We start from the raw sequence: 246,615 nt of genomic DNA on the forward strand, positions 1-246,615 counted from the left end.
CAATGTAACCTACTTCAAAATGTAAGAATTTCAAATGAAAATATTTGAAACAAATCGAATGAGGTATAATGTACAATATTTGTCATTGTAACATTGATGAGTGGGGAAACGGAAACTGAAGAGATCTTGATTTTACTCAACACTGGTATAAGGAAGATAAAGGAAAATTTAACAAGTATATAGATTGAGTCAAAATATAAATATCTACCACCATGAATTTAATAAAGGTGGATTTTTCAAAGCTATAGAAAATATTGTGAAAGAAGAAAAAATAATAATAAAATTTAGAAATCCGCATGAAATATTTATATGAATCGATGGTACGGTCCATATAAAGTAATACTTTAAGATTATTTCATGCAAATGCTTATCACGTTTGGAAAAAATTTTCCCAAAAAGCTACCAAAAAAAAAAAAAATTTTTGCAACATTTTATTTCCATAGAAAATTTTGTCAAAATTGAATTTATAGAGAAAATTTTGTTAAAATTTTATTTCTAGAGAAAATTTTGTCAAAATTTTATTTCTATAGACAATTTTCTCAAAAATTTTATTTCTATAGAAAATTTTTGCCAAAATTTTATTTCTATAACAATTTTGTCAAAATTTTATTTCTATAACAATTTTGTCAAAATTTCATTTATATAGTAAATGTTGTCGAAATTGTTGTTTCTATAGAACATTTCACTGCTGTAGAAAATTTTATTTCTATAGAAAGTTTAATTTATACAGAAATAAAATTTTTGGTTGATAGTTTTGCTGCAAGTAGAGGATGCTGATGAGGAATGTGGTAATTCCGAAACGTGCGTCCATCCAACCATGCAACCATCTTGCAGTCTATAGGTCTTTGCCCAAATAAATTTGACAAACATTCTTTTCCTCTGTTGGTTAAGCTACACTTATAGTTTAGTCAATGTATGGTTTTAAGCTGAAATCAAAAAAAACAAGAACAATGATTAAAGAACAAAAACCAACAATAACAAAACAAAACGAATGAAAAAATTGTATTTCTTTAGAAAATTTTGTCAAAATTTTATTTCTTTAGAAAATTTTGTCAACATTTTATTTCTATAGACAAGTGTGTCAAACTTTTATTTCTATTAAAAATTTTGTCAAATTTTTTTTATTGAAAATTTTGTCAATATTTTATTCCTATAGAAAATTTTGTCAAAATTTTCTTTCTATAGAAAATTCTGTCAAAATTGTATTTTTATAGAAAATGTTGTCAAGATTTTATTTCTATAGAAAATTTTGTCAAAATTTTATTTCCATAGACAATTCTGTCAACATTTTATTTCTATTAAAATTTTTTTCAGTATTTTATTTCTATAGAAAAGTTTTGTCAAAATTTTATTTCTATAGAAAATTTTGTCAATATTTTATTTCTATAGAAAATTTTGTCAAAATTTTAGAAAATTTTGTCAAAATTTTAGAAAATTTTGTCAAAATTTTAGAAAATTTTGTCAATATTTAATTCTATAGAAAATTTTGTCAAATTTTATTTCTATAGAAAATTTTGTAAAAATTTTATTTCTATTAAAAATTTTGTCTATAGGAAATTTTGTCAAAATTTTATTTCCATAGACAATTCGTCAACATTTTATTTCTATTAAAATTTTTTTCAGTATTTTATTTCTATAGAAAAGTTTTGTCAAAATTTTATTTCTATAGAAAATTTTGTCAATATTTTATTTCTATAGAAAATTTTGTCAAAATTTTAGAAAATTTTGTTAAAATTTCAGAAAATTTTGTCAATATTTTATTTCTATAGAAAATTTTGTCAAATTTTATTTCTATAGAAAATTTTGTCAAAATTTTATTTCTATTAAAAATTTTGTCTATAGAAAATTTTGTCAAAATTTTATTTTTATAGAAAATTCCGACAGAATTTTATTTCTATTAAATTTTTTTTCAGTATTTTATTTCTATAGAAAATTTTGTCAAAATTTTATTTCTATACAAAATTTTGTCAAAATTTTATTTCTATTAAAAATTTTGTCAAGATTTTATTTTTATAGAAAATTCCGACAGAATTTTATTTCTATTAAAAATTTTGTCTATAGAAAATTTTGTCAAAATTTTATTTCTATAAAAAATTTTGTCAACATTTTATTTCTATTGAACATTTTGTCAATATTTTATTTCTATAGAAAATGTTATCAAAATTTTATGTCTATAGACAATTTTGTCAAAAGTTTATTTGTATAGACAATTTTGTCAAAAATTTATTTCTATAGAGAATTTTGTCAAAATTTTATTTCTATAACAAATTTTGTCAACATTTTGTAAATATAGACAATTTTGTCAACATTTTATATCTTTAGACAATTTTCTCAAAAATTTTATTTCAATTGAAAATTTTGTCAAAATTTTATTTCATGCGTTTTGTTTGTTATTGTTGGTTTATTGTGAATTACCCGAATTTATTCTGATAATTGGTAGATGGTTTTGCTGCAAGTAGAAGATGATGATGACGAATGTAGTAATTCCGAAACAGCTGTACATACAACCATTTTGCAGTCTATAGGGCTTTACCTAAATAAATTTGACAAGTATACTCTTCCTCTGTTGGTTAAGCTATACTTGTAGTTTAGTCAATGCATTTCTTTAAGCTGAGATCAAAAACAACAATAAAAAATTTATTTTTTTTGTCAAAATTTAATTTCTATAGAAAATTTTGTCAAAATTTAATTTCTATAGAAAATTTTGGTAAAATTTTATTTCTATAGAAAATTTTTATTTTTATAAAAAATTTTGTCAACATTTTATTTCTATAGAAAATTTTGTCAAAATTTTATTTCTATAGAAAATTTTTTCAACATTTGATTTCTATAGAAAATTTTGCCAAAATTTTTATTTCTATAGAAAATTTTGCCAAAATTTTTATTTCTATTGAAAATTTTGTCAAAATTTTACTTCAATAGAAAATTTGGTCTAAATTTTTTTTACTATCGAAAATTTTGTCAAAATATTATTTCTATATAAAATTTCTCAAAATTTTATTTCTGTAGAAAATTTTATCAAAAGTTTTATTTTTATTGTAAATTTTGCCAAATTTTATTTCTATAGAAAATTTTGTTGAAATTTTATTTCTATAGAAAATTTTGTCAAAATTTTATTTCTATAAAAAATTTTGTCAAAATTTTAATCCTTTAGAAAATTTTGTTAAAATTTTATTTCTATAAAAATTTTTGTCAAAATTTTATTTCTATAGAAAATTTTGTCAAAACTTTATTACTATAGAACATTTTGTCAACATTTTACTTCTATAGAAAATTTTGTCAAAATGTTATTTCTATTCAAAATTTTGTCAACATTTTATTTCTATTGAAATTTTTGTCAAAATGTTATTTCTGTAGAAAAAAATGTTTTCAAATTTAATTTATATAATAGTTTTGTCAAAATTTTATTTCTATAGAAAAAAATTTTTTCAATTTTAATTTATATAGAAAATTTTGTCGAAATTTCATATCTATAGAAAATTTTGTCGAAATTTCATATCAATAGAAAATTTGTCAAAATTTTATTTCTATCGAAAATTTTGTCAACATTTTATTTCTATTGAAAATTTTGTCAAAATTTTAGTTCTATAGAAAATTTTGTCAAAATTTTAGTTCTATAGAAATTTTTGTCAAAATTTTATTTCTGTAGAAAAAAATGTTTTCAAATTTAATTTATATAATAGTTTTGTCAAAATTTTATTTCTGTAGAAAAAAATTTTTTCAAATTTAATTTATATAGAAAATTTTGTCGAAATTTCATATCTATAGAAAATTTTGTCGAAATTTCATATCAATAGAAAATGTTGTCAACATTTTATTTCTATCGAAAATTTTGTCAAAATTTTATTTCTATCGAAAATTTTGTCAAAATTTTATTTCTGTAGGAAATTTTGTCAAAATTGTATTTCTATAGAAAATTTTGTCAAAATTGTATTTCTATAGAATATTTTGTCAATTTTTTTTCTATAGAAAATTATTTCAAAAGTCGTAGAAACCACGCTCCTGAGCTGAACATATTGAAAATTAAGCTTAAACTAAAACCTTAGAAACTCCGAAAAGTACAAGAGCTCACCGATGCACAAAAAAAAACAGGGTGGAAAGAGACAAGGAGATGCTTCGTTCTTTCGAAGGTGGCCATTTACCGAATTTAGTTTGTTTTTCCAACTTAAAAATCATGAGATCGAAAAAAATGATCGAGTTTACTTACCATAGAGGCCGGCTGAAAATATACACCTTCGATTGGTCACCAGAACTCACAGCATCACCTACGATGGTAATGGTGTGGGCCGCCGTATCGGCCGATGGCTGGTCCCCGTCCGTATTCATCGATCATGGGTCAAAATAAATATTCTGAAAATGCCCTAAACACAGTACTGAACGTTTGTGCAGGCAAAGATTTGGACTGCACACCATGGACTGGTCGTTTACCGATTCTAGTGTTGGTCTAGGTTGGATTATTATGCCCCATCATCATAATTCCATGGTGTTGGATATAATAAATTAATATTTTCATTTTGCCAACAAATTCATCTTACTTCTTGCTCTTAGTGTTTAGTACATGTTTCTTCAATCACCTCAATCTTTGCCACCACTTAATAAATTTATCCTATAAAATTCTTGGAATTTGTAACTGCTTCATAGAATGACACTCACTATAATCTAAAAGGAACCACAGCTTACGGATTCATGTTACTCATTGACTATTGATAAAATGCATTTGTCTTGGAAATGGCTTTTCAAGATACCATGGAAAATGCTTTTGTCGATATACATGGAAATGTCATTTGTGGTTATATCCAATGTCTCTGCTGCTTTCACTTCACCAAGCAAATATTTGTGGCAACTGAAATTTTATTTCAAAGTGAAGTGTTGAGCTGAGAGAAATAGGGATTTTATGTTTTTGCAATTGAGAGATAGAGAGAGAGCAAATGATTTTCTATGGAAAATGTTTTCATTTCAAAGAATAAGTGGAAACTTCAACAATTTAAATTTTCAATAAAGGTGGTTAGGTGGTTTTCTCTGTTAGTAGACCAACAAATGGAGTGTTGGTGAAAATCTCACTTAACAATTACCATTGTAGCAGATTTTAATTAAAATAATTCTTATTAATTTGATCTTTTTTATTTGTATTTTTTTTTTAATTTTTTGAGGATTTTCAAAGAAATTTTCAAAGTGAAAATAAATTCTGTTTTCTTTTTTTTCTACATACACTTTCTTCAAAAAATCCCATTTTCCCTATTATAAGATAGATAAAAATTTTAAACCTTTTTTGTATGCTTCTCAAACCTAAAATTATTATTTGGATAATGGCACAGTCTATTATCATTGATTTGTGTGGATGATTTCTGACAATGGCCATTAGTCCCAAAGTTATTCTAAAAAAAAAATCAAAAAATACTTAAAACAAATAATCATTCATTGAATGATGTCTAGCATATGATTTCGTCTAAAATTGAAATCGTATAAATGGAAATAATATTCTCGAGGGACTTAATCAATTTATTATTAATAGAAACACGCCTACACTGTAGCAAAGAACTACGTTTTTGTCGCAAACACTCTCAAGTTCGTGGGATTTTATTGAGTAGACGAATTCATAGAAAATTAATTTACTCGATAGATAGATAGGCCGACTGACATCATAACGAAATTGTACAAAATATTTAATATGACCTAAAAATTTTCATTGTGTTTTGGTACGATTTAGAAAAAAGTATGAAGACGATTTAAAAATTTTTTAACATAAATATTAACCCAGCAAAAAAGCGTAGCCAAAAAAAAAAAAATAGTGAATTTTTCAGCAGTTTTTATACCCTCCACCATAGGATGGGGGTATATTAACTTTGTCATTCCGTTTGTTACACATCGAAATATTGCTCTAAGACCCCATAAAGTATATATATTCTGGAAAACATTTAAATATGAAGCATATATGGAAAACATTTAAATCTGAAGCAATTTTAAGGAAACTTCGCAAAAGTTTATTTATAATTTATCACTCGATATATATGTAATAGAAGTTTAGGAAAATAAGAGTCATTTTTACAACTTTTCGACAAAGGAGTGGCGATTTTACAAGAAAAATGTTGGTATTTTGACCATTTTTGTCAAAATCGGAAAAACATATATATGGGAGCTATATCTAAATATGAACCGATTTCAACCAAATTTGGCACGCATAGCAACAATGCTAATTCTGCTCCGTGTGCAAAATTTCAACTAAATCGGAGTTAAAAATTGGCCTCTGTGGTCATATGAGTGTACATCGGGCGAAAGCTATATATGGGAGATATATCTAAATCTGAACCGATTTCAACCAAATTTGGCACACTTGACTACACTACTAATTGTACTCCTAGTGCAAACTTTCAACCAAATTGGGGTAAAACTCCGGCTTCTGGGATCGGGCGAAAGATATATATGGGAGCTATATATAAATCTGAACCGATTTGGCTGATATTTTGCAAGTTTTTCGAGACTCATAAAATATTCGGTTGTACGGAATTTTAGGAAGATCGGTTGATATACACGCCAATTATGGCCAGATCGGTGAAAAATATATATGGCAGCTATATCTAAATCTGAACCGATTCAACCAAAATCAATAGGGATCGTCTTTGAGCCGAAACAGGACCCTATACCAAATTTTAGGACAATCGGACTAAAACTGCGAGCTGTACTTTGTACACAAAAATACATCAACAGACAGACAGACGGACAGACAGACAGACAGACGCGCTAAATCGACTCAGAATTTAATTCTAAGACGATCGGTATACTAAACGATGGGTCTCAGACTTTTCCTTCTTGGCGTTACATACAAATGCACAAACTTATTATACCCTGTACCACAGTAGTGGTGAAGGGTATAAAAATTTTCTATGGAAATATAATTTTCTATAGAAATAAAATTTTGACAAAATTTTCTATAGAAATAAATTTTTGACAAAATTATCATAAAAAATTGACAATTTTGACAAAATTGTCTATAGAAATAAAATTTTGACAAAATTGCCTGTAGAAATAAAATTTTGACAAAATTTTCTACAGAAATCTAATTTTGACAAAATTTTCTACAGAAATCTAATTTTGACAAAATATCATAAAAAATTGACAATTTTGACAAAATTGTCTATAGAAATAAAATTTTGACAAAATTGCCTATAGAAATAAAATTTTGATAATTTGATAATTTTGGCAAAGTTTTCAATAGAAATAAAATGTTGACAAAATTTTTTATAGAAATAAACTTTTGAAAAAATTTTCTATGGAAATCTAATTTTGACAAAATTATCATAAAAATTTGACAATTTTGGCAAAGTTTTCAATAGAAATAAAATGTTGACAAAATTTTCTATAGAAATAAAATTTTGACAAAATTGTCATAAAAAATTGACAATTTTGACAAAATTGTCGTTAGAAAAAAAAATTTGCCAAATTATCTATGGAAATAAATATTTGACAAAATTGTCTGTAGAAACAAAATTTTGACAAAATTTTCTATAGAAATAAAATTTTGACAAAATTATCATAAAAAATCGACAATTTTGACAAAATTGTCTATAGAAATAAAATTTTGCCAAAATTGTCTAAAGAAATAAATTTTTGACAAAATTTTCTATACAAATAAAATTTTGACAAAATTGTCAATAGAAATACACTTTTGAAAAAAATTGTCTATGGAAATAAAATGTTGACAAAATTTTCGATGGAAATAAATTTTTGATAAAATTGTCATAAAAATTTGACAATTTTTACAAAATTTTCTATAGAAATACAATTTTGACAGAATTATCATACAAATTTGACAATTTTGACAAATTTTTCTATAGAAATACAATTTGGCAAAATTGTCTATAGAAATAAAATTTTGACAAAATTGTCTATGGAAATAAAATTTTGACAAAATTTTGACTAAATTTTCTATAGAAATAAAATTTTGACAAAATTTTCTATAGAAATAAAATTTTGACAAAAATTTCTATAGAAATAAAATTTTGACAAAAGTGTCTATAGAAAAAAAATGTTCACAAAATTTGCTATAGAAATACAATTTTGACAGAATTATCATACAAATTTGACAATTTTGACAAATTTTTCTATAGAAATACAATTTGGCAAAATTGTCTATAGAAATACAATTTTGACAAAATTGTCTATAGAAATAAATTTTTGACAAAATTGTCTATGGAAATAAAATTTTGAAAAAATTATCATAAAAATTTGAAAATTTTGAAATTTTCTATAGAAATAAAATTTTTACAAAATTTTCTATAGAAATAAAATTTTGACAAAAATTTCTATAGAAATAAAATGTTGACAAAATTTTATATAGAAATAAAATTTTGACAAAATTTTCTATAGAAATAAAATGTTGACAACATTTTCTATAGGAATAAAATTTTGACAAAATTGTCTATAGGAATAAAATTTTAACAAAATTGTCTCTAGAAATAAAATTTTGACAAAATTGTCTATAGAAATAAAATTTTGACAAAATTTCCTATAGAAATAAAATATTGACAAAATTTTCTATAGAAATAAAATTTTGACAACATTTTCTATAGAAATAAAATTTTGACAAAATTTTCTATAGAAATAAAATTTTGACAAAATTGTCTATAGAAATAAAATTTTGACAAAGTTGTCTATAGAAATAAAATTTTCACAAAATTTTCTATAGAAATAAAATTTTCACAAAATTTTCTATAGAAATAAAATTTTGACAAAATTGTCTATAGAAATACAATTTTGACAAAGTTGTCTATAGAAATAAAATTTTCACAAAATTTTCTATAGAAATAAAATTTTGACCAAATTTTCTATAGAAATAAAATTTTGACAAAATTATCATAAACAAATTTGACAATTTTGCAAAGTTTTCTATAGAAATAAAATTTTGACAAAATTTTCTGTAGGAATAAAGTTTTGACATAAAAACTAATATAAACTTTAATCGGTTAAAGAAATTGTCGTTGCCCAAAAAAATGACATTATTTTAATGAAGCTACATCTTTGGCTCGAAATCGATACCTAATTCATTAGGTGAGGTCCAAAATCTTTGTATGCAAGGCAACTTTTATTTAAATGTATTAATGTATCAATATCTCATATTTATATATGATTTATTCATAATGCTTGTGAACTTTCCATTTTGAATTTATGTTTGTTTAAGCAATAGCATTGAATACATCGACACATTTAAGTTTCACTTATGATTTTGAAATTTTTCAAATACTGATACAAGAGGAATTTATGAATAATTAATACAATAGATGAAAGGATTCTAAACAATTCTCTGTATCACTAATAATAATTCATTCAAATTACATTCAAAGAATAAACATTTTATAAACATATCAAGAGAAAACGGAAAATTCCACATTGTAATTGAAATTTTTTAGAACGTAGATTTAAAAAAGAAGCCACTCAGGTCAAAATATTGTATTTTGTTTTTAGTGCCGCACACTGTGTATATAAATGTCTCATATACGAAATTCTTGTCACGAACACTGACGTAGATGGGGAATATGTTAGATGTTATGCTCAACATTTGATTAGTAGGATAATTTATATTGCTGTCAAAATGATTGTTTCTTTTGTTTGTTGTATTCGGCTACAAGTGTTGTTGAGAGAAGTACCTTAACAGGTTTTATGACAAATGAAATCATTTTACTGGCGTTGATATCTTCAAGTTGGCCGTGAGTGTTGAAAAGCTTTGTCTCAAAAAGAAATTTTGCCATAACATAAGTGGGAAATGGATTTTTGTAAATGACAAATATTTATGCGTGAGATGATATGTGAGAAAATGAGTAATGTTTATGATATATGTGAAATTTTTCTCTGCACATATGGAGCAATATATTTTCTTATTAAAATTATTATGTTTGTAATTTATATAGAAAAAGATAATTTTAATGTTGTAATTGAGAATATTACGAATGTGTGAAAAGTTGCAGATGAAATTCATTCCAAATAATGTTGAAAATCACCAAAGTGAATTACGAACCCGGTTGCCACAGAACTTTACCAAACATGGTAGATTTTTTAACTGAAATAAAATTTTGACAAAATTTTCTATAGAAATAAAACGTCCACAAAATTTTCTATCGAAATAAAAGTTTGACAACATTTTTATAGAAATAACAGATAGCCAAATCTTCTATAGAAATAAAATTTTGGCAAAATTTTCTATAGCAATAAAATTTTGACAAAATTTTCTATATAAATAAAATTTCGACAAAATTTTCCATAGAAATAAAATTTTGACAAAATTTCCTATAGAATAAAATTTTGACAAAATTTCCTATAGAAATAAAATTTTCTATAGAAATAAAATTTTGACAAAATTTTCTATAGATATAAAATTTTGACAACATTTTCTATAGGAATAAAATTTTTTGTTTTGTAGTTTTTTTGGTAAAAGTTTCTCCAAATTTTGCTAGATTATTTTTGACTCGGTTGGCAACCGTGATCACGGTTTTTAAATTGATCGAGTTTTATTGGAGAAAATTGCATTTTTCTAAAATGATTGACGTTGTTGTGGTGGTTGTGCTAGTTTGAGAGTAGCTGTGTTTGGTTGGTTGTGGCTTGTGTGTGGTGTGCTTGGTTTTTGTTATGCTGGTATGGGGACGTATGTTTGAGAGTCACTTGTTTAGCATTGATAGAGAAGAGAGTAACCTAAAGCAATGAGAATAACAGGAATGTATTTTCTATAGGCAAGAGATTGTAATTAATCGAGAAGGTAGGGGGCTGTAATCTGTGGTTAAAATGATCATTTAGCCACAGTGATGTCATATTAGGGGATTTTTCTCCAAACTTTGGATTTTTCTCTTGATTGGGGATATTTTCTTATTTGAGGGATCTGAAGATACGGCTGGGGATAAAGCCGTGGTTTGGGGATATTTCTACCATTAATTCGATAGTGTTAAATTTGTTATAGAACGTGTTAAAGCGAAGTACAATAAAACTTAGACATCAATTTTTACGAATTCATTTAGTTTGGGCTGAGCCGCGTTCCTGTTTACCATCACAGCTTCATATTTTTGTAGGGACGTAGGGGCACAATGTAGGAATTTTTCACTCAACACAATTTTTAATAATTTTTACATTTTGGTGGCTCTAGAAGAGGAAATTAGAAGCTTTCAAGGCGTGATCTTTAGCCGTTGTAACCACGGTTACCACTCGTGAAAAAAAAATTACCGAAATTTGAAGAAAATCTTACCACAAATCTATCAAACAAACATTTCTATAGATAATTTTGTCAAAATTTTATTTCCAAAAAATTTTTTTTTCAAAATTTATTTCTATAGAAAAATTTCTCAAAATTTTATAGAAAGTTTTCTCAACATCTTATTTCTATAGAAAAATTTCTCAAAATTCTATTTAATAATCAATTAATTTTTTAGTTAAAAAATGTTCAATCATTGACTTAAGTTAAGTTTAAATAAAAATTTTCAAATCATTCGAAATTTTCTATATGAATAGTATTTCTATAAATTGAAGCTACAATAACCATTGATTTTAAATTATTAAAGTATCTACACATTCACTTACAAGGTTTCAAATTCATTATAAATTCAATGGCTTATTTTCATTGCATGGATTTCCCCACCGCCAATGCTTTGAAAACATATACACACATGTCTACCATTTAAGGGAAAATTATTCTTTTTAACATATAATTGGCCAATGGTTTAAACCGTGATTATCTAACAATGCCATGGGAATACCGGACGTGAAAAACAACGCAGAACAACACACCACAAGAACACAGCCATAAAGCATTCAATGAAGTTGTTAAGCACGTTGCCCATAACCACCATAAAGTCTCAAGACTACTTGGCCTTGCCTCCAAAAAGGATAATATACAAACGAGCGCGTTGTTTTTCATTCATTTTTGTGTTGTTGGTTGGGTTTTTTTTTTTGGATTTCCCTTTATTTAGGCCACATGATGTGATCGTTGTTGTGCCATACCATATTCTTGGGTGCTTTAAAAATGTTTCTTCACACTGGTGAAAACTGCAATATAGAAGGGAGGAAAGATATACTTACCAATGCAAGTAAAACAAAAAAAAAAAAACTTACACACATTACAAAGGGATAACATTGTGGGGTTGTGAGTGTGTCTCTGTGTGTGCATTTGTTGGTCTATGAGAGGACATGCTAGTATATGCGTCTCTCTACTAGATGTGTGTTAATGGCTGTGTTCATATGACTCCTATGTGAGCTTGTTGTTGCCATAGAGAGTTGTAGGTACAGCGAGAGAGGGAGAGAGTGTACTCTATGAAGCATTTCCCGGAAGTTACAAATAAATATTTATTGCGGAAACTTTAGTATAAAGTGGAATTAAAGCTTTGTAAATAAATTGTATATAATTTTTTTGTATTATTAACGTATGAAATATAAAAATAAAGAACAGCACCCTTTGGTTCCCACATTCACTCAGACAAGGGCTGTAGATATTCATTATCCCTAATGGAGCATTTGTTGAAGTTCAAGGTCAGTTTAGAATTCACCGTAAAAGCTATGATTATTTTTATGAAAAATTCTTGGAAGCAAGAAATTTAATAGAACTTCAACCTACTTATTTTTCAAACTATTCGTAGTCCTTAAGCTAGCAGTGCACCATAGCTGAAATCGCGATTTTAGCGGCAAAAAGTCAAATTTTCAACTTTAAATTTTTAATTTTTTCTAGATGGGGTTTACTAACGAACATATTGATAGTAAACAAGTATGGAAAGTCCAAAGTCGGGCGGGGCCGACTATATTATATCCTTCACCACACTATGTATACCAACATTTAAACACCTTCAAATTTGTTAGGAGCTCTATAAAGGTTTATTCCCCATATAAAAATATTTCAATATGAACCTATTTGGACAATTTTTTTTTTTAAATTTTCACTAAATGTCTAGACTCAAACTTTAAATTGGTTAATGACCGGGACGAACCACAATGTTAGTAAAAAAATATTGGAAATATTTAAATTGCATAAAATTTTGCAAATGTTCATTTATCATCTATAGGTGTATATACACGAATTAGTGTAAAGGTAAATTTGAATAATTTTTTCGAGTTTATACTTAACAGTGACGATTTTACAAGGAACATGTGAGTATTTTGGCCATATTTGCTAAAATTGGAAGAACATATATATGGGGGCTTTGTCTAATTCTGAGCCGATTTTGATAAAATTTGCCACACATTGCTAAAATTTTGAATTGAACTCTCATTGCAAAACATCAACATTTTTATACCCTTCACCACTACTGTGGTACAGGGTATAATAAGTTTTTGCCAACCTTTTAGTACACTGAAAAAACAGTGAACCCTTTTCCATTGCAAAATGAACTAAACTGTAGTAATATTGACCATGATTTAGCCCTTAAGATTTTTTTCAACTTGTCTAGTTTATAATTCTCTTAAATTTTAGTTAATCTATAACATTGTATTTTAGTTCATTTTTACAACACCATAAGATTTATATACCCCTACCAAGTTAAAAAGTCAGTATTATTTTGGTTTACCTGCTTATTTTTTGGGAAACCCGATAATAAAAAGTGGTTAACAGTCTCCTTAAAATGTAGACGACTAAACTATTTTTAAATCAATAATTTTAAAGTACAGAGAAATTAAATAATTAAAGGAACAACAACCCGTTTTACTATTATGAAAATTTTCATACATTCAAATTCAACTTTCTTTAAGCAAAAGTACTTTATTATAAAAACTTATGATGAGAGTTCTTAATACAATGTTTTTGTGAATAAAAATTATGACCACGTGGAACAAGAAAGTAGTTTATTTTAACTCGCTATTTGGACATTTTGACTTTTCCTTAGTTTATTATTCATCGTTAGTATATTCACATATCTTGCTGAAAAAAATGGAAGGAATAATGAAAATTGTTAAAAATTAACATGTAATAAAATATAATTTTTAATCTCTTTAAATTAGCTTAGAACTTACCATATTTGGGGGCATTTTATTAAATGGTGTAAGGAATTCAACTTTTCTTAGATAAACGTACCTCATAAAGGTTGTACCTGAAACAATTAGAGAAATAATGAATTATGTAATATATCTCATAAAACTGTGTTGTTATCGATGTGAAGGACATAATACAATAAATATTCTTGTCAAAAGAAAGCCAAAGTTTTAATATAAAACTTACCAATTCTCTATTAAATTGTACGCTGAGGTTAAAAAGTTATCGGATACTCTGAAATTAAATATTTATTTTTTACATTAAATAGAAAACATTAAATTGGTTTCCAAAAAATCTAATTAAAGAAATAATATGCATAAGAAAAACTAAATATTCTGGTTAAAATAATGTTAAAGAAAGCTTACCAATTCATAAAAATGTTTCCAAATTGTTATTCTGAAATTTAATATTTGTTTTTTACAATAAAAATATTAAATTTGTTTCCAAAAATATTTGATTATTGTAATACTAAAATAAGGTATTAAAAACATGTAATTTTGATAATAAAAATGTCATAAAAATTTAAATATTCTAGTGAAAAGAAAGCCAATTTTTAAAAGAAAACTTACCACTTCTCTATTAAATTATACGCTGAGGAGAAATATAAAAATTTGCCCGAATTCATCTGGGGTTGCTCTTAACTTAGATATTTTTTTACAACAAAGAAAAACATGAAACTTGTTAAAAAGAAAATAATAATAATAATTAGCAAATAATAATATACATAAAGAATATTATTTTTTAAAAGAAAACCACATTGAAAAAGAACTCTTACCTATTTATCATTAAACTATACGCTGAGGTGTATCAAACAATTTTCCAAATTCATCTGGAGTTACTCTGAAATTGAATATATATTTTTTACTTTGAATAATAAAAATTAAATTAGATAAAACAATTTCAATATACTTTCCATTTCAGCATTTTTTTCCTAAATATTGAACATTCTTAATAACTTTTTTCTAAGCTACCGATCATCACTTCGCCATCGTACATCTATGTCATCGCTAAAATATTAATAACTTTCATTTCAAAGTTTTAATAAACAAACACCAATTTATGTCTAAAAAAACCAAAATATTCCATACCTTTATATTCCCTCGTTACATACTTGCTAAAAAGATGCAACAGCCCACGCCAACGCCAACTATATAACTGAAGCATGCCAAACAAAACCAAGCAAAACCAAAACATTCCTACAACAACAAAAACACATGTGCCTTCATTGAAAACAACACCTCATCCAGACAAATAAACCATTCGCCAATAATAAACACACACACAAACCACTGAAAGAACAAAAACAACCCCACGCTCAGTATACACAACATCCCCATCACTCGCTACCATTTCTCATTATTGCATTGCATGCTCTCACTCTCAAAAAAATTCAAGTAACATCATCTTTACATTAAACATATTCCACTTTGACGAGAAAGATCTCTGTACTATGCATTAGTTCATCGCATCTGTCCACAATTTACTCTAAAAACAATACTCTTAAATGCATATCAGTATAAGAACGATGAAACGTTTAACTTAAAATTAGCAAAAACTTCATGAAATGATATCTACCCATTTTTGACGAAAATGTCTATAAATTTAATTACATGTGAACTAAAAATATTTCATTGGGAAAATTTTTACCAACAATTATTAACCATAGGAATTGTCAGTAAGAAATTGCTATCCATGTTTCAAGTTCATTTTTCGTAAAAAAATATTTTCTCATAAAAAAAATCTTATGGTAAATTGCACTTATTATTTAGAAAATACTTTACATTTCACAAGTAGTTTTATGGCATGACAAACGAATTTTTAACTACCAGTTAAGAAATTTTTTAAGGAACTTTCCATCGTATTTTGTAGGCCATGAACTAAACAATTGCTACTTAGAATTTGTAAAATTTCCTTTCGAGTAGTTAATTTTCGTTGAAGATACGAAAAATTAACTAAAATTCTGGAAAATTCTTGTAATAAATTATTGTAAAAATCTTCTTAAATTTACGAGACACTTTTTTTCTGTGTATACGGTTCGGCTTAGAATTAAATTCTGAGTCGATGTAGCGATGTCCGTCTGTCTGTCCGTCTGTCTGTTGGTGTATTTTTGTGTGCAAAGTACAGCTCGCAGTTTTAGTCCGATTGTCCTAAAATTTGGTATAGGGTTCTGTTTCGGCTCAAAGACGATCCCTATTAATTGTGGAAAAAATCTGGTCAGATTTAGATATAGCTGCCATATATATTTTTCACCGATCTGGTCATAATTGGCGTATATATCAACCGATCTTTCTCAAATTCCGTACATCCGAATATTTTATGAGTCTCGAAAAATTGCAAAATATCAGCCAAATCGGTTCAGATTTACACTCATTTGCCCACAGAGGCCAATTTTTTGCTCCGATTTAGTTGAAATTTTGCATAGGGAGTAGAATTAGCATTGTAACTATGCGTGCCAAATTTGGTTGAAATCGGTTCAGATTGCGATATATCTCCCATATATAGCTTTCGCCCGATTTACACTCATATGAACACAGAGGCCAATTTTTAACTCAGATTTAGTTGCAACTTTGCACAGGGGGTAGAATTAGCATTGTAGCTATGCGTGTCAAATTTTGTTGAAATCGGTTCAGCTTTAGATATATCTCCCATATATAGCTTTCGCCCGATTTACCCTCATATGACCACAGAGGCCAATTTTTTGCTCCGATTTAGTTGAAATTTTGCACAGGGAGTAGAATTAGCATTGTAGCTATGTGTGTCAAATTTGGTTGAAATCGGTTCAGATTTAGATACATCTCCCATATATAGCTTTCGCCAGATTTACACTCATATGACCACAGAGGCCAATTTTTTGCTCCGATTTAGTTGAAATTTTGCACAGAGAGAAGAATTAGCATTGTTGCTATGCTTACCAAATTTGGTTGAAATCGGTTCAGATTTAGATATAGCTCCCATATATATGCTTTTCTGATTTCGACAAAAATGGTCAAAATACCAACATTTTTCTTTTTAAATCGTCACTGCTTCTTCGAAAAGTTGTAAAAATGACTCTAATTTTCCTAAATTTCTAATACATATATATCGAGCGATGAATCATAAATAAACTTTAGCGAAGTTTCCTTAAAATTGCTTCAGATTTAAATTTTTCCCATATTTTTTTTTTTACTAAAATTGTGTTCCACACTATATGTATTTGGGACAAACCTTTATATATAGCACCCAACACAGTTGACGGATATGATATGGTATCGAAAATTTAGATCTACAAAGTGGTGCAGGGTATAATATAGTCGGCCCCGCCCGACTTTAGACTTTCCTTACTTTTTTTATCTAGCATAGACTCCATATGGAGAAGTTAGAAGACAATTATAACATGTTTTGAGGTACCTTGCCATTGGCAACTCTTACCACAGCCCAAGTAATTCGTTAGTAGACGAAAGTTAGTATAGCTTTGTACGTAATCCATTGTGAAGGGTACATACAATTTAGTCTGGCCGAACAGTTGACTTTATATACTTGTTATAGGGGTGTATTTAGTTTGACGTTCGTTTTGTAGCACATCGAAATATCGATTTCCGTTTCCTTTCTGGTCAGGAAGAAATTCTAGGATGACCTAATGATGTCCGTGGGTTTAATAGCTTAACGTCGATGAAACTCGCACAGAAAACAATATCACCAAAAGTTGATTGATGTTTAAACTGTTTTCAATTAACAAATTAACAAATGTTTAAACTGTTTTCAATTAACAAATTAACAAATGTTTAAACTGGTTTCAATTAACAAAATTTTAATCACCATAGAAACATTAAGTTAATTAAGTCAATGGGTGAAAATTTTTAAATTTTTAATTAAAAAATTTGTATCAATTAATTTTTTAATTAAAAATTTAAAATTTTTTAAAACTTTTTAACTAATCTTCAAATTCTAACCGCTATTTTCATCTCGCTCTTTTAGACTGTAACTCCCAGTTAACATAAAGTAATATGGAAATACTTTTCTCTTGTTTACTTAAAATCGGTAGCAGTTATCACTTATAGTGTTCATCGAATGTAATTTTTTCCAAAAAAAAAACTCTTCATTTTAAAAATTGGAGTATTTTATGTTTTACCAAAAAAAAAGTACGAATTATTTTTTGTTACGTTTGAAATGAAATTTAAGTTTTCTCAACATATCATAGAACTGGAGTCTAATGTATAGACAAATATTTATTTTCGTTTCTGTTGAGAAACCCATTCATATTTATCTAAAACAAAAAAAAAAAAACGAAAAAGATGTTGAAGGCAATCACTTCTTGTAACACAATGTCAGAGTTCTGAGAAAATCAACATTAAAACAAATTTTCCCCAGTTGCGTATAAAACTTTTAAGATATACACACATCAGTAAATGTTTACATACACTTATGTAGCCACAAAAGTATATTAGTGTGGATCGCTATAATTTAACTCTACGTATCTACAGTCATTTCTTCTTGTATCCACCACCATAGAATGATGCTACAGTTGGTAGAATTCTACCAAACATGGTAGATTTTCTACTGTTTAGTAGCTTTTGCAAAATATTCCTCTCCAATTAAGATTACTCCACATATTTCCTTTACGAATAAAAATTTTGTCAAAATTTTCTATAGAAATACAATTTCGACAATTTTGGTTCGAGTGTGGTTCACTTTGGGTTTGGTGAACTACCCGAATTTTTTTCTGATAATTGGTTGTTAGTTTTGCTGCAAGTATAGGATGCTGATGAGGAATGTTGTAATTCCGAAACGTGCGTCCATTCAACCATCTTGCGGTCTATAGGGCTTTGCCCAATTAAATTTTACAAAAATTCTTTTCCTCTGTTGATTAAACTACTCTTGTAATTTAGTCAACGCAATGGTTTTAAAGCTGAGATCAAAACAACAAATATGACTGAAGTACAACCCAACAATAAAACAAGTATATACAGCACTAAGTTCGGCCGGTCCGAATCCTAAATACCCACCACCATGAACCAAATATTAGGATTTCCTTTGAAATTTCAGGAGAGCTTGAGGACTTGAGAACACTTCCCGAAGATAAATTTAAAGATTTCTCCTATGAGGACTATATCAGATTCTGGATTTATAAGAACCATTTTTGTTTGAGTTTTAGAGGAATCATTAACATCTCCTGTAAGTGTGCAAGAAAATTATAAAACAAGTATATACAGCACTAAGTTCGGCCGGGCCGAATTTTAAATACCCACCACCATGAACCAAATATTAGGGTTTCCTTTGAAATTTCAGGAGGGCTTGAGGACTTGAGGACACTTCCCGAAGATAAAATTAAAGATTTTACCTATGACGACTGTATCAGATTCTGGATTTTTAAGAACCATTTTTGTTTGAGTTTTAGAGGAATCATTAACGTATCTTGTAAGTGTGCAAGAAAATTATAAAATAACGTCTTAATTTGAAATCTTAAATCTGTGGAAGTAAAATCTGAAAATTTTACATTGAGTTTCAAGCAATTTTCATGATCAGTGCGCCTTCTACACCGTCAAGAAGTGAAGTCGGTCTATATTGAGGCATTATCAAATGGACCGATAAAAACATAATCCGATACACGTTTTTGTTGAGCTTAAAATATCAGAATATTTACAAATTCAGGCAAATCAGATAAAAACTAGAGTTTCTAGAAACCCAAGGAGATATATCGGGAGATCGTTGTTATGGGGGCTATACTAAAATATGGACCGATACTCACCGTTTTCGGCACACCTCTTTATGACCCGAAAATACCACTAGATTTCCAATTTCAGGCAAATAGGATAAAAACTTCGGATTCTAGAAGCCCAAGAAGTAAAATCGGGAAATCGGTCTATATGGGGGATATACCAAAATATGGACCGATACTCACCATTTTCAGCACACCTCTTTATGGTCCTAAAATACCTCTAGATTTCCAATTTCAGACAAATTGGATAAAAACTACGGTTTCTATAAGCCCAAGACCACAAATCGGGAGGTCGTTATATATGGGGACCATATCAAAACATGGAACGATACTCACAATTTTCGGCACACGTATTTGTGGTCCTACAATACCTCTAGATTTCCAATTTCAGGTAAATTGAATAAAAACTGCGGTTTCTAAAAGCCCAAGAAGTAAAATCGGGAGATCGGTCTATATGGGGGCTATACCAAAACATAGGCCGATACTCACTATTTTTGGCACACCTCTTTATGGTCATTAAATACCTCTAGATTTCAAATTTCAAGCAAATTGGATAAAAACTACGATTTCTATAAGCCCAAGACCCCAAATCGGGAGGTCGGTTTATATTGGGACTATATCAAAACCTGGACCGATATAGCCCATCTTCGAACTTGACCTGCCTGCAGACAAAAGACGAGTTTGTGCAAAATTTCAGCACGATTGCTCCATTATTGAAGACTGTGGCGTGATTACAACAGACAGACAGACAGACAGACGGACAGACGGACATCGTTATATCGTCTTAGAATTTCTCCCTGATCAAGAATATATATACTTTATAATGTCGGAAATCGATATTTCGATGTGTTACAAACGGAATGACAAACTTATTATACCTCCGTCACCATTCTATGGTGGTGGGTATAACAAGTATATACAGCACTAAGTTCGGCCGGTCCGAATCCTAAATACCCACCACCATGAACCAAATATTTGAACCAAATATTTCCTTTGAAATTTCAGGAGAGCTTGAGGACACTTCCCGAAGATAAATTTAAAGATTTCACCTATGAGGACTATATCAGATTCTGGATTTATAAGAACCATTTTTGTTTGAGTTTTAGATGAATCATTAACATCTCCTGTAAGTGTGCAAGAAAATTATACCAAAACATGGACCGATACTCACCATTTTTGGCACACCTCTTTATGGTCATAAAACACCTTTAGATTTCAAATTTCAGGCAAATTTGATAAAAACTACGATTTCTATAAGCCCAAGACCCCAAATCGGTAGGTCGGTTTATATGGGGACTGTATCAAAACCTGGACCGATATAGCCCATCTTCGAACTTGACCTGCCTGCAGACAAAAGACGAGCTTGTGCAAAATTTCAGCACGATTGCTTTATTATTGAAGACTGTAGCGTGATTACAACAGACAGACAGACAGACGGACATCGTTATATCGTCTTAGAATTTCTCCCAGATCAAGAATATATATACTTTATATAGTCGGAAATCGATATTTCGATGTGTTACAAACGGAATGACAAACTTATTATACCCCCGTCACCATTCTATGGTGGTGGGTATAATAAAATGTTGACGAAATGTTCTATGGAAATAAAATTTGGACACAATTTTCTTTAGAAATAAAATTTCGAAAAAGTTTTCAATAGGAATAAAATTTTGACAAAATTTTCTTTAGAACTAAACTTTTGGCAAAATTTTCTATAGAAATCAAATTTTGAATAAAAATTAAAGACAAATAAATTCTAATTCTAAAAATTTTCTATAGAAAAAAAAATTTTGACAAAATTTTCTACAGAAATAAAATTTCGATAAGGTTTTCTATAGGAATAAAATTTTGACAAAATGTTCTGTCTAACTAAAATGTCTATACATTTTGACAAAATTTTCTGTAGAAATAAAATTTAAAAAAAAAATTTTCTAAAAAAAATAAAATTTCGAAAACATTTTTTGTATAAATAAAATTTTTACAACATTTTCTAAAGAAATAAAATTTTGAGAAAATTTTCTAAAGATATAAAATTTAGACAAAATACATAAATAAATAAAATTTTGGCAAAATATTCTATAGAAATAAATTTGTGAGAGAAGTTTCTATAGAAATAAAATTTCGACAAAAGTTTCAATAAAAATACAATTTGTTGTGGTTTTCTATAGAAATAAAATTTTGACAAAATTTTCTATAGAAATAAAATTTTGACAAAATTTTCTATAGAAATAAAATTTGGACAAAATTTTCTATAAAAATAAAATTTCGTGAAATTTTGAAAAAATTTCAAAAAAAAAAAATCGACAACATTTTTTATGGAATAAAATTTTGACAACATTTTCTAAAGAAATTAATTTTTAGAAAATTGTTTAAAGAAATAAAAAAAATAAAACATTGACAAAATTTTTTATAAAAATAAAATTTTGAAAAAATTTTCTATAGAAATAAAATTTTAATTATATTTGTTTAGTTCGACTTGAGGTCATATGAATAAAAACAGATGTTGAGTTGTATTTTTATTTAAAATTATCCAATAATTTGTATTATCCAATAATACAAATTATTGGATAATTTTAAAAATTTCCCTGAAGACGAACATCGCAGATGTTTCCAAAATTTGGATAATTTTTAATGAAAATACAACTCAAAAAAAAAAAAAAAACAAAAACTTCTGTTTTTATTCATATGACCTCAAGCCGAACTAAACAAATATAATTAACAGATTAAAGATCAACTATCAAACAACAACAGAAATAAAATTTTGATAAAATTTTCTATAAATTCCAAATTTTTTCTAATTTTCATGTTAGGTCCTACTATCAAAGTCCATTGTGAGTAAGTTCTCCTATTTGGTACAAGTAGTAACTGAAATAATTAAATTAAAACATTTCTTTCGAAGAAAAAACATTGTTATACCTTCCACCATAGGATGGGGGTATATTAACTTTGTCATTCCGTTTGTAACACATCGAAATATTGCTCTAAGACCCCATAAAGTATATATATTCTGGGTCGTGGTGAAATTCTGAGTCGATATGACCGTCTGTCTGTTGAAATCACGCTAACTTCCGAACGAAACAAACTATCGACTTGAAACTTGGCACAAGTAGTTGTTATTGATGTAGGTCGGATGGTATTGCAAATGGGCCATATCGGTCCACTTCTACGTATAGCCCCTATATAAAAGGACCCTTAAATTTCGCTTGCGAGGCCTCTAAGAGAAGCAAATTTCATCCGATCCGGCATGGTACATGGTGATAGTATATGGTATCTAATAACCATGCAGAAATTGGTCCATATCAGTCCATAACTATATATAGCCCCCATATAAACCGATCCCCAGATTTGGCTTGCGGTGCCTCTAAGAGAAGCAAATTTCATCCGATCCGGTCGAAATTTGGAACATGATGTTAGTACATGGTCTCTAACAACCGTGCCAGAATTGGTCCACATCGGTCCATAACTATATATAGCCCCCAAATAAACCGTTCTCCAGATTTGAACTCCGGAGCCTCTTGGAGGAGCAAAATTCATCCGATCCGATTCAAGTGTGGAACGTGGTGTTAGTATATGGTCTCTAACATCCATGCAAAAATTGGTCCACATCACTTCACAATTATATATAGCCCCCATATAAACCAATCCCCAGATTTGGCTTGCGGAGCCTCTAAGAGAAGCAAATTTCATCCGATCCGGTTGAAATTTGGAACATGATGTTAGTACATGGTCTCTAACAACCGTGCCTGGATTGGTCCATATCGGTCCATAATTATATATAGCCCCCCATATAAACCGTTCTCCAGAGCCGTTCTCCTCCGGAGCCTCTTGGAGGAGCAAAAAATATCCGATCAAAATTGGCCCATATCGGTCAATAGTTATATATAGCCGATCCCCAATCACACAAAAATTGGTACATATCTGTTTATAATCAAGGTTGCCACTCGAGCCAAAAATAATCTACCAATATTTTATTTCTATAAAAAATTTTGTAGAATTTGTATTTCCATAGAAAATTTTGTTAAAATTTTATTTCTATAGAAAATTTTGGTAAAATTTCATTTCTCTAGAATATTTTGTCAAAACTTCATTTCTATAGAAAATTTTGTCAAAATTTTTTTTCATTGTTGTTGTTTTTTTGTTTCCAGCTTAAAACCATGCATTGACTAAACTACAAGTGTGGCTTAACCAACAGAGGAAAAGAACGTTTTTAAAAATTTTTTGGGTAAAGCCCTATATACTGCAAGATGGTTGGATTGACGCACGTTTCGGAATTACCACATTCCTCATCAGCATCCTCTAGTTGCAGTAAAACTATCAATCAATTATCAGAAAAAATTCGGGTAGTTCACCAAACCCAAAGTGAACCACACTCGAACCGAAATTGTCGCAATTTTATTTCTATAGAAAATGTTGACGAAATTTTTATTCGTAAAGGAAATATGTGTAGTACTCTCAATTAGAGAGGAATATTTTGCAAAAGCTACTAAGCAGTAGAAAATCTACTATTTTTGCCTGTAGAACTTCTTCCAAATATTTATTTACCGGGTATCTTTTCGATACTCCCTTATAAATTTGAGCATAGAAAAACACATTGTAATACAATGGAAACAATTTTATGGAAAAACCAAAACAATAACCATTATTTTCTTCTTATGGTTATGTTAACAGAAACGCTAGAAAAACAGAATGGAATCTTAAAACAAAAGAAAATTCATATGAAACCAAATAAAGTCAAGTGCGTATGTGAGCGCGAGAGAGTATCTGTGTTCAATGGTCTTACCATCGTCTCTGATACGCAACACGAAAAGATGGCATATGCTTTCAATTGTAAACGCGATTCCATGGCTCATAACCCTGAATTAGTTAACATTATAATGTGATGATAGGAAAGAAAAAGGAAAAACATATTCTGTGCTACCATAAGTGAAGAGTATTTTTCCATTAAAATGTTTTAAGAAAATTCCAAGGAGAAACAAGTTCTTTAAACTCATGTATATATTGCTGCTGACAAAAACCAATAAATATATAAAAAAACAGATCTTCGAATACTTTTTAAGAGGATACATTTCATAGAGCTCTATAATACTTTGGTGATGATGATGATGTTATTCTTAAACAAGTATATACGGCCGTAAGTTCGGCCAGGCCGAAGCTTATGTACCCTCCATCATGGATTGCGTAGAAACTTCTTCTAAACACTGCCATCCAGAATCGAATTACTTAAGTTGCGGTAACGCTTGCCGATGGCAAGGTATCTCAAAACCTCCTAACACCATCTTCTAAATTGTATGTAAGTCCATACGTGGTATATATCAAATCAAAAAAGATCGATCCAATACGTATATAATTCAGTTTGACAAAGTAGACATAAAATTTTGACAACATTTTCTATAGAAATAAAATTTTCTATAGAAATAAAAATTTTGACAAAATTTTCTATAGAAAGAAAATTTTGACAAAAATTTCTACAGAAATAAAATTTTAACAAAATTTTCTATAGAAATAAACTTTTGACAAAATTTTCTATAGAAATAAAATCTTGGTAGATTATTTTTGGCTCGAGTGGCAACCATGATTAAGAACCGAATAAAATTTGAACAAAATCTTCTATAGAAATACAATTTTGACAAAATTTTCTATAGAAATAAAATTTTGACAATGATGAAAATTTTATTATGAACCGAATAAAATTTTAACAAAATTTTCTATAGGAATAAAATTTTGGCAAAATTTTCTATAGAAATAAAATTTTGGTAGATTATTTGTGGCTCTAGTGGCAACCATGATTATGAACCGATATGGACCAATTTTGTGTGATTGGACCCATTTTGCTATGGTTGTTAGCGACCATATACTAACACCACGTTCCTAATTTGAACCGTATCGGATGAATTTTGCTCCTCCAAGAGGCTCCGGAGGTCAAATCTGGAGAACGTTTTAAATGGGGGCTATATATAATTATGGACCGATATGGACCAATTCTGCCACGGTTGTTAAAGATCATATACTAACACCATGTTCCAAATTACAACCGGATTGGATGAAATTTGCTTCTCTTGGAGACTTCGCAAGCCAAATCTGGGGATCGGTTTATATGGGGGCTATATATAATTATGAACCGATGTGGACCAATTTTTGCATGGTTGTTTGAGACCATATACCAAATTTCAGGCGGATCGGATGAAATTTGCTTCTCTTTGAGGCTCCGCAACCCAAATCTGGGGATCGGTTTATTTGGGCGCTATATATAATTATGGACCGATGTGGACCAATTTTGGTACGGTTGTTAGAGACCATATACCAATACCATGTACCAAATTTCAGCCGGATCGGATGCAATTTGCTTCTCTTTGAGGCTTCGCAAGCCAAATCTGGAGATCGGTTTATATGGGGTCTATATATAATTATGGACCGATGTGGACCAATTTTTGCATGGTTGTTAGAGACCATATACCAACATCATGTACCAAATTTCAGCCAAATCGGATGAAATTTGCTTCTCTTTGAGACTCCGCAAGCTAAATCAGGGGATCGGTTTATATGGGGGCTATATATAATTATGAACCGATGTGGACCAATTTTTGCATGATTGTTAGAGACCATATACCAACACCATGTACCAACAGACGGACGGACATGCTTAGATCGACTCAGAATTTCACCACGACCCAGAATATATATACTTTATGGGGACTTAGAGCAATATTTCGATGTGTTACAAACGGAATGACAAAGTTAATATACCCCCATCCTATGATGGAGGGTATAAAAAAAATTTGCATAAATATTGGATATTGTCTGAACTCTAAAAATATATTTTTTTCTACACTTATATTTTTATCTGCGGCGAAAAATTATTTATAACAAATGGAAAATATTAATGCTCATATCTTTAAAATTCCTTATTTATTCGGGAAAATCGAATTTATTCCAATTATTGCTACAATTTCTAAAGTAAATTTCTGGAGTAGATGGTAATGCTCGTAGTTATTCAAGTTTAATGTCTTCAATTGAATCAATACGATTTCGAAAGAGCGTTCATGTGATTTTGCTGGAAGATTCCAGGAATTTTAATATATTTCACTCCCGTTTTTCTGGGAATTAAGTACGGAACCTCCAGGGGTTTTTTATACCCTGCCCCATACTATGGAATATATTATTATAAGTTAGCGCATATGTTCATCAAGGTAGTGACATACGCGGATGACATTGTGATAATGGTATGGGGAAATTTCCTTTATTCTATTTCGAATGTGCTGAGCGGGTTTTTTCAGTATCTTTCGGAGTGGACACGAGGATGCGGTTTAAGGGTGAACCCTGGAAAGACGGAGTTGATACTGTTGACCAGAAGGAGAAAGCTTAATGGTTACAAGTCTCCTGAATTCCACGACACAAAGTTGAGCCTCTCGAAATCAGCAAGGTACTTGGGAGTTCTTTTGGATTCCAAACTGAACTGGATGGAGAATATTGCGGATCGCATAAAGAGGGACTATGCAGCATTATACTCGTGTCAGAAATTGGTCGGCCAAAGATGGGGAATGGGATGGCCTTCTCTTTTTGACTGGTTTTATACCGCGGTTGTATATTTTATAACGTGGTTTTGTCGTAGGCTGAGATATACCAGTAGTTGTCCAGGATTACCTTTAAGGATCCACAAACCTTAAAATTAAAACACACGATTTATGCCTTAATAGGTTGAACAGTACAGGTTTTATTGATGGTTATTTTATCGTACAATAATAATTCGTTTTATAAACTTGGAATTCAGGGATGTTGTAGGTATTCGTTGCTGAAGCTCACTGTTGATTTGACGACCATGAAGACGAGCTAGGTTCGTTGATTTGGGTTATATTGTTGTCGATTCGTTTAAAGGTTGTCGGCCACCGTTCGGTGACTCGGGCTTTTTGTTAACGATCTGTTCGGCTACCGTTAACGATCCACTGAACCGGCGTTCGTGGACGATGCTTTGGTATTGGTAAGTCGGGATTGTCGTAGATATTTCGGCGTCGTTGACTAGACGGTTGTTGATTAGGTTTTTGTGGTTCGTGATGGTCGTTGGTTCGGGTATCGTGGTTGACGATTCGTGAATTCGAGTCTGTCGTTAACGATCCATTGACACAGCGTTCGGTAGTTCAGGATTGTCGTTGACTGTTCGGTTGATAAATCGGTTCGGTGATGAAGGCTTGTCTTCAACGATTTGTTTCGGTAGTTCAGGTTTGTCGTTTACGATTCGTGCTTGATTGTTGATTTGGTAACTCAGGGTTGTCGGTAATTCGGGGTTGTTGTTGACGATGTATTGATAGGGTGGTCGTTGATAGGTTGATTTCGTGATCGTTGCTTTCTCGATGATGAGATGCTGGTGGTTCGTTGATTGTTCGTTGATTGTTGTTCGTTTATTGTAGTTCGCCGATCCGGTGCTCGTTGACTGCTCGGTGATTCGTTGAAGCTTCGTTGTTCGGTTAGTAAACTAATACTAAGGGAAGATACACGAACGTAGAAGCAAGCTAATGGCCGAAGCGATCAGTGCGGAAGCAAGCGAATGCTGAAGCAAGCTAATTGCCGAAACAATTAGTGCGGAAGCAAGCAATTAGTGCGGAAGCAAGCGAATGAGGAAGCAAGCTGATTGCCGAAACAATTAGTGCGGAAGCAAGCTAAACTCCGAAGCAATTAGTGCGGAAGCAAGCTAATTGCCGAAACAATTAGTGCGGAAGCAAGCTAATTGCCGAAACAATTAGTGTGGAAGCAATCTAAACGCCGAAGCAATTAGTGCGGAAGCAAGCTAATTGCCGAAACAATTAGTGCGGAAGCAAGCTAAAAGCCGAAACAATTAGTGCGGAAGCAAGCTAATTGCCGAAACAATTAGTGCGGAAGCAAGCTAAAAGCCGAAACAATTAGTGCGGAAGCAAGCGAATTCGGAAGCAAGCTAATTGTCGAAACAATTAGTGCGGAAGCAAGCTAAACGCCGAAGCAATTAGTGCGGAAGCAAGCGAATGCGGAAGCAAGCTAATTGCCGAAACAATTAGTGCGGAAGCAAGCTAAAAGCCGAAACATTTAGTGCGGTAGCAAGCTAATTGCCGAAACAATTAGTGCGGAAGCAAGCGAATGCGGAAGTAAGCTAATTGCCGAAACAATTAGTGCGGAAGCAAGCTAAACGCCAAAGCAATTAGTGCGGAAGCAAGCTAATTTCCGAAACAATTAGTGCGGAAGCAAGCTAAACGCCGAAGCAATTAGTGCGGAAGCAAGCTAATTGCCGAAACAATTAGTGCGGAAGCAAGCTAAAAGCCGAAACAATTAGTGCGGAAGCAAGCGAATTCGGAAGCAAGCTAATTGTCGAAACAATTAGTGCGGAAGCAAGCTAAACGCCGAAGCAATTAGTGCGGAAGCAAGCGAATGCGGAAGCAAGCTAATTGCCGAAACAATTAGTGCGGAAGCAAGCTAAAAGCCGAAACATTTAGTGCGGTAGCAAGCTAATTGCCGAAACAATTAGTGCGGAAGCAAGCGAATGCGGAAGTAAGCTAATTGCCGAAACAATTAGTGCGGAAACAAGCTAAAAGCCGAAGCAATTAGTGCGGAAGCAAGCGAATGCGTAAGGGGGTGAACTCCTTTCGATTAGACGGATCTATGCCAATTGACTTGTCCGTCTGTTGGAATTCTCCCTACCCAGTAAAAAGGCTGCCCATATAAGTGGGGGTTAAAATGAATTGAATGAGAATTATCTCCATAGCGACCAAAAAAATAATAAAAAATATTGTAGTCAGAAGTCATGTTACAATGTAACTGGCATCACTCGGTAGTGAAAACATAATCGGCATTGAGTGAAAATGGGCTATAGTGGTAGGCACAGTGGCTCACAGTAAGTATATGTAGAGGTGTAAACGATTATAAGTAATGGTACGAATAAACGTATTTTTTTAATATCATGTGGTAGTGGGAGATAGTATGTACGGGCGAAATATATTTCGAACCGTTACAACTTGTGGCCCCATATGGTTGTCATGTTTGGTGGACAATCGTGAGACACCAAAATCATATGCCGAGAATAAATAGGACATCACATATGAGAGAAGCTATGAGGACCAAAGCCACTACCGCTTTGGAGGTACTGATGCGAGTTATCCCATATAAAGAAGACAGCAGAGCTGACACTTAAGAACTTGAACACGCTGGAGAGGACAGGTATACTTAAATTCTTGCCCGGCTGTATAGAGAGACGGACCATATGGCCATGGGGCATGTTTATCATCACAAACCGACACACATTATACCAAGTATAGAGGAGTGGGAAGAAAGGAGGATACCCTTCGGAACCCTGAACATGTATACGGACGGATCAAAGATGGAGGAAGGAATGGGCAGCAGAATCTATTGTAGTGAACTGGGGATAAGGGAGTCTTACACGCTGGATAGTGATCGGGACATATGGCCACCGAGCATATGGTCCGACATACATTATACCAAGTATAGAGGAGTGGGAAGAAAGGAGAATACCCTTCCGAACCCTGTACATGTATACGGACGGATCAAAGATGGAGGAAGGAAAGGGCAGCGGAATCTGTTTTAGTGAACTGGGGATAAGGGAGTCTTACACGCTGTATAGTGATTACAGTATTTTTCAGGCTGAGATTTGTGCGATCACAAAGACTGCTGAGTCGCTATTGGTGAGGCCATTATTCAGAAGCAATATCAGCTTCTTCATCGACATAAGGTCTAAGGTAGTCAGCCGCTGTCGTAGAGAACTCAAGGGTTTCAATGAACAGCATAATATAACTCCCCAGCAAAAAAGAAAAAAAACTTCAGAATCATTATTGCCACCGATTCGTGCATCCACACTGCATAAATCGGTGGCAATAACGTAAACGAATAATCAAACTAGTTTATGATCATTCGTTTACGTTATTGCAATGCAGTATAGATACATGAAAGGTAGTGCTATTTTCCTTCACGCCAACAATGCTATACTCAAGAATATAAAGGGTGATACGGTCAAAATTTGGTCAATATAAACTTGACGTATTTCTTTCAATTTTGCATTTAAAAAACCTGAACACCCCTCATTTTGAAGGTGTGTGTGTGTAGAATGTTGCTCCTATTTTGATTTTGGAATTCACTCTTCAGTTGTCAAAATGCCGTCCAAGCAAAAAGAGCAGCGTATCAAAATTTTCCTCGCGCATCGCGAAAATCCGAGCTACTCGCACGCAAAGCTGGAAAAATCGCTAAAAGTTGTCAAATCAACCGTTACAAATGTAATTGAAGTGTTTGGGGAACGTTTGTCGACAGCCAGGAAGTCTGGATCGGGGGAAAATCGAAAACCGGAAGCCGCTGAGACGACAAAGAGAGTTGCCGGTAGTTTCAAGCGAAACCCTAACCTCTCTCTCCGAGATGCCGCAAATAAGCTGGGTGTATCGTCTACAACCGTGCATCGAGCCAAAAAACGAGCCGGACTATCGACTTGCAAGAAGGTAGTGACTCCAAATCGCGATGATAAACAAAATACGACGGCCAAAGCGCGATCCCGGAGGCTGTCCACGACGATGTTGACGAAGTTTGACTGCGTGGTAATGGACGACGAAACCTACGTGAAAGCCGACTACAAGCAGCTTCCGGGACAGGAGTTTTATACGGCAAAAGGATGGGGAAAGGTAGCAGATATTTTCAAGCACATAAAACTGTCAAAGTTCGCAAAGAAATATCTGGTTTGGCAAGCCATCTGTACCTGTGGCTTGAAAAGCAGCATTTTCATAGCTTCCGGGATTGTCAACCAAGAAATTTACGTGAAAGAGTGTTTGAATAAACGTCTGCTGCCTTTCCTGAAGAAACACGGTTGTTCCGTACTGTTTTGGCCGGATTTGGCATCTTGCCATTACGGTAAAAAGGCCATGGAGTGGTACGCCGCCAACAACGTGCAGGTGGTTCCCAAGGACAAGAACCCTCCCAACACGCCAGAGCTCCGCCCAATTGAGAAATACTGGGTTATTGTCAAGCGGAACCTAAAGAAGACCAAAAAAACTGCTAAGGACGAGCAGCAGTTCAAGACAAACTGGCTTTCTGCAGCGAAGAAGGTGGACAAGGTGGCTGTACAAAATCTGATGGCAGGTGTCAAGCGTGAGGCCCGGCAATTCGGATTTGGAAAAGCGAAAGCCTAACTAAAATATTTTTCCTGAATTTTATACTAATTGAACTTGAAAAAGAAATTTAATTTGATTTTTTAAATAAACGATTTCACCGATTTACACGCGTTTTCCCTTGACCAAATTTTGACCGTATCACCATTTTTGTTGTGAACTGGACATAAGGGATTCTTATACGCTGTATAGTGATTGCAGTATTTTTCAGGCTGAGATTTCTGCGATCACAAAGACTGCTGTGTCGCTATTGATGAGGACATTATTCAGAAGCAATATCAGCTTCTTCATCGACATACGGTCTAAGGTAGTCAGCCGCTGTCGTAGAGAACTCAAGGTTTTCAATGAACAGCATAATATAACTCCCCAGCAAAAAAAAAAAAAACTTCAGCAGGGCGCTCCTCATCAGCATCCTCTACTTGCAGCAAAACTATCAACCAATTATCATAATAAATTCAGGCAGTTTATTAAACCCAACAAAAACCACACTTGAACCCTCCGAAAAAAGGTTTTACATTGATAGCCGGCTTATGCCGAAATAAATTCGAAACAATTCGAATTCTGATAATTGGTTGATAGTTTTGCTGCAAGTAGAGGATGCTGATGAGGAATGTGGTAATTCCGAAACGTGCGTCCATCCAACCATCTTGCAGTCTATAGGGCTTTGCCCAAATAAATTTGACAAACATTATTTTCCTCTGTTGGTTAAGCTACACTTGTAGTTTAGTCAATGTATGGTTTTAAGCTGCAATAAAAAACAACAACAATGATTAAAGAACAAAACCAACAATAACAAAACAAAACAAATGGAAAATTCTATTTCTATAGAAAAATTTGTCAAAATTTTATTTCTATACAAAAATGTGGTCAAAATTTTATTTCTATAGAAAATTTGGTCAAAATGTTATTTCTATACAAAAATTTTATTTTTTATAGAAAATTTTGTCAAAAGTTTATTTTTATAGAAAATTTTGTCGAAAATTTTATTTCTATAGAAAATTTCGTGAACATTTTATTTCTATAGAAAATGTTGTAAAAGTTTATTTCTATACAAAAATTTTGTCTACAATTTTATTTCTATAGAAAATTTTTCAAATTTTTTTTCTATAGAAAATTTTGTGAAAATTCTATTTTTATAGAAAAACTTTGCCAAAATTTTATTTCTATAGAAAATTTTCTCAAAAGTTTATTTCTATACAAAAATTTTGTCAAACTTTATTTCTATACAAAAATGTTGTCAAAATTTTGGTTTTAAAGAAAATTTTGTCACAATTTTATTTCTATGGAAAATTTTTCAAATTTTTTTTTCTATAAAAAATTTTGTGAAAATTCTATTTTTATAGAAAAACTTTGCCAAAACTTTATTTCTATAGAAAATTTTCTCAAAAGTTTATTTCTATACAAAAATTTTGTCAAAATTTTATTTATATACAAAAATGTTTGCAAAAATTTTATTTATATACAAAAATGTTTGCAAAAATTTCTATAGAAAATTTTGTCAAAATTTTATTTCTATAGAAAATTTTCTCAAAAGTTTATTTCTATACAAAAATTTTGTCAAAATTTTATTTCTATAGAAAAATTTGTCAAAATTTTATTTCTATATGAAAATTTAAAAATGTCTTTATTTTAAAGAAGTCGTATTTTTCCCTCGGAATTTATATTAAAATCCTTAATGGAAAATTATTTAAAAAATTATTATATATTTTTTGTTATTAATTCTAGACATTGAGTGGACTAAGGTTTTTGTCAAATCTACGGGAATTGAGCTCCACACGTCCATAAGGGCGTTTTTGAGAGTTTCTTTGCTAGAAACGTTGAATACCTTTTGATTTGGTTTCAAAAGTCGAATCACGTGGTGGTAGTATTAGGACAAAACGACATCATTGAAAAATTTATCGACTTTTGGACAAGGAAAATTCTTTATATCAGAAAAATGCGTCTTCATGCTAAGCAAAATTCGTTTTCGGATTTTTTCCGTACACTTCTGTGTTCAACAGTAAGTGCAATATTTCGGTTTTGTAAATCTTCTCTTGTATCTCTATTCGCCAGATCAACCTTAAAACGTAAATAAATTAAATGTGAACTCATCAGTAAACATAACTGTGTATTGCACTGCTTCGATCGATATATAAAATAATTATATATTTTTTCAAGCATTTTAAATAATATCTTCATTTAATGTACAACTTTTCCTGACTGTATCCATCCATGCAGGGAATAACACAAGGTAAACCAATCTTAATTTTGCACTGAAATAAATATTTCAACATAGTCTCATTTTAAATTCTTTCCATATTGTGTGACATTGTTTGACATCACAAAAGTTATGAAATGTTATTTTCCAAACAGTACAATTTATATAACAATTATAAAAAAGGTATTATAAAATTGCAGATGTTATGGATGAATATGACGAGAATTGAAAAACGGTATTGCATAATTACCAACGGTTGGTTGGTTTAAGTGTTATTATGACATAAATCATAGCAATCCAATATATATATATATATACTTGTATTGAACAAATAGGATTTTTGCATATGATGTATGTGTATACGGTTGTACATAATTGAAATTTTTTAATTAATTTGAATTTAAAAGATGATGCATATTGTGAAGTACAAGCTTCCGTCATCATTTCCAATGTGAAACAACAATGGATTTTAAAATTTTCAATATTGAGTTGAATAATAAGGCTATTCGTTCAGATAATATGATGGCTGTCCAGAAAAAAATGAGAATAAAGTTATAACCTGCTGTCAATTTAAATGGATTTATTTAAAGAAATTTTTTCATAACATTGTTTAACTTGTGCTTTCTAAAATTTAGGTCTCAAAATTTGTTTGTCAATATTTTATTTCTATAGAAAATTTTGTCAAGATTTTATATCTATAGGAAATTTTGACAAAATTTTATTTTTATAGAAAATTTTGTGCAAATTTTATTTCTATAGAAACTTTGTCAATATTTTATTTTATAGAAAATTTTGCCAATCATTTTTTCCATAGAAAAAAATTTTATTTTTATATGGAAAATTTTGTGCATATTTTATTTCTATGGAAAATTTTCTCCAAATTATACTTCTATAGAAAATTTTGTCAAAATTTTATTTCTATAGAATATTTTGTCAAAATTGTATTTCTATAAAAAATTTTTTCAAAAGTTTATTTCTATTGAAAATTTTGTCAAAATTTTATTTCCATAGAAAATTTTGTCAACAATTTACTTCTAGAGAAAACTTTGTCAAATTTTTTTTATTTTTTATTTTTATACCCTGCGCCACACTGTGGAACAGGGTATTATAAGTTAGTGCATATGTTTGTAACACCCAGAAGGAGACGAGATAGACACATGGTGTCTTTGGCAATAATGCTCAGGGTGGGTCCCTGAGTCGATATAGCCATGTCCGTCTGTCCGTCCGTCCGTCTGTCTGTGAACACATTTTTGTGATCAAAGTCTAGGTCGCAATTTAAGTCCAATCGCCTTCAAATTTGGCATATGTTCTTAATTTGGGTCAGAATAGAACCCTATTGATTTTGGAAGAAATCGGTTCAGATTTAGATATAGCTCCCATATATATCTTTCGCCCGATATGGACTTATATGGCCCCAGAAGCCAGATTTTTGGCCGAATTTGGTTGAAATTTTGCACTAGGAGTACAAATAGTAGTATAGTCAAGTGTGCAAAAGTTGATTGAAATCGGTTCAGATTTAGATATAGCTCCCATATATATCTTTCGCCCGATATGGACTAATATGGTCCTAAAAGCCAGAATTTTGGCCCAATTTGGTTGAAATTTTGCACAAGGAGTAGATTTAGCATTGTAGCTATGCGCGCTAAATTTGGTTGAAATCGATTCAGATTTAGATATAGCTCCCATATATATCTTTCGCCCGATATGGACTAATATGGTCCTAGAAGCCAGAGTTTTGGCCAATTTTTTTGAAATTTTGCACTAGGAGTACAATTAGTAGTGCAGTTAAGTGTGCATCGTTCAGTTTGAGTGAAATCGGTTCAGATTTAGATATAGCTCCCATATATATCTTTCGCCCGATATGGACTAATATGGTCCCAGAAGCCAGAGTTTTACCCCAATTTGATTGAAATTTTGCACTAGTAGTACACTTAGTAGTGTAGTCAAGTGTGCAGAATTTTATTGAAATCGGTTCAGATTTAGATATAGCTCCCATATATATGTTTTTCTGATTTCGACAAAAATGGTAAAAATACCAACATTTTCCTTGTAAAATCGCCACTGCTTAGTCGAAAAGTTGTAAACAGACTCTAATTTTCCTAAACTTCTAATACATATATATCGAGCTATAAATCATAAATAAACTTTTGCGAAGTTTCCTTAAAATTGCTTCAGATTTAAATGTTTCCCATACATACAACATTGTGTTCCACCGTAGTGCATTAGGGTAGGTTAGGTGGCAGCCCGAAGTATCAGGCTCACTTAGACTATTCAGTCCATTGTGATACCACATTGGTGAACTTCTCTCTTATCACTGAGTGATGCCCGATTCGATGTTAAGCTCAATTACAAGGGACCTCCTTTTTATAGCCGAGTCCGAACGGCGTTCCACATTGCAGTGAAACCACTTAGAGAAGCTTTGAAACCCTCAGAAATGTCACCAGCATTACTGAAGTGGGATAATCCACCGCTGAAAACTTGTTGGTGTTCGGTCGAAACAGGAATCGAAGCAGGAACCATTGTACCACGGTGTCTCCCCATTAGCCGACTTAAATTTTGAGTCTATAGATTTTGTAGAAGTCTATCAAATTCTGTCCAGATCGAGTGATATTTAAATGTATGTATTTGGGACAAACCTTTATATAGCCCCCAACACATTTGACGGATGTGATATGGTATCGAAAATTTAGATCTACAAAGTTGCGCAGGGTATAATATAGTCGGCCCCGCCCGACTTTAGACTTTCCTTACTTGTTATTGATTTTTTTTGTCAAAAATTTGCTTCTACAGACAACTTTGTCAAAATTTTATTTTTTTGAAAACGTTGTCAAAATTGTAGTTCTGTAGAACATTTTGTCAAAGTTGTATTTTTATTGAAATTTTTTTTTGTCAAAATTGTACTACTACAGACAACTTTGTCAAAATTTTATTTTTATAGAAAACGTTGCCAAAGTTTTATTTCTATAGAAAATTTTGTCAAAATTTTATTTCTGTAGAAAATTTTATTCAACATATTATTTCTATAGAAAATTTTGTCAAAATTTTATTTCTACAGAAAATGTTGTCAACATTTTATTTCTATAGAAAATTTTGTCAATTTTTTTTTTTCAATAAAAGATTTTGTCAAAATTTTATTTTTGTAGAGAATTTGGTCAAAATTTTATTTTTATAGAAAATGTTGTCAAAATTTTATTTTTGTAGAAAATTTTGTTAAAATTTTATTTTTGTAGAAAATTTTGTTAAAAATTTATTTCTATAGAAAATTAGAGTAAGCAAACTGTGAGTTAGATCGATTGCTAAATAATGGGTTTTATGGGAAAACGGGCGATACATACACTGAAAAAAGCATGCCCATTTCCAAAGATTTTGTCTTAACCTTAAAAATTTTGGTATTGGTTCCGAACCAAAGAAGCGGAGAATACAAGTAAGGATACTTTTAAGACACAATTCTCTTTGAAATTTGGGTTTTATTTACTTGCTTCTAGGAAGCAAATATTAATTTTTCGCTTTTTCAGCTTTTTTTCTTCATATGCTATCAAAGTCCTTTAAAAACGAGTTAACGACAACTTTATTTTCCAAATTAAGACTCGACTTCCAGCAGAAATTATGCTATGTTTCAAGTAAAATCGTCTTTAAAACAAAGTTTTGAAAAACATGTCCTATATTTGAAAAATTTTTTGCTTTGTAGTCAAGATGCAAAAACACCAATATTGCTGGTAGGCACATTTTTGGCAGATCAAAGTTATTCTACCCTGAGCACTATGTGGTTTAACGTATAAAAATTAAAAAAATATATATAGCATTTTACTTTGTTGCATTACATATTAGCCACCCTGTCATAACTAAATTACATACATTTTTTAACCCCAAAATTAAAAGGCATTTCTCTTGTGCAAAGATGCTATAAAAACTGAAGTAAATTGAGCTGAATCGCCATTCAGATGCCCAGCAAAAAAAGCGTCGCCAAAAAAGTAGTGAAAATGTTCTTTTTGGATCCGTAAGTGGTGCAAAATTGGCGCAGAAGCGATGAATTTAACATGGGCTTGTCATAGGATGGATGTCCACCATTTCAACAGCCGCTGAACTGGATTTGCATCACTTCTTAAGGTGTGATCCCAATTCAGTGTTTTGGATGAGAATTAGGAAATTTTGTGATATTTTGACAAATAAATAATATTTAATTTTTTTATGATTTATAATGTATTATAACGCGTGTCTGGAATGTTTAAGATCAAATGTTTTCAAAAATTTTCTAGAAAGTATTTAGCATTTTTTTCGGCAAAATTTTAATAATTTGTACCATTTTCTTAATTCTGAATCTGTTTTTTACCTATTTGAAATAAAAACAAGTATATACAGCACTAAGTTCGGCCGGGCCGAATCTTAAATACCCACCACCATGAACCAAATATTAGGGTTTCGTTTGAAATTTCAGGAGGGCTTGAGGACTTGAGGACACTTCCCGAAGATAAATTTAAAGATTTCACCTATGAGGACTATATCAGATTCTGGATTTATAAGAACCATTTTTGCTTGAGTTTTAGAGGAATCATTAACATCTCTTGTAAGTGTGCAAGAAAATTATAAAATAACGTCTTGATTTGAAATCTTAAATCTGTAGAAGTAAAATCTGGAAATTTTACATTGAGTTTCAAGCAATTTTAATGATCAGTGCGCCTTCCACACCCTCAAGAAGTGAAGTCGGTCTATATGGAGGCATTACCAATTGGACCGATAAAAACTTAATCCGATGCACGTTTTTGTGAGCCTAAAATACCAGAATATTTACAATTTCAGGCAAATCAGATAAGAACTACGGTTTCTAGAAACCCAAGGAGTTAAATCGGGAGATCGTTCCTATGGGGGCTACACTAAAATATTGACCGATACTCACCATTTTTGGGACACCTCTTTATGGTCATAAAATACCTGTAGATTTCAAATTTCAGGCAAATTGGATAAAAACTACGATTTCTATAAGCCCAAGACCCCAAATCGGGAGGTCGTTTTATATGGGGACCATTCCAAAACATGGACCGATACTCACAATTTTTGGCACACGTATTTGTGGTCCTACAATATCTCTAGATTTCCAATTTCAGGTAAATTGAATAAAAACTGCGGTTTCTATAAGCCCAAGAAGTAAAACCGGGAGATCGGTCTATATGGGGGCTATACCAAAACATGGACCGATACTCACCATTTTTGGGATACCTCTTTATGGTCATAAAATACCTCTAGATTTCAAATTTCAGGCAAATTGGATAAAAACTACGATTTCTATAAGCCCAAGACCCCAAATCGGGAGATCGGTTTATATGGGGACTATATCAAAACCTGGACCGATATAGCCCATCTTCGAACTTGACCTGCCTGCAGACAAAAGACGAGTTTGTGCAAAATTTTAGCACGATTGCTTCATTATTGAAGACTGTAGCGTGATTACAACAGATAGACAGACAGACAGACGGACAGACGGACATCGTTATATCGTCTTAGAATTTCTCCCTGATCAAGAATATATATACTTTATATAGTCGGAAATCGATATTTCGATGTGTTACAAACGGAATGACAAACGTATTATACCCCCGTCACCATTCTATGGTGGTGGGTATAACAAGTCTATACGGCCGTAAGTTCGGCCAGGCCGAATCTTATGTTCCCTCCACCATGGATTGCGTAGAAACTTCTACGAAAGACTGTCATCCACAAATTTCAACTCACATGGTTGTTAAATATCATATACTACCACCACGTACCAAATTTCAACCAGATCGGATGAATTTTGCTTCTCCAAAAGGCACCTGAGGTCAAATCTGGGGATCGGTTTATATGGGAGCTATATATTATTATGGACTGATAGGAATCAATTCATACATGGTTGTTGGATACCCTATACTAACATCACGTACCAAATTTCAACCGAATGGGAAGAATTTTGCTCTTCCAAGGTGCTCCGGAGGTCAAATCTGGGGTTCGGTTTATATGGGGGCTATATATAATTATGGACCGATATCGACCAATTTTTGCATGGGTGTTTGAGGCAATATATTAACATCACGTACCAAATTTCAACTGAATCAGATGAATTTTGGTCTTCCAAGAGGCTCCGGAGGTCAAATCTGGTGATCGGTTTATATGGGGGCTATATATAATTATGGACCGATATGGACCAATTTTTGCATGGTTGTTAGAGACCATATACTCACACCATGTACCAATTTTCAGCCGGATCGGATGAAATTTGCTTCTCTTAGAGACTCCGCAAGCCAAATCGGGGGATCGGTTTATATGGGGTCTATATATAATTATGGACCGATATGGACCGATTTTTGCATGGTTGTTAGAGACCATATACTAACACCATGTACCAAATTTCAGCCAGATCGGATGAAAGTTGTTTCTCTTAGAGGCTCCGCAAGCTAAATCGGGGGATCGGTTTATATGGGGGCTATATGTAATTATGGACCGATATGGACCAATTTTTGCATGGTTGTTAGAGACCATATACTAACACCATGTACCAAATTTCAGCCAGACGGGATGAAATTTGCTTCTCTTAGAGCAATCGCAAGCCAAATTTGGGGATCCGTTTATATGGGGGCTATACGTAAAAGTGGACCGATATGGACCAATTTTTGCATGGTTGTTAAAGACCATATAATAACACCATGTACCAAATTTCAGTCGGATCGGATGAAATTTGCTTCTCTTAAAGGCCTCGCAAGCCAAATTTGGGGGTCCGTTTATATGGGGGCTATACGTAAAAGTGGACCGATATGGCCCATTTGCAATACCATCTGACCTAGATCAATAGCAACTACTTGTGCCAAGTTTCAAGTCGATAGCTTGTTTCGTTCGGAAGTTAGCGTGATTTCAACAGACGGACGGGCGGACGGACATGTTCAGATCGACTCAGAATTTCACCATGACCCAGAATATATATACTTTATGGGGTCTTAGAGCAATATTTCGATGTGTTACAAACGGAATGACAAAGTTAATATACCCCCCATCCTATGGTGGAGGGTATAAAAATTAATTATTGTTATTAAAAATATTGAAAAAGCGCTTTATAAAAAATTGACTCAATTGTACTTCCTCTGCAGTTAAAATAAAGAACATCTTCGGGAGGACATTTTTGGAAGTGCTTTTAAAGTTGTGCCTTTAGAAGAACTTCCATTTTTTTTGCTGGGTGGATAATCAGCCGCAGATCATTAAACGGTTTATTTTTCTAGTTGTCACTATTTCCATGAAATCAGAGGCACACTCAAAGAAAGTTTACTTTGGATTCAAAGATTTTTACCTTCCTATAAGGATTTTGGTATTGATTCCGAACCAAAGATGGGATATTGTCCTTCAGATCTAGGCTCTAAAAAATTCGGTAGCAAAGATACAAACTCATAAAAAATATGTCTTAGCCTGTATCAGTTAATTCGAAATTCGTGTCCTAAATTTAAAATAGTAAAATTTCTTTAGATTGTACCAAAATTTAGGTTATTCTGATCCAAGGGTTAATTTTTGTTTAAGCTCACATTATTATCTAAATCATATTCAAACTACCCACGGGTTTGAAATTTTATTCTGCAAAAACAAAAAAAAAATACAAACAAATTACAGCCACATTAAGTAAATTCTTAATTTGCTTGTTTTACATAAATGCTACAAAAATTATTTACCCTACGGCTTAATGCACTCTTCATTATCAACTAGTTAAAAAAAGGAACTTCTAAAGAGCGACATCCTCAAGCAAACTTAGTTTCCGACCTTAGGGTCTTCAGGAAACAGGGCATAAAGAATGTGGCAAGTAAAAAAAACGAAACATTAGACGGTGCAGTCACAAGCATATTCATGGGACTAGAAAAAGTTTTATTTAATTTTTTTTCTTATATATTTTTTTGTTTGATGTTCTAATGAAGAAAAAAATAATAATACTATGAAACCAACGAAGTCACCATACCACACAGCAAGAGTGCATTGTTGCAATGCCTTATGAACAACAGGCATTCGCTAACTAAAACTCCATTCTCCATACCCTCTCCCTCTTCTCTCCCTCTCTCACTCTCTCTCACTCATCTCTACATATTAAACGAAAAGTTTCGTCTACTGTTGGCTTAGGAAAAAAGCCCACAAATGAACATTTTGTAGAGAAGACTAGTTTAGAGAAGAATGTTTGTGTGTGCGTGTACGTGTGTGTTTGGGAGTTTTGTTATTTTGCACTCTTTTTGCCACCAGAGAATGTAAAATAGACTTTGTGCAAGGCCTTAGGCAAAGAAACTTTATATTTCCCTTGAGTTAGTAGTGCATATGTATGCATGTTTTTCTGTCTCTGATAGCCTTTGTTGATTTTTCATATGTATGTATGTGAGTGAATGAGTGTGAGTATGTGTGTACATATGTCTATGCCGCATAAAGGTTCATTAAACTTTTGTCCAAATCCACTGCAATTGAAGCCAACTGCAACTAACATTTCCACCATAATAAACCCCATCTACAATCACACACGGGCCCGATATATGAACCTTTGAATGAATGAACTATGTGTGAGAGTCTCGGGATATATGAATGCATCCCTATGGTAACAGACAAGATATGAACTGCAGACAAATAACATAGGAGGTAGGTCTAATGTGAATTGGGTAAAATAACAGATGAAATTTTGACTACAATGAAGCATATAAGCATCTGCTACATTGATCTCCCATAAGTTTTAAAGACGTGATGCTTTTTTAAGTATTTAGGATTTCATTTGAAAAAAAAAATTAAAAATGAAACTTTATATATTTTTATATTTATATTTTTTAAATATTTATTGGTATGCACAGGGTGGTTCAAATGCCAAAATGTCGAAAATGACATCAAACTCAGTTTAGATTTGTTCGAGCTGGTTACCTTTGGCACTACCCATGAAAAAAATCTTCGCCCTGAAAGTGAAAAGGTCCCATTTTTGGATCCGGAAGTGTTTAACATGGAATTGTCATAGTACGGATGTCCACCACTTCAACAGCCGTTGCACTGAATTTGCATCACTCCTTAAGGTGTGATCCGAATTCAATGTTTTGGATGTGAATTAACAAATTTTGTGATATTTTGCAAATTAAATATTTTTTTATGATTTTAATGCATTCTAACGCTTGTCTAGAGCGTTTGACAGCAAATACTTACAAATTTTCTAGAATGGATTTAGCTTTGGTTTCCTCATTAAATCTACAATTGTTATGCAGATAAAACTTTTAAGTTTATTGTTTAAAACAGTTTAAAATTGTTCTACCACACCCAGAGAAGGAATATGATCACCTCAAACATGTTTTAAGAGCAAAATGCTATTTTTGGGTGGTGACCATGTAACATGGTTTTCGCAACCATGTTATTTTCTCGGAAATCATGTATCTGATTTCGGCAAGCAGGTTATATTTGACGAGAAAATAACATTTTAGTGACAAACATGTTACATGGCCACCATACAAAAATAACATTTTGTTCTTGAAACATGTTTGAGGTGATCATATTCCTTCTCTGTGTGCAGGTAATGGAGATTTTTGAATAATTTCGTCCTTAATCTGCCTAAGGGTGTGCCCACATGGCACACCCCTTTTTTCTAAAAAGTGTCAGTTTTTTTATTTAAATCTTTTTTTTTTAGTCCGGTAGTTTCATTTTGGACTTCTATGGGTTAATATGTTTTTAACTTATTTGAAACAAAAAAATTTTAATTTCCCATTAAAAATATGAAAAAAGCGAGTTTTCAAAATCTGAGTTAAAAGAACTTTCTGTGTAGTTAAAATAAAGAATATCTTTGGGAGGACATTTTGGGAAGTGCTTTTAAAGTTGTGGTTTGGAAGAACTTCCAAATTTTTTGGAAGATTTTATTTCGCAGTCGCAGGGGAAGGAGTTTGACTGACGAAAATTAAATTTCATTGGCGAAGGAGTTTCTTCGCAGGCAAGAGGCGATGATCCTCTTCAGAAGTTTAGCTAATTTTACTTGATGCTGAGATTTACCCGGCTCCCACTAAAATTATGCTTTACATCCTTTGCAATCACCAACCAACCGCCCAGCTACTCCTTTCATAGCTGTAGTCGCCCACACACGTATACCACTCGAACTAAAAATAATCTACCAAAATTTTGAGAAAATTTTACCAAAAAAAAAAAAAAAACTACCTAACAAAAAATCTTATTTTGCAACATTTTATTCCCACAGAAAATTCTGTCACAATTTTATTTCTATAAAAAATTGGTCAACATTTTATGCCTTTAGAAAAATTTGTTAAAATTTTATTTCTATCGAATTTATTCTTTTCTAATATTTATTTCAATAGGAAATTTTGTCACAAAATTTTTTTCTATAGAAAATTTTGTCAAAATTTTATTTCTAATGATTTTTTTTTAAATATTTATTTCAAAAAAAAATTTTGTCAAAGGTTTATTTCAATAGATAATTTTGTCAAAATTTTATTTCAATAGATAATTTTGTCAAAATTTAAATTTTGTCAAAATTTTAAATTTTGTCAAAATTTTATTTCTATAGAAAATTTTGTCAAAATTTTATTTCCACAGAAAATTTTGTTACAATTTTATTTCTATAAAAAATTGGTCAAAATTTTATGCCTTTAGAAAATTATGTTCAAATTTTATTTCTATAGAAAATTTTTTAAAAATTTTATTTCTATCGATTTTTTTCAAATATTTATGTTATTTCAATAGGAAATTTTGTCAAAAAATTATTTGTAGAAAATTTTACCAAAAAAAACTACGAAACAAAAAATCTTAATTTGCAGCATTTTATTTCCACAGTCACAAAATTGTCACAATTTTATTTCTATAAAAAATTGGTCAACATTTTATGCCTTTAGGAAATTTTGTCAACATTTTATTTCAATAGAAAATATTGTCAAAATTTTATTTCTATAGAATTTTTTTCAAATATTTATTTCAATAAAAAATTTTGTCAAAATTTTATTTGCAAAATTTTTCTATTGTAATAAAATTTTGTTAAAATTTTATTTCAATAGATAATTTTGTCAACATTTTGTTTCTATAAAAAATTTTGTCAAAATTTTATTTCTACAGAAAATTATGCATTACCTCCTTTGCAATCACCAACCAACCACCCAGCTACTTCTTTCATAGCTGTAGTCGCCCACACGTATCACAAACACGGTTTCCACACGAGCTATAAATAATTTACCAAAATTTGGAGAAAATTTTACCAAAAAAAAAAAAACTACCAAACAAAAAATCTTATTTTGCAACATTTTATTCCCACAGAAAATTCTGTCACAATTTTATTTCTATAAAAAATTGGTCAAAATTTTATGCCTTTAGAAAATTTTGTAAAAATTTTATTTCTATAAAAAATTTTTAAAAAATCTTACTTCTGTCGAATTTATTCTTTTCAAATATTTTTTTCAATAGGAAATTTTGTCAAAAAATTATTTATAGAAAAGTTTACCAAAAAAAACTACCAAACAAAAAATCTTATTTTGCAACATTTTATTCCTACAGAAAATTCTGTCACAATTTTATTTCTATAAAATTGGTCAAAATTTTATGCCTTTAGAAAATTTTGTAAAAATTTTATTTCTATAGAAAATTTTTAAAAATTTTTTTCTATTGATTTTTTTTTTCAAATATTTATTTCAATAGGAAATAATTTTGTCAAATAATTATTTATAGAAAATTTTACCACAAAAAAAAAAAAATCTTAATTTGCAACATTTTATTTCCACAGAAAATTTTGTCACAATTTTATTTCTATAAAAAATTGGTCAAAAGTTTATGCCTTTAGAACATTTTGTTAAAATCTTATTTCTATAGAAAATTTTTGTCAAAATTTTATTTCCATCGTATTTATTCTTTTCAAATATTTATTTCAATAGGAAATTTTGTAAAAAATTTTTTTCTATAGAAAATTTTGTCAACATTTTATTTCTATTGATTTGTTTTTTATATTTATTTCAAGAAAATTTTTTGTCAAAACTTTATTTCAATAGATAATTATCTCAAGATTTTATTTCAATGGATAATTTTGTCAAAATTTTAAATTTTGTCAAAATTTTATTTCAATAGATAATTTTGTCAAAATTTTATTTCAATGGATAATTTTGTCAAAATTTTAAATTTTGTCAAAATTTTATTTCTATAGAAAATTTTGTCAACATTTTATTTCTACAGAAAATTTTGTCAAAATTTTATTTCTATAGAAAATGTTGACCATGTTTTATTTCTATAGAACATTTTGTACATGTTTCATTTCTATAAAAAATTTTGTCAAACTTTTATTTCTATAGAAAATTTGTGAAGTACATCGTAATTGGAGGGGAATATTTTGCGAAATCTACCAAAACATCAAATAAAAAATCGATCATTTTTAAATAAAACATGGTCAAAATTTTCTATAGAAATAAAATGTTGACAACATTTTCTGTAGAAATAAAATTTTGACAAAATTTTCTATAGAATAAAATTTTGGCAAAATTTAAAATATTGACAAAATTATCTATTCAAATACAATTTTGTGAAAATTTTATTTCTATTGCATTTTTTTTTCAAATATTTATTTCAATACCAATTTTTGTCAAAATTTTATTTACACAGAAAATTTTGTCAAAATTTTAAATTTTGCCAAAATGTTATTTCTATAGAAAATTTTGTCAAAATTTTATTTCTACAGAAAATTTTGTCGAAATTTTATTTCTACAGAAAATTTTGTCAAAATTTTATTTCTATAAACTATTTTGTACATTTTTCAATTCTATAAAAAATGTTGTCAAACTTTTATTTCTTTAGAAAATTTGTAAAGTACCTCTTGGAGGTGAATACTTTGCAAAATCCACCAAAACATCAAGTAAAAAATCTACCCTTTTTGGTAGAATACTGTAGCCAACCGTAATCACAAACCTGCTGCCGTAAACAGCTAACACCCCAACTGGTCATTATCTCTCAATTCCAGTAAATGGCGCTACACTGTCTTCCTTTCCGTTACTTTTAAAATTTAGCTTTGAAGGATCCATTATGCCATTGTCTTTTATTTTAATTAAAACTAAACTATAGTGTAGTAGGACAACTAAAACAAAATCTTCTTCAATAATATTATTTGCAAATGAGTAATATATACTTTAATTTTTTCCATGACTTTTGTGGGTATAAACGAGTTGTCTAGCGACTTTTGCCATCACAAGTACAATGGTGGTGCTGAATCCTGTTGGAATGTCCATGATCTGCAGTCAAAATGTTTGTCCGCCGAGGGCTTCATTACTGTCGTTTGGACATTTCCTAAATAATGTTCGGGATTTCGAAGAATGCAAGCCTGTTGCTTCATTGTTTTTTAAAATCGAAGCACTTTTGCCACTCTGGTTGCATTCTGAATGTATCAATCGCTTTTTCATGTATCGATAAACGTTGACTTGTCATTTTACTTTTTGCGTACGGAAATGGAAAGGAATCGTTGGGTGCCAAGTCCGGACTACAGGATGGATGACTCATCAAATCGATGTTTTGAGTGCTCAAAAATGCACTTGTTTCAACCGATCTAGAAGAACTCATATTGTCTTGACCTTCATTTTTGTAATTGATTTTATTTCAATTAAAAAATATTTGAATCAATTAAATGTTTGACTAATTTTTTCTAATTTCAAATGTATTCTTAATAAAATATTTTTTTATTTTTAAGTATTTTTTCATAATTTGTATGTAAATTCTTACATAAATTTATTTGTTAATATATTAATAATATTTGTATATATTAAATAAAAAATTATTGTCTCTGCACTCAAACTTAATAAAGGGTGATTTGTTAAGAGCTTGATAACTTTTTTTTAAAAAAAACGCATAAAATTTGCAAAATCTCATCGGTTCTTTATTTGAAACGTTAGATTGGTCCATGACATTTACTTTTTGAAGATAATTTCATTTAAATGTTGACCGCGGCTGCGTCTTAGGTGGTCCATTCGGAAAGTCCAATTTTGGGCAACTTTTTCGAGCATTTCGGCCGGAATATCCCGAATTTCTTCGGAAATGTTGTCTTCCAAAGCTGGAATAGTTGCTGGCTTATTTCTGTAGACTTTAGACTTGACGTAGCCCCACAAAAAATAGTCTAAAGGCGTCAAATCGCATGATCTTGGTGGCCAACTTACCGGTCCATTTCTTGAGATGAATTGTTCTCCGAAGTTTTCCCTCAAAATGGCCATAGAATCGCGAGCTGTGTGGCATGTAGCGCCATCTTGTTGAAACCACATGTCAACCAAGTTCAGTTCTTCCATTTTTGGCAACAAAAAGTTTGTTAGCATCGAACGATAGCGATCGCCATTCACCGTAACGTTGCGTCCAACATCATCTTTGAAAAAATACGGTCCAATGATTCCACCAGCGTACAAACCACACCAAACAGTGCATTTTTCGGGATGCATGGGCAGTTCTTGAACGGCTTCTGGTTGCTCTTCACTCCAAATGCGGCAATTTTGCTTATTTACGTAGCCATTCAACCAGAAATGAGCCTCATCGCTGAACAAAATTTGTCGATAAAAAAGCGGATTTTCTGCCAACTTTTCTAGGGCCCATTCACTGAAAATTCGACGTTGTGGCAGATCGTAAGTCTATTCATGATGAAATGTCAAAGCATACTGAGCATCTTTCTCTTTGACACCATGTCTGAAATCCCACGTGATCTGTCAAATACTAATGCATGAAAATCCTAACCTCAAAACAATCACCCTTTATAACTACCCATGATTGTCTCACATGACTGCCCTAGAATATGAACTGCAAAAGGCATTGTACGTCTTCTGCAAATATGTATATTCAGTCATTCAGACACATGTAGTCACTTACAGAGGCAAACATACACACACACACATACTCGCAAACAAAGGGAGGTGAATTTCTGGGTATTTGCTTGCCACTGATAAGAAGGGCCAACAGACAAGCGACATACTGTTAAATGCTTACATACACATGTTGATGGAGAGCCAAATAATTGCACCCACTCTCAGAGAGACATATACGCAAACACGAGAACATTACAGTACTCTTACTAAACCCACACATAAATGAAAATAAAAGAAATACGACAAACAAATTAAACATCGTAAATTGAACGGAAATGGTCGCTTGGGGCGAAAATATCACCTAAAATTTCATGTATGGATGTTTCCTGCTATTTTCAGGGAATTTCCACTATACAAAGACACTAAGCGACAACACCAACAAAATCATATAACTCACCAGGAATATATGAGAGAGAAATAATAGAGACTCAAGAGAAAATTTTTTGTTACCGATGAGGTTGAAATGAGGCCATTGAAGACACACATTTGAAACGAAAAATGTCCAAAGGGATCCATTCTATGGTTTCATAGTATCCAAAGCATCACCATTGACGTTGTTGTTGTCATCGTCTTTTACTATGATGGACTTTAGCTGATGCTGGCCGTGGGCACATATGTAGAATAACTGGGCCAAAAACATTTTTTGGCTATGTTGCCAAAATATTTATTTCGTTCTTTGTGTGCCATGAAGCGCTCGAGGTTCAAAGTTGATGTATGGTCAGGAATGTGGGTAGGGGTCAATGACCGAATTAAATGTATGATGGTAATATTTTTAATTTTTTGCTCAAAAGGAAAGCAATGAGTTTTTAAATTTTAATATTTTTTGAAGGATGTATTTTAGTAGTTATTGAGATGCCAAGCTTCAGGGCAAATAATTCTAATACTTGCTGTATTCCAGAACTCGACAAACTGTATAAATTAAATGAGTGTGACGGCCTAAAATTTAAGGGTGATACGGTCAATATAAACTTGACGTGTTTCTTTCAATTTTGCATTTAAAAAACCTGAACACCCCTCATTTTGAAGGTGTGTGTGTGTAGAATGTTGCTCCTATTTTGATTTTGGAATTCACTCTTCAGTTGTCAAAATGCCGTCCAAGCAAGAAGAGCAGCGTGTCAAAATTTTGCTCGCGCATCGCGAAAATCCGAGCTACTCGCACGCAAAGCTGCAAAATCGCTAAAAGTTGCCAAATCAACCGTTACAAATGTAATTGAAGTGTTTGGGGAACGTTTGTCGACAGCCAGGAAGTCTGGATCGGGGGGAAATCGAAAACCGGAAGCCGCTGAGACGACAAAGAGAGTTGCCGGTAGTTTCAAGCGAAACCCTAACCTCTCTCTCCGAGATGCCGCAAATAAGCTGGGTGTATCGTCTACAACCGTGCATCGAGCCAAAAAAAGAGCCGGACTATCGACTTACAAGAAGGTAGTGACTCCAAATCGCGATGATAAACAAAATACGACGGCCAAAGCGCGATCCCGGAGGCTGTGCACGACGATGCTGACGAAGTTTGACTGCGTGGTAATGGACGACGAAACCTACGTCAAAGCCGACTACAAGCAGCTTCCGGGACAGGAGTTTTTTACGGCAAAAGGAAGGGGAAAGGTAGCAGATATTTTCAAACACATAAAACTGTCAAAGTTCGCAAAGAAATATCTGGTTTGGCAAGCCATCGTACCTGTGGCTTGAAAAGCAGCATTTTCATAGCTTCCGGGACTGTCAACCAAGAAATTTACGTGAAGGAGTGTTTGAATAAACGTCTGCTGCCTTTCCTGAAGAAACACGTTCCGTACTGTTTTGGCCGGATTTGGCATCTTGCCATTACGGTAAAAAGGCCATGGAGTGGTACACCGCCAAAAACGTGCAGGTGGTTCCCAAGGACAAGAACCATCCCAACACGCCAGAGCTCCGCCCAATTGAGAAATACTAGGCTATTGTCAAGCGGAACCTAAAGAAGACCAAAAAAAACTGCTAAGGACGAGTTCAAGGCAAACTGGCTTTCTGCGGCGAAGAAGGTGGACAAGGTGGCTGTACAAAATCTGATGGCAGGTATCAAGCGTGAGGCCCGGTAATTCGGATTTGGAAAAGCGAAAGCCTAACTGAATATTTTTCCTGAATTTTATACTAATTGAACTTGAAAAAGAAATTTAATTTGATTTTTTAAATAAACGATTTCACCGATTTACACGCGTTTTCCCTTGACCAAATTTTGACCGTATCACCCTTTAATGGTAGGGTTCAATGACCGAATTAAATGTATGATGATACGAGGGATGCTTTCTATATACCGGCATGGGGCTAGTGTTGCAATCTGCCAACTGACCACTCTGTCGTAAACCTTGACATTTTTGAGGTTATACGTACTCAACGTTTTGGCATACGAGACCTATTTGAAATGAAGTTAAATCGTGAACAGTTTTTGTGCGATCATTTTCTACAACTTAACTCAACATGTAGTACATCGATGATCTTAGTTAAATTTTTGGCAATGAAGCATCGTCAAGGAACTGTGTTTATTGATGCTTTGGAGAATTTATTTGAGGTCGTAGTTCACTGTAGGATGAATTTCGTGATGGTCGTCCAAAATCAGTTGTTGCTCCGGAAACAATTGATGTTGTGCGCCAACTGATATTGCACGATCGTCATATGATCTTTCGTAAGATTGAGACAAGCTTAGGCTTTAGTGTGACCACCATACATTCAATATTGCATGATTGTTTGCGTTGGATTCCACGTAATTTGTCGAACGTTCAAAAATAGGCTCGTATCAATTGAAAGAAATGCTCCAAAAATATGATCACGGTGCTTCGAAACACGTCTATGACAATGTGAATAGTGATGAATGGTGGATTTACGCCTATGAGTCTGAAAGTAAAGAGCTGTCGACTGTATGGGTGTTTTTTCAAGATAAGCCAAATCCAACAAAAGTTACTCGCATACGAATCACTTCCAAGGAAATAATGGCGTGTTTTATTTTCAGAAAATCTGGACATTTAGAAGTCCTATCACAAGAACAATGCAGAACAATCAATTCTGATTGGTAAACAATGATTGGTTTGCCAGTTATCTTCCAAGAAATCAGAAATACCAAATCAGAATACCACTTTTCATCACGTCAATGCGACCTCTCACATTGGCTCAAACAATTGCATTTTCGAGCACTCAAAACACCTCTATGAATATGGGCCACGGTTGCCACAGTTGGTAGAATTCTAACAAAAATTGTTTTGATTTTTTACTATAGAAATAAAATTTTGACAAAATTTTCTATAGAAATAAAATTTAGACAAAATTTTTATAGATATAAAATCTTGAAAAATTTTTCTATAGAAATAAAATCTTGGCAAAATTTTCTATAGAAATAAAATTTTGGCAAAATTAACTATAGAAATAAAATTTTGGCAAATTTTCTATAGAAATAAAATCTTGGCAAAATTTTCTATAGAAATAAAATTTTGGCAAAATTTTCTATAGAAATAAAATTTTGGCAAAATTTTCTATAAAAATAAACTTTTGGCAAAATTTTCTATAGAAATAAAATTTTGTTACAATTTTCAATAGAAATAAAAACTTTGACAAAATTTTCTATAAATATAAAATGTTGGCAACATTTTTGATAGATATAAAATTTTGTCTAAATTTTATATCTATAAAAAATGTTAAAAGTTTATTTCTATAGAAAATTTTGTCAAAATTTCTATAGAAAATTTTGTCAAAATTTTCGATAGCAATAAAATTTTGAAAAAAAAAATGTTTAAATTTTCTATAAAAACAAATTTGACAAAATTGTCTACAGAAATAAAATTTTTTGTTTGGTAGTTTTTTGGTACAATTTTTCTCCAAAAACCGAAAAATTATAAGGAACAGCTCAACACAAAATTTTTAGGTTTTTTGGGGAGTAATTTCTTATAATTTTTGGAGCACGTTTGTATTCCTTAAATAAACCCTAATATTTCAAATAAAAATAGCCTAATTTACTCTTTGGGATTGTACTTCGTTTCAAGGGGGCCCTATTTACCCCCTTTTGTTACAATTTTCAATAGAAATAAAAACTTTGACAAAATTTTCTATAAATATAAAATGTTGGCAACGTCACCATGTTAAAAGTTTATTTCTATAGAAAATTTTGTCAAAATTTCCATAGAAATAAAATTGTGACAAAATTTGTATAGAAATTAAAACTTTGACAAAATTTTCTATAGAAATAAAATTTTGGCAAAATTTTCTATAAAAATAAAATTTTGGCAAAATTTTCTATAGAAATAAAATTTTGGCAAAATAATCTATATAAGAAAAATTTTGGGAAAATTTTCTATAGAAATAAAATTTTCTATAGAAATAACATTTTGGCAAAACTTTCTATAGAAATAAAATTTTCAAAAATTATTCTTTAGAAATAAAATTTTGAAAAAATTTCTATAAAAATAAAATTTTTAAAAAAATTATCTATAGAAATAAAATTTAGACAAAATTTTCCATAGAAATAACATTTTGACAAATTTTTCTATAAAAATAAAATTTTTAAAAATTTTTCTATAAAAATAAAATTTGGACAAAATTTTCTATAGAAATAAAATTTTGACAAAATTGTCGATAGCAATAAAATTTTGAAAAAAAATGTTTAAATTTTTTATTAAAAAAAATTGACAAAATTGTCTATAGAAATAAAATTTGTTGTTTGGTATTTTTTTGGTACAATTTTCCTCCAAAAACCGAAAAATTATAAGGAACAGCTCAACACAAAATATTTAGGTTTTTTGGGGAGTAATTTCTTATAATTTTTGGAGCACGTTTGTATTTCTTAAATAAACCCTAATATTTCAAATAAAAATAGCCTAATTTACACTTTAGGATTGTACTTCGTTTCAAGGGGCCCTATTTGCATATTCTTGGATTTGACAATGGTGATAATTTTACGCACTTTTGTTGTTCTGACCAGCATTGTATCGCACCAGATTTGCGATACAACTAATAGTTTCCATCAGCTTGGGTCAATTTTCATACGGTATTTTTAATGTTTTGTTTTATTTGGGTTTTGGGGTTCATTTTCTCGGGGTCCACTCAAAACATCGATTAGATGGGCCATCCGCCGTATAGTCCTGACTTGGCACCGAAAGACTCCTTTTTATTATCGCACGTAAAAAAAATTGAGAAGTTACCATTTTACGACACCTGAAAAAGCGGTCGATGAGATCAGTATGACAAAGTGCTTCGACATATTCTTAAAACGCATGCAAATGTGTGTAGATTTTAATGGGGATTCGTTTGAAAACAGATAAAGCGCTTTTCAATTATTAATATTTGTTTTTTTTTTCTCTATTGTCTTGAAAGAAAAGCAATGATTTCCTAATTTCTTTTAATTTGAAAGGCCGTATTTAAATAATTACTGTTGACATTTCTACTTGGAAAACATTAAAATTCCTTTATTCCCGGAATCGTCAAACTGTACATATCAACTAAAGATTGTGGCTTTAAAATATTTTTAATTTTAAATTTAAATTTGTCTGTTTTGTTTTTCTCGATTGCAATTTTAATATAATTTCCTGGAATGTGTGATGCGTGTGATTTCATTGCTGATGTAAATCGCTATTATTTCATGATTAAATTGCAATTAATTAAAATCATTATAATGCATAGCTTCTGGTGTTTATGTTTCCTGTTAAAATCACCTTTAAATTCATTACAAAGTATTTAATTTAATATAAATCAAACATCGTACTGTTGATAATGAGCAACAATTTTTTATATTAGCAATTTGCACTATCGTAAATTTAAATTGAATACACCCAGAAAAAAGTGATCCCTTCCTTAAGTTAAAATGAACTCATTGTGAAGAAAGTTGAACTTCGTATAGCGCCAAAGACATTTTTATTTGTTTGAATGATGTGATTTTCGTAGAAATTAGGTAGAATGCATTCCATATATTAGTTAACATTTTTCTATATTTATGTACCACTATACTACAGAATGAAAAAATTGAACTGAATTGAATTCATATATGGAATGATTTTATTGAACTTTTTTCATTCATTTGGACAATCTTACATATTTGTGGTAAACCTTTTACTTCAAATTTAAATCTGCTTACCTTCGCTTTTAAATACAATTTTATGTATTTAAAGGGTGATTCTTTTGAAGTTAGGATTTTCATGCATTAGTATTTGACAGATCACGTGGGATTTCAGACATGGTGTCAAAGAGAAAGATGCTCAGTATGCTTTGACATTTCATCATGAATAGACTTACTAACGAGCAACGCTTGCAAATCATTGAATTTTATTACCAAAATCAGTGGCAGAAAATCCGCTTTTTTATCGACAAATTTTGTTCAGCGATGAGGCTCATTTCTGGTTGAATGGCTACGTAAATAAGCAAAATTGCCGCATTTGGAGTGAAGAGCAACCAGAAGCCGTTCAAGAACTGCCCATGCATCCCGAAAAATGCACTGTTTGGTGTGGTTTGTACGCTGGTGGAATCATTGGACCGTATTTTTTCAAAGATGCTGTTGGACGCAACGTTACGGTGAATGGCGATCGCTATCGTTCGATGCTAACAAACTTTTTGTTGCCAAAAATGGAAGAACTGAACTTGGTTGACATGTGGTTTCAACAAGATGGCGCTACATGCCACACAGCTCGCGATTCTATGGCCATTTTGAGGGAAAACTTCGGAGAACAATTCATCTCAAGAAATGGACCGGTAAGTTGGCCACCAAGATCATGCGATTTGACGCCTTTAGACTATTTTTTGTGGGGCTACGTCAAGTCTAAAGTCTACAGAAATAAGCCAGCAACTATTCCAGCTTTGGATGACAACATTTCCGAAGAAATTCGGGCTATTCCGGCCGAAATGCTCGAAAAAGTTGCCCAAAATTGGACTTTCCGAATGGACCACCTAAGACGCAGCCGCGGTCAACATTTAAATGAAATTATCTTCAAAAAGTAAATGTCATGGACCAATCTAACGTTTCAAATAAAGAACCGATGAGATTTTGCAAATTTTATGCGTTTTTTTAAAAAAAAAAAGTTATCAAGCTCTTAACAAATCACCCTTTATATAAGCAATTTTTTCTTCAATAAAAGACATATTTTATTAATATATTAAATACATTTATATAGAATCAACAGCATCGACTGGCCTTGAAATATTAAAACACATTTTTTTCTTATCTAGTACTTTTCACTTTGAATAGTTTGCTGCCTAGCAATTTTGTCCACCTTTTACAATTTCAATACCTACAAATATAAACAAAAAATCCAAAACCATTTTTTTCACAAAAGGTTAGCGTCACTGAATATTACCTGATAATTGAAGATTCCAAAATGAAGTCGAATGAAGGGGTTGTTATTCTGCTGGTGGTTTCTTTTTTATAAAAAAACGAATATTTTTCTCACTAATTTAAAATAACAAATATTTTATATATTTTATTTGTTTTATAATATTATTTTACTATATTATTTTTTAACAATCTCTCCGTATACCATAACAACGCGATTCCAACTAAAAAACCAACCCACGCGCAAACACATCGATTACATCGATGACAGGTATCGATTACAGGTAGATAAAAGAAATGTAGGAAATTTTCCTATATTCTAACAAGTGTGAACTAAAATATTTTTCTATGCCAAGTGTTATTGGTATGTATGATAAGCTTTCTATAATAAAGGAAGTCAGAATTATCATTTTATAAGAAATCTTACTAAATTTGAGGAAACTTGGTTTTAGTTCGGTTTTTGTTTATTTTTACGAATGCTTTGTTATCAGTGAATAAAATGTTCTTTTCCAGTAGTAAATTCTTATACCCAGCGAAGAAAACAGTATTAGTAAAATACCATGCTTTATTCTAGTTAATGAACTATTCCTAACTGATTTCGGTTTAGGATTTTTTTACTGAAACAAGTAAATTTTATTATTTCACACAAAAATTTAACTGAATGGAAATAAAATGGCTAAACTAAATTGATGAACATTTTTTCCTTTAGTTTCGAAGACACTTTTTTCTGGGTGTACGTAAATAATTTTTTTTTCAGTAAGTTATAGTTTTGTGTCAAAAAAAAAAAAAAAAATTGAAGACGTCAAGTCAGGTTGGACTGTTAACTATGCTTTAGAAGGACTTAAAAAAACAATTCTAAAATTAATAATTAAAAATTAATTTGATTAATTAATATTTTATTAATATAATTTATTACGTTAATCTATTGTATGGCAAAATGCAGCCCCTCAAAATAGTTGATATTTCAAGAGCCCTAAATTTTAAAACTTAAATTTAGCCGGTGTATATGGCAACAACAGAGCATCCAGTTTTATTCTTCTGACATTTTCATTTTAATGAAATTCTGAAATAGCCAACATCATCCACCGTAGGGGATTACTTGAAAATATATAGAATTTTAGATGGATTTGATGACAGATACTCTCCCAAGGAAACATATTATGAACAAAAAACGGTTTTTAATTCCAGACAAATCGGTAAAAGACTTATAAAGAAGTCAAATCAGGACATTGATTTATATGGGGGCTAGATTAAAACATAGGCCGATAAACACCATATTCGGCGCATTTATGTATGGGTCTAAAATACATACAGATTTCCAATTGCAAGCAAATGGGATAAAAATTACGGTGGCTATAAGCCTCTAGGCTGTAGAGTGATTACAATGACAGATGGACGGACAAACAGACATATCATCTGTAAATTTATATTTCAATGTATAACAAACGGAATGACAAAATCTTTATACCCTCATCAGCATTCTGTAGTGGTGGGTAAATGGGCTTGGACTAAAGCAATTGAAGTTATAGTACAAAAGCTCATCGACCCACAAAAAAAATTGCCTGGAAAGAGCTAAGGAGTTGCATAGTTTGCACGACAGTGACAAATTTTCTAACAAATTAAAATGTTGACCAAATTTACTGAAAAATAAAATTTTAAGAAAATTTTCTAAAGAAATAAAATTTTGAAAAAATTTCTATAGAAATAAAATTTTGACAAAATTTTCAAAAAAAAAAACACTGGAAAGAGCTAAGGAGTTGCACAGCTTGCACGGAAGTGCCAAACGTTGACCAAATTTTCTGTAGAAATAAAAATTTTGAGAAAATTTTCTGTAGAAATAAAATTTTGGCAAAATTTTCTATAGAAATAAAATTTTGAGAACATTTTCTATGGAAATAAAATTTTGACAACATTTTATATAGAAATAAAATTTTGACAACATTTTCTATAGAAATAAAATTTTGACAAACTATTCTATAGAATTAAAGTTTTGACAAAATTTTCTATAGAAATAAAATTTTGACAAAATTTTCTATAGAAATAAAATTTTGACAAACTATTCTATAGAATTAAAGTTTTGACAAAATTTTCTATAGAAATAAAATTTTGACAAAATTTTCCATAGAAATACAATTTTGACACAATTTCTTAAAGAAATAAAATTTTGACAAAATTTTCCATAGAAATACAATTTTGACACAATTTCTTATAGAAATAAAATTTTGACAAAATTTTCTACAGAAATAAAATATTGAGAAAATTTTCTTTAGAGATAGAATTTTGACAAAATTTTCTATAGAAACTAAATTTTTAAAACAATTTCTATGTTATAGAAATAAAATTTTGACACAATTTTCTATACAAACTAAATTTTGACAAAATGTTCTATAGAAATAAGATTTTGACAAAATTTTCTATAGAAATAAAATTTTGAGAAAATTTTCTGTAGAAATAAAATATTGACAAAATTTTCTACAAAAATAAAATTTCGACAAATGTTTCTATAGAAATAAAATTTTGACAAGATTTTCTATAGAAACTAAATTTTGACAAAATTTTCTACAAAAATAAAATTTTGATAAAATTTTCTATAGAAATAACATTTTGACAAAATTTTCTACCGAAATAAAATTTTGATAAAATATTCTATAGAAATAAAATTTTGACAAAATTTTCTATAGAAATAAAATTTTTACAAAATTTTCTATAGAAATAAAATTTTGACAAAATTTTCTACAGGAATACAATTTTGACAAATTTTCTACAGAAATAAAATTTTGACAAAATTTTCAATAGAAATAAAATTTTGACAAAATTTTCTTAGAAATAAAATTTTGACAAAATTTTCTATAGAAATAAAATTTTGACAAAATTTTCTACAGGAATACAATTTTGACAAAATTTTCTATAGAAATAAAATTTTGACAAAATTTTCTATAGAAACTAAATTTTGACAAAATTTTCTACAAAAATAAAATTTTGATTAAATTTTCTATAGAAATAAAATTTTGACAAAATTTTCTACCGAAATAAAATTTTGATAAAATATTCTGTAGAAATAAAATTTTGACAAAATTTTCTATAGAAATAAAATTTTGAAAAAATATTCTATAGAAATACAATTTTGACAAAATTTTCTACAGGAACACAATTTTGACAAAATTTTCTATAGAAATAAAATTTTGACAAAATTTTCTATAGAAACTAAATTTTGACAAAATTTTCTACAAAAATAAAATTTTGATAAAATTTTCTATAGAAATAAAATTTTGATAAAATTTTCTGTAGAAATAAAATATTGAAAAAACTGAAATTGAAATTCTATAGAAATAAAATTTTGAAACAATTTTATATAGAAATAAAATTTTGAAACAATTTTATATAGAAATAAAATTTTGACAAAATTTTCTGTAGAAATAGAATATTGAAAAAACTGAAATTGAAATTCTATAGAAATAAAATTTTGACAAAATTTTCTATAGAAATAACATTTTGACAAAATTTTCTATAGGAACTAAATTTTGACCAAATGTTCTATAGATATAAAATTTTGAGAACATTTTCTGTAGAAACAAAATATTTATAAAATTTTCTGTAGAAATAAAATTTAAAAAAAAATCTATAGAAATAAAATTTTGACAATATTTCCTGTAGAAATAAAATTTTGAATAAATTTTCTAGAGAAATAAAATTTTGACAAAATTTTCTATAGAAATAAAATTTTGACAAAAATTTTCTATATAAATAAAGTTTTGACAAAATTTTCTATAGAAATAAAATTTTGACAAAATTTTCTGTAGAAATATAATATTGAGAAAATATTCTATAGTAATAAAATTTTGACAAAATTTTCTGTAGAAATAAAATATTGACAAAATTTTCTGTAGAAATGAAATATTGACAAAATTTTCTATAGAAGTAAAACTTTATTAAAATTTACTATGGAAATAAAATATTGCGAAATTTTTCTTTGGAAATAAAATTTTGACAAAACTTTCATTAAATTGAATAATTTTAAAAGCTTCAATTTTCCTACTATCAAAGTCAATTGTGAGTACGTCCTCCCTTTTGGTAGAAGTAATAACTTAAAGAACTAAAATAAAATACAACATTTCTTTCGAAAAACAAAAATAGTTTTCATACTAATTTTGACAAAATTGTTTTATAAAAACTAAATTTTGACAAAACTTTCTATAAAAGCTAAATTTTGACAAAATTTTCTAGGTTAGGTTAGGTTAGGTACACAAATAAAATTTTGACAAAATTTTCTATAGAAATAACATTTTGCCAAAATTTTCTATAGAAATAAAATTTTGACGAAATTTTCTATAGAAATAAAATATTGACAAAATGTTCAATAGAAATTAAATTTTGACAAAATTTTTTTATAGAGATAAAATTTGAGAAATTTTTCTTTAGAAATAAAATTTTTATAAAATTTTCTATAGAAATAAAATTTTGACACAATTTTCTATATTTTATTTATAGAAATAAAATTTTGACAAAATTTTCTATAGAAATAAAATGTTTACAAAATTTTCTGTAGAAATAAAATATTGAGAAAATTGAAATTGAAAATCTAAAGAAATAAAATTTGACAAAATTTTCTATAGAAACTAAATTTTGAAACTAAATGTTGACAAAATTTTCTATAGAAATAAAATTTTGACACAATTTTCTATAGAAATAAAATATTGACAACATTTTCTATAGAAATAAAATATTGACAACATTTTCTATAGAAACTAAATTTTGACAAAATGTGCTATAAAAATAAAATTTCGACAAGATTTTCTAGAGAAATAAAATTTTGACGAAAATTTCTGTAGAAAAAAAAATATTGACAAAATTTTCTGTAGAAATAAAATATTGACAAGATTTTCTATAGAAATAAAACTTTAAAAAATTTTCTGTGAAAATAAAATTTGTGAAATTTTTCTTTAGAAATAAAATTTTGGCAAAACTTTCATTAACTTCAATATTTTTAAAAGTTTTAATTTTCCTACTATCAAAGTCCATTGTGAGTAAGTCCTCCCTTTTTGTAGAAGTAATAACTTAAAGAACTAAAATAAAATAAAACATTTCTTTCGAAAAGCAAAAAAGGGTTTCTACTAATTTTGACAAAATTTTCTATAGAATCTAAATTTTGACAATATGTTCTATAGAAATAAAATTTTGACAACATTTTCTATAGAAACTAAATTTTGACAAAATGTTCTATAGAAATAAATTGTTGACCAAAATTTTCTATAGAAATAAAATATTGAGAAAATTTTCTTTATAGATAAAAGTTGGCAAAATTTTTTGTAGAAATAAAATTTTGAATAAATTTTCTATAGAAATAATAAACCCAGCCATGTGAATTCAAATCGATGATTTGACAGTGGCATAGGAAAAGAGATATGTTTGTTTCGAATTTATTTCGGCATAAGCCGGCTATCAATGTAAAACCTTTTTTCGGAGGGTTCAAGTGTGGTTTTTGTTGGGTTTAATAAACTGCCTGAATTTATTCTGATAATTGGTTGATAGTTTTGCTGCAAGTAGAGGATGCTGATGAGGAATGTGGTAATTCCGAAACGTGCGTCCATCCAACCATCTTGCAGTCTATAGGGCTTTGCCCAAATAAATTTGACAAACATTCTTTTCCTCTGTTGGTTAAGCTACTCTTGTAGTTTAGTCAATGTATGGTTTTAAGCTGAAATAAAAAAATGACAACAATGCTTAAAGAACAAAACCAACAATAACAAAACAAAAACAAATGGAGAAATAAAATTTTGACAAAATTTTCTATAGAAATAAAATTTTGACAAAATTTTCCTTAGAAATAAATTTTTGACAAAATTTTCTATAGAAATAAAATTTTGACAAAATTTTCTATAGAGATAAAAGTTTGACAAAATTTTCTATAGAAACTAAATTTTGACAAACTTTTCTACAGCAAAACAACTTTTGAAAAAATTTTTCTAAGGAAATAAAATTGTGACAAAATTTTCGATAGAGATAAAAGTTTGAGATTTTTTTTTAGAAATAAAATGTTCTATTGAAATAAAATTTGCAAAATTTTTCTTTAGAAATAAAATTTTGACACCATTTTCTAGAGAAATAAAATTTTGCGAAATTTTTCTTTAAAATTTTCACAATAATTTCTATAGAAATAACATTTTGACAAAACTTTCTTTAAATTCTATATTTTTAAAGTTTTAATTTTCCTACTATTTCTTTCGAAAATCTTTATCAAAACAAAATTTTTATCAAAACAAGGAATTTTGCATTTGGTAGATTTTTGGTAAGGTGTTCTTAAAAATCGTGGTAGATTATATTTGGCATGAGTGGTAACCGTGCTCCCTACATTGCTTTTTGTCAAAACATGGACCGGTACAAGTCATATGTGGAGCACATACTGCCTCTGAATTGAGGGCAAAGCGAATATAAATTGTGATGTCTAGAAGCCCAAGAACTCAAAACGTGAAATTTATCTATATGGGGGCTATACATAACCATGGACCGATATAGGCCATCGTCGAATTTGACCTGCTTGTGGACGAACAACGAATATGAGCCAAATTTCAGAACAATAGCTGCATTATTGAAGTGGTGTGGCGAGAATACGACAGACGGACGAGATCCTCTTAGAGTTTCTCCCTATAGATATATTTTAGATATTTCGACATATTGTTGGAGAGAAATGACAAACTTGTTATATTCCCATCACTATACTATGGTGGCTAGAAAAAAAAAAAAAAAACAAACAAACAAAAAAGATAAATTTGGTCTTTGGTCTTGGATAGTAGAAATGTGTCAGTTGCTAGGATATAAAGCATAAAACGAGACTGCCACCAAGAGTGTTGCTAACAACGACATTCGTTTTTAGCTCCACCATGAATAATGTGAATGTGCGTGACAATGATGGTTATGATGATGCGGATGTTGATGGTGGTCTTGACAAGAATTCCGGACACATAAGGATCCATCCGTCAGCAAACAAAACATTGTAAAACAATGTTTGTAAAATTTTGCTTTTTTATGATTTTGATGTTTCATTTTTTTTTTTTGCGTGTGTTGTTTTTTAACAAGTGTCTACTATGTTACAAAGTTCTCCTATAAGGCAGTTAGTCAAGAAAATGGCGAAATATGCGAAAAGAGCACTACAATTTAGAAGTGATATACAGTGTCTATTGGGTTAATGGATTGCATTCAGTGGAATAGGAAATGTTGATAAGATATTACACTAAGGGAAAAATTAAAATGAAAATATTTGTCGTAATAGTTCTGTAATTGATATCGTCCCAACGAAGCCTTCTTTGTGAGGGAAATTTTAAGAACAATCTAACCCACATCCAAATAATCGCAACAATAATAAACGTTACCCAGCAAAAAATAATTATAAAGTTGGAAGCACCCAAATTATAGTGTTCATACTACATGCACTACTATTCTGCGCAACGTTATAAGTGCAGAATTCAGCGCTACTTCTTCTAAAGGTGTAAGTAAGTTCTTCGTATATAGCGGGCGACGCACATAAAAACTTTTTTATTGAACGCCCGACAAATATTTGTTAAAATAGGGTAGTGCTGAAATTAACGCAATTTCGTTGCACTAGGGTAAGCGGGTGCTTCCTCCTTCGCTTACTGAGTTGCACTTCTGTAAGCGAGAGCTTTTTGTGTGTTTTTTTTTTATCACAACGTCTTACGAACGAACGATTTTGTGCGAAGACATATTAGTAAAAATAAATCAGTTGATGTATTGTGTTTGAAGGATGAAGACGTGTTTTGGGGACGATTAAATTCTTTTTGCCTTCTTTTGTTTTTTGTCTTGTTGAATTTAATTCAAGGTAACAATAACACTTGCGGCCAGCAACGCGGACCAGGCCCAGCTACTATAATTATAAAAAAGGAAGTCTGTTACAAATGTGTGTTCATTTACTAATTTTTAAAGAAATTATATTACCACTATCTGGTTGTACTTTAGCGCTATAATGGTTCCATTATAAGTGCAGAATTCAGCGCTACTTCTTCTAAAGGTGTAAGTAAGTTCTTCGTATATAGCGGGCGACGCACATAAAAAATTTTTTATTGAACGCCCGACAAATATTTGTTAAAATAGGGTAGTGCTGAAATTAACGCAATTTCGTTGCACTAGGGTAAGCGGGTGCTTCCTCCTTCGCTTACTGAGTTGCACTTCTGTAAGCGAGAGCTTTTTGTGTTTTTTTTTTATCACAACGTCTTACGAACGAACGATTTTGTGCGAAGACATATTAGTAAAAATAAATCAGTTGATGTATTGTGTTTGAAGGATGAAGACGTGTTTTGGGGACGATTAAATTCTTTTTGCCTTCTTTTGTTTTTTGTCTTGTTGAATTTAATTCAAGGTAACAATAACACTTGCGGCCAGCAACGCGGACCAGGCCCAGCTACTATAATTATAAAAAAGGAAGTCTGTTACAAATGTGTGTTCATTTACTAATTTTTAAAGAAATTATATTACCACTATCTGGTTGTACTTTAGCGCTATAATGGTTCCAATATTCGAAATTTTAATGTGCATTCTTAAGCGCACTAAACTTGCAATGATTTCCTTATGTAAATGTACTGTTTCTGAAAGCGCTGAAATTCATACAAAGAAGAAGCGCATTTAAGTGGGACATTTCCTTATAAATTTATCAGTGAATTCCTCGCAGAGGTAAGCGCCGAAAGACTTTGACTTCCCTTACAAATCTGTTGAAAATTCAGCAAGATTTTTGCTGGGTAGAATCCAAGTCATTGAAAAATCATTACTCAATGAACAAGCTGGTTTTCACACACATTGAAGCTGCATAGACCAGACATCTGCACATAAAAGAGAGGAATAGTATGGAACTTCCAACGTAATTTGGAAGATTTAGGTTATGTGGCAGCCCGATATCAGGCTCACTTAGACTATTCAGTCCATTGTGATACCACATTGGTGAACTTCTCTCTTATCACTGAGTGCTGTCCGATTCCATGTTAAGCTCAATGACAAGGGACCTCCTTTTTATAGCCGAGTCCGAACGGCGTTCCACATTGCAGTGAAACCACTTAGAGAAGCTTTGAAATGTCACCAGCATTACTGAGGTGGGATAATCCACCGCTGAAAAACTTTTTGGTGTTCGGTCGAAGCATGAATCGAACCCACGACCTTGTGTATGCAAGGCGGGCATGGTAACCATTGCACCACGGTTGCTCCAAGAAAGATTTGGGCTGTGCTCACGACATTTGCCTCATGTCATACAAGTTCTTCGACATGCAAGATAAATTAAACGACCTCGTACTCCGAGCAAAAGAAGTAGGACTTGAAATAAATATAAAAATACGTAAAATCTTTCTGCTACCTAGGGTGCTTCATGGGTGCAGATGGATTAATAGAAGATGATGTTAAGAATAGACTGAACAAAGCCAGGTCCGCATTTGGCCGTATGAATAAAGCATGGATATAGCGCATTTATCTCTCCGAACGAAACTAAATTTATATACGGAAGTGCTATGAAATCACTACTGATACCTTCGGACCTAAAGTTCTATCGCTGTGAGAGGTCTTTGGTCCGAGATTTATAGTTCTCTCACTGAGACCTTCAGATCTACAGTTTTATCACAGAGACTTTCGGGCATACGGTTACGGTCCTACATGCCTGACTGACACCTTCTTGCCGACAGCACCATTGTTGGAATCCTCGCATCAACCGTTCCAACAATGAGATCCTCGTGTATATAATTGCCCAACGGAGATTTCTGGCGCTGAAAATCTCGGATCTATAGTTCCCTAAATGATACCTTCGGATTTACACCATTTACAGTCTTGAAATTACAATTCCGCTACGGAAGCCTGTGAGCTTACAATTCCATCACATACATTTTTTGATCTACAGTTCTCCCACTAAGGGCTTCGGACGGATAGTCTTCGGACCGATAGTCTTCGGATCAACAGTTCTCCCACTGAGACCTTCGGCATACACCACAGAGACCATCAGGCCGACAGTTCCATAACTAAGACTTTCGAGCCTACAGTTCCACTACTGCCATTCTCGGATTTACAGTTGCACCACTAAGTCCTTCCGCATACATGACAGTTCCATCGCTGAGATGCTTGGATTTACAGTTCTCGCACTGAGGATTTAAGATCTATTGTTCTCCTGCTGTGCTCACAGTTCAACCAAGGAAACCTTTGGATCTAGATTTCCATTGCTGGCATTGAGGGATCTATAGTACTCCCACTGAGTCCTTCTCATCTATAGTTCTCTCACTGCCTACAGTCTCTAATTTTGAATTTCTCCACGGAAACCTTTGGGCATATAATTCTATCAGTGAGATTTTAGGACCTACAGTTCTCCGATTGAGACTTTCGGATCTACAGATCCACCACTGAGACCTTTGCACTTTAATTCACCCATTGCCTTCAGTCTCGAGTCTAAAGTTCTACCGCACAAACTTTAGGACCTACATTTCCATCACTAACATTTTCGGATCTATTGGTCATCCACTGAGACCTTCGAACCATCACTGCGATCTCTACAGTTCGCATCTACAGTTTCCCTGCACGGACCATCGGCCCGAGATTTATAGTTCTCCCCTGAGACCTTCAGATCTATAATTCCATCAATGAGATCTTCGTATCTACAGTTCCATCACAGAGACTTGCAGGCATACGATTTTCTTCCTAAGATTTTGGCGCCAACATTCCTGACTGACAACATTCCGGACTGACACCGACAAGTCCATCGTTGAAATCCTCGAATCAGCAATCAGCAATATGGATCCACCGGAGGTTCGCACTGACAGGTTCTGGCTTCTCGACGAATCTAAAGTTCTCCCACTGATGCTTTCGGATCTACAGATCAATCACCGAAACCTTCGCTTCTATAGTCCCCCCGTTGCCTTCAGCTTCCAATTTATAGTTCCACCACCAAACCTTTGGACCTACATTTCGACCACTAAGACATTCGGGGCGATAGTTTCCCCTTTGAAATCTTCGGATCTTTTGTTCTTCCACTGAGACCTTCGGGCCTACAGTTCCATCACTGAGATTTTCGCATCTACAGTTTCCCTACAGAGACCTTTGAGTAGAGATTTACAGCTCTGTCCCGGAGAACTTCATCATCAGTTCCATCTCACAGACTTATGGTTTTTTCCTGAGATTTTGGCTCCAACATTCCGCACTGACACCTTCTGGCCGACAGGTTCATCGTTGAAATCTTCGAATCAACAGTTCCACCATTGAGACCTTTGGAAATATGGTTCCTCCGATGGTCGGGACTAATAAATTCTGGCCGACAGCTCCATTGTTGAGATCCTCTAATCTTAAGTTCTCCCACTGAGACCTTCGGATCTACAGATCCACAACTGAGACCTTCGAATCTATAGTCGCCACTCAAAACTTTGGACCTACATTTCGAACACTAAGGCCTTCGGGGCGATAGTTTCACCATTGAGATCTTCGAATCTATTGTTCATCCACTGAGACATTTGGGCCTACAGTTCCATCACTTAGAACTTCGGATCTACAGTTTCCCTGAAGAGACCTTCGAGCCGATATCTATACTTCCCTCCCTGAAACCTTCAGATCTACAATTCCACCAATTGGATCTTCGTATCTACAGTTCCATCACAGAGACTTGCGCGGACACGGTTTTCTTTCTGAGATATTTAATGAATATTGATATAACGAATCAACAGTTCCACCATTGAGACCTTTGGAAATATGGTTCCACCGAAGGTCCGGACTAACAGACTCTGGCCGACAGCTCCATTGGTGAGATCCTCTAATCTTAAGTTCTCCCACTGAGACCTTCGGATCTACAGACCCACAACTGAGACCTTCGTATCTATAGTCGCCACGCAAAACTTTGAACCTTCATTTCGACCACGAATCATCCACTGAGATCTTCGGGCCTATAGTTCCATCACGGATCTACAGTTTCCCTGCAGAGACCTTCGGGCCGAGATCTATAGTTCTCTCCCTGAGACCTTCAGATCTACAATTCCACCAATGGGATCTTCGTATCTACCGTTCCATCACAGATACTTGCGCGGGCACGGTTTTCTTTCTGAGATATTCCGGACTGACAACTTCTGGCCGACAGCTCCATCGTTGAGATTCTCGAATCTACGTTTCTCCTATTGAGGCCTTCAGATCTACAGATCCACCTACTGTGATCTTCGCATCGATAGTCCCCTCGCTGCCTTCAGTCTCCAATTTGTGGAACTTCGGATCTACAGTTTCCCTGCAGAGACCTTCGAGCCGAGATCTACAGTTCTCTCCCTGAGACCTTCAGATCAACAATTCCACCAATGGGATCTTCGTATCTACCGTTCCATCACAGAGAATTGCGCGGACATGGTTTTTTCTGAGATATTCAGGCATACATTCTGGACTGGCAACTTCTGGCCGACAGCTCCATCGTTGAGATCCTCGAATCTACGTTTCTCCTATTGAGGCCTTTAGATCTACATATTCAGCCACTGAGATCTTCGCATCGATAGTCCCCCCGCTGCCTTCAGTCACCAATTTGTAGTCACACCACGCAAAACTTTCGACCTACATGTCGACCACTATGACCTTCAGTTCGATAGTTTCACCATCGAGATCTTTTGATCTACTGTTCATCCACTGAGACCTTCGGGTTAACAGTTCAATCACTGAGATTTTCGCATCTACAGTTTCTCTGCAGAGACCTTCTGGCCGAGATCTGTAGTTCTCTCACTGAGACCTTCAGATCTAAAATTCCACCAATGAGATCTTCGTATCTACAGTTACATCACAGAGACTTGCGGGCATACGGCTTTCCTCCTGAGGTTTTCGGGTCTACATTCCGGGCTGACAGCTCCGTCGATGAGATCCTCGAATCTACTGTTCTCCCACTGAGACCTTCAGATCTACAGATCCACCACTGAGACCTTCGCATCTATAGTCCTCCCGTTGCCTCCAGTCTCCAATTTATAGTTCCACCACGCAATCTTTTGCACCTCAATTTCCATCACTGAGATTTTCGGGTCTACCATTCATGCACTGCTATCTTCGGGATGATAGTTTCACCGTTGAGATCTTGGAATCTATTGTTCTTCCATTGACACCTTCGGGCCTACAGTTCGGTCAGTGAGAGAGATTGATAACTTAAGCCTACAGTTCCATCACATAGACCTTCGAGCCCACATTTCCACTACTGACATCTTTAGATCTGCAGTTCCACGTTGAGACCTTCGGGCATATAGTGCAATCACTAATATCTTATAGAATATCTAATAGAATTTTCCGACCAAATTCCCCATCAGCTTCCGCTCAACTTTATTTCAGAAAATATATTCCCAATTATTTGCAAATGGACGACATTTCGAACGTCTGCTCATTGGGTCGATGTTCACTATTCTCCTTATCTCTGTCCTCGGCTACATTCGGACTTGCGACCCTACCTACATATTTTTATGTATACTGAAAAACATGTTGGGGAAGAAGGAGGTCCCCTTCCATAACGTAAATTCATCACCATCGCCTACCTTGTCTGAAAATTTCACTAAAAACGGGGAACCTAAGACGAATGGAGAAAGTCTTCCATATGTTCCATGTACATTCGCTGAAATTGTTAAGCAAATTGGTTTAGCCGTTCTCGGGCTTACCCCAAATGTTGATAATAGCACATTGCTTTGCTCATTCCTATTCTGATTTTCTCAGAATTTTTTTTTTTATCTTCCACCGTAACATTTAAGAAATTATCTTGTAAAACAATACAACCGTTTATCTCAATTTATTTTCCAGAATTTCTTACTCGTCCCATTACATTTGTAACATAAATTAAATGCAATTAAATTTTTAAGTCTTCCCGTTAACGATTTTAATTTAATTACTCATCATCATTTTTGTTTTTTCTCTTTCCCTGGTTTTCATTGCAGATTTCAATGACCACAACTTTAATGCTCAAATTTCACCATCCCATTGACACTTAATCATGACACCTGCATTGTTCGATGAACAAGTAGCAGTAGCAGCAGCAGCAGCAATGAGCCTCACAACAACGACAACCACAGCATCGTCCATCGATGACAACGAATCCTTTGACTATCACGTGGCAGCCAGTACAGGCAATCAGAAAATGAATATGGCCGATGTGGAGGCCAAATATAAAGATGTACCCGATAGATATTTATTACTTATTGCCCATTTCCTTGCGGGTCATATCAATGACACCGATGCCATGGATCGTTTCAATGGACCCATCCTGAAGGCTAGCATCAAAAATGTCTATTGGATATTTTTGATTCAGTATGCTATTTTGGCCATGTTGGGCATTGTAATGAATGTGGCAATTATAGCGTACATTGTCTACCATCGCCTCTATCAGGATGTAACCCATGCGTTCATTATCAATTTGGCATTTTGCCATTTTGTTCAGTGTGCTGTTGTTCTGCCCATATCGTTGATGGTGATGTTAATACAAAACTGGATATTTGGACAATTTTTATGTTTCTTCTTGCCCATGTTGCAGGTGAGTTAATTAAGATGGTCGTTATATGATAAGGCAGAACGGGAAAAATAACAGTCTACGAATATTGGTAGGATTTTTTCTGTTTGTTGATAGTTTTTTTTTCTACGGAATTATGAAGCATATCTTTAGGGACTGAAAGATGTATGATGTAATTCGAAGGATTAATTCGAAATCCATCGCAGCTCAGGGGTAAGTCATATTAATTTCTGGATAGTAGATGGAGTTTTTAATAATAAATAAAATGTTGCATAGTTTTAGGGATTGGAACGAAATCCAACAAGGGTGGTATTTTTCGTTCGATCTATAAATAAAATGTTAGCTACAATTTCGATAGAAATAACATCTTTTGAAAATTTTCATTGAAATACAATTTGGACAAAATTTTCTACAGAAATGAAAATTTAATAAAAATTTTTATCGAAACAAAAGTTTGAAAAAATTTTTTAAATTTTATCTAAATTTTTTATAGAAATAAAATATTGCAAAAATTTTCTATAGAAATAAAATTTTGCAAAAATTTTCTATAGAAATAAAATGTTGCAAAAAATTTCTATAGAAATAAAATGTTGCAAAAATGTTCCATAGAAATAAAATTTTGAAAAGAAAGTTTAGAAATAGAAAAAAATGACAACATTTTTTATAGAAATCAAAATTTTCTATAGAAATTAACTTTTGACAAAATTTTATTTCATTTTGAAAAAATTTTCTATGGAAAATTTTGAAAAATATTCTCAAAAAAATTAAATTTTGACAAATTTTCCTAAGGAAATAAAATTTTGACAAAATTTTCTTTAGAAATAAAATTTTGAAGAATGTTCTATAAAAATAAAGTTTTGACAAATTTTCCTAACGAAATAAAATTTTTACAAAATTTTCCATAGAAAAAAAATTTGATAAAATTTCATATTGAAATAAAATTTTAATAAAATTTTCTTTAAAAATAAAATTTTGTCAAAATTTTCTATAGAAATAAACTTTTTTTAAAAAAATTAATTTCATTTTCAAAAAATTTTCCATAGAAATAAAATTTTGAAATAGAAATAAAATTTTGAAAGAAATAAAATGTTGACAAAATTTTCTTTAGAAATTAAAATTTGACAACATTTCATATTGAAATAAAATTTTAACAAAATTTTCCATAGAAATAAAATTTTGACAAAATTTTCCATAAAAATAAAATTTTAAGAAAAGTTTCTATAGAAATACAAAATTTGACAACATTTTTTATAGAAATCAAAATTTTCTATAGAAATTAACTTTTGACAAAATTTTATTTCATTTTGAAAAAATTTGCCATAGAAATAAAATTTTGAAAAATGTTCTCAAAAAAATAAAATTTTGACAAAATTTTCTTTAGAAATAAAATTTTGAAGAATGTTCTATAAAAATAAAATTTTGACAAATTTTCCTAAAGAAATAAAATTTTTACAAAATTTTCCATAGAAAAAAAATTTGATAAAATTTCATATTGAAATAAAATTTTAATAAAATTTTCTTTAAAAATAAAATTTTGTCAATATTTTCTATAGAAATAAACTGTTTTTAAAAAATTTAATTTCATTTTGAAAAAATTTTCCATAGAAATAAAATTTTGAAATAGAAATAAAATTTTGAAAGAAATAAAATGTTGACAAAATTTTCTTTAGAAATAAAAATTTGACAACATTTCATATTGAAATAAAATTTTCTGTAGAAATAAAATTTTGAAAAAATGTTCCATAGAAACAAAATTTTGACAAAATTTTCCATAGAAATAAAATTTTAAGAAAAGTTTCTATAGAAATACAAAATTTGACAACATTTTTTATAGAAATCAAAATATTCTATAGAAATAAACTTTTGACAAAATTTTATTGCATTTTGACAAAATTTTCCATAGAAAAAAAATTTTGAAAAATGTTCTATAAAAATAAAATTTTGACAACTTTTCCTAATAAAATAAAATTTTGACAAAATTTTCAATAGAAATAAAAATTTGACAAAATTTCATATTGAAATAAAATTTTAATAAAATGTTCTTTAAAAATAAAATTTTGTCAAAATTTTCTATAGAATAAACTTTTGAAAAAATTTTCCATAGAAATAAAATTTTGAAAGAAATAAAATGTTGACAAAATTTTCTTTAGAAATAAAATTTTGACAAAATTTTCCATAGAAATAAAATTTTGACAAAATTTTCCATAGAAATAAAATTTTAAGAAAAGTTTCTATAGAAATACAATTTTGAAAAAGCTTTTTATAGAAATTAAATATTCTATAGAAATAAAACTTTGATATAATTTTCTACAGAAATAAAATTTTGATGAAATTTTCTATAGAAATGAAATTTTACAAAATTTTCTTGTTATAAAAATAGTATAAAAATTTTTGCAAAAATTTTATTTCCATTGAATTTTTTTGGAGAATAAAATCTTAAGTAAGTTTCCCATTGAGTAAAATGTTGACAAATTTTTTGTAGAAATAAAATTTTGAGAAAAGTTTCTATAGAAATAAAAGTTTGAGAAAATTTTCCATGGAAATACAATTTGAATAAAATTTTCTATTGAAATAAAATTTGACAAAATTTTCTACAGAAATAAAATTTGAACAAACTATTCAATTTTCCATAAAATTTAGACAACATTATCTATAGAAACAAACTTTTAACTGAATTTTCTATACAAATAAAATTTTGACAAAATTTTCGTATTTCTTATTTCTTATTTTTATTTATTTATATATTTACAATCATAATGAATTATGAAAATAAACAGGTAACAACATAGGTTTTCGACGTACACAAAATTTTCTATAAAAATACAATTTTGACAAAATTTTCTATAGAAATAAAATTTGACAAAATTTTCTATAAAAATAAAATTTGACAAAATTTTATATACAAATAAAAATTTTTATAGAAATAAAATTTTGACAAAATTTTCTATAGAAATAAAATTTGACAAAATTTTCTATAGAAATAAAATTTGACAAAATTTTCTATTGAAATAAAATTATATGACGAGGTGAGCTGAGTGGTATAGGCACGTGAGGTGAGTGAACCATAGAAGGGAGGGCAAAGTGCGGGAGTAAAAGATCAAGCTCCCACTGTCAAATAGTGTGTTTCATGTTGATAATCGTTTTTTTTTCGTTCTGGTTGATGTGTCATAGTTTCAATTAGTGTTCGTCCCTCCGGGCTAAGGTTGGCGGGTTGGGACCGTCTGAGATTTGTAGCGCCATTATAGGGGGCAAGCAACGGTATTTTCTATAGAATTAAAATTTTGACAAAATTTGCAATAGAAATAAAATTTTGAGAAAAGTTTCTTAGAAATAAAATTTTAAGAAAAGTTTCTATAGAAACACAATTTTGAAAAAAGCTTTCTATAGAAATTAAATATTCTATAGAAATAAAACTTTGATATAATTTTCTACAGAAATAAAATTTTGATGAAATTTTCTATAGAAATGAAATTTGACCAAATTTTCTAGTTATAAAAATAGTATAAAAAATGTTTGCAAAAATTTTATTTCCATAGAAATTTTTTGCAGAATAAAATCTTAAGCAAATTTCCCATTGAATAAAATGTTGACAAAATTTTTTGTAGAAATAAAATTTTGAGAAAAGTTTCTATAGAAATAAAAGTTTGAGAAAATTTTTCATGGAAATAAAATTTGAACAAAATTTTCTATTGAAATAAAATTTGAAAAAATTTTCTACAGAAATAAAATTTGAACAAACTATTTCATTTTCCATAAAATTTTGACAACATTATTTATAGAAGCAAACTTTTAACTTAATTTTCTAAAGAAAAATAAAATTTTGACAAAATTTTCTATAGAAATGAAATTTGACAAAAATTTTCTATAGAAATAAAATTTTGCAAAAATTTTCTATAGAAATAAAATGTGGCAAAATTTTCTATAAAAAGAAAATTTTACAAAATGTTATATAGAAATACAATTTTGACAAAATTTTTTATAGAAACAAAATTTTGACAAAATTTTTTATAGAAATACAATTTTGACAACATTTTCTATAGAAATAAAATTTGACAAAATTTTCAATAGAAATAAAATTTATGACGAGGTGAGCTGAGTGGTATAGGCACGTGAGGTGAGTGTGTGGGATACGGGGTTCTTGCAAAAGTAGAAAATTTAGGACAACAAGAACCATGGAAGGGAGGGCAAAGTGAGGGAGCAAAAGATCAAGCTCCCACCGTCAAATAGTGTGTTTCATATTGATAATCGTTTTTTTTTTTGTTCTGGTTGATGTGTCAAAGTTTCAATTAGTGTTCGTCCCTCTGGGCGGGTTGGGACCGTCTGAGATTTGTGCCGCGAGATGTCGGAAGCCACCTTAGCGCCATTATAGGGGACACGCAACAGTATTTTCTATAGCTTTAAAATTTTGACAAAATTTGCCATAGAAATAAAATTTTGAGAAAAGTTTCTATAGAAATAAAAGTTTGAGAAAATTTTCCATGGAAATACAATTTGAACAAAATTTTCTAAAGAAATAAAATGTTGACAAAATTTTCTACAGAAATAAAATTTGAACAAACTTTTCCATTATCGATAAAATTTTGACAACATTATATATAGAAACAAATTTTTTGCAAAATTTTCTATACAAATAAAATTTCGAAAAAATTTTCTATAGAAATAAAATTTTGACAAAATTTTTTTATAGAAATACAATTTTGAAAAAATTTTATACAGAAATAAAATTTGAACAAACTTTTCCATTTTCCATAAAATTTTGACAACATTATCTATAGAAACAAACTTTTAATTAAATTTTCTATACAAATAAAATTTCGACAAAAATTTTTTATAGAAATAAAATTTTGACAAAATTTTCTATAGAAATAAAATTTGACAGAATTTTATAAAGAAGTAAAATTTTGACAAAAAGTTTTCTATAGAAACAAATTTTTGAAAAAATTTTCTATTGAAATAAAATTTTGACAAAATTTTCTACAGAAATAAAATTTGAACAAACTTTTCCACTTTCCATAAAATTTTGACAACATTATCTATAGAAACAAACTTTTAACTAAATTTTCTATACAAATAAAATTTCGACAAAAATGTTTTATAGAAATAAAATTTTGACAAAATTTTCTATAGAAATAAAATTTGACAGAATTTTATATAGAAATAAAATTTTGACAAAAAAATTTTCTAAGAAACAAATTTTTGAAAAAATGTTCTATAGAAATAAAACTCAAAAATTTGAAGTAACATTTTGACGAAATTTTCTACAGAAATATATTTTTTAAAATATTTTCTATAGAGTTATATTTTTGAAAAAAAAAAAAAATCTGTAGAAATAAAATTTTGAAGTGGTCCATTGCAGTATATAAGTGGCCCATTCCAGTCTTTGTAGGATTTACTTATAGATCTATGTATTTCGTATAGGGGCTAAAAACTTCTTGTCCATCTTAGTTTTGTCTGTGAAATTGACCCGAGGTTTATTTAACATTTGCCAAATGGCCTTGCATGTTTTTAAATTCCATTCATGGGGGGCTACATAAGCTTCTTACTTGCTTTTGTCATAGATTTTATTGTTAAAACATGCCTATTATTTGCTGGACTTTTCACATTGGGATTGTTTTGGAATGATAAAAAGGAAATGCTGTTTTCCCCGACATTGTTCAGGGCTCCAGTGTTTTAATGATTTATATTTGTGTTTGGTTTTACTTCTCTCTCCCTTAGTGGGCGATAAATAAGGCACTTGCATATTATTTATATGAGTTCTACTACTATGGTGGCAGTTGTTATCGCATGAAATGGCAACTTCCAAATTCTTAACTGGGCTCATGAATTATATGTCAAAATTTTTGGCCCAATGATGTGGAAAATTAAAGCTGGTATCTTAAGCCATAAAAATAAATCTCAGAATAATTAAATGTGGGATTTGCCAAATTATGGATATTCAAATGGTGATATTTATAACAAAGTTGTCATATAACATATACTAAGGAATGATAAACCCATGAATTGTTTCTCTAAAAATGAGGAAATTTCAAATTAATGCGGTCGTTTATAAATATTGAATATTGCAAATTGGATGGCAGTTGTTTTTTTTATCAATGGTTTGTCATAATGTTATACAGGATAGGTAAGATTGTAGAGGATAAGAACAATTCTCGAATCAAGTTGATATCTACTTGGACCACTATAGTTGCATTATGATTCCTTGAGGCAATTTTCTCAACTTCTTCTGCGAAGTGGTCTCATTCAAAGTTGCTCAAGAACTACTATTTACGTCTTCCTTAAAGTTACTTAAATAACACAGGGGAACAAAATTGAACTTTTTTGTGTTGATTTGAAATTTATAGCAAATTGGAAAATTGTAAATTGGAAAATTGTAAAACAATGTAAGCACCGCTTAAAGGGAATATTGTTTGGGAGTTTCGGATTTTTTTATACCCACCACCATAAAATGGTGACGGGGGTATAATAAGTTTGTCATTCCGTTTGTAACACATCGAAATATCGATTTCCGACTATATCAAGTATATATATTCTTGATCAGGGAGTAATTCTAAGACGATATAAGCTTGTCCGTCTGTCCGTCTGTCTGTCTGTCTGTCTGTCTGTCTGTCTGTCTGTTGTAATCATGCTACAGCCTTCAATAATGGCGCTATCGTCCCCAAATTTGGCACAGATTAGTTTTTTGTTTGCAGGCAGGTCAAGTTCGAAGATGGGCTATATCGGTCCAGGTTTTGATATAGTCCCCATATAAAACGACCTCCCGATTTGGGGTCTTGGGCCTATGAAAACCGTAGTTTTTATCAGATTTGCCTGAAATTGGAAATCCAGAGGTATTTTTGGACCATGAAGAGGTGTGTCGAAAATGGTCCGTATCAGTCCATGTTTTGGTATAGCCCCCATATAGACCGATCTCCCGATTTTGCTTCTTAGGCGTCTAGAAACAGTATTTTCTATCCGATTTGTCTGAAATTGAAAATCTATAGGTATTTTAGGACCATAAGAAGCTGTGTCGAAAATGGTCCGTATCGGTCCATGTTTTGATATAGCCCCCATATAGACCGATCTCCCGATTTTGCTTCTTGGGCGTCTAGAAACTATATTTACCATCCCATTTACCTCAAATTGGAAATCTAGAGGTATTTTGGGACCATAAAGAGGTGTGTCGAAAATGGTCCGTATCGGTCCATGTTTTGGTATAGCCCCAATATAGACCGATCTCCCGATTTTGCTTCTTAGGGGTCTAGAAACAGTATTTTCTAGCCGATTTGTCTGAAATTGAAAATCTAGAGGTATTTTAGGACCATAAAGAGGTGTGTCGAAAATGGTCCGTATCGGTCCATGTTTTGGTATAGCCCCAATATAGACCGATCTCCCGATTTTGCTTCTTAGGGGTCTAGAAACAGTATTTTCTAGCCGATTTGTCTGAAATTGAAAATCTAGAGGTATTTTAGGACCATAAAGAGGTGTGTCGAAAATGGTCCGTATCGGTCCATGTTTTGGTATAGCCCCCATATAGACCGATATCCCGATTTTGTTTCTAGGGCTTCTAGAAACTATATTTTCTATCCTATTTTCCTGAAATTGAAAATCTACAGTTCTTTTGGGACCACAAAAAGGTGTGCCGAAAATGGTGCCCATTGGTCAATTTTTTGGTATAGCCCCCATATAGACCGATCTCCCGATTTTGCTTCTCGGGCTTCTAGAAACTATATTTACCATCCGCTTTGCCTGAATTTCTTGAGCTTCTATAAACTGTATTTATTACCCGATTTGCCTGAAATTCGAAATCTAGAGGTATTTTTAGACCACAAATAAGTGTGCCGAAATTTAGGTATATCGGTCCATTTTTTGGTATAACCCTCATATAAACTGATCTCTCGATTTTTACTTCTTGGGCGTCTAGAGATTATGTTTTCTAGCCGATTTGTTGGAAATTCTGGAGGTATTTTAAGATAACAAATACGTGAGTAGCAAATGGTACCCACTACGACGAAGAGTTTTCAAAGAAAACTATCATATTTGATTCATGGTGGTGGGTATTTAAAATTCGGCCCGGCCGAATTTACTGCTGTGTATACTTGTTTTTTATTTTTATGGTGTACCATTTCCATGTTATTCCAATATATGTAGCGGTAGTGCCTTAATTTTGAACATAACAGTATGCCTCGAAAAGTCGAGCTGATAGAAAAACCCAAGTCCCGATTTTGATTCAGCATCCCAAATAACTTTAAAACAATATTAAGTTCTTAATCAAGAGAACCATAAAAAAACTAACTTATTACATACAAACACTTACCCATTAGAAAATTTTATTTTTATTCGGAAATCGCTATTTATATCAATTCAGTAAATCGTGAATACAATGAAAAGTTGTGCACAGATTGTAATGAAATAAAGCTCATTTTATTCGAAATATATTTAACTAACAGATACTGGAACAAAAGTGTGATTTTTGACCCATTTTTTATTTTTTTTTTTGGAATTTTTCAAGAACAAAAAAAAATGGTTGAAAATTTTCAAAACTGGAACGATATCTCCAAACCTACTTGGAAAATTGAAAAACAATATAAAGACGGCTTAAAGAGAAATTTGTTAGGGATTTTCTGATTTGTTTTTTTAAATTTATTATGGTGTACCGTTTCCAAATTATTCCAATATATGTAGCGGAAGTGCCTTAATTTTGAACATAACGATATATCTCGAAAAAATGAGCTGATTGAAAAAAACCAAGTACAGATTTGGATTCTGCGTCCCAAATAACCTTAAAAACGATATTCAGTTCGTACTCAAGGGAACCACTGTTCCTCTGTGTAATCCAACCAGAGGCACTGGTGAAGGCGAGTATGTTCGGTGAGAGCCTGAAAGAGAAAGGAGCCTAGTATCTTGTTATACCCTGCGCCACACTGTGGACATGGTATTATAAGTTAGTGCATATGTTTGCAACACCCAGAAGGAGACGAGATAGACACATAGTGTCTTTGGCAAAAATGCTCAGGGTGGGCTCCTGAGTCGATATAGCCATGTCCGTCTGTCCGTGAACACATTTTTGTAATCAAAGTCTAGGTCGCAGTTTTAGTCCAATCGACTTCAAATTTGGCACAAGTATGTGTTTTGGCCCGATATGGACTAATACTGTCCCAGAAGCTAGAGTTTTACCCCAATTTGGTTGAAATTTTGCACTAGGAGTACAATTAGTATTGTAGTCAAGTGTGCCAAATTTTATTGAAATCGGTTCAGATTTAGATATAGCTCCCATATATATCGTTCGACCGATTTACACTCATATGACCACAGTGGCCAATCTTTTACTCCGATTTAATTGAAATTTTGCACAGGGAGTAGAATTAGCATTGTTGCTATGCGTGCCAAATTTGAAATCGGTTGAAATCGGTTCAGATTTATATATAGTTCTCATATATAGCTTTAGGACGATTTACACAAATATGACCACAGAGGCCAATTTTTAACTCCGAGTTAGTTGACATTTTGCACAGGGAGTAGAATTAGCATTGTTGCTATGCGTGCCAAATTTGGTTGAAATCGGTTCAGATTTAAATATAGCTCCCATAAATATGTTTTTCCGATTTCGACAAAAATGGTCAAAAAATCGGCACTGCTTAGTCGAAAAGCTGTAAAAATGACTCTAATTTTCCTAAACTTCTAATACATATATATCCAGCGATAAATCATAAATAAACTTTTGCGAAGTTTCCTTAAAATTGCTTCAGATTTATATGTTTCTCATCTTTTTTTACTAACATTGTGTTCCACCCTAGGTTAGGTTAGGTTAGGTTATGTGGCAGCCCGATGTATCAGGCTCACTTAGACTATTCAGTCCATTGTGATACCACAGTGGTGAACTTCTCTCTTATCACTGAGTGCTGCCCGATTCCATGTTAAGCTCAATGACAAGGGACCTCCTTTTTATAGCCGAGTCCGAACGGCGTTCCACATTCCAGTGAAACCACTTAGAGAAGCTTTGAAATCCTCAGAAATGTCACCAGCATTACTGAGGTGGGATAATCCACCGCTGAAAAACTTTTTGGTGTTCGGTCGTAGCAGGAATCGAACCCACGACCTTGTGTATGCAAGGCGGGCATGCTAACCATTGCACCACGGTGGCTCCACCCTAGTGCATTAGCCGACTTAAATGTTGGGTCTATAGATTTTGTAGAATTCTATCAAATTCTGTCCAGATCGAGTGATATTTAAATGTATGTATTTGGGACAAACCTTTATATATAGCCCCCAACACATTTGACGGATGTGATATGGTATCGAAAATTAAGATCTACAAAGTGGTGCAGGGTATAATATAGTCGGCCCCGCCCGACTTTAGACTTTTCTTACTTGTTTTTTCGAAAGGATAATGCTAGACACTGACATAGGAATTGGTACTAATCTAAGTCCGTGCACCATCTGCAAATGTCATCATCATAATAAGATCTATTTTTACCACACGTTTTTCAAGTGTGTTATGTCCACGGTTCTTTTCGTTTCATATAAACTTGGTTTGCTCGCAAACTACCGAAAAGACCCCACAAATTTACACCTTCCATTGGCTACCAGAACTCCAGATACGCTGAAAATTTTATTTCTATAGAAAATTTTGTCACAATTTTATTCCCATCGAAAATTTGTTAAAATTTTATTTCTAAACAAACTTTGATACAAGTCTTATTTCTTATTTCTTTAGAATATGGAAGTTTGTCGAAATTTTATTTCTATAGAAAATATTGTCCAAATTTTATTTCTGTAGAAAATTTTGTTAAAACTTTATTTCTGTAGAAAATTTTGTCAAAATGTTATTTCAATAGAAAAATTTTTCAAAAATTTATTTCTATAGAAAATTTTGTCAAAATTTTAATTGTATAGAAAATTTTGTTGAAATTTTATTTGTATAGAAAATTTTGTCAAAATCTTATTTCTATAGAATATTTTGTAAAAATTTTATTTCCGTAGAAAATTTCGTCAAATTTTTATTTCCATAGAAAATTTTATCAAAATTTTATTTCTATAGAAAATTTTATCAAAATTTTATTTCTGTAGAAAATTTTGAGAAATTTTTTTATACAAAATTTTATCAAAATTTTATTTCTACAGAAAAATTTTCCCAAAATTTTATTTCTTTAGAAAATTTTTTCAGCATTTCATTTCTATATAAAATTTTGTTAAAATTTCTATAGAAAAGTTTGTCAAAATTGTATTTCTACTGGAAATTTTGTTAAAATTTTATTTATATAGCAAATTTTGTCAAAATTTTATTGCAATACAAAATTTTGTTAAAAATTTATTTCTATAGAAATTTTTGTCAAAATTTTATTTTTACAGGAAATTTTGTTAAAATTGTATTTCTATAGAAATTTTTTTCAAAAATTTATTTCTATAGAAAATTTTGTCAACATTTTATTTCTATAGATAATTTTGTTTAAATTTTATTTGTATAGAAAATTTTGTCAAAATATTATTTCCATAGAAAATTTTATCAAAATTTTATTTCCATAGAAAATTTTATCAAAATTGTATTTCTATAGAAAACTTTATGAAAATGTTATTTCCGTAGAAAATTTTATCAAAATTGTATTTCTATAGAAAACTTTATCAAAATTTTATTTCTGTAGAAAATTTTGTGAACATTTTTTTCCTATATAAAATTGTATCAAATTTTATTTCTATAGAAAATTTTATCAAAATTTTATTTCTGTAGAAAAATTTTGTCAAGATTTAATTTCTCTAAAAAAAATTTGCCAATTTTGTTAAAATTTTATTTCTATAGAAAAGTTTGTCAAAGTTGTGTTTTTACAGGAAATTTTGTTAAAATTTTATTTCTATAGAAAATTTTTTCAAAAATTTATTTCTATAGAAAATGTTGTCAAAATTTTATTTCTACAGATAATTTTGTTGAAATTTTATTTATATAGAAAATTGTGTAAAATTTTATTTCTATAGAAAATTTTGTCAAAATTTTATTTCTGTAGAAAATTTTGTCAAAATTTTATTTCCATAGAAAATTTTATCAAAATTTTATTTCTATAGAAAAGTTTATCAAAATTTTATTTCTGTAGAAAATTTTGTGAAATTTTTTTTCTATATAAAATTTTATCAAAATTTTATTTCTGTAGAAAATTTTATCAAAATTTTATTTTTATAGAAAAATTTTATTTCTATAGAAAATTTTGTCAAAATATTATTTCCATAGAAAATTTTATCAAAATTTTATTTCTGTAGAAAATTTTGTCAAAATTTTATTTCTTTGTTTATTTTGTATAGAATATTTTGCAAAATTTTATTTCTATAGAAAATTTTGTCAAAATATTATTTCCATAGCAAATTTTATCAAAATTTTATATCTGTAGAAAATTTTGTCAAAATTTTATTTCCATAGAAAATTTTATCAAAATTTTATTTCTATAGAAAATTTTATCAAAATTTTATTTCTGTAGAAAATTTTGTGAAAATTTTTTTTCTATATAAAATTGTATCAAAATTTTATTTCTATAGAAAATTTTACCAAAATTTTATTTTTATAGAAAAATTTTGCCAAAATTTTATTTCTTTAGAAAATTTTGTCAAGATTTAATTTCTTTAGAAAATTTTGTCAACATTTCATTTCTATATAAAATTTTGTTAAAATTTTATTTCTATAGAAAATTTAGTCAAAATTTTATTTCTACAGGAAATTTTGTTAAAATTGTGTTTCTATAGAAATTTTTTTCAAAAATTTATTTATATAGAAAATGTTGTCAAAAATTTATTTCTATAGAAAATGTTGTCAAAATTTTTTTTCTATAGATCATTTTGTTGAAATTTTATTTCCATAGAAAATTTTGTCAAAATATTATTTCCATAGAAAATTTTGTCCAAATATTATTTCTATAGAAAATTTTGTCCAAATTTTATTTCTATAGAAAATTTTTTCAAAATTTTATTTCTATAGAAAATGTTTTCAAAAATTTATTTCTTTAGAAAATTTTGTGAAAATCTTATTTCTGTAGGAAATTTTATCAAAATGTTTTTTTTTTAGAAAATTCTGTCAACATTTCATGTCTATATAAAATTTTGTTAAAATTTTTTTTCTATAGAAAAGTTTGCCAAAATTGTATTCCCACACAAAATTTTGTTAAAAGTTTATTTCTATAGAAAATTTTGTCAACATTTTATTTCTATGTTACAGGAAATTTTGTTAAAATTTTATTTATATAGCAAATTTTTTCAAAATATTATTGCTATCCAAAATTTTGTTAAAATTTTATTTATATGGAAAATTTTGTTAAAATTTTATTGCCACACAAAATTTTGTTAAAAGTTTATTTCTATAGAAAATTTGGCAAAATTGTATTTCTATGTTACAGGAAATTTTGTTAAAATTTTATTCCTATAGCAAATTTTGTCAAAATTTTATTGCTATACAAAATTTTGTCAAAAGTTTATTTCTATAGAAAATTTTGTCAAAATTTTATTGCTATACAAAATTTTGTCAAAATTTTATTTCTATAGAAAATTTTGTCAAAATTTTATTTCTTTAGAAAATTTTGTCACGATTTAATTTCTTTAGAAAATATTGTCAACATTTCATTTCTATATAAAATTTTGTTAAAATTTTATTTCTATAGAAAAATTTGTCAAAATTGTATTCCCACACAAAATTTTGTTAAAAGTTTATTTCTATAGAAAATTTTGTCAACATTTTATTTCTATGTTACAGGAAATTTTGTTAAAATTTTATTTCTATAGCAAATTTTGTCAAAATTTTATTGCTATACTAAATTCTGTCATAATTTTATTTCTATAGAAAATTTTGTCAAAATTTTATTTCTATAGAAAATTTTGTCAAAATTGTATTTCTTTAGAAATTTTTATCAAAATTTTATTTCAATAGAAAATTTTTTTCAAAATTTTATTTCTATAGAACATTTTGTTTTCTATAGAAAATTTTGTAAAAATTTTATTTCTTTAGAAATATTGGACCATGGTTCGTTTTCATTACTATCAGCTAAATGACTAGCATCGCGTAATGTCTACTATCTAGAAACGCCAACATCTTTCAAAGAGAAATTTAATGCTGAGAAAGAGGCAGCATTCAATCAACCAGAAGACATAACATTTTTTTATCACAACCACATTAGAATTCATCGGACATTTTATATGGGAAATTTTTTTCAATAAAATTATTGATGCAAACAGTTTTTTCCCCTCCAATTTTTACTTTAACACTGTAGTAAATGTGGACAAGTCGAATGTTATCCATCAGTGTCATGATGGAAGTTTATCTTTTTTCGTGCTTGCCTTTAGAGTAACTGGGAAAAATTCTTCCATACGTTCTTCGTTATCCTTTGTGTTTTTGGTTAGTATGCAATGCATACTAACCATTGAAGAAGCTGACAATGGCTACTCATTGCAATTGCCTTTGTTGCTATTTTTCTCGCTTCCCCTTGGATTTGTTTCTAAGCAACCACACTACTATCCTTGTGTGAATCCTTTGGCAATGGATTTTATTGTCCAATGCGAAAGACCACAGATTGACACATTTTTTTATATTCATGGTAGACGATGTGGTCAGTAATGAAAACAAAGCTGCCCAGAAGAGAAATTTAGAACAAGAAAATAACACTCAGGAAAAAAGTTAAAGGAAGGGAAAATGGCTGGAAATTAGAACAAAGGGGCAAAATTCTTCGGTATCTAAGTGTGTGAGCATTGTGTTGCATTTGCGTCAACCCAAAAAGAGTTATGAGGAAGTCAGCTTTATGGTGCTAGTAAATCAGGCTAACACACAGAAAGAAAAATGCGAAACGCAATTCCTGAAAGTTATTCTGTGGCCAATCTTCGAGAATGAAGGAATTCCTCTCTAAGACCCATACCCAGGCCGAAACAATGGTAGACGATATGGAGAATAGAATGAAATTAATAGTGGATAGGATAAGACTCTTGATGGAATCTGTATCTGTCCCGGAGGAGCGACGGTTACCAAAAGAAGGCGAGGACAGTCAGGTCATTATCATAACAGAAGATATGGTCCTAGCGTCTATAACTAGTTTCTTACTATTTAAGTCAACTAGTGCTGATGGAATATTTCCGAAGAAGGGCGACTATATAGCGCCCCACTTAACCGAACTTTATATGACATGCCTTAGCCCTATACTAGACTTGTGTACTTACCCAGGTCGAAGTTCCCCTAGATCTTCTCGGTACCATTGTCTCTGCCCTACGCTTGACTTGTGTACTTACCCAGGTCGCAGTCACACCAGATCTTTACGATCCATTGACACGCACACTCACGACGGAGAAATCTTATTCACGCACACTCACGCATGATATATTTTGGTAGGACTCACGCTCACGCACGCTCACGAAAATAATTGAATTCGTAAGCATTTTATGTTCGTAAGCGGGATTATTTTCGTGAGCGTGTTTTTCCGAAATTCGTTACTCACGCACACTCACGAAGATACTATTTTCTTGACTCACGCTCACGCACGACATTTGTTTGGTTAATCACGCTCAGGCACACTCACGTCGTTACTATCTGCGTGACTCACGCGTGAGTCACGAAAATTTTCGTGAGTCACGACAATTTCGTGTCACGTGCACACCTCTACTACCAAGGTCACAGTTCCAATTGTCGTCGCATCTATCCACACCGCGGTTTCTTGTCCATAGCGTGCCCCTGGTCACTGTCCGTTCTCCATTTCCAGTCGCTTAATGTTCTTTTAACTCTACTCGTTCTACACAAGATTCCAGAGGACCACCTTAGACTCACCACTGTCTCGTTTTCATATGTCTCACCAGATCTACAGAACGTACTTAGCCAGGTCGCCATGCAACCACCCAGCTTAGCCAGCGCACTTAGCCAGGTCGCCAGGGAGCCAGGGAGCCACCGTGACGCAATGGTTAGTATGGCCGCCTTGCATACACAAGGTCGTGGGTTCGATTCCTGCCTCGACCGAACACCAAAAAGTTTTTCAGCGGTGGATTATCCCACCTCAGTAATGCTGGTGACATTTCTGAGTGTTTCAAAGCTTCTCTAAGTGGTTTCACTGCAATGTGGAACGCCGTTCGAACTCGGCTATAAAAAGGAGGTCCCTTGTCAATGAGCTTAACATGGAATCGGGTAGCACTCAGTGATAAGAGAGAAGTTCACCAATGCGGTATCACAATGTACTGAATAGTCTAAGTGAGCCTGATAGATCGGGCTTCCACCTAACCTAGCCAGGTCGCTGTTCCAGGATCCTGCCTAGACTTACAGAGCGTTCTTAGTTAGGCCGCCATTCAGCTCGCCTATTCCTGTCAGCGAAATACTCGGCCAGCCCAAAATTCTTCAGAGATCAGATCCTAACAGACTCTTCAGAAGGACTGAAAGGGTCCTAAGGATGACATGTAACTGGGAAAAATCCAGGCACTGGGAGAAGAAAGAATTATGGCAATTCATTAGAGGGACTACGAGTACAATTGCCCAATATATCGTAACGAGTGTTTTTGGGCCAGATGATATCAGAATTGCAGAAGAGCGTTGGATTTAAAAAGGGCCTGAATCCAAAGGTGACATACTGCTTCAAGTGTGAGAGCATACTTAGACCAATCCTGACATAATCGTCGATAATGCTTGGACATCAAAAAGTTTTTCAGCAGTGGATTATCGCACCTCAGTAATGCTGGTGACATTTCTGAGTGTTTCAAAGCTTCTCTAAGTGGTTTCACTGCAATGTGGAACGCCGTTCGGACTCGGCTATAAAAAGGAGGTCCCTTGTCATTGAGCTTAACATGGAATCGTGTAGCAGTCAGTGATAAGAGAGAAGTTCACCAATGTGGTATCACAATGTACTGAATAGTCTAAGTGAGTCTGATGCATCGGGCTTCCACCTAACCTAGCCAGGTCGCTGTTCCAGGATCCTGCCTAGACTTACAGAGCGTTCGCCATTCAGCTCGCCTATTCCTGTCATATCATTGATCAGCGAAATACTCGGCCAGCCCAGTCCGATGAGCTTATCCAGGGCACCATCCCAATCCCATCCGGGTCCATCGACTCTGGAATAGAAGGATAATCTGTGGATTGCATGATGTGTCCATAATGGGCAATGTAGAAAAGGGGAAATCCACAGGGAGGCAGCAATGGCCGTTATTGTGGTTAACAACTATACACGGCCAACTAATGAGGGAATTGAACCCGTTCGTAACGTAAACGATGTTTAAAAACTTCTGCAGAGATCAGATCCTAACAGACTCTTCAGGAGGCCTGAAAGAATCCTAAGGATGACATATATGTCAACTGGGAAAATCGAGGCACTGGGAGAAGATAGAATTATGGCAAATCGAACCGAGTGTTTTTGGGCAATATGATATCAGTGTCTTATAAAATAAAGAACTTAACTTCTGCAGAGGTCAGATCCTAACAGACTCTTCAAGAGGCCTGAAAGGGTCCTAAGGATGACATATAACTGGGAAATATCCAGGCACTGGGAAAAGACAGAATTATGACAAATCGAACCGAGTGTTTTTGGGCCATATGATATCAGTGTAACCTTAGACAGGAAACTGAATTGGAAGAAGAGAAACTGAATTGCAGAAGAGCGGTGGATTTAAATAGGGCCTGAATCCAAAGGTGACACACAGATCGTCGATAACGCTTGGACATCGATGGAGAGGAAGTGCAATATGGCAATCTTACAACGAGTTCAACGGACGTGTTGTCTTTGCATAACTGGGGCAATGAAGACCACGTCAACCAGAGCCTTAGAGACATTACTGAACTTCAGACCTCTAGAGGTTCAGATGAAAAGCATAGTCGCAATGCTGCGATGAGTCTGAAGATGTTTGGAGAATGAACGGATGCACGAAGTATGATGAACTATCAAAGAATAATAGGGAAGACGGTGGGTAAATTGGCGCATGCCGCACAATTCCATGATGGTTTACGTGATGTGGCCATAGCTGCCGAGTGTCACATTCTGACACCAGTAAGATGGTCCTGGGAGAATGGGACCGCAAAAAGGATACCATAGAAAAAAAGCTGCTACACCGATCGATAGAAGATGTTGCAGAAGACATGACTGAGCGCATATGTGGACGAACCATACACCATAGATCATATTCCGATTAATCCGGACCATGGCATAATACTGCAGACAGAAGAACTAGCCTTAAGGAAATCTATTAAATGGCTCTGAAATAATACAAGACCATATAACGTGAAGAACTTCACGGATTGCAGGAGGTCGATAAAGGCAAGGCAGACTTTACGGCTAGATTGCGAATATTGTAATGCAAACGAGTGATCAAGGAATAGTCAGAATACTTCAGGATCCGTATCATATTGGTGCCAGCGATAAGAACTAGAAGACATAGAGAAGTGAACCTAGAGCACGCAAAGCCAATAGAGGCAACGCGGGCCAAGTTGGATGAATGGATACAGGAGACACATAAGGCGAGGTGCAACGGTAAAAAAGATTAGAGAAATATTAAAAGAGAATAGGACGAATGTTCGGGGTGTCGTGGGAATAACGACTGGGCACGTAGAACTGAGACTAGAGCTTTGCCAAATAGCAGCACCTGAAGATAGTACATGTTGAGCGAGTTTTTTAAGGATGATACGAAACACATCGACGTAATGTTAGTATATGCCATCTAACAACCAATATATAGCCCTCATAAAAAAATATCCCCAGATTTGTTTCCCGGGCCCTCTTGGAAGAGCAAACTACATCCGATATGGTTGAAATTTGTGCATGATGCATAAAAAATTATTTAACAAAAAAAAAAAAAAAAAGAACAAGTAAGTAAGTTCGGCCAGGCCGAATCTTATGTACTCTCCACCATGGATTGCGTAGAAATTTCTACGAAACACTGTCATCCACAATTGAAGTACTTGGGTTGTGGTATCTTATAACTTCTTAACATCGTTTTCTAAATTGTGAGTTAGTCCGTACAAATAATTTCGAATCGATATGGACTTTTGCACGGTACGTAGAGAGCCAGAATTGAAATATGGGGGTCACTTATATGGGGGCTAAAGGGTGATACGGTCAAAATTTGGTCAAGGGAAAACGCGTGTAAATCGGTGAAATCGTTTATTTAAAAAATCAAATTAAATTTCTTTTTCAAGTTCAATTAGTATAAAATTCAGGAAAAATATTCAGTTAGTCTGCCATCAGATTTTGTACAGCCACCTTGTCCACCTTCTTCGCCGCAGAAAGCCAGTTTGCCTTGAACTGCTGCTTGTCCTTAGCAGTTTTTTTGGTCTTCTTTAGGTTCCGCTTGACAATAGCCCAGTATTTCTCACTTGGGCGGAGCTCTGGCGTGTTGGGAGGGTTCTTGTCCTTGGGAACCACCTGCACGTTGTTGGCGGCGTACCACTCCATGGCCTTTTTACCGTAATGGCAAGATGCCAAATCCGGCCAAAACAGAACGGAACAACCATGTTTCTTCAGGAAGGGCAGCAGACGTTTATTCAAACACTCTTTCACGTAAATTTCTTGGTTGACAGTCCCGGAAGCTATCAAAATGCTGCTTTTCAAGCCACAGGTACAGATGGCTTGCCAAACCAGATATTTCTTTGCGAACTTTGACAGTTTTATGTGCTTGAAAATATCTGCTACCTTTCCCCTTCCTTTTGCCGTATAAAACTCCTGTCCCGGAAGCTGCTTGTAGTCGGCTTTGACATAGGTTTCGTCGTCCATTACCACGCAGTCAAACTTCATCAGCATCGTCGTGTACAGCCTCCAGGATCGCGCTTTGGCCGTCGTATTTTGTTTATCATCGCGATTTGGAGTCACTACCTTCTTGAAAGTCGATAGTCCGACTCGTTTTTTGGCTCGATGCACGGTTGTAGAAGATACACCCAGCTTATTTGCGGCATCTCGGAGAGAGAGGTTAGGGTTTCGCTTGAAACTGCCGGCAACTCTCTTTGTCGTCTCAGCGGCTTCCGGTTTTCGATTTCCCCCCGATCCAGACTTCCTGGCTGTCGACGACCGTTCCCCAAATACTTTAATTACATTAATTAATTATTGTAACGGTTGATTTGGCATTTTTATTATTAATAATTAATGTAACGGTTGATTTGGCAACTTTTAGCGATTTTGCCAGATTTGCGTGCGAGTAGCTCGGATTTTCGCGATGCGCGAGCAAAAATTTTGATACGCTGCTCTTCTTGCTTGGACGGCATTTTGACAACTGAGGAGTGAATTCCAAAATCAAAATAGGAGCAACATTCTACACACACACCTTCAAAATGAGGGGTGTTCAGGTTTTTTAAATACAAAATTCAAAGAAATACGTCAACTTTATATTGACCAAATTTTGACCGTATCACCCTTTATATGCCTTCTTGAATTAAAAATCATAAAAAATTATTTCAAAAAAAAAAATTGACAAAATATCACAAAATTTCTTAATTCACATCCGTGTTAATCACACCTTAAGAATTTATGCACATTCAGTACAAGGGTTGTTGAAATGGTGAACATCCGTCCTATGACAAGCCCATGTTAAATTCATTGCTTTGGCGCCAATTTTGCACTACTTCTGGATTCAAAAATAACATTTACACTACTTTTTTGGCGACGCTTTTTTTTGCTGTATATATATATAAGCCCAAGATTTAACTTGCCCAAGATTTAACTTGAAAGAACAAATTTCATCTGATCCAGTTGAAATTTGGCCATAGCTAATTGTTGCCATAATCCAAGTAATTTGATTATGAATGACAGTTTTTAGTAGAACTTTCTATGCCATCTATGATGGAGAGTACATTGGATTCGACCTGACCAAACTGTCAACCGTTTAAACTTGTTCTATTGTAATATTCCAGTGAGTATATCACATTCTATGTTTGTGGGATGCTGTCATTTGATTTCTTTCAAAATCCGTGGAAAATGTCGAATGAAGCCATTCATATTTGTTGATTCTTTATTTTTATCTCTGCGAAGGGGAAAACAAAATCCCATAAAGTGTTTGAAAATATTGTCTATAATAATGGCCTTGTCTGTTTATTTGCTATGACTTTTGTTTTCCTTCTAACGCATAGCAAAGTCTGAAGCCTATGAATAAAACATTACAATACTTTAAGGCCATACAATATTAAGACGACTTAAAATGTTTTAAAAAGAGATTGTTATCACAGAAAAAAAAATATATATATTTTTTTTTTGATTCAATTATGAAATTATTTGATTGAATTATTTTTTAGTTGAACATTTAAGTCAAACAGCTGCGGAAATTATTGAAGAAATCACCAACGCCAAATTAAAAAATTAATTTGTCCAATTAAAAATTAAATGGATCAACATGATTTCTGTGAATTCTTTGATTAAACAATTAAACTAAATCATATCACACCACCAGATCTACACTAAAGACTAAGGAAATGCGAATTAGTCAGCAATAAAACATATGTAACATATAACCATGCTTGTGTAGATTGGTATCTGGCATTTTCTATTCAATAGCCTAATAGTGTCAATTCCCTTAATCTTCTGTCCAATAAGCTCGAATATACATTAATTAATTAATATTAATTCAATTTAATTCAATTAATTAATTGTTTAATATATATCTTTTTATACCCTCCACCATAGGATGGGGGTATATTAATTTTGGCATTCCGTTTGTAACACATCGAAATATTACTCTAGGACCCCATAAAGTATATATATTCTGGGTCGTGGTGAAATTCTGAGTCGATCTGAGCATGTCCGTCCGTCCGTCCGTCCGTCTGTTGAAATCACGCTAACTTCCGAACGAAACAAGCTATCGACTTGAAACTTGGCATAAATAGTTGATATTGATGTATGTCGGATGGTATTGCAAATGGGCCATATCGGTCCACTTTTACGTATAGCCCCCATATAAACGGACCCCCAAATTTGGCTTGCGATTGCTCTAAGAGAAGCAAATTGCATCCTATCCGGCTGAAATTTGGTACATGGTGTTAGTATATGGTCTCTAACAACCATGCAGAAATTGGTCAATATCGGTCCACTTTTACGTTTAGCCCCCATATAAACGGACCCCCAAATTTGGCTTGCGATTGCTCTAAGAGAAGCAAATTTCATCCGATCCGGCTGCAATTTGGTACATGGTGTTAGTATATGGTCTCTAACAACCATGCAGAAATTGGTCCATATCGGTCCATAATTACATATAGCCCCCATATAAACCGATCCCCCGATTTGGCTTGCGGAGCCTCTAAGAGAACCAAATTTCATCCGATCCGGCTGAAATTTGGTACATGGTGTTAGTATATGGTCTCTAATAACCATGCAGAAATTGGTCCATATCGGTCCATAATTACATATAGCCCCCATATAAACCGATCCCCCGATTTGGCTTGCGGAGCCTCTAAGAGAAGCAAATTTCATCCGATCCGGCTGAAATTTGGTACATGGTGTTAGTATATGGTCTCTAACAACCATGCAAAAATTGGTCCATATCGGCCCATAATTATATATAGCCCCCATATAAACCAATCCCCAGATTTGACCTCCGGAGCCTCTTAGAGGAGCAAAAGTCATCCGATCTGATTGAAATTTGGTCCGTGGTGTTAGTATATTGTCCCTAATAACAATGCCAAAAATTGGTCCATATCGGTCGATAATTATATATAGCCCCCATATAAGACGATCCCCAGATTTGACCTCCGGAGCCTCTTAGAGGAGCAAAATTCATCCGATCCGGTTGAAATTTGCAACGTGGTGTTAGTATAAGGCCGCTAATAACCATGCCGAAATTTGGTCCATATCGGTCTAAAGTTATATATAGGCGATCCCCAATCACACAAAAATTGGTCCTTATCGGTTCATAATCGTGGTTGTCGCTCGAGCCAAAAATAATCTACCAAAATTTTATTTTTGTAGAAAACATTGGCAAAATGTTATTTCTATAGAAAATCTTGTCAGAATTTTATTTCTATTGAAAATTTTATCCAAATTTTATTTCTATAGAAAAATTTTTCCAAATTTTACTTCTATAGAAAAATTTTTCCATATTTTACTTCTATAGAAAATGTTGCCAAAATTTTATTTTGTCAAAATTTTATTTCTATAGAAACTTTAAACTTAATTATATACGTATTTAATCGGTCTTTATACCCTGCTCCACACTGTGGAACAGGGTATTATAAGTTAGTGCATATGTTTATACCCTGCTCCACACTGTGGAACAGGGTATTATAAGTTAGTGCATATGTTTGCAACACCCAGAAGGAGACGAGATAGACACATGGTGTCTTTGGCAAAAATGCTCAGGGTGGGCTCTTGAGTCGATATAGCGATGTGTGTCTGTCCGTGAACACATTTTTGTAATCAAAGTCTAGGTCGCAGTTTTAGTCCAATCGACTTTAAATTTGGAACAAGTATGTGTTTTTGCTCAGAATAGATCCCTATTGATTTTGGAAGAAATCGGTTCAGATTTAGATATAGCTCCCATATATATATTTCGCCCGATATGGACTTATATGGCCCCAGAAGCCAGAGTTTTACCCTAACTTGCTTAAAATTTTGCACAAGAAGAACAATTAGTACTATAGTCAAGTGTGCCAAATTTTTGTAGCTATGCGTGCTAAATTTGGTTGAAATCGTTTCAGATTTAGATATAGCTCCCATATATAGCTTTCGCCCGATTTACACTCATGGGACCACAGAGGCTAATTTTTTGCTCCGATTTAGTTGAAATTTTGCACTAGGAGTACAATTAGCATTGTAGCTATGCGTGCCAAATTTGGTTGAAGTCGGTTCAGATTTAGATATAGCTCCAATATATAGGTTTCGGCCGATTTACACTCATATGACCACAGAGGCCAATTTTTTGCTCCGATTTAGTTGAAATTTTGCACAGGCAGTAGAATTAGCATTGTAGCTACGCGTGCCAAAGAAGTCTATCAAATTTTGTCCAGATCGAGTGATATTTAAATGTATGTATTTGGGACAAACCTTTATATATAGCCCCGAACACATTTTCCGGATGTGATATGGTATCGAAAATTTAGATCTACAAAGTGGTGCAGGGTATAATATAGTCGGCCCAGCCCGACTTTAGACTTTCCTTACTTGTTTTTAGTTTAATATATACCACGTATGGACTATGTGGTATATATTACGGTGTTAGGAAGTTTTAAGATACCTTGCCATCGGCAAGTGTTACCGCAACCCAAGTAATTCGATTGTGGATGACAGTCTTCAGTAGAAGTTTCTACGCAATCCATGGTGGAGGGTACATAAGCTTCGGCCTGGCCGAACTTACGGCCGTATACTTGTTATACCCTGAAGCTATTTGTTTGCAATATAGCCAATATTGCTGTGTATTATTATAGTTTCACAGCCAATATAGTGTACTAAGGCCAGTTTCACACGGCGCGAGTTGTTCACGACAATAGTTTACAGGCAGTCCACGGATGAGGCAGATACATTTCGAAACGAATAAGAAATATTTCGTTTTCAGTTGTAGTTATTTGATATTAAAACAAGCATATACGGCCGTAAGTTCGGCCAGGCCGAATCTTATGCACCCTCCACCATGGATTCCGTAGAAACTTCTACGAAATACTGTCATCCACAATCGAATTAATGGGTTGTGGTATCTTATAACTTCTTAACATCGTTTTCTAAATTGTGAGTTAGTCCATACGTGGTATATATTAGTCAAAAAAGTATGTATAGGTAAGTCTACAAATAATTACGAATTGATATGGACTTTTGTACGGTACGTAGAGAGCCAGAATTGAAATATGGGGGTCGTTTATATGGGGGCTATATAGAATTATGAACTTGATATGGACCAATTTTTGTGTGATTGGAGATCGATTTATTTAAGGGCTATATATAACTACAGACCGATATGGACCTAGTTAGGCATGGTTGTTAACGGCCATATACTAGTACAATGTACCAAATTTCAATTGACTCGGATGAAATTTGCTCAATTAATCGGATGAATTTTGCTCTTCCAAGGGGCTCCGGAGGTCAAATCTGGGGATCGGTTTATATGGAGGCTATATATATAATTATGGACCGATATCGATCAATTTTTGTATTGGTATTTGAGGCCATATATTAACACCACGTACCAAATTTCAACTGAATTAGATGAATTTTGGTCTTCCAAGAGGTTCCGGAGGTCAAATCTGGGGATCGGTTTATATGGGGGCTATATATAACTATGGACCGATGTGGACCAATTTTTGCATGGTTGTTTGAAACCATATACCAACACCATGTACCAAATTTCAGCCGGATCGGATGAAATTTTCTTCTCTTAGAGGCTGCGCAAGGCAAATCGGGGGATCGGTTTATATGGGGGCTATATATAATTATCGACCGATGTGGACCAATTTTTGCACGTTTTTTAGAAACCGTATACCAACACCATGTACCAAATTTCAGCCGGATCGGATGAAATTTGCTTCTCTTAGAGGCTCCGCAAGCCAAATCTGGGGATCGGTTAATATGGGGGCTATATATAATTATGGACCGATGTGGACCAATCTTTGCATGGTTGTTAGAGACCATATACCAACACCATGTACCAAATTTCAGCCGGATCGGATGAAATTTGCTTCTCTTAGAGGATCGGCAAGCCAAATTAGGGGGTCCGTTGATATGGGGGCTATACGTAAAAGTGAAAGTGACCTACATCAATAGCAACTACTTGTGCCAAGTTTCAAGTCGATAGCTTGTTTCGTTCGGAAGTTAGCGTGATTTCAACAGACGGACGGAGGGACACGCTCAGATCGAATCAGAATTTCATCACGACCCAGAATATATATACTTTAAGGAGTCGTAGAGCAATATTTCGATCTGTTACAAACGGAATGACAAAGTTAATATACCCCCATCCTATGGTGGATGGTATAAAAACAAACTATATTTCAACGTCTCTAACAACCATGCAGGAATTGGTTCATATCACTCCATAATTATATATAGCCACCATATAAACCGAACCCCAGATTTGACCCCGGGTGCCTTTTGGAGAAGCAAAGTTCATCCGATCTTGTTGAAATTTGGTACATGGTGGTAGTGTATGATATTTAACAACCATGTCAAAAGTGGTCCATATCAGTCCATAATCATATATAACCCTCATATAAAACGATCCCGAGATTTGGTTATGGAGCCACTTGGGGTAGCACATTTCATCCGAGTCAATTGAAATTTGATACATTGTGTATATGGCCGTTAACAACCATGCCTAACTAGGTCCATATCGGTTTATAGTTATATATAGCCCTTGATCCCCAATCACACAAAAATTGGTCCATATCAAGTTCATAATTCTATATAGCCCCCATATAAACGACCCCCATATTTCAATTCTGGCTCTCTACGTACCGTACAAAAGTCCATATCAATTCGTAATTATTTGTAGACTTACCTATACATACTTTTTTGACTAATATATACCACGTATGGACTAACTCACAATTTAGAAAACGATGTTAAGAAGTTATAAGATACCACAACCCATTAATTCGATTGTGGATGACATGGGACCTCAAATATAAAAATTTTGTCAAAATTTTATTTATATAGAAAATTTTGTTAAAATTTTATCTCTGTAGAAAATTTTTTTAAAAATTTTATTTCTATAGAACATTTTGTCAAAAATTTATTTCTATAGAAAATGTTGTAAAAATTTTATTTCTATAGAAAATTTTGTCAAAATTTTATTTCTATAGAAAATTTTGTCAAAGTTTTATTTATATAGAAAATGTTGTTAAAATTTTATCTCTGTAGAAAATTTTGTCACAATTTTATTTCTATAGAATATTTTGTCAAAATTTTATTTCTATAGAAAATGTTGTCAAAATTTTATTTCTATAGAAAATTTTACAAAATTTTGTTAAAATTTTATTTCTTTAGAAAATTTTGTCAAAAATTTATTTTTATAGAAAATTTTGTCAAAATTTTATTTCTATAGAAAATTTTCTCAAAATTTTATTTCTATAGAAAATTTTCTCAAAATTTTATTTCTATAGAAAATTTTGTCAAAAATGTATTTCTATAGAAAATTTTGTCAAAATTTTATTTCTATAGAAAATTTTGTCAAAATTTTATTTCGATAGAAAATTTTGTCAAAATTTTATTTCTATAGAACATTTTGTCAAAATTTTATTTCTATAGAAAATTTTGTTAAAATTTTATTTCTATAGAAAATTTTGTCAAAATTTTATTTCTATAGAAAATTTTGTTAAAATTTTATCTCTGTAGAAAATTTTGTCACAATTTTATTTCTCTAGAATATTTTGTCAAAATTTTATTTCTATAGAAAATGTTGTCAAAATTTTATTTCTATAGAAAATTTTACAAAATTTTGTCAAAATTTTATTTGTTTAGAAAATTTTATCAAAAATGTATTTCTATAGAAAATTTTGTCAAAAATGTATTTCTATAGAAAATTTTTCAAAATTTTATTTCTATAGAAAATTTTGTCAAAATTTTATTTCGATAGAAAATTTTGTCAAAAATTGTATTTCTATAGAAAATTTTGTCCAATTTTTTTTTCTCAATATAAAATTTTGTCAAAATTGTATTTCTATAGAAAATTTTGTCAAGATTTTATTTCTATAGAAAATTTTGTCAATAATTTATTTCTATAGAAAATTTTGTCCATAATTTATTTTTATAGAAAATTTTGTTAATATTTTATTTTTATAGAAAATTTTGTCAAAATTTTATTTCTATAGAAAATTATGTCAAAATTTTATTTCTATAGAAAATTTTGTAAATTTTTTTGCTATAGAAAATTTTGTAAACATTTTATATCTATAATTTTTTTTTTGTTTTTTTTGGATCCCAAAAAAAATATTTTCACTACTACTTTGGACAAAATTGGTTTTGTTTGCTGGGATATATAGGGTGACTGATATGTAATGTAACAAAGTAAAGCGCTATATATATATATATATATATATATATATATATATATATATATATATATATATATATATATATATATATGTTTATTTTAATTTTCACAAGCAAGAAATGAATCAGAATAAGTCTAGATTTGAATTTTTTGTACAAACCTTACTCCCAAAATACCCCAAGTGAAAAAGTCCAACGGATTGAGTTCCCAAGATTTTGTTGGCCTTTGTGCGGTGGACTTCTGTTTAGGCGGGCTGAGTGCTATTGGAATGCCCACAGTCTGTGGACGAAATATCTATCTGCCCATAACTTCAATATTGTCTTTAGGACATTTTCCGATAATATTCGGCATTAGTGTTCAGCATTTATTTTTACACCACCTCCACACCATTACCATCGACCTATGGTATCTTGGCTCATTCCCGGCGAATCGCCATCTTGAGATGTTTTTGCCCCAGACGCAAAGTCCAACGGATTGAGATCCAGAGGTTTGTGAAGAGAGGAACCTCATTTTTAAGCCATTATTGTTTGGTGCGATGGTGCAGAGTCCTGTAGGTATAATGTGGTCTTCGTATGGCACTAAAGACATGTTTGCAATTTTGAACTCAAACTTTGTCCTTCAAACTACGAAATTTTCTTTAGCATGTAAAAAAATTGATTATGTCTAGTAATTTTTTTATTATTTCGTGGTGGTTTCACGGATTTTTGAGGTAGTAAATTTTCTTTTATTTCGTGATGGTTTCACAGATTTTGGAGGGTGTGTGTGTAAATGGCAAACCCTGATTAAGTGACCGCTTCTTCTCATAGTTCGTTTCGATAGAAAATTTTGTAAAAATTTTATTTCGATAGAAAATTTTGTCAAAATTTTATTTCTATAGAAAATTTTGTCAAAATTTCATTTCTATAGAAAATTTTGTCAAAATTTTATTTCGATAGAAAATTTTGTCAAAAATTTATTTCTATAGAAAATTTTGTCAAAATTTTATTTCTATAGAAAATTTTGTCAATAATTTATTTCTATAGAAAATTTTGTCAATAATTTATTTCTATAGAAAATTTTGTCAAAATTTTATTTCTATAGAAAATTTTGTCTAAAATTTATTTCTACAGAAAATTTTGTCAAAATTTTCTTTCTTTAGAAAATTTTGTCAAAATTTTATTTCTATAGAAAATTTTGTCAAAAATTTGTTTCTATAGAATATTTTGTCAAAATTTTATTTCTATAGAAAATTTTGTCAAAATTTTATTTCTATAGAAAATTTTGTCAAAATTTTATTTCTATAGAAAATTTTGTTAAAATTTAATTTTTATAGAAAATTTTGTCAAAATTTTATTTCTATAGAAAATTTTGTCAAAATTTTATTTCTATATTTTTATAGAAAATTTTGTCAAAATTTTATTTCTATAGAAAATTTTATCAATTTTTATTTCTATAGAAAATTTTGTCAACATTTTATTTCTATAGAAAATTTTGTCAAAAATTCATTATATAGAAAATTTTGTCAAAATTTTATTTCTATGCTTTTATAGAAAATTTTGTCAAAATTTTATTTCTATAGAAAATTTTATCAGATTTTTATTTCTATAGAAAAATTTGACGAAGTTTTATTTCTATAGAAAAATTTGTCAAAATTTATTTCTATAGAAAATTTTGTCAAAATTTTATTTCTATAGAAAATTTTTCACAATTTTATTTCTATAGAAAATTTTGTCTTTTTTCTATGGAAAATTTCTATAGAAATTTTGTCAATAATTTATTTGTATAGAAAATTCTGTCAAAATTTTTTTCTATAGAAAATTTTATTTCTATAGAAAATTTTGTCAAAATTTTATTTCTAATGAAAATTTTGTCAAAATTTTATATCTATAGAAAATTTGGTCAAAATTTTATTTCTATAGAAAATGTTGTTAAAATTTTATTTCTATTGAAAACTTTGTCAAAATTTTATTTCTATATAAAATTTTTTCAAAATTTAATTCTATAGAAAATTTTGTCAAAATTTTATTTCTATAGACAATTTTGTTAAAATTTTATTTTTATAGAAATTTTTGTCAAAATTGTATTTCTGTAGAAAATTTTGTCAAAATTTTATTTCTATAGAAAATTTTGTGAATAATTTATTTCTATAGAAAATTTTGTCAAAATTTTATTTCTATAGAAAATTTTGTCTAAAATTTATTTCTATAGAAAATTTTGTCAAAATTTTCTTTCTTTAGAAAATTTTGTCAAAAATTTGTTTCTATAGAAAATTTTGTCAACATTTTATTTCTATAGAAAATTTTGTCAAATTTTCATTGCTATAGAAAATTTTGTCAAAATTTTATTTCTATAGAAAATTTTGTCAAAATTTTATTTCGATAGAAAATTTTGTCAACATTTTATTTCTGTAGAAAATTTTGTCAAAATTTTATTTCTATAGAAAATTTTGTCAAAATTTTATTTCTATAGAAAATTTTGTTAAAATTTTATTTTTATAGAAACTTTCAATACATTTTCGCTGTCTGTGGACGAAATATTTATCGGCCCATAACTTCAATATTGTCTTTAGGACATTTTCCGATAATATTCGGCATTAGTGTTCAGCATTTATTTTTACACCACGCTCAATGAATATAAAAGTGGAGAGGTCATCGGACGTTATAGCGGCCCACACCATTACCGTTGACCTATGGTATCTTGGCTCATTCCCGGCGAATCGCCGTCTTGAGATGCTTTTGCCCCAGACGCAAAGTCCAACGGATTGAGATCCAGAGATTTATGAAGAGATTAACCTCATTGTTAAGCCATTATTATTTGGTGCGATGGTGCAGAGTCCTGTAGGTATAATCTGGACTTCGTATGGCACTAAAGACATGTTTGCAATTTTGAACTCCAACTTTGTCCTTCAAACTACGAAATTTTCTTTAGCATGTGAAAAATTTGATTATGACTAGTAATTTTTCTTTTATTTCGTGGTGGTTTCATGGATTTTTGAGGGTGTGTGTGTGTAAATGGCAAACCCTGATTAAGTGACCACTTCTTGTCATCGTTCAGTTTATTATCTTGGCCAATGTATTCTCGTTTAATAGATGAATTTTCAAAATCTGTAATTATCATTTCGTCGGTATGAAAAGTAGACAATTGTTATTTTTGATCTTTATTTTTTTTATTTTCACATTTAAAATATGCTACCACATTCTAGGCATAACCAATTATCTGCTTAATTTCCGTGAAAGCAGAAAAATAAAATATTATTGGCTTAAAAACAAATATAAGCTCCATTAAATAATCTTCAATTAATTCTTAACAGCTTTTTAATGCCAGAACGATGGATTCCAAAATATAATTAATGTAATAAAAATTGTATTAAATACCAAAGCTATTACTCGAGCATTTAATACAAAACAAATGGTCACTTTTATTTCAAATAAACATCCAATTATGGCAATCACCTTAGCATTTTCTTTGATGCCAGAATGATTTCTTTTATGAATTTGCTTCTTAAATATTTTGACAGATGGATTCCCTTGGCTTAAAGTCATTTCATACCAGTACAGATTTTATAGGCCTATTATTTGCATTGCTCTTGTTGTTGCTGTTTTTGTTTAGCATTTTCCATAAACATTTATATTTTTTATTCTATAGGGGTTTTTATAGTCATTTTTTTATGGCAGAATCAGAAACAATTTTATCCTTCCACATTTCTTTCTCAGGACGTCCATTCACAACCATAACACAAACATAAATATTTGAGCGCATCTATGTATGTGTTTGTATTCAACATTATTGTGGATTTGGAAAACAAACAAATGGCATCGGAGCCATAGCTTTTTTTATTGTTATTTTATTTTACTTATATTTATGTTAATCCAGTCGTCCTTTGTTTATTTTGTTTTTTTTTCTTTAAAGATGAATTGTTATTTTGTATGGTTATTTTATACAAAGTCATTTAGTAAATCCTCCAGGAAAGGATATGCTAATTTTTAAAGGATTTTCATGCAGGTATAGCATGGGATGTGAATTTGGTATGTAGTTAAAAATATATCTAAAATATATTTTTCATCACCATATAAATCCTTTGGTTATTTCTTCTTGTGAGTGGATCCACAACAAGAAGGGTGACGTACGATTGTATCAGTTATTTTGGTGATTGAAGCCAAAAGGAGAGATTTTCTTTACGGTTTCACGTGGCTACAATTGAACATGCTCATAGAAATAAAATTTTGACAACATTTTCTATACAAAATATTAAGCAAAAACAAGTATATACGGCCGCAAGTTCGGCCAGGCCGAATCTTATGTACCCACCACCATGGATTGCGTAGAAACTTCTACGAAAGACTATCATCGACAATGGAATTACTTGGGTTGTGGTATCTTAAAACTTCTTAACATCGTTTTCTAAATTGTGATTTAGTCCCTACATGGTATATATTAGACAAAAAAAGTTATGTATAGTTAAGTCTACAAATAATTACAAATCGATACGGAATTTTGTACGTAGAGAGCCAGAATTGAAATATGGGGATCGCTTATATGGGGGCTAAATACAATTATGAACTTGATATTGACCAATTTTTGTGTGATTGGGAATCGATTTATCTGAGGGCCATATATAACTATAGACCGATATGGACCTAGTTAGGTATGGTTGTTAACGACCATATACTAGCACAATGTACCAAATTTCAACTCTCTCGGATGAAATTTGCTCCTCCAAGAGGTTCCAAAACCAAATCTCGGGATCGGTTTATATGGGGCTATGTACGATTATGGACTGATATGGACCACTTTTGGCATGGTTGTTAAATATCATATACTACCACCACGTACCAAATTTCAAGCAGATCGGGTGAATTTTGCTTCTCCAAAAGGCACCGGAGGTCAAATCTGGCGATCGATTTATATGGGAGCTATGTATAATTAAGGACTGATAGGAACCAATTCCTGCATGGTTGTTGGATACCATATACTAACATCACGTACCAAATTCCAACCGAATGGGAAGAATTTTGCTCTTCTCTGGAGGTCAAATCTGGGGATCGGTTTATATGGGGGCTACATATAATTATGGACCGATATCGACCAATTTTTGCATGGGAGTTTGAGGCCATATATTAACACCACATACCAAATTTCAACTGAATCAGATGAATTTTGGTCTTCCAAGAGGTTCCGGAGGTCAAATCTGGTGATCGGTTTATATGGGGGCTATATATAATTATGAGCCGATGTGGACCAATTTTTGCATGGTTGTTAGAGACCATATACTAACATCACGTACTAAATTTCAGCCGGATCGGATGAAATTTGCTTCTCTTAGAGGCCTCGCAAGCCAAGTCGGGGGATCGGTTTATATGGGGGCTATATATAATTATGGACCGATGTGGACCAATTTTTGCATGGTTGCTAGAGACCATATACTAACACCATGTACCAAATTTCAGCCGGATCGGATGAAATTTGCTTCTCTTAGAGGCCTCGCAAGCCAAATCGGGGGATCGGTTTATATGGGGGCTATATATAATTATGGACCGATGTCGACCAATTTTTGCATGGTTATTAGAGACCATATACTAACACCATGTACCAAATTTCAGCCGGATCGGATGAAATTTGCTTCTCTTAGAGGCCTCGCAAGCCAAATCGGGGGATCGGTTTATATGGGGGCTATATATAATTATGGACCGATGTGGACCAGTTTTTGCATGGTTGTTAGAGACCATATACTGACACTATGTACCAAATTTCAGCCGGATCGGATGAAATTTGCTTCTCTTAGGGGCCTCGTAAGCCAAATCGGGGGATCGGTTTATATGGGGGCTATATATAATTATGGACCGATGTGGACCAGTTTTTGCATGGTTGTTAGAGACCATATACTGACACCATGTACCAAATATCAGCCGGATCGGATGAAATTTGCTTCTCTTAGAGGCCTCGCAAGCCAAATTTTGGGGTCCGTTTATATGGGGGCTATACGTAAAAGTGGACCGATATGGCCCATTTGCAATACCATCCGACCTACATCAATAACAATTACTTGTGCCAAGTTTCAAGTCGATAACTTGTTTCGTTCGGAAGTTAGCGTGATTTCAACAGACGGACGGACGGACGGACGGACGGACATGCTCAGATCGACTCAGAATTTCACCACGACCCAGAATATATATACTTTATGGGGTCTTAGAGCAATATTTCGATGTGTTACAAACGGAATGACAAAGTTAATATACCCCCCATCCTATGGTGGTGGGTATAAAAATTGATTTCAGTAGAAATAAAATTTTGACTAAACTTTCAATAGAAATAAAATTTGCACAAAGTTTCTATATAAATAAAGTTTCTATATGAAAAAATTTTCAATGGAAATGAAATTTAGAAAGAAAAAAACTCTATTTAAATTAAATCTTGACAAAAATTTCTATAGACATAAAATTATGACAAAGTTTTTTAAAAAAAGTAAAATTTTGACAAAATTTTCTATAGAAATCAAATCTTGACAAAGTTTTCTATAGATATACAATTTGACAAAATATTCTACAGAAATAAAATTGTGACAAATTTTCTATAGAAACAAAATTTTATATGAAAAAATAAATTTGACAAAATGTTGTATCTATAGAAATAAAAAATTCCTATAGAAATAAAAGTTTGACAAAATTTTCTATAGAAATAAAATTTTGAAAAAAATTTCCACAGAAATAAAATTTTGACAAAAAAATCTATAGCAATAAAATTATGACAAAATTTTCTATAGCAATAAAATTATGACAAAATTTTCTATAGAAATAAAATGTTGACAACATTTTCTATAGAAATGACATTTTGACCAAAATTTCATAAAAAAATAAAATATTGACAGAATTGTTAATAGAAATTGTATCGATGGGGTTACCCTATGATGCCTTCCAGACTTGTAACACAAAATGGATTTCATCGATAATATAAATGCCAGTTTGTTCAATAATAACGTATTGAAAATTGTTGTTGTTATTATAACTACTATTTGATGTACACTCAGTAGGCCCATAGATGAGCCAATTAGAGAACCAGCACTGAGAACATGCCTCGCAACCTTAACTGACACTGTTCTGGGACAAAAGTAAGATAGTCACTGCAGCCACCGTGGTGCAATGGTTAGCATGCCCGCCTTGCATACACAAGGTCGTGGGTTCGATTCCAGCTTTGACCGAACACCAAAAAAATTTTCCAGCTGTGGATTATCCCACCTCAGTAATGCTGGTGACATATCTGAGGGTTTCAAAGCTTCTCTGAGTGGTTTCACTGCAAGATGGAACGCCGTTCGGACTCGGCTATAAAAAGGAGGTCCCTTGTCATTGAGCTTAACATGGAATCGGGCAGCACTCAGTGATAAGAGAGAAGTTCACCAATGTGGTATCACAATGGACTGAATGGTCTAAGTGAGCCTGATACATCGGGCTGCCACCTAACCTAACCTAACCTACCTAAACTGACACTATTCTGGGACAAAAGTAAGATAGTAACTACACCGACTAAGCAGACCTTTATCTAATGCCGGTTACTACTTACTCCCTCTAAGCGCACAGCCAACTGACTGATTTTAAAATTATCACAAGCCTTTTATAATAAAAAAACCAGTAAGGAAAGTCTAAAGTCGGGCGGGGCCGACTATATTATACCCTTCACCACAATGTATACCAAAATTGTTGATACCATCTTAACACCTTCAAATTAGTAAAAACTAATAAAAACATGGAATAATTGGTTTCCTCCCAATAAAGAAAGTACTCAGCTCCCCTGCCTCAGCACGGCGTATTCCATAGGGGAGTGTAATACGTTGAAATCATATAGGTTACCATATAATGAAACGTATAGTTCAACATATTACCAAAGTTTGTTAGAATGTAATGAGTTCGTAACATATTGATATAAATTAATATAGCAAATTTACGACCACGTACATACATTGTTATAAATAAGAATTATTCTAATCTTATATAAATTATAATTCTAAGTAGTATTTACGAGCTAGAGTATGGAACCAAATAGTTATGGTTTAGTCAATATTTTTTCTGCTTAAAAATTAGATATGCTTAGGCATATTGCGTCATGATAGCTATGAATTGTTTCATATGTTATAGCGCTTATAAAGCTATAGTCAATATTACTGAAACACCAGTCAATCGTAGACATCCCTTTTGTGGTAGGCATTTCAAGAAATGAGAATAGTCCTTTCTGGTTGAGTCGAATCTCCGTTTCGGGTTTATTTTGCTTTCTGCAAATATTAAAATCGCCAAGAATAACAGTTTTGTTATCCGGAAATTTTATATTGCTGCAAATATTGTCCAACTCATTCCGAAACAATATTTCTGAATAATTTTTATGCCTATATAAAAGAATAAAATTAATATCCTTTAATTTGAAGGTCAAATATTCTAATGGTTTATTTGCAATTATATCTCGTTTGTAATGCATATATGTAACATAATGGGATATATCATCTCTCACAAAAACTATTAATCCCCGTTTACATCTTCGATTAGAACTTTCGCTAGAATCTATTCTCATTTGTGGTAAAATAGTAAAACCAGGGATATTGTAAATTTCCTCTTTTAGAGTCCAAGTTTCAACAAAACATAAAACATGAGCCTGCATAATTAATTTGTCATTTCGGACATCTTCTATATGGGCATGCAAACTTTGAATATTTTGGTACACTATTTTTAGATTTGTGGGCTCAAGCAAATGATCGAAATAAGTCTTCAACAATTTATGCGTGCGAAGATTAACAATTTCCATATGCACGGCGTCATTTTCGGTAAAGGGGCGAGGTGGATTGAATGATCCTATAAGGAACAGCCCATTAGCTCTTGTTGCCCTGCTACATGCAACGTACAATGAGGAACGGTTCATACGGGGTTTTAAATGAACGGCAACCTTTTCATATGTGGCACCCTGACTCTTATGAATTGTAATTGCTTCTGCTGGAACCACCGGGAATTGTTTTCTGTCAACATTAACTTGCTCATTGCGTTTATATTGAAAACTTTTAGTAACAATTTCAATAGGAGTCCAATTTTCTTGAGTACTATGGGGTTTTTTTAAACGAGCCGCATATCCTACCGTTGGTTCAGAAAAATGTATCCAAAGTGTTGTAGGAATTCGCCTATTCGTAGTGGATAATGTAATATCCATAATAGGAATTCGCCTATTCGTAGTGGATAATGTAATATCCATGAGTTGCCCCGTGGCGCCGTTTACCAAACCATCGCTAGTATCGATGTTCACAGTTACCATATATTTTGCCGACACTTTTAGAATTAACCGATATGGAAGTCCTTGGCATTCAGATACTTTAAATAACTTTACAGCTTCCAAAACCTTTTTCTTGTTTTGTTCTGTTAAACCAATGGCTTTTATGCAATCCTCTGCATTTGATATAATCTCTTCAGATTGTATCGAATTTAACTTGGCAGTGTTGTATTGGTCTACTTCATCATTTGAGCAGAAAAGATGAATTGCATCAGTAGGGACCGCTGAGGGAGTAACGATTCGCTGTCGAAGCATTTTAATGTCGTCCTCAGTCATTTGCCCACAAGACATATTATTAAGTGCAACTGCAAAGAGGTTGTCTTCTCTTTGGCGCATTATTTCTGTGAGTTCAAAGTATTTGAACTTCTCCCAAATTGTGGTACCATAGATTGCGCTGTAGGGATCACTGCTTGGTGCTGAAAATATCCAGCGATCGCCAACGGGTGAAAGTTGTTTCAAGTCTCCAAACACTACTACAGATACGCCGCCGAAAATTTCTGTGCTTTTGAAAATTTGTTTCAATCGTGCATCTAAGAAGGAGAACATTCTCGCACCCACCATTGAAATTTCATCAATTATGAGAAGCCTCAAATACATTAGTTTAGAGTACATGGAATTTACTGTATCCGCATTCAACGGTCTTAAGTCCGACGAAGACTGATTCACGGGTAAAGAAAACATTGAATGCAATGTTGCACCCCCAATGCCGAATGCGGCTTTTCCAGTTGGTGCCGTCAATAAAACCTTTATAACGCTCGGATCAGTTCCAGGAATGCTATTAAGCCTCTGGTTAACAGATTGGTAAATTGCTGATATCAACCTACTTTTACCTACTCCAGCACCACCGCCTATAAATTCATGGAATGAATTACCGCATTTGATGTTGTGAAGCAGATGAGATAAATATTGCTTTTGTTTCAAATTAAGCATTTGTACCATTTGCAGCAAATTTGATCCTGAAATTAGTGGAGGAAGTTTAACAGTCCGCAATCGGCCATCAGAAGTTTCTTCCGAAACAGCGCCGCCTGGTGTCTGCAATAAATTCATGTGCGTATCGATTTCCGGGACACCAAGAACTTGGAATTCTGTATCAATTTCTGCCTCATCTTCACCTTGGAGAATCTGATTTGCCACCTCGTCCTCTTCACTCAGACGTTGGAGAATATTTTCAAGTTCACGTTCCTCGAAAACATCATATTTACGTCTGTTGATTTCAATTAATTCTTTTTCAGCAATGCATGTTGCCTCGTTATCATTATGCAGCAGCTCTACTTCTTCGTTTCTCCAGGGTCGATACAGCATCACAAGTTCTCTAAAGTAGTCACTTCTGTGGGTACTTACACTACAATGGCGGTATCGAATTACATGCGGTTTTATACGTTCTATCATATAACCACTTTTATCTTTCTGTTCAAAATATTTTAACTGCCTTAATGGTGCTTGAATATCTAACATAACCTCCAGATCGTCAGTGTGTTCTTGTCCTTGGTCTTCTTCTAGTGGATCTTGATCCATGTATTGAGGGTTTTCCGCGGGATCATTTAAGTCGTGTACAGTGTTTTGACGACGATTTGGTTTGTTTTTAGAAAAGTGGTATTCAGCTGCGAAGTCTGCCAAACACTTATTTTCCAAATCTTCATGACGCTGCATATAATGATTCAGAAGCCCAGGTGCATATATGTTTGTAGAATCAGGATCCAATCGTTCTAACTGATCCCTTGGCTTCAAAATAAATACACGTTCCTCTGGTCGGCCAGTATTTATGTAAATTTCTGCATTACTGCATTCAGATAGCCGCATTCCCAAACAACAATAAGCTGCTTCTTGTGCAGAAATTTCTGTACCTGAAATAAATTTATGACCAATGTGCTGAAGCTTTTGCTTAATGGAGTGATTTCCAAATTTAATTTCCTCAACAGCGTCACGCAGTATTCGTGAAACTCCCCGATTTGATTTATTTATGTAGTTAATTATATAGCTACAACATGCATAGGGATCTAATATATATTGTATATCCATATTGGCTCTATGCAAACCAAGTATTGTGGGATTGTATGCATTGACCATCCTGTCCTCAAATCGCCGTTTAAGCATTATTTTCGGTTTTTTCAGTGCAGAACGCAAGGACAGTATATATTCGTTATAAGAAAGACAAATATTTTCATGACTGAGGAAGTTTTCGAAAACATTCAAATGTTCGAGTTGATCAGCCGACATATTGGCATTTAATAACGATTGGATTTTGCTAAAATTATTCTTGTACTCTAAAACGTTTTCACAATCATCTGGAAGGGGCAGTAAAATTGTTGTTTCTGGCATTGGAGGATACGGCATTCCATATCTACAAATTTTTTCACCCCGGAATTCTCTTGTACACGAGCGATTGTGATTATGCCGTTGATACGGAATAAATTCAGCTAAATTCTCGTCTGCACCATTGGTAGAGACATATCTATCTATAAAAGTAATAACATCGGGAAAAGTAGATGAATCGTTGATGTTAACTTTTGGAGCTTCATGAAGCCAATACATACCATGTACATGTGGGGACCCTCGTTGCTGAAACTCCACCCTCCAGTAATATTTATTAACAAAATGGTCATCGAAAATTCCATTCTTCATTTTAAAGAGGGAAAAAAGTTGCCTAAATCTAAATTCAAAATAACGAGAACAAGTAATTGCATCACTTCGGATCAATCTAGCTTTTTCTCCGAATGGGAGGTTTAGAGCCTCTTCCTCAGATATATTCATATTATCTACAGTTTTTGCCAAAATTACCAGTAGTTCCTGCCACTTAGTTTCAGCAGCCGACAAAGTGATAAAGAATGTTGGAAGACCAAATTGACGAATCATGGCTATAGCCTTTTTCTTTTCCGCCTCCCAATGTGCTGGAGATGATCGAACACCTTTTAAAATTCTAAATCCGTCATCGTGTCGAATAAGGCTATCAATATATTCGTCGTTTAGAGCGTTGGCGGCAGTAACATTTCGCGATCGAGTACGTTTCCGCAATGCGATCGACATAGCATTTCTAATTGTGAGCATTTCAAGTTTTTTATAGCTATATAGCAGCTTGTCAATTCTACAACATCTTCTGTCATATCTTCGCAATTCCGATCGAACGATTTTTGAATAAGTTTCCGTACAGGAACGTTTTTGGCCACAATATATGGAGGCGAATGAGAGCTCTTCAGAGTCCGCATCCAGAATCATATCAATAGGCCGTTGGCCTTCGCCTGGAGCCATTATAACACGTTGTTGAGGGATATTTTCATTTGGAATATTCTCCAATAAAGTTTGTTGACCTCCAGGATTAAAGGCTTCGAGTTCATCCTCCACAGAAGGAACATCATTAATTTCTTCAGAGGAGGTCTGGTTATTAAAAATTGACTGTATTATTTGCTGATCTTCACGATCGGCAACAAAAGGAACAATGACCTGCGAATTGAAGCTTTCAAACCAGGTGTTATCAATTGTGATACCATGTTCAGTGTATAAATTTGTGTTAATCAAATATCTGGCTGCTTCAATTACTTTGGCAGGTCTTATTGTTTCAGTCATATAATTGTGTTGGTATTCTAATCGTCGTTTAAGATGCAACTGAATGACATGAGCCTGATCAAATGTACGTGGGAGAGATGTTACCGTTTCCTGAACTGATATTGGAACATTGACCACGGCTCCACGTATGGCACTTTGCCTTTCAAAACCAAGGGCGGTTATAATCATAAACGGCAATCTAGCTGTTACCAGGCGCTCTTCTACGGGCGTTAAGCCTTTTAGAGCATCAGGGATTTCGGGAAAATCCAAACCATTTGCTAGACAAATATTCGGTATTTTGCCTTTTTTTATCGATCTACTACAAGTTTTGCAGAAAATGTACATATTATTGGAGGAAGGAAATTTTTCGGAGAGATAAAAAATATCATTTATATTGCTTATGACGTACGTACCTTGTTTATCCAATAAATCAATCTGATTACTAAACCACAGACCACCGCAACATGTGCAAATATTTGTTGGTCCTTGCTTAATCGCCCGGTTGTAATTCTCGAATCGTTGATTATTCCTTCGGACAATTATTGACGAAATTTCCTGGCGACGTTCATCGGCTGATAGATTTGCCCTAATTTCTCGTATTCTTTGTGATTGACGAATGTTGCTTCGTACTCTATTTGTAGAATCTCGTCTGTGGCGCGCCACCCTTCCTGCCATTGAGCGATTTGCGTCAGCCTGCATATTTCTTTCCAAAGTTCTCCTCAATTGCCTCTGAGCTGTATTCCTCAAACGATCTGTTATATGGAAAACTTCATTTTCACGATGTTGGGCGTGAGCAATTCTGTCTCTTTGTCGTTCCAGTTGACCATATTCCAAATGTTCGCGTCTGGTCGCATGTGCTAACTTATCTCGTAATTGCTCTCTTGCGCGGTACTCAATATCCATACGTTTTTGTAATCGAGCCTCGGTGTCTCTCTGTTGCTCTTCTGCGCGAAACTCGACATCAATGCGTCTTTGGGACCTTGCATTCGTATTCCGCTCTTGTTCTTCTGCGCGATACTCAACGTCCATGCGCCGTTGTGCTCGAGCATTGCTATCACGTTCCTGTTCTTCCACACGGTATTCAATATCCATACGTCGTTGTGATCGAGCCTCAGTATCTCTCTGTTGCTCTTCTGCGCGAAACTCGACATCAATGCGTCTTTGCGACCTTGCATTCGTATTCCGCTCTTGTTCTTCTGCGCGATACTCAACGTCCTTGCGCCGTTGTGCTCGAGCATTGCTATCACGTTCCTGTTCTTCCACACGGTATTCAATATCCATACGTCGTTGTGATCGAGCCTCAGTATCTCTCTGTTGCTCTTCTGCGCGAAACTCGACATCAATGCGTCTTTGCGACCTTGCATTCGTATCCCGCTCTTGTTCTTCTGCGCGATACTCAACGTCCATGCGCCGTTGTGCTCGAGCATTGGTATCCCGTTCCTGTCCTTCCACACGGTATTCAATATCCATACGTCGTTGTGATCGGGACTCCCTATCTCGCTGGCTTTCTTGAGTACGGTATTGCAAATCTTGACGGCGAAGGGAATGGGCCGCTCTGTCTCGTTCCATTTCCATAGCCCGGGATTCATTGTTGGCACGTTGTTGTGAGTGCGCGATGGCGTCTGCTATCCTTTCGGCATTTCGAAACTGAACATCTTGTCTTCTACGTAACATCCATGCATTGACATAGCTCCTTCGTTGAATTGTTACATTTTCAACATTTCGTATATCACGCATCCGTGTCCTGTTCCGCCGTTGTCGGATCAAAGTACTTTGCTTGTGAGTTCTTGGCATTTTACTTTTATGAATATTGACACTAACAATATGTATTTCGTTGAGATAATAAATATTTCCGTAGCACAACCTAATACTTCTAAAGTGTAGGACATACTAATTTGAATATTACTGCCTAATTTTAGGGGAAATACCCCAGGTATACGGAATAAAAATCTGTATATACAGGTAAACATTACTACATCCGATAGGGATATATATCAATTGTTTACATTTTATTCATTGATGCACAGGTAAATAAGGAAAATTGTCTATCGGTTTGGTATGTTGTACACCTAATCTGTGGGATGTCCACATCCGCAGATTAGGTATTTTGTGTACCTAAGCTGTGGGCAGCCCTCAACCACAAATTAGCTGACTAACAATCTGTATATACAGGTAATTACAAATTACTATAATCCTTGCGGATCAAAACAATTGTTTACATTGTTTTCTTTAATTCACAGGTACCTGACGGACCACAGAAGTGGTATAAATATTAAAATGATACCTTACGTATACATTTTATACGAAGGACGTACGAATTTGATATTTTTGAGATCTACTCACATTATTTGTGATAATATCTTTTATTTGTCGTGTGTATATGGTACACACTACATTGAAAATCCACTACAGAAGAGATATAATAAGGACCAGCCTGTATATATGACATATATCTATATCTCAACGTTAATATTTAAGAATACCATTTTGATCATCTCAATCTTTTAATAAAAGTGGGTAATATCATTATTATGAAATTTAAGAGATATGTGCATGCATAAAACTTGAAATATCTAATGTGATACAATTAGATATGATTCAATTCGAAAAATGGTAAGATCTAATCAAATCTAAATACTATGGGAATAGATGTGGTCAGATCTCAATACTGGTCTAGATCTAATGTCTTGTATATAATTATATCTATTCATATATAGAATTGGGTCAGATGTTAGATTTGGTCTCATATGGAATCATATACATTTATATGTAATTCTATCTAATTACATGAGGTTATATCTGCATCTAATGGGGCCAATTTTGAAATCCAATCATATCTGAGTAGATACCCCACGGGTGACTATACGTCTGTATGAGAGCTATAACTAAATCTCAACCGATGTTGATCAAATTTACCACACTTAGCAAAGGTATCAATGCCACTCTTTTTAGAAAAACATTAATTCATTTGGGCTACAATCTCGTCGATATAGGAATATAGGGTTAAGGGTTATATGAGAGTTATATCTAAATCTGAACCGATGTGTTTCAACCATACTGGGATTGAAAATCAGCTTTTCTTTTTGGCTAAGTGGTCATATGCGTATAAATCGGTCGAATGATACATATGACACCTATATCTTAACCGATTTCAACCAAATTAAGCGCACTTAACAATACTAGCAATTGTACTCTTGGGTCAAAATATTAAGAAAATATATGAAACTTTAACCTCTATGGCACTTAAATCGGAGTTAAACTTGGGTCTCTGTGGTCATAACGACGTAAATCGGCGAAGGATATATATAGGGGAGCTATATCTAAACCTGAACCTATTTCAACCAAATTTGGCACGCATAGCCACAAAGCTAATTCTACTCCCTGTGCAAAAATTCAACTAAATCGGATAAAAAAATTTTACTCTATGATCATATGACTGTAAATCGACGAAAGCTATATATGGGAGCTATAGCTAAATCTTAACCGATTTAAAAAAAAAAATTTGCACACTTGACTAAACTAATAATTGTACTCCTAGTTCAAAATGTCAACCAAATTGGGGCAAAATTCTGGCTTCTAGGGCTTTATAAGTGCATATCGGGCGAAAGATATATATGGGAGCTATATCTAAATCTGAACCGATTTCAATAAAATTTGGCACACTTGACTGTACTACTATTCGTACTCTTAGTGCAAAATTTCAATCAAATTGGTGTACAACTCTGGCTTTTGGGCCTATATAAGTGCATATCGGGCGAAAGATATATATGGGAGCTATATCTAAATCTGAACCGATTTGGCTGATATTTGGCAAGTTTTTCGAGACTTATAAAATATTCGGATGTACGGAATTTGAGAAAGATCGGTTGATATACACGTCAATTATGACCAGATCGGTGAAAAATATATATGGCAGCTATATCTAAATCTGAACCGATTTTTTCCAAAATCAATAGGGATCGTCTTTGAGCCGTAACAGGACCCTACGCCAAATTTTGGGACAATCGGACTAAAACTGCGAGCTGTACTTTGCACACAAAAATACATCAACAGACAGACAGACAGACAGACAGACAGACGGACAGACAGACGGACAGACAGACAGACGGACATCGCTAAATCGACTAAGAATTTAATTCTAAGCCGATCGGTATACTAAAAGATGGGTCTATGACAAATATTTCTTGGCGTTACATACAAATGCACAAACTTATTATACCCTGTACCACAGTAGTGGTGAAGGGTATAACAAGTGAGTAAAGTAAAAAGTCGGACGGGGCCGACTATATCATACCCTAAACCACCCCTACTGAATTAGTAAATATAAGCATTTGTGGGGTATCATTGGTATAGGTTTTGGAGAACATAAAGGGGGGTACATGTTTATGGGTGTCTTGTCACAATCTGAGCAAAAATGTCTAATATTATGAGCTATAGTTTATTTTGCACCAAAAGAGTTAGTATGCCACTAATATTGAGTCCATTATTAAAAAAGAGGAAATCGGTCAATTAGTTGTGGGTAATAAATCCAAATTTCTGCAAATAGGGCAATAGATTTATGTAAGAGCTACATGTAAGTCTAAATACGACCAGCTAGTACATCAAAATTTGCAATTTGAATAACATAGGTTAAGAAATAAGAGTATTATGGCCAAATATGACAAAATCGAGCGATCCATATTATGGGACCTATATCTAAATCTGAACCAATTTGTATAATATTTTGCAGGTATGATTGATACCACAGAGGGTCACTTTGTGTAAAATTTGAGTACGATCAGTTAATAAATGAGGCCCCTATGGTCAAAAATAAGGTTATTAGGGGCAAATTTTTCAAAATCGGGCAATACATATATATGGGAGCTATATCTAAATTTGAACCGATTTCGATGAAATTGCGCACATACAGTTAGAGGTACAGAAGATTATATTTAGCAAACTTTGAGCACTATCGGTTGATAAATAAGGGTTTCATGGCCATATTTGGCAAAATCGGGCGATACATATATATGGGAGCTATATCTAAATCTGAACCGATTTCGATTATTTTTGGCAGATATTGTCAGTACAATAAAAGATTAGAGTAAGCCAAGTTTGAGTAAGATCGCTTAATAAATAAGGTTTTTTTGGCCAAATTTGGGAAAATAGGGCGATACATATATATGGGAGCTATATCTAAATCTGAACCGATTTAAATGAAATTTTGCAGACTTGAAGAACGATGAAAAAGATTACTTTTTGCCAAATTTGGTGACGATCCGTTTGAAAACAAACGCAACGTGACCCCATTTGTCGAAATCGGGCGATACATATATATGGGAGCTATATCTAATTTTGATCCGATTTCTTCCAAATTCAATAGCGTTCGTCCTTGCTCCCAAAACACTCCCTGTATCAAATTTCATCAAAATCGGTTAATAATTGCGACCGGAATCCTGTGAACAACAAATACATGGACAGACGGACGGACGGACGGACACCAAGCGCTAGATCGACTCAGGAGGTGATTCTGAGTCGATCGGTATATATTTTATGGGGTCTAAAATCAATATTTCTGGTAGGCACATTTTTTGGCCGATCAAACTTATTATACCCTGACCACAATGTGATTTAGGGTATAATGTAATCTATTTCGCACAACTTTTGTTATTCTCAACTCTCTTAACTTATAACAAAAACAACATAGGCATACTCTATATACTCTCTCAGCATAATATCAGTATAAAAGAATAAATTCAAACAACATTAGGTTGGTTCTAAATGTAGTATGTAAATCAAAATGAAAATAATTATTTCAAGCTAGCTATCAACTAAATGATAATAAATTAATATAATAAAACAGACAAAAGTTATTATAATTAATAATATCATTAATAGTAAAATAATTAAATAGGCAACAATATAATAAGTAATAAGTAATTCAATAAGTAATAAGTATAAAATTATATATATTCTACTACAAAATCAAATTTCGACAAAATTTTCTATAGAAATAACAAACGAAAAATTTTCTATAAAAATAAAATTTTGCCAAAAGTTTTTATAGAAATAAAAATTTTGACAAATATTTCTATAGAAATAAAATGTTGACAAATTTTTCTATAGAAATAAAATTTGATAAAATTTTCTATAGAAATAAAATTTTGAAAATTTTTTCTATAGAAATAACATTTTTATAAAATTTTCTATAGAAATAAAATTTTGACAAAATTTTCTATATCAAAGAAATTTAAAAAAAAAATCTATAGAAAAAAATTTTGATAAAATTTTTTATAGAAATAAAATTTTGATAAAATTTTTTATAGAAATAAAATTTTGACAAAATTTTCTATAGAAAATAAAATTGTGACAAAATTTTTTATATAAATAAAATTTTGACAAAAATTTCTATAGAAGTAACATTTTGTCACAATTTTGTATATACAAATAAAATTTTGACTACATTTTCTATAGAAATAAAACATTGATACAATATCTTATAGAAAAAAAAAACTTTGATACAATTTCCTTTAGAAATAAAATTTTGACAAAATTTCCGATAGGAATAAAATTGTAACAAAATTTCGTAACAATAAAATTTCGATAAAAATTTCTATAGAAATAAAATTTTTTACAATTATTTCTATAGAAATAAAATGTTGACAAATTTTTTTATAGAAATAAAATTTTATAAAATTTACTTTAGAAAAAAATCTTGATAAAATGTTCTATAGAAATAAAATTCTTATAAAATTTTCTATAGAAATGAAATTTTGATAAAATTTTCTATAGCAATGAGATTTAAAAGAAAAATTTTCTATAGAAATAAAATTTTGACAAAAATTTTTATAGAAATAAAATTTTGACAAAATTTTCTATAGAAAAAAACTGACAAAATTTTTTATATAAATAAAATGTTGACAAAAATTTCTATAGAAATAAAATGTTGTCAAAATTTTGAATATATAAACAAAAAGTACAATATATAAAATAAAAGTACAATTTTCAAATAAAATTTGATAAAATTTTCTATAGAAATAAATATTTGACAAAATTTTCTATAGAAATAAATATTTGACAAAATTTTCTATAGAAATAAAATTTTGATAAAATTTGTATAAAAATAAAATTTTGATAAAGTTTTCTATAGAAATAAAAAATTTTCTATAGAAATAACATTTTGATAAAATTTTCTATGGAAATAAAATGTATATAAAATTTGCTATAGATATAAAATGTTGACAAATTTGTCTATAGAAATAAAACTTGATAAAATTTTCTATGGAAATAAAATTTTGATAAAATTTTCTATAGAAATAAAATTTTTATAAAATTTTCTATAGAAATAAAATTTTTATAAAATTTTCTATAGAAATAAAATTTTTATAAAATTTTCTATAGAAATAGAATTTTCTATATCAATGAAATTTTAAAAAAAATCTATAGAAAAACATTTTGACAAATTTTTTTATAGAAATAAAATAGTGACAAAATTTTCTATAGAAAAAAGTTGTGAAAAAATTGTTTTATGTAAATAAAATTTTGATAAAAATTTCTATAGAAGTAACATTTTGTCAAAATTTTTTATATAGAAATAAAATTTTGACCACATTTTCTATAGAAATACAACATTGATACAATTTGCAAATAAAATTTGATAAAATCTTCTAAGAAATAAAATTTGATAAAATTTTTATAAAATTTTCTATAGGAATGAGATTTAAAAAAAAATCTATAGAAATAAAATTTTGACAAAATTTTCTATAGAAAAAAAAAATTGTGACAAATTTTTTTATATAAATAAAATTTTGACAAAAATTTCTATAAAAGTAATATTTTGTCAAAATCTTGTATATAGAAATAAAATTTTGACCACATTTTCTAAAACACATTATTAAAACATTGATACAATTTCCTATAGACACAATGTCCTATAGAAATAAAATTTTGACAAAATTTCCGATAGAAATCAAATTGAGATTGTAACAAAATTTCCTGTAGAAATAAAATTTTGACAAAATTTTCTATAGATATAAAATGTTGACAAAATTTTCTATAGAAATAAAACATTAATACAATTTCGTATAGACATAAAAAAACATTTCCTATAGAAATAATAGTTTTACAAAAATTCCAATAAAAATTAAATTTTTGGTAATATTTCCAATAGAAATAAATTTTTAACAAAATTTTCTATAGAAATAAAATTTTGACAAAATTTTCTATAGAAATGAAATTCTGACACAATTTCCGATAGAAATAAAATTGTGACGAAATTTCCGATAGAAATAAAATTTTGGTAATATTTCAAATAGAAACAAAGTTATGCTAATATTCCCAATAGAAATAAATTTTTAACAAAATTTTCTATAGAAATAAATTTTTTAACAAAATTTTCTATAGAAATAAAATTATGACAACATTTTCAATAGAAGAAAAATTTTGTCAAAATTTTCTATAGAAATAAAATCTTTACAAAATTTTCAATAGTAATAAAATTTTGGCAAAATTTCCTATACATTAAAAAAACAGTTTACTCGGATCGAAAGATTTTGACCTTCGTTTAAAGATTTTAATATCGATTCCGTGCCAAAGATGGGGCTTCTTTAATATAGAGACTTTTTTAGCGACCTTTGCGGCTTCAAATCTAGGATCAATAAGATTAATATTATGATACAGATCTCTTTTGTCGAATTTTCCTTCTCGTTTCGCGGTATATTTATAAAGTTATTCACGTGCAAACAAATGCCAGTTTAAAATTCCAAATGTTTATCATTAAACTCCTGTTAACAAATGTTTTCTTAGTTCCAAAGTAACTATAAACTAAAGATGCTAAATCCTCAAAAAAGTTCTTAGCGTATATTTGAAGCCTTTTTATTTTAAATCCAAAGATTCAATATTTCAGTTCATTTGAAGACAATTTCTTTAAATCAAAAATGGTTTTAACGAAAAAAGTTAACGAAAAATTGCCTTAGTTCAAAGACATACGAATTTAATGGTGCGTCGCAATATTGAAAAATGTGTGTCCTAAATTTAAAGAATTTTTTTTTTGAAAAATTATAAACTTTTTTAATTAAAATTGAATTATTTTAAAGAAATTTGTCCTTAATATTTTGTAAATTGCGTATCCTAAAATTTAGGTTGCATACTCGTTAATATTACGTAAATATTTGTTTCAATGTAGAAATGATATTTTGAAAAATTTCCTATAGAAATAAAGTTTTAACAAATATTCTATAAAAATAAAATTTTGACAAAATTTCCTATAGAAATAACGTTTTACAAATTTTCTATAAAAATAAAATTTTGACAAAATTGTTTATATAGAAATAAATTTTTGACAAATTTTTCTATAGAAAAAAAAAATGTTGACAAATTTTCTATAGAAATAAAATTTTGACGAGATTTCCTTTAGAAATTTTCATTAAAATAAAATTTTGACAAAATATTCAATAGAATAAAATTTTCACAAAATTTTCTATAGAAATAAAAGTTTGGGAAAATTTTCTATAGAAATAAAATTTTGACAAAATTTTCTATAGAAATTAAATTTTGGGAAGATTTTCAATAGAAATAAAATTTTGACAAAATTTTCTATAGAAATAAAATTTTGACAAAATTTTCTATAGAAATAAAATTTTGACAAAATTTTCTATAAAAATAAAATTTTGACAAAATTTTCTATAGAAATAAAATTTTGACAAAATTTTCTATAAAAATAAAATTTTGACAAAATTTTCTATAGAAATAAAATTTTGGGAAGATTTTCAATAGAAATAAAATTTTGACAAAATTTTCTATAGAAATAAAATTTTGACAAAATTTTCTATAGAAATAAAATTTTTATAAAATTTTCTATAGAAATAAAATTTCGACAAAATTTTCTATAGAAATAAAATTTTGAATTTTTGGTATTTCCGTGACTGTTTCGCTTTTTCCCGCCGACTCTGTGGCGTCTACTAACGTAATATTTTGGGTGTATATATTTAATTAATAATATTCTTTTAGTAAAATTAAATTCATCAAATAAATCTGTGTGTAGGAGTTTTCAAGAAATATTATATCAACTTAGCTCATCGTATGCTCTGTCGTCCAAATTTATAAAGTGAATACTAAATTTCTATCATAATTAAAAGGCACATTATGAAATACGAAAAAAAAAATCTAATTCCATATTGCATTTTGTCTCTTTTTCTTATTTCTTCTTAATATTTTATATACATCTGTCTGTCTGTCGCCATTCATCCACTTGATCTTTTTCCAACTGACTGACTGATTGTGTACGACGACGACACATCCTTGATGGGGCGTTTGGGATGTCAACAGGATATTCCACTTCATGTTGCCATGATAACACATATTTTGATAGCCTGGGACCGTATGCGTTGGCTTGGTAATCCTTTGAAAGGACGCTTTCCAGCATTCGTGTGTTGCTGTGCCACTTGGCTGACGGGTATGGTGATTGCTCTGCCATATCCAATTTACACCATTTACGTGGAAATCGGGGTAAGTACAAAACATTAGTGTCAAACATTAAATAGCAATTACAGTGTGAGCCGGGTGAACAGTGACGAGTTCATCTATAGATCCAATGAGATTTAAATAAAATTCTTCGAATGCAATAAAAAGCACAAAGAGCACAAAGTGTTCAAATGATCCCTGGTGTAGCAGGTTTAAAGTTAATATTTGACTTGGTTAATGTCATTCGTGGAAATAGGTAAGACTATCTGTTGGCTAATAGACCATTTCGTATTAAACTAAATAGGAGCGACATAAGACTGGAAAAAGTAAAATAAATATACTTAACTGTTCTTCTTCACAGAGAAAACATCCCTGAAATATATTCAATTAAAAAGTTGATTGAAGACGATTACTTTCTTTATATATCGCAAGATTAGATGCAACGCATATTGAGCTTGGTTTCGAAGTTCCAAAAAGGTCAATAGCTCACCGATGCACAAAATCGGTAGACTCATATATATAACGTCCGACAAGGTTGCGATAAATCGGTTACCTTTTCACAGTCCAAAAATTAAATTTTGCTCTACGAGATGATCCTATTCTGGGTGTAATAATGTTAGTCGCCGTCACGGCCGATGTTCGCTCCCCGCTCGTATTCATCGACGGCGGGATATAGTTGTCAATCGTGCCAAAAATAATATACAATAACTGGAAGAAAATTTGGCCACAAATCTACCAAATTTAAAAAAAAATTATTTTGTCAAAATTTTATTTCTATAGAAAATACAGTCAAAATTTAATTAATATACAAAACTTTGTCAAAATTTAATTTTATCAAAATTTTATTTCTATGGAATATTTTTACAAAATTTTATTTATATAGAAAATTTATACAAAATTTTATTTCTATTGAAAATGTTGCCAACATTTCATTGGTATAGAAAGTTAAGACTTACGCCACTTGGACATCAGCAAGACAAGACACGACTCGGATTGAGACACCAGCAAGACACGACAAGTACTGAGTTACAGTACGTCTTCACAGTCACTGGTATCACGTTCACTTAGACACAGCACGACTCAACAGTGACAGGATACCGCGAGTACTCGCTGCCACTGGTATCACGTTCACTTAGACACGACACGACTCTACAGTGACAGGATACCGCGAGTCCTCACAGCCACAGGTGTCACGACCCGTCAGACAAGGCTAGTACAGTGAGTCGTTGACAGCCACCGTTGCCATCACCAACTGGACACGTCATCAATTGGATGCAGTGAGTAGACAGCAGCAGCGATGCGTAGGGACAATATAAAAGGGCAAAGTAGGTCAAACAAGGAACTCAGTTTTGAGTGAACAAGTGACCAGGCAAGTGGGTGAGTTGAATTAGATCATAGAATTTCAAGTGCACTGAAAAAAAGTATGCCCGGTTCCAAAGATTTTGTCTTTACTTTAAAAATTTTGGTATTGATTCCGAGCCAAAGAAGCGGAGAATACACGTAAAGATACTTTTAAAACACAATTCTCTTTTAAACTTGGGTTTTGTGTACTTGTTTCTAGGAAGCAAAATTTAATTTTTCGCTTTTTCAGCTTTTTTTCTTCATATGCTATCAAAGTTCTTTTAAAACGAGTTAACGATAACTTCATTTTCCAAATTAAGACTCGACTTTATTTTAAAGACAAGTAAAACACGTTTTTAAAATAAAGTGTTGGAAAACATGTCCTATATTTGAACGATTTTTTACTTTGAAGTCAAGATGCAAAAAGACAACAAATTTAAAGACAATTTCATTAAATTTAAAGAATTTTGTCTGAATTATTAAAGTCTTTAGCCCAAACATTTTTTCTTTCATGTTATGGTACCCATTTTTAAGTGAAATCAGTTAATTATAAGGACAATACGACTTCATTGAAAAGTTTATCGGCTTTTGGACAAGGAAAAAAAACTTTGTATTAGAAAAATGCGTCTTCTTTACTAAGCAAAATTTGCATCCGTATTTTAAAGACATGAAATCTTTGACTACACGACAATATTTTTTTCAGTGTGAGTTAAGACGTACGCCACTTGGACATCAGCAAGACAAGACACGGATTGAGACACCAGCAAGACACGACAAGTACTGAGTTACAGTGCGTCTTCACAGTCACTGGTATCACGTTCACTTAGACACGACTCAAAAGTGACAGGATACCGCGAGTCCTCGCAGCCACTGGTATCACGTTCACTTAGGCACGACTCAACAGTGAGAGGATACCGCGAGTCCTCGCTGCCACTGGTATCACGTTCACTTAAACACGACTCTATAGTGACAGGATACCGCTAGTCCTCACATCCACAGATTTCAGACAAGGCTAGTACAGTGACAGCCACCGTTGCCATCACCAATTGGATGCAGTGAGTTCTTCACGGCCACTGAAGCCCCGAGCTCCCAGACACAACCACAATTGGATACAGTGCGTCAACATGCGCCGCTGTTGTCCCCAGGCATTTCCAAGGCGATACGTGTGTCCTAGACGCCACTGACCACCTCCACACAGACGTGACAGTGACTAGGATCACGTGAGTTCACTCGCCACCGACCCGCGTCACCGGGACACGACTTTCGACGCATATTGGAACAGTGCGTCCTAGCCGCCACTGACCACTTCCACACGGACGTGATAGGATCACGTGAACTCACTCGACCCACGTCACCGAGACACGACTCCCTACGGACCTACTTCCCCGAGTTTTGTCGTCTGCAACATCGTGATCTGCACCCCAGGTGGCGTGGTTTCATATAAAGGGTGATACGGTCAAAATTTGGTCAATATAAACTTGACGTATTTCTTTGAATTTTGCATTTAAAAAACCTGAACACCCCTCATTTTGAAGGTGTGTGTGTGTAGAATGTTGCTCCTATTTTGATTTTGGAATTCACTCTTCAGTTGTCAAAATGCCGTCCAAGCAAGAAGAACAGGGTATCAAAATTTTGCTCGCGCAACGCGAAAATCCGAGCTACTCGCACGCAAAGCTGGCAAAATCGCTAAAAGTTGCCAAATCAACCGTTACAAATGTAATTAACGTGTTTGGGGAACGTTTGTCGACATCCAGGAAGTCCGGACCGGGGGGAAATCGAAAACCGGAAGCCGCTGAGACGACAAAGTGAGTTGCCGGTCGTTTCAAGCGAAACCCTAACCTCTCTCTCCGAGATGCCGCAAATAAGCTGGGTGTATCGTCTACAACCGTGTATCGAGCCAAACAACGAGCCGGACTATCGACTTACAAGAAGGTAGTGACTCCAAATCACGATGATAAACAAAATATGACGGCCAAAGCGCGATTCCGGAGGCTGTACACGACGATGCTGACGAAGTTTGACTGCGTGGTAATGGACGACGAAACCTATGTCAAAGCCGACTACAAGCAGCTTCCGGGACAGGAGTTTTATACGGCAAAAAGAAGGGGAAAGGTAGCAGATATTTTCAAGCACATAAAACTGTCAAAGTTCGCAAAGAAATATCTGGTTTGGCAAACCATCTGTACCTGTGGCTTGAAAAGCAGCATTTTCATAGCTTCCGGGACTGTCAACCAAGAAATTTACGTGAATGAGTGTTTGAATAAACGTCTGCTGCCCTTCCTGAAGAAACATGGTTGTTCCGTACTGTTTTGACCGGATTTGGCATCTTGCCATTACGGTAAAAAGGCCATGGAGTTGTACGCCGCCAACAACGTGCAGGTGCTTCCCAAGGACAAGAAACCTCCCAACACGCCAGAGCTCCGCCCAATTGAGAAATACTGGGCTATTGTTAAGCGGAACCTAAAGAAGACCAAAAAAACTGCTAAGGACGAGCAGCAGTTTAAGGCAAACTGGCTTTCTGCGGCGAAGAAGGTGGCCAAGGTGGCTGTACAAAATCTGATGGCAGGTGTCAAGCGTGAGGCCCGGCAATTCGGATTTGGAAAAGCGAAACCCTAACTGAATATTTTTCCTGAATTTTATACTAATTGAACTTGAAAAATAAATTTAATTTGATTTTTTAAATAAACGATTTCACCGATTTACACGCGTTTTCCCTTGACCAAATTTTGACCGTATCACCCTTTACCACCCACTCAACGAACTGAACCGTGAAGTGATACGCCACCGTCGACCGAGTATATTATCGATAGTTAAGGCTGCAAGATAATGTGTACCGCCTAGGCAACTCAATTGATTCTCAATAAACACTCACTCTAACATAAAACCTAATAACCTCTTGTGCTCTCTTTGTCTCTGAAACAAACAAATTTCTGTGACGAACCCGGCCACGTGAGCAAAACCCTAGCCTTGAGGGGAAAACCTGTCGTTACAAATTGCCACCAAAATCTCCGGATCGCAATCCGTTAGACGTTTGCCTTTGGCGCATGTTGGACAGTAAGTTTGACACTAAAAATTCGAAAGTTTCGATCATCTCAAGGTGACGTTTCACAAGGAATGGGTCAATGGTTCGTGCTTAAAACGAAGGTTTATCGATTGATTTCTATCGCATAATGACCATGAAAATCTCCGAATCTCAATGTTATGGGTTTTTCTGTCTCATGCATTTTTGATAATGAAGTTGACAATAAAATATATCAAAATGTCGATCATCACATGACTATTTTTCGCCGCGAATGGGTCAAAATACCGCAGAACCGTGATGGCTTTCTCGGCCATTTGGAGGCTATAATTCGTGTCAAGCCTAGTCAATTCGAAAAAATTATAAATTTATTCAGACATTTTATGTTTTTTCGACATTTTATGCTTTTGAAGAATAAAATAATAAATTATATAATATATAAGCCTTTATTTTATTACATTACACATCAGCTACCCTGTATATGTATATTTAATCGATTATAGATGATGACGCTTTGGACTTTCCTGGAATAAAAGTTTAAAAATTTTGAAAACATTGTTATTATTTTCAATATATATTAATTTTCTTTTCAAATAACTCCATGAACAGCATATGCCATGCGAGGGGTGGCGTGAAAATATGTGGTCATAAATTTATGTCATCTTTCTTCAAATTTCAATTAATCGAAAACACCCCCACATTGTGATTTATGATGAAAAGAAGCAAATCATTCATATGTTCACACGTTCAGCCATATGTCCTTGAAGCATAATAGAATTAATAGAGCCATTATCATTCTTTAATCTAATCTATGACAATAAAAACGTTTTGATTTCGATCATAAATAAAGCAAAAAATAGAAAGAAAAAAAAAATAATAATATTAAAAGAAAAATTAATGAAAATTTCTCATGATAGGATTCATGCTTAAGTATTTCCTCGATTTTATTCCCTCTCTTACATGGTATATTTCCATTATTTTCCAATTTATGTAGGAGAAAAGAAAAAAAAATATATTGAGTTGTAATATCCTTATGTTTTCCCCATCCTTTTATACCCATGAGTCCTGACAAAGGATATAGAAGCTGAAGTGTGGATATGTTATGAATCTTACCATTGAAAAAAATATTATGTGTGGGTTTTAGTTTTTGCTTCACGTAAGTAGGGATTTGTTGGAATATAAAATAATTAAGTAAAGCAGAAAGTCGGACGGTGCCGACTATATAGTACCCTAAACCACCCCTACTGAATTAGTAAACATTATTTGTAGGGTATCAATGGTATAGGTTTGTGTGATAAACCGGATTTCCATATTCAAGAACATTAAGGTGTACTGATCTTAGGAACCGATATTAGGAGCTATAATTGATTTTGCACCTATAGAGTTATTATGCCACTAATAGTGAGTCCATTATTAAAAAAGAGTAAATCGCACAAGTAGTTGTTATTGATTAGGTTGGATGGTATTGCAAATGGGCCATATCGGTCCACTTTTACGTATAGCCCCCATATAAAGGGACCCTCAGATTTGGCTTGTGGAGCCTCTAACAGAAGCATATTTCATCCGATCCGGCTGAAATTTGGTACATGGTGTTGGTAAATGTTCTCTAATGACCATGCAAAAATTGGTTCACATCGGCCCATAATTATATATAGGCCGCATATAAATCGATCCCCGGATTTGTCCTCCGGAGCCTCTTGGAAAATCAAAATTCATCTGATTCAGTTGAAATTTAGTACGTGGTGTTAGTATATGATTTCTAAAAACCATGCAAAGTTGGTCCACATTGGTTCATAATTATCTATAGCCCCCATATAAACCGATCCCCAGATTCGTCCTCCGCAGCCTCTTGGAAGAGCAAAATTCATCCGATCCGGCTGAAATTTGGTACATGGTGTTGGTAAATGTTCTCTAATGACCATGCAAAAATTGGTTCACATCGGCCCATAATTATATATAGGCCCCATATAAATCGATCCCCAGATTTGTCCTCCGGAGCCTCTTGGAGGAGTTATATATATCCGATCCGCAATCACACAAAAATTGGTCCATATCGGTTCATAATCATGGTTGCCACTCGAGCCAAAAATAATCTACTAAAATTTTGTTTTTATAGAAAATTTTTTCAAAATTTTATTTCTATAGAAAATTTTGTCAAAATTTTATTTCTATAGAAAATTTTGTCAAAATTTTATTTCTATAGAAAATTTTGTCAAAATTTTATTTCTTTATAAAATTTTGTTAAAATTTTATTCGGTTATATAATCATGGTTGCCACTCGAGCAAAAAATAATCTACCAAAATTTTATTTCTATAGAAAGTTTTGTCAAAATTTTATTTCTATAGAAAATTTTGTCAAAATTTTATTTCTATTAAAAATTTTGTCAAAATTTTATTTCTATAGAAAATTTTGTCAAAATTTTATTTCTATAGAAAGTTTTTTTAAAATGTTATTTCTATAGAATCTACTATAGAATCTACTAAAAAAATTGTCAAAATTTTTTTTCTATAGAAAATTTTGTTAAAATTTTATTCGGTTCATAATCATTTTTGCCATTCGAGCCAAAAATAATCTACCAAAATTATATTTCTATTGAATTTTTTTTTTTAAATTTTATTTCTATAGAAGATTTTGTCAAAATTTTATTTCTATAGAAAAATTTTTTTAAAATTTTATTTCTATAGAAATTGTTTTCCAAATTTTATTTCTATAGAAAATTTTGTCAAAATTTTATTTCTATAGAAAATTTTGTCAAAATTTTATTTCTATAGAAAATTTTGTCAAAATTTTATTTCTATAGAAAATTTTTTCCAAATTTTATTTCTATAGAAAATTTTTTCCAAATTTTATTTTTATAGAAATGGTTTCCAAATTTTATTTCTATAGGAATTTTTTTCCAAATTTTACTTCAATAGAAAATGTTTTCAAAATTTTATTTTGTCAAAATTTTATTTCTATAGAAACTTTAAACTTAATTATATACGTATTTAATCTGCCTTTTTTGGTTTAATATATACCACGTATGGACTATGTGGTATATATTACGGTGTTAGGAAGTTTTAAGATACCTTGCCATCGGCAAGTGTTACCGCAACCCAAGTAATTCGATTGTGGATGACAGTCTTCAGTAGAAGTTTCTACGCAATCCATGGTGGAGGGTACATAAGCTTCGGCCTGGCCAAACTTACGGCCGTATATACTTGTTCTATTCTCAGACCTCAAAAGGATGCTCGCAGGGAAACAATTTGGCTGCAATGAAGAGGTGATCGCCGAAACTGAGGCTATTTTTAGGCAAAACCCAAGGAGTACTACCAAAATGGTATCAAAAAATTGGAAGGTCGTTATAATCGTTGTATGGAACTATGTTGAATACTAAAAATGAATTTTGACAAAAAAATGTGTTTTTCTTTGTTAGACCGGCGACTTATCTGCCAACCTGTTATGTCTAGTCAGGCTTATGAATTGGTATCTGTCGTCTTCTTTTCAATAGCTTCGTAATAAATCAATTCCTTAATCTTTACTGACCAATAAGCTCGTAATAAAATATTGTAAAATAATATTTCAACATTTTCAATAAATTTCTTAATTGATTTTATTTTCTAATTTGATTAAAAAGTTAATTGTAACAATTTTTTTTTTCATTAATTACGTTTCCAATTTTAATCAAATTTTTAATTGGAAATATTTTGGTGATATTTTTTTTTTTCTGTGCACGACTCATTCATATTTTTCTTCCCTAAAAATATTTCTCAAATCTTTAATAAAAACAATAAGCTCTAAGTTTTAAGAAACACACAACCTTCATTGTTCTATGTCCAAGCATGAGATAATCCCTTGGTTAAATACATTGACAATTTTATAGAAAAGCCTTTAAAACAAAATTTCCGAAACTTGGCACTCTGAGGGGGAAAAACTGTAAATTCATGCCATTTAAAAGAAACAGAACACGTGGCATTTCAAACTTAACTGTTGCTTTATGTATGACATGTAAGGACATGATGCTTTCAGCCAGAAAAGCAACAACAAAGATATGTTGCCACCTTTTCATGTATCGTTGAAAGGTGTCAATTTAAATTTTGGAAAGCAAAAAAAAAGTATGGAACGTTTTCCTCCTTTTCATTTTTTTTACCTTTAGGTTTAACCAAAGAATAGAAGAAGTAGGCAGACAACATCATGTCCCTGATGTAGCACAATCTGTCAATTGTAATTTATTTTTCTTTTCTGTCAAAGAGAGAGAGCGAGAATAACTTCTAAAAGGAAAAGCATTTTAGGGGTTCTGGTTGTTTTTTGGTAGACATATTACAAGCATCAAAATGGGTTCAATTTTCGTTTCCATTTGAGTGCTCTTGTGTTTTAATGTCAGGCTACAACGTGTTATGAAGTTTAGAATAACATGACAGGACACTTATGTGTCTCAAATCTACTCCGTACATTCAAAATAAAACCCACAAAGAAAGAAAATATTGGCTGACATAAAATTTTGTTTAAACAAGACTGTATACCAACTGGTGATATTATAAAAATTTTAACAAGTATATACGGCCGTAAGTTCGGCCAGGCCGAAGCTTATGTACCCTCCATCATGGATTGCGTAGAAACTTCATCTAAACACTGTCATCCACAATCGAATTACTTAAGTTGCGGTAACGCTTGCCGATGGCAAGGTATCTTAAAACCTCCTAACACCATCTTCTAAATTGTATGCAAGTCCATACGTGGTATATATTACATCAAAAAAGATCGATCCAATACGTATATAATTCAGTTTGACAAAGTAGACATAAAATTTTGACAACATTTTCTACAGAAATAAAATTTGAACCGGATCGGAATTTAACTCCTCCAAGAGGCTCCGGAGGTCAAATCTGGAGAATGTTTTATATGGGGGCTATATATAATTATGGACCGATGTGGGCCAATTCTGGCACGGTTGTTAAAGATCATATACTAACACCATGTTCCAAATTACAACCGGATTGGATGAAATTTGCTTCTCTTGGAGACTTCGCAAGCCAAATCTGGGGATCGGTTTATATGGGGGCTATATATAATTATGAACCGATGTGGACCAATTTTTGCATGGTTGTTAGAGACCATATACCAACATCATGTACCAAATTTCAGCCAGATCGGATGAAATTTGCTTCTCTTTGAGGGTCCGCAAGCCAAATGTGGGGATCGGTTTATATGGGGGCTATATATAATTATGGACCGATGTGGACCAATTTTTGCATGATTGTTAGAGACCATATACCAACACCATGTACCAAATTTCAGCCGGATCGGATGAAATTTTCTTCTCTTTGAGGCTCCGCAAGCCAAATCTGGGGATCGGTTTATATGGGGGCTATATATAATTATGGACCGATGTGAACTAATTTTTGCATGGTTGTTAGAGACCATATACCAACACCATGTACCAAATTTCAGCCGGATCGGATGAAATTTGCTTCTCTTTTAGGCTCGGCAAGCCAAATCTGGGGATCGGTTTATATGGGGGCTATATATAATTATGGACCGATGAGACCATATACCAACACCATATACCAAATTTCAGCCGGATCGGATGAAATATGCTTCTGTTAGAGGCTCCACAAGCCAAATCTGAGGGTCCCTTTATATGGGGGCTATACGTAAAAGTGGACCGATATGGCCCATTTTCAATACCATCCGACCTACATCGATAACAACTACTTGTGCCAAGTTTCAAGTCGATAGCTTGTTTCGTTCGGAAGTTAGCGTGATTTCAACAGACGGACGGACGGACGGACGGACAGATGGACGGACATGCTTAGATCGACTCAGAATTTCACCACGACCCAGAATATATATACTTTATGGGATCTTAGAGCAATATTTCGATGTGTTAAAAACGGAATGACAAAGTTAATATACCCCCATCCTATGATGGAGGGTATAAAAATGAAGCCAAATATATATAACCATACATTCAGCCCGACCGAATATATGATACTCACCACCATGGCTCAAATATAAGAGTTTCCCTGGAAATCTAATTGTTCTAGCAGATTCTTTAATTATATAGAATTTTTCTCAAGAAAAAACGGTTCCCCAAAGTTAAATCATCAAATTATAAATTTACAAAAAAACATTTTGTTAAACTTCGCAGCCAAAAAAAAAAGCTTGCAACAAAGTAGTTTGGATCCCCAATTTGTGATCTGAAAGCAGTGCAAACTTGGATCATCTCCAATTAATTTTGTATGGTCTTGTCATAGGACGGAAGTACTCCCTTTTCGGATCCTTTGCATGTGCCCTGGAGTTTAATTTGAATTTCACTTTTTTTTCATCCATATGTTTTATTACACTATTATTTTCCTATTATCTAATTTTTACAATTTGGAAAACTTTTTCGCTCCGCCTTAGCACACTCAGCAACAAACGCCATTGAACATAAAGCGTCGAAAGGTCAATTCAAATGATTGTGATATGATCGTAATACGACACCAAGGAATAACATTTTAATTGCTTCTTGATATGTTCTTTGTTAGTATGAACGAAAAAATAAGAAACGCAGGTTCAAATCTCACCAGCGGCAATTTTTTTTCAAATATTTTTTTCAAAAATTATTTTGTTATGTTATACATCGTTTTTGTTTTTTATTTTCGGCATATATTTTCGTATAAATATATTTTTTCCATTAAAAATCAACAAAAATTCTAGTAATTTGCAAAACCTTCTCAAAGGAACTTCCATGGAAGCGAAAAAGTCAAACGGCACAGGTTCAAATCACAGCGGGGATGAAATTTTGTTTTTTTTATTATTGTTTTTTTTTTTATTTTTTATTCTATTTATTATTATTATTATTTTTTTTTTTTTTTGTAAAATTTAATTGTCCAAAATTTGCACTTAAAATAGCCTGATTGCGTTCTTTCTAATACTTGTCCACAAGAACTGCGTCGTAAGTAGAAATAAGTATATATGGCCGTAAGTTCGGCCAGGCCGAATCTTATGTACCCTCCACCATGGATTGCGTAGAAACTTCTACGAAAGACTGTCATCCAAAAATTTCAACTCACTCGGATGAAATTTGCTTCTCCAAGAGGCTCCAAAAGCAAATTTCGGAATCGGTTTATATGGGAGCTATATATATAATTATGGACTGATATGAACCAATTCCTGCATGGTTGTTGGATACCATATACTAACATCACGTACCAAATATCAACTGAATCAGATGAATTTTGGTCTTCCAAGAGGCTCCGGAGGTCAAATCTGGTGATCGGTTTATATGGGGACTATATATAATTATGCACCGATGTGCACCAATTTTTGCATGGTCATTAGAGACCATGTACTAACACCATGTACAAAATTTCAACTAATCAGATGAATTTTGCTTCACTTAGAGGCTCTGAAAGCCAAATCGGGGGATCGGTTTATATGGGAGCTATATAAAATTATTGACCGATGTGGACCAATTTTTTCATAGAGACCATATAAAGGGTGGTCAAGGGAAAACGCGTGTAAATCGGTGAAATCGTTTATTTAAAAAATCAAATTAAATTTCTTTTTCAAGTTCAATTAGTATAAAATTCAGGAAAAATATTCAGTTAGGCTTTCGCTTTTCCAAATCCGAATTGCCGGGCCTCACGCGTGACACCTGCCATCAGATTTTGTACAGCCACCTTGCCCACCTTCTTCGCCGCAGAAAGCCAGTTTGCCTTGAACTGCTTCTCGTCCTTAGCAGTTTTGTTGGTCTTCTTTAGGTTCCGCTTGACAATAGCCCAGTATTTCTCAATTGGGCGTGTTGGGAGGGTTCTTGTCCTTGAGAACCACCTGCACGTTGTTGGCGGCGTATCACTCCATGGCCTTTTTACCGTAATGGCAAGATGCCAAATCCGGTCAAAACAGTACGGAACAACCGTGTTTCTTCACGTAAATTTCTTGGTTAACAGTCCCGGAAGCTATGAAAATGCTGCTTTTCAAGCCACAGGTACAGATGGCTTGCCAAACCAGATATTTCTTTGCGAACTTTGACAGTTTTATGTGCTTGAAAATATCTGCTACCTTTCCCCTTCCTTTTGCCGTATAAAACTCCTGTCCAGGAAGCTGCTTGTAGTCGACTTTGACGTAGGTTTCGTCGTCCATTACCACGAAGTGAAACTTCGTCAGCATCGTCGTGTACAGCCTCCGGGATCGCGCTTTGGCCGTCGTATTTTGTTTATCATCGCGATTTGGAGTCACTACCTTCTTGAAAGTCGATAGTCCGGCTCGATTTTTGGCTCGATGCACGGTTGTAGAGGATACACCCAGCTTATTTGCGGCATCTCGGAGAGAGAGGTTAGGGTTTCGCTTGAAACTACCGGCAACTCTCTTTGTCGTCTCAGCGGCTTCCGGTTTTCAATTTCCCCCCGATCCAGACTTCCTGGCTGTCGACAAACGTTCCCCAAACACTTTAATTACATTTGTAACGGTTGATTTGGCAACGATTTTGCCAGCTTTGCGTGCGTGTAGCTCGTATCACCCTTTACTAACACCATGTTCCAAATTTCAGCCGGATCGGATGAAATTTGCTTCTCTTAGAGGCTTCTCTGGGAGCCACCGCCTTGCCCGTGGCTCCTAGAGATTCCTGCTACGACCGAACACCAAAAAGTTTTTCAGCGGTGGATTATCCCACCTCAGTAATGCTGGTGACATTTCAGTTGGTTTCAAAGCTTCTCTAAGTGGTTTCACTGGAATGTGGAACGCCGTTCGGACTCGACTATAAAAAGGAGGTCCCTTGTCATTGAGCTTAACATGGAATCGGGCAGCACTCTGTGATAAGAGAGAAGTTCACCACTGTGGTATCACAATGGACTGAATCGGGGGATCGGTTTATATGGGGGCTATATATAATTATGGACCGATGTAGACCAATTTTTGCATGGTTGTTAGAGACCATATACCAACACCATGTACTAAATTTCAGCCGGATCGGATGAAATTTGCTTCTCTTAGAAGGTCCGCAAGCCAAATTTGGGGGTCCGTTTAAATGGGGGCTATACGTAAAAGTGGTCCGATATGACCCATTTGCAATACCATCCGACCTACATCCATAACAACTACTTGTGCCAAGTTTCAAGTCGATAGCTTGTTTCGTTCGGAAGTTAGCGTGATTTCTACAGACGGACGGACGGACGGACATACTTAGATCGACTCAGAATTTCACCACGACCCAGAATATATATACTTTATGGGGTCTTAGAGCAATATTTCGATGAGTTACAAACGGAATGACAAAGTTAATATACCCCCATCCTATGGTGGAGGGCATAAAAAATAATTGAGTTTTGTAATCAACATCAATTTAATTTTTAATTGAATCAATTAAAAAATTAACTGAATTTTTTATACCCAATTAAAAATGTGATTGATACTATCATTTTTGTGGTTGAAGACATTTCAATTAAACAATTAATTGGATCAAGTAACTTCGTGTTAAAATCACAAATTAGGTTTTTTATGTGTATATATCGTTCCATAAATCATAAATACAATTTTGCGTAGTTGCCAAAAAATTGTTTTATATATAAATATTTCCCATATTTTTCTATAACAGAGCATATGTTATGCCGAAACAGGAGATCAGTCTGTATGGAGGCTATATCAAAACATGGATAGATTTATAGCAAATTTGGTATATCTCATTACATATCACGCAAATCGGATAAATGTAGAGGCTTGTATATGCTCAAGATATCAAATCGGGAGATTGGTTTATATAGGAGCTATATCGAAACGTGGACCAATATAGCTCATCGTTGAATTTGATCTGCCAATGCTTCATTATTACAGCCTTAAATAATGAAGCATTGGCAGATTACGTGATTACGACAGACAGACGGGCATAATTTTGCGGTCTTAGAATTTCTTTATCGATATTTCGGTTTCGATTATTGTACCTCCATCACCATCCCATGATGGTGAAAATAAAAACCAAATATCAAAAACCTTCATTTAAATTATCCAAAATAACCTGATGCCGCTGATGATGAATTTCTTAACACAACCCCTATCTCACATCATTAACATATTTATTGGCTTTTTGTTTTGTTGGCTTTTCCAACGACGCAATAATGAAACAACGAAATAAAATCCTGTCAAACTGTTGCTTGTCTCCTGTTTGGTTTAATGACTTGCGATGTGAAGTGTCACATGTGTGAGCCAAACTGCCAATGGCTGGAATAATTTGGTGATAAAATCATGTTAGTTGCTCGTTAAGAAACGCTACAAAACAAGAGACATGTGTGACAGCAGCCACTTCATGTAAATCACAAAACCCCTTTGGTGATCTGAATTCCGCCTCCACGCAATATCGCCTTTTTTGTTTTTACTATCAACCATGTCAAGGACAAAATCATGAAATTCTTATTACTTGCTTGCTTGCTTGTTTTCTTCACATTATGTATTCAGTGCCAAGGTGTATGAGAAAAAAATGAGAAACAAATATGTATCTCCCTCTTCCCCATGCTTCCCATAAAAATGAAATAATGAAGTCTTGTAGGCATTCTCTGGTCATCACCACTTTAGGATGATCAATTGGAGGGTATAATTAATTTGTCATTCTGTTTGTAACACACTGAAATATTGATTTCCGATTATATAAACCATTTATGTAATTTTGATCCTTAAGAAATTCGAAATTAATCCATGAAATTAACATTTCAGAAGGGAACACGTTTTCTCTATTGTTGACAATTTTCATTGCATATCTTTAGGAGTGTCCATTATCCGCTTGGTCATACTGTGATATGAGAAGGCAAAAGGCAAAATTGTTTTAAGATACCTTGATATCAAATTTTTGCACGGTTGAAAGATACAACCGATAATACCTACCGAAAATAAATTTGCTCCTCCAAGAGGTTCCGGAAGTAAAATCAGCGAATCGATTTATATGAATGACTGAGTACCCTTTTTTTAGACTTTTTTGAGCCAATATCAGATTTATGGTACAATAGTTTAGACAACATTTTTTAATATTTTGAGAAAGTCTTTAACAAATTTTTTGCTGCTACTTTTACCAAAAACTACAAAAAAATAATATTTTGCAATAATTTATTTCTGCAGGAAGTTTTGTCAAAATTTTATTTCTTCAGAAAATTTTGTCAAATTTTTTTCTTTTAGAAAATTTCATAAAAATTTTATTTTTTGTTAACATTTTGTTTCTATTGAAAATTTTGTCAAAATTTTGTTTCTATAAAAAATATCATCAAAATTTTATTTCTATAGAAAATTTTGTCAAAATTTTATTTCTATAGAAAATTTTGTCAAAATGTTATTTCTATAGAAAATTTTGTCAAAATTTTATTTCTATAGAAAATTTTGTTTTTGTTTAGACAATTTTGTCAAAATTTTATTTCTATAGAAAGCTTTGCCAAAATTTTATTCCTATAGAAAGCTTTGCCAAAATTTTATTTCTATAGAAAATTTTGTCAACATTTTGTTTCTATAAAAAAGTTCATCAAAATTTTATTTCTATAGAAAATTTTGTCAAAATTTTATTTCTATAGAAATTTTTGTCAAAATTTTGTTTCTATAAAAAATTTTATCAAAATTTTATTTTTATAAAAAATTTTATCAAAATGTTATTTCTATAGAAAATTTTGTCAAAATTTCATTTCAATAGAAAATTTTGTCAAAATTTTATTTCTGTAGACAATTTTGTCAAAATTTTATTGCTATAGAAAATTTTGTCAATATTGTATTTCTATAGAAAATGATGTCAAAATTTTATGTCTTTAGAAAATGATGTCAAAATTTTATGTCTTTTGAAAATTTTGTCAAAATTTTATTTCTAAAGAAAATTTTGTCAAAATTTTATTTCTATAGAAAATTTTGTGAAAATTTTATTTCCATTGAATATTTTGTCAAAATTTTATTTCTATAGAAAATTTTGTCAAAATTTTATTTCTATTAAATTTTTTTTCAAAATTTTATTTCTATAGGAAATTTTTTTAAAATTTTATTTCTATAGAAAATTTTGTCAACATTTTATTTCGATAGAAAATTTTGTCAAAATTTTATTTCCATCGAATATTTTATCAAAATTTTATTTAATTATCCAATTGATAATTGTTGATCAAAATGAGTTCAAGGTAGTTTATACGTATATACAGGTAGAATATAATAAAAACGACCATAATATAAAAAAAAAAATATTTCGATAGAAAACATTGTCAAAATTTTATTTCTATCGAATATTTTGTCAAAAATTTTTTCTATCGAATATTTTGTCAAAATTTTATTTCTATAGAAAATTTTGTCAAAATTTTATTTCTATAGAAATAATCAAATTAACCAAAATTTTAATTTTACAATTAATTATTTTTCGAGCTTTATGGACAAATTACATCAAGGAATTTGATCTATGGAAACATTGAAAATAAAACGCCGGATACTCCCATTGTGCATCATCTTTTCATATAGTTACAAATCCCTTGATAAAAAATTTTGTCAAAATTTTATTTCTTTAGAAATTTTTTCAAAATTTTATTTCTATAGAAAATGTTGTCAAATCTTGTTTCTATAGAAAATTTTGTCAACATTTTATTTCTGTAGGATATTTTGTCAAAATTTTATTTCTATAGAAAACTTTTTCAAAATTTTATTTCTATAGATTTTTTTTCAAAATTTTATTTATACAGAATTTTTTTTTGTTTTCGAAAATTTTGTCAACATTTTATTTCTATAGAAAATTGTGTCACAATTTTATTACTATAGAAAATTTTATCAACATTGTATTTCTATAGAAAATTTTGTCAAAATTTTATTTCTATAGAAAATTTTGTAAAAATTGTATTTCTATAGAAAATGATGTCAAAAATGTATGTCTTCAGAAAATGATGTCAAAATTTTATTTCTACAGAGATTTTTTTTAATTTTATTTCTTTACAGAATTTTGTCTATTTTCTTTTTTTTTTTGTTTAGAAAATTTTGTCAACATTTTATTTCTAGAAAACTTTGCCAAGATTTTATTTCTATCGAATATTTTGTCAAAATTTTTTTTCTATCGAATATTTTTTCAAATTTTTATTTCTATAGAAAATTTTGTCAAAATTTTATTTCTGTAAAAAATTGTGTCAAAATTTTATTTCTATAGAAAATTTTGTCAAAATTTTATTTCCATCGAATATTTTTTCAAAATCTTATTTCTATAGAAAATTTTGTCAAAATTTTATTTCTATTAAAAATTTTTTCAAAATTTTCTTTCTATAGAAAATTTTTTCAAAATTTTATTTTTAAAGAAAATTTTGTCAAAATTTTATTTCTATAGAAAATTTTTTCAAATCTTGTTTTTATATACAATTTTTTCAAAATTATATTTCTTTAGGAAATTTTGTCAAAATTTTATTTCTATAGAAAATTTTGCCAAAATTTTATTTCTATAGAAAATTTTTTCAAAATTTTATTTTTTTAGAGAATTTTGTCAAAATTTTATTTCTGTAGAAAATTTTGTCAACATTTTATTTCTATAGAAAATTGTGTCACAATTGTATTTCTATAGAAAATTTTATCAAAATTTGATTTAGAAAATTTTATCAAAATTTTATTTCTTTAGAAAATTTGGTCAAGATTTTATTTCTAAAGCAAATTTTGTCAAAATTTTATTTCTGTAGAATATTTTGTAAAAATTTTATTTCTATAGAAAATTTTGTCAAAATTTTATTAGAAAATTTTGTCAAAATTTTATTTCTATAGAAAATTGTGTCACAATTTTATTTCTATAGAAAATTTTGTAGAAATTTTATTTCTATAGAAAATTTTGTAGAAATTTTATTTCTATAGAAAATTTTGTCTAATTTTGTTTTTATAGAAAATTTTACCAAAATTTTATTTCTTTAGAAAATTTTGTCAACATTTTATTTCTATAGAAAATTTTTTCAAAATTTTTTTTCTTTAGAAATTTTTGTCAAAATATTATCTTTAAAGAAAATTTTGTCAATATTTTATTTCTATAGAAAATTTTGTCAACATTTTATTTCTATTGAATATTTTGTCAAAATTTTATTTCTATAGAAAATTTTATATGTATATATCAATTTAATTTTTTCACGGTTGTTAGGATCACATGCCAAATTTCAACCGGATCGTAAGGAAATTGCTCTTCCGCAATGTTTCGAAGTTCAAATCTTTGTATCTAGATCTTCATTAAATCCATATGAAATTTTCCATATATCAAGAAATAAACTCTTACGACCAGGGGTTTTCAAAGGAACCTATTATATGTGGGTCATGGTGTTGGGTACTTAAGATTCGACCTGGCCTAAATTACGGCCATATTTTCTAGTTTGGTTTGTTTTAGCATTGGAAAGAGAGGGAGAGAGCGACAAAAAAAGGTTTAATAAACTCTTGGGATGCTGGAACTTTTTTTCCAATATTCTTCTATTGACATATTCACACGATTGGAAAACAGAATAATTACCAACAAAAATACCTCCATGGGGACAACATAAAAGAATGCCAAAGCAAACATGATGGGCTACGAGTACAAAAACAAATTCATAACTGAGTGAATCGTTAACGGAAAGAATTTCTATGATAGTCTGTGTAAGTATGCCACATAATGTACCCAAAACATTCCTCAAGGAAATGTGGGCATTGATTGCTTAAATATTTACTAAGGATATCTGTGTTTATTTGGTGTAAAGCAAGGAATACAATTTTATCTTAATTTTTGAAATTTATTATAGTATTTTAGTCAGTAGGTATATGGACTCCAGGAAAATACGTCCCTTCTCTAAAATGGAACAATGCTCTAAATCTGAGAAAAATACTATCGTAAGAAGGAAATTGGGGTTTATTTGAATTATTGGAATTTATTTTCTTTATGCAAATGGCCTTCAAATTTAAAATGAAAATCATAATCATTTTTTTTTCATATCATTTTTTGAAGACTCTTTTTAATGAGGACCATATGCTAGTATCTTAAACTTGTAGCTTTTAAAGCTTATGGTTTTCATTGAAATCATGCAAAAAAAAAAAAAAAAAAAAAAACAATAAATCCTTAATTTCCGTCTTGCTTGCTGGCTTCACTTCTCCCCTCCATCCGTTATGGGTTTAAACCAAAACATTTAAATTGTGATTAAGCTATTTTTCCATTATAAGCTTTTGTTTGCTTTGCTTGGCAAGGCCCTTAAGGAATTTGTGTCGTATTATTTGGGTAGATATCTTTTGAGCGAATTGTATTCCCGGAAGGCATAAGCCAAAGTAAATTCAATCCTTTTTTGTCGTATGCGTGATAAAATTCCAACTTACTCACAATGTTTGATTACATTTTTATGTTAATTTGGTTGCATTAAAAGTTTTAAATTTTTAAAGTGGTTTTTGTTTTGCTGTGACAATTTAGCTGTTACGAAAGAAAGAAAGGAAAATTATTTTGTATGTAATCTACTGTCTTGGCTAGAGCACAGTAGAAAAATCCTAAAAGTTTTTTACACTCTACCATAGGATGAGGGTTATACTAACTTTGTTGTTCTGTTGGTAAAACATCGTTATGAAACCCCATAAAGCAGATATATTCTGGGTCATAGTTGTGGTGTCCAAACAAGCGCACAGTGCTTCGATAGCGGTAAAAAAAAATATTTTTATTCTAATTTCTGATTTGAATAGATTATGATATGGAGTTTCGAATGCAAAAATAAAATTAAGCTATAATTAAAAAAAAATATATATTTCAATTGTAAGCTTTTTTTTGGTCGAAAACTGGGTTAAATTACGTGGATGGTGTAAAAGAACGAATGGTGCGATTTTAGCAAATTAAATATTTTGTTTAGTTATTGGTGGTGATTTTTGAAATAAAGCCAAATGTTGAGGATATTAAAATGTTGACAATTTTTTAAATTTATGGAATTTTTACACCCAAAAAGAATAATTTACAAAGGCCGCCAAAAAATCATATCTTTCAATTTTGTTCTCACACTATTTTTTGGTTGATTACAGAGTATTCAATAATAATTGAATCAATATATAAAATTCAGCTATTTTTGATTAGAAATATTTTTAAAAATATTTTTACTTTTTAAAAATATTTTTACGATTTCAACCAAATTTAGCACACTTGACTTCCCTATTATATATCCTCTTTGTTTGAAATTTTAAGCAACTCAATATGACACTATAGCCTCAGGGGGAAAATAATCACGGTTGCCACAGTTGGTAGAATTCTACCAAAAATGGTAGATTTTTCATTGATTGGTAGAATTCTTAATTTTTGGTAGACTTTGCAAAGAGGTTAGGTTAGGTTATGTGGCAGCCCGATATCAGGCTCACTTAGACTATTCAGTCCATTGTGATACCACAGTGGTGAACTTCTCTCTTATCACTTAGTGCTGCCCGATTCCATGTTAAGCTCAATGACAAGGGACCTCCTTTTTATAGCTGAGTCCGAACGGCGTTCCACATTGCAGTGAAACCACTTAGAGAAGCTTTGAAACCCTCAGAAATGTCACCAGCATTACTGAGGTGGGATAATCCACCGCTGAAAAACTTTTTGGTGTTCGGTCGTAGCAGGAATCGAACCCACGACCTTGTGTATGCAAGGCGGGCATACTAACCATTGCACCACGGTGGCTCCCAAAGAGGTAGTTCACACATTTTCTAGTGCTTAAATCTTTTTTTATTTATTGCTATTTTGATTATAATAAATTAAAACCAGTAAGGAAAGTCTAAAGTCGGGCGGGGCCGACTATATTATACCCTGCACCACTTTGTAGATCTAAATTTTCGATACCATATTACATCCGTCAAATGTGTTGGGGGCTATATATAAAGGTTTGTCCCAAATACATACATTTAAATATCACTCGATCTGGAAGAATTTGATAGACTTCTACAAAATCTATAGACTAAAAATTTAAGTCAGCTAATGCACTAGGGTGGAACACAATGTTAGTAAAAAATAAATATGGGAAACGTTTAAATCTGAAGCAATTTTAAGGAAACTTCGAAAAAGTTTATTTATGATTTATCGCTCGATATATATGTATTAGAAGTTTAGCAAAATTAGAGTCATTTTTGCAACTTTCCGACTAAGCAGTGGCGATTTTACAAGGAAAATGTTGGTATTTTGACCATTTTTGTCGAAATCAGAAAAACATATATATGGGAGCTATATCTAAATCTGAACCGATTTCAACCAAATTTGGCACGCATAGCTACAATGCTAATTCTACTCCCTGTGCAAAATTTCAACTAAATCGGAGTTAAAAATTGGCCTCTGTGGTCATATGAGTGTAAATCGGGCGAAAGCTTTATATGGGAGATATATCCAAATCTGAACCGATTTCAACCAAATTTGGCACGCATAGCTACAACACTAATTCTACTCCCTATGCAAAATTTCAACTAAATCGGAGCAAAAACTTGGCCTCTGTGGGCAAATGAGTGTAAATCGGGCGAAAGCTATATATGGGAGCTATATCTAAATCTGAACCGATTTTGCTGATATTTTACAAGTTTTTCGAGACTCATAAAATATTCGGATGTACGGAATTTGAGGAAGATCGGTTGATATACACGCCAATTATGACCAGATCGGTGAAAAATATATATGGCAGCTATATCTAAATCTGAACCGATTTTTTCCAAAATCAATAGGGATCGTCTTTGAGCCGAAACAGGACCCTATACCAAATTTTACGACAATCGGACTAAAACTGCGAGCTGTACTTTGCACACAAAAATACATCAACAGACAGACAGACAGACGGACAGACAGACGGACAGACAGACGGACAGACAGACAGACGGACATCGCTAAATCGACTCAGAATTTAATTCTAAGCCGATCCGTATACTAAAAGGTTGGTCTATGATTACTCCTTCTTGGCGTTACATACAAATGCACAAACTTATTATACCCTGTACCACAGTAGTGGTGAAGGGTATAAATATAAAACGAAATAAATTTTCAATATAAATTAAATAATCTGTAGCAATAAAATTTTGACAACATTTTCTATAAAAATTAAATTTTGATAAAATCTTCTATAGAAATAAAAATTTGCCAAATTTTTTCTATATAAATAAAATTTCGACAAAATTTTGTGTAGAAATAAAATTTTCACAAAATTTTCTATAGATATGAAATTTTGAAAAAAAATTGTATAGAAATAAAGTTTTAACAAAATTTTCTATGGATATAAAATTTTGACAAAATTTTCTATAGAAATAAAATTTTCACAAATTTTTCTATAAAAATAAAATTTAAAAAAAAAAAAAAAAAAAACTTTTGACCAAATTTTCTACATAAATAAATTCTTGACATTTCTTTAAATACAATTTTGACAAGTTTCTTTAAAAAGATAAAATTTTGACAAAATTTTCTATAAAATAAAATATCGAAAAAATCTTTTTAAAATAAAATGTTGACAAAATTTTCTATAGAAATAAAATTTCGACAAAATTGTTCCCATGGGTATAAATTTTTGACAACATTTTCTATAGGAATACAATTTTCACAAAAAACATAAAACTTTCACAATTTTTTTTATAGAAATAAACTTTTGACCAAATTTTCTACATAAATAAATTTTTGACAAACTCATTTACAGAAATACAATTTAGACAAAAATTAAAAAAAAGTAAAATTTTGACAAAATTTTCTGTAGATATAAAATTTTGACAAAATATTTCTATAAAATAAAATGGCGACAATATTTTCAATAAAATAAAATGTTGACAAAGTTTTGTATAGAAATAAAATTTAGACAAAATTTTCTATTAAAATAAAATTTAGACAAAATTTTCTATTAAAATAAAATTTTGACAAAATTTTCTTTAGAATTAAATATTTGACAAAATTTTCTTTAGAAATAAAATTATACAAAAATTTTCTATAGAAATAAAATTTCGACAAAATTTTCTTTAGAAATAAAATTTCGACACAATTTTCTATAGAAATAAAATGTTGACAAAATTGTCTTTAGAAATCAAATATTGCCAACATTTTCTTTAGAAATAAAATTTCGAAAAAATACTCTATAGAAATAAAATGTTGACAAAATTTTCTACAGATATACAATGTTCCAAAGAGGTCGTTCACACATTTTCTAGTGCTTAAATCTTTTGTATTTATTGCTATTTTAATTATAATAAAAATAAAATATAAAACTAAATAAATTTTCTATATAAATTAACAAGTAAGGAAAGTCTAAAGTCGGGCGGGGCCGACTATATTATACCCTGCACCACTTTGTAGATCTAAATTTTCGATACCATATCACATCCGTCAAATGTGTTGGGGGCTATATATAAAGGTTTGTCCCAAATACATACATTTAAATATCACTCGATCTGGACAGAATTTGATAGACTTCTACAAAATCTATAGATTTAAGTCGGCTAATGCACTAGGGTGTGGAACACAATGTTAGTAACAAAATATGGGAAACGTTTAAATTTGAAGCAATTTTAAGGAAACTTCGAAAAAGTTTGTTTATGATTTATCGCTCGATATATATGTATTAGAAGTTTAGGAAAATTAGAGTCATTTTTACAACTTTTCGACTAAGAAGTGGCGATTTTACAAGGAAAATGTTGGTATTTTGACCATTTTTGTCGAAATCAGAAAAACATGTATATGGGAGCTATATCTAAATCTGAACCGATTTCAACCAAATTTGGCACGCATAGCAACAATGTTAATTCTACTCCCTGTACAAAATTTCAACTAAATCGGAGTTAAAAATTGGTCTCTGTGGTCATATGAGTGTAAATCGGGCGAAAGTTATATATGGGGGCTATATCTAAATCTGAACCGATTTCAACCAAATTTGGCACTCATAGCTACAATGCTAATTCTACTCCCTGTGCAAAATTTCAACTAAATCGGAGCAAAAAATTGGCCTCTGTGGTCATATGAGTGTAAATCGGCCGAAAGCTATATATTGCAGCTATATCTAAATCTGAACCGATTGCAACCAAATTTGGCACGCATAGCTACAATGCTAATTCTACTCCCTGTGCAAAATTTCAACTAAATCGGAGCAAAAACTTGGCCTCTGTGGGCAAATGAGTGTAAATCGGGCGAAAGCTATATATGGGAGCTATATCTAAATCTGAACCGATTTCTTCCAAAATCAATAGGGATCTTTTCTGAGCGAAAACAAATACTTGTGCCAAATTTGAAGTCTATTGGACTAAAACTGCGACCTAGACTTTGATTACAAAAATGTGTTCACGGACAGACGGACAGACGGACATGGCTATATCGACTCAGGGGCCCACCCTGAGCATTTTTGCCAAAGACACCATGTATCTATCTCGTCTCCTTCTGGGATATGCACTAACTTATAATACCCTGTTCCACAGTGTGGAGTATTCTATGTGTATAAAATTTTCTATAGAAATAGAATTTTGACAAAATTTTCGATAGAAATACAAATTTGTCAAATTTTTCTATCAAAATAAAATTTCGACAAAATTTTCTGTAGAAATAAAATTTTGAAAAAAAAAAATAGTATAGAAATAAAGTTTTAACAAAATTTGCTATAGATATAAAATATTGACAAAATTCTCTATGGATAGAAATAAAATTTTCACAAATTTTCCTATAAATATAAAATTTTCACAAATTTTTTATAGAAATAAACTTTTGACCAAATTTGCTACATAAATACATTTTTGACAAACTCATTTATTGAAAGACAATTTTGACATAATTTAAAAAACAAAATTAAATTTTCAATTCTTTTTGTTTTGTTATTGTTGGTTTTGTTCTTTAAGCATTGTTGTTGTTTTTTTTTATTGCTGCTTAAAACGATACATTGACTAAACTACAAGTATAACTTAACCAACAGAGGAAAAGAATGTTTGTCAAATTTATTTGGGCAAAGCCCTATAGACTGCAAGATGGTTGGATGTACGCACGTTTCGGAATTACCACATTCCTCATCAGCATCCTCTACTTGCAGCAAAACTATCAACCAATTATCCGAATAAATTCAGGCAGTTCATTAAACCCAACAATGAACCACACTTGAACCTTCCGAAAAAAAGGTTTTGTATGATAGCCGGCTTATGCCGAAATAAATTCAAAACAAACATATCTCTTTTCCTATGCCACTGTCAAGTCATCAAATAAATTTGACAAACATTCTGTTGGTTAAGCAACACTTGTAGTTTAGTCACTGTATGGTTTTAAGTTCCAATAAAAAACAACAACAAAGTTAAATTTTGATAAAATTTTCTATTGAAATAAAATGTTGACAAAATGTTCTATGGATAAAAAGTTTTGACAAAATTTTCGATAGATATAAAATTTTGACAACATTTTCTATGAACATAAAATTTTGACAACATTTTCTAAAAAAATAAAATTTTAAAAAATTTTCTATAAAATAAAATGTTGACAAAATTTTCTATAGAAATAAAATTTGGCAAAATTTTCTATAGAAATGAAATGTTGACAAAATTTTTTATAGAAATAACATTTTGACAAAATTTTTATAGATATAAAATGTTGACAAAATTTTCTATGGATATAAAATTTTGACAAAGTTTTCTATGCAAGTAAAATTTTCACAAATTTTTCTATAAACATACATTTTTCACAATTTTTTTTTATTGAAATAAACTTTTCACCAAATTTTCTACATAAATAAATTTTTGACAAACTCATTTAAAGAAATTAAATTTTGACAACATTTTCTATGGAAATCAAATGTTTACAAAATTTTCTATTGATATAAAATGTTGCAAAATTGTCTATAAATTAAAATGTTTACAACATTTTATATAAAATAAAATGTTGGCAAAATTTTCTATAGAAATAAGATGTCGACAAAATTTTCTAAAGAAATAAAATTTTGACAAAATTTTCTAAAGAAATAAAATTTTGACAAAATTTTCTACAGAAAAAAAAATTTTGACAATATTTTCTATGGAAATAAAATTTTGACAAAATTTTCTTCAGAAATAAAATTTTGACAAATTTTTCTTTAGAAATAAAATTTTGGCAAAATTTTCTTTAGAAATAAAATTTCGAAAAAATTTTCTATGGATATAAAATATTGACAAAATTTTCACAAAGTTTTCTATAAATATAAAATTTTCACAAATTTTTTATAGAAATAAACTTTTGACCAAATTTTCTACAGAAATAAAACTTTGACAAACTCATTTATAGAAATAAAATTTTTAAAATTTATTTCTTAAAAAATAAAATTTTTGACAAAATGTTCTATAGAATGAAATGAAATGAAATAGATATGAAATTTTGAGAAACAAAAATTGTGTAGAAATAAAGTTTTAACAAAATTTTCTATGGATATAAAATTTTGACAAAATTTTCAATAGAAATAAAATTTTCACAAATTTTTCTATAAAAATAAAATTTTCACAAATTTTGCTAAAAAAATAAAATTTGTTATAAAAATAAACTTTTGACCAAATTTTCTACATAAATAAATTCTTGACATTTATAGGAATACAATTTTGACAAGTTTCTTTAAAAAAATAAAAAATATTGAAAAAAATCTTTGCAAAATAAAATGTTGACCAAATTTTCTATAGAAATAAAATTTCGACAAAATTGTTTCCATTTTTGACAAAATTTTCTATAGGAATACAATTTTCACAAAAAACATAAAACTTTCACAATTTTTTTATAGAATTAAACTTTTGACCAAATTTTCTAAATAAATAAATTTTTGACAAACTCATTTTAATTTTGACAAAAATTAAATAAAAGTAAAATTTTTACAAAATTTTCTATAGATATAAAATTTTGACATCATCTTTCTATAAAATAGAATGTTGACAATATTTTCAATAAAATAAAATGTTGACAAAATTTTGTATAATAAAAATTTAGACAAAATTTTCTATTAAAATAAAATTTTGACAAAATTTTCTATAGAAATACAATTTTGACAACATTTTCTATGGAAATAAAATTTTGACAAAAATTTCTACAGAAATAAAATTTTGACAGAATGTTCTATAGAAATCAAATTTCGACAAAATTTTCTTTAGAAATTAAATTACGACAAAATTTTCTATAGAAATAAAATTTTGACAACATTTTCTATGGATATAAAATTTTGACTAAATTTTTTATAGAAATAAAATTTTGACAAAATTTTCTACAGAAATAAAATTTTGACAAAATGTTCTTTAGAAATAAAATTTTGACAAAATTTTCTAAAGAAATAAAATTGTGACAAAATGTTCTATAGAAATAAAATTTTGATAAAATTTTCTATAGAACTCAAATTTCGACAAAATTTTCTTTAGAAATTAAATTCCGACAAAATTGTCTATAGAAATAAAATTTTGACAACATTTTCTATGGATATCAAATTTTGACAAAATTTTCTATAGAAATAAAAATTTGACAAAATTTTCTATAGAAATAAAATTTTGACAAAATGTTCTATAGAAATAAAATTTTGAAAAATTTTCTAAAGAAATAACATTTTGACAAAATTTTCTATAGAAATAAAATTTTGACAAAATTTTCTATAGAAATCAAATTTCAACAAAATTTTCTTTAGGAATTAAATTCCGAAATAAAATTTTGACAAAATTTTCTAAAGAAATAACATTTTGACAAAATTTTCTATAGAAATAAAATTTTGACAAAATTTTCTATAGAAATCAAATTTCAACAAAATTTTCTTTAGGAATTAAATTCCGACAAAATTTTCTATAGAAATAAAATTTTGACAATATCTTCTATGGATATAAAATTTTGACAAAATTTTCTATAGAAATAAAATTTAGACAAAATTTTCTATAGAAATAAAATTTTAACAAAATTTTCTATAGAAATAAAATATTGACAAAATTTTCTAAAGAAATAAAATTTTTGCCAAAATTTTCTATAGAAAAAAAAAAAAAATTTTGACAATATTTTCTATGGAAATAAAATTTTAACAAAATTTTCTTCAGAAATAAAATTTTGACAAAATTTTTTTTAGAAATAAAATTTTGGCAAAATTTTCTTCAGAAATAAAATTTCGAAAAAATTTTCTATGGATATAAAATATTGATAAAATTTTTAATAGAAATTAAATTTTCACAAAGTTTTCTATAAATATAAAATGTTCACAAATTTTTTATAGAAATAAACTTTTGACCAAATTTTCTACAGAAATAAAACTTTGACAAACTCATTTATAGAAATAAATTTTTTTAAATTTTTTTCTTAAAAAATAAAATTTTAACAAAATGTTCTATAGAAATGTTAACAAAATTTTTTATAGAAAAAAAACTTTGACAAAATTTTCTATAGAAATAAAATTTTGACTAAATTTTCTATAGAAATAAAATTGTGACAAAATGTTTTATAGAAATAAAATTTTGACAAAATTTTCTATAAAAATAAAATTTTGACAAAATTATCTATAGAAATCAAATTTCGACAAAATTTTCTATAGAAATAAAATTTTGACAAAATTATCTATAGAAATCAAATTTCGACAAAATTTTCTAAAGAAATAAAATTTTGACTAAATTTTCTGTAGAAATAAAATTGCGACAAAATTTTCTTTAGAAATTAAATCTCGACAAAATTTTCTATAGAAATGAAATTTTGATAAAATTTTCTCTAGAAATAAAATTTTGACAAAATTTTCTATAAAATAAGATATTGACAAAATTGTCTATAATTTTGACAAAATTTTCTATAGAAATAAAATTTTCGAAAAAGTTTCTTCAGAAATGAAATTTTCACAATTTTTTAAATAAAATCTTGAAAAAATTTTCTATGGAAATAAAATGTTGACCAATTTTCTATAGAAATAAAATTTTGAAAAAATTTTCTATAGAAATAAAATTTTGAAAAAAATTTCTATAGAAATAAAATTTAAAAAAAAATTCTATGACAATAAAATTTTGTATAAAAAATAGATTTTTTGTTTCGTGTTTTTTTTTTTGTTGTAAAATTTTCTCTCAATTTTGAACCGATTTAAATGAAATATTTCAGGTTTTACAAAACTCGTAAAACATTCAGATCTGCGAAATATGAAGAAGATTTGTTAATAAATATTATGACCAAATCGGTGATACAAATATATGGCAGTTATATCCTATCACGGGAGCTACCGTGGTGCAATGGTTAGCATGTCCGCCTTGCATACACAAGGTCGTGGGTTCGATTACTGCTTCGACCGAACACCAAAAAGTTTATCAGCGGTGGATTATCCCACCTCTGTAATGCTGGTAACATTACTGAGGGTTTTAAAGCTTATCTAAGTGGTTTCACTGCAATGCGGAACACCGTTCGGACTCGGCTATAAAAAGGAGGTCCTTGTCGTTGAGCTTAACATGGAATCGGACAGAACTCAGTAAATAATAAGAGAGAAGTTCACCAATGTGGTATCACTGAATAGTCTAAGTGAGCCTGATACATCGGGCTGCCACATAACCTAACCTAACCTAACCTAACCTAACCTAACCTAACCTAACCTAACCTATATCCTATATCGTAGGACTCGATTTTGAGCAAAAGTAGGGTCATATGACTTAAAGTGCGAGCTGTATTTTACACACAAAAATACATGCACAGAGAGACAGATGGATTGACAGACATACGGGTTTTCCCTAAATCGACTCAGAATTTAATTCTAAGACTATCGTTATACTAAACTATGGGTCTCCTTGTTGGCGTTACATAAAAAATTCACAAACTTATAATACCCTTTGCCACAGTGGTGCTGAAGGTTATAAAAATGAGGTAGCAGATCTTTGTGTAGATGCCACTTTCAACTTTCCCTGAAAATTTCATGAAAATTGGGAAAAATATCATCAATATTTTTCGAATTAAAACTTTAACTGAATTTAAAAATTATTAAAAAAATCGATTAAAATTTAAATTTATTCCACAACTTTTCAAAAAATACTTTTATCAATTAATGTTACTATTGACGTTGGTGGTCGATGCTACCATTTCTGTGATAATTAAAAATAAATTGAATCATTTAATTTGGTATTTGAAAATAAAAATATTTTTTTCTATGTATTAGTTATTATTTCAAAAAAAAAAATGAATTTTAATTTTAATTGAAATTGTTTGTATTTATTTAAAATGTTTATTTGGATAATTAAAAAAATATATTATTCAAAATGTTAAAATTTGCTATTAGTTTTTTAGCAGATTTCTTTTGATTTTAATTGTGTTTTATTGATTACGTTTCTAATTTCAATCTGCTTTTTAATTGGAAATATTCGGGTGATATATTTTCTACTTAAAACAGTCTTTTTAAAAATTCTCCGAAATTCTTATTCCATGAATTGTTTCGCCTGTAATGGAGGGTTATTATACCCACCACCATAGGATGGGGGGTATATTAACTTTGTCATTCCGTTTGTAACACATCGAAATATTGCTCTAAGACCCCATAAAGTATATATATTCTGGGTCGTGGTGAAATTCTGAGTCGATCTGAGCATGTCCGTCCGTCCGTCCGTCCGTCCGTCCGTCTGTTGAAATCACGCTAACTTCCGAACGAAACAAGCTATCGACTTGAAACTTGGCACAAGTAGTTGTTATTGATGTAGGTCGGATGGTATTGCAAATGGGCCATATCGGTCCACTTTTACGTATAGCCCCCATATAAACGGACCCCAAAATTTGGCTTGCGAGGCCTCTAAGAGAAGCAAATTTCATCCGATCCGGCTGAAATTTGGTACATGGTGTTAGTATATGGTCCCTAACAACCATGCAAAAATTGGTCTACATCGGTCCATAATTATATATAGCCCCCATATAAACCGATCCCCCGATTTGGCTTGCGAGGCCCCTAAGAGAAGCAAATTTCATCCGATCCGGCTGAAATTTGGTACATGGTGTTAGTATATGGTCTCTAACAACCATGCAAAAATTGGTCCACATCGGTCCATAATTATATATAGCCCCCATATAAACCGATCCCTCGATTTGGCTTGCGAGGCCTCTAAGAGAAGCAAATTTCATCCGATCCGGCTGAAATTTGGTACACGGTGTTAGTATATGGTCTCGAACAACCATGCAAAAATTGGTCCACATCGGTCCATAATTATATATAGCCCCCATATAAACCGATCCCCCGATTTGGCTTGCGAGGCCTCTAAGAGAAGCAAATTTCATCCGATATGGCTGAAATTTGGTACGTGATGTTAGTATATGGTCTCTAACAACCATGCAAAAATTGGTCCACATCGGCTCATAATTATATATAGCCCCCATATAAACCGATCACCAGATTTGACCTCCGGAACCTCTTGGAAGGCCAAAATTCATGTGATTCAGTTGAAATTTGGTACGTGGTGTTAATATATGGCCTCAAACTCCCATGCAAAAATTGGTCGATATCGGTCCATAATTATATATAGGCCCCATATAAACCGATCCCCAGATTTGACCTCCAGAGCCCCTTGGAAGAGCAAAATACTTCCCATTCGGTTGAAATTTGGTACGTGATGTTAGTATATGGTATCCAACAACCATGCAGGAATAAGAAGTTTTAAGATACCACAACCCAAGTAATTGGATTGTGGATGACAGTCTTTCGTAGAAGTTTCTACGCAATCCATGGTGGTGGGTACATAAGATTCGGCCTGGCCGAACTTGCGGCCGTATATACTTGTTTAGTTTACTTCAATGTCAAGGTCGTCTTTGTGTCTCCCATATGACATTGGTAGAACACAATTTCTATTGCATTCAAGTGAAATGGAAATATAAACCTTTTTTTAAAAAGGTTTTGCAAAATTCTACGAAATTTGCGAAAATAGTTTTGCTTTCAACAAGAACTTCATTTATATTTTGTAGTATATACAGAACAAAAAAATGCTTGCAAACAGTATCTATATCTATTCTATATTCCTAGGAATTTGTAGTCACAATTGGAAGTTTCGGTGGAAGCCTTTTGGTTTTTTATTTTTTTTTTTACATGAAAAGTTTCTGTGTGGCGTAGCGTGTGTGTGTGTGTGTTTTTTAAAATAAGTTTACCAGGATTATTGTTTCTTTGAATATCGGTTTTCCTAGAACTCGTGCCATCATTGTGTTTTCATACTCATGGTAATGAGTATAAAAAATAAAGAATGGATGTAGAAAAGGTTTGTTACGCATCGAAACATCGATATCTGTCCATATAAAGTATGGTATACATAGGGAATCAATTGAACACCTCGTCTATGAGTGGCCTGCATTTTGTGCAAGGCATAAACGAATTTTAGCGAAAAATTTTCATTGACAATGTACAGAATAGTTTAAGTGAGCCTGACTATAAATCGGGCTGCCACTTTAACCAAACATTGGTTAATAGATTTTGGAAAAATTGAGCGATGCATATATATGGGAGTTATATCTACATCTGAAACGATTTCCATAATTTATGGCACATCTATTTAGTACTATGTGACAGTAACAGACGGTAGGGCCTCGTTTTTACATCCACAGATATTCCTTTTACGGCCATTTTCATATAGCGCCGTTAGGCTTTAACTGCCAGTTAGCAGAAAAAAGAACAAATATATACGGCCGTAAGATTGGCCAGACCGAAGCTTATGTACCCTCTACCAGGGATTGCGTAGAAACTTCTTCTAAACACTGCCACCCACAATCGAATTACTTGGGTTGCAGTAACGCTTGCCGATGACAAGGTATCTTAAAACCTCCTAACACCGTCTACTAAATTGTAAGTAAGTCCATACGTGGTATATATTAAATTAAAAGAGACCCATTAAATACGTATATAACATTTTCTATAGAAATTTAATTTTAACAAAATTTTCTATAGAAATAAAATTTTGGTAGATTATTTTTGGCTCTGTGGGGTCGAGTCAATTTTGCTCGACTCCGGCTCCGACTCCGACTCCAGCATTTCTTATTAACCTCGACTCCGACTCCGGAGTCGACTCCAGGTGGTCTACCTAAATCCCATTTTAATAGTATTCCAATTGTAATTTTAAGGTATAGTGTTCCAAAAATAGACCGATATAAGTATTCTAGTGAGCCATATGTATTTATATGTCCTAAAGAACCCTAATTTTAAATTTTGATACGACTCGACGACAAATCTCAGCATTTCAGGGATGTAAAGAACTCTACATTTTAATTTCAGGCCAATAAATTTAAAATACGACAGAAGACTATATAGAGATCACATCAAAATATGGGTACACTAATAGAAAAAGTTTCGTTATATTAACGAAATGTGTCGTTAAAAGTCAGCCAATGAAATAAATTCGTTAATACAACAAAATTTTTCGTTATTATAACGAATGAAAGTATTAACGAATACTTTCATTGTATTAATGAAAATGTTTCGTTATATCAATGAACATTTTTTCGTTGGGTGACTTTTAATGAAATTTTCTTTGTGTGTAGATAACAACAATCTTCAGAATATGGATTTATAAAAACAAAATTTTTCAAAAAATAATTAGGCTTCCAGAAGTTTAAGAAGTAAAATCCTTGTATTAATCTATATAGGCATTTTATAAAAAAAAATAAATCTATATAAAAAAGAAAAATACACAGAAATCAAAATGTCGGGCTATTCAGATAGAAAGTTTAGATGTTAAAAATGTAATGTGTCGGATATAGAAAACAAACATAAATTGCCAAAAATTATGACGGGCGGAAATTTTAAATAACTACTACCATACAACAGATGACAGGAATAGCTGGACAGTTACGAAAATTGTTTCTATAGAAATAAAATGGTGAAACATCAATTTATAAATGGTCTATCAGTTATGGACACTAGGTTAGGTTAGGTTAGGTTATGTGGCAGCCCGATGCATCAGGCTCACTTAGACTATTCAGTCCATTGTGATACCACAGTGGTGAACTTCTCTCTTATCACTGAGTGCTGCCCGATTCCATGTTAAGCTCAATGACAAGGGACCTCCTTTTTATAGCCGAGTCCGAACGGCGTTCCACCTTGCAGTGAAACCACTTAGAGAAGTTTTGAAACCCTCAGAAATGTCACCAGCATTACTGAGGTGGGATAATCCACCGCTGAAAAACTTTTTGGTGTTCGGTCGTTGCAGGAATCGAACCCACGACCTTGTGTATGCAAGGCGGGCATACTAACCATTGCACCACGGTGGCTCCCACTAGAGGCCAGAGTTGATAAAGTTGACACTTTTGTGTTTTTTTTATTGATACATTTCGACTGCCAAAAGCACCGTGGCACGACCGCGAGTCATCTGGTACTTTTTCATCACAATGTGAACGTTTCTCACATATCAACTCAACTCTAAAAATTATAAAAGGCGGACATTGAAGAAATATACATGTTCTCAAATTAGGATATTTTAGTTTTTATTACAGGATCTCAACATTTTTGAGAGGAATATTGTCTTTGGTAGATTTTGCAAAGAGGTACTTTTTTGTGACAAATTTTTCTATAGAAACAAAATTTTGAAAAAATTTTCTATAGAAATTTTTGACATTTTCTATAGATATAATATTTTGACAAAATTTTCTTAGAAATAAAATTTTGACAAAATTTTCTATAGAAATTAAATGTTTACAAAATTCTCTATATAAATAAAATTTTGACATAATTTTCTATAGAAATAAAATTTTAACAAAATTTCCTTAGAAGTAAAAGTTTGACCAACTATCCTATAGAAATAAAATGTTGACAAAATTTTCTATAGAAATAACATTTTAATAAAATTGTTGTCTTTAAATTTGATATCATGTCATTTTAGCACCTTTTGGCTTCGAAAAGTACATTTTTAATACATTTTTAGTACTTTTTCATCAACATAATTTATCATCCCTGTTAGTGGCCATTAATTTAATGTGGCTTTGATGAAATAAACATTCTCCCAAAAGACCGGTTTAGATGGCACGTTGGCAGAGGTTTAATTTAAAATTACAGCTTCCAAGGACACCGGGTGTATATGGAGATTTCTCAAGTAATTATCTCTATATACAAAATCTGGGCCGACGGGAAATTTCCGCATTTATTTATGGATCAAATAACTCTAAATTAAAAATTTCTGACAAATCTTATGAAAATTTTAAACTGGGAAAAACTTCTTAAAACAAATCGGAAGATGGGTTTATATGTAGGTGCTATATCACAAAATTGTCCGGTGTGGCCCATCTTCGAACTCGACATGCCTGCCAAAAAATTTGGAACGATTGGTTCTACTGCTATATTGTCTTAAAATTTTACCTTTATCAAGAGTACATATGGAGCCACCGTGGTGCATGCCCGCCTTCCATACCCGCCATGCATACACATTCGATTCCTGCTTCGACCGAACACCAAAAAGTTTTTCAGCGGTGGATTATCCCACCTCAGTAATGCTGGTGACATTTCTGAGGGTTTCAAAGCTTCTCTAAGTGGTCTCACTGCAATGTGGAACGCAGTTCGGACTCGTCTATAAAAAGGAGGTCCCTTGTCATTGAGCTTAACATGGAATCGGGCAGCACTCAGTGATAAGAGAGAAGTCCACCAATGTGGTATCACAATGGACTGAATAGTCTAAGTGAGCCTGATACATCGGGCTGGCACCTAACCTAACCTAAGAGTACATATATGGTCAAAAATCGATATTTTAATATGTTAGAAATGGACAATACAATTGACCAATTCGGCCCATATTCTAGTAAAACCTAGTTTTTATATCACCGTGAAATTTCACCCACATAAATACACTTTAAATGGCCTAAAATCCATTACTTCGTTTTTCGTTGTTCGATTAAAAACCCTAATGGAATCTAATTTGTCGAAATATTTCTTTAGTTACTAAGATAGGAAGTGTTTTTAAGTTTGTTTCGCCGGAGTCGGAGTCGAGCAAAATTTCTACGACTCCGGCTCCGACTCCGACTCCAGCAAAATCTTCAGACTCAGACTCCGGCTCCGACTCCACAGCCCTGGTGGCAACCATGATTATGAACCGATATGGACCTATTTTGGTATGGTTGTTAGCGGCCGTATACTAAAAGCACGTTCCAAATTTGAAACGGATCGGATGTTAGAGACCATATACTAACTCCATGTTCCAAATTTCAACCGTATCGCATGAAATTTGCTTCTCTTAGAGGCTCCGCAAGCCAATTTTGGGGATCGGTTTGTATGGGGGATGATGAAATTTGTTTCTCTTTGAGCCTCCCCACGCCAAATCTGGTTTATATGGGGGCGGTTTATATGGGGGCTATATATAATTATGGACCAATTTTTGCATGGTTCTTAGAGACCATATACCAACGTCATGCACAAAATTTCAGCTGGATCGGATGAAATTTGCTTCTCTTTGAGGCTCCGCAAGCCAAATCTGGGGATCGGTTTATATGGGGGCTATATATAATTATGGACAGATATGGACCAATTTTTGCATGGGTGTTTGAGGCCATATATTAACATCACGTACCAAATTTCAGCCGAATGGGATGAAATTTGTTTCTCTTAGAGGCTCCGCAATCCAAATCTGGGGATCGGTTTATATGGGGGCTATATATAATTATGGACTGATGTGGACCAATTTTTACCTGGTTGTTAGAGATCATATACTAACACCATGTACCAAATTTCAACCGAATCGGATGAAATTTGCTTCTTTTACAGGCTCCGCAAACCAAATCTAGGGATCGGTTTATATGGGGGCTAAATATAATTATGGACCGATGTGGACCAATTTTTGCATGGTTGTTAGAGACCATATACTAACACCATGTACCAAATTTCAACAAGATCGGATGAATTTTGCTTCTCTAAGAGGCTCCGCAAGTCCAATCTGTCGGTTAATATGATGGCTATACGTAAAAGTAGTCCTAGATGGCCCATTTGCAATACCATCGACCTACATCAATAACAACTACTTGTGCCAAGTTTCAGGTCGATAGCTAGTTTCGTTCGGAAGTTAGCGTGATTTCAACAGACGAACGGACGGACATGCTTAGATCGACTCAGATTTTCACCACGACCCAGAATATATATATTTTAGGGGGTCTTAGAGCAATATTTCGATGTGTTACAAACGGAATGACAAAGTTAATATACCACCCATCCTATGGTGGAGGGTATAAAAAATAAAGAATGAATGTTTTAAAGGCTTTGATATCCATCGAAATATCGATTTCTGACCATATAAAGTATGGTATATATAGGGAATAAATTGAAAACCTAGATCAAAGTTATTATACCCTGACCACTATTTGATTTAGATCTAAGTTGATAGGATTAGATATGAGAAGATCCGAAAAATTATAAGATCTAATCATATGTAACTACTATGAAATTAGATCTAAGCAGATCTCAATATTGGCCCAGATCTAATGTCTAAGATATAATTATATCTATCTCTATATATAGTTGGATCTGATTTTAGGTCTCGTCATAAAGGGTGGCTAAAATTTCAAGGGCCGATGTTGATTTTGAATAAAACACAAACTATTTAGGAAATTATTGTAATTTTATTCTATTATGATATATTGGTATTACTCAATTATGTACGGAACAAAATATCGGCCAAATGGGCGCCGCGACCTCGGTGGCACACCTTCATCCGATTGTCTAAATGTTCGATGACGCTGAGGCATAATGGAGGTTCTATGCCGTTAATGTGCCGAATTATCTCATCCTTTAGCTCTTGAATTGTTGCTGGCTTATCGACGTACACCTTTTCTTTCAAATAACCCCAAAGAAAAAAGTCCAACGGTGTCAAATCACATGATCGTGGCGGCCATTACGTGAGATAACACGGCCATTGAATTTGTTACGCAAAAGAGCCATTGTTTCGTTAGCTGTGTGGCATGTGGCACCGTCCTGCTGAAACCACATATCGTCCACATCCATATCTTCCAATTCGGGCCATAAAAAGTTCGTTATCATCTCACGATAGCGAACACCATTCACAGCAACTGCCTGACCGGCCTCATTTTGGAAAAAAATACGGCTCGATGATGCCGCCAGCATCAAACAGTCACTCTTTGTGGGTGCATTGATTTTTCGGATTCTCATTCGCCCAAATGCGGCAATTCTGTTTATTGACGAATCCACTGAGGTGAAAATGTGCCTCATCACTGAAGATGATTTTCTTCGAATATTGATCATCCACTGTTGCCATTTCTTGGAACCATTCTGCTCATTCACGACGTCCATGGTTCAAATTGAGTAAGTCTGAAATAGAGAAATGTCAAATAAAATTCGGAAAAAAAAACTTGCCGTTTAGGTGTGGTTCACATTCAACATCGGCCCTTACAATTTAACCACCCTTTATATGGAAATATATATATTTATATCCAATTCTGTCTCATCATATCTGGGTAAATCTGCTTAGATCTTAAAGGGACAATTTGAGATCTAATCATATCTAATTAGATCCCGCTATCTGTACATGGGAAATTATCAAAAATTGTTTCCTTTAGGCAGTTCATTTATTTAAGTGTTATTGAGATTTTCAAAATTCGCAAAATTCCAGGTTTCAAAAGTAAGTTTTGATCTAATTGTTGTGATGGATGCCTTAGTCTTAGATGTTTAATTTTTTGCCTCATTCAAGTCAAATGGTATGTAAATTATCACATTTGAAATTCTCCATACATATGTTCTTAAATTCCTATATTGTTCTTTCGAATTGTTCTAGGAAAATTCTATTTTTCAATGCATATGATTAAATTTTATTAGAAAGATTTTCAATATGCCAATGCCAATTATAAAAGAAAAATATATTTCTAATTAAGTGCATCATTGGTATTGAATGTAGACAATATATGTATATATAATTTTCTTTTTTTTCTTCGAATTTTCATACAGTACCATTCAATTTATACTATATGAATAAACAAGTATATACAGCAGTAAGTTCGGCCGGGCCGAATCTTAAATGCCCACCACCATGAACCAAATATTAGGGTTTCCTTTGAAATTTCAGGAGGGCTTGAGGACTTGAGGACACTTCCCGAAGATAAATTTAAAGATTTCATCCATGAGGACTATATCAGATTCTGGATTTATAAGAACCATTTTTGTTTGAGTTTTAGAGGAATCATTAACATCTCTTGTAAGTGTGCAAGAAAATTATAAAATAACGTCTTGATTTGAAATCTTAAATCTGTAGAAGTAAAATCTGGAAATTTTACATTGAGTTTCAAGCAATTTTCATGATCACTGCGCCTTCTACACCCTCAAGAAGTGAAGTCGGTCTATATGGAGGCATTACCACATGGACCTATAAAAACCTAATCCGATACACGTTTTTGTGAGCCTAAAATACCAGAATATTTACAATTTCAGGCAAATCAGATAAAAACTACGGTTTCTAGAAACCCAAGGAGTTAAATCGGGAGATCGTTCTTATGGGGGCTATACTGAAATATGGACCGATACTCACCGTTTTCGGCACACCTCTTTATGACCCGAAAATACCTCTAGATTTCCAATTTCAGGCAAATAGGATAAAAACTTCGGATTCTAGAAGCCCAAGAAGTAAAATCGGGAAATCGGTCTATATGGGGGCTATACCAAAATATGGACCGATCCTCACCATTTTCGGCACACTTCTTTATGGTCCTAAAATACCTCTAGATTTCCAATTTCAGACAAATTGGATAAAAAATAAGGTTTCTATAAGCCCAAGACCCCAAATCGGGAGGTCGTTTTATATGGGGAACATACCAAAACATGGACCGATACTCACAATTTTTGGCACACGTATTTGTGGTCCTACAATACCTCTAGATTTCCAATTTCCGGTAAATTGAATAAAAACTGCGATTTCTATAAGCCAAAGAAGTAAAATCGGGAGATCGGTCTATATGGGGGCTATACCAAAATATGGACCGATACTCACAATTTTTGGCACACGTATTTGTGGTCCTACAATACCTCTAGATTTCCAATTTCCGGTAAATTGAATAAAAACTGCGGTTTCTATAAGCCCAAGAAGTAAAATCGGGAGATCGGTCTATATGGGGGCTATGCCACAACCTGGACCGATACTCACCATTTTTGGCACACCTCTTTACGGTCACAAAATACCTCCAGATTTCAAATTTCAGGCAAATTGGATAAAAACTACGGTTTCTATAAGCCCAAGACCCCAAATCGGGAGGTCGGTTTATATGGGGACTATATCAAAACCTGGACCGATACAGCCCATCTTCGAACTTGACCTGCCTGCAGACAAAAGACGAGTTTGTGCAAAATTTCAGCACAATTGCTTCATTATTGAAGACTGTAGCGTGATTACAACAGACAGACAGACAGACAGACAGACAGACAGACAGACGGACAGACGGACATCGTTATATCGTCTTAGAATTTCTCCCTGATCAAGAATATATATACTTTATATAGTCGGAAATCGATATTTCGATGCGTTACAAACGGAATGACAAACTTATTATACCCCCGTCACCATTCTATGGTGGTGGGTATAAAAACATACAATATATGCTTATATTATTTCATTCGATTGTTATTACTCACAATGGAAAATTTCAATTGTTTATTTACAGGAATTTTTACCACGTCTCCATGGCATGGGTTTGTGTGTTGTCAATTTAATGGATGATATGCATGAATACGTTCGAGGACTATTTTTTATGATGTGAGTATGGAATGGAAACATAAAACATGAAATTCAAATTTATATGCATTTTGATATTTGCTTTAAATACTTTTGTACCCTTAAAGAAATGATACAAATTACGAACCTAAACAAAAACAACTATATACTGCCGTAAATTCGGCCAGGCCGAATCTTATGTACCCTCCACCATGGATTGCGCAGAAACTTCTACTGAAGACTGTCATCCACAATCGAATTACTTGGGTTGTGATATTTTAAAACATAGTTTTCTAAATTGTGAGTTAGTCCATACGTGGTATATATTAAACAAGTCTACAAATTATTACGAATCGATATGGACTTTTGCACGGTACGTAGAGAGGCAGAATTGAAATTATGAACTTGATATGGACCAATTTTTGTGTGATTGGGGATCGATTTATCTGAGGGCTATATATAACTATAGACCGATATGGACCTAGTAAGGCATGCTTGTTAACGGCCATATACTAGCACAATGTACCAAATTTCAACTGACTCGGATGAAATTTGCTCCTCCAAGAGGCTCCAAAATCAAATCTCGGGATCCGCTTATATGGGGGCTATATATGATTATGGACGGATATTAACCACTTTTGACATTGTTGTTAAATATCATATACTACCACCACGTACCAAATTTCAACCAGATCGGATGAATTTTGCTTCTCCAAAAGTCACCGGAGGTCAAATCTGGGGATCGGTTTATATGGGGGCTATATATAATTATGGACTGATATGAACCAATTCCTGCATGGTTGTTGGATACCATATACTAACATCACGTACCAAATTTCAACTGAATCAGATGAATTTTGGTCTTCCAAGAGGCTCCGGAGGTCAAATCTGGGGATCGGTTTATATGGGGCCTTTATATAATTATGGACTGATATGAACCAATTCCTGCATGGTTGTTGGATACCATATACTAACATCACGTACCAAATTTCAACTGAATCAGATGAATTTTGGTCTTCCAAGAGGCTCCGGAGGTCAAATCTGGGGATCGGTTTATATGGGGGCTATATATAATTATGGATCGATGTGGACCAATTTTTACATGGTTATTAGAGACCATATACTTACACCAAGTACCAAATTTCAGCCGGATCGGATGAAATTTGCTTCGCTTAGAGGCCTCGCAAGCCAAATCGGGGGCTCGGTTTATATGGGGGCTATATATAATTATGGATCGATGTGGACCAATTTTTGCATGGTTGTTAGAGACCATATTCTGACACCATGTACCAAATTTCAGCCGGATCGGATGAAATTTGCTTCTCTTAGAGGCCTCGCAAGCCAAATCGGGGGATCGGTTTATATGGGGGCTATATATAATTATTGACCGATTGGGACCAATTTTTGCATGGTTATTAGAAACCATATACTAACACCTTATACCAAATTTCAGCCGGATCGGATGAAATTTGCTTCTCTTAGAGGCCTCGCAAGCCAAATCGGGGGATCGGTTTATATGGGGGCTATATATAATTATGGATCGATGTGGACCAATTTTTGCATGGCTGTTAGAGACCATATACTAACACCATGTACCAAATTTCAGCCGGATCGGATGAAATTTGCTTCTCTTAGAGGCCTCGCAAGCCAAATCGGGGGATCGGTTTATATGGGGGCTATATATAATTATTGACCGATTTGGACCAATTTTTGCATGGTTATTAGAGACCATATACTAACACCTTATACCAAGTTTCAGCCGGATCGGATGAAATTTGCTTCTCTTAGAGGCCTCGCAAGCCAAATCGGGGGATCGGTTTATATGGGGGCTATATATAATTATGGACCGATGTCGACCAATTTTTGCATGGTTGTTAGAGACCATATACTAACACCATGTACCAAATTTCAGCCGGATCGGATGAAATTTGCTTCTCTTAGAGGCCTCGCAAGCCAAATCGGGGGATCGGTTTATATGGGGGCTATATATAATTATGGATCGATGTGGACCAATTTTTGCATGGCTGTTAGAGACCATATACTAACACCATGTACCAAATTTCAGCCGGATCGGATGAAATTTGCTTCTCTTAGAGGCCTCGCAAGCCAAATCGGGGGATCGGTTTATATGGGGGCTATATATAATTATTGACCGATTTGGACCAATTTTTGCATGGTTATTAGAGACCATATACTAACACCTTATACCAAGTTTCAGCCGGATCGGATGAAATTTGCTTCTCTTAGAGGCCTCGCAAGCCAAATCGGGGGATCGGTTTATATGGGGGCTATATATAATTATGGACCGATGTCGACCAATTTTTGCATGGTTGTTAGAGACCATATACTAACACCATGTACCAAATTTCAGCCTCATCGGATGAAATTTACTTCTCTTAGAGGCCTCGCAAGCCAAATTTTGGGGTCCGTTTATATGGGGGCTATACGTAAAAGTGGACCGATATGGCCCATTTGCAATACCATCCGACCCACATCAATTACAACTACTTGTGCCAAGATTCAAGTCGATAGCTTGTTTCGTTCGGAAGTTAGCGTGATTTCAACAGACGGACGGACGGACGGACATGCTCAGATCGACTCAGAATTTCACCACGACCCAGAATATATATACTTTATGGGGTCTTAGAGCAATATTTCGATGTGTTACAAACGGAATGACAAAGTTAATATACCCCCCATCCTATGGTGGTGGGTATAAAAATTCTTTCGTTATTATAAGGGGGTGAATACGTATTGTCTCAGTATTAGCGAGAACAAATAAATTATACGCTCCATAGGCAATTCAATTGGAAGCGTTTCTCATAATATAAATATCAGTAGCTATTCGTATAAATTGAACTATAAACTATTTTTATTTTTTTTCCCCCTAATTTCCCCTAATTTGTATATGAATATTGACATATAATTAAAGGAATAATAAAGTGAAAATCAATTAATAATTAATGCAAAAAAAAAAAATACCTTAAGTTGACCTAATCAAATACTAAATAAGCGTTTTAACTGAAATCATAAAAAAGTATATATCCGCCTAAAATCGTTCAAGGGCACCCCTTGTTATCCTGTTTATGTAATACTTTAATTATGCGTATATTTTATAAATATTATGCACAATTTCATGGTCAACTTCATTAGTTAAAGAGAAAAAAGTTATTGCGAACATTGCTTGAAATGTAATTAAGCGAAATTATTTATTCTAATGAGGGAGATACAAAAAACGTTCTGCATCAACAAGTGCAGTGAAATCCCTCAGATTGAATTTGTTCACATTGGGAGGGTGTCAACTAATGAGAGATTTAATTTTAATGTAATAACATAGCAAACGCCTCATGAAATTTTTCCAATTTTTTGGAGTGATCATAATTGCGAAAATTCGCTGCGTATACAATGGCAACAACACTAGTTATGATCCTAAAAGTGAAGGGCAGATTTGATCGAAATCCACGAGGAAGTGGTAGAATATTTGTTCGTGAGCTAAGCATATCACGAGAATTGTTACAAAACACATTGAAAATGAGTTTGGACAAAACCTATTGAAGTTCCAAAAAAACAAGAGTTCCGCGAAGCACAACAAACGTAAGAGTGGAGAGAGCCAATGCGCTGTTTCGAAAGTGGATAGCAAAATCGTTTTTCGGCTTTTGTATTTGATATTTTGAGGCTGTAGTAAATGGACGAAATTAATGTCGTGTGTTCTTGTTTCTGTGCAGGCTTCAGTAAATTATTAAAACTTATTTACTTTTTATGACAAATTATTACTTTAATTCCATTAAAAAATATTTTATCCTTAGGTATTGTGCACCCACAGTGTTACTGTCATATCTCTACATACGAACGTCGCAAGAATTAAGGCCACCTGAAGAACCATTGGCTGTAATGCTGTATGAACATCGGGCGGATATACGTATGAGGCAACGGTAAGTAATCTTCTATGCCAATTTGAAAAACCCCCACAAAAGGACCAAAAACGAACATAACAAACAACGCCAAAAAACAACCCACGGAATACAATGACCAGACATTAATAAAGCCACCATACACAGAAAGCCATCATCGAACAAAAAACAAGATAGGGACACTATTTTTGTAACCATAGCAAACAACACAATAATATAGGACAACAATCAAGGTTTTTGCAAGCTGGGGTGTTTATGAGTGGGCTAACTAAAAATACTAAAAAAAACTGAAGACAAAAGATTTTTTTCTATGATACAGAGACATGAGTTTCATAAAAAAAAATAAGAGATAACTTCATTGTCATGGTAATGTTGGCCAATAGATGGAATGGACTTAAAACACACACCAACATGAGAAGGACTATAAATAATTTCAGAGGAATTAGAAATGAAAACGCTCTTATTGTAATAGAGCAGTTACCACCACGGTTACCACAGTTGGCAGAATTCTGCAAAAAAAATTTTCTATACAAATACAATTTTGGCAAAATTTTCTAGAGAAATAAAATTTTGGAAAAATTTCCTTTAAAAATAAAATTGTGCCAAAATGTTCTTTAAAAATAAAATTGTGCCAAAATGTTCTTTAAAAATAAAATTATGCCAAAATTTTCCATGAAAAAAAAAAAAAAAAATTTGCAAAATTTTCTATAGAAATAAAATTTTTGCAAAATTTTCTATAGAAATTAAATTTTGACAAAATTTGCTATAAAAATAAAATTTTGGAAAAATTTGCAACAGAAACAAATTTTTGACAAAATTTTCTATAGAAATAAAATTTGGGCAAAATTTTTTATAGAAATAAAATTTGGGCCAAATTTTTTATAGAAATAAAGTTTTGGCAACATTTTCCTCTCTAAAAATTTTCTATAGAAAAAAAATTTGCAAAATTTTCTGTAGAACTAAAATTTTGATAAAATTTTCTATAGAAATAAATTTTTTTTAGAAATAAAAATTAGCCAATTTTTTTTTTAGAGAAATAAAACTTTGCCAACATTTTCAATAAAAAAAAAATTATCTATGGAAATAAAATTGTTCCAAAATTTTCTAAAGAAATACAATTTTGGCAAATTTTTTTATAGAAATAAAATTTTGCCAATTTTTTTAGAGAAATAATATTTAGCCAACATTTCCAATAGAAATAAAATTTTCTATAGAAATACAATTTTGGCAATATTATCTAAATAAATAAAATTTTGACAAAATTTTCTAAAGAAATAAAATTTTGCGAAGATTTTCTATACGAATAAAATTTACGTAAAAATTTTCTATAGGAATAAAACTTAGGCAAAATTTTCTATAGAAATAAAATTTTGCCAAAATTTTCTATCAAAATAAAATTTTGCAAAAATTTTCTACTGAAATAAAATTTTGACAAAATTTTCTATATAAATAAAATTTTGCTCAAATTTTCCAAGGAAAATTTTTTATAGAAATGAAATTTTGGCAAAATTTTCTAAAGAAATAAAATTTTGACAAAATTTTCTAAAGGAATAAAATTTTGCTCAAATTTTCTAAACCAATAATAGAATAAAATTGTTCCAAAATTTTCTAAAGAAATAAAATTTTGCCAAAATTTTTTATAGAATTAAAATTTTGCCAATTTTTTTTAGAGAAATAAAATTTTGCCAACATTTTCAAAAAAAATAAAATTTTCTATAGAAATACTATTTTGGCAATATTTTCGAAAGAAATAAAATGTTGACAAAATTTTCTACAGAAAAAAAATTGTTCCAAAGAAATTAAATTTTGCCAAAATTTTTTATAGAAATAAAATTTTGCCAATTTTTTTTTTTAGAGAAATAAAATTTTTCCAACATTTTCAATAGAAATAAAATTTTCTATAGAAATAAAATTTTGGCAATATTTTCTAAAGAAATAAAATTTTGACAAAATTTTCTAAAGAAATAAAATTTTGCGAAGATTTTCTATACGAATAAAATTTACGCAAAATTTTCTATAGGAATAAAACTTAGGCAAAATTGTCTATATAAATAAAATTTTGCCAAACTTTTCTATAGAAATAAAATCTTTGGCAAAATTTTCTATAGAAATAAAATCTTTGGCAAGATTTTCTATAGAAATAAAATTGTTCCAAAATTTTCTAAAGAAATAAAATTTAGGCAATATTTTCTATTGGAATAAAATTTTGGCAAAATTTTCTAAAGAAATAAAATTTTGCCAACATTTTCTACAGAAACAACATTTTGCCAAAATTTTCAAAAGAAATACAATTTTGGCAAAATTTTTTATAGAAATAAAATTTTGCAATTTTTTTTTAGAGAAGTAAAATTTTGCCAAAATTTTCAATAGAAATAAAATGTTGGCAATATTTTCTAAAGAAATAAAATTTTGGCAATATTTTCTAAAGAAATAAAATTTTGACAAAATTTTCTATAGAAATAAAATTTTGCCAAAATTTTCTATCAAAATAAAATGTTGCCAAAATTTTCTATCAAAATAAAATTTTGCAAAAATTTTCTACTGAAATAAAACTTAGGCAAAATTTTCTATAGAAATACAATTTTCACAAAATTTTCTATAGTAGATTAGCCAATGCATGGTTTTAAGCTGAAATAAAAAAACAACAACAATGATTAAAAAAAACAACAATAACAAAACAAAAGGAATGAAAAAAAGAGGAAGCACGCTCAAAATAAACCCATCCAACTGCACTCAAATTGATGATTTGACGGTGGCAAAGAAAAAGAGTTATGTTTGTTCGAATTTATTTCGGCATAAGCCGGCTATCATGTAAAACTTTTTTTCGGAAGGTTCAAGTGTGGTTTACTTTTGGGTTTAGTGAACTGCCTGAATTTATTCTGATAATTGGTTGATAGTTTTGCTGCAAGTAGAGGATGCTGATGAGGAATGTGGTAATTCCGAAACGTGCGTCCATCCAACCAATTTGCGGTCTATAGGGCTTTGCCCAAATAAATTTGACAAACATTCTTTTCCTCCGTTGGTTAAGCTACACTTGTAGTTTAGTCAATAAAATGGTTTTAAGTTGAAATAAAAAAAAAAAAAAACAACAACAATGATTAAGGATAAAAACCAACAATAGCAAAACAAAACGAATGAAATAAAATTTTGACAAAGTTTTCTATACAAATAAAATTTTGACAAAATTTTCTATAGAAATAAAATTTGCCAAAATTTTCTATCAAAATAAAATTTTGCCAAAATTTTCTATCAAAATAAATTTTTGTCAAAATTTTGTATCAAAATAAAATGTTGCCAAAATTTTCAAGCAAATAAAATTTTGGCAAAATTTTCAATCAAAATAAAATTTTGACAAAATTTTCTATAAAAAAAAATGACAAAATTTTCTAAAGAAATAAAATTTTGTAAAAATTTTCTGCAGAAATAAAATTTTCACAAAATTTTCTATAGAAATAATTTTCAATCAAAATAAAATTTTTACAAAATTTTCTATCAAAATAAAATTTTTCCAAAATTTTCTATCATAATAACATTTTGCCAAAAATTTCTGGTGGTTTAAATTTTTTGACAAAATTTTCTATAGAAATAAAATTTTACCAAAATTTTCTACAGAAATAAAATTTTTCCAAAATCTTCTATAGAAATAAAATTTTGGCTAAATTTTCTATAGAAATACAATTTTGGCTAAATTTCCTATAGAAAATTTTTTTGTTTGGTAGTTTTTTGGTAGAATTTGCTTCAAGTTTTGGTAGATTATTTTTGGTTCATGTGGCAAGCGTGGTTGCCATCCTTGACCAAAGATTTAATTTTCTGCTCGTTATCAAATAAAAGATGTTCGCATTTTCCCTGTTTCTTTTTCAGTTTTTTTTTTTTTAATGTTTTTGGGCATTCATTGAGTGAGTGTTGAATACATGAAGAGAAGAGGGGAGGGTGGCCTTTAAAATTCATCACTTTGATTGATGTTACTTACATCTTTTGAAATAATGGACTTTTCACATGGAATTCTCTTGTTTTTCCCATGGCATTTGGACACTTCAGTGACTTCTTTGTTTTTATTGACATAAGTTTACCAACGTATCCATCAAGTCGTCTATTCTCTGTGGGGAGATAATAATGTCATTGGGCAATGTTTGTGTGTTGGAAAACAAAGCGAATGTTCAATGACCTTTAGTTCTTTTTTGTTAATTGATGGGCTTCAATTAAATTTAACTTAAATTGGGGAAATATTTAATTTTAATGACCCAGTTGTTTAAAGTAAATACCTCGAAATGTTATCAGGTTTGTTGTTATAATGGTGGACTTAAAAATTGATTGCAGTGGTTAGGAAAGGTAACGTAGAGGGACATTCTGAGATTCTGTGTTATGGAAAAAATAATAATTTAATGCAAAAATTTAATGAAATTTTTGCCATTTTTTTAGCTTTCCATAATGCTTGGTTAAACTGAGGAGAAACTTAAAGAAAAAGTATTTTCGTGAGATCAGTACTCACGAAAAACTTCTTCTCATAAAAGAAAGGAAAACAAACATTGGAGCCAAATGATAACCATATTAACCCGTTGACGGCGAATGAGCCATATAGGTCCCATTTCGTATTTCTCCTATAAAATCTACATTTATAAACTAATTCTCAAAACTATAGACCAAAACAAGTGAGGAAAGTCTAAAGTCGGGCGGGGCCAACTATATTATTCCCTGCACCACTTTGTAGATCTAAATTTTCGATACCACCACAATTTTCAACCCCCAACACATTTGACGGATGTGTTGGTTGTTATATATAAAGGTTTGTCCCAAATACATACATTTAAATATCACTCGATCTGGACAGAATTTGATAGACTTCTACAAAATCTAAAGACTCAAAATTTAAGACGGCTAATGCACTAGGGTGGAACACAATGTTAGAAAAAAAATGAGAGAAGCATTTAAATCTGAAGCAATTTTAAGGAAACTTCGCAAAAGTTTATTTATGATTTATCGCTCGATATATATGTATTAGAAGTTAAGGAAAACAAGAGCCATTTTTACAAATTTTCGACTAACCTGTGGCGATTTTACAAGGAAAATGTTGGTATTTTGACCATTTTTGTCGAAATCAGAAAAATATATATATGGGAGCTATATCTAAATCTGAACCGATTTCAACCAAATTTGGCACGCATAGCTACAATGCTTATTCTACTCCCTGTGGAAAATTTCAAATAAATCGGAGAAAAAGATTGGTCACTGTGGTCATATGAGTGTAAATCGGGCGAACGATATATATGGGAGCTATATCTAAATCTGAACCGATTTAAATAAAATTTGGCACACTTGACTATAGTACTAATTGTTCTTCTTGTGCAAAATTTGAAGCAAATTATGGTAAATCTCTGGCTTCTGGGGCCATGTAAGTCCATATCGGGCGAAATATATATATGGGAGCTATATCTAAATCTGAGCCGATTTCTTCCAAAATCAATAGGGTTCTATTCTGAGCCAAAACACATACTTGTGCCAAATTTGAAGTCGATTGAACTAAAACTGCGACCTAGACTTTGATTACAAAAATGTGTTCACAGACAGACGGACGGACAGACAGACGGATCTGGATAGATCGACTCAGGAGGCCACCCTGAGCATTTTTGCCAATGACACCATGTGTCTATCTCGCCTCCTTCTGGGTGTGGCAAACATATGCACTAACTTATAAAACCCTGTTCTACAGTGTGGCGCAGGATATAAAAATAATATTACAAAAATTTTTCCAATTAAAATTTTAATTGAATTCTACAAAATTTTCAATTAGAAATTTTTTTAATTGAAACAACAATTAACTGCACACACAAAAATATGTTTTGGATTCAATCACGAAATTAATTGATCGAATTAATTTTTAATTGAAATGTCTTCAATCACAGAATCAATTAAAACAAGTAAGGAAAGTCTAAAGTCGGGCGGGACCGACTATATTATACCCTGCACCACTTTGTAGATCTAAATTTTCGATACCATATCACATCCGTCAAATGTGTTGGGTGCTATATAAAGGTTCGTCCCAAATATATACATTTATATATCACTCGATTTGGACAGAATTTGATAGACTTTTACAAAATCTATAGACTCAAAATTTAAGTTGGCTAATGCACTAGGGTGGAACACAATTTTAGTAAAAACATATGAGAAACATTTAAATCTGAAGCAATTTTAAGGAAACTTCGCACAAGTTTATTTATGATTTATCGCTCGATATATATGTATTACAAGTTTAGGAAAATTAGAGTCAGTTTTACAACTTTTCGACTAAGCAGTGGCGATTTTACAAGGAAAATGTTGGTATTTTCACCATTTTTGTCGAAATCAGAAAAACATATATATGGGAGCTATATCTAAATCTTAACCGATTTCAACCAAATTTGGCAGGCATAGCTACAATGCTAAATCTACTCCCTGTGCAAAATTTCAACCAAATTGGGCCAAAACTCGGGCTTCTGGGGCCATATAAGTCCATATCGGGCGAAAAATATATATGGAAGCTATATCTAAATCTGAACCGATTTCAATCAAATTTGGCACACATGACTATACTACCAATTGTGCTCCTTGTGCAAAATTTTAAGCAAATTAGGGTAAAACTCTGGCTTCTGGGGCCATATAAGTCCATATCGGGCGAAATATATATAGGAGCTATATCTAAATCTGAACCGATTTCTTCCAAAATCAATAGGAATCTATTCTGAGCCAAAACACATACTTGTGCCAAATTTGAAGTCGATTGGACTAAAACTGCGACCTAGACTTTGATTACAAAAATATGTTCACGGACAGACGGACATCGCTATATCGACTCAGGAACCCACACTGTTGCAAACACATGTACTAACTTATAATACCTTGATCCACAGTGTGGCACAGGGTATAAAAATTAATTAATTATTTAATTCATTTTTTTAGAAAAGGATAATTTTCAAAGGATGCCAAAAAATTATATCTCTAAATAGTGTAAATTTTTTTGACAGTTATTATTGAATAAAAAAATTAAATTTTACTATTACTGATTAGAAATATTTTTAAAATATTTTTTCTTTTAAAATATATCTTTGGTAGAAACCTCTCATTTATAACAGCAAAGGGCTTTTTGATGAACAAGTTTTTATCATTTATTGCGTTTTATGATAATTTTATTTTTGTGTGTGGTTGTTATTAACTATAATCCACAAAAAAAAATTAAGATTAAAAAAAAAATTAACATGTTTGCCTTTTGGTGGCACTCTGAGGACTTGTAAAAAATTGTCGAATTTTTTCGAATTTTATTCCTTTCTTAGGTTTTGTTTTATATTTGTTGTTAGTTTTCCTTTAAAAATATTAGCTTTTTTTGAAAAAGATATTTTTTAAAAACTTTATTTAAATTAAATTTTTTTAATTTAAAAAAGTTGGTCCCAAAATGTATAAGATTTCATATGAGGTTAATATTTATCTACGTATGATTGGATACAATTAGATGAATCCGAATGTAATCCTATAGATAATTAAATAGATCTCTGCTCTCAATATAGATCACAGCCTTTATGGAGTTCAGACCCGATTTAATTCCACAGTAATTAGTGCTATACATTGTTGGATAAGTTTTGAAGAGGTCTTTGGTTGCTGCAAAATTAGTCAACAATATAATTTATTTAACTAATTGAATCAAAAATCTAAAAGAATTGAAAAAAATCAAAAAAAAAATTAATCCCATGTGAAACGATATTTTTCGTATCGTTTCACAATTTCAAATTAAATTGATTTGTGTACAATTTGTTTTTTTTTTTTGCTGACTGTATGAACTGGATTTTAGCTTAAAAGCTAATTTTTATCCACTCATTACCCATTGCTCTCCTAAATTCCTCTCGGCTCTAGTTTTGCCATCACACAATATATAAACATTACATATCCCACTTGGTAATGCTAAAGATTTTTTGCTTTTTATAAAAAATTTCTCTAAATTTATGCAAAACACATTAGAGAATGCCAAATAGAACACCTGTTAACATTCTCCCTCTCTCTCTCTGTGTGAATAATAATAAAAGCCTCCGAGCAAGGTTCTAACGGTTCACTGAAATATGCCATGACAACAAATTATTTTTAGAAGTCTCTTACTCTCATTATGTACACCATTATAAATCGCCTCAATAATTTAGAAAAGAATTTAAACTTTTTTGTTGCAAGTCAAGCTTTTTTTTTGCATTTTTTAACATTAATAATTAAAGGTGTGGCACAACAATGAAAAACATCTGTTTTTGAGTTGACTAGATCTTCTTGGGCTTTCATTGAATTCCTAGAAGAAGAAGACGACGATGAGGTTGTAGGGATTTAATGACCTTATACAGAGTCAGCATTAAAGTGCCATTGTTTGCAAACGCTGTCTCTGTGGCTTTAACCGTTATTGACAATTTAATTCAATTGCTAAATGAGGAGCATAGACTATTAACTTGAAGCGTATTGTGGCTGTGGTTGTGTGTGTGAGAGAGAGTTGGTACTCAGTAACACCCACTTTAGGGAGATTTAAGTATAAAGACCACCCTCTTAGTTATCAGCACCTTAATGACTTGATGTTTGGATTATAACAACGTTAACATAACAATTAGGGGTGGTAGTAATGGCTAACGAGAGGTAGTAGCAAACAACATGAGCAAGATAATTTCATAGAATAGAGATGAACAGTGTTTTTTGGGGAAACTGAAAATATATTAATCAAAAATTTTGTTAATCTAGTTTGTCATAATTTGGCACAGAAAACAAAATATGCAGAATAAAAGAATAGTTGTTGAAATTATAAAATGGACTCAATTTTCTTATCAACCAAGAACCCAATGTTCTATAAAAACAAGCTCTCACACTAATTTTATACCCTTCACCACCGTGGTGCAATGGTTAACATACTCGCCTTGCATACACAAGGTCTTAGGAGTCGGCTATAAAAAGGAGGTCCCTTGTCATTGAGCCTAACATATAATCGGGCAGGACTCAGTGATAAGAGAGAAGTTTACCACTGTGGTATCACAAAGGACTGAATAGTCTAAGTGAGCCTGATACATCGGGCTGTCAACTACCCTAACCTAAATATATTTTTTCGATTTGGATAAATAGGACCATTATTCTCATATTTTCCTTGTAAAAATATGCTAATTTTAAAACATGTAAAAAAGACTCAAATTTTGCTATACTATTTTTCTGCGTACATATTGTGAGTACATGGTGCTTATTAAATTTATTTAGTTGTAGAAGTGGAAACTATCTTATTTTAAAAAATATTGACATTGCTGTCGTCGCTGTATTATCTTGAGTAGCTACCCAGTGGTATAAAAATATTCCATTGACGCAAGAGAATGACGAATTGATCACCTATTTGCCACCATCCATACTTTTGACGGGTTCTGTTAGGGAAAATTATTAGAGAAAATTGCATAACATAGTATTACATAAAAATGAAAATGAATACTTTTGTTTTTAACCAAAACATATGTTAATACCCTGCGCTACACTGTGGAACAGGGTATTATAAGTTAGTGCATATGTTTGCAACACCCAGAAGGAGACGAGATAGACACATGGTGTCTTTGGCAAACATGCTTAGGGTGGCCTCCTGAGTCGATATAGCCATGTCCGTCTGTCCGTCTGTCTGTGAACACATTTTTGTAATCAAAGTCTAGGTCGCAATTTTAGTCTAATCGACTTCAAATTTGGCACAAGTATGTGTTTTGGCTCTGAATAGAACCCTATTGATTTTGGAAGGTTCAGGATCGGTTCAGATTTAGATATAGTTCACATATATATCTTTCGCCCGATATGGACTTATATGGCCCCAGAAGCCAGAGTTTTAAACTAATTTGCTTAAAATTTTGCATAAGAAGAACAACTAGTACTATAATCAAGTGTGCCTACTTTGATTGAAATCGGTTCAGATTTAGATATTGCTCCCATATATATATTTCGCCCGATATGGACTTATATGGTCTCAGAAGCCAGAGTTTTACCCCAATTTGGTTGAAATTTTGCACTATGACTACAATTACACAGAAAAAAATATCACCAAAATATTTCCAATTAAAAAGTTAATTGAAGTTGAAAGTTTTTCAATTAGTAAATTAATTAATTAAAAAAATAATGGATAAAATTAACTTTTTAATCAAATTCGGAAGACTAATTTATTAAAAAAAGTGCTGATTTTTTAAATTTTTAATTAAAAATGTATTTCAAAAAAATCATTTGATAATCCAAATAAAAACTCTAAGCCAATTCAGAAAGTAATTACAAATAGTTACCTTTTTTAATTAATAAATTAATTGAGTTTTGCAATCAACATCAATTAAATTTTTAATGGAATCAATTAAAAAATTTTTTAATCAAGAATTTTTTCTATGTCCAATTAAAACTGTGATTGATACTATCATTTTCGTGATTGAAGACATTTCAATTAAAAAATTAATTGGATCAATTAATTTGGTGATTGAATCAGAAAAAACATTTTTGTGTGTACTAGTGTGTGCCAAATTTCATTGAATACGGTTCAGATTTAAATATAGCTCCCATATATATCGTTTGCCCAATTTTCACTCATATGGCCACAGTGGCCAATCTTTTGCTCCGATTTACGTGCAATTTCCCACAGGAATTAGAATTAGTATTTTAACTGTCTGTACCAAATTTGTTTGACATCGGTACAGATTTAGATATATCTCCCATATATAGCTTTCGCCCGATTTACACTCATATGACCACAGAGGCCAATTTTAACTCCGATTTAGTCGAAATTTTGCACAGGGAGTAGAATTTGCATTGTAGCTATGAGTGCTAAATTTGGTTGAAATCGATTCAGATTTAGATACAGCTCCCATATATATGTTTTTCTGATTTCGACAAAAATGGTCAAAATACCAACATTTTCCTTGTAAAATCGCCACTTCTTAGTCTAAAAGTTGTAAAAATGACTCTAATTTTCCTAAACTTCTAATACATATATATCGAGCGATAAATCATAAACAAACTTTTGCGAAGTTTCCTTAAAATTGCTTCATATTTAAATGTTTCCCATATTTTTTACTAACATTGTGTTCCACCCTAGTGCATTAGCCGACTTAAATTTTGAGTCTATAGATTTTGTAGAAGTCTATCAAATTCTGTCCAGATCGAGTAATATTTAAATGTATGTATTTGGGACAAACCTTTATATATAGCCCTCAACACATTTGACGGATGTGATATGTTATCGAAAATTTAGATCTACAAAGTGGTGCAGGGTAACATATAATATAGTCGGCCCCGTCCGACTTTAGACTTTCCTTACTTGTTAAAGTAAATAAAGGCTTTCGTATATAGAAAATTATATACACAATAGTAATGTTCGAATTCAAACGTATGTGGACTTACAAAAAACCTGAAAAAACATTTAAGTTTACGAGGAAACCTTCCAGTTTGGCAACACTGCAGCTTGTCTATGATTAATGAAGGGGACCGAACACCAAAAAGTTTTTCAGCGGTGGATTATCCCACTTCAGTAATGCTGGTGACATTTCTGTTTCAAAGCTTCTCTAAGTGGTTTCACTGCAATGTGAAACGCAGTTCGGACTCGGCTATAAAGAGGAAGTCCCTTGTCATTGAGCTTAACATGGAATCGGGCAGCACTCAGTGATAAGAGAGAAGTTCACCAATGTGGTATCACAATGGACTGAAAAGTTTAAGTGAGCCTGATACATCGTGCTACCACCTAACCTAACCTAACCTATGATTAATGAACAAAAAATTAATTCGATTTGAAAGAAAAAAACGAATGAAAATTTTCTGTAGATATGACGAATCGCCACCATTTTCGCAATTGATTGAGTTTTAGTAGTTAAAATTTAGTTATTTTAAAAAATTATTGACATTGCCGTCGTTGCTGTATTATTTTGAGTAACCATCGTTTGGTTGGTTGTGTTTATGCGTTGTTTTTTGGACCATGAAGAGGTGTGTCGAAAATGGTCCGTATCGGTCCATGTTTTGGTATAGCCCCCATATAGACCGATCTCACGATTTTGCTTCTTGCGCGTCTAGAAACAGTATTTTCTATCCGATTTGTATGAAATTGAAAATCTAGAGGTATTTTGGGACCATAAAGAGGTGAGTCGAAAATGGTCCGTATCGGTCCATGTTTTGATATACCCCCATATAAACCAACCTTCCGATTTGGAGTCTTGGGCCTATAAAAACCGTAGTTTTTATCCAATTTGCCTGAAATTGGAAATATAGAGGTATTTGAGGAGCATAAAAAGGTGTACCGAAAATGGTGCCCATCGGTCCATGTTTTGGTATAGCCCCCATATAGACCGATATCCCGATTTTGCTTCTAGGGCTTCTAGAAACTATATTTACCATCCGATTTGCCTGAAATTGGAAATCTAGAGGTATTTGAGGACCATAAAAAGGTGTGCCGAAAATGGTGCTCATCGGTCCATGTTTTGATATAGCCCCCATAGAGACTGATCTCCCGATTTTGCTTCTTGGGCTTCTAGAAACTATATTTTCTATCCTATTTTCCTGAAATTGAAAATCTACAGTTCTTTTGGGACCATAAAAAGGTGTGCCGAAAATGGTGCCCATTGGTCAATGTTTTGGTATAGCCCCCATATAGACCGATCTCCCGATTTTGCTTCTTGGGCTTCTAGAAACTATATTTACCATCCGCTTTGCCTGAATTTCTTGAGCTTCTATAAACTGTATTTATTACCCGATTTGCCTGAAATTCGAAATCTAGAGGTATTTTTAGACCACAAATAAGCGTGCCGAAATTTAGGTATATCGGTCCATTTTTTGGTATAACCCTCATAAAAACTGATCTCTCGATTTTTACTTCTTGGGCGTCTATAGACTATGTTTTCTAGCCGATTTGTTGGAAATTCTGAAGGTATTTTAAGATAACAAATACGTGAGTAGCAAATGGTACCCACTACGACGAAGAGTTTTCAAAGAAAACTATCATATTTGATTCATGGTGGTGGGTATTTAAAATTCGGCCCGGCCGAATTTACTGCTGTATATACTTGTTATTTCTATAGAATATTCTTGCAAACATTTATTTCTATAGAACATTTCTGGCAATTTTTTCTAAAGTAAATTCTTGCATAAATATATTTCTTTAAACATTTTTGCAAAATTGTATTTCTAAGAAATTTTTGCAAAAATTTATTTTTAATAAAATTTGTGCAAACTGTCAAATTTTCGAAAATCGGGCAACACATAAAATAAAACACTTACTGAAGTAAAACTATATATTAAAAAAAATATTTTTTATATTATTTTTTGAATTGCATAGCATTGCATATAAATGTTTTTTTTTTTTAATTTTGATTTGTGATTTTGTTGTTGAAATGCATAGTTGTGTTAATTTTCTGTTCTTTATATGAAAAAAATATTTTTGTTTTTAACCAAAAAAATAGTTTGTTAATAATATTAACATTGCAGATCTTTTGACTATTGTAAAAATGGAAGTGACGATTTTTCCTGAAAAAAGTGACGATTATTCTTGAAATTTTATTGGCAGCCCTGGTCATAGAGTATTTGGAGTACAGTGTAGTGGGAATTTGATGTTTTAAGTTTTAAAGTGACCATACATTCTGATATTTTGCTAAGGCCGTTTAAAATAGTAACATTCTAAGGTTAAACTTTTTTGTAAGAACATGTACAACAATAAATTAAATTATTGAAAATATTTAAATATTTAGATATATAGCTGTTTCAACAGTTCAACAGAATTATATTATGGCTGTAGGGAAAATGAATAACTGAATGCATCAAAAACCGTTTTGAGACCGAAAATTGTCACTGACAGTTTACAAAAATGTGCGACATGAAATTAAAGTGGCTATATTTAATTAAAAATTGCTTAAAGTCACTAAATATCACAATTGACTATGGACTGACTATAACTCAATACCGATAACTCGTATAGTACATAAACCACTGTTCACCAACAAACATCACCATAACCAGAGAATTGTTAACTCATCACATAATTAAAGTTTTATTTACATATTTTTTTATATTTTGTCCATTTTCTGCTCCATCTATTTTCTAGGAATTCATCAGCATCATCGGTGGAACGTTCCTATAGTGGAGCAACAACGGCCACAATAGGTGGTGGTGGCGGTGGCGGCAGCGGATTAAATGGCAACAGTCACCATAGCACTGTATTCACAGGACCCTATTCGACCGGAACAGCAACCAGATCCTATGACCTCTACAGTGCTGAATGGGATGTAAATCGTGAAAAACGAAATCAGCGAAATTTTGGTAGCATGGCTGCTGCCCAGGTGGTGTGTCTGTGTCCTTTGATGATATTGCGTTTTGCCCGACTCTCCATGGAGGAGACGTATGAGAATCAAAAGCATTTTGACTTCACCTACCTGATGTTTGTGTGGATAGCCTTTTTGCCCACGGTCATTTTCCCATGCATCTATGCTACCCAGATATTACCCAGGTGAGTATGCATGGCATCCTCGTCAATAGATAGAAGGACAATGCAATAGAATTTGCCAGCATTACAAAATGGCAAATAATGAAGGTGTACAATTATTTGCATTTGAAACGATGGAATTCTTGGCTTGTATATTTTCTGTGCCCCACACGCCCCTCCCTCGATAAACTATTAACAACGCAAAAGTCATTGCAAAGAATTTCAAATGGAAAACTTTGCAGTAATTAATGAACATCCCATTATTGTCATAAACTTTTCAGTTTGTCCGAGTTTGTGTTTTTAAGATAGAGTGTCTGTGTATTTCTAAGTGTGAGTAGAAGAATATCGGTTTGTACTGACGTATGTCCGTAAATAAATAGAATGGAGTGGTGGCTTTTAGAGTATTTTATTAATTAATGTAAGTAATTAGTGACTTTTTAATGTTCACAAAGACGAAAATACCATAAGGAAAAACTTATGAAAATACAGGAAATTGAAAAGTTTATGGATCACGAAAATGCTTCACACTCTAAAATAAACTAGGACTACAAAAAAAATTTGTATGGAAATAAAATTTTCTATAGATATAAAATTTTGGCAAAATTTTCTACAGAAATAAAATGTTGACAAAATTTTCTATAGAAATAAAAAGTTGGCAATTTTTTCGCTAGCAACAAAATGTTAGAAAAATATTCTATAGATATAGAATTTTGGCAAAATTTTCTATAGAAATAAAACTTTGACAAAAATTTTCTATAGAAATAAATAGTTGGCAAATTTTTCTATAGCAACAAAATGTTGGCAAAATATTCTATAGATATAGAATTTTAGAAAAAAGGTTCGTTGGAAAAATTTTTTATAGCAAAAAAATTTTCTATAGATATAAAAATTACCATCATCTAAAAATCTTGGTATTGCCATATATTGTGAGAAGCCTCACGCCTATACTTAAATAAAATGTTGGTAAAATTTTATATAGATATAAAATTTTGGCAAAATTTTCTATAGAAATAAAATTTTGGCAAAAAATAGAAATAAAATTTTGGAAAAATTTTCTATAAATATAAAATCTTGGCAAAATTTTCTATAGAAATAAAATTTTGGCAAAATTTTCTATATACACAAAATTTTGACAAAATTTTCTATAAATATCAAATTTTGACAAAATTTTCTATAGATATCAAATTTTGGTAAAATTTTCTATAGGAATAAAATTTTGGCCAAATTTTCTGTAGAAATAAAATTTTGGCCAAATTTTCTATAGAAATAAAATTTTGGCCAAAATTTCTATAAATATAAAATCGTGGGAAAATTTTCGATAGATATAACATTTTGGCAAAATTTTCTATAGACATAAAATTTTGCAATATTTTCTATAGACATAAAATTTTGGCAACATTTTCTATAGACATAATATTTTGATAAAATTTTATATAGAAAAAAAATTTTAAAAGATTTTCTATAGACGTAAAATGTTGGCAAAATTTCCTATAGAAATAAAACTTTGGCAAAATTTTCTATAGAAATAAAATGTTGCAAAATATTTCTATAGCAACAAATGTTGGCAAAATTTTCTATAGATATAAAATTGACCATCATTTAAAAATCTTGGTATTGCCACATATTGTGAGAAGCTTCACACCTACAATAAAATAAAATATTGGCAAAATTTTCTATAGAAATAAAATGTCGGCAAGATTTTATTTAGATATAAAATTTTGGCTAAAATTTCTATAAATATAAAATTTTGGCCAAATGTTCTATAGAAATAAAATTTTTGAAAAATTTTCTATACAAATAATATTTTTGAGAAAACTTCTATAAATATAAAATCTTGGCAAAATCTTCTATGGAAATAAAATTTTGGCAAAATTTTCTATAAATAAAACATTTTGGCAAAATTTACCATATACATAAAATTTTGACAAAATTTTATATAGAAAAAATTTTGACAAAATTTTCTATAGCTATCAAATTTTGGCAAAATTTTCTATAAAAATAAAATTTTGGCCAAAATTTTCGGTAGGATTAAAATTTTGGCAAGATCTTCTACAGAAATAAAATTTTGGCAAAATTTTCTATAAATATAACAGTTTGGCAAAATTTTCCATATACATAAAATTTTGGCAAAATTTTCTATAAAAATGAAATTTTGGCCAAAATTTCTATAGAAATACAATTTTGGAAAAAATTTCTTTAGGAATGAAATTTTGCAAAAATGTCTATAAATATAAAATTTTGGAAAAATCTTCTACGGAATAAAATTTTGGCAAAATTTTTTATAGATATAACTTTTGACAAAATTTTATATAGAAAAAATTTTGACAAAATTTTCTATAGACGTAACATTTTGACAAAATTTTCTATTAAAATAAAATTTTGGCAAAATTTTCTATAGAAATAAAATTTTGGCAAAATTTTCTATAGAAATAAAATTTTGTCAAAATTTTCTATAAAAATAAAATTTTGTCAAAATTTTCTATAGACGTAAAATTTTGTCAAAATTTTCTATAGGCGCAAAAATTTTGACAAACATTTCTATAAAAATTAAATTTGGCAAAATTTTCTATAAAACAAAAAAAAAAATTATATAGAAAAAAACTTTGACAAAATCTTCTATAGACGTAAAATGTTGGCAAAATTTTCTATAGTAATAACATTTTGACAAAATTTTCTATAGACGTAAAATTTTGACAAATATTTCTATAAAAATAAAATTTTGGCCAAATTTTCTACAGAAATAAAATTTTGGCCAAAATTTCTATAGAAATAAAATTGGCAAAATCTACAGAAATTGACAAATTTCTGTAGAAGATTTTGATAAAATTTTGGCAAAATTTTCTATAGATATAACTTTTGGCAAAATTTTCTATAGATATAAAATTTTGACAAAATTTTATATAGAAAAATTTTTTGACAAAATTTTCTATAGACGTAAAATGTTGGCAAAATTTTCTATAGTAATAAAATTTTGGCCAAATTTTCTATAGAAATAAAATTTTGGCCAAATTTTCTGTAGAAATAAAATTTTGGACAAAATTTTCTATAGAAATAAATTTTTAACATTTTCTATAAATTAAATTAAATTTTGGCAATATTTTCTAGAAAAATGAAATTTTGAAATTGTTACGTTGATTTCTTGTAAAATTGGTAAAAACGATAAATTAAAAAAAAATTATATATATTTGATTGGGTCCCAATTACCCTAAAGAATTAATTTTTTATGTTTTTTTTTTAACAAAAATACAAAAATAATCTCGGAACGAAATATGAATATAGTCGGCCCTTGCAGAAGTCGCAAGTAATTATCGCAAGATATAAAAAATAAATTAAACATTTTTCATAAAAACGAGCTCGTTAAAATAATAATCTGGGTACAAAATAAGTAAAAACGTCGGTTTTGCAGAAATCGGAAGTCAATGAAAATTTAATTAAAAATTGTTGATAAACATTTTTTGACAACTTTTTTTTGGAAAAAAACGAACCTCGAGTAGAATGTAATAAAAAAAAAACTTTGAAAAACAAGTAAGGACGGTCAAAAGTCGGGCGGGGCCGACTAAATTATACACTGCACAGAATATATAATTTAAACAAATTTTATTTTCGTGGAAAATTTTCGAAATTTTAATACTATTGAAAAATTTGTTAAAATTTTATTTCTATAGAAAATTTTGTGAAAATTTAATTTCTATAGAAAATTTTGTGAAAATTTTATTTCTATAGAAAATTTTGTGAAAATTTTATTTCTATATAAAAATTTGTCAAAATCTATTTCTATAGCATTTTTTCTCAAATTTTTGCAACAAAAAACGTATGCACTAACTTATAATACCCTGTTCCACAGTGTGGCGCAGGGTATAATTAAAACATATAAATATAATGGCTTTATAGAACATTTAGTCAAAATTTTATTTTTATAAAAAAAAAATCTAAAATTTTGTTTGTATAGAATATTGTATAGAATATTTATTTCTATAGATTTTTTTTTTTTACAAGATTTTATTTTTTTTATTTTCAAGATTTTATTTCTATAGAAAGTTTTGTCAATATTTTATTTCTCTAGAAAATTTGTCAAAATTTTGTTTCTATAGAAAATTTTGTCAAAATTGTAGTTCTATAGAAAATTTTGTCAAAATTGTAGTTCTATAGCAAATTTTGTCAAAATTTTATTTCTACAGCACATTTTGTCAAAAATTTTGTTCTATAGAAAATTTTCCCAAAAATTTCTTTCTATATTAATTTTTGCCAAAATCTATTTCTATAGCATTTTTTTCAAATTTTTAACAACAAAAATTAAAACATGTAAATATAATGGCTTTATAGAACATTTAGTCAAAATTTTATTTTTATAAAAAATCTAAAATTTTGTTTGTATAGAATATTTTCTTTTATACAAAAAATTTTGTCAAAATTTATTTCTATAGAATTTGTTTTTTACAATTTTATTTTCAAGATTTTATTTCTTTAGAAAGTTGTGTCAATATTTTATTTCTGTAGAAAATTTGTCAAAACTTTGTTTCTATAGAAAATTTTGTCAAAATTGTATTTCTATAGAAAATTTTGTCAAAATTGTAGTTCTATAGCAAATTTTGCCAAATTTTATTTCTACAGAACATTTTGTCAAAAATTTTGTTCTATAGAAAAATTTCCCAATTTTTTTTTCTATAGAAAAATTTGTCAAAAATTTTGTTCTATAGAAAAGTTTCCCAAATTTTTTTTTTCTATAGAAAAGTTTGTCAAAAATTTTTTTCTATAGAAATTTTGTTTTCTATAGAAAATTTTGTCAATATTCTATTTTTATGGAAAATTTTGTCAAAATTGTAGTTCTATAGAAAATTTTGTCTAAATTGTATTTCTATAGAAAATTTTCTCAAAATTTTATTTCTATAGAAAATTTACTCAATTTTTTTTTTATAGAAAAGTTTGTCCAAATTGTATTTCTATAGACAATTTTGTATTTCTATAGACAAAATTGTATATCTATAGCAAAATTTGTCAAAATTTTATTTCTATAGAAAATTTTTTCAAAATTGTAGTTTATTTCTATACAACATTTTGTCAAAAATTTTTTGCTATAGAAAATTTTGCCAAAAATTTTTTTCTATAGCAAATTTTGTCAATGATTTATTTTTATGAAAAATTTTGTCAAAATTGTAGTTCTATAGAAAAGTTTGTCTAAATTGTATTTCTATAGAAAATTTTTTCAAGATTTTTTTCCATAGAAAATTTTCTCAAAATTGTATTTCTTTAGAAATTTTGCTCAAAATTTTATTTTTATACAAAATTTTGTCCCAATTGTAGTTCTTTAGAAAATTTTGTCAAAGTTGTATTTCTATAGAAAATTTTGCGAACCTTCTATTTCTATAGAAAATTTTGTCAAAGTTTTATTTCTATTTTCTGCAAGTTTTATTTCTGTGGAATATTTTATTTCTATAGAACATTTTTTGAAAATTTTATATCTATAGATAATTTTCTGCAAAATTTTATTTCTGTAGAAAATTTCCTGCAACATTTTCTGTCTCTGGAATTTTTTGCAACTTTTTTTTCTATAGAAAATTTTGTAAAAATTTTTTTTATATAAAAAATTTTGCAAAAATTTTGTTCAAATATAAAAAAATTTCGCAAAATTTTATTTCTATTGAAAAATTTTCTAAAACTTTGTTTCTACAGAAAATTTTTCCAAATTTTATTTCTATTAAAATTTTTGCAAAATTTTATTTCTATAGAAAAATTTGTCAAAATATTATTTCTATAGTAAAATTTTGTCAAAATTTTATTTCTATAGTAAAATTTTGTCAAAATTTTATTTCTATAGAAAATTGTATCAAAATATTATTCTACAAAAAATTTTGTCAAAATTTTATTTCTATAGACAAATTTCTCAAAATTTTATTTCTATAGGAAATTTTCACAAAATTTTATTTATATAGAAAATTTTCACAAAATTTTATTTATATAGAACATTTTTACAAAATTTTATTTATATAGAAAATTGTATGTTTCACTGTGTGTCGCATGGTATAACAAGTAAGCTTTTTAAAATTTTGAAAAACTCGCTCTTGATCTAGTGGTCACTTAGCCCCTCTAACTTTTCCGATGTGTTAAAAATTTTAATAAATTTTAACTTAGTTTATCTTAAATTTAGTATTTCTGACTAATGCCAATACTATGCTACCTAAATCACCTCATTGCAATTCTCAAAAAAAAAAATGTTTTGTTTGTTTGTAAAATGAGCTAACTAAAAATTGTTGTTTTGTTTACATTTCTTTTCATGTTGTCCACTTTGATAATGTTGTCTTCGTTGGCAATGATAATGATGATGATGATGATGCTACTGGTGCTATTCACTTGGAATTCTTGATTTACTATGAAACATTCTCTCACACTTTCTGTTGGCCAGAGATGAACAAGAACGTTTGCGAGGTTACTTCCGTCTATCGTCGAAACGTTTACCCAGCAAATCCAATATAAAAAGATCAAATGGATGTCTGGAGCATGGATGCTCTGGTGGTTTGAATGGAGGACGAGGCCGGGGCAGTGGAGCAACTGGAGGCCGTTGTAGTGATGGCAATATACCCAGCTCCAGAGAGAATTCAATTGAGAAAGATGAAAACACCAATACGACCCAAGCAACCACATCCATCATTCTGAATGGCGATGGTTATATGAGTGGTTTATGTGGTGGCACAGCAGGCCCAGCTGGGGCTATCATTGGTCCCGGTGCTGGTGGCGGAGCGAATGAAGCAATGACAACACAAAAGCATGACAGCTCCAGGAATGTGGCAACGGGAAAATATCAACATCAAAATTCCCTCACTAAAGAGCCAACAGCTCGGACAGCTCCTCCCAGACAATTCAGTAAAGAAGGAAAATCCTTAAAGCGATCCGAAGGACCTTTCACCAATGGCTCTGTTCATGGTGATGGTGGGAAGAAATATAAACGCTCCAAGGAGACTGGGATGATGGCGGTGGGAAATTCAGATGTTCGCATAAATATCATATCGGATGGCAAGACGAAATCTTCTACGGCAGCAGCAACGACAGCAAGACGTGGTGGTGCTGGCGGTGGTGGCGGTGGTGGCGGCTCGTTGAGTAGTGCAAATGGCAGTGCTGTTGTCGGTGGTTTAGGAGGTCAACAACGTAAATTGACTTTGGAATCCTTGGATAATCGTTCGGCCTCCAATATCACAGCTTCGACATATTGCAATGGCAGCAGTAGTCTGGCCGATGATGGTGATGTTAGTAATTTTGGTGATGGTGAAGATTCGTCCATTGTTAGTGGCATGATTGTCCAGGGCTGTTCGAACGGCAGCAGCAATGGCCTGCCTCCGTATTATGAGAAAAAACCCAGTGGCATGAGTCTTTACTCCTCCACCACCAGGACGCGTGACATGTCCTTTGATGATTGTAGCTCAACATTCTCACGTCTGGACTCCTCAAGTACTTTGGCCCGGGAAATGGAAATTCTTGATAGGCTAGAACGTGAGCGATCCAATATGGATATGCAAGAGCTACTGCGTAGAGACAACAACAGTGATTTGCAAAAACGCCGCGATGGCGAAAGAAGACGCCTTCCCGATATAGACAAAATTTGTCTAAGATCTCCCAAGGGCAAACGTGATTCATATTCCTATGAGAAATCGAATAATACTTCCATCACTTCCCTATCGGCTAAAGTGCCCACTTCCACAGATCCCTTGAATTCCAGTGATGCCTATAGCATTAACGATGGTGAAGGCGATCATATTCTGCCCTATGATGATGAAAATCTACGTTCCACTAAATCCTCGCAACGTTGTAGCATAGACGAGGAGGTGCCCTCGGATTTTTTCGATCCCTACACCCCGGGCGATACCACCGCTATACTGCCCGCCTCAGCCCCGGCCGTTAGTGGAAGTGGCCAATATCAATATTCACGACGTTTAAGCCGTAAATCTTCGTCACATCATAATCCCGGTGTGGCAAGTTCACATCGCATGTCCAAACGTGATAGCTTCAATTCATTGCATAGTAATGACTTGATTGCTGGAGCATTTGGCGAATTGGATCCCACACAACCGTTGACTAAAATGTCTGTGATTGAAAATCGTATGGTGAGAAGAAGTGGTAGTGGTCGAACTTCATCGTTTTCTTCATCGGCAAGAAGTTCGATGAAGTCACGTGACTATAGTCACAGCTCAGCTCATTCAACACATCCAGAGTTGGATTTTAGGGAAAATTTCTTGGCCGATTTGTAAACAAGCAGAGGAGGAGGAGGAGGAGAACGAAATTAAAATCGAAAAATGTTAGTGAAAGATTTTGAAAAACGTAAGATGAACAACAAAAGATCTATTGAAAAATTATGGTTAGAGTGAGATTATAAGAAGCTGTTGGGATCTTACGCCCCTCACATATGGGGGAGGTCCTTTCCTCACCCCTTAGCTCAAGGATGTTGAATGACATTAAAATGTTTTTTAGTATTGATGATAGTTACTGAGTAGGAGATTGCATATAGGATTTGTAATAAAACGATTGAAAGTAGAATGAAATGGTGCTTTAGATTGGTAACAAAAACTATTTAGAGTCAATAGTAAATCTAGTTATCAACCTCTTTCCTTCCCCTAAAATCATGAAATAGATAAAGATGAAGCTTAAATTTATAGCCATAGATTCGATAATATCCGAAATTAGTTCGAATCATTAGCTTTGTTTAGAATTAACCATTTTCAGAAATTCTAAAGAGCAGTTTCATTGCGTTTTAAGACTCACAAAATCTACTAAATGTATATTTGAAATTCCTTTTTTATATGTGCAAAATAAAAATTGAAATATAGTTAAAGTGGATTTTGGAAGTGTAGTGTCAATAAGGTATTAGACAAATTTGTATTTATCCCAAATTTTACATTTTTGTTTTTAAATTTTATTTCAAGAAATAATATTTTCTGAATTTTTGTTATTTTCAAATTCTACATATCTATTGAATATTAAATTAGTGCTTGTGTATTTGTATTTTGGTAATTTGTTCTCATTGTGAATTTTTTATATCGCTGAATGGTTATCAAATGAAACTTATTGTGAATTGTTAATAACTCCAAACTTTCGCTCTTTCTCTACTTCATTATGGTAAAAATTAAAGATTTTGCTCCATTTGTTTACTTCGCACACTGATATCTGTCTTGTTTGATTTTTTTCTAAGAGTTACTCTTTGAGATAATTCGTTATTACTCATTGTTGAGAGCAATAATAAGTCTACTAATATTAATAGGAAGTTTATAAGAATCTTGACGTTTATTGAACTGATCGAGAAGAGCACAAATTCTGCATTTTTTTACTATTAGTTGTGCTTGTTGTTGATTTTTTTATCTTGGTGAATGCTTATTGAATGACACTTATTGTGAATCGTTAATAAATCCAAACTTTCACACATTCTCTACATCCATTATGGTGAGCATTAAATATTTTGCTTTCTTTGCTTATTTCGCACATTGATATCTGTTCGATAAGAATTTGTTCTCTTAGCTACTCCCTGACTTAATTCGAATTATTATTGCTCATTACTGAGAGTAATAGTAAGTTGAACTAATTTGTCTTACAGTCAACTAATACACATGGAAAGTTTATAAGAGGCTTGAATTAACAAAGAGAGCAACTCAGAGACAAATGCAAATAAAAGAGATATCAGCTCAGGGTTGTTGAAAGATATTGCTGAGAGTAATAGTAAGTTGAACTAATTTGTCTTACAGTCCACTAATACTCACAGGGTGTTTATAGGAGTCTTGTCGTCTATTGAACTGATGGAGAAAAGCACAGTTTGATATACCTTTCGAACATATTAGTCCAACATATTATTACTCTCAACGAATGAGCCATAATAAATTGATTTAACATAGAGAGTAAGTCAGAGAAAATCCAAATAAAAGAGATATCAGTGACAATCCACTGATTTGTAACTAAGCAGAGGAGAAGGAGGAAAAGGATACAAAACAAACAAATAAAGACTTTGGGAAAAGATTTCAAAAACGTAAGGTGAACAACAAAAGATCTATTGAAAAATTAAAGCTAGAGTGAGATTATAACAGGCTGTTGGGATCTTACCCCCCACGTATAGGGGAGGTCCTTTCCTCACCCCTTAGCTCAAGGATGTTGATTGGCATTAAAGTGTTTTCTAGTACTGATGATGGTTACTGAGTAGGAGATTAATAAAACGATTGAAAATAGAAAGATATGGTGCTTTAGTAGGGTAACAAAAACTATTTAAAGTCAATAGGACATTTTATTAACAACCTCTTTCCTTCCTCTAAAATCGTGAAATAGATAAAGATGGATCTTAACTTTATAGCCGTAGATTCGATAATATCTGACAATAATTCGAACCATGTAGTAGTTTCTATCCTTTTTAACACCCTTATATCCCATTTACAGTAGGTTTGAAATATACGAAAAGTGTATTTTAAACACGGTTGCAACTCGAGTCACCAATAATCTACCAAATTTTGAAGAACATTTTACCAAAAAACTATGAAACCAAAAAGTATTGTTTTGCACAATTTTATTTCTTAAACAAGTATATACGGCCGTAAGTTCGGCCAGGCCGAATCTTATGTACCCTCCACCATGTATTGCAATGGGAGCCACCGTGGTGCAATGGTTAGCATGCCCGCCTTGCATACACAAGATCGTGGGTTCGATTCCTGCTTCGACCGAACACCAAAAAGTTTTTCAGCGGTGGATTATCCCACCTCAGTAATGCTGGTGACATTTCTGAGGGTTTCAAAACTTCTCAAGGTGGTTTCACTGCAATGTGGAACGCCGTTCGGACTCGGCGATAAAAAGGAGGTCCCTTGTCATTGAGCTTAACATGGAATCGGGCAGCACTCAGTGATAAGAGAGAAGTTCACCAATGTGGTATCACAATGGACTGAATGGTCTAAGTGAGCCTGACACATCGGGCTGCCACCTAACCTAACCTAACCTATGGATTGCGTAGAAGCTTCTACGAAAGACTGTCATCCACAAATTTCAACTCACTCGGATGAAATTTGCTCCTCCAAGAGGCCCCAAAACCAAATCTCGGGATCGGATTATATGGGGGCTATAAATGATTATGGACTGATATGGAGCACTTTTGGCATGGTTGTTAAATATCATGTACTACCACCACGTCCCAATTTCAAGAAGATTGGATGAATTTTGCTTCTCCAAAAGGCACCGGAGGTCAAATCTGGCGTTCGGTTTATATGGGAGCTATATATAATTAGGGACTGATAGGAACCAATTCCTGCATGGTTGTTGGATACCATATACTAACATCACGTACCAAATTTCAACCGAATGGGAAGAATTTTGCTCTTCCAAGGTGCTCCGGAGGTCAAATCTGGGGATCGGTTTATATGGGGCCACTATATATTTATGGACCGATATCGACCAATTTTTGCATGGGTATTTGAAGCCATATATTAACATCACGTAACAAATTTCAACTGAATCAGAAGAATTTTGGTCTTCCAAGAGGCTCCGGAGGTCAAATCTGGTGATCGGTTTATATGGAGGCTATATATAATTATGGACCGATATGGTCCAATTTTTGCATGGTCATTAGAGACCATATACTAACATCATGTACCAAATTTCAGCCGGATCGGATGAAATTTGCTTCTCTTAGAGGCCTCGCAAGCCAAATCGGGGGATCGGTTTATATGGGGGCTATATATAATTATGGACCGATGTGGACCAATTTTTGCATGGTTGTTAGAGACCATATACTAACACCATGTACCAAATTTCAGCCGGATCGGATGAAATTTGCTTCTCTTAGAGGCCTCGCAAGCCAAATTTGGGGGTCCGTTTATATGGGGGCTATACGTAAAAGTGGACCGATATGGCCCATTTACAATACCATCCGACCTACATCAATAACAACTACTTGTGCTAAGTTTCAAGTCGATAGCTTGTTTCGTTCGGAAGTTAGCGTGATTTCAACAGACGGACGGACATGCTCAGATCGACTCAGGATTTCACCACGACCCAGAATATATATACTTTATGGGGTCTTAGAGCAATATTTCGATGTGTTACAAACGGAATGACAAAGTTAATATACCCCCATCCTATGGTGGAGGGTATAAAAACTTCCGAAGATGTACCTATTATAAAACTTTTGTGAATTGAATTTTAAGAAGTTAAGGTGGGTATTAAGATCGAGTTTAGCTGCTAAAATAGTCATTGTTTTGACAATTACAATTTCTTTAATAATTCATTTTAAGGAATACAAACTTTGTGAAAATTTGCTTTTGGCTATTCCCCATCAAGTTATAATAAAATTTGCAGCAAATATGCATAATTTTATGCCTTTTTTACTGATATAGTTTTCACTTTAGCGGCAAAACTCGAACTTAGTACTCACCATTATGAACCGCTATTCAAGTATACACTTTGATCAGTTTTAATGCTTTCGTCCAATTCATTTTGATCAGTGATGTTTTTCAACTTTCAAAATATTAATATATGGAAGGAGTCTTATTTCAGTTGTGCGTGCTTTTGTGAATTTAATACAAACGTTTTTAATGACATCTTTACCAAATTCGAAAATTCGACACTCATCGCTCAACTTTCCTACAGAATACCCTAAATAACAATATTAATTAAAAAATAATCAATACCAACTTCAAAACAAACAAATTCTATTATTTCACAATAAATTTTAGTTTCTTCGGCTCTTGAAAGTCTAATCAAAATTTTTGTATCAATTAAACTTAATACTGTTCAAAATAAAAAAGCACCAAAAGCACTAAATGAAAATGCCAGAAAGCACCAAGTTGGTGCTTTTTTTGAAAAGGCACCAAAAAGGCAATTTGGTGCTTTTTAGAAATCAAAAAGCACTAAATTTGGTGCTAAAAGCACCAAATTGACAACACTGCGTCTATTGAACTGATGGAGAAGAGCACAAATTCTGCATATCTATTGACTATCAAATTAGTTGTGCTTGTTGTTGATTTGTTTTTTATCTTGGTGAATGCTTATCGAATGACACTTATTTTGAATCGTTAATAAATCCAAACTTTCACACATTCTCTATATCCATTATGGTGAGCATTAAATATTTTGCTTTCTTTGATTATTTCGCACATTGATATCTGTTTGATAAGAATTTGTTCTCATAGCTATTCTCTGAGTTAATTTAATTTCTTATTTCTTATTGCTGAAAGTAACAGTAAATTGAAATAATTTGTCTTACAGTCAACTAATACACATGGAAAGTTTATAAGAGGCTTGAATTAACAAAGAGAGCAACTCAGAGACAAATGCAAATAAAAGAGATATCAGCTCAGGGTTGTTGAAAGATATTGCTGAGAGTAATAGTAAGTTGAACTAATTTGTCTTACAGTCCACTAATACTCATAGGGAGTTTATAGGACTCTTGTCGTCTATTGAACTGATGGAGAAAAGCACAGTTTGTTATACCTTTCGAACATATTAGTCCAACATTTTATTACTCTCAACAAATGAGCCATAATAAATTGATTTAACATAGAGAGTAAGTCAGAGAAAATCCAAATAAAAGAGATATCAGTGACAATCCACTGATTTCTAACTAAGCAGAGGAGAAGGAGGAAAAGGATACAAAACATACAAATAAAGACTTTGGGAAAAGATTTCAAAAACGTAAGGTGAACAACAAAAGATCTATTGAAAAATTAAAGCTAGAGTGAGATTATAACAGGCTGTTGGGATCTCTCTCCCCATATGGGGGAAGTCCTTTCCTCACCCCTTAGCTCAAGGATGTCTAATGGCATTAAAGTGTTTTCTAGTATTGATGATAGTTAATGAGTAGGAGATTGATAAAACGATTGAAAGTAAAATGAAATGGTGCTTTAGTTTGGTAACAAAAACTACTTAAAGTCAATAGAAAATCTTATTAACAACCCCTTTCCTTCCTCTAAAATCATGAAATAGATAACAATGGAGCTTAATTTTATAGCCGTAGATTCGATAATATCTGAAATTAATTCGAACCATGAGTTTTTTTTTAATGAAAATCTTTAAGAAATTCTAAAAAGCACATTCTATCCTTTTTCACACCCTTATATCCCATTTACAGTAGGTTTAAAATCTACGAAAAGTAGATTTTAAGCTCGTGTCACAAATAATCTACCAAATTTTGAAGAAAATTTTACCAAAAAACTATGAAACCAAAAGGATTGTTTAGTATTTTATTTCTTAAAAAAAATTTCAAAATTGTATTTTTATAGAAATTTTTGTAAAAATTTTATTTCTATAGAAAATTTTGTCAAAAATTTATTTCAATTGAAAATTTTGTCAAAATTTTATTTCTATAGAAAATTTTGTCAAAATGTTATTTCTATAGAAAATTTCTCAAAATTTTATTTCTATAGAAAATGTTGTCAAAATTTTATTTCTATAGAAATGTTGGAAGTGTAAAGTGAATGTAGTATTGGACAGATTTTTATTTATCCATAATTTTAGATTTCTTAAAATTTTATTTTAAGAAATTATATTAGTTATTTTATAAATTTATTTATTTTATAAATTTATTTTCAAGTTCTACATATTTATTCCATTGTATTATAACTTTTCTTCATTGTGAATTTTTTTATCTTGCTGAATGTTTATAGAATGACACACTGTGAATTGTTAATATATCCAAACGTTCACCTTTTCTCTTCATCCATTTTGGTGAGCATTAAATATTTTGCTTTCTTTGCTTATTTCCCACACTGATATCTGCTTGTTTAGAATTTGTTCTCTTAGCTATTCTCCGAGTTAATTTAATTTCTTATTTCTCATTGTTGAGAGTAATAGTAAGTTGAAGTAATTTGTCTTACAGTCCACTAATATTCATGGGGAGTTTATAGGAGGCTTGAATTATCAAAGAGAGCAACTCAGAGAAAAATACAAATAAAAGATATATCAGCTCAGCGATGTTGAAAGATATTTAAGTGTTCTGTGGTGGTGATGATGGATACTGAGTACGAGATTGCTACATATAGGGTTTGTAGTAAAAGGATTGAAAGTAGTATGAAATGTTACTTTAGCTTGGTAACCAATTAATATTTGAAGTCTTCCTTCCACTAAAACGAAACTACGAAACTATGTAATTTAGCTTAATATCCAGTCATTCGATGATATTTGAACTTGATTTATTTTATGTTTTTTTGTTTCTTTTAAATTTGAAAAATTCAATTAAATTCAAGTGTATTTAGAAATGTATGAATAATGTAAGTAGTCCGAACAGCGAAATGAAAATTCTACTTTTCAATAATGGGAAAAGTCGAATATCTCCATTTGGAAAATTATTTTTTTCAAAATTTTATTCTCATAACGATTCCTAATCCGAGTGTATGTCGACTACATGATGACTGTGACTTAAATTTTAGATGAGAGAATGAGAAAAATGCTGACGGATAGATGAACTACATCTAAAAAAAAAATAGGGACACTTTTATCGTATATCTTTGTATAATGTTAACTTTTATCTTTTACAGACAATAACCAGTCGTTTTTTAGAGTTTTATATTAAAAAAATTCTTATTGAACCTCATTACGATCTCTTGTGTCTACTGCATAACGAAAGCAACTTTGACTATGATGAAATCAAATTAGAAGTACTGTAACATGGTTTTCTTCGTGGGTTGAGGTAGGCCAGTGGCCGTTCAGGATTACCTTTTAAGGATCCACAAACCTTAAATAATAACACACTACTTTTACGCTTTTGCGGGTTTTATTAACAATTTATTTATATAAAATACAGTTTTGGGTAAGGGCAATGAGTAGGCTGAATGGGCGGCGACGATGGTTGGGGCTTCGACTATGAAAGGTAGGTTAAGCTGGGTCGGTCGATGGCGTAGACTCGGGCAGTGCTGGTTGACGAATGGGCAATGTTGCTTGATAACGATGATGAAACGGTGTCGGTGAATTGACTGGACACGATTATGAACGGTTTCGGTAAGTTGACTGGATACGATGCTAAACGGTGTCGGTGAACTGACTGGATACGATGATTAAAGGTGCCGGTGAATTGACTGGATACGATGGTGAATTGACTGGATACGACGATGAACGGTACCAGTGAATTGACTGGATACGATGCTGAACGGTGTCGGTGAATTGACGGGATACGACGCTGAACGGTGTCGGTGAATTGACGGGATACGACGATAAGCGGTGTCGGTAAATTGGCTGGATACGATGATGGACAGTGTCGGTGAATTGACTGGATACGACGATATTGGGCCGACGGTGTTCGTATACGAAATTGACGATAGTGTTGGGCCGACGGTGTACGGTGATGGCGATGATGTCGGGCCGGCGGTGTTCTATACGATGATGACGGTGGGGTCGGGCCAACGATGGTGGTGTACAGTGATGACGATGATATTGGGCCGACGGTGTTCGTATACGAAGTTGACGATAGCCGATTCGTGTACAATGATGACGATGGTGTCGGGCCGACGGTGTTCGTGCACGGTGACGACGATGATGTCGGGCCGACGGTGTACGGTGATGTCGGTTCTGTCCCTATAACGATAAGAGGGAAAGGGGGATTCGGCAATACTAGCACCAGGTGAAGCGGACGAACTGCTGAATCGAACGAGTCGGGGAAGCGGGCGAACCGTTGATGCAAACCAATCCCGGAAGCGGACGAACCGCTGAAGCGGACGAACCGCGGAAGCGGACGATCCGCTGAAGCGGACGAACCGATGAAGCGGACGAACCGCTGAAGCGAACGAATCGAGGAAGCGGACGAACCACGTTGAGAGAGTGTTAGTATAGTCTGGGGGGAAAAAAGGTAGGGGAGGAGGCGGTGGGGAGTGCGAATCTACTACACAGTTATGATGCGAACGGATCGCGCAACAGATATTGATGCGAACGAATCGCGTTACGAAGAATCGGTTCTGCTCTCGGAAGTTCGGCAGTGGTCGTGCCACATGAATCGAGCTTCGGGTGATTCATGCCATCGTCGCCGAAAACCCACATTCTTAAGTCGGCCGAGACACCAACCCAATGAGAATTACCAACGTGTAATCTCAACAATGTTGGGTGATGAAAGCAGGTTTCCCTTTGATACCACGTGTACCACAAGCAAGAAAATGAACCCAGTTATAATGGATACTGTTTCGCACAGCTACCAAGTGGGTACAGTGGTACGAAGGAAAAAAAGTGGTGATAACAGAAATTAAATAAATTCAAACTATGTACGAGTAATTGGCTCGTTACAGTACCTTCATCACATATTTTAGAACTTTAGATTAACAGATTCTCCTTGCTTCTCCTTGCCGAGTTCGATCCAACTGTCTGGTGATTGCGTCCTAGGTTTTGGATGAACGAGTGAGAAAAACTCCGTCGGACGGACATTGTAAAATCAAACTAGGGGCATTTTTGATATATACTTTGAATAATGATAATTTTTATTCTATCGTGTTCTAGTCTAGAGTTTTATATTAGCAATTTTTTCCTAATAAAAATTTAGATATGTCCCAATAAATTTTTACATTTTTTTTTTGTGTTTTCTCTTTAATATTAGAAACCTGATGGATTTTCAGGAAATCTATACATCTTAAATGTACCCTTTTTAGTTTCCTCAATTACTAGTAGCCTTTAATTAGAACCATAGCGGCCACTATTTTCCCTAAAGCTATCCCTTGATGTTGAGATATTCAATGAATTTGTAAAACCAAGTATAGATATGGTTTGAAAAAATTTTTGTTTTATATATTTTACCTTAGAAGGAGTAAATAACGATGCCATTAAAAATATTCTTTCTCCATAAAGATTTTCTTTACCAGCAAAATGATGGCAATTCTTGACAAATGCATTTATAAGAGCCACACAATGGTATGATTGAATATAAAATAAAATTTAAAATCCAGAAACATGAAGAATTTTTAATAAAAACGGACCGCTCATGGACCATGAATGATATTTTGTCTTTGTCACTTTTAATTTATTCCATAGGAAATTATCGGATCAAAACTAAGTATAAAAATACATAAATAATTCTTCAAAAAAATATTTTTAGATTTTTACTACAATCTCTATACATGTACACATACTATTAACAAACATCATAATATTCTATATAAAACTAAAAAAAAAAATAGTTTTTTTTTCTCAATGATCCAATGATACAAAATAAAAACAAATATTGTAAATGAATAGAGAAACGGGTTAGAAAATGAATTTAATTTATGAATTATGTACAGAAACTTGGAGAATTACTCAACAACAGAAGTTCAATTTAAGGCAACGAAAAGCTTCGAAACAAATACACATTTTATGGAAACAAATGGAAAAAGCTTTAATGAGAAAAAAATATAAATAAATTAAAAAAAAGATAAATGAATAGAAAATATAATGGTTAAAAGTTATATAACATTTTTCTAACCAATGAAACCTACAAGTATAAAATGAAAAGATTGGAAGATGGAAATTTATCAATAGATCAATATGTGAGGGGGATATATAAATATATGAAAAAAGTAAAGACCAACTCTTCAATATGGTCAATATGAGACCATCTTATTAATGATTTGATACATAAAATTTGTAGATTTTTTTTTTTATACATTTAAAAAATGTAGCTATTTATATAAAATTAAGATTATGCATACATAATATTAATGGATATTTATAAATATATTTTTGTACTTTTGACTAATGAAAAAAACACACACACACCTAATATAAAAAATTATTTTATTATTAAGGGAACCATAATAATAAAAAAACATAATTGTTACAAATTAAAAATATAAGCATAATTAATTAAAAATTTAGGAAAATAAAAAAAAAACAAAACTAACACACACACCCACAAATAAACCATTTCCTTATCAAAATAAATATAAGATATAATAATAGATTATTATGTATTTAAAAGAGAAAAAATACTTTTCGCTCGAAAAATTTTTAGACAAACAAAATTTACCTTTGTTGTAAAAAATTGTATTTTAAAGCAAATAAATCCAAAGTTATGGCAAATATTGTCTCGTTTCATGTCATGTTTCCTTTGCTTTAAAGTAACATTTTTCGAGTCAAATGAAAATTTCGTTTGTCTAATATTTCGTTCTTAAGAAAAGATAATTTTAATTATAGATAAATTATTAAAAAAAAAAAACAAGTATATACGGCCGTAAGTTCGGCAAGGCCTAAGTTTATGCACCCTCCACCATGGATTGGATAGAAACTTTTACTGAAAACTGTCATCCACAATCGAATTCCTTGGGTTGCGGTAACACTTGCCGATGGCAAGGTATCTAAAAACTTTCTAACGCCGTCTTCTAAATTGCAAGGTAGTCATACGTGTTATATATTAAACTAAACAAGTATATACAGCACTAAGTTCGGCCGGGCCGAATCTTAAATACCCACCACCATGAACCAAATATTAGGGTTTCCTTTCAAATTTCAGGAGGGCTTGAGGACTTGAGGACACTTCCCGAAGATAAATTTAAAGATTTCACCTATGAGGACTATATCAGATTCTGGATTTATAAGAACCATTTTTGTTTGAGTTTTAGGGGAATCATTAACATCTCTTGTAAGTGTGCAAGAAAATTATAAAATAACATCTTGATTTGAAATCTTAAATCTGTAGAAGTAAAATCTGGAAATTTTACATTGAGTTTCAAGCAATTTTCATGATCTGTGCGCCTTCTACACCCTCAAGAAGTGAAGTCGGTCTATATGGAGGCATTACCAAATGGACCGATAAAAACTTAATCCGATACACGTTTTTGTGAGCCTAAAATACCAGAATATTTACAATTTCAGACAAATCAGATAAAAACTACGGTTTCTAGAAACCCAAGGAGTTAAATCGGGAGATCGTTCTTATGGGGGCTATACTAAAATATGGACCGATACTTATACTAAAATATGGACCGATACTCACCGTTTTCGGCACACCTCTTTATGACCCGAAAATACCTCTAGATTTCCAATTTCAGGCAAATAGGATAAAAACTTCGGATTCTAGAAGCCCCAGAAGTAAAATCGGGAAATCGGTCTATATGGGGGCTATACCAAAATATGGACCGATACTCACCATTTTCGGCACACCTCTTTATGGTCCTAAAATACCTCTAGGTTTCCAATTTCAGACAAATTGGATAAAAACTACGGTGTCTATAAGCCCAAGACCCCAAATCGGGAGGTCGTTTTATATGGGGACCATAACAAAACATGGACCGATACTCACAATTTTTGGCACACGAGTTTGTGGTTCCACAATACCTCTAGATTTCCAATTTCAGGTAACTTGAATAAAAACTGCGGTTTCTATAAGCCCAAGAAGTAAAATCGGGAGATCGGTCTATATTGGGGCTATACCAAAACATGGACCGATACTCACCATTTTTGGCACACCTCTTTATGGTCATAAAATACCTTTAGATTTCAAATTTCAGGCAAATTGGATAAAAACTACGATTTCTCTAAGCCCAAGACCCCAAATTGGGAGGCCGGTTTATATGGCGACTATATCAAAACCTGGACCGATATAGCCCATCTTCGAACTTGACCTGCCTGCAGACAAAAGACGAGTTTGTGCAAAATTTCAGCACGATTGCTTCATTATTGAAGACTGTAGCGTGATTACAACAGACAGACAGACATACGGAATGACAAACTTATTATACCCCCGTGACTATTCTATGGTGGTGGGTATAAAAAGGCCGATTAAATACGTATATAATTAAGTTTGACAACATTTTTTATAGAAATAAAATTTTGACAAAAGTTTCTATAGAAATAAAATTTTGGCAAAATAAAATTTTGACAACATTTTCTATAGAAATAAAATTTGACAAAATTTTTTATAGAAATAAAATTTTGACAAAATTTTTTATAGAAATAAAATTTTGACAAAATTTTTTCATAGAAATAAAATTTTGATAAAATTTTCCATAGAAATAAAATTTTGATAAAATTTTCCATAGAAATAAAATTTTGACAAAATTTTCTTTAGAACAAAAATTTTGACAAAATTTTCATGATTCATGTTTCACCATGATTATGAACCGACATGAACCAATTTTTGTGTGATTGGGGATCGGCTATATATAACTATAGACCAATATGGACCAATTTTGGCATGGTTATTAGCGGCCATGTACTAACACCACGTTCCAAATTTCAACCGGATCAGATGAATTTTGCTTCTCCAAGAGGCTCCAGAGGTCAAATCTGGAGAACGCTTTATATGGGGGCTATATATAATTATGAACCGATGTGGACCAATTTTTGCATGGTTGTTAGAGACCATATACAAGCACTATGTGCCGAATTTCAGCCGGATCGGATGAATTTTGCTTCTCTTAGAGGCTCCGCAAGCCAAATCGGGGGATCGGTTTATATGGGGACTATATATAATTATGGACCGATGTTGACCAATTTTTGCATGTTTGTTAAAGACCATATACAAGCACTATGTGCCGAATTTCAGCCGGATCGGATGAAATTTGCTTCTCTTAGAGGCTCCGCAAGCCAAATCGGGGGATCGGTTTATATGGGGGCCATATATAATTATGGACCGATGTGGACCAATTTTTGCATGGTTGTTAGAGACCATATGCTAACACCCTGTACCAAATTTCAGCCGGATCGGATGAAATGTGCTTCTCTTAGAGACTCCGAAAGCCAAATCGGGGGATCGGTTTATATGGGGGCCATATATAATTATGGACCGATGTGGACCAATTTCTGCATGGTTGTTAGAGACCATATACTAACACCCTGTACCAAATTTCAGCCGGATCGGATGAAATTTGCTTCTGTTTATATGGGGGTTATACGTAAGAGTGGACCGATATGGCCCATTTGCAATACCATCCGACCTACATCAATAACAACTACTTGTGCCAAGTTTCAAGTCAATAGCTTGTTTCGCTCGGAAGTTAGCGTGATTTTAACAGACGGACGGACGGTCGGACATGCTCAGATCGACTCAGAATTTCACCACGACCCAGAATATATATACTTTATGGGGTCTTAGAGCAATATTTCGATGTGTTACAAACGGAATGACAACCCTCATCCTATGGTGGAGGGTATAAAAAGGATTCTTCAATTTCGACTTGAATATGAATCAAAATCGATATTATATCAGCCACCGTGGTGCAGTGTTGATACTGCAAGATGCAAGTTGATAATGTTGACGAAGTTCTTAAACTGAAGTATGGGCGCTAGTCATCTCCCAAGTGAAAAATTTTGACAAATTGTTCTATAGAAATAAACTTTGGAAAAAATTTTCTATAGAAACGAAATTTTGACAAAATTTTCTAAAGAAATAAAATTTTAAAAGCATTTTCTATCAAAAATAAAATTTTGACAAAATTTTCTATAGAAACAAAATTTTGACATGAATTTCCATAGAAATAAACTTCTGAAAATTTTTTCTGTAGAAATAAATTAATGACAAAATATTTTCTATAGAAATAAAAATTTCTACAGAATTAAAAGTTGACAAACATTTTCCATAGAAATAAAATGTTTACAAAATTTTCTATAGAAATAAGGATTTTACAACATTTCCTGTAAAAATAAAATTTTGACAAAATTTTCCATGGAAACAAAATTTTCCATACCTCAAATTTCGGCAAAATCTTGTATAGAAATAAAGTTTTGACAAAATTGTCTATAAAAAAATTAAATTGTGAAAAAAATCTATAGAAATAAAATTTTGATAAAATTTTCCATAGAAATAAAATTTTGATAAAATTTTCCATAGAAATAAAATTTTGATAAAATTTTCCATAGAAATAAACTTTTGAAAATTGTTTCTATAGAAACAACATTTGCTATAGAAAAAACTAAAAAAAATTATAGAAATACAGTTTTGACAAAATTTTGTGCAGAATTAAAATAGTGAGAAAAATTTTCTATAGCAAAAATTTTGGAAAATTTTTTTATAGAAAATTTTTCTATAGAAAATTTGTCAAAACAGTTTGAAAAATTTAATTTCTATATAAAAAATGATAAATAATTGTGTACAAAATTGTGTCAAAATTTTATTTCTATAGAAAAATGTTTATACCCTGCGCCACACTGTGGAACAGGGTATTATAAGTTAGTGCATATGTTTGCAACACCCAGAAGGAGACGAGATAGACACATGGTGTCCTTGGCAATAATGCTAAGGGTGGGCTCCTGACTCGATATAGCCATGTCCGTCTGTCCGTCCGTCCGTCTGTCTGTCTGTGAACACATTTTTGTGATCAAAGTCTACGTCGCAGTTTAAGTCCAATCGCCCGATATAGACTTATATGGCCCCAGAAGCCAGAGTTTTAGCCCAATTTGGTTGAAATTTGTCACTAGGAGTACAATTAGTAGTGTAGTCACGTGTGCTAAATTTTTATTGAAATCGGTTCAGATTTAGATATAGCTTCCATATATACCTTTCGCCCGATTTTCCGTCATGTGACCACAGAGGTCAAAGTTGTAGTCCGAGTTATTTGAAATTTTGCACAGGGAGTATAATTAATATACTAAGTATGCATGTCAAATTTGGTTGAAATCGGTTCAGATTTGTATATAGCTTCCATATTTATGCTTTTCCGATTTGGGCAAAAATGACCAAAATTCCAACATTTTCCTTATAAAATCGCACTGCTTAGTCGAAAAATTTTCCTTTATTTCTAATACATATCTATCGACCTATAAATCACTTTTGCGAAGTTGCCTCAAAATTGGATCAGATTAAAATATTTCCCATATTTTTTACTAACATAATGTACCACCCCATGGCGTTAGCCGACTTACATTTTAAGTCTATAAATTATATATTTTGTTCAGATGGAGTCAGATTTAACTGCAACTGTGCCAAATACACAAAAACGTTTATATGTAGCACCCGACACATTTGACGTATTTGATATAGTATCGAAAATGTGGATTTACAAAATGGTGCAGGGTATAATATAGTCGGCCCCGCCCGACGTTAGACTTTCCTTACTTGTTTTAAATTTAGCTTTCTATAGGCAATATTGTCAAAATTTTATTTCTAAAGACAAGTCAAAAATTGATTTCTGTGGAAAATTTTGTAAATTTTTTTTCTATCGAAAATTTTGGCAAAATTTTATTTCTATAGAAAATTTTTTTAAATTTTAAGTTTCTATAGGCAAAATTGTCAAAATTTTATTTCTAAAAACAAGTTTCAAAAATTTATTTCTGAGGAAAATTTTGTCCATTTTTTTGGTCTATTCAGAAATTTGTCCAAATTTTTTTCTACAGAAATTTTTTTAAGTTCATTTTTCTATAGGCAATATTGTCAATATTTTATTTCTAAAGAAAAGTTTCAAAAATTTATTTCTATGGAAAATGTTCTCAAAAATTTTTTTTCTGTCGAAAATTTTGTCAAAGTTTTATTTCTATAGAAAATTTTTTAAATTTATTTTTCTATAGACAATATTGTCGAAATTTTATTTCTAAAGACAAGTTTCAAAAATTTATTACTGCGAAAAATTTTGTCAATTTTTTTTTTCTATCCAAAAATTTGTCAAAATTTTATTTCTATAGAATTTGTTTTTTTTAGTTCATTTTTCTATCGGCAATATTGTCAAAATTTTATTTCTAAATTTTTTCAATTTTTTTTTCGATCCAAAAATTTGTCAAAATTTTATTTCTATAGAAAATTTTTATACCCTTCACCACTACTGTGGTACAGGGTATAATAAGTTTGTGCATTTGTATGTAACTCCAAGAAGGAAAAGTCTGAGACCCATCGTTTAGTATACCGATCGTCTTAGAATGAAATTCTGAGTCGATTTAGCGATGTCCGTCTGTCTGTCTGTCTGTCTGTCTGTCTGTCTGTCTGTCTGTCTGTCCGTGTGTCTGTCTGTCTGTCTGTCTGTTGATGTATTTTTGTGTGCAAAGTACAGCTCGCAGTTTTAGTCCGATTGTCCTAAAATTTGGTATAGGGTCCTGTTTCGGCTCAAAGACAATCCCTATTGATTTTGGAAAAAATCGGTTCAGATTTAGATATAGCTGCCATATATATTTTTCACCGATCTGGTCATAATTGGCGTGTATATCAACCGATCTTCCTCAAATTCCGTACATCCGAATATTTTATGAGTCTCGAAAAACTTGCAAAATATCAGCCAAATCGGTTCAGATTTAGATATAGCTCCCATATATAGCTTTCGCCTGATTTACACTCATTTGCCCACAGAGGCCAATTTTTTGCTCCGATTTAGTTGAAATTTTGCACAGGGAGTAGAATTAGCATAGTAGCTATGCGTGTCAAATTTGGTTGAAATCGGTTCAGATTTAGATATAGCTCCCATATATAGCTTTCGCCCGATTTACACTCAAATGACCACAGAGGCCAATTTTTTGCTCCGATTTAGTTGAAATTTTGCACAGGGAGTAAAATTGGCATTGTAGCTATGCGTGCCAAATTTGGTTGAAATCGGTTCAGATTTAGATATATCTCCCATATATAGCTTTCGCCCGATTTACACACATATGACCGTAGAGGCCAATTTTTAACTCCGATTTAGTTGAAATTTTACACAGGGAGTAGAATTAGCATTGTAGCTATGCGTGCCAAATTTGGTTGAAATCGGTTCAGATTTAGATATAGCTCCCATATATATGTTTTTCTGATTTCGACAAAAATGGTCAAAATACCAACATTTTCCTTGTAAAATCGCCACTGCTTAGTCGAAAAGTTGTAAAAATGACTCTAATTTTCCTAAACTTCTAATGCATATATATCGAGCGATTAATCATAAATAAACTTTTGCGAAGTTTGCTCCAGATTTAAATGTTTCCCATATTTTTTTACTAACATTGTGTTCCACCCTAGTGCATTAGCCGACTTAAATTTTGAGTCTATAGATTTTGTAGAAGTCTATCAAATTCTGTCCAGATCGAGTGATATTTAAATGTATGTATTTGGGACAAACCTTTATATATAGCCTCAACACATTTGACGGATGTGATATGGTATCGAAAATTTAAATGTACAAAGTGGTGCAGGGTATAATATAGTCGGCCCCGCCCGACTTTACGCTTTCCCTACTTGTTTAAATTTATTTTTCTATAGGCAATATTGTCAAAAATTTATTTCTAAAGACAAGTTTCAAAAATGTATTTTAGCGGAAATTTTTTTCAATTTTTTTTCTATCGAAAATTTTATCAAAATGTTATTTCTATAGAAAATTTTTTTAAATTTATTTTTCTATAGTCAATATTGTCAAAATTTGATTTCTAAAAACAAGGCTCAAAAATTTATTTCTGTGAAAAATTTTGTCAAAATTTTTTTCTATCGAAAATTTTGTCAAAATTTTATTTCTTTAGAAATTATTTTTAAATTTATTTTTCTTTAGGCAATATTGTCAAAATTTGATTTCTAAAGACAAGTTTCAAAAATTTATTTCTGTGAAAAATTTTGTCAAAATTTTTTTTATCGAAAATTTTGTCAAAATTTTATTTCTATAGAAAATTTTTTTAAATTTATTTTTCTATAGTCAATATTGTCAAAGTTTTATTTCTAAAGACAAGTTTCAAACATTTATTTCTGTGGGAAATTTTCTCAAATTTTTTTTCTATCCAAAATTTTGCCCAAATTTTATATCTATAGAATTTCTTTTTAATTTATTTTTCTATGGGCAAAATTGTCAAAATTTTATTTCTAAAGACAAGTTTTATTTCTGTGGAAAATTTTGTCAATTTGTTTTTCTATCGAAAATTTTATCAAAATTTTATTTCTACAGAAAAATTTTTTAAATTTATTTTTCTATAGTCAATATTCTCAAAATTTTATTTCTAAAGACAAGTTTCAAAAATTTATTTCTGCGGAAAATTTTGTCAATTTTTTTTCTATCCAAAAATTTGTCAAAAAAATATATATATAGAATTTTTTTTTAATTTATTTTTCTATAGGCAATATTGTCAAAATTTTATTTCTAAAGACAAGTTTCAAAATATTATTTCTGCGGAAAATTTTGTCAAAATTTTTTCTCTATCGAAAATTTTGTCAAAATTTTATTTCTATAGAAAATTTTTTAAATTTATTTTTCTATAGGCAATATTGTCAACAATTTATTTCTAAAGACAAGTTTCAAAAATTTATATCTGTGGAAAATTTTGTCAATTTTTTTTTCTATCGAAAATTTTGACAAAATTTTATTTCGATTGAAAATTTTAGTCAAAATTTTTTATATATATATAATATATAGTCAAAATCAGATTTCTTTTTTTCAATCTTTGGTTTATTTCTATAGAAAATTTTGCCCAAATTGTTTTCTATTGAAAATGTTCTCAAAATTTTATTTCTATAGAATAATTTTTTCAACATTTTATTTCTACTGACAAAATTTTCTAAACATTTTGTTTACAGCAAAAATTTGTCAAAATTTTACTTCCATTAATTTTGTCAAAATTTTATTTATATAGAAATTTTTTATGCAAAATTGTATATAGAAACTAAATTTTGACAAAAATTTTCTGTTGAAATAAAATTTTTACAAAATTATTCATAAAAATAAAATTCCACAAATTTTTTTACAAAATTAAAATACTGACAAAAATTTTCTGTGGAACTTAAATTTTGGCAACATTTTCGATAGAACTAAAATTTTACCAAATTTTTCTATAGAAAAAAAAAATTGACAAAATTTCCTGTAAAAATAAAATTATAAAAAAATGTTCTATAGAAACAAAATTTTGAAAAAATTTTCCATAGAAATAAACTTTTGAAAATTGTGTCTATAGAAATAAATTTTTAACAAAATTTTCCATGCTGAGTAGGTTAGGTTAGGTGGCAGCCCGATGTATCAGGCTCACATAGACTATTCAGCCCATTGTGATACCACATTGGTGAACTTCTCTCTTAACACTGAGTGCTGCCCGATTCCATGTTAAGCTCAATGACAAGGGACCTCCTTTTTATAGCCGAGTCCGAACGGCATTCCACATTGCAGTGAAACCACTTAGAGAAGCTTTGAAAGCCTCAGAAATGTCAGCAGCATTACTGAGGTGGGATAATCCACCGCTGAAAAACTTTTTGGTGTTCGGTCGAAGCAGGAATCGAACCCACGACCTTGTGTATGCAAGGCGGGCATGCTAACCATTGCACCACGGTGGCTCTCGTTGGGCATGGTGAGTAAGTTTTTCCTTGTTTGGTAGAAGTAGCAACTTCCACTTTTTGGCACAAGCTTGGCTTGGTACTTTGAGAACCATAGGATTCGGGCTGGCCGAACTTTCGGCCGTAGCTACTTGTTTTTGTCTAGTGACATAGTCTCCATGTTGACCAACATACCATTTAGAAACCTATGTAAAAAAGTTTGAAGATAACTTGCCATCGGTAACTGTTAGCACAACCCGAGTAGTTCGATTATGGATGACCGTGTTTGTTAGAAATTTCTACGAAATCCTTATTGAAGGGTACTGAACTTACGGCCGTAAACAATGAGAACTTTTGCGGGATATTAAGCAAGAGTGGCATGAACTTCATATTTCCCATAAAAGCATCCTAAAATTTTTAGATATATAAATAAATATAAATTAAGTTATGATCTAATCACAAATTACAAAAAAAAAAAAAAAATAATTATCAAATAAGTTTGGCAAGCCTAATAGCTGCAGTATTAAAAAAAATAGTTAATAATTTTTAAAAATCTTGTAATATTGTTGTTGAAAAAAATGAATAAAATTAAAACAACAAACAAAAACAATTTTTTAAATGTTTTATAAAAAAAATCTATTCGTATGTATGTTTTTCACGTGATGTATGTTTGTTTTTAGATATATGATTTTAGTGATGTAAGAAAAAAACAAATGACAGAAATAAATTAAAAAAACAAATATTTATAGAAAATTATAAAAAAAAATGTGCCAATATTAATCTCTGTGGTTAAGAAACAGTGATTAAACCATAATTAAGAAAGATGTTTTTTTTTTTTTGTTTTTTTTTTTTTTTTGGTAATAAATGTTTTCAAATCAGATTTTAATAAGATAAAATATATATTGATAAATAAAAACAAAATAAATAAAAAAAGAAAATATAAACTCCAAGAAAAAAAAAATATAGAAAAAATATTCTCTCATTTATATCTACATAACAAACACACACATTTTTACACTGACTTTGAAAGATTTACAAAATGAATACAGAAAACTTAATGTCTGAACTTGTTGCAGTTTGATTTTTTACTTGAGCCCCAATGGAAAACAAATTGTCAAGTATTTGTAAGAGATAAAGAAACAGCCTAAATCTAAGATAACAATTACTATAATAAAAAAAATAAATACGACAAAAACAATTATATTAAAACCATGGAACACATTAAATACTGAAAACTTTTAAATAGACTAAAAATTTTCTTACTTAACAATAAACTACTCTACTCTACAAACAGCTTTCAATACAGTACATGATTTTTCTTATATATGAAAACAATCTCAATATATATATATATATATGAAATTAATAATTAATATAACAAACTTATTCAAATATCCAAACATGAAAAATTAAAATACATCTGCAAACAAAAAATCCAAATAAACAAAATGTTGTTAACCTTCATGAAAAAAACAAGAGAAATAATACCAATATGTGTAAGCTATCCATACAAAACCGAATAAAAGTTGTTTTTATTACAACAAAACTAACACAAGAGATATGAAATAAATCATGTGAATGAAATTATTATTAAACATCATATGTATTTGCTTTTTGATTTTATAGGTAAGTTAATAAAAGTATTTTGTCAGTACTCGTATTTGGCGAAAAATATTTATACTGAAGGCATAAATTTGTTATTAAATGAACAGAAATTTTCTGTAGATATGTTTATTTATATTTTGATATAAATATTGAAATTGTTGTGTTAGTTTCAATAGCTGTGGTGTGGGTGTTTGTGTGTGGTGTTGTGTTTTTGTCTTTGTTATGCTGTCATGGCCAGGGCTGTGGAGTCGAGCCAATTTTGCTCGACTCCGACTCCGACTTCAGCATTTTTCATCAGCTCGACTCCGACTCCGGAGTCGACTCCGGGTAATATAACTAAATCTCATTTTAATACCACTAATTTGTAGTTCTATTGTGGGGGTACCCTAAGTGAATCGATATAAAGTATCGTATTTATTTATGTGTGCAAAAAAAAGGTCTTAATTTCACATTAGATGCCAATTGAACCCTATATTTCAAATTTAGGGCAATGTGTAAAATAATGATATAAGTACCCATCATAATATGAGAAGATACCAACAGTATATGTATTGGTGGACCAAAATTATTGATACTATCTCAAATCCTTTAAATTTGTTGCGAGCTATATAAAGGTTTATATTCCCATATGCATGAATTTGAATCGGAATCGATTTAGACAAAATTGTATATACTTCTACAAAATCTATGTACTTAAAATTTAAATCTAAAGTTTTGGGACGGAACACAATTTTAACAAAAAATAAAAATGCAAAGAAAGTCTAAAGTCGGGCGGGCCGATTATAATATACTCTGCACAATTTTGTATTTAGATCTACATTTTGATAAAATCTTAAATCAGACTTCTACAAAATCTCGGGCAAAAATGCATTTATGATTCATTCATTGAAAAATGTGAAAATTTGAGCCATTTCTACAAGTTTTCGACTTAGCAGTGAGTATCAGTGAGCATACAATTTTGGAAAAAATTTTGTCTAGTAAATAAAATTTTGCAAAATCTTCTACGGAAACAACATTTTGACTAAATTTTCTATAGAAATACAATTTTGACAAAATTTTCTATAGAAATCAAATTTTGACCAAATATATAGAAATAAAATTTTGAATAAAATTTTTATAGAAATAAAATTTGGGAAATTTTTTTTATAGAAATACAAGTTTGAAAAAGTTATCAGCAGAAATACAATTTAAAACAAAAATTGTGTAACAAACACAATTTTGCAAAATTTTCTATAGAAATAAAATTTTGCAAAATATTCTATAGAAATAAAATTTTGACTCAATTTTCTATAGAAATAAAATTTTGACTACATTTTGTATAAAAAAAAAATATTTCTATAGTAATAAAATTTTGAATACACTCTTTATAGCAGTGAGTATCAATGAGTATCAGTAAAACAAATTTGAGAAAATTTGTTATAGAAATAAAATTTGACAATTTTTTCTTATAGAAATAAAATTTGACAATTTTTTCTTATAGAAATAAAATTTGGAAAAAATTATCAATAAAAAAACAATTTTAGAAAAATTTTTGTGTAGTAAATAAAATTCTGCAAAATATTTTACAGAAACAATATTTTGACTAAATTTTCTATAGAAATAAAATTTTGGCCAAATTTTCTAATAAAAAAATCTATTACTATAAAATGTTGGCAAAATTTTCTATAGAAATAAAATTTTGGCCAAATTTTCTATAGAAATAAAATTTTGACCAAATTTTCTAATAAAAAAATCTATTACTATAAAATTTTGGCAAAATTTTCTATAGAAATAAAATTTTGACTTAAATTTTTATAGAAATAAAATTATCAATAGAAATAAAATTTTGAAAAAATTTTTGTGTAACAAACAAAATTTTGCAAAATTTTCTATAGAAATAAAATTTTGCAAAATATTCTATAGAAACAAAATTTTGACACAACTTTCTACAGTCATAAAATTTTGACAAAATTTCCTATAGAAATAAAATTTTGACTAAATTTTCTATAGAAAAAAATATTTCTATAGTAATAACATTTTGAATAAATTTTTTATAGAAATAAAATTTTGACAAAATTTGCTATAGAAATAAAATGTTGACAAAATTTTTTATAGAAATAACATTTTGACAAAATTTTCTATAAAAAACAACTTTGAAAACACTTTCTGTCAATATTCCACATATGTATATGGCCTTAAAATAAAATTAAAAAAAAATAATAATTTCGATTGTTCGAAATATTTGAAATAAATTGATATGGGCATTAAAATGGATCGATCCAGCCCATCTGCTAGTCTAACATTCTAGGAAACATAAAAAGATAGCCGTAATTTGAAGTTGATTTTCATTTACAATCATGCTGTACATCGATCGAATGAATAACGCAATGGAAACTAATTTGCGTAAAAACTTGCTTAGTTACAAAAATGTGAAGTGTTTTAAAAAATTTGGTTTAGCCGGAGTCGGAGTCGAGCAAAATTTTTACGACTCCGACTCCAACAAAATCTTCAGACTCCGACTCCAAGACTCCGACTCCGACTCCGGCTCCACAGCCCTGGTCATGGCGAAATTAGTTTGAGAGTCACTCGGTGAGCATTGATAGGGAGAAGAGAGTGTAACACACTATGCAATTCAACAGCAGTTAATGGCATACTTTGTTAATGTAACATAATTGTTATCGTATGTACTGTGATAATCTGAACCAATTATACTAGTGGACTGTAGTGTGCATGGCTGGTCACTGGAAACAATTTTGAGCGGCAAGGAACTTCAATTAATGAGGAGTCATCTCAAAAGTGCAACACTGAGCATTTTATATTAAAAACTCATACAGAGAGATGTTATTATGCTATTGGCACGTAGAAGACAATAAAGAGTGTATGGGAGAAATAGTTTATCATAATTGACTGAATAGGCTAAGTGAACCTGAATTAAATCGGGCTGCCACTTTAACCTAACCTATAGGAAAAAGAGTTGACAATAAGTTTTATTGAGTAAGTTTATGTGCTCACCGTTCTATGTTCTGAATATAAGTAATCAAGTTATAATTCATTCACCACGAAATGTCTTAGAACTAAATTAATAATTCACCATATAAAACATTGATTATTAAACTACAAAATTCAAAATTTATTCAATTAATTCAAAGCAGACATTTAAGATAAATCTAAACCGACGAATTTAGACCGTAATAGATAGGTAGGGTGGGAAATTGATTTTTTTAATTGTAAACATTATCAGATATTTCTATTTCCGTACAAAATATACGTTTTACGAATTTTAACTTATTTAATTTAAGAGCATTAGAAAGTAAAAAAAAAAAACAAATATTAATCATCGAATACACAGAGAGAATACAGAATGTTTGTGATCACCAAATTTATTGGCAACCTCGTTTTAGCAGTTGCAGCAACTATCTGCTGCCATTATGGGAAATCCAACTAATGATAAAATCATTTTAATTAGATTTTAGTATACTCTAAATAGTGATCAGGGTATAATAACTTCGATCTGCTTAAAAAATGTGCCTACCAGAAATATTGATTTTGGATCCCACACCCAGAGAAGGAATATGATCACCTCAAACATGTTTTAAGAGTAAAATGTTATTTTTGGGTGGTGACCATGTAACATGGTTTTCGCAACCATGTTATATTCTCGGAAATCATGTATCTGATTTCGGCACGCAAGTTATATTTGACGAGAAAATAACATTTTAGTGACAAACATGTTACATGGTCACCATACAAAAATAAAATTTTGCTCTTGAAACATGTTTGAGGTGATCATATTTCTTCTCTACGTGTGTCATCAAACCCCTGAAATTTTCAAAGGAAACTATTATAAAGGGTGATTTGTTAAGAGCTTGATAACTTTTTTTAAAAAAAAAACGCATAAAATTTGCAAAATCTCATCGGTTCTTTATTTGAAACGTTAGATTGGTCCATGACATTTACTTTTTGAAGATAATTTCATTTAAATGTTGACCGCGACTGCGTCTTAGGTGGTCCATTCGGAAAGTCCAATTTTGGGCAACTTTTTCGAGCATTTCGGCCGGAATAGCCCGAATTTCTTCGGAAATGTTGTCTTCCAAAGCTGGAATAGTTGCTGGCTTATTTCTGTAGACTTTAGACTTGACGTAGCCCCACAAAAAATAGTCTAAAGGCGTCAAATCGCATGATCTTGGTGGCCAACTTACCGGTCCATTTCTTGAGATGAATTGTTCTCCGAAGTTTTCCCTCAAAATGGCCATAGAATCGCGAGCTGTGTGGCATGTAGCGCCATCTTGTTGAAACCACATGTCAACCAAGTTCAGTTCTTCCATTTTTGGCAACAAAAAGTTTGTTAGCATCGAACGATAGCGATCGCCATTCACCGTAACGTTGCGTCCAACAGCATCTTTGAAAAAATACGGTCCAATGATTCCACCAGCGTACAAACCACACCAAACAGTGCATTTTTCGGGATGCATGGGCAGTTCTTGAACGGCTTCTGGTTGCTCTTCACTCCAAATGCGGCAATTTTGCTTATTTACGTAGCCATTCAACCAGAAATGAGCCTCATCGCTGAACAAAATTTGTCGATAAAAAAGCGGATTTTCTGCCAACTTTTCTAGGGCCCATTCACTGAAAATTCGACGTTGTGGCAGATCGTTCGGCTATTCATGATGAAATGTCAAAGCATACTGAGCATCTTTCTCTTTGACACCATGTCTGAAATCCCACGTGATCTGTCAAATACTAATGCATGAAAATCCTAACTTCAAAAGAATCACCCTTTATTTGATTCATGGTGGTGGGTATTTAATATTCGGCCCGGCCGAACTTACTGCTGTATATACTTGTTTAAAAAGGAGTTTGCATTTTTTTCGGCAAAATTTAAATAATTTGCACTATTTTATTAATTCTTAATACGTTTTTAAACTTTTTGGAACAATAAAATTTTAAATTTCCCTTTAAAAAAATGAAAAAGGAGTTTTTAAAAAATTGACTCAAATAAACTTCCTGTGCAGTTAAAATAGGGAGGACATCTTGGGGAGGACATTTTTGGAAGTGTTTTTAAAGTTGTGCCTTTAGAAGAACATCCAACTTTTTTGCTGGGATATAGTTCTAATATATACAGTGCTGTTCAAAACATTTGCAACTAGCCTTACCATGAACTTAATATACGTATATCTCCCATAATAATAATTTTATTGTTTAGCTTCCACTTAAAAATATAATGTTTGTGGAGTGGCATTTCCAAATTCTGAATTGGTAAAAATATAAAATATTGATATTTACCGAAAGGTAAAGAATCGTATGATTCGGCCTGTTCAAAACATTTGCAACTACCTAGTACCCTGTACTCAGACAGTCAACCTGCAATAAAATCCTTGGACTCTGTGTTCCTCAACTCGAAAACGGCCATCGACTGCCGCAAATCTCTCAATGAGATGGCTGAGCATCACAATATTCACCTAATATGGGTTCATGGCCACAGGAACATACTGCAGGGAACTGCAAAGCAGATGAGCTAGCAAGGCTAGAAACTACCTTACATATTCCAGGGGAACTAGAATCTGTTGGTGTGCCTCTGGCTACCTGCAAGCTCTTACTGCGTGAGAAGGCTGTTATGATGGCAAATGTTCGATTGGAGAATTGTAAGGGTTGTAACGACACCAAGCAAATATGGCCCCATTTAAACTTAAACCGCACACTAGATATGCTAGTGTTCTCGAGACGCCAGATATCACTCCTGATATCTGCTATAACTGGTCGCTGCCTGATAGGCGATTTTGCAAAGACTATTGGTGCGAAGTATAATGACTATTGTATGAGCTGTCATGATGCGGAGGAAAAGGAATCAATAAAACACCTCTTGTGTGAGTGTCCTGCATTTTGTGTAAGGCGTAAGCAAATGTTAGGGGCATATAGCTTCAGATTACTGGCGGACCTGGAAAACGTTTAATTAAGCAGTCTGCTAATGTTTTTGGAACAATCTGGGTGGTTCAACAGAAGAAGATAATAGAGAAGGTTAAAACTAGAAGTGCCCATATGTAATAGGTACTTTTAGTTAATGTGGTATCACAATGGAGCCTGAATCTTAATCGGGCTGCCACTTTAACCTAACCTAGTACCCTGTAATATTTTCTTCTTTAAGGGCATTATTTTCGGTATTTTTTACTTCAAATAGGTCGAAAATGGCACTATAGGAATATCGTTAAGTTCATTGCCTAATTTGGCCATAAACTGATCTCCATAAGACTTTATGCTCTATTTTTGGAATAATTCGATGTTTTTTTTAATAATTTTTAAGACTTCCCTTAGCCACTAGTTTACGGCCATTGATTGGTATCATAACAGGACACAACACACTTGGGAAACACATGGTAAGAATAGGACTTAAAGACGATGATATCTGTAGATGGTGCCTGGACCCGGAAGTTATGGAGGACTCGTACCACTTCCTGTGTCAGTGCCCAGCTTCATCCTTTAGAAGAAACAAGATACTGGGCTCCTTTTTCTTTCAGACTCTCACTGATCTACGGGAGTGCAGCTTAAGAAACATACTTGCCTTCATCAGGGCCTCTGGTTGGTCATTCTGAGATTTCTTTCAAAGAGAACGAGCAGATGGAAGTTTCTGGGACAAAGCGGCCGCCTCGGAAGAAGAAAGATTGAAAAATCACATTGAGGGATCACAATGGACCTATACTGGTCTAAGTGAGCATCAATACAAGACATTGATGTCACCCTCTACAACCTAATCTAACCTAGCCACTAGTTCGATACCCCGAGGACACCATCGCATGGTGAGATATTCGTTCCCAAACGGGGACACTAACTCAATAAGAAGAGAATACTACCTATGAAGATTTTACTTTCCATGGCGAAAGTACATCGGTACATTTTCGTTAGAAAATGTTTGCTGGGATCCACATTCAATATGAAATAGAAATGAATTGCATATGTGTATGCCTCTGGTGTGTATAACTGAGTATGTTTGTACGATATCGATTTAATTGAATTACTTTAGAATTGTCAAGAGACGTGACCGGAATACAAATGACAATAATATCGGTTGCCTTTCTTGTACTCTTCAATAAATTATTGCAGAAAATTATAAAAAATCGATTTAATTTACCCTTCACTGTTGTTGAATATAGCATAGTAACATAACAAAAATTTTATATTATGCCATGAATTCACTAGAAAAAATGGCGATATTTTTTTAAGTAGAACAAAATAATAAATATATATAAATATTATTTCAGTCTTTTGTGGGCAAAGAAGACTAAGGCATCTGATTAATTGAGATCTATACTGAAGACTATGTCCATTAGCACAAACTAAAAATTTGCTACCCAGGTTTGATATTCTTTAAGCCAAAAAAAGAAATAAAATTTAACCAGCTTTGCAAAATGCAGATATAATATTGAAAAATATTTACCTATGGAAATATGTCAGACCTTTGATAAATATACGTCCATTATTAACATGTGTTCTTAACTGCTCCGTATACAGATAATGCCCGCATTGTAACCGACATCATCATCCATCCAATGGTGTATGACATATTGGCTAATTGAAAAACAAACAACATTTCTTCATTATTGAAGGCTTTTAATGTACACTACACGGATTAATGTAAATGAATTAACAAGGTAATATTATCACGAGTCCACATATATACACATTAGAGTGGTCCTTAGGTTAGGTTATGGTGGAATAAAATATTGACAACATTTTTAATAAAAATAAAATTTTGACAAAATTTTCCTATAGAAATAAAATTTTGACAAACATTTTTATAGAAATACAATTTTGACGAAATTTTCTAAAGAAATAAAAATGTGATGAAAGTTTTTTTAGAAATAAAACTTTGACAACAATTTCTATAGAAATAAAATTTTCTATTGAAATACAATTTTGACAACATTTTCTAAATAAAAAATTTTGACTAAACTGTGTATAGATATAAAATTTTGACCAAATTTTCCATTCGTTTTGTTTTGGTTGGTTTTGTTCTTTAAGCATTCCGAAAAAAGGTTTTGTATGATAGCCGGCTTATGTCGAAATAAATTCGAAACAAGAAAAAGAGATATGTTTGTTTCGAATTTATTTCGGCATATGCCGGCTATCATACAAAACCTTTTTTCGGAAGGTTCAAGTGTGGTTCATTGTTGGGTTTAATGAACTGCCTGAATTTATTCTGATAATTGGTTGATAGTTTTGCTACAAGTAGAGGATGCTGATGAGGAATGTGGTAATTCCGAAACAGCTGTACATCCAACCATCTTGCAGTCTATAGGGCTTTGCCCAAATAAATTTGACAAACATTCTTTTCCTCTGCTGGTTAAGCTACACTTGTAGTTTAGTCAATGTATGGTTTTAAGCTGAAATAAAGAAATAAAATTTTGACAAAATTTTCTATAGAAATGTAATTTTCAAAAAATTTTCTATAAAAATATAATTTTCAAAAAATGTTCTATAGGAATAAAGTGTTTACAAAATTTTCTAAATAAAAAATTTTTGACTAATATGTGTATAGATATAAAATTTTAACAAAATGTTCTATAGAAATAAAATTTTAACAAAATGTTCTATGGAAATAAAATTTTAACAAAATGTTCTATGGAAATAAAATTTTGACAAAAATTTTCTAAAGAAATGAAATTTTGTCCAAATTTTCTATAGCAATAAAATTTTGACTAAATTTTGGCAAAATTTTCTATAGCAATAAAATTTTGACAAAATATTCTATAAAAATAAAATTTTAACAAAGTTTTCTATAAAAACAAAATTTTGACGTAATTCTCATCACAAATATAATTCTGACAACATTTTCTATAGAAATAAAATTTTTACAAAATGCTGAATAGAAATAAAATTGTTAAAAAATTTTCTATGGAAAAAAAATTGTGAAAAAAATTTTCTATATAAAAATTTTGAAAAACGTTCTACAGAAATAAATTTTTGACAAAATTTTTGGCAAAATTTTCTGTAGAAATATAATTTTCAAAAAATTTTCTATAGAATAAAATTTTGACAAAATTTTCTGTAGAAATAAAGTTTTCAAAAAATGTCCTATAGAAATAAAATTTTAACATCATTTTCTATAAAAATAAAACTTGAAAAAATTTTCTCTTGAAATACAATTTTGACAAAATTTTCTCTTGAAATACAATTTTGACAAAATTTTCTCTTGAAATACAATTTTGACAAAATTTTCTCTTGAAATAAAATTTTGACAAAATTTTCTACAGAGATAATATTTGGACAAAAATTTATAAAAAAACAAAATTTTTACATAGAATTTTTTTTTTCAAAATTTTATTTCTTAAAAAAAAATTTCAAAAATTTTGACAAAATTTTCTAAGGAAATGAAATTTTGCCAAATTTTCTATAGGAAAAAAATTCTGCCTAAATTTTCTACAGAAATAAAATTTTGAAAAAATTGAAATAAAATTTTCACACAATTTTCTATAGAATTAAAATTTTGACAGAATTTTCTATAGAAATATAATTTTCCAAAAAATTTCTACAGGAATAAAATTTTGACGAAACTGTGTACAGACATAAAATTTTAACAAAATTTTCTATAGAAATAAAATGTTAACAAAATGTTCTATAGAAATAAAATTAAAAAATAAAAAATGTTCTATGGAAATAAAATTTTAACAAAGTTTTCTAAAGAAATGAAATTTTGTCAAAAATTTCTATAGCAGTAAAATTTTGACTAAAATTTGTCAAAATGTTCTATACCAATAACATTTTGACAAAATAATCTATGGAAATAAAATTTTGGCAAAATTTTCTGTAGAAATATAATTTTCAAAAAATTTTTTATAGAATAAAATTTTGACAAAATTTTCTGAAGAAATAAAGTTTTCTCAACACTTTTTCTTTATTTCCTATAGTAGTAAGATTTTAACATCATTTTTACAGAAAAAAATAAAACTTTGACAAAATTTTCTGTAGAAATACAATTTTGACAAAATTTTCTCTTGAAATAAAATTTTTACAAAATTTTCTACAGAAGTAAAATTTAGACAAAAATTTCTATAAAAATAAAATTTTAAAAAAATTTTTTTATGGATATAAAATTTTGACAAAATTCTCTATAGAAATAAAATTTTGACCAAATTTTCTATGGAAATAAAATTTTGACAAAGTTTTCGACAGCAGCAAAATTTTGCAAAAATTTCTGTAGAAATAAAATTATGCAAAAGTTTTCTATAGAAATAAAATTTTGACAAAAATTTCTATAGAAATAAAATATGGACAAAATTTTCTAACGAAATAAAATTTGGACAAAAATTTCTATAAAAAATAACTATTGACTAAATTTTTATAAAAGTTTTCGACAGCAGCAAAATTTTGCAAAAATTTCTGTAGAAATAAAATTATGCAAAAGTTTTCTATAGAAATAAAATTTTGACAAAAAATTCTATAGAAATAAAATATGGACAAAATTTTCTAACGAAATAAAATTTGGACAAAAATTTCTATAAAAATAACTATTGACTAAATTTTTATAAAACTTAAATGTTGACAAAATTTCTTAAGAAATAAAATTTTGACAAAAATTTCTATAGAAAAAAAGCTTTGCCAAAATTATCTATAGAAATAAAACTTTGACAACATTTTCTATGGAAATAAAATTTTAACAAAATGTTCTATAGAAATACAATTTTAACAAAATGTTCTATAGAAATAAAATTTTCTAAAGAAATTAAATTTTGACAAAATTTCAACTAAATTTTGGCAAACATTTTCTATGGAAATAAAATTTTGGAAAAGTTTTCTGTAGAAATATAATTTTCAAAAAATTGTCTTTAGATTAAAATTTTTTGTAGAAATAAAGTTTTGAGAAAATTTCCTATAGAAATAAAATTTTAACATCAAAAAAATGAAACTTTGACAAAATTTTCTAGAGAAATACAATTTTGACAAAATTTTCTCTTGAAATAAATTTTTTACAAAATTTTCTACAGAAATAAAATTTGGAAAAAAATTTCTATAAAAATAAAATTTTGAAAAATTTTTTATAGATATGAAAGAATTAAAATTTGGACAAAAATTTCTATAAAAATAAAATTTTAAAAAATTTTTTTATAGATATAAAATTTTGATAAAATTTTCTATAGAAATAAAATTTGGGCAAAATTTTCTACAGTAATAAAATTTTGCAAAAATTTCTATAGAAATAAAATTATGCAAAAATTTTCTATAGAAATAAAATTTGGACAACAATTTCTATAGAAATAAAATACGGACAAAATTTTCTACAGAAATAAAATGTGGACAAAAATTTCTATAAAAATGAACTATTGACTAATTTTTTTATAAAACTTAAATGTTGACAACATTTTTAAGAAATAAAATTTTGAAAAAAAAAAATCTTATAGAAATAAAATTTTGAGAAAATAAAATACTTTTGTTTGGTAGTTTGTTTTGGTTGGTTATTTTTTGGTAAAATTGTCTTCGAATTGTGATAGATTAATTTGGGCTCGAGTGACAATTTGCCAGAGTATTGTGTCCTGTTATGTACCTATCAACAACCTCACTTATATGCATCGTCATTAGAAGTTTAGATTTCTTACTATTTTACTAGTCCCATATCAGATTTGTTTGCTTGCAGATCTCAGAAAAAGCCCAACGTCGCTTCAATAAGTCGTCATATATTAATTCGGTAAATGAACAACGAAAGCGAAGTCATAACATTCGAAATGACGTTATTTGTGCCGCTTACGCCTTCCTTGACTCTTTTTAAATTTTATTTATATAGAAAATTTTGTCAAAATTTAATTTCTAGAGAAATTGTGGCAAAATTTAATTTCTATAGAATTTGTGACAAAATTTTGTCAAATTTCATTTCCATAGAATTATTATGTAAAAATTTTACTTCTATAGAAATTTTTGTCAAAAATTTTATTTCTATAGAATTATTTTGTAAAAATTTTACTTCTGTACAAATTTTTTGTCAAAAATTTTACTTCTGTAGAAAATTTTGTCAACATTTTATTTCTATTTATTTTACTTTGTCGAAATTACATTTTTATTGAAAAATTTTATCAAAATTGTATTCCTTGTATAATTTTGTCAAGATTTTAGTTCCATATTTAGAAAATTGTGGCAAAATTTTATTTCGATCGAAAATTTAGTCAAAATTTTAATTCGATCGAAAATTTTTGTCAAAATTTTATTTCTATCGAAAATTTTTGTCAAAATTTTATTTCTATCGAAAATTTTGCCAACAATTCATTTCTATGGAAAATGTGTAAAAATTTTATTTCTTTCGGAAAATTTTGTTAATGGCCTGTTCCTGTATATCGAACGAAAGCTTTCTTTCGTATTCCAAACGAAAGAAAATTGATTTTTGTTCTTCTATTTCGAAAGGCAAGTCACTTCATATTTTGTTGTCGAGCAATAAACGAACATATACAATAAGTGTCAAGAAAAAAGTAAAAACATTGTTAACATTTGAATGAACTCTCAGGCGAAAAATTTGAAAATACTCATTTTTGATATTCAATGTATTCTCATACAACCGAAACGAACTTTCAAAAATATAAAAACTCAAATTCATTCGAATTCGAGTGACTGTATTTCTTTCGAATGGGTTTTCGTTCGATATACAGGAACAGCGCATAAAATTTTTTATGTCGATCCAAAATTTTGTCAAAATTTTATTTCCATAAAAATTGTGCAAAATTTTATTTCTATTGAAATTTTTGTCAAAATTTTATTTCTGTAGAAATTTTTATTGCGATCGAAAATTTTGTCATAATTCTATTTCGATCGAAAATTTTGTCAGGATTTTATTTTTATAGAAACTTTTGCTAAAATTTAATTTTTATAAAAAATTTTGTCAAAATTTTATTTCTATAGAAAATTTTGTCAAAATTCTATTTCTATCGAAAAGTTGGCCAAAAATTTTATTTTTATAGAAAATTTTGAAAAAATTTAATTTCTATAGAAATTGTGGCACAATTTAATTTCTATAGAATTTGTGGCAAAAATTTATTTATATAGAAAATTTTGATTTCTATTGAATTATTATGTAAAAATTTTACTTCTATACAAATTTTTGTCAAAATTTGTATTTCTATAGAACTATTTTGTCAAAATTTTACTTCTGTAGAAATTTTTGTTAAAATGTTATTTCTATCGCAAATTTTGTCAAGATTTGATTTCTATAGAAAATTTTGGCAAACATTTTTTTTTATAGAAAATATATCAAATAATTATTTCTATCGGAAATGTTTGTTAAAAATGTTTATGTCAAATTGCAAATGGGCCATATCGGTCCACTTTTACGTATAGCCCCCATATAAACGGACCCCCAAATTTGGTTTGTGATTGCTCTAAGAGAAGCAAATTTCATCCGATCCGGCTGAAATTTGGTACATGGTGTTAAGATATGGTCTCTAATAACCATGCAAAAACTGGTCCATATCGGTCCACTTTTACGTATAGCCCCCATATAAACGGACCCCCAAATTTGGCTTGCGATTGCTCTAAGAGAAGCAAATTTCATCCGATCCGGCTGAAATTTGGTACATGGTGTTAAGATATGGTCTCTAATAACCATGCAAAAACTGGTCCATATCGCTCCACTTTTACGTATAGCCCCCATATAAATGGACCCCCAAATTTGGCTTGCGATTGCTCTAAAAGAAGCAAATTTCATCCGATCAGGCTTAAATTTGGTACATGGTGTTAATATATGGTATTTAACAATCATGCAAAAATTGGTCCATATCGCTCCACTTTTACGTATAGCCCCCATATAAACGGACCCCCAGATTTGGTTTGCGGATCCTCTAAGAGAAGAAAATTTCATCCGATCCGGCTGAAATTTGGTACATGATATTAGTATATAGTATCTAAGAATCATTCAAAAATTGGTCCATATCAGTCCATAATTATATATAGCCCCTATATAAACCGATCTCCAGATTTGAACTCCGGAGCCACTTAGACGAGCAAAATTCATCCGATCCGGTTGAAATTTGCAACGTGGTGTTAATATATCGGTCTATAGTTATATATAGCCGATCCCCAATCACACAAAAATTGGTCCATATCGGTTCATAATCATGCTTGCCACTCGAGCAAAATTTGTCGAAATTTTATTCCTATAGAAAATTTTGTAAAATTTTATTTCTATAGAAAATTTTGGCAAAATTTTATTTCTGTAGAAAATGTTGTCAAAATTTTAAATCTTTTGAAAATTTTGTAAAAATTTTATTTCTATAGAAAATTTTGTCAAAATGTTATTTCTATAGAAAATTTTGTTAAAATCGTATTTCTATAGAAAATTTTGTCCAAATTTTACTTCTATAGAAAATGTTGTCAAAATTTTATTTTGTCAAAATTTTATTTCTATAGAAAATTTTGTCAAACTAATTTATACACGTATTTAATCTGTCATTTTAAGTTTAATATATACCACGTATGGACTACGTGGTATATATTACGGTATTAGGAAGTTTTAAGATACCTTGTCATCGGGAAAAGTTACCGCAACCCAAGTAAATCGATTGTGGATGACAGTCTTCAGTAGAAGTTTCTACGCAATCCATGGTGGAGGGTACATAAGCTTCGGCCTGGCCGAACTTACGGCCGTATATACTTGTTTTTTTTTTTTAATTTTATTTATTTGTGAAGTCTTTCTTTGTTGCACCGAAAACAAATCCGTGGTTAAACTAACGCTAAATTTAATTTATTTTTATTGCAAAAAAAAAAATGATCTGTTAGTAGTTAAAATTTATTACTTTTTTCTATATTTGCCTCAGCCTAATAAAAGTTTCTTTCTTTAAGTATGTCTCAAACATTTTATGAACTAAACGTTGGTATAAAGTTCAAAGATCGTAGACAAAAATTCCATATGAACTAAAGCAAAAAATAATTTTCGTACGATTCCCAAAAATATTAAGAATGAACTACAGTCTGCTTAAAATGTCCATGATTTGTCGCCAATGTTTTTTGTTTACTTTTACTTTATTTCTTCTTGTATGATAGGGTGAAATTTCGTGAGGCTCATTTTTGCTATAAAACAGTTTACGTTTTTTCTGTATGAACAGGAATAGATTTTAAATATATCAAAACATTAAAAATTAACAAAATTTCAGACTTAAAAAGTAAATCGAGCAGTTTGGAGACAATTGTTAAATCACTAATCATAAATTCGGATATATTTTCTCTAAAAGGCATTATGTGATAAGAAAGGGCCACTTTTTCTTTGGGTGTAGACATGACAATCTTAGTCTCCATATGTCACTGTGCTTCGCTTGCTCATTGAAATCCTAAAAAAATGTTTTTGCTTTCTCCTCTTCTTTCTCCTTTAACTATTTCCACCAAGCTAAAAATCGTTTAAAAATTGGAGTTGTCGTTAACACGTTTTTAAAGAATCTGATGGCATATGAAGAACAAAATCAGTAAATACTTATAAATTTAAATTTGTCTCCTAGAAACATATATTCAAAACGCAAATTTAAATGTGTCTTAAATATATCCTTGCTTCAGTTCTCTTCTTCTTTGACTCGGAAAAATACCAAAGTATTAGTGTAATGATAAATTTTACCCCTTCAGACCAATCTGAAGATGTTAGACAGTGAAAAAAAAAAAAACAAAATTTGCGTCAGCTTGTTAAACGAGTGTTTTCAAAAGGATAATAGCTAAAAAAAATCAACTTTTAAAATAAGGACATTTGACTGGGAAACTCCTAACTGGAAAAAATTAATAAACCACCTTTCAAATAATATTTCATAGTGATGGGCATTAAAATACAGCCCATTTCTAGTCTAACCTTAGAAAGCATAGAATAATCTCCATCATTGGAAGTTGCAACACAATTACAGTCACACAGTTCATTGACGGATTGAAGAACTTAATGGAATCTAATTTGCGTAAATATTTGTTTAGTTATAAAAATATGAAGTGTTTTTAAAATATTGATTTGGTCAAGCAAAATTTTTACGATTTCGATTCCAGTAAAATCTTAAAACTCCGACTTCACAGCCTTCTTGAAAACTATAGAATTTTTCCCTGAAGACAAGCAAATTTATTACACACCCAAATAACCATTAAAAAATTACACTAGTTTACAAAACAAAAACTTCATGTAAACTTGATGAGAGGCCACTTTGATCTGCTGAATTCCAAGAAAATTTAAAAAAAAATGTATGGAACAGTTTTTGAGATAACCCGTTATTTTTAGTTTTTCGCTCTTTTCCGCCAGAAAATTATGAACCATTTTTAAATATTTAAACATTTTTTTTTTCGAATTCAGCAGATCAATATACATCAGTTTACATTATCGGTGTAAACTAGTGTTATTAAAGTATTCGGAATAGATATTTTCAAATCATTTAATGACATTTCGAAGGAACTTGAATGGTTATCCACAACAAATGACATTGAGCTAATCCTTTTCACATAGATTTCGGTCATTATTCAGTCAGTAGAATCCTTAAGCAACCACAAAACATAACCACTAAGCAAATATCATACCATACAAGTTTATTCAAATGTGGATTTTATAACTGACCATAATCACTGAATATGCAATTGTTAACACAAACACAGATTACACATATCCATATGTGTGTAGACTTGTTGTTGTGTTAACACAATAAAACTCACTTTCAACCAAACTTCCTCCCATACAAGTATGTGCGTGAGTATGAGTTCTTGGGGGATTTCTCATTAGAGAAACTCACAACACACATTCTCCTTCTCTTTGTTTGCCATTTCGTGTATATGCGTTTAAAGTACACAGTAGCACACGGTGACAAGTTTCGTATGCGTGAACTTAAATATTTTAGATAACAACTCGATTGCTTCATCGTTGTGAGTGAGAGAGAGCGGAATGGGTTTTTGTTTTCCCTCGACACGATTATATTGGCATAGGTGGGTGGTGGTGGATGAGTGTGAATAGTAAAATACCTTCGTCACTTTGGTTAGTTGCTGTTGTTGTTGTGGTTATCTGTTGCCATTGTTGTTGAATACTGATGGAGCTCGTATGATAAAAGTGCTAACAACAGTAGTTACTACTGTGACAGTAACACAGTGCCACAATAACATACGAAAGACAACATCGCCATTGGCAGCAACAACAAAAATAATAGCTTCTTCCCCCCTCCATAACATAGCAACAGCTAATGTGGGTATATGCCGAAAAAGATGTGAGTGAAAGAATGCGTATGTAAGTGCGTTTGAGTGTGTGTTTCACCAGCAACTGTATGCCACAGTTAAATGTTAACTTTATTGGCTTAAAGTACATTGCGTGTTCCGAATTTTTAAATAAAAATGCAACAATACCGGCAACTAACAATGACAACATGCAGCACACACATACACAAGCTCGTTTATGTGGAATACGATTATGTTACATCCCTGCAAACATTTGTTAGAGACGTTGCCAGTACAGTGGTTTACTAAACAGAAACAAGTATTTATATACGGCCGTAAGTTCGGCCAGGCCGAATCTTATGTACCCTCCACCATGGATTGCGTAGGAACTTCTACTAAAGGCTGTCATCCACAATCGAATTACTTGGGTTGCGATAACACTTAACACTGTCTTCTAAATTGTAAGTTAGTTCATAAGGGGTATATATTAAACAAAAAAAAAGGCCGATTAAATACGTATATAATTCAGTTTGACAAAATTTTCTATAGAAATAAAATTTTGACAAAATTTTCTATAGAAATAAAAACTTGACAAAATTGTCTATAGAAATAAAATGTTGACAAAATTTTCTACAGAAATAAATTTTTTACAAAATTTTCTATAGAAATAAAATTTTGACAAAATTTTCAATGGAAATAAAATGTTGACAAACATTGCTATAGAAATAAACTTTTTACAAAACTTTCTATAGAAATGAAATTTTGACAAAACTTTCTATAGTAATAAAATTTGACAATTTTTACATGGCTGTTAGAGGCCATATACTAACGAAATGTACCAAATTTCAACCGCATCGGATGACTTTTGCTCCTCCAAGAGGCTCCGGAGGTCAAATCTGGGGATCGGTTTATATGGGAGCTATATATAATTATGGACCGATATGGACCAATTTTTGCATGGTTGTTAGAGACCATATACTAACACCACGTACTAAATTTCAATTGGATCGGATGAATTTTGCTCATCCAAGAGGCTCCAGAGTTCAAATCTGGGGATCGGTTTATATGGGAGCTATATATAATTATGGACCGATATGGACCAATTTTTGCATGCTTGTTAGAGACCGTATACTAACACCAGGTACCCAATTTCAAACGGATCGGATGAATTTTGCCCCTCCAAGAGGCTCCGGAGGTCAAATCTGAGGATCGGTTTATATGGGAGCTATATATAATTATGGACCGATATGGACCAGTTTTTGCATGGTTGTTAGAGACCATATACTAACACCACGTACCAAATTTCAATCGGGTAGGATGAAGTTTGCTCCTCCCAATGGCTCCGGAGGTCAAATCTGGGGATCGGTTTATATGGGAGCTATATATATTTATGGACCGATATGGACCAATTTTTGCATGGTTGTTAGAGACCGTATACTAACATCAGGTACCAAATTTCAACCGGATCGGATGAATTTTGCCTCTCCAAGAGGCTCCGGAGGTCAAATCTGGGGATCGGTTTATATGGGGGCTATATATAATTATGGACCGATATGGACCAATTTTTGCATGGTTGTTAGAGACCGTATACTTAGACCACGTACCAAATTTCAACCGGATCGGATGAATTTTGCTGCTCCGGAAGGCTCCGCAAGCCAAATTTGGGGATCGGTTTATATGGGGGCTATACGTAAACGTGGGCCGATATAGCCCATTTTCAACACCATCCGACCTACATCAATAACAACTACTTGTGCCAAGTTTCAAGTCGATAGCTAGTTTCGTTCGGAAGTTAGCGTGATTTCCACAGACGGACGGACAGCCGGACAGACGGACAGACGGACGGACGGACGGACGGACATGCTTAGATCGACTCAGAATTTCACCACGACCCAGAATATATATACTTTATGGGGTCTTAGAGCAATATTTCGATGTGTTACAAACGGAATGACAAAGTTAATATACCCCATCCTATGGTGAAGGGTATAAAAAGGTGAAAAAAACGGTTTTATTTTTTTTTCAGCAGACTATTGAAACATAAGTTTTTGCGGGAAAGACATATTTTGATTTTTTAATTTTATATATTGGCAAGCAAACGTTATCAATTAGAAATCAATGGATGCAATAGAAAATTTTAATTAAATAAAATACTAAAGTCAATCAAGAATATTTTTAATTTCTGATTAATACCGTGACTGACACTATTTCATGATTGAAAACTAATCTCATTCATGATTAAAAAACTAATCTCATTCAATAAAGTTTAAAATCCCATTAGTCTTTTGGATGCACTTAAAAATTTTTTAAAGTGAATTTCGTCTTTTCAATGATTTAGTAATCCGTAACCCGGCCCGCTTCGCTGCGCCTTCCGAAGCGTATTTGTAGGAACATTTTGCGTTAACTTAGTCAACCATATCCTTCGTGCTGAAAACAAATTTGAAAAGATTTGAATTCTTTCAAACAAATCGGACTACTTGCTTTTTCGTTTATAGGCATAAATACGGCGGATATGCATATGTAAAACGGTTCGTCTTAAAAAATGTCCTCCAAATTTTTTTAAATAATTGCCCATGTTCCCAAAGCCACTTCCAGGTGAATGTGAATCAATTCCACGATTTTCGTGTCCTACAATCCACTTTCACCGGAATTTTCGTGAAATCAATTCACTTGCAAATGTCTTGGTGAAAGTTGAATTATGTCCAAGATGGGTGTATTTCCGGTTAAAAAAAGTACTCGAGTAAAAAATTTTAAATGTTTTATATTTAATACATGAGTTTTATTAAAACTGCGTCATTTTTAATTAAAAAAATAATTAATTATAATACGTCTGTTGATTCCACTTATTTTGATTTCCGCCTTAGTGAATTTTTGGGTTATTTGTGCAACCCAGCTGGTTACAGAAAAGTTCAAAAAAGGGCGTGGAATTAAGACACCAAATTTTCACGTTCGTGGAATTTACGTGAATAGTGGAAGTGGATATCGGAACATGGGTGAATGTTCTGTATTCAAGTAGCTGGACAATTTTCTATATTTCTTGTGAATTTTAAGTGTGGTTTGTCAAGGAAAAGTATCCTTCTCCTCAACAAATCTGAAAATTAAGCACAGCATTATAATGACATACAAAAGAATTAATGTTTCCCATCCAATAAATCGGAAAAAGCAAAATAAGTAAAAAATTTTACCACATTAACATTTGCTAATATGTTGGAAAATGATGCATCCTCTACGTTGGCTGGCAATTTCATGTACATTTAAGTTCTTTACTAAAAAGAAGTCTGGCAGAAGTCTGTGCAAAAATCATAAAATTATGTACCGAGTTCCCATTTACGGACAATCCTCTACTTTCAATTTAAGAAAAAAAAGGGAAAAGGGAACCCTCTACCCACCTTCGATCCACTCCACTCCGATCTGATATCGGACTATCATAGGATACATGATAGTCCGATACCATACGAAGGGCATGAAGATATTAATTTCACAACTACTCAATGGTCCCTATAAATTCTATCGAATTAAATCGACAAAGTTTATTTCAATTTTCCCCTTCCCCAACCAGATATCGAAAAATCATATACTAATTTAAAAATCATGTATAAATTTAATCACCTCCTCCCACGTTCCCTGTAAAAATCAAGTAGATCGGAGATGTTTAAATTTTGCTCCATTGTTTTAAAGGGACGTCACTTTTCCCGATACAATATCGACAAACACCGTAGTGAATAGCACCCCTAACCTTCCCTGAAAATTCTTGAAACTTTCCTTCAAGTGTGGGGCAAGGAAGGTTGTCTCTTCGTTCGTAACCTTCCCCCACTGCACGCAGAGAAGGAATATTATCACCTCAAACATGTTTTAAGAGCAACATGTTATTTTTGTATGGTGAACATGTAACATGTTTGTCACGAAAATCTTATTTTCTCGTCAAATATAACCTGCTTGCCGAAATCAGTTACAAGATTTCCGAAAAAATAACATGGTTGCGAAAACCATGTTGCATGGTCATCACCCAAAAATAACATTTTGCTCTTACAACATGGTTGCGGTGATCATATTCCTACTCTGGGTGTGCCTTTGTAAATTTCAAGAAAACTTAAGAATTGTTGTTTTTTTTTTTGCAGTTTTAGAGGAGGACCTCCTCCCCGACCTAATATCGAAAAGTGATGTGGCGTATCTTTTGTAAACGTCCCAGAAAATGTCAAGCAAATTATAAGCCTAAAGGGGCGGCCTCTCGTCCGTCCAAATATCACAAAATCAGGTATCTACTATTAATATCGTAACCTCTCCCCAGTCCTCTGTAAATTTCAAGTAACTCGGTAAAGTTTAATTGTTTCTCTGTATGTAGTTACTTAAGAGAAGCGGATGTCTCCCTATGTCCTTTTATTTTTATTAAAAAAAACAGGAACCTGATATAAATCTCATAACCTCACCCAATTTTCCGTAAACTTTCAGTTGGGGGGGGGGGCTTAGTTTTGTTTTCACTGTACTTTAAAAAAAAACTCGGGCAAAGGGGTGGTCCCCCTCCCCGACCAAATATCGAAAAATAATGTATCGGATTTTTGACTAGATGCTAACCCCAACATTCAATGAAAATTTCAAGCAAATCGCATAATTGTGTTCCAAGTTTCAAAAAGTAGGACAAGGGGGAGGTCCCCCTCCCCGTCCACATATGAAACCAAATTAATTCCATAGGCTCACCGCATGTTCTCTGTAAATCTCCGATAATTTAGAGAATTTTAGTTTTTTCACTGTACTTAAAAAAAGTCGAATAAAGGCGAGGTCCCCCTCCGCCTCCAAATATCGAAATATAAAGTAGCGAATCTTTGTCTAGATGCCAACCCCAACCTTCAATGAAAATTTCAAGCTAATCGGTCCACTTTGGTCCGACAAAGGGGAGGTCCCCCTCAGCGACCAGGTGTCAAAAAGGAGGTAGCCTATTTTCACCACATGAACGCCCCCTACCATCTCTGAAAGTTTCAAGTAAATCGGTTCAGCCGTTTCGGAGCCAACTCAGAACATACAAACAAACAAACAATCAAACAAATCTATCTAAAGGGTGATTCTTTTGAGGTGAGGATTTTCATGCATTAGTATTTGACAGATCACGTGGGATTTCAGACATGGTGTCAAAGAGAAAGATGCTCAGTATGCTTTGACATTTCATCATGAATAGACTTACTAACGAGCAACGCTTGCAAATCATTGAATTTTATTACCAAAATCAGTGTTCGGTTCGAAATGTGTTTATCGACAAATTTTGTTCAGCGATGAGGCTCATTTCTGGTTGAATGGCTACGTAAATAAGCAAAATTGCCGCATTTGGAGTGAAGAGCAACCAGAAGCCGTTCAAGAACTGCCCATGCATCCCGAAAAATGCACTGTTTGGTGTGGTTTGTACGCTGGTGGAATCATTGGACCGTATTTTTTCAAAGATGCTGTTGGACGCAACGTTACGGTGAATGGCGATCGCTATCGTTCGATGCTAACAATCTTTTTGTTGCCAAAAATGGAAGAACTGAACTTGGTTGACATGTGGTTTCAACAAGATGGCGCTACATGCCACACAGCTCGCTATTCTATGGCCATTTTGAGGGAAAACTTCGGAGAACAATTCATCTCAAGAAATGGACCGGTAAGTTGGCCACCAAGATCATGCGATTTGACGCCTTTAGACTATTTTTTGTGGGGCTACGTCAAGTCTAAAGTCTACAGAAATAAGCCAGCAACTATTCCAGCTTTGGAAGACAACATTTCCGAAGAAATTCGGGCTATTCCGGCCGAAATGCTCGAAAAAGTTGCCCAAAATTGGACTTTCCGAATGGACCACCTAAGACGCAGCCGCGGTCAACATTTAAATGAAATTATCTTCAAAAAGTAAATGTCATGGACCAATCTAACGTTTCAAATAAAGAACCGATGAGATTTTGTAAATTTTATGCGTTTATTTTAAAAAAAAAGTTATCAAGCTCTTAACAAATCACCCTTTATATATAAAATTCAATCTATGTTTGTTTGTTTGTTTGTATGTTCCGAGTTGGCTCCGAAACGGCTGAACCGATTTACTTGAAACTTTCAGAGATCGTAGGGGGAATTCATGTGGTGAAAATAGGGTACCTCATTTTTTGACACCTGGTCGCGGAGGGGGACCTTCCCTTTGTCAGACTTTTTGAAAATTGGACCAAAGTTGACCGATTTGCTTGAAATTTTCATTGAAGGTTGGAGTTGGCATCTAGACAAAGATCCGATACTTTTTATTTCGATATTTGGCGGCGGAGGGGGGCCTCCTCTTTGTTCGACTTTTTTTAAGTACAGTGAAAAAACTAAAATTCTCTAAATTATCTGAGATTTACAGAGAACATGTGGTGAGGTTATGGAATTAATATGGGGTACCCGATGATTTCATATGTGGATGGGAGGGGGACCTCCCCCTTGCCCAACTTTTTGAAACTTAGAACAAAATTATCCGATTTGCTTGAAATTTTCATTGAATGTTGGGGTTGGCATCTAGACAAAAATCCGCTACATTATTTTTCGATATTTGGTCGGGGAGGGGGACCACCCCTTTGCCCGAATTTTTTTGTTTGAAAGTACAAACAAAACTAAACTCCCCCGACTGAAATTTTACGGAAAAAATGGGTTATGAAATTTATATCAGGTTCTCGATTTTTTAATAAAAATAAAAGGGCATAGGGAGACATCCGCTTTTCTTAAGTACATACAGAGAAACAATTAAACTTTTACCGAGTTACTTGAAATTTACAGAGGACTGGGGAAAGGTTACGATATTAATAGTTGATACCTGATTTTGTGATATTTGCTTGACATTTTCTGGGACGTTTACAAAAGATACGCTACATCACTTTTCGATATTTAGTCGGGGAGGAGGTCCTCCTCTAAAACCGCAAAAAAAAACAACAATTCTTAAGTTTTCTTGAAATTTACATAGGCAGTGGGGGAAGGTTATGACGAAGAGGCAACCTTCCTTGTCCCACACTTGAAGGAAAGTTTCAAGAATTTTCAGGGAAGGTTAGGGGTGCTATTCACTACGGTGTTTGTCGATATTGTATCGGGGAAAGTGACGTCCCTTTAAAACAATAGGGCAAAATTGAAACATCGCCGATCTACTTGAAATTTACAGGGAACGTGGGAGGAGGTGATTAAATTTATACATGATTTTTAAATTAGTATATGATTTTTCGATATCTGGAAAATTGAAATAAACTTTGTCGATTTACTTCGATAGAATTTATAGGGACCATTGAATAGTTGCGAAATTAATATAGGGTACGTGATAGTCCGATATCAGGTCGGAGTGGAGCGAAGGTGGGGGGAGGGTTCCCTTTTGCCCGTTTTTTTTTTCTTAAATTGAAAGTAGAGGGTTGTCCGTAAATGGGAACTCGGTACATAATTTTATGATTTTTGCACAGGCTTCTGCCAGACTTCTTTTTAGTAAAGAACTTGAATTTACATGAAATTGGCAGCCAACGTAGAGGGTGCATAATTTTTCAACATTTTAGCAAATGTTAATGTGGTAAAATTTTTTACTATTTTTGCTTTTTCCGATTTATTGGATGGGAAATATAGTGCTTAATTTTCAGATATGTTGAGGAGAAGGATACCTTTCCTTGACAAACCACACTTAAAATTCACAAGAAATATAGAAGAAGGTATACCCTCTCCCGCCGTATTTGTACCTATAAACGAAAAATCAAGTATTCCGTTTTGTTTAAAAGAATTCAAATCTTTTCGAATTTGTTTTCAGCACGAAGGATATAGTTGACTAAGTTAACGCAAAATATTTCTCCAAATATGCTTCGGAAGGCGCAGCGAAGCGGGCCGGGTTACGCTAGTAAACAAATATAGATTGAATTTTATATATAGATTATTTATTAAATATTGAAAATTCGACTCTGGCATCTCGAGCTCATAACATGTTAATCATAAGGTCTCTACAGTTAAAAAAAAAAGTTTGCAGGGATATTTCACCTGCTGTTGTTAATGGAGTTGGTGATAACGAAGAGCATGAAGATGATATAGAGAAATAAACAAACGTCTGGTATTCTTAAATTCCTACAGTCGTATGTAATAGGATCAATTTGAAAGTGTTCCATAAGGCCTTGGGTCATTAAGGATGCTACGTACCCATGTGCATAAAGTAAATGCATAATGTATATGATAAGATAGCATTATCCTTGGCATTCTATGTCATTCCATTAAAGATGGAATGAGGAGGTAATAAATTCTCCATCCCTAAGGTGAAGTCTATTTTATCTATGTACAAGTATTTGTAATATATAAAGAAAATAGATAAATTGGTGTTGTCACATACCGATAACCTGAGAATCACATCCAGTTTCATATTAAATACATTGGACTTTCTTCCAGATTTCCAGATTTAGATATAGCTCTCATATATGTTTTGCCCGATTTATACTCATATGGCCGCTGAGGTTAAATTTGTAATCCGATTTACGTGAACAATTGCACAGGGAGTATAATTAACATTCAGAATATGCCTACTTCGTTGAGATCAGTTCACATTTACATATAGCTCCCATGTAGATTTTTCTGCCCATTTAAAAATTACTCAAAGTTTCCAATATCTCTAATACATATCTATCGAATGATATATCACTAAAGGATTTTTGCGAAATTACATAAAAACGACTTTAGATTTAAATATTTGAGCAAAAAAATTTTTTTGACAATTTTTTAAAATTTTTGGAATTTTTCTATCCAAAAACGGATAATTTACAAAGGACAAAAAAAAATATATCTCTCAATTTTGTTCTCACACTATTTTTTGGGTTGACTATAGATAATATTATTGTATAAAAAAATAAATTTCTACTATTTTTGATAAGAAATATTTTTAACATAGTTTTACTTTGGGAGAATATTTGCGTTAGAGGTGTGCACGTGAGTAATATTTTAGTCACGCTCACGCGCACTCACGAAGGAAAAATTTTACTCACGCACACTCACGCACTATATTGTTTGGTAGGACTCACGCTCACGTACATTCACGCACGAAAATGTCGTGACTCACGAAAAATACCTAGACTCACGAAAAATATCATGACTTTATAAAAAATCGAAAATTTTGTCAAAATTTTATTTCTCTAAAAAAATTGTCAAAATTTTATTTCTCTAAAAAGTTGTCTACATTTTTATTTCTATAGAAAATTATGTCAAAATTTTATTCCTATAGAAAACAATTTTGTCAAATGTTATTTCTATAAAAAAAATCGTCAAAAATTTATTTCTGTAGAAACTTTTGTCAACATTTTATTTTCATTGAAAATTTTGTCGAAATTTTATTTCTAAAGAAAACTTTGTCTATATTTTTATGTCTATAGAAAATGTTGTCAAAATTTTGTTTGTCTAGAAATCTTTCTAAAGAAAATTTTGCCAAAATTTTATTCCTATAGGATTATGTCAATTATGTCAAAATGTTATTTCTATAAAAAAATGTTTAAAAATGTATTTCTACACTGAAAAAACTGTGAACCCAGGAAGAAAACTTTGGGTTCATTTTAGAAATTTTTGAATATTTTTAGAAAAATTTAACTAAACAGTATTAACAACGCTGGCATCACGCCGATTTGACAAAAATAAGAAAAATATATTTCGACAAATTCAAGAAAAATTATTAGTCATAAATAATTTTCATTTGTTGAAAAAAATTTTGTAGTTTGTAGGACAAAAAAAATTGGAGTTTAAAATTGCAAGAATATCTTTAGTGACATACGAAGTCCATGATGGACGCAGTTTTAGTAAAATTTAAAACTTTAAAGAAATATGAACTATTTGGTAAGAAATGCGAATTAAGTAAATCTTTATGGTCAATTTGTGTATAATTTTTTCCCGTTTTTTAGTTCATTTAACCAACGGTTAAATGAAAGAAAACTTTCACCAAACATAATAATTCCATGAACTAAAATAAAGTTAAATTGGCTTTAGTGAAATAGAGGGTTCACTTTTTTTTGAGTGTGTAGAACATTTTTATTTCTTTAGAAGTTTTTGTCAAAATTTTATTTCTATAACTAATTTTGTCGAAATTTCTAACAAAAAATTTGTGCAACATATATTCCTATAGAAAATAATTTCGTCAAAATTTTATTTCTATAAAAAATTTGTCAAAATTTTATTTCTATAGAAATTTATGTCAAAATTTTATTTCTATAGAAATTTATGTCAAATTGTTATACCCTCCACCATAGGATGGGGGGTATATTAACTTTGTCATTCCGTTTAGAACACATCGAAATATTGCTCTAAGACCCCATGAAGTATATATATTCTGGGTCGTGGTGAAATTCTGAATCGATCTGAGCATGTCCGTCCGTCCGTCCGTCCGTCTGTTGAAATCGTGCTAACTTCCGAACGAAACAAGCTATCGATTTGAAACTTGGCACAAGTAGTTGTTATTGATGTAGATCGGATGGTATTGCAAATGGGCCATATCGGTCCACTTTTACGTATAGCCCCCATATAAACGGACCCCCAAATTTGGCTTGTGATTGCTCTAAGAGAAGCAAATTTCATCCGATCCGGCTGAAATTTGGTACATGGTGTTAGTATATGGTCTCTAACAACCATGCGAAAATTGGTCCATATCGGTCCACTTTTACGTATAGCCCCCATATAAACGGACCCCCAAATTTGGCTTGCGATTGCTCTAAGAGAAGCAAATTTCATCCGATCCGACTGAAATTTGGTACATGGTGTTGGTATATGGTCTCTAACAACCATGCAAAAATTGGTCCACATCGGTCCATAATTATATATAGCCCCCATATAGGCCGATACCCAGATTTGACCTCCGGAGCGTCTTTGAGGAACAAAAGTCATCCGATCCGGTTGAAATTTGGTACGTGGTGTTAGTATATGGTCTCTAACAACCATGCAAGAATTGGTCCATGTCGGTCCATAATTATATATAGCTCCCATATAAACCGTTCTCCAGATTTGATCTCCGGAGCCTCTTGGAGCAGCAAAGTTCATCCGATCCGGTGGAAATTTGCAACGTGGTGTTAGTATAAGGCCGCTAATAACTATGCCAAAATTGGTCCATATCGGTCTATAATAATATATAGCCGATCCCCAATCACACAAAAATTGATCCATATCGGTTCGTAATCATGGTTGCCACTCGAGCCAAAAATAATCTACCAAAATTTTATTTTTATAGAAAACATTGTCAAAATGTTATTTCTATAGAAAATTTTGTCAACATTTTATTTCTATAGAAATTTTTTTTCCAAATTTTATTTCTATAGAAAATTTTGTCAAAATTTTACTTCTATAGAAAATGTTGTCAAAATTTTATTTTGTCAAAATTTTATTTTGTCAAGATTTTATTTTGTCAAAATTTTATTTCTATAGAAACTTTAAACTTAATTATATATGTATTTAATCGGCCTTTTTTAGTACCACGTATGGACTATGTGGTATATATTACGGTGTTAGGAAGTTTTAAGATACCTTGCCATCGGCTTCAGTAGAAGTTTCTACGCAATCCATGGTAGAGGGTACATAAGCTTCGGCCTGGCCGAACTTACGGCCGTATATACTTGGTTTTCTATAGAAAATTTTGACAAAATTTTATTTTTTTTTTAGAAAATTTTATCAAAATTTTATTTCTATAAAAAATTTGGTCAACATAACCTGAAATTTTTTTCAATTAATCCTTCATTATTTATTTGCTTTTATATTTCTAAAAACATGGAACGATAGGTTTAGGACCTTCATGCTGACAATCGTTTTCTTGTTGTACCAATTTTATGTATATTATATTTCATTTTCAATAAAAGATTGTGTGCTAGTATAAGTTAAAAATCAATTTTAAGCCAATTTTTTTTGAATTATACCAAATTCTACTAACATGTTGTCCTATAGGGCGTTGGTTGATGAACTAAATGAATTAAGAAATAAATAAATTTTATTTATATGTAACGTTCTGTGAACATTTTATTTCTTTCGCAAATTTCGTCAAAACATTATTGCTCTAGAAAATTTTGTCTAAATTTTGATTTTTATTTCTATAAAAAATTTTGTCAAAATTTTATTTCTAATAAAATGTTGTCAAAATTTTATTGTTATAGAAAACTTTTGTCACAATTTTATTTCTAAATAAAATATTGTCAAAATTTTATTGTTATAGACAATTTTTGTCACAATTTTATTTCTAAATAAAATATTGTCAAAATTTTATTGTTAAAGAAAATTTTGTCAAAGTTTTATTTCTATAGAAAATTTTGTCAAAATTTTATTTCTAATAAAATTTTGTCAAAATTTTATTGTTAGTGAAAATTTTTGTCAAAATTTTATTTCTAAATAAAATATTGTAAAAATTTTATTGTTATAGAAAATTTTGTCAAAGTTTTATTTCTACAGAAAATTTTGTCAAAAAATTTTAGACAAATATATTTGTCAAAATTGTATTTCTAAAAAAAATTTTGACAAAATTTTATTTCTAAAAAAATTTGTCAAAATGTTATTGTTATAGATTTTTTGTCAAAATTTTATTGTTATAGAAAAATTTGTCAAAATTTGTTTGTTATAGAAAATTTTGTCAAAATTTTATTTCTAATAAAATTTTGTCAAAATTTTATTGTTAGTGAAAATTTTTGTCAAAATTTTATTTCTAAATAAAATATTGTAAAAATTTTATTGTTATAGAAAATTTTGTCAAAGTTTTATTTCTATAGAAAATTTTGTCAAAATTGTATTTCTAAAAAAAATTTTGTCAAAAAATTTTAGACAAATATATTTGTCAAAATTGTATTTCTAAAAAAAATTTGTTAAAATGTTATTGTTATATATTTTTTGTCAAAATTTTATTGTTATAGAAAAATTTGTCAAAATTTTTTTGTTATAGAAAATTTTGTCAAAGTTTTATATCTCTATAAAAAATTTTGTCAAAATTTTATTTCTAAATAAAATTTTGTCAAAATGTTATTATTATAGAAGATTCTGTCGAAACTTTATTTCTGTAGAAAATTTCGTCAAAATTTTATTTCTATAGAAAATTTTGTCTTATTTTTATTTCTATAGACAATATTTATTGCTACAGAGAATATGTGTAGCACCTCTAAGTTGGAGAGTAATATTTTGCAAAATCTACCAAAACATCAAGAATTCTACCAATCTACCAAACAGTAGAAAATCTACCAGTTTTGGTAGAATTGTACCATCTGTGACAACCGTGATCACAATGGACTGTATAGTCTAGATTTGGTTGGATATAGTGGCAGCCCGTTATTTGTGACTCACTTAGACTATTCAGTCCAATGTGATAGCACAGTGATTAACTTCTCTTTTATCACTGAGTGCTGTCCGATTCTATGTTTAGCACAGAGGCCTACTGTTTATAGCCGAGTCCAAACGGCGTTCGACATTGCAGTGAAACCACTAAGAGGAACACTCAGAAATGTCACCAGCATTACTGAGAGGGGAAAATTTTTTGATATTCGGTCGAAACTGGGGTTGAACGCACGACCCTATATATGCCCCACGGCATAAGTAAGCCAGAAATAGCGGACTGCCACCAAACCTAACCTAACAACCAACGCACAGCAACTCAGTCCATGATGGCAATAGTCTACAGGACTATGACAAAAATGAATATTGCTATCATGCTGTGAATTAATGCAACTGGTAATTAATAAACTTTGATATCCTTATTCTAATAAGAGATATATAGCCCGCTGTTTATTAAGGTTTGTGGTTAGCATTTCCCCCAAAAACGCATATATTATTACATGATTCCAATTATGTTTGAAGATAACTTCAAAAGCCATAAAATGCATAGTTACCGACTGTTGATCCCCGTATTGGTCGAAATTGTTATGGGAATGTAATCACACAACACACGATTTGCTTACGTGCCTTCCATTATTGATGAATGAGTGGTTCAAGAAACGATTGTGCACGAGCAATCGGATGTCTGTTGCAATAAACACGCTTTTTTTTTGCCGAATTTGAATTGAACCGATTATTTAATTCAATTTGTTTTGTTTGTTGGAAATGTTATTCAATTAATTTTATTACATACCGAATTGCTATTGCATAGATTTTTAGAGTGGTATTACGAATGAATACTTTTTTTGTTTGCTTTCTTGGAATATTTGCACAAAATGAAATCCAATAGCTGTGTAATTATTGTCTACGTATTAAATAATAAATATTGGATTAAATCATTAGCTGAATATATTTGATTAAAAGCAAATGATTTCCAATAAAATAATTTCCAGGACATGGATAATTGGTTTTAATTTGTTCTGATTTGTGATATCGAATGTAATCAGACATTTTGTAAATGTGATGTAGGAGTCTTCGCTATGGGAAGGTGATAGGAGGTCTCACAATATTTTTTTCTGATATGTACACGGACGAAAAAGACTGTGTTTCATATGTTTGGGTGTAATAGATATATATATGGAACTCAAATTTTTTAACACATTATTTTTAAGTGCAATGTTCATAAACTAGCATAAAATGTTTGGGACATATATGTTAATATGTTAGGTTATGTGGCAGCCCGATGTATCAGGCTCACTTAGACTATTCAGTCCATTGTGATAACACAGTGGTGAACTTCTCTCTTATCACTGAGTGCTGCCCGATTCCATGTTAAGCTAAATGACAAGGGACTTCCTTTTTATAGCCGAGTCCGAACGGCGTTCCACATTCCAGTGAAACCACTAAGAGAAGCTTTGAAACCCTCAGAAATGTCACCAGCATTACTGAGGTGGGATAATCCACCGCTGAAAAACTTTTTGGTGTTCGGTCGTAGCAGGAATCGAACCCACGACCTTGTGTATGCAGGGCTGGCATGCTAACCATTGCACCACGGTGGCTCCCATGTTAATATGTTAGAACATATCATGTTTGGAACATAAAATGTTTGTAGATATAATATGCTTAGATGCAAACATATATCCGCACAAAGACAATTTCATAATTTTTTTTCTACCAGTGTATTCCCTAAGGTGAAACGTAATATGTTTGAATAATACAAACAATAATTCGTTTAGACCAATCCTGAAAATATATATGCTTGAAGAAAATGTGTTTGGCGTATATGTTACAGAAGCGATTTTTTTGAGGGTGAAGAGATATTTAATCCACAGCATGAGTTCTATATTTATTTTTGTCATAGCTCTGAGAACTACTGCTATCTTCGAGTGGGGAGCTAAGATGCCGTCACAATTGCCACTGTTCGTAAATTTTTCTATACAAATAAAATTTTGACAAAATCTACTACAGATTTTGACAAAATTTTCTATACAAATAAAATTTTGAAAAAAAATTTCTATGCAAATAAAATTTTGACAAATTTTTTTATACAAGATAAAATTTTGACAAAATTTTCTAAAGAAATAAAATTTTTGGCAGAATTTTCTATAGAAATAAAATTTTAATAAAATTTTCTATAGAAATAAAATTTTAATAAAATTTTCTGTTTCTATAGAAAATTTTATTAAAATTTTATTGTGACAAAATAACATTTTTGACCAAATTTTTTATAGAAATAAAATTTTTGGCAGAATTTTCTATAGAAATAAAATTTTTCTGTACAAATAAATTTTGATAAAAAATTTGTTGTAGAATAAAAGAAATAAAATTGTTGACAAGATTTTCTATAGAAACAAAATTTTAACAAAATTTTCTATAGAATTAAATTTTGACAAAAGTTTTTTACAGAAATAAAATTTTGACAAAAGTTTCTATAGAAATAAAATTTTGACAAAAGATTCTATAGAAAAAAAAAGTTTAACAATTTTTATAGAAATAAAATTTTGACAAAAATTTCTATAGAAATGATAAGTTGAGACAATTTTTATAGAAATAAAATTTTGACAAGATTTTCTATAGAAATAAAATTTTGACAAAATTTTCTGTAGAAATAAAATTTTGACAAAGCTTTTTCCTATAGGAATAAAATTTTCACAACATTTTCGTTGGAAATAAAATTTCGACAAAAATTTTTGTAGAAATAAAATTTTGCCAAAATCTTTTAACGAAATAAAATTTTGTCAACATTTTCTATGAGAGTAAATACTTGACCAAAAATTTCTATAGGAATAAAATTTTGAAAGAATTTTCTACCGAAATAAAATTTGGACAAAATTTTCTGTTGAAATAAAATTTTTGAAAAATTTTTCTATATTTTTTTATTTGAAAATAAAATTTCGACAAAAAAGACAAAATTTTCTATGGAAGTAAATACTTGAAAAAATTTCTAAAGGAAAAAAATTTTGACAATATTTTCTATCGAAATAAAATTTTGACAAAATTTTCTGTTGAAATAAAATTTTTGACAAATTTTTCTATAGAAATAAAATTTTGACCAAATTTTCTATAGAAATAAAATTTTTGACAGAATTTTCTTTAGAAATAAAATGTTGACAAAATTTTCTATAGAAATAAAATTTTGCCAAAATCTTTTAAAGAAATAAAATTTTGACAAAATTTTCTATAAAAATAAAATTTTGACAAAATTTACTTTGAAAATAAAATTTCGACAAAAATTTTTGTAGAAATAAAGTTTTGCCAAAATCTGTTAAAGAAATAAAATTTTGACAAAATTTTCTATGGAAGTAAATATTTGACAAAAAATTCTATAGGAAAAAAATTTTGACAACATTTTCTATCGAAATAAAATTTTGCCAAAATCTTTTATAGAAATAAAATTTTGACAAAATTTTCTATAAAAATAAAATTTTGACAAAATTTACTTTGAAAATAAAATTTCGACAAAAATTTTTGTAGAAATAAAATTTTGCCAAAGTCTTTTAAATAAATAAAATTTTGACAAAATTTTCTATGGAAGTAAATATTTGACAAAAAATTCTATAGGAAAAAAATTTTGACAACATTTTATATAGAAATAAAATTTTTGAAAAATTTTTCTATAGAAATAAAATTTTCTACAGAAATAAAATTTTGCCAAAATCTTTTAAAGAAATAAAATGTTGACAAAATTTTCTATAAAAATAAAATTTTGACAACATTTTCTTTAAAAATAAAATTTCGACAAAAAATTTTTGTAGAAATAAAATTTTGCCAAAATCTTTTAAAAAAATAAAATTTTGTCAAAATTTTCCATGGGAGTAAATATTTGACAAAAATATCTATAGAAATAAAATTTTGAAAAAAATTTTACATAGAAATAAAATTTTGCCAAAATTTTCTATAGAAATAAAATTTTTAAAAAATTTTCTATAGAAATAAATATTTGACAAAAAATTTCTATAGAAAATGATTTTGACAACATTTTCCATAGATATAAAATTTTGACAAACATTTGTATAGAAATAAAATTTGGACATAATTTTCTATAAATTAAATATTTTTAAAACTTTACATTTTCCTTTTAGGTTTCGTGTTAGTCCAATGTGAATATGTTCTCCCTTTTTGCAGAAGTAGTAGGTGAAATATCTAAAATAAAATAAAATAAAATAAAACATTTCTTTCAAAATAGGAATTTTTTATTTGGTAAAATTATTTTTATTGTTTATAGATTATTTTTGGCACGAATTGCAACCAGGGATCCGGAGCGGTACACTTTTTTAGCTCAGGTCCGCTACCGCTCCGGGAAAAAAATTACGCTCCGCTCCTTCTTAGAGAAAATTGTTTTTTTTTTTATTTATTATATTATTCTTCCTGATTTAATATATATATATATATATATATATATATATATATATATATATATATATATATATATATATATATATATATATATATATATATATATATATATATATATATATATATTATATATATATATATATATATATATATATATATATATATATATATATATATATATATATATATATATTATATATATATATATATAATATATATATATATATATTATATATATATATATATATATATATATATATATATATATATATATAAAGGGTGATTTGTTAAGAGCTTGATAACTTTTTTTTTAAAAAAAACGCATAAAATTTGCAAAATCTCATCGGTTCTTTATTTGAAACGTTAGATTGGTCCATGACATTTACTTTTTGAAGATAATTTCATTTAAATGTTGACCGCGGCTGCGTCTTAGGTGGTCCATTCGGAAAGTCCAATTTTGGGCAACTTTTTCGAGCATTTCGGCCGGAATAGCCCGAATTTCTTCGGAAATGTTGTCTACCAAAGCTGGAATAGTTGCTGGCTTATTTCTGTAGACTTTAGACTTGACGTAGCCCCACAAAAAATAGTCTAAAGGCGTCAAATCGCATGATCTTGGTGGCCAACTTACCGGTCCATTTCTTGAGATGAATTGTTCTCCGAAGTTTTCCCTCAAAATGGCCATAGAATCGCGAGCTGTGTGGCATGTAGCGCCATCTTGTTGAAACCACATGTCAACCAAGTTCAGTTCTTCCATTTTTGGCAACAAAAAGTTTGTTAGCATCGAACGATAGCGATCGCCATTCACCGTAACGTTGCGTCCAACAGCATCTTTGAAAAAATACGGTCCAATGATTCCACCAGCGTACAAACCACACCAAACAGTGCATTTTTCGGGATGCATGGGCAGTTCTTGAACGGCTTCTGGTTGCTCTTCACTCCAAATGCGGCAATTTTGCTTATTTACGTAGCCATTCAACCAGAAATGAGCCTCATCGCTGAACAAAATTTGTCGATAAAAAAGCGGATTTTCTGCCAACTTTTCTAGGGCCCATTCACTGAAAATTCGACGTTGTGGCAGATCGTTCGTCTATTCATGATGAAATGTCAAAGCATACTGAGCATCTTTCTCTTTGACACCATGTCTGAAATCCCACGTGATCTGTCAAATACTAATGCATGAAAATCCTAACCTCAAAAGAATCACCCTTTATATATATATATATATATATATATATATATAATATATATATATATTATATATATATATATATATATATATATATATATATATATATATATATATATATATATATATATATATATATA

At 31.3% G+C, this 246,615-nt stretch overlaps 1 protein-coding gene and 1 long non-coding RNA gene across 2 annotated transcripts; one reads left to right on the forward strand and one right to left on the reverse strand.

Annotated features, from left to right (window-relative positions):
• Positions 1-70,017: 70,017 nt before the first annotated feature.
• On the forward strand, positions 70,018-189,445 carry LOC142231415 (uncharacterized). Its single transcript, XM_075302023.1, has 7 exons — positions 70,018-70,596; positions 121,543-121,722; positions 162,445-162,536; positions 166,301-166,426; positions 180,480-180,881; positions 187,258-187,304; positions 187,386-189,445. The coding sequence occupies exons 1-7, from the start codon at positions 70,060-70,062 to the stop codon at positions 189,092-189,094; spliced, it is 3,093 nt and encodes a 1,030-aa protein (XP_075158138.1). The 5' UTR covers positions 70,018-70,059; the 3' UTR covers positions 189,095-189,445.
• A 28,163-nt stretch (positions 189,446-217,608) lies between these two features.
• On the reverse strand, positions 217,609-218,259 carry LOC142232355 (uncharacterized). The gene is made up of 2 exons (XR_012721103.1): positions 217,940-218,259; positions 217,609-217,867 (listed from the first exon to the last, which is right to left on the reverse strand). It is a non-coding gene; the product is annotated as an uncharacterized LOC142232355 (long non-coding RNA).
• Positions 218,260-246,615: the final 28,356 nt, after the last annotated feature.

Source organism: Haematobia irritans, chromosome 3, assembly GCF_050003625.1.
Source record: "Haematobia irritans isolate KBUSLIRL chromosome 3, ASM5000362v1, whole genome shotgun sequence".
Taxonomy (NCBI): Eukaryota; Metazoa; Arthropoda; class Insecta; order Diptera; family Muscidae; genus Haematobia; species Haematobia irritans.

Excerpts from the sequence above, each read along its gene's own strand:
- LOC142231415 (XM_075302023.1), top strand. The coding sequence starts at position 70,060 with ATGACACCTGCATTGTTCGATGAACAAGTAGCAGTAGCAGCAGCAGCA. Across the intron at positions 121,723-162,444 it reads CCATTTACGTGGAAATCGGG|GAATTTTTACCACGTCTCCA; the intron begins GTAAGTACAAAA and ends GTTTATTTACAG. Across the intron at positions 162,537-166,300 it reads CGAGGACTATTTTTTATGAT|GTATTGTGCACCCACAGTGT; the intron begins GTGAGTATGGAA and ends TTTTATCCTTAG.